The sequence below is a fragment of the Rhineura floridana genome, chromosome 5, assembly GCF_030035675.1.
Source record: "Rhineura floridana isolate rRhiFlo1 chromosome 5, rRhiFlo1.hap2, whole genome shotgun sequence".
Classification (NCBI taxonomy): domain Eukaryota; kingdom Metazoa; phylum Chordata; class Lepidosauria; order Squamata; family Rhineuridae; genus Rhineura; species Rhineura floridana.
Genome location: NC_084484.1, coordinates 75,170,445 through 75,457,344, shown reverse-complemented (window position 1 = coordinate 75,457,344; position 286,900 = coordinate 75,170,445). Strand labels below are relative to the sequence as shown.

General features: G+C 42.3%; 8 protein-coding genes across 20 annotated transcripts; 7 read left to right on the top strand and 1 right to left on the bottom strand.

Moving 5' to 3' along the window:
* Window positions 1-9,193: 9,193 nt before the first annotated feature.
* Window positions 9,194-41,459, top strand: CLTRN (collectrin, amino acid transport regulator). The gene is made up of 7 exons (XM_061629433.1): window positions 9,194-9,256; window positions 9,371-9,624; window positions 11,026-11,084; window positions 14,460-14,542; window positions 24,773-24,889; window positions 28,851-29,045; window positions 40,675-41,459. Exons 4-7 carry the CDS (start codon window positions 14,499-14,501, stop codon window positions 40,832-40,834), a joined length of 516 nt encoding a protein of 171 aa, XP_061485417.1. The 5' UTR covers window positions 9,194-9,256; window positions 9,371-9,624; window positions 11,026-11,084; window positions 14,460-14,498; the 3' UTR covers window positions 40,835-41,459.
* A 10,433-nt stretch (window positions 41,460-51,892) lies between these two features.
* ACE2 (angiotensin converting enzyme 2) lies at window positions 51,893-94,456 on the top strand. 3 transcript variants are annotated; one of them, XM_061629430.1, is made up of 18 exons: window positions 51,893-52,078; window positions 55,608-55,766; window positions 62,419-62,512; window positions 64,492-64,635; window positions 68,980-69,092; window positions 71,558-71,666; window positions 73,212-73,309; window positions 74,779-74,948; window positions 75,613-75,839; window positions 76,494-76,638; window positions 78,578-78,676; window positions 80,669-80,791; window positions 82,300-82,472; window positions 83,688-83,746; window positions 87,370-87,470; window positions 88,739-88,855; window positions 91,614-91,808; window positions 92,317-94,456. In XM_061629430.1, exons 1-18 carry the CDS (start codon window positions 51,896-51,898, stop codon window positions 92,432-92,434), a joined length of 2,427 nt encoding a protein of 808 aa, XP_061485414.1. In that variant the 5' UTR covers window positions 51,893-51,895; the 3' UTR covers window positions 92,435-94,456. The 3 variants fall into 3 exon arrangements, with proteins under 3 accessions (XP_061485414.1, XP_061485415.1, XP_061485416.1); XM_061629431.1 differs by lacking the exons at window positions 51,893-52,078; window positions 55,608-55,766; window positions 62,419-62,512; window positions 64,492-64,635; window positions 68,980-69,092 and adding an exon at window positions 70,552-70,626; XM_061629432.1 differs by lacking the exons at window positions 51,893-52,078; window positions 55,608-55,766; window positions 62,419-62,512; ... (1 more) ...; window positions 68,980-69,092; window positions 71,558-71,666 and adding an exon at window positions 70,596-70,626.
* A 184-nt stretch (window positions 94,457-94,640) lies between these two features.
* On the bottom strand, window positions 94,641-140,261 carry BMX (BMX non-receptor tyrosine kinase). Its single transcript, XM_061627173.1, has 19 exons — window positions 140,064-140,261; window positions 135,692-135,843; window positions 135,456-135,560; window positions 132,083-132,164; window positions 128,005-128,124; window positions 124,289-124,350; window positions 115,152-115,333; window positions 113,472-113,534; window positions 112,155-112,217; window positions 111,224-111,278; window positions 109,841-109,920; window positions 108,952-109,079; window positions 105,519-105,593; window positions 105,234-105,405; window positions 103,554-103,770; window positions 102,366-102,430; window positions 100,048-100,166; window positions 96,314-96,471; window positions 94,641-94,738 (listed from the first exon to the last, which is right to left on the bottom strand). Exons 1-19 carry the CDS (start codon window positions 140,128-140,130, stop codon window positions 94,664-94,666), a joined length of 2,040 nt encoding a protein of 679 aa, XP_061483157.1. The 5' UTR covers window positions 140,131-140,261; the 3' UTR covers window positions 94,641-94,663.
* On the top strand, window positions 139,281-182,328 carry PIR (pirin). 7 transcript variants are annotated; one of them, XM_061627179.1, is made up of 10 exons: window positions 139,281-139,396; window positions 140,148-140,246; window positions 145,820-145,912; window positions 154,339-154,422; window positions 155,538-155,744; window positions 167,474-167,558; window positions 174,885-174,929; window positions 176,367-176,449; window positions 180,255-180,321; window positions 181,936-182,328. In XM_061627179.1, the coding sequence occupies exons 2-10, from the start codon at window positions 140,151-140,153 to the stop codon at window positions 182,049-182,051; spliced, it is 876 nt and encodes a 291-aa protein (XP_061483163.1). In that variant the 5' UTR covers window positions 139,281-139,396; window positions 140,148-140,150; the 3' UTR covers window positions 182,052-182,328. The 7 variants fall into 7 exon arrangements, 6 of the variants coding, with proteins under 6 accessions (XP_061483163.1, XP_061483162.1, XP_061483159.1 ...); XM_061627178.1 differs by having other exon boundaries at window positions 140,145-140,246; XM_061627175.1 differs by having other exon boundaries at window positions 140,088-140,246.
* A 333-nt stretch (window positions 182,329-182,661) lies between these two features.
* VEGFD (vascular endothelial growth factor D) lies at window positions 182,662-217,105 on the top strand. The gene is made up of 7 exons (XM_061629429.1): window positions 182,662-183,256; window positions 206,385-206,595; window positions 208,590-208,780; window positions 211,809-211,957; window positions 212,798-212,892; window positions 214,692-214,887; window positions 216,457-217,105. The coding sequence occupies exons 1-7, from the start codon at window positions 183,173-183,175 to the stop codon at window positions 216,581-216,583; spliced, it is 1,053 nt and encodes a 350-aa protein (XP_061485413.1). The 5' UTR covers window positions 182,662-183,172; the 3' UTR covers window positions 216,584-217,105.
* A 7,645-nt stretch (window positions 217,106-224,750) lies between these two features.
* Window positions 224,751-245,668, top strand: ASB11 (ankyrin repeat and SOCS box containing 11). Of its 3 annotated transcripts, none has more exons than XM_061627169.1 (7): window positions 224,751-224,961; window positions 227,560-227,639; window positions 230,538-230,645; window positions 236,979-237,129; window positions 238,880-239,014; window positions 244,414-244,605; window positions 245,414-245,668. In XM_061627169.1, the coding sequence occupies exons 1-7, from the start codon at window positions 224,784-224,786 to the stop codon at window positions 245,536-245,538; spliced, it is 969 nt and encodes a 322-aa protein (XP_061483153.1). In that variant the 5' UTR covers window positions 224,751-224,783; the 3' UTR covers window positions 245,539-245,668. The 3 variants fall into 3 exon arrangements, with proteins under 3 accessions (XP_061483153.1, XP_061483156.1, XP_061483155.1); XM_061627171.1 differs by lacking the exon at window positions 224,751-224,961 and adding an exon at window positions 226,290-226,451; XM_061627172.1 differs by lacking the exon at window positions 230,538-230,645.
* Window positions 245,669-248,493: 2,825 nt separating this feature from the next.
* LOC133386070 (uncharacterized) lies at window positions 248,494-253,833 on the top strand. Its single transcript, XM_061629696.1, has 3 exons — window positions 248,494-249,029; window positions 252,561-252,794; window positions 253,829-253,833. Exons 1-3 carry the CDS (start codon window positions 248,543-248,545, stop codon window positions 253,831-253,833), a joined length of 726 nt encoding a protein of 241 aa, XP_061485680.1. The 5' UTR covers window positions 248,494-248,542.
* Window positions 253,834-254,113: 280 nt separating this feature from the next.
* ASB9 (ankyrin repeat and SOCS box containing 9) lies at window positions 254,114-284,960 on the top strand. 3 transcript variants are annotated; one of them, XM_061627168.1, is made up of 8 exons: window positions 254,114-254,195; window positions 260,309-260,476; window positions 272,036-272,115; window positions 274,931-275,038; window positions 276,498-276,648; window positions 277,316-277,450; window positions 279,681-279,872; window positions 284,788-284,960. In XM_061627168.1, the coding sequence occupies exons 2-8, from the start codon at window positions 260,383-260,385 to the stop codon at window positions 284,910-284,912; spliced, it is 885 nt and encodes a 294-aa protein (XP_061483152.1). In that variant the 5' UTR covers window positions 254,114-254,195; window positions 260,309-260,382; the 3' UTR covers window positions 284,913-284,960. The 3 variants fall into 3 exon arrangements, with proteins under 3 accessions (XP_061483152.1, XP_061483151.1, XP_061483150.1); XM_061627167.1 differs by lacking the exon at window positions 254,114-254,195 and adding an exon at window positions 260,083-260,186; XM_061627166.1 differs by lacking the exon at window positions 254,114-254,195 and adding an exon at window positions 260,119-260,219.
* The last annotated feature ends 1,940 nt before the right edge of the window (window positions 284,961-286,900 follow it).

The window sequence follows — 286,900 nt, the reverse complement described above, 5'->3', positions numbered from 1 at the left end:
CACAAGAGTTGTGACAATACACTGCCCTCAGCTCCTAGAAGGAAGGATAGGATAAAAATGGAGTATATAAAAGCTGCTTTCAGACGTGGGGCTTATTGTGTTAATTTAATGGATTTAAATGGTTGCTCTTCTGTCCTGATTTCTAAAATTCCTTTCACACTACAGTACCAGTTGCTTTAAGGAACTGTAGCTTTTCCCACCGATATACCAGCATTTCACACAAATGTCTTTCACACAGCAGCAACAAATAATGTGTTGTTTTTACCCCTCACTCATTATACACATGTGCACTGTAGTTCCCCAAGGGGTAGGAAGTCTAAGATTTCATCTTGTCATTATGCAACCTTTCTCCTTTTAGCATCTGATTTTTAATTTTTTTTTATTTATATAGACACAGGGGTATGTGTGAAATTCAGCTGCTATCCACGCTTATGCCGAAATACCAGTACAATTTTAGTCAGGCAAAAAAAACCCACACACCTAAAGGGTGGGGACATACTACATGCTGGGATCCTGTCATGTGAGCAGCTGCAACTAGCAGAAAACTCCTGAGATTTTCCTGGTTCCCAAGCTTGCAAATGGATTATTTCTGGTATTATTTATCAAGAGAATTAGCTCTGAACTTGCACTATATTCCACTAGAATTCCTGAAATAGCTTGCACATCATGTGAAAGATCAAATATAATGCGCAAATGACCAGGTAAGAAATGAACAGAATAACGGAATAAAGTGCAGTGTGAGAGCAGCCAAAGAATAATAAATAACCTCCCAAGATGCAGCAGAGATGTAATGTCGGAGTATGTTACAGGATCGTTATAAACCAATTCCTCAATTGCAGGCTCAGAATGGGCAGTATCTGGCTGTCATAAGCCTCTCCCTGTCACAACCTGCCATATTGTTTATTTATTTATTTGTGGCAACTATGAATTGTCCTTCCTCTTCATGAAGCAATAAAGCAACATACACTGAAAATCTATAAAACATATACAAGCTAAAAATGAAATAACAGGCTGCAGTCATAACCCCATCTACCTGGGAGGAAGCCTCATTCAATCAAATAAGACTTACTTTCAACTAGGCAGGGTTAGGATTGTACTGTTAATCTTTAAAACGTAGACTCATATACAGCTGCTAAAGATTAAACATTTCATTATCAAGATAAAAGCATGGGTAAATCAAATGTCTTCAGTTGATGTAAATCTAGGGGGAGATCATTCCAAAGTCAGGACCCCACCACAAAGAAGGCCCTTCTGTGTTCCCTCACCATGAATCCTGGCAGGAACTCCAAACAGAGCCTCCTCCTCTTCCATCCCCCACTGATCTTCAGTACTGAATTGGCTGATATTGAAGGAGACACTTCCTAGCTTTAAAAACAATTGCCAACACTTTGAATTGAGCCTAGTAACACAGAAGCAGCTAGTACAAAGCTTTTAGGATCAGGGTTGCATGATCATATTTCACTGTTCCAGTTAATAACCTGGCAGCCATATTCTACACTAGCTGGAGTTTCCAGATTGTTTTCAAAGGCAACCCCACATAGAGTACATTGCAATAATTGGAACAAGACGTCACCATAACATGGGTAACTGATAGTCGGCTGTCTTGGTTCAGGAACTGCCTAGCCAGGAATAGGCATGCCTTGTCACTGCAATTAACAACAGTGGATAAATGAGTGGCCCCACAAGCTATGTATCTGCTCCTTGAAGGGGAGTGCTACCCTATCCAATGTCCATCTTTCAATTTCCTGGACATGAGAGCTGCCTATCCATAGTACCTCGGTCTTAGTTTGTCCCTTGTTCAGCCTGTCACCACCCACAGACATCTACTGCCTCTACTGATTCAGATGGAATAGATACTGGTGCCATTTTGTTCCACATCTCTGGATGTCCGCTCCCAGCAGTTTCATGTGCCAATATTAAATAGCATGGGAGACAAGATAGAACCCTGTGGAACCCCACTATGCAACTGCCATGAGGCCAAACAGGTGTATCGCAATGCTACCGTCTGGTAATGGTCCCCTTCCCACAAAGTTGCTCAAAAAGGTTACTGTGGTCAATGGTGTCAACAACCGTCAAGAGCTCTAGGAGAATCAACAGGGTAGCAGAGCCCATGTGGGTAATAGACTGCATTTGCATTCAACCTGATTTAAGCGTGGAAACAATAATAACAAATATCTCAAATGAAATAAGTTCTGAATTAGACAGATCATGAATTTGTAGCTGGTAGTTTTTGTAGCTGCGCTTACATAATTGGATTAGCTTCATTAGGTACAAGATAGATTGTAGGATGCACCCAGGGCTACTGGAACAAGGAAGCATTAATGGCTCTCCCCCCATTTTTGGAAATATGAAAACTAGTAATTACCTAGTCCTGGTTGGGGCTGATGAGAATTACAGTCAGGCAACATCTGGAGAGCCATGGGTTCCTCACTTCTGATCTGGGGTGGTGGTGCATGTAACTTCTCACTCCCACCACCACCGCACACACACACACAAAAGCTAAGAACCATCTTCAAAATCAGAGGAATCATATGCTAGTCCTACTAAGAGTAGATCTACTGAAATTAATGAACATGACTAACAAGTAAAACGTAGTTGGATACAACCCCATAATCATCTTTCACATCTGAAATTGGCTGCAACTTTTTAGGATGCAATCCAATACATGTTTTCTCAGAAGTAAGCGTCATTGGGTTCAATAGGACTTACTTCCAAGTGTGTATTGGATTGCAGCCTTAGTCTCCTAAGTTAACTAAGGCGATTCGATAGGAAAGATCAAGCAAATTATTAGACATGTCTTCCAAACCTTTCCATGAGTTATTAGTGACAGTAATACATTTACATTTTTTGTCCAAGGGAAGTTAATTTTTAGTGAATAACGGTAGTGATTAACTCCCCCAGAATTTGAAACAGTTAATTTGTCAATAACAGCTAAGATTAAATCTGCGTGTAGCTATTAATTAACTTATATGAATGTCCTGTAAATTTTTGACTGTCCTGAGCATTCAAAGGGATATAGAGCACAAAGAGCTTTTGCTAAATTATCCTTTTTTGTCCTTTAGAGAAATCAGCTAATGAATAAAGATGAATACATAGCAGTATAAAGTGACTTAAGACATTTGTTATGGCGTAAACCTGGAATGAGGAACCTGTGGCTCCCCAGATGTTGGTGGACTCCAACTCCCATCATCCCAACTAGGATGAGTGAGAAATTCAATTCAGTTCACATTTAAAGCTGAATCTATCAAATTTACACTTTCCAAAACAACATGAGAATTGAAACACAGCCATCCTTCAAAATTCATACATACAAAGTTTGCAGTGCAGTTCTCCAGCCAACCAGTGTTTACATAAATGCATGCATTAGGGTAAAGTGTGCATATAAATGCATATATTAATGAAAATAACATACAAAAATACATTACTATCAGGGGAATTGCTTGCAGTAACACGTACTTTAGTCACAACTGCATACAAAAATGTGTTTATCAGGAGAAATTTGCACTAAAATGCTGAATAATTCTCACGAGGATTTTTAAAAAAAGCACACAAATTGCTACAGAAATGTGGAGAATTGACTTTAAGACTGGAAGAAATTGAGAGAGTCGAAATTGACAGATCCTTCCATCCCTATCCCCAACCATTGACCACGCTGGCTCGAGCAGATGGGAGTCGAAGTGTAACATCTAGAGGACCACAGGGTTCCCATCTGTGGCTCAAGCAGTGTGACGGCTATATCAGGGCAGTTTGGGCACACCAGTGGAAGCCAGACTGGCTCCTGCCAGTGCGCCTAAACTGCCCTAGCCTTACCCTGCCCTGTCCTGTCACGGTCTCAGTACTCCACAGTGATGCCACTGTCCAGAAACCAAGTGTGTGGCACACACACACACACACCAGCCACTCCTGCTCTTAACCAGAATCCTGTGTAAAATGAAAGATTTTTGCAATGTACAAAAAGCCATTAAAGAGGGAGCAAGGTGATGTTTCTATTAGGAGGATGTTCCAAACGTTGGGCACAGCTACTGAAAAATCCCACTACGTGTGCCCTGTTGGATGAACTGTTCATACATTTTATAAACAGGTGAGTGGCCCCACTCCTGATGTTCCAGCTAGCCCTGCCTCTTGGAGTCCACACATACAGCGCAAATGTCTGCAGGGAGAAGTCTTTGTGCATACAGGTATACCTGTGAAGTCTCCCTCCCTGTAGACTTTGCGCTGTATGTGCAGATGCCAGGGGGTGGAACTAGTGAGAATGTACAATGGCACGAGGGAACTAGTTGACACATCCCCTTTCATGCCTAGATGGAACATCTGAACAGTTCTCTTAAACAGGGCTTTGGTCCCAACGAGATGAATTTCAGGAATGGTTCGATCATGCAAGAGACCCTGTTGATATGGTTGCTACTACTTGCTATGCTGGGGAGCACATACCCTCAAACAGCCTCATAAGAGAACACAGGGATATCTGTTGTCCTTAGTGATGGAAGGATCTGTCTGTTTTTGTTGTCTTAGTTTCTCATTTTTCCAACCTTAAATTCAGTTCTCCAAGTTCTTCAGCAATTTGTAATTTTAAAAAGTCCTTATGAAAATTCTTCAGGATTTTAGTGTGAATTTCTCCTAATAAACACATTTGTGCCTGCAGTTTTGACTAAAGTATACATTTTTGCAGGCAATTTCTATCTAAACATATAATATCTTTGTAAGCATTGTATATGTCACACTGCAGTTTGCTTAGCCACAGAGAGGTGGTGCTGTGAATTACAGTGTGACAATTCTAAGGAGCCATATGGTGGTGAGGGCAAGCAAGCAGGCAGGTGAGACTGGGCTGACAGTAGGAGAGCGAGCGGGCAGCAGCATGGGGGGGGAGGAGACCAGGCACAGAGCTGAAGAGGGAGCGAGTAAGGAGTGGCTGGCAGCAGCCTGCATAAGCCGCACTTCATGAGAGGTTGTGTGGTGTGGAGGAGGGAGGGAGGAGGGCAATACTGGCTGGACAGTGGTGGCTGGCAGCAGCCTGTGTGAGCTGCAGAGTGATAAGGAGAGCACCAGGAGAGCAGATCCATTGCTGCAGAGCTGCCCAGGCCTGTGCGGCCTGTCTTTCCTGTGTGGCTTACCTCCTCCACCCACCTCCCTCCTCTACCTCCCTCCCTCCTCTACTTCCCTTCTCCGCAGGAGGTCTGGGGGGGGGCAGAGGTGTACTGGAGACCTGGGGGAAGGGGAGGGGAGAGAAGCTTCTTTGGCGACCAGAAGTATGGGGGAAGTGCCTTGGCAACTTGGGGGAACGGTGGGGGAGCTGCCTTGGCAACCTGGGAGAGTGGATTGGCATGCGAAGCATGCAGGTGTAAAGCCCTACTCTCTTTATAATGCATTGTAATATGTTATTTTCACTAATATATTTATTTGTACAAAAATACATATTTGTAACATTGTGCATTGCAAAATTCAGATAAGAGCAAAGTTTGAAATATGGCTTTGTTTCAGCTCAGATATTGCTTCAGAAAATGTGGATTTGATAGATCTGGGTTTAAATGCAACTGAATCAAATTCCTGCCTTTTCTCTAATTGTATTTATCACACCCAGTTTCTCAAAGCAATCATTACCTGACCACCCATCCCTCCTGAAGGGTCTATTTTGCTTGCTGTAAACTATGCATTTACTTTGCAGTAGTCTGTCCTGCACGTCTGAAGCAAACTGTATTAGCAATCAGAGCAGGTTCAAATAAATAAATGAAAAAGCATAAGAATGTTTAATAGAATGTTTAATATTCTAAACTTAAAAAGAGAGAAAAACCTCAATGGATTACTGAAGAACCTCTTAAAATAGTTACAGACAAGGAAAGCAAAAGCAAAAGGAGACAGAAACACAGTTAGAACCCTAAATGCAACTATACAGCAACTAGTATGTAGGAACAAAGAGAACTATTACAATAGTTATTGTATAAAAATAGAAGAGGACAACAAAAAAGGTAGAAGAGCCCTATTCCAAAAAATTAGAGAAATTAAAGCGAAATTTAAACCAAGAGTAGGGATGCTAAATAATCAACAGGGGAGCACACTGACTGACTGAGAAAAAATAAAAGGAAGATGGAAGCAATACACTGAAGAACTCTGTAAAAGAGATGCAAGGATGACAGATTCATTCATGGAGGAACTGTATGACAAAGAACCAGAAATTTTAGAATATGAGATGAAAACTGCTCTTAAAATACTTGGAAGAAACAAATCACCAGGAACAGATGGCATACCAATAGAGTTGCTACAAACTACTGAGAATAAATCTGTCCAAATTTTGACAAAGGTTTGTCAAGAAATATGGAAAACTAAACACTGGCCCACAGATTGGAAGCATTCAATATATATCCCAATTCCAAAGAAAGGGGAACCCAGGAAATGCAGTAATTATCAAACTATTGCCTAATATCCTATGCAAGTAAAGTTATGCTCGTTTCTACAACAAAGGCTCTTACTATATATGGAGTGAGAAATGCCAGATGTCAAAGCTGGATTTAGAAAGGGAGGAGGTGCCAGAGATCATATCGCAAACATACGTTGGATAATGGAATGGACCAAGGAATTTCAGAAGAAAATCACCCTGTGTTTTATAATTACAGCAAAGCCTTTGATTGTGTAGATCATGAAAAACTATGGAATGCTTTTTTAAAGAATAGGGGTGCCACAGCATCTGACTGTCCTGATGCACAACCTATACTCTGGACAAGAGGCTACTGTAACGACAGAATATGAAGAAACCGATTGGTTCCCAATCGGAAATGGTGTGAGACAGGGGTGCAATTTATCACCCTATTTGTTTAATCTATATGCAGAACATATCATACTCAAAGCGGGATTGGACCAAGATGTAGGTGGTGTGAAAATTGGAGGGAGAAATATCAATAATTTAAGATACACAGATGATACCATACTACTAGCAGAAACCAGTAATGATTTTAAATGAATGCTGTTGAAAGTTAAAGAGGAAAGCACAAAAGCAGGGCTATAGCTGAACATCAAGAAGACTAAAGTAATGACAACAGAAGATTTATGTAACTTTAAAGTTGACAATGAGGACATTGAACTTATCAAGGATTATCAATACCTTGGCACAGTCATTAACCAAAATGGAGACAATAGTCAAGAACTCAGAAGAAAGCTAGGACTGGAGAGGACAACTATGAGAGAACTTGAAAAGGTCCTCAAATGCAAAGATGTATCATTGAACACTAAAGTCAGGATCATTCCAACCATGGAATTCCCAATCTCTATGTATGAATGTGAAAGTTGGACAGTGAAAAAAGTGGATAAGAGAATAATCAACTCATTTGAAATGTGGTGTTGGAGGAGAGCTTTGCGCCTAAAGACTACGAAAAAGACCAATAATTGGGTGTTAGAACAAATTAAACCAGAACTATCACTAGAAGCTAAAATGATGAAACTGAGGTTATCATACTTTGGACACATAATGAGATTCAGTAGATTCACATGATTCACTAGAAAAGACAATAATGCTGGGAAAAAGAGAAGGGAGTAGAAAAAGAGGAAGGCCAAACAAGAGATGGATTGATTCCATAAAGGAAGCCACAGACCTGAATTTACAAGATCTGAACAGGGTGGTATATAACAGATGCTATTGGAGGTCACTGATTCATAGGGTCGCTATAAGTTGTAATTGAAGGCATATAACAACAACAGCAACTCAGATCCATTCAGCAACATTTACTACCTAGTTGAGAAGCTGCAAAGGATAGGCAGAAAGGGAATTATATAGTCTGCAAAATTTATTGTGGAAGCTAGTGGGTATATTGCTGTATAAAAACAACATAACTTTTTTTAGAGTAGAATTCCAGAATAAAACTTTTCTTCAGTTATAAACTATGATGCCCGGAAACACAGAGTTCAGCTAATCCTGAGATTAGCTGCTAGCCACAACATGTTTACTTTGGTGATTGGAGGTGTGGAAAAAGTTGACAATTATGAATGTAGGAAAAGCCTTGGAACTGCTTGTGTTTCCCAGCATTATGCCAGCATTTCATCCCTCTTAATTTTGTGAAAACGACCAATTTAGTAATCTTAGAGCAAATGGATAGTATTAGGAAGGAGTTATTTTACTACTCCTTCACTGAGTAAACTTCATATGCTGAATCAAGATCTGGGGCCAATTTGTACATGTACCTCACTCCCTATTTGATTGCTGGATGATGTTATAGCTGAATGTGTGAGCTGCCTCTATTCAAGAGTACTGTGTTGGAGGCGATGTAGATTGTCTGTAGTATTTGATCAGCAGAGGCTATTTTGTACATGAATTCCTCACTTGATGTTGGAATCACTGAGTGATGAACACACATGTGAGATTTCACCCCACAAAACTGCATAATTAAAGTACTGCTTCATTATACACCCCTTGGAGTGTACATTTACTTTCCACAAGGCCATCAGGTGCTAGGAGTCATTTTGCTTGTGTGAAGCAGCATCAAGTAAACAACATTCAAGTTTAGAATGTTTACAAACTGAAAAACATGTGGAATATGTGGAGCAATGTATTGGGGGGCAGGGGGAGAGAATGACAGTAATGGTAAACATGTCCAGCAATATCATTCCAGAGTAGGGTTGCCAGGTTGATGGCCTGAGACTGATCCTGTATATTTAGAAGAGAGTCAGCCAAGTGCAGGTGTTCTTACAACTCTGTAATGGGAAAAACCACAAGGTGGAATTCTCCCTTCCCCCTGCACAACTTTTAAAGATACAGTATTCCACCTTGTGGTTTTTCCCATTACAGAGTTGCAAGAACACCTGCACTTGGCTGACTCTCTCTTCTCCTAAAGATACAGGATCAGTCTCAGGCCATGAACCTGGCAACCCTATTCCAGAGATATAGGTTGAACCTCAGGTTACATACTACAAGTATTGGTAGAAACAATATATACTCAAAGCCTACATCTGAATAGAATTCTAGGTATTCTTTCATTATTCTGTGATTGCTAGCCAAGATAAGACAAGACAAGACATATACAAGCCCTTCACTATCTGCATTTTAAAGAAGTAAGGCCCAGTGATTTCCTTGGAGCTTAGTGCCTTGTCATACAACCACATATAAATCACATGATGTCCTGGAAAGTCCTGTGTGTGGTAATTCTTGGGCTCTGCCCAGCTGGTCATGTGTGTTCTGTTGGTGATTGTAGGCACCTGGTTGAGTAGCCATGGGTTGGGATAGAGCTGGCAGGCAGTCTTTCCTCCTAGCTATCCACATAAAATGTCTGTCAAGGTAGCCTTTACTTTAATACACAGTTTGGGAATGAGATCAGAAATATTCTGAAAGAGATTATATTTCCTCTTAACAGGTTTTCTCATCTTTCCTCTCCCCCCCCCTTATTTGTAGACTCTACAGCAGCGGTAAAGAAACTGGGGCCCTCCAGAAGTTGGTGGACTCTAACTCCCTTTAACACACACACACACCAGCCAGCATAACCAGTGATGAGGGATGATGGGAATTACAATCCAGCAACATCTAAAGGCCACAGGTGCTCCACCTCTGCTCTAAAGGCTGCTGAATTGTCAACTCCAGGGGCTCCTGTTAAGTCATTGCAGTGGAATGCTGAAGAGTGCCAACAGCAATCCAAAATCCTCCGAAAGGTATTTCCAAGTTACAAACATAAAATTAGGATGAAAGCTTTGTATGGCTACTTAATGGGGAACAATTTGAGGGGTAGAAACATCCTTTATTAGGTATTCTCTAGACAAGTAAGTTACTTTTTGACCATTTCATGTACTTTTTTCCAAGGCTATTTGTCTAGGTAACATATTCTTTTAGCAGGTAACTTCTTTCATAATGTATGGTTATGTGTGGCAGTGTAGTACAAATTCACTAGAAAGGAAAAACAAGTATTTAAATAACATGGCAGGTGTGTGCTGTTCATAACTGAAAGGACAAAGCATTTAGCTTTGGGGTATTATACGAAGAAAAAAGGAATTGTTTTCTACCCCCTTTGTTCAGGTGCCTAAAGAGATAAAAGGATGAACCCAGCAGAAAATAGTTACTTTCCGTAACTGTTTTTGCTAAAATAAAGAGGGTTAATTATTAAGCCTTCTACTTGATCGCTTCCTAATTCTACTGATGCTTTAATCCTGGGTCACTGGGAGTTTAAGACTGCATTTCAGTAGCGGCTGTTTTGCCTGAAGTTTTCCAGTTGGGAAGGATGTTAGGGGGATTGCTGCTTGCATCTGCCTGGGTTAGTGTTGCATATCCTGAGCTTTGCAAACCAGGTAAGATTCCATTTTGTGCCTCATCCTTCAACCACTGTTTCCTTAACAATCTGGTGCCTTGAAATACTAAGACTGAAATTCTATGTATACTTGCTTGGAAGTAAGTCTCCTTGAACTCAGTGAAACTTATTTATGAGTAAACATGCACAAGATCCTACTACAAAATGATATTGGAGGCTTTTGCAGTTTTGAGCATTCATTTATTAGGGTTAAAAGAACATTGAGAATCCTGATGGGGCAACTTACAGAACCTTTACAGCATCCACTTTGTCACCAATGGTTCAACACTGGCTAAAGAGATCTGTGAAAAATGATGGCAGATATCTGGTCCATGGTTGCTCCACAATTTAGTTGGAGATCGGGCAGGGAAAGGGATTCAGACTTGTGTTTCTTCTTTTACATCCAAATCCTATACAGACTTAATCTGGAAACTCAAACCCCATAGATTTCAGTAGAATTATCCTAGTAATTGCACTTGGAATTGCTAACTCTGTCCTACAATCTCCTGAAAGATATAGATTATTTATTTATTTATTTAAAATACTTCTAACCTGCCCGTCCTCACAATGAAATAGCAGGGCAGGGTAAAATAATAAATTAAAACAAACCAATATAACCATAACAGAAAAATAAAAGCAGATAAAATCACAGCAATAACACCAACAACAAATGCAAATGATGTATTGAAGGAAAGCAAATTTACAAAGCACCGTCAGCTGATTTATATATATGTGAATTATTCCTTTTACCTTATCCCTTTCTTTGGAACAGATACACAGAATGCTTTCAAAGTGCGGTTTAGTATCAAAAGAGCACTAGGAGACAATGCAGTAAGTGAAATATTTAAATCCACTTTTTCTGGTGAAAGTTTTACAACAGGCCAACTAGTGTTAAGTGTGTTATTAAAGAGATATAAGCTTGTCTAGAAATGTTATTAAATTATCCATCAAATAGCTTTTTGTCATAAAATGACTCATTCTTTCAGATCTGAGCAACATTACTTACATGGGTACATTGCTAGGGAATGGTGTTTTTTAAAGTAAGCAGACTTTCATGCTGTCATTATTTTGTACATCATTTCAAGTAACTGTTCTTAGTATGAACCACACACTATATGAAGCTGTCAAACTGTAGTGGAATCATTATTTTAGCTGTCAGTTACACAGATCGAGACAACTGGAAGATTAAATGAATGTTATCGAATTCTGTGATTGTGGAAATCTCCATTGGAGTAAGTGTATTTAGTGTCAGCTTCTGAATGTTTACAATCCGTCCACTTTTGTGTGCTATTGCTTCCCAAATGCTGGATTTTTTTCTTCTTGATCACACTTCGTCTGAAGAAAGGCTCAAACTAGACGTTTTGCCACCCAGAATGGCATTCCATTTCATATTCTCCCCACACTCCCTGTATAATTTTGACACAGTTATCCCCAACAAGCGACAGGCAACAATTTAGCCAAAGGCATGAAAGTAGAAAACACAAGGTATCTCAAGTGTTTTGCTTCACCATCAGGAGAATGGTTAGGGCCCTTTTAACTGGCTTTGTTGTCCCCATCCTGAAAGGTAGAACAAGGCAGCAGATGCTCAGTTAGAAGAAGCAAGAAATCAACTCATGTTAGAGCACACCCACACCTGGGCTGTCTACACCAAGAAGAAATTCTCTTAGGCCAAGACTGAAAAGTTCCCTTTGAATCTCCCGGCTCCCTCTTTAATAGGGAGTTGGGATGACCAACTTCTCCTTCCTTTTTTTTTTTTTACTTGAACCAATCTGCATTGGTTACAGCTAGCCAGGGTCCAGGCTCTTACAAGCCAATCAGAGATGACTATTCAAACCTTGGCTTTTGCAGGAAACTGAATTTAAGCAAACATGATAATTAGGCATACTTTATACCTGGGCTTACAGGATAGATGAATTTCCTATCCATCACTGTAAAATGAATTAAAGTTACTTAACCAGCAGCATAACAAGATTGGGTGTGGGATTTTGGAGTCTGCTGCTGCTGTGTGACAGACTTTGATTTATGACTCTTGCAGGCATGCACTTGTATCCAAACAAAGAGGAACTTTCCAGTGAGGTCTCAGAAATATGGAGATGGTCAAGTTAGTTGACAAAAACCTTAAAATCTGAGCTAGTCTTCTTCAAAGCAAATTCTTATAATTTTGAGACTGCATCTCTGCCATCACTCTTCCAACGCAATATACATTTGTAAGCAGTGTTAAATAGATCCTTAAACTTATTTGTCTCCTCTTATATAAAATGTATCAGATGCAGTTCTTGTGATCCATTAGAACAAAAGTAAAGCACATTAAGCCTATTGAAGCTGCACAAACAACCTAGAATGGGCAGATGATGCAATGATATTGCTGCCTGCCTTATTGAGCTGCACTTCTCATTGTTTACTTATGTCTCTGAGAGTGATGAATCTGTCTGATATCCTCTAGATTGTAAACTGCTTGGGGTAGAGATCATTAGCCATAAATCTATTATATCTTGCAAAGAGTTTCATATAATGGAACCATGTTTCAATAGCAGAGCATCAGGCACACCTTTGAACATCTGTTCTGCAAAAGAAACTAACTGATGAATGAAGTATGCTGTGATTTAAAAGAAACCTCAGATGACCTCTACCCTGAAAAGAAAAGAAAAACCTTCAAAACCTATATGTGAAGGACAACCAGTGTCCACCCCTCTACAGATCCCATTGTTACTCCAGGCCGTGTGCTCCTATCAGGCGCAACAGCAGAACTGATGACCACCACCACATCAGGACACTGGTGGTGGGCCCATGGCATGGAAGAGAAGAATGTGGAGCTCTGCAGTCCCACATGCCAGTCTGATGAGTTAAAGGGGTTGGAGCTGGTAGGGGACAGCAGAATTGTAGCTAGGAGGGAAAGAGAGGAGATAAAAAGGGCAGATGACCAAATGCCAGTGGAGAGCAGCTGGAAGAAAGAGCAGAGGCAGACAGAGAAGTGGGTATGAGGAAGAATGGACAGGGCTGCGGAGAGGAATGTTGGGCTCCACCAGGGCAAACATAGTATTGGAGCCCTCCTCTTGTGGTTTAGTAGGTAACATAGTGGATTTAAATACATAGAATAGTGACATAATACATGTTTTATATAGTTTAGTGTGCAGTGTTTAGTGATGACAATTAAGAATCATGACTACCAGTTCACTGGATAGACAAATTATTTGCCTGTGTAGTGAATCTGCAGTCATGGTTATTGATAGATTTATCTACTTTATTTAGCCTACTTTACAAGAATGCAAAAGGAATATATTGCAATTCTAGGAAATTACAAATCATCATAATATCTATAAACTTTTTTTGCAATTACTAAAATTAACAGCTGAAATTATTAGTCACCCAATTCTAATAAAATGTCCTTTATTCCAATAAATAATGAGTCATCATGTGAATACCATTGCAGGGATGAGTCCTTTGGCCTCATTCCCTCCCACAAATCCACACTGATGTTCCTGAAGCTCCTAACGTGTAGGCGCAATGGTGGAGCCGGATATTTCAATGTGCTGAATTGTGCAGGCAGACTACAGTGGTTAATGGGGAATACGGAGTATGTAGCTGATAATGGGAATTGGGAGAGAACAACATGATCCATGCCATGTCTTTAAACAAGCCTGCTGCCTGTTCTTTGCTAAGGGCTTTGTAGGCCAAACAGGCACTTGGAATTGTGCCTGGAATGTAACCAGCCACTCTGTAAGCAGTTCTACATGTCTCAGTTAACAGCCTGCTGTTGTATTCTGTACCAGTTGAGTTTTCCAGATGATCTTCGTAATCTGAGCATCATTTGATGTAAAGGCGGGATACAAATTTAACAAATAACTACATAGCACATTGCAGTCATCTACATTAGAACATTAGAAGAGCCTGTTAGATCAGGCCAATGGTCTATTTAGCACAGCATCCTGTTCTTATAGTGCCTAGCCAGACACCTGTGGGAAGCCTGCAGACAGGACTTGAGCACTCTTCTCTCCTGCAGTTTCCAGCAACTGGTATTCACAAGCATAGTGCTTCTGACTATGGAAGCAGAGCAGAGCCATCATGGCTAGTAGTCTTGGATAGCCTTATCTTCCATGAATTTGTCTAAGCCTTCATTTCCATGAACATCTCATGAACATTTTGCCTGAGAAGAAGAAAGTTCTTCCTCCAGCAACCTTTCCATAAAAATTGTTCATTTCTTTACAGTATACTTGGAATGCTAATGAAGAATATCTATTTAAAGCAATGGTAGCTTTTGCCATGAGATCTTCTAGTCAAGAAACCACACAGTAAGTAGGCCTCCTTTTCCTATAAGTCAGCCTTCCTCAACCTGATGCTCTCCAGATATTTTGGGCTACAACTCCCATCAGCCCCAAGCCAGAGCTTGGAAAAGTTACTTTTTTTAACTACAACTCCCATCAGCCCAATCCAGTGGCCATGCTGGCTGGGGCTGATGGGAGTTGTAGTTAAAAAAAAAAAGTAACTTTTCCAAGCTCTGGCGCCAACTAAAACATCCGGAAGGCACCAAGTTGGGGAAGGCTACTGTAAATATTCTTTGTTATTAAGTGAGGTGGATGATACTGCATGATAGAGGGTTGAAAATAATTTGCATATAAGAGTGTTTAGTTTCACAGCACATCTATTTTTGATGTCTGGTTAACATAGTGACATTTTTCTCCCAACCTTATGGAGCTAGAATTTGGTCTGTAAGAGAATCACTGTGCACGTTTTCATGGCACAGACAGCGGCAATGCAATTTAAGTTCACTGCATCATCAAGGCTAATTGGGATTCATTTGGCATGGCCCTGAGATCTCTGTCCATGCATTTTTAATAGCCCATTTTTTAAATGTAGAAAATCCCCATAACAATTGCAGTCATCTGCAGAAACTGTAGTCAAATTTAACACTTAAAAATAATATATGGGGACTTCCAGGAAGGGTGACTTCGCTTGTGCCTGCTTTTGAGACGGGCTCCCGCCTCAAAAGAAGCTTATTCAGATATAAATCAGTCAGAACATTTTTTTTTTTGACTGATGAAATTTCTCCCGGGCAGGGAGAAATGTAGAGATCAACCTCAAAAGCCTGTTTTTGTTGGGAGGACTGGATTTCATTAATTTATGAGAAAAGGTCCAGCCAGCAATGCCGGACGGACTTCCGAACAAGCTCTATCTGATTAATGCGATACGTTTATCTTTTCTTCAAAGAGAAAACGGACTAACAGGCAAGCACCCTTCTTTCTATTATTTTTTTTACTTGGTTTAAATTGTTGCAGCAAAAAGAAATTTGTCAAATGAATCAGCTTCAAAGAACTTCTGGGTGAGCTATAACTCTTCTCTGTTATTCACAAAATTAACAGCTTATCTCTGTTTCTATTGCAAAAAGCTGTCCTGGAAGTGCATTCTAAAGATATAAACAGAAGAGGGATTTCTATTCCGAGGAACATTATATTGTCTGGGACTATTCTCTTTTTGGTCTATTTTATTTTGACGAATCTGCTTCTTCACGACGCCACTAACTGTTTTGATGCTGGGAACTAAATTTGTTTTGTATTCTTGAACATAGAGAGATAAGGCAGGCTGCTCTGTTTATACTGTGATGTCATCAAGCCTGGAATATTAACCCAATTGTTGCTGAAATAAGAAGTGGTTCTTCTTTATGTTTGTTTTGTTTTGTTTTCGTGGTTTTAAAAATGGCAATCAAGAAAGTGGCTGAGAATCTGGAAGTAATTATGTTTCAGAAAATAATGGATGAGATTGAGACAACGAAACAAACCCTGCGACAGGGCAGTAAGGAGCTGAAAATTGAACTGAGCAAAATGACGCAGGAGCTTAAAGAAATAGGGGATCCTGTGAGAGAGGAGAATGAGATCAGAGATGAGAAAAGAAAAAATAAAGGGAAGATACAAGCCCTGGAGATTGGAACAAATGTGGAATTGGAAAAAGATCTGGAGTTTATGGATATTAGAAATAAAATCTACTGTTTGGAATTTAACGTTATCTCTGAAGAAATTAATGAAGATATTAGAGATAAAGTTATCAATGGCTTGGATAATCTTCTGGACTGGAATGACGTGATGGAGCTTGATATAGAGAAAATATATGGAATTAACTGCAGCCATGTGACAATGGAAAAACTCTCAAGAGATGAGCCAGTGCATTTTGTAAAAAAGAAGAACAGAGATATGACTTTACAACAATATTTCAGCAACTTATTCAGAATCGATGGCAAGAAAATATTTGGGATAGAGGAAATTCCCATCAGACTCTTATTATATGACTATGGTTATGACAGCAAGATTATTATGGAATACTGATAATGGAAGATTGGACACTGAAATTACTGGACTTAACAGGCCTATTGAAGATGGAAGATGGAGTTAATATGGATAATGGAATAATGGCTATTGAAATTATTGGACCTAACAGATTTTGATGAGATGGATTAATCGATATGTTTATTTGGACTATGGTTATGACAATAAGATTATTATTATTATTAACGAGATGGATTAATCGACATGTTTATTAGGAGAAAAATTGATAGATATATTTCTTAAAGAATTGAAACCTCTCTGACTTTTTGTGGAAAGAATAAAGTAATGTTTATGAGATTTGATGATTAATTAAGATAACTACTGGAGGAAAGTGATTTTATAATATAATTTAAGAGACAGGATTGTTATATATTGCAGACCTATAACTGATTTGATCTGCGACAAATGGGAAGTCAACATTTTATTTTTTTGTTTAATCATTTTTGTTTTGTTTTGTTTTTTGTCTTTGAATGTTTTATGATTTTGTTTTTTATGTTTTATGAAAATTTGAATAAAAATTATTGTAAAAAAAAATAATATATGGGAAGAAATGATTGCGAAATAATTAACATAAGAGCCATTCTAGATAGACCAAAGGCCTGTCTAGTCCAGCATCCTGCCCACAGGCAGGACCTGAGCACAATAGCCCTCTCCCCACTTGTGAATCCCAGCAACTGGTATTTAGAGGCATATTGCCTCCAACATGAACTTTTCAGAAGCTTCACTTGCTGGTCAGATGGTCCCTGGTGTGTGTGCATTCTTATAATCACTACTCTGTCACAATAACATTAGCTGCATCTCGCGGTATGCATAGTTTACCGGTCTGTAGATCAGTGGCTCAAAAACCCAAAGCCCCACGTGCTTCATTGCTAGTCATATTCCAGATTGCAAAATTATACAGAAGTTGCTGGGCAACAAAAAAGGCCGAAAACAAATGAGAACCAAAAATACCAACATTTGATCGATTTTCTGTCATCACCATGGTCATTTCTTTACCTTCTCCCTAACCAAAGCAAAATAAACACTAGTTGATTGCAAGGAAAAACTGTTATTCAAAAGATATTCCTCCTTTTATGTTTCTGGGATTATCTCTACTGCTATAAAATAGACTGCTAGGTTAAATGTGTCCTTGGTCAGTGCTTATCTCTGCTTAGGCTTAGGAACAGCATCAGTGGATAAACAATTCAGTATTCTGCAGCTCTGTTTGTTATAAAAAGAATTGACTGCAGCTTGTAAAATGTTGCTATAAGGGCCACTTCTCACTTGACATTATTGTAATATAATATAATTATATTTTCGTATAACAACATTAAGGTCATTTTCAGACAACCTGTTTATTGAGCAGTCCTCCTGATTCGGGGCTGGTTCACACTGGAGCTGAACACCGTTTTAAAGACAAAGCTTTTCTCATTGCAATGGAGTTTAAAGGTTCACACTTCTTACCTTATATGAGCCCCCAACCCACTGTTTTGCATTCATAATGAAGTGGAAGGGTTAATCTTGCAACTTCCTAATGACCACGCCCTCTGAAGGTCATATTATCTCTTCCTCTGCCTTGGCAACCAAGCATGCTCAGTTTGTTCCAGAGTAAAAAAAACAAAGGGAGGAGGAGGGAGTGGGCGTGGACTCACCAAAGCATCAGAGCTAAGCATCTACAAGAGGCTAGAGATGCAAAGTACAGACCGTTTTTTCTTCCCTTTTTGGATTAAAATTGGATTGATTTGCTTCGAATTTAAGGAAGAAAGCAGCAATTTACCTTCCCATGCACTGAAACATCATGTAAACTCAGCGAATTTGACAGGCATGTGAATAGCACTGATCTTGGAGTAAGTGCCCATGTGAACGAGCCCTTGATTGCACAAAATTTGCAGGGAGTTTCTACAACATCAGCTATTTATTGAGCATTCATTCTGATTTGTTTGTAGGAAGATTGTATGACGTTGCATCAAGCAATTGTTATCTAACACTTTCCAGTGACTTTTCGATCACTTTCCTTATTGCAAAAAGTCTGGAGAGTGGGATTTGAGGGGGCACTGAGTTTGTTTTTCAAGAGCACCAAATCAATTTTAACTGAGCAACCTGAATTTGTTGGTATGTGATTGAATCCCACCCCAAAATAGCAACACTCTGAAAGCACCCTAAGGCTTTAGTGAGTGGACCTGAGTACAAAATACTCAAATGGCAGCTGGGAATGACATATGTGCATTTAAATAGTGAAATACATGAAAACAGGCTCAAGCCTTTTGTGTCTTACATTTCCATGTATTTTGTTTTCCTCACTTGTCAACTATCAAATGTGAACGGAAAAGCATCCTACTGGAGATTTGAGCAAAACCAGCCTAAGCCAGCTTTGAGTCTAATAAAACATTTGACAAGCTTGGAAAGTTATTAGCAAATTGCAGGAACAGTGGATGGTTTTTGTTTTTTGTTTTTTAAAAAAGTAGAACAAACACCCCTAAACATGGTTGTTGAATGATTTGCATACTTTGTAGCTTTTGCACTTATTTGATCTTTCACTTGCATTGTTTTCCAAGTCTGGGCTACTGCATATCCTGCAGACAGGTGCAGAGGGCCTCCACTTGCCATGCCATGGCTAGCTGCTGTTATAAAAATGTTGCTAAGGAGGGCAGATTTGGATGCTAGTAGCACAGGATCTGCCTGAATATCCTGTTTTGTACATAGAGAGATAATCCTAATTTCTTTTTGCTCCCTCCACACATATGCACACACAAACTAAGGAGTGGATTATGCTCATTCTCTATTAAAGCTGAGCATATATTTTCAGATTTACTGCAATAGAATTATTGCTGGGTAAAATGTACTTCATTAATAAGAAGTTGAGGCAAGAAAAAAGAAAAATCACAGTAAATCTTCCACCCTACATGCAGCTACTCCATACGGTGAGCCATCAGAACTACAGATTAGATCACTTTCCTAGGCAATAAAGTATTCTCATGTCACTTCTAGACAACCTGTTTATAGAGCGTTCATCCTGATTTGCTTGCTCATAGTTTGTGGGGAGGTTATAGGATGTTAACTGTTTATTGAGCATTCATTCTGACTGGCTTGCAAAGAGGTTATACAACATTGCATCAAGCAATTGTTATCCCACCTTTTCTAGTGCATTTTCCACAAAAAAGTCTGGTTTGTTGCAGAAGAGCGCCAAATCCACTTTCGTAGTACACCCTGAATTTGCCACTCTGCAGTTAAACCCCACCTGCTTTTTAATATGTTCTTAAACCTTTTTAAAAATGTTTTTAATCTTAGATGATGTTTTGAACGCTTTTTTTAAGAAGTGTTTTTAAGGATGTTTTGTTTTAATATGTTCTAAGGTTTGTTTTTATGATGTTTTAAGGTTTTTAGTGCTTTTGCGTGCCACCTTGGGCAGTATCATCTGAATCCAACTTCATTTTATCCAGAAACCTTCAGATCTTCGGTTTATAAAAATGCACATGCTATATTGCATAGAGCAGCCTGTCCCAACCAGTGTGCCTCCAGATGTTGTTGGACCACAACTCCCATCAGCCTCAGCTAGCATTGCAAATGGTCAGGAAGATGGGAGTTGTAGTCCAACAACATCTGGAGGCATGCTGGTTGGGAAAGGCTGGCATAGAGGAAAGGAATCTTCTTTCCTGCATCAAGAAGTTGAAAGTTGTTCAGCAACTCCTGATACCAAGTAGCCTATTAACTGTTTTACCTGGTCACTAAATACCATGCTTCAGGGAAGCAAAACGTCTCACACAGCATAATTGGAGAGATTTTACACAAAAATACAGGAAGAAATTGATCACCTACCAAAACAAGATGTTCTGAGAATCATGGAGGACTGGAATGCAAAGAGAGTTCAAGTCTGAAATAAAATATGAACAGTGAAGGGACCAGGAAGTACCTTATTAGAGTTTTCAGAATTACTAGACGTAACTCACCCAAGAAGATAAGATTTATGAGGATGTTTATAAAATTAAATGTCTATGAGAATGGAAAGGTGATTGTTTGAAGGACTGTCCCATGAGAATGTTTATGATAAATCTGTTGTTCAAAATGGAATGCAAAAGTAGGGAACAGAGAAGAACTAGAAATTGTGGGAAAATGGGGCTTAGGAGATAGAAATGAAGCAGAAGAAAGACATTGAATACTGTGAAGCCAATACAGGCATACCCCGCTTAAAGTCGCTTCACTTAAAGTTGCCTCGCTATAACGTACATGCTCCATACTCCACCATATCCCACTTTAACGTACGCGCTTTGCAATAATGGACACTTAATGGCATGACGCTGCTGCCATCTAGTGGCGATTGCAGAGCAGTACATTGCATACGTTAAAGCGGGGTATGCCTGTAATTTGTTTCTTGCAAACACATTTTTTGAGCTACCAAAAAGATGGCACATGGACATCACCAAATGGTCAATACAGTAGGGCCCCGCTTTTCAGCAGCCCGCTTTACAGCGTTCTGCTAACACAGGGGCTTTCAGTTAGAGTAAGGGTCCACTCATATGGTGCTTGTTCCACTTTTACGGCATTTTTTGGGCGTCGGGCACCATTCTATTGAATGAGTTCCACTTTTCGGTGGGTTTCGCTTTTAGGCGGGGGTCTGGAACATAACCCACTATATGAGTGGGGCCCTACTGTATAGGAATCAAATTGATTATATAATTGGTAGCAGAAGATGGAGAAGACTGTGGACCAGACTGTGGTATAGATCATGAACTGGTAATAGAGAAAATCAGAGTAAAGCTAAAGAAGAAGAACAAAGCAATCATAATGCCAAAATACAAGTTAAATAACATCCAAGAAGAATATAAAGGTCAAATAAGGAACAGATTTGAGGCTTTAAACTTAATTGATAGAGAACCAGAAGAACAATGGATTGAAGTCAGAGACATCGGGGAAGAATGCGAAAAGACAATGCCTCTAGTTAAAAAGAGAGAAAGACCTTAATGGATGACTGAAGAATCTCTTAAAATGGTTAAAGAGAGAAGGAAAGCAAAAGGAGATAGAAACAGGGTCAGAACCCTAAATGCAACTATACAGCGACTAGTGCATAGGAACAAAGAGAATGATTACAATAGTTATTGTATAGAAATAGAAGATAATAAAAAGGTAAAACAAGAGCCCTGTTCCAAAGGATTAGAGAAATTAAAGGGAAATTTAAACCAAGAATAGGGATATTGAATAATCAACAGGGGAACACACTGACTGACTGAGATGAAATAAAAGGAAGATGGAAGCAATACACTGAAGAACTCTATGAAAGAGATGCAAGGATGACAGATTCATTCATGAAGGAACTGTATGATGAAGAACCAGAAATTTTAGAATGTGAGGTGAAAGCTGCTCTTAAAATACTTGGAAGAAACAAATCACCATGAATAGATGGCATACCAATAGAGTTGCTACAAGTTCCTGAGACTGAATCTGTCCGAATTTTGACAAAAAGTTGTTGGCAAATATGGAAAAGAAAACAATGGCCCACAGACTGGAAGCGTTCCATATACATCCCAATTCCAAAAAAAGGGATACCAAGGAGTGCAGTAATGATCAAACTATTGCCTTAATATCCCATGCAAGTAAAGTAATGCTCAAGATTCTACAAAAGAGGCTCTTACCATATATGGAGCAAGAAATGCTAGATATCCAAGCTGGATTTAGAAAGCAAAGAGGTACCACAGATCATATTTCAAACATATGTTGGATAACAGAACAAACCAAGGAATTTCAGAAGAAAATCACATAATCAGAAGACATGATTCACTAGAAAAGACAATAATGCTGGGAAAAACAGAACAGAGTAGAAAAAGAGTAAGAACAAACAAGAGATGGATCGATTCCATAAAGGAAGCCACAGACTTGAACTTACAAGATCTGAACAGGGTGGTTTATAACAAATGCTATTGGAGGTAGCTGATTCATAGGGTCTCCATAAGTCATAATCGACCTGAAGGCACATAACACACACACAGGCATTCAAAAAGGGCAACACGCTACTTATATTAAAATTTATTTGCTATAGCCTTTGTTTTTTGTTGCTTCAGTTTTCATAATCTGTGACTTGTTTAAAATGTTTATTTAGTATGTCAGAGCTGTTACTCTGTGGAGCAGACAATAAGTAAGAACCTTTACTTTCATTCAGATTAGTTATGTTAAATCCTGAAGTGCACCTGGTTGGGTCTAGACAAAATTGGTTACACTGAAGTCCAATTGAAATCAATGTAGAAAGTTAATATAATGATGATGAGTAACTTAAATTCCATTGGTTCCAGTAGAACCTAAGTGCCATTAACTTGGTCTGAATCCAACCCACTGTGTTTAGTAGGCATGATGCAAATATAACTGTTCCATTATTGTTAATGTACGAGTCAGTGCTTTTCATAGAAATGCCAAAGAATTGTGGAAATACCCAGAATTTCACAGTAGATCCGTGGTTGCCTCTGGGGAACTACAAACTAGGCCAGAGCCTTACAAAAATTGAATAAGATTTTGCTATGGGTCTGGTGGTAAAAATCAACATTGTAGTCTACACCACAAATGCACAGAAGTCTCCTGTTGTTGCAACATGATGTTATGTCGACACAGGGTTGATTTATGTTTTACTCCTTGTAGCCTATTTTAATTTGCTTTACTTTGTGAACTGCTTTGGGTAGCAATTGGTGGTGTGTGGTTTTTTGTTGTTGCAAAATCGGTATTCTATAGAATTGTTAATGTGTACTGGACCACCCTGCTGTGTGTATTTATTACTACCTTGGGATCCCTTTGGGAGGAAAGGTGGGATATAAATTTAATAAATAAATAAATAAATCTCCCTCCATGTCCCTGTAATATCTACAAACAATGCCTTAATTTTTGTGGGTATTATGATGGACTACTCCACATTCTAATTCTGATAAAATTATTAGAGTAGATGCTACCAAAATACCATAAACATGGAATCTGTAATATAATCCATAATATACAAAATAAAGCATAAAAAATAAATTGAGTCAATGTTGTGATGCTGTTAAGTGGCCAGAAGATGTCACCTGGAACAGAACAAAATGAATTACTCTAGTATCCCCAGTCTTTTTAGTTCAGGACAGGAGCCATATTGTGTATGGATCAAGGTCTGAAGGACCAACAACATTGGCTCCACCCACAGATTGTCTCCTACATGAGCCAAGATCAGGTAGGATTTTTTAAGCCCCTCCTTTCCAGTATGAGCAGCAGTGGCTCTGACAGAGCCTTAGCTACTTGCTTCCGTTTTTCTCGTCTTGACCACTTGCATGGGAGAAAGCAGCTAAAGCGCTTTTGTTGGGAAGGGGAAAAGAAGTATGGGATCAGTTGTCATGCGAGCCAGATGAGAAGCTAATGGAGAGTCATATTGAGCCCTCAGACCACCAGCTACCTATCCCTAGTCTAGTTAAAACAAAAACTGAAGTCAGAAATCCTCAGGATGCCTCTAGACTGTCACTATTTTGTGGGAGGCATTTACCACATACTGAACATTTAGGTTTGCACTCTGTCACCCTAGCACAGCCATTCCTAACCTTTGGGGCCCCAGATGTTGTTGAACATCAACTCCCATCAGCCCCATCCAGCATGGCCGATGGTCAGGAATGATGGGAATTGTAGTCCAGCATTGTCTAGAGACCCAAAGGTTGGGAAAGGGTGCCCTAGCACAAACTTTTTTTAAGGACTTTTTGCAGTTGATGAGGAATGCACTGAAAAGTGTGGGATAAACAAATGATTAATGGTTAAACAAAACACAAGCAAAACAGGATGAATGCTCATTCTTGAACAACCCTCCTGCATGCAAATGAGAACAAAGGCTTAACAAAGACTGGTCATAGTCTTGCCTTCATAAAGCTTTGTGCAAGTACGTTAGGAAGAATGCTCCATAAACAGGTCTCCAGGACAAGTCCTAAGTTGTAAGGAAGAAAGATGATAGATCAACCTAATGGTAGTTCATTGTCTTCCTGAGTCTAGTGTGAGACAGATCTTGTCATGATTGCTCCATAGCCTGTCTTCAGTGCTAGGCCCCAGCCATAGACTGTGAGAAGCAATAATAGAGTGTCGTCTTGAGCATTCAAGACCAAGACTTGCGAGAGGGCTTGATTTCCAGATAATCTTGAGCTCTGTCCCCTCTCTTTTGATTACTTAGGCGTTGATTGTCATTATCTGTTATTTGTTGATCATCTTTTTTTCTCTTTCTTCTTCTTAAACTATTAATAGAATTTCCAATGTGTTGCTCTGCAATGTAACAGATCGGGTGTCGTTTTGGTTCGTGGTCACGGATTCATCCACAAATGCAACCACTATTCCCAGGAGCGATGTGGAAGCAGCAATAAGGTACCACATTGGCCATCCAATTTTGTTCTAACCAAACATATTGTCTGTTAGTAGCGTTCGTATCTCATTTTTGGTTGACATTGCTCAGAGTTAGATCTACAGCCTCCTGTGTTGTAGGTTAGGTTCCAAGAAAGTGGTGTGCTCAAGTCTACTCAGGGAGCTTCATAACGGAACAGGATTTCAAGCCTGGGTTTTCCAATTCCACACCCAAGTCTCTGTTGTTCATGTAAATTTCCCATTATCAATGTTTTTAACAGTAAATATATCCCTTTGACTCTGATCATTGTAATTGCTGCTTATATAAAGCGCAGTGAAAATGTACTTTTTCCTCATTTTAAAAAAATCACATTTCTAAGCTGGAAAAAAATAACCCTCAGTGGCTTATTTTTGGAAGAAGAATAGTCCATTTTGTGACCTCCATGGTCTATTGTGTGTGAGGAATTTGTTATTGGTAGTGTCTGTAAGCCGGGAATCCATGAAGGTTTTGTAAGATGCCAGTGGAAAATAGATATTATATGTGTGTTATTAATTCGCTGTTGAACGTCGCTTTAAAAAAAACACTACACACAACATGTTATCTTTTAGAAGTGTAATGGCTCTAGTTGAATAAATGTGAATGTGGCAATGAATGAGAATGCATTCTTTGGGAAATATTAACTTTTAAACTTATGAGCAGATTAAATTGATTTCAACAGAGAAACTCAAAACCAGCTTCACTGCAGTGGGGCGGGGGAAGGAGATTACTGATTTGTTGGACTATGGTAAGAACAATGGAATGCACTTCGTTTGGCTGCTTTTTATTTATTTATTTTTATTTATTTATTTCATTTTTAAACCGCCCATAGCGAATAGCTCTCTGGGCGGTGAACAAAACAAGATTAAAATACAATATTACAATAAAATTACAATAAAATCAGCAACAAGTTAAACGAAAAAAAAAATTAAATGAAACACATTGAACATTAAAATGCCTGGGAGTATAGCCAGGTCTTAACATGGCGCCTAAAAGAAAGTACCGAAGGCGCCAGGCGTATCTCCACAGGTAGGCTGTTCCACAGTTCGGGGGCCACCACAGAAAAGGCCCTAGATCTAATAACAATCCTCCGGGCATCCTGATGAGTTGGTACCCGGAGGAGGGCCTTGGATATTGAACGAAGTGAAGCATGCACACTACATATAAGCAGATTTACCACAAGTCTCTTTCTTCATCAGTGGCATGATGTTCTAGCGCCTTGGACCTAAACTGTTGTCTACTACCTGTAGCCATGATACATGATTTTTAATATTCATTATGGTACTGTTAACCCCTGTTGCTAAAGGACAGATAAGAACTAATAGAAATACTGCCCAGTGCTTGAATTATAAGGGGAAAGAGAGGAGGGTATTAAAGAAATCCACAAGCCCCTTGCCCCAATTTTAACTAAGCCATGCCTCCTGAGCATTCTAAAACCAGTACCTAACTTGACTGTGGCCACAGAAAAGGGTAAGGAGGCCAAGGTCCTTGTAATGCAAGCACTGGTGCTTTCATATACCACCAAGCCAGCCCTATTAATTTTTTTATTACATTTCTATCCCGGTTTTTGCCCAAGGAGCTCATGGTGGTGTACATGGTTCTTTCCTCCCCATTTTATTGTCACAACAGCTCTGTGAGGTACGTTAGGCTGAGATACAGTGATTATCCCAAGGTCACTCAGTGAGCTTCATGGCTGAGTAGGGATTTGAACTCCAGTTTCCCAGGTTGTTGTCCAACACCCTAACCATTACACCACACTGGCTCTCAATTTAGAGGCTTCTTTCCTGCCACAACTCAGCTCACACTGCCCAGACCACAGGAAGAGGCGCAGTGTTATCACCTTAGCGATGGCAGAGAGTTCATGTCGGATGCATCTAAGGCAAGCGTAATCCTTATCTTTTCCCCATTTCCATAGCATATTAATGCACAAAGCACTGTCTGGCCCTTTTTGTTATGCATTATGCAGTTCAACATAGGACAAAAAACATGCTAGGGATTAAATGTTTATGGGGCCTCAAAAGTATAACGCCTACAACACATTGCATCTGAGAACAAAAACTGGTGTTGAAGGAATGGCTATACAATAAATCCAGCTAATATAGCGATAGGTAGATAAATTTTCTATGGAAATCTGTTGCTTCAGAAAGAGTGGGAAATGGAATTTCTCATCTAGGGTTTGTACATAATTAACCTATAACACAGTGTTTCTGTTCTGAGTCCCATGTGCATTTTCTCTGATAAATGTGACATTTTCCTTGAGAAGGCAGCACTATGCCTGCAAAAATATGCACTTTATTTCCAAAGTGATGGATGGGAGTGATAGCTTCCCCACAAGTTCCTAAAATGAATGCAACATACACAAAAATTCATACCACTCATTTGTACTTGATTATTCCCTTTGCTGTTACCTGTTCCATGTATACTGGTTCAGGAAAAAATATATATCATCACCCTGCCTTTTTATAGGATGATTAGGGTGGCTTACATAAAATCAAAATAATTCAGAATACAATAAAATACAGACTAATAGATCAAATTTACAAGAAGTTAAAATAAACAGTAGTTAAAGGCAGCAGCATATACATTATGGTTTGTATTCATTGATTCAATGTAGTGTTATGTTGAGCGGTCCATCAGCACAAGGATTTTTCCTTGTACAATGAAATGTGCAAGGAAATATGTCCTTCCCTCTTATGCCCTACATCTGTTCTGGGTTTTCCCCCAATCATCCCAAGAAGATTTGGGGATGGCTCAGTACAGGGCACATGCAGCGGACCTAAAAGAGGGTATTCGATGTGGAAGTGAAGTGGAGATCCAGGACAGGTCCACGTGTGAGGATATGGTTCCTGAGATATTCTCATCTCAAACCATTTAGAGTTTTAGTGATCAGAGCCAAGCACCTTGAATTGAGCCCAGAAGCAAAGTGATAGCCAATGAAGCTGATCAGTGTAATATGGTCTGAATGGGAAGCTCCTGTCAGAACCCTGCAGCTGTATTCTGGACCAGTAGACACCTCTAAATAATCTTCAAAGGTAGCTGTTTAGTATAATCTATCCTAGAAGTGACAAGTGCATGAATAACTGAGGCCAGATCAGGCCAGTTCATTATCCTGTTAATCCATCCGGCACATTCAACACATTAGAAATCACCTGATCTGAGATATTTACAATTGTTGTGAAAACATGCCATACTAACTGGGGAAATATACAAAATAAGATGACATTTAGACCCAGTGGTATGTCTATTAAATTATATCAAAGATAGTGTATCAGTTGGGAAAAAAACTTCAGTTCTTTATATTCTTACTAATCAGAAAAAATATATATGCAAAAACATGAAGTAATCTGAGTCTCTCTAAAATGGAATTATAGTGGAAACTTTGGGAACAGATAGGAATTATAAAACTGATAGCTAAGTTAAAGAATACCATAAACTATAAAAATAATGTACAGAAGTGGGTCTCCATGATCCAATACATTAGAAAGAAGTTAAGGCTCAAAGGAACAGAGATTCATATTATTATGAAGAGAGAGAAATATAATGTCTTTTATTAGATAAAAGCAAAGCTATGAATTCAGATTTTGTGTGTCATTTTTCTGTCGGTATACACGCACACACAATCCCTAAGGTAACATCCAACAGTATCAACCTGCTTACACAACAGACTTACACTTGCACAAATGTGACTTCATCCTGCAGCCCACCCTCAAAATATGTTCTGGAGGGAGGGAGACCGTTCAAAACAGACTGACAGGCAGGGACAACTGTGGTGAGGAGAGGAAGTCCTATTGCACCCAGCAGAATGGTGTTGAATCTGGTCAAATATCTTTACATATAATCATTTTGATAAAATCTTTAAGTATGTAATGGTTAATATTGAAAATAAAAAACAACTAAAGCCACTAATTAAAGAAAAATGAACATGTCATACTTTGTATCTCTTTTAAGGATGAAAAGAAACCGAATAAACAGTGCCTTTTTACTGAATGATGACACATTGCAGTTCTTGGAAATGTCATCAACTTTAGCTCCACCAACTGAGCGCTCTGTGCCAACATGGCTGATCGTATTTGGTATTGTTCTTTGCATCATTGTGGTTGGAATTGTTTTCCTTATAATATCAGGAATCTATCAACACAAGAGGTGAGCATCTTATGTTTTTCTGTTTTGCATTAATCCAGGATTACAAAGCTCAATGAACCATAGGGTGTTTTGGGGGGAGGGGTGCTTAAAATGGTAAGGATCCCTTTCCAGTTCATCATTGGGACTTCAAGGCACCTAACTGATAATTTAGAACCAACAGGTCAATTTTTAAAAGTTAAAAAATAAAATACAAAAATAGAAAAGAAAGCGACTTCCAAAAAGTCAAAGGATAATAAAAATTCAAGAATTAGACATGCCATAAGCAGAGGAGAAGAAAACATTTTTATTTGGCATCTGAATACTGTCAGAGAGAAGGCCAGCCAGAGTTCCTGGGGCAGTGAGTCCCATAGCCTATGTGCCACAATGGAGAAAACCCTCTCCCATATACTAACACCTTAGAAAGTGATGTGATACAGAATTAGGCTTCTCTCACCATCCTGAGCTGGAGGACGGGATGCAGGAGGAGATAGGCTAAAGTGCAGTAGCAGATGGTGGGGTAGGGTACTGGCACGTACTTGCCTAACCTTCCGGCAATAAGGTCACTGCTGCTTACTGGGAGAGTGGGAGGGGCAAGGTGATAGGGAGGTCAGTGCTGTACAAATGCACCAGGAGAGCCAATATGGTGATCCTGCAAGTGTGTTTGCACAGCGCCAGTCTTCCTGCTGCCTTGCCCCTCCCACTCTTCCTTCTGGTGAGCAGCAGCAAATCAGCTGCTGGGAGGTCAGGTAAGTGCCCCCCCACACAATCCACTACTGTTAAAGGGGATGCTCTTGTTGGTCACATTTATTATAGAAAGGCAATAGACATTTTTAACCATCAGTTTCTCTTGAGGATGATTCTCTTTTAACCTGCACACACAGATGTATAGCATCTCATTTGTGCAGCAGTGTATAACTAATTAGAGAGTTGACATCTGCCCTGTCACAAGGAAAGGAGTCAGCTTCAGATTCTCTAGCGCTACATCATTACTGATCAAAGAGGCACCATCTAACACTTCCTGACTCAATACTTTGGTACCTATCACTTTTAAAAGTGAACACATGTGAGTGCTGACTAGATGATACCCAAACCAGAGCCACTAAGGAACAAGAGGGAGATATCAGCAAGGTTGAATTGGCTGAGCTACTTGGAGGTTTTGACACTTTCATCACATGACACACTCCCTGTGATCATCCTTTTGCTGTGCACAGGCAGTAGACTTTAATGGGAGAAAATATCTCTCTTGATGAGGACAATAGCACGTGAATGAGTAGTGAATTGCATCAGTCCTCCACCAGGCAGGATCCTTGTGATGCTGGTTGTCCAGCATGTGTGTACTAGGCAGGGGTGGCTAACCTGTGACTTTCCACATATAGCTGGACTCCAGTTCCAATCAGCCCCATCCAGTATAGACAATGGTCAGGGATGACTGGCGTTGAAGTACTTCCTAACAGGAATGGAAGCTTTTATCACACTAGGAGCTCAATGTGAGCAATCAATATGCTAGGAAACTGCCATTATAACTATATCTGTCTGCCTGTCTATATGCTAGGGATGGGATCTGCATTTTGGTGCCAGTTTGATTCTCGCTCTGTTGAACTTCTTTCCGTTACCACTTTGTCAGGGATTACAGTTCACTATTTGCTATGATTACCAATTCACATTTTTTCTGTAAAAATCTTGATATTAATATTCTTAAAATATTGATATTTTCATAGATTTAAAAATATCAATATTTTAATGAAATATCAATATTAATATCAATATTTGAGGGACATATCGATATTAATCTCGATATTGTTTTTTAAAAAAAATCTGGTTCAGCTGCCGAAAACTGCTAGAAAAAGCCTGATCCCCGAGGACAAAAAAAAGCATGAATAAATAAGAAATCTAGTGTCAAATTCAAATTTTGTGAAATTCAAGCACATCCTTACTATATGCAAGGTCTGTTTGTTCTCAAGCCATTTTCATAAGATACATTCAGTGTGTGCTACTGGCATCTCAAGACAACTTTGCTGTGTTAAGAAAATACAGTATGAATGAGCCCTAATGCTGCTAATAATAGAACATATTCAGATTACTGAATTACGTAGCAAGCATGAGAATATTATTATTATTATTATTTTATTTTTATGGATCACTTCTTATGAAGCATCTCACAGCAATTTCAAATTACAATAAAAACATATATAAAACAATTGCATATTTAAAAACAGTTAAAGCAATTACATATGTAAAAACAATTTGAAGTCCAATACAAATACCAACTAGAACGGATGGAGGAGAAATTCAATCAGTTTGCATTTAAAGCTGAATTTACCAAAATCATATTTTCTGAAACAATATGATAGCTGAAACACAGCCATCCTTTGATATTTGCAGTTATTTTAATTTTGTGATGCAGTTCTGCAATCAGTATTTACAAACATGCATATATTAGGGGAAAGTGCATAAACATGAACATACTAGTGAAAATATCATACAAAAATGCATTATGCTAGTAAAACTACATACAAAAATTTGCATGTTAGGTGAAATTTGCATTAAAATGCTGAAGAATTTTCATGAGGATTTTTAAAATAAAATTGCAAATTGCAGCAAAACTGTGGAGAACCTAATTTAAGGTTGGAAAAATGAGAAGCAGAGAGAACCAAAATTTGACAGATTCTTTCATACTTGAATAGGATAAAAATCTCAATCTAGAAGGCTTATTGAAAGAGGAAGGTCTTCAACAGCTGCGGAAGACAGTCAAGACAGCACCTATTCTCATATGTAATGGGAGAGAGTTCGAAATGTTAGTTGCTGCCACGCTAAATGCTTGATTCTCACATCGTTTGGAATACGCCTCCTGATGAGATGGTATCTATAGGACACCCTCTCATGCACAGTGTAGTGATCGGTTGGGTATACAGTATTAAGGGATAAGAAAATCACTTAGGTCCCTGGTCCCAAGCTTTATAGGGCTTTGTACATCAGTACCAGTACCTTGAGCTCTTCAGAATTGTCCGGGGGCTATTACACGCTGGCCCCAAGGACATGGTAGAACCATCTGAGGCCCACTGTAATGAATTTGCTAGGCACTTCCAGGATCAAATCTTTAGCATCCGCCAGGACTTAGACTCCAGTGTTATAGCAGGTGAATCAATCACAGCCTTGTCCCGATTTCTTGGATGACTTTCAGTTGGTGCAGCTTGAGGACGTTGACAAGGTGCATGGACAGGTTCGTGCAACCACTTCTATGCTGGATTCTTGCCCTTCTTGGCTAATAGAAGCTGGCAGGGATGGAACAGACAGCTGGGCCAGGGAAGTGATTAATGCCTCTCTGTGAGAGGGGGTGGTCCCTGGCCACCTGAAAGAGGCGGTAGTGAGACCACTCCTGAAGAGACCCTCCCGGACCCAGAAAATCTTAATAACTATAGGCCGGTAGCAAATGTTCCATTCCTGGGCAAGGTCCTTGAACGAGTGGTGGCAGGCCAGCTCCAGACACTTGTGGATCAAACCAATTATCTGGATCCATTTCAGTCAGGTTTCAGGCCTGGTTTTGGCACAGAAACAGCCTTGGTCTGTATGATGACCTCTGTCGGGAGAGAGACAGGGGGAATGTGACTTGATTCTCCTGGATCTCTCAGCGGCTTTCGATACCACTGACCATGGTATCCTTCTGAGAAGACTGGCTGAGTTGGGAGAGGGAGGCACTGCATGATGGTGATTCTGCTCCTACTTGGTGGGTCAGCTCCAGAAGGTGGTGCTTGGAGAACATTGCTCGGCACCCTGTACTCTTTAGTATGGGGTTCCACAGGGGTCAGTTCTGTCCCCCATGCTGTTCAACATCTACATGAAACCGTTGGGTGCAGTCATCTGAAGCTTTGGAGTGCGTTGCCATCAGTATGCTGATGACACGCAGCTCTATTTCTCCTTTTCATCTTCTTCAGGTGAGGCTGTCAATGTGCTGAACCAGTGACTGGCTGCGACAATGGACTGGATGGGGGCTAATAAACTGAGGCTCAATCCAGACAAGACTGAGATGCTGCTAGTGGGTGGTTCTTCTGACCGGATGGTGGATGTCCAACCTGTCCTGGATGGGGTTGCACTTCTCCTGAAAGAGCAGGTTCATAGCTTGGGGGTTCTCCTAGAACCGTCTCTGTCACTTATTACTATTATTATTTATTACATTTATATACTGCCCCATAGCCGAAGCTCTCTGAGTGGTTTACAGCAGTTAGAACAATAAAAAGAAATATGCATATTTTAAAACACAAGAACAATTTAAAAAACACAATTAAAAAAAATTAAAAACAATTTAAAAACACATGCATGAGAATCATGCAACAGAGAAGGCCCAATAATGTCTCAAATGGAAAATGAAGAAATTCTATTTTCTTTCTAGTAGGACTGGTAGGACAGAAAAATTCTTAACGGGGGGTGAGTGATCAATTTGTCATATAATAACATTTCACATTATATACACTAAGAGCAATCTCAAGTTTCTGAATACTGACCCCTATGTAGCCAAAAGGACACCATCCATACACAAGATGATGATGATGGGGCTTAGGAAGCCCTGGTGGCACGGAGTGCCTTCTACCAACCCCGGTTGGTGGCCCAGCTACGCCCCTATCTGGCAGGGATAACCTGGCTTCAGTTGTCCATGCTCTGGTAATCTCCAAGCTAGATTACTGCAATGCGCTCTACGTGGGGCTGCCTTTGAAGATGGTTTGGAAACTGTAGCTTGTGCAAAATGCAGTGGCCAGATTGGTAACAGGGACCAGATGGTTCAAACATATAAAACCGATTCTGGCCCGCTTGCATTGGCTGCCTGTATGTTTCTGAGCTCGATTCAAGGTGCTGGTTTTAACCTATAAAGCCTTACACGGCTTAGGAACACAATACCGGATGGAATGCCTCCCCCGACATGAACCCACCCATACACTACACTCAACATCCAAGGTCCTCCTCCGGGTGCCTACTTGGATGGAAGCTGGGAGGCTGTCAAAAAGGGAGGGGGCCTTCTCAGTGGTGGCCCCCAAATTATGGAATGATCCCCTGACGAGGTGCACCTGGCGCCAACACTTATCTTTTTGGCACCAGGTCAAGACTTTCCTCTTCTCCCAGGCATTTTAGCATGTGTTTTTAAATTGCTTTTTAAAAATGTGTTTTAAATATGTATATTGTTTTTAATGTTTTTAATTGATGTAAACTGCCCAGAGAGCTTCAGCTATGGGGCGGTGTACAAATGCAATAAATAAATAAATAAATCAAGTTAATTGGCAGCTAATGCAACAGTGGTGTAATATCACGGTGATATTCTGTCCCAGTGGGCAGTCAAACCAATGCATTCTGCTGTGGCTGCAACTTCTGGGTCAATCTCAAGGGCAACCCCACATAGAACACGCATTTAGACAACAGTGGTCAGATTATACTGGTCTAGGAATTATAGTAACTGTCTTACTAACCAAAGCTGGTAAAAGGCATTCCTAGCCACTGAGGTTATCTGGGCCTCTTGTGATAAGAGAGGGATCCAGGAGCATTCCTAGACTATGAACCTGTTCAAAACTATCCAAAAGAGGGAACTGACCAGTTATCCAGACTCGGGAACATCTCACCCATATTATTTATTTATTTATTTACAGATTTATATCCCGCTCTAGTTCAGAAAATCCAAATTCAGAGCGGTGAACAAAGTAAAATAATTCATTAGTACAGAATCAAACAAAGTATAACAATAATTACTAAAAAGTCAGAGACATTTCCCTTTAACAATTAAAAGCTTGATAAAATAAAAAAGTTTTGGTCCGACGACGGAAGTCCATAAGGGAGGGAGAGAGCCGTATCTCAAGTGGTAGATTGTTCCAAAAGGTAGGTGCTGCGACAGAAAAAGCTTGTTTTCTAACGGCCATTTGGCGGATGGTAAAAGTTGATGGAACCCTAAGGGTGTATTCGGCACTTGATCTCATGGGTCGATGGGTTTTAAATTTAAAGAGACGGTTCGCTAAATACGCCGGTGCTAATCCATGTAGGGCTTTAAACGTTAGAACCAGTAACTTAAACTGGTGTCGAAGTTCTATGGGGAGCCAGTGTAGATGATATAGAAGAGGCGTGGTATAGGTCCGAGGGCCAGTTCTTGTGATCATCCTTGCCGCTGCTCTTTGTACCAATTTGAGCAGTCAAAGCGATCTAATCGGGAGTCCAACATACAAGGAATTACAATAATCCAGCCGCGAAGTTACCAAGGCTTGGGTTACTTTTCTTAGATCAGCCATTCCTAAAAATGGTTGCAGTTGGCGGACCAGCTTTAATTTGGCAAATGCAGCTCTTGAGACAGCCGCAACTTGAGGTTCTGAGGTCAAATTTGAGTCCAGAATTATGCCCAAGCTACGGACTTGAGTCTTCAGCGGGAGTAGTATTCCATTCAGTGATGATAAAAATTCAGTTTCTTGAGGAGAACTTTTTCCAATCAGGATGACCTCTGTCTTTTCTGGATTTAACTTCAATTTGTTTCTGGTCATCCAATTCTGAATTGCCGTGAGACATAAGTTAAGAGGAAGAATAGCCTCTTTGTCATTTGGTGAAAAAGAGCAATAAAGCTGTGTATCGTCCGCATACTGATGGTAATGAATTCCAAATTTTTGAATGATCTTGCCTAGAGGCCTCATATAAATGTTAAATAACATCGGGGATAGGACAGAGCCCTGTGGAACGCCATATCTTAAAGGCCAGGGTTCTGAACAGTAATCCCCGAGGGCAACTTTTTGAAGTCTGCCTTCTAAGAAGGAGCGGAGCCACTGTAGGGTCATGCCTTTAAGTCCAATTTCCGAGAGACGACCTAGCAAGATGTCATGATCGATAGTGTCGAAAGCGGCTGATAAATCTAATAGAACTAGTAGTGACAGATTACCCTTATCTAATTCTAGCCGAAGGTCGTCAATTAATGCGACTAAGGCTGTTTCTGTCCCATGATTTGGCCTGAAACCTGATTGTAAGGAGTCGTAGCAGTCGATGGTGTCAATGAACGTTTGTAGCTGTGTAGCTACGGATCTTTCGATGACTTTACTCAGGAAAGGCAAGTTGGACACCGGTCGGAAATTATTAAGCACTGTGGGATCAAGAGAGGGTTTTTTTAATAGTGGTATAACAATAGCTTCTTTCAGACATTCAGGTAAGCGGCCTTGTTGTAAAGAAGAATTAACAATTATACTAAGCCAATTTGCCAATTCAGCTTTTGATGTTTTTATAAGCCAGGAGGGGCATGGATCAAGTAAACAGGTAGTTGGATTCATTCTGCTGAGAAACTGAGGAATGTCATCCGGGAGAACAAGTTGGAAAGTGGAAAAGACGGAAGGGCAGACCGTTTCTGATATGACAGTATTTGCGTCTGTCACCTCCGTATGATCTAAGATAGATTGGATCTGTTCAACCTTTGCCTCAAAGAATGTGGCAAATTCCTGGCAACGGGCCTGGGAATAAACTGAGTGGGAAGCAGATTGAGGCGGATGCAGAAGACCATTTACTATGTGATAAAGTTCTTTTGGTTGGTTTCCCGGTGAGGCAATTGCTGTCGAATAAAAACATCTTTGGGCTGTTAGTCTGGCTGAGGCGTAGAATTTGGCAAATTTCTTTGCTTGTATTCGATCAGATGGACTTTTTGTCTTTTGCCAACGCCTTTCTAGACATCGATAGGAACGTTTTATTTTCAAAAGATCACTCGAAAACCAAGGGGCGGATTTAGATCTGGTTGTTTTCAGTGGACGGAGAGGAGCTATTGCATCCACTATCTCAGTCATCATATTGTTCCATGAGTTGGTCACGATATCAATGTGCACTCCCATAGACGGGCTTGTATAATTTTTAAGCTTGGTTATAAACGTATCAGGATCTAATAATCTTTTAGGGCGGTATAGTTTAGTAGGAGGCATAATCCTGGGAGACGAAAATGATGCTGATAATTTAAATCGAATCAGATGATGATCAGACCATAGTAGTGGAGAGATCGTAATGTTATCTATACGAAAATCGTTTAAGTCTAGCACCTCTGTTGTGCCAGGCATCAGATTTTGGCCCTCATCTAACCCACCATCGAGTCCAGGCACTAGTCTAGACCTTGTACGGTCTCTCCTCATTCAGGTGTTGCAGAGAAATAGAGCTGTTTCATCAGCATACTGATAACTCCTTGCCCCAAATGTCCCTGTGGCTTCATGTACCTGTTAAATAGCATTAGGGACAAGATAGTACCTGTGGAACTCCACTACAGCTACCAGGGGAGGTAATCATCCAATGTTATTCTGTGAAACTGACCCCAGAGATAAGACCGGAATGCAGTGATCCCTGTGCTCATTTCACAGAGCTGGTTCAGGAGGATGCAATAGTCCAGTGGTTCCCAACCTTTATGAGCACGGGACCCCCTTTATAAGCTGAAATTTTTTTGTGACCCCAGGGAGGCAGGCTGGCTGCCAGGAAGGAAGGGGGAAAGCAGCCTTTCTTTGCAGGGCTTGCTTCTTTTTGCTTCACAAAAAGCCCTCTCCTCTCATTCTAAGTAAGGGTGTTGCCAGTAGCAGCAGTGCAAGGAGACAGGAATCATTGATAGTAATCCCCTCTTCTTCCTGGTAGCTCCACCCTCAGCCTCCTTTGGCATCTGCCATGTATTTTATAGGCAGATGCCTGCCCTTAGTGCGCCTCAAAGAAGCTCTGGCGCTTTAGCAAAAGGCCTCCCCTCTTGTTTGGAGCAAGGGGGAGGCGTCATCTGCAGCAGCAGTGGAAAGCAGACAGTGTAGAAGGAGTGAAGACTTTTTAAAAAAATTAATAAATAATTCATTTCTTTACTGTTCACGGCCCCCCTGGGGGTCCCGGCCCCCAGGTTGGGAACCACTGCAGTAGTCAGTGGTATCAAAAGCTGCTGAAAGATCAAGTAAGATAAAGGTAATTCATTAGGGCAACCAAGGCTGAGTCAGTTCCATAACCACACCTGAACCTGAATTGGAATAGGTCAAGATAATCAATTTCATCCAAGAGAATTCGTAATTGTTGTGGAACAATCCTCTCAATCACCTTCTGCCAAAAGCAGGTATTTACAACCAGGCAGTAGCTGTCATAAACCAGTAGGTCCAGCCAGGGTGGGCTCTTTCAAGATGGCTGGGACCACTCCCTTCCACAAGGATGTGTTAAGCACATCCTGATCCACTTGGTCATACCCCCTCATCAATAAGCCCAGAGGGGCAAAGGTTGAGAAAACACGTTGGCCATATTGTCACCTTGTCCACATCATCAGGCTGCATCAACTGAAACTGATGCCATGATGGTGCAGCAGACATTGCACTGGACACCTCACTGGAGATTGCAGTGAATGTGGATGTGCCATCAATGGATGAATGGTCATGGGCCATTTGTGGGTGACATGAAAGTGAAGGCAGTCAAGTGGACAATGCTTCTGAAGATGAGGTTGTCCAAAGTCTGTTGCAAGTGAGGAGAAGCCCCCCCTGCCATTTATTTTTAGCAAATCTCACCATCCAAGAATTTGCAATAGAACAATATACTTTTATGACAGTTAATATTGCCGTTATACAAGTCCTGACTGAGTTTGTTACAGTATGTATTATGGAGCTGAAAAAGTGCTATAGCTGACCTTTGAGTTTGTTATCTCCCCTAAGCTGCTAATGCTGCATCATATATGACATGGGTTGGGTCTTTGTCTAAGAATCCATGGTCCCCAAGGTCAAAAATCAATCTGGAAATAACCTGAACAGAGATTGTTAACTTGTTCCTGGTAGTGAAGGTGGACCAATGGTAACATTTTGGGAAGGCTTTTACTATAATTGTATCAGAGGTGGGCTAATCTAGAAAACAAATTGTGTAAAGACATATGTAGAATTAACAAATGAAAGAATGTGTTGTGACAGAAACAAGAAAGAAAGTTTTAACTGTAAATAAAGCTCAGTTTTATATTGATGAGAGGTTGACAAATATGCTAGAATCTCAGTTGTTTAAACATGGGCAATGTTCTGCTGGATCAGGCCATATGTTCACCTAACCCACCTTCCTGCTTCCAATGGTGGCCAGGCAAATCCCTCTGGAAACTCAGATATGGGGTACGAAAGCAACAGTCCCTTATTCTTGTTTGTCCTCTGGTACTCAGCTAAGAGTTGTCCTATGTTACATTAGTAAAGATAATACATGAGGGATATGTTTGTCTCTCTTGTACAGTACTCACAGAGCAGGCCAAAGGTCCCCATTTACCAGGAGTTCCTTTGGGGGAGGGAAGAGACGGTGGGATGGTCCTCCTCTTCCTCCTTGCAGAGCCAGGCAACACTCTAGATTTGCCTGCCATCTGGCTGACCTACCAATCACCTGCACTACTTGGCTTCCTGTTATGGGGCACTGTGGGGAGGAGAGGGAGAGCACCTCCCGTCTGGTCCACTGCTGGGTTATACTTTTAAAGTATTTTCTGGGGCTGTCACCCAATTAACAAATCTTACAGTTAATCATGTGTGTTTTAATCAATAAATTAATTACTTAAATCTACATACAATACATTTGCTTTGAGTAAAAATAATAGTTCTAAACTGGAGAACCCTTTAGATCAGGGATGAGAAGTTATTATTTATTGGATTGTTGTTGCAGTTGTTATTTATGCATTTCTTACCTGCTCTTCACCATAAGCTCCCAGGATAGGTTATAGCAATAAAAACATACAAGATTAAAATCAGTTAAAATAATTTACAATCAGAAGAATGGGGTGAGGCCAGAGTAAAGAGGTGCATCTTCAACATGTGACAAAAGCTATACAAGGCAGGCACCAGACACACCTCTGTGAGAAGGGAATTCCACAGCTTAGTCTGCCAGTGCTATAGATAATGCCCTTTCCTGGGCCTCAATCCCCTGAATTTCAGAGGCTGGCAGAATGATCAAGAGAGCCCCCTCTGCCAATCTTCTCACCCACGAGGGTCTGTAGGAAAGGAGGTAGTCTTTGAGATATGTGGGGCCAAAGTCATTTAGGACTTTAATGTGAGCACATTGAATTGGGCCCAGAAATGAACTGACAAAGTTGTTGGACTCCCACCTCCCATCATCCCTGACCTTTGAGCTATCCTGTTAATTGACTAAACATTGCAGCCTTAGTGTTTTTCCTTTGTTTTTCTTTCACTCATTGATAGTTCAAGTCAGAAGCGGAGAAATTTGTCCTTCAAACAGTCCTTTAATTTCCTTCTTGCAGTTGGCTTTTAATATTTTTTTCTGCATTGTACAAGCCTTACATCTCTTCCACCACACTGTAGGTTCTGAACCACATATTCAGAACTATTGTGTACTATATTCCTTTCTGGACTTCACCATGCAAAGTGCCAATGGAAGACTGCATATTTACAGCATCTTTATATGTGGAAAATCAGCATGCTCAGGAAGAAGGGTCCTAGTCGTCCTCCCAGTCCACCAATTTTATATGTACAGAATTTGGATTGGACTGATTTTTTTTAATGGGTCACCAGCACTACCTCTAGTCTGTTTTCTGAAGTAGTATGGTCCAGAAAGAGCTATATCATGGATTTTTTGTTAGCCTGTCATTTCTAGTTTGGTTCTAAACTGAGTTTAGGTAGGTTGAAATTATATTTATTTCATGTTTCTCAGGTCATGCATCTTGATGACAATTAATTTCTCTTTTCAGACACAATAAGGAGCCTGAAGAAACAGAAGGTTTAGAAGATAAATGTGAAACAGCCATTGCAGTGGAAAATGGAATTCCTTGTGATACCTTGGATTTCAAAGCTGGCCAGATTAATGGAGTCTACATAGCAGCAGATGACGAACGGTTCACCCCCTTATGAACTGCCTCCATTTCTCTCAGGCCCCTCTTTGAGACTCTGTCCCTGTTTTATCTAGCAATTAATGCTGATTATCAAAGAACAAGGAGAGAAGAAACTTATGTACTTTGCTTGTTTTCCTTTGGCAATTCCCTTGATAAGCGTGCTCATAAGTACACACCCCAAATTCAATTCTCATCAAAAGGTTCATGGAAAGAGCAAACATAACTTCCAATGTTTAATGTCCTTTGGATGTATCCAGAGATTTGAGGACAAAGGTCATTTTGCAGCAGAAGTCTTATTAGTAGAGACAGATGGATCAGTCTGTTCCTGGTCCCTATCACTTTTGCATATATTCATCCATAAATGTGTTCCACCCAACATCAATCTCCATTTCTTAAAAATAATATATGCACAAAAAACTTGCATCGAAATTGCCCTGTATATGTGACGTTCCCAAACAATATGCTTCTCACACAATCTCTGTTCCTTCATAATCCTGTGTGTACTATGTCTTTTCAGACTTTAAACCCCTTGGGTAAAATTTGTCTCTTCCATACATCCTGTGATGTAGCTTTTTAAAACAATGAATGATAAAATGCACTATTAAATAAAAGTATCAAAGGATTTTACTTTCAAGAACGGTAAAGCAGGCATAGTTCTTTCACCGTGGGGGTTCTGTCATGAACCCAAATCAGTGCAGAGCTTGGAAAAGTTACTTTTTAAAACTACAACTCCCATTATCCCCAGCCAGCATGGCCACTGGATTGGGCTGATGGGAGTTGTAGTTCAAAAAAGTAATTTCCAAGCTCTGAATCAGTGACATCACGCTCTTGTTACACTTAGAACTTTTCTGGAATGACTTTCTAATGTAGACCAGTGAGAGTAGGCCTATGAGGCCTTGCTGTAGGGGTCTAACTGTAGTAGCTGCCACCACACTATCCCCTTCTTTGTAACCAAGCAGAGAAGAGGTCTTGGGTATCCAGAAGCAGTAGTGAGTTAGCTAACATGGGTGTCTCAATCTTCCTTTCTACGTATATGGAGAAGCAGCCAGCATACCAAAAGGTAACATGTTAAATTAGGCCTATGTGTTTTCAGGTGATATGGCAGTGGAAATGTTACTTTAAAGTTCACACTTCAGCTTTTATTGCAAATGCAACCTTAACAAAAGAAATGCACAGAAGTACCCACTGAGCATAAATACAGTGACATTTTTCTTAGGCTGAGTTATTCAGCATCTGGAAATAGACGTGCCTTGGGCTGCTACAGAGCTTGGAAAAGTTACTTTTTTGAACTACAACTCCCATCAGCCCAATCCAGTGGCCATGCTGGCCAGGGCTGATGGAAGCTGTAGTTTAAAAAAGTAACTTTTCCAAGCTCTGCTTGGGCATATGCTGGGGTCAAGGAAAAGTTGCTGCTTGTTCTGACTAGGCTTAGACTCTACTCAATTTCAAGATCATTCCTCATCTTCCACAGGGAGTGAATGATTTCCACCTGTCATTGCAGAACTCTCATGAATGTTGGTGGTAAGTCTTCTGGTCCAAGTCTTTCAGGTGAGGAATCTTGAAATCACTGAATGAGGAGTTCAAGATCTAACTCTGCGAGAGCACATAACCATCCTGGTTATGATGTACTATTTTTCAGGATGGATTGAAGCTTCCTGTACATGTAAGGCAGATGTCATTACAGTAGCAAAGACTCTGATACAGCATGTCTTACCTCGTTTTGGCTTTCCTATGGAAATAGATTCTGATCAGGGGCCGCACTTTTGTGGCCCAAATAATTCAAAAACTAAGCCGGATGTTGGGTATAGATTGGAATTTACTTACCCCTTATCATGATTCTGGCCTTCCCTGGCCAGAAGTACTGCCTATAGCTCTCATGAATCTTCGATCCTCTTCAAATCGAAAGCATGGTCTAACCCCCTATGAAATACTATTTGGCCGCCCCATGAAAATACACCAAAAATCTGACCCCTTCGCTTTGGAGTCAGTGGCCGAAGGACAGGAGGATTTGTTAAAATATTTTGTAATTTTCTCTGTTTCTCTTAAGGCTTAAAAGCGAGTGGAAGCTGCCCAGAAGGACCCTGGAGAGGAGCCTAAACACAATCTACAATCGGGGGAGTGGATCCTGATTCGTGAGTTTTGGAGGAAACATTGCCTAGCACCTCGTTGGAATGGGCCTTTCCAGATACTCCTAGTGACCACAACGGTGATCTGAGTTGCTGAGAGGAAGACGTGGATCCACGCCTCCCACTGCAAATGTGCAGGACCCCTGTGAGCTCCAGACTGTATGAGTTCCCCAGGTTTACCATTCCACAGCTTCATCTTCGTAAGGACCCCGTGACAGGTCATTGGGAGAAGATTGACAACAGAACCAAAGACTGCTCCCGGGATGAGCAAGCCAAATAGACTCCCAATGTAAGGACGCTGAGGTGTGGTGTCGCTCTTTCGGGCAACCTAAGGCACTGACCTTGGAGCTTGCTGAATGGGCTCAGGTATCTGAACACCCCCTGGAGACATTGGTCCTTCAGAAACTGCGCTATGGGAGCTAGGATTAAATATCATAGCCCCACAATCATTGAGACATGGATATAGTTGGTTACTTCCCTGTCACACACCCTCAGAAAATTTGGGAGGCAAATTGGGGATCCCATCCCCTGACTATATGCCAACATTTGCATCATAAGTAACAAGGGCTCCTGGATTTCTATGATATCCCAGCACGCTTTGAGATTTGGAAAACAGGGAATGTTACCAGAATGGTATCCAATGTAATCTCTGCTTATACAAAGGGAGGAAAACCGATGGATAGACCTTGGGGGAACTTTGGCCCCTCATGGGGCTGGCCAATCAAGATACTCCCTGAGGATGAGTTTCCCATATGTGTCACACTAAATAGCATTAATTGGCTAGGTCAGATTCAGAATCTGAGCTTCAACTTAACTGATGGCTTCCTGAATTATAAGGGTAAAAATAAGGCTATTGGAAATATCACCTCTTGCTTAACGGAACTAAAGCTGTTATATGGACTCATGTGGTTAGCCTTAATGCTAATCAAACTATATATTTCAAAGCTAATGCAGATACACTGAACGGTTCCTTTACTAACCTCACCTGTAATCTTATCCAAAGGCAGGTGGTTCCTGATACTATCCTTTCTGCCATGCATCTCAGCTGGCTGTGCCAAAACTCTGAAATTTGGGGGCCCAGTCAAGCCAACATGACCTGGTATTCTGAGGTGAAGGCCAATTGTAAACATTTTACTGTCAATTATACTCAACTTTATGAAAACCATTTCAAAACCTATGGATATGACATTACCTCACTTCTCTTAAGGATGCAGATACGAAGGTTTTGGAATCCTGCCTTAAGTACTGAAGGGTTATATTGGTTGTGTGGAGAGAAAGCCTACGAGGTCCTGCCCCTCAATGCTGGAGGAACTTGTTCAATAGGGTGGAGGATGCCTACCCTTCAGGTCATCACAAATATCTCACTGCATCATGCCCCCCAGAATCTAGGGCTCCACCATCGCTTTACGCGAGAGACCCATGACACAATAATCGGCACTGAAAACGACACATGGTGGAGAAAGGCCATCTGTGCAATTATTCCTGGAATTGGGATGGGGCAGCTTGAGAAGGTTAAAAACAACAACACATATCTGCTGTAGTAGAGCAAACTGAAAATGCCATCATATTGGCCTTATTGAATCTCCAGGTGGAAGTAAATTCCCTGGCTCAGGTGGTGGCCCAGAACCGTATGGTTTTGGACCAATTGACATTTTTCCAAAGAGGAGTATGTGCCCTTGTTAACACCAGCTGTTACACCTATATAAATAAATCAGGGCAAGTGGAATTAAACCTGAGCATAATTCATCAGCAAGTTCAACATCTGCCCAGCATCAGCAGTGATCCAGGTGGCATAGACATTTGGGGCTAGCTTTCAGATGTCAGCAGTTGTTGGTTAAAGGTGTAGTACTTAAAGGTGTAGTAATTTTAGGGTGTATTGTTTTAATTGCTGGTTTGTTTTTGTTGTATAATGAATTGTTTGCCAATTATTTTTGGGACAGTAGGACAAATATTGCAGAAAGGAACTGAACGAATGACAAAGGCAGAAGTGAGGCAAATGTATCTGGAGATGAAACAAGCTAAGGCGGATACTGAAAGCGCCATCATGTGACTGATGCAGGTGGACGTTTTTGACATGTCCAAAGGAGGGACTGAAGTGGAATTTTCCACTTTACTGTCATGATGGGAGTGTGTACTAGCACGTAGAGATAAGAGTGGTGTGTGGGAAGAGTTATGAACTGTTTCAAATGTCTCGCCTGTATCTAACTGTCTGCAGGGAATTACTACGCATCCTTCGCAGAGCACGTCGCAGCTAAGAATTCTGTTTGCTGTATGGGATCACATGTCATTAAAAGTCACTGGGGTATATAAGACTGTGCTAATGTCTGTTCTGGCAGACATGCTTGTGTGATCGCTGTCTCCTTACGTAAGTAATAAAAGCTAGCTTTCTGTCTGGAAGTCTCGTGTGCACTAATTTCCTGGGAAAGAATAATCTTAAAGGTGGTGTCACAAATTTCCACCACATCACACAAGTGCCCCTTAGTTGTGATCTTAGCAAATTCTTAATGAGTACTTACATGGAATGTTTGCACTGACCAACACCTTGTCTTTTAATTAACCCACTCAGAATATTTTATGTGATGTGGATTGATGTTAAATGTAAGTGGTCAATCACTAACTCATCTCTAAGCAACTTTCCAGCAGACAGACTCCTTAAGAGGGCTTGACATGTTTTTCTGCTTAGCGCTGTTATATTACACAAATAGAAAAGAATGGACAGAGGTTTTGTGTTAGTATATTATCATGGAATATACAAAGCAAAAAGTCTTCTATTGCCTGTCCCAATCACTGGTTTTAATTCAGCTGGCCCTCCCATTTGGCAGAGTTGATCTGGAGTAGTACAAAAGGGCAGTCAGCAAATTGGATGGGGGTTGGGGGGGAGTTACCATTTGCGGTTCCACCTTAGGAACAAAATGTCTTGGCAAGTCCTGCTTGATTTAAGTGTCCTAGTCAAGTTTTGGGGGACCACAAATAGCAAATGAGAATTATATCTGGCCTGCATTTCACTGCTCTACCCTTTTATTATTTATTTAAAATACTTATATCCTGCTTTTTAGCTGTCAGAAAAGCAGCTTACAAAAGCTTCTCAAAGAAAAAGTCACATTCTGTTCTCATACCAGGCTTGATATAACATGGTGTCCCTATGGTGCCAGGATTATTGAGGAGGCATTTTCTGCCCTTGTCCTTGGTCTCTCCTGATGTTGCCCTTTGGCCTCCACCTACGAGGCAACAGCGCCCAGAATAGGGCTGAGTAGTTGGATATCACTTAGCCCATGAGGGAGACATGCCTTCCCTTCCTGTCAGTTGGCAGTTGCCAGGCAACAGTTCCACTGATGTCCTCTGCGGCAAGGGAGTGGGGCTGATCAGCTAGAACTCACTCAGCCCATGATTGAGGCATGTTTTCCATTGCTGGTGATTGCCAGGTAACAGCTCTCACTGATGCCCTGCTGCTTGTTCTGCTGAAAATAAGTTCAGTCAGAAACTTCTGGTGGGCAAGAACTGCAATTATAAGTGCAATCCCTCAGTGCCTGCAGGAAGAAGGGGACTACCATTGCCCAGGGAAGAGGGAGAGCCATCTGCTGTGGCTGTCTGCCTGCCTGCTTGCTTGCTGCTGCTTGGCTACCACCACTGCGCTCTCCCTGTTGGACTTCTGTGCTGTAGGTTGCCACACCATGCAGGACCAGGTTCCCAGGTACTCAGCCAGCTGTTGCTGATTTTGTCCACCTGTCCCTTCCCTGGAGGGGATACATAAGCTGGCTGGCTGAGGTGGCTCGTGCTTTGTAGATTTCCTGGTTTTTTGTGGGACTGGCAGATCTTGAGTTGTGTGCCTGGGAGAAAGAACCAAGAGGGGAGACTTGAGAAGGTCCCAATTAGTGTAGTGACGAGTAGAGGGAGATATGGTGTTCTGAGGAGGACTTGCCAGGTAAGGGGAACGCTGCCCAGGCAGTTAATGGCTGTGCCTTGTTCCGGTCTTCCCCACACCCACAGATTTGTTGGTTGCCCTATCAGCCAGCTCTCAGACTTCCGGATGCTGCTCCTAAATGCCGGATAGGTGCATAATAAGATCTCCCTCATTCACGATTTAATTATGGATGAGGCAGCTGATCTGGCATGTATAACTGAGACCTGGGTGGGTGAGCAGGGTGGAGTCAGTCTCTCCCAGCTATGTCCGCCAGGGTACCTGGTCCAGCATCAGGGTAGACCTGAGGGTCGAGGAGGGGCGTTGCTGTGGTCTATAGGAGCTCCATCCCCCTCTGCAAGCACCCTGTCCATGTGACTACTGGTCTGGAGTGTTTGCACCTTGTGTTGGGTCAGCAGGACAGACTGGGGATTCTGTTAGTGTACCACCCACCCCGCTGCCCAACAGACTCCCTAGCTGAGGTGACAGAGGTGGTCTTGATTGTACTGTTGAGATCCCCCAGACTGTTGGTTCTGGAGAATGTCAACATCCATGCCGAGGCTGCCTTATCTGGGGCAGCTCAGGATTTCATGGTTTCCATGACAACCATGGGACTGTCCCAACATGCCATTGGCCCACCACATGTAGCAGGGCATACTGTAGACTTGGTTTTTGCAACTGGACATGGAGGTGGTAATCTGAATGTGGGGGGCCTTACATCAGTCCCTCTGTGATGGACAGATCACTGCTTGCTGAAGTTTAGACTTACAGCGGCTTTTCCCCTCTGCAATGGTGAGGGACCTATTAAGCTGGTCCGCCCCCAGAGACTAATGGATCCAGATGGTTTCCAAAGGGCTCTGGGGAGTTTTCCGGCTGATAGGGCTGGCGCTCTTGTCGAAACCCTGGTTGAACTGTGGAATACAGAAATAACCTGGGCGGTTGACACGATTGCTCCTGAGTGCCCTCTCCTGTGTAGAGCTCGTACGGCTCCATGGTATACTCCAGAGCTGAGAGCAATGAAACAATATAGGAGACGGCTTTAGTGCAGATGGAGATGAACTCCTGGTGGATGCAGTTACACACTGGTAAGTGCCTACGGTAAGCTGTATTTAGGGGCAGTGAGGGCAGCAAAAAAACCACAATATTTTGCTGCCACTATCAAATCATCAATCTGCCGCCCAGCAGAGCTCTTCCGAATTGTCTGGGGGCTATTACACGTTGGCCCCAAGGACATGGTAGAACCGTCTGAGGCCCTCTGTAATGAATTTGCTAGGCACTTCCAGGATAAAATCTTTAGCATCTGCCAGGACTTAGACTCCAGTGTTATAGCAGGTGAATCAAGCGGGGTATCCAGAGCACAACCTTGTCCCGATTTCTTGGATGACTTTCAGTTGGTGCAGCTTGAGGACGTTGACAAGATGCTTGGACAGGTTCGTGCAACCACTTCTGTGCTGGATCCTTGCCCTTCTTGGCTAATAAAAGCTAGCAGGGATGGAACAGCCGGCTGGGCCAGGGAAGTGATTAATGCTTCTCTGCAAGAGGGGGTGGTCCCTGGCTGCCTGAAAGAGGCGGTAGTGAGACCACTCCTGAAGAGACCCTCCCTGGACCCAGAAAATCTTAATAACTATAGGCCTGTAGCAAATGTTCCATTCCTGGGCAAGGTTCTTGAACGAGTGGTGGCAGGCCAGTTCCAGACACTCTTGGATGAGACCAATTATCTGAATTCATTTCAGTCAGGTTTCAGGCCTGGTTTTGGCACGGAAAGAAGGTGGTGCTTGGGGAACATTGCTCAGCAGCCTGGACTCTCCAGTATGAGGTTCTGTCCTCCATGCTGTTCAACATCTACATGAAACCGTTGGGTCCAGTCATCCGGAGCTTTGGAGTGTGTTGCCATCAGTATGCTGATGACACACAGCTCTATTTCTCCTTTTCATCTTCTTCGGGTGAGGCTGTCAATGTGCTGAACCAGTGCATGGCTCAATCCAGACAAGACTTAGATGCTGCTAGTGGGTGGTTCTTCTGACCAGATGGTGGATGTTCAACCTGTCCTGGATGGGGTTGCACTCCCCCTGAAGGAGCAAGTTCGTAGCTTGGGGGTTCTCCTAGAACCATCTCTGTCACTTGAGGCTCAGGTAGCCTCGGCACGAAGTGCCTTCTACCAACTTCGGTTGGTGGCCCAGCTACGCCCCTATCTGGACAGAAATAACATGTCTTCAGTTGTCCATGCTCCGGTAACCTCCAAATTAGATTACTGCAATGCGCTGTATGTGGGGCTGCCTTTGAAGACGGTTCAGAAGCTGTAGCTTGTGCAAAATGCAGCAGCCAGATTGGTAACAGGGACCAGACGGTTCAAACATACAAAACCGATTCTGGCCCGCTTGCATTGGCTGTCTGTATGTTTCCAAGCTCGATTCAAGGTGCTAGTTTTAACCTATAATGCCTTACACGGCTTAGGACCACAATACCTGATGGACCGCCTCTCCCGACATGAACCCCCCCGTACACTACGCTCAACATCTAAGGCCCTCCTCCGGGTGTCTACTCGGAGGGAAGCTGGGAGGCTGTCAACAAGGGAGAGGGCCTTCTCAGTGGTGGCCCCCAAATTATGGAATGACGTTTGTGACGAGGTGCGCCTGGCGCCAACACTGTTATCTTTTCGGCGCCAGGTCAAGACTTTCCTCTTCTCCCAGACATTTTAGTATGTGTTTTTAAATTTATTTATTTATTGGATTTGTATACCGCCCCATAGCCAACGCTCTCTGTGCGGTTTACAGTAACTAATTGTTTTTAATTTTTTAAGTTGTGTTTTTAAATTGTGTTTTGTGTTTTAAAATTTGTATATTTGTTTTATTGTTTTTAATTGCTGTAAACAGCCCAGAGAGCTTCGGTTATGGGGCGGTATGAAAATGGAAATGGGCTGCCTTCAACTCGATTCCCACTTATGGCGACCGTATGAATAGGGTTTTCATGGTAAGCAGTATTCAGAGGGAGTTTAACGTTGTCTTCCTCTGAGACTGAGAGGCAGAGACTGGCCCAAGTTCACCCAGTGAGCTTCATGGCTGTGTGGGGATTCAAACCCTGGTCTCCCAGGTCATAGTCCAACACCTTAACCACTACACCACACTGGCTGTCATGGGATGGTATATAAATGTAATAAATAAATAAATGTGTTTACTCAGACATATGCCTCATTGAGTTCAATGGGGCTCATTCTGAGGTAATTTGGTATAGCAGGGAAAGAGAACCTGTGGCCGTCCAGATGTTGCTGGACTGTGACTCTTTGGCCATTGACCATGCTGGCTGGGATTAGGGATGGAAAAATCTGTCATTTTCAGTCCTCTCATTTTCTAGTTTTTCCAATCTTTAATTCTGTTCTCCACATTTCTGCAGCAATTAGATTTTTTTTAAAAAGAAAAATCCTCATGAAAATTCTCCAGCATTTTAGTGTGTATTTCTGCTAATAAACACATTTTTGTAGGCAGTTTTCACTCATGCAAACATTTTTGCAAGCAATTTCTCATCATATAATGCATTTTTGTATGTTATTTTCACTCATACATTAATTATTATGCACATTTTTCTCCTAACATATGCATTTTTGTAAACATTGGTGGGCTGGCGAATTGCATTGCAAAATCTGAATCGAGTGAGAATTTCAACGGATGGCTGTGTTTTGTTCCTCGTATTGTTTCGGAATATTTGATATATTTGGCTTGAAATGCAAACTGACTCGAGATTCTCATCCATCCCTAGCTGGGACTGATGCAACTTGGGAGTCCAGCAATATTGAAAGGCCACAGGTTCCCCACCCCTGTTGTGGTAGTGATGACAAAGCACTGGCAGTGATAAGGTGAATAGCTCTAATGCCCCAAATGGGTAGGGCAGGCAGAAGGTTTTAAGATGCTTTTATTCTAGAGAAGAGCAAAAGAAAAGCAGTGGCCCAGGAAAGTTTGAGTCAGGGGTTTCAGCCAGAGCCTGGAAAAGTTACTTTTTTGAACTACAACTCCCATCAGCCCTAGCCAGCATGGCCACTGGATTGGGCTGATGGGAGTTGTAGTTCAAAAAAAGTAACTTTTCCAAACTCTAGTCTCAGCAGGCCAAAGGAAGCAGTGTTGGAAGAGGAAGTGATCTAGAGCAGGGGTGGGGAAACTTTTTCAGTCCTATGGCCACATTCCCTCATGGGCAACCTTCTGGGGGCTATGTACCAATGGTAGGTGGGGCAAGAGGCAAAACGGGGGCAGACCAATGTATGTGACTTTTACCATTGTGCAGTAGGCTGTATTCCATGGAATAGTCAAAGGTGTTTACACTCTCTCTTTCTCCCCCCCCCACGCCTCCATCCAGACAAGGACAAGACATTTTCACACTTCAAGGATACATTCCTGCAAGGCACAAACGCTTGAGGATGAAGAGTAGGGTCACAGAGGGGTGTAGCCAAGGAAGGAGTTGTGGCCTGGGGACAGTCCTGAGAGCCATGTAGAGAGGCTTGGAGGGCTGCATGTGGCCACCTGGGGCCTAAGGTTCCCCACTCCTGTTCTAGAGGAACAGAGGGAAGAGAAAAAGGAGGTGGAGGATGAGAGGACAAGTTGGAAGAAGTCTCATAGCTGACAGCACTGTGATGAGGAATGCTGAGGTCTATTTATTAGATGGAGCCTGTCAAATCTTTGGCTGTATGCTCATCCATCTCCTCCATTCTCAAGTTCTCAGCTCAGAAAATCTGACAGTACAGATGATAACTAGCTGTTATCATTGACAGGATGTTGGGGAAATATTAACTATAAAACCTTTAAAAAGAAAGCCATAAAACACTACAGGTAATTGTATGTTTCTCCAAAGTTAATTATTCACTTTTGCTTACTTAATTAAAAAAAAACCCCACACACCTATTCAAGATTCTGTCCTTTTGCTAGATTAAAACTATAAAATGCCCAGTAAATAAAATTCTGCCTCTTTTCCCTTAGCCAAACAACTACAAAGGCTAATGAGACAAGTACTAACAAGGAAGCCTTCTTGAAAGAACATCATTCTTCTGGTATTTCTTGGCCCAAGTGGAAATATGTTGGTTCATCTCTGTCTTATCTGGAGGTTGGCTCATTTTGCTGTGGCGCAGGATGTGACCCAACAGGCTATAGATTTTTTGACACAATTTAATGCCCGTGCAGAGGACCTATCTTATGAAAATTCACTTGCTTCATGGAATTATAACACCAACATCACGGATGAGAATGCCAAAAAGATGGTAGGTACCTTTGACTAGTGTTTGCTCTTAAGTTTAGGAAATAAATATAGGCACTGGGAAAATAAAACAAAATACTAGAAATGAGTTGGAATTGTGAATGAAATGAAGAACTAAGCATCATTTGGGAGTGGGTTTAAACATTATATACTGATCCAGTACTTTACCAGCATGATGGCCATTTTGTAACTTTAATGAAATCAGAATGAAGCCCAACTCAAAAATCGACAACAAGAATGAATATTTTCCTGAAGTAGCCTAAAGTAGCTCATTAGGGAGAACTGTATTATTTTCCAGAATAGTGTGACTTATTACTCATTATTGACTTATTACTCAAACTACGAGAAGCCACCTTGAGTGCCCCGTTGTAGGGTAGAAGGGCAGGATAGAAATATTTTAAATTAAATAAATAAATAAAACCTCAGCCGTAATTTCCTTTCATCTTCTAATGGCAAATCTCAAGTTGCAACCACAGCAGCAGTCAAGCACAGGTAAGTCCACTAAATCAAATAAGGTTGAAGTTAGTCATGAGTCATTAGTTGTAAAATTAGTCTCATTCCACAACTTTCAGTGGGAAAGTGTCATAAATAACTTTTGTTGGGGTGCATGCCTAACATCCCTTATTCTTGGAATTTTTTTAGAATCTTTTGAAGTTGGTCACCACAAGTTTTAAGCAAATTCCTTTAGGTATCTATTTTCAGTAAGCAGCAGTGTTGGCTATATCTTAACCTATTGCCACCGTATAGGTGGAACCAATTAATCTATAATCTGTCATAGAAGCCATATTGAGGCTGTTTGGTCAAATGGCAGGGTTTACATGCCATAAGTATATAAATATGTATAATGATGAGAACCCTCTCGTAAATCAAACACAATTCCTTCCCCAACCACTTTTCTTTTATCTTCTTTTGCTACATCAATTTTGCTTAATTTGTGCCACAGTTTATGAACCAGGGTTGCTAGGTTCAGGGCCTGAGAATGATTCTGTATCTTTAAGAGAAGAGAAAATTCACCCAAGTGCAGGTTTCCTTGCAACACCGTAATGGGAAAAACCACAAGGTGAAATTCTCCCTTCCCCCTGCACAACTTTTAACGATACAGAAGACCTCTTGGTTACCAGGCCATTGTGGCCAGTAGCCATTGGTAGCATTGATAGTAGCCACTGATTTTGTGCTGTTCTGCTCAGTGAATCATATATTTGTGCTTCAGCTGTTGGCCCAGCTGCTGGAACATCTCCCCATGTCCCCCTTTATTGGTTATGGAAATTATCTCTAATGTACACCTGGAAAATGTGATATGTACATTGGTTTATAATATACCAGTTAGACCTTGAACCTTTAAAATGATGTGAATGAATATCACACATAGAATTTGCCACTTTGAACAGTTACGTATTTTACTTATGCTTGATTTCATAATAACTTTAATTGTCTTTAGTGGATCTTTTACGTTTCTTAATATTATATGGAAGGTGGTATGAGTCATAGCACAATCAAAAGGACATGGTAATTGCAACATCATGAAGATAGATTCTTATAAGATAAAAACCGTTTCTTCAGGATAGTGATGAAACAGGGATGGGGTCACAGTGGAGACTGGTGGCTCCATGTCAGTGGGATAGTGGAATCCACTCCGGGTTTTAGTCCAAACTTGCAAGCAACTGTGCAGTTACTGACATCAGATCCATCAGTCTCCACTGGGTGTGGAACCTTTCTTCTGTCAATAGCCGCATTTCCTCAAGGGCAATCTGTTGTGTTCTGCATGCCAGCAGTGGACAGGGGCAGAACCAGTCATGGGCAGTGCCAGATCCAAAAGTGGATAGAGCACCAGTTCTCTCTCCATCCTCCTTGCCATCCACATGAAATTAGGCCAAGAATCCTGGGGTAAAATATAGCTCAGTTGAGGTGAGACACCACTATAGCATACTGGGGAGGGGGACACCAGAAATCTACATGTTTTTGTGTGTATTTTTTTTTTAAGACTTTGGAGTCCTGCAGATCTTAAGATGTTGAGCATGCCTCAGTACCTCCCTCTTTCTACTTGGCTCTTTCTGTCATCAGCACTCATCACGTTTGCCTCACCTTGCTTACCTTGCCTGTAAGTGTCACACTACCTGTGAATGCTTCTGTGAAGGCACACACGTATTATTTACAAAAATATAATATAGGTAGAAATATTAGCCTAACCAGCAGTTTTAGATGGGACTGAGAGGAAGGTGCAAAGTGAGTTCAAAGAGGAGGCCAAGGACAGGAATAAGAAAGGCGTATTTTATAATCCCATCAGGAACAAAGTACAGCACAGCCCAGAAAGCAATCCTGTTTAGTAATACCAGAGACAGCAGTAGATTAAGAAAAGAGCAGTAACACAACAGCCCTCACAAATGCAGACCTTACTTGTACTTCAGTCCTTTGGTTTAGTTCTAGTCTCACTTGCCATCACTGGAAGCTGATCCATTAGGATGCACTGCCCCACAAACCTCAGTCTACCCTCAGTTAGCTCCCACCTGCCTGCCTTTTCTTTGCTTACCACAAGTCCAGGGGGGTGGCCCTGGCTGTCAGCTTCCTCCTCCTTAGCCCCTCTTGCCCACCACAAATATGATTCCCCAACTGGCACCAATGGAAGCTTTTCTTGGGAAGGGGGCTTAACTTTCCCCTCCCTGCTGGGGTAATGTCATTCATTTGGTGTGTGTGAAGGAACAGCAGTTTGGGGAAAAGCACAGAGAAAGACCGTTTGAAGCTCTGCCTGGACTCCTCCCTAGAAATCTAACAGGGGAACAGTGAACTTTTGGGACAACTATTGGGCTGTTTAAGCAGTGAACCCCACCTATATTCAACCTGTATATTTGTAAATAGTATAGTATTATAGCAAATACTATAAAATGCCGTAAGCCTCCTGGGACCTCATTCGAAGGAACCCCGAGTAAGTGCTGGAATTCTCAAAGCTCAGAACATTGGGTGAGCATAACACTACCTACAACTTCAAAATCTCTTTCTTGGTTAGTCATCCCCTGTGTAGTTAGAACGTTTTGCCCAGTGTGCATCACTTCACACTTACTTAGGCTGAACCTCATTTGTTGTCCCACCAACCCACCCATTTGCCCAGTTTGGGGAGATACCTTTTGGAGTGCTTCACAGTTACCTTGCGTGTTCACCATCCTGAATGACTGGGCATCATACACAAACTTGGCCATCACACTGCTTATCCCTGTGGTTAGTGAAATCTATACGTTTCATATGAACAGCCCGGCTGGCTGAGACCAAAAGATGGGAACATAGGAAGCTGCTTTATACTTAGTCAGACCATTCCATTTATGTCAATATTGTCTACACTGACTGGAAGCTGCTCTCCAGAATTTCAGGCAAAGGGTCTTTCACAGCCCAACCTGGAGATATCGGGCATTGAACCTGGGACCTTTGAATGCAAATGAGATGCTCTACCACTGAGCTATGATCTTTCATTTGTTCCAACGTTCTAGGTGCGTTGCATTTTCTTGCAAAAAATATAATTCAGAATTCAAACGAATCTTTTTCAGAATGAAGTGGGCCTCAGATGGTCACAGTTCTATGAAGAAGCCTCCAGAAATGCCAGTAACTTCAATGTGGATAGCTTTTCTAATTACACTATCAAACTCCAGCTTCAGTCTCTGCAGTACAAAGGATCATCTGTATTGCCCCAAGAAAAATACAACCAGGTTTGTTGATAAATGTCTATAACCCATCTCTGCGTTCAATATTCTGTAGCAATTACAACATAAGTTCTGTTCTTAATTCATCCTGGAAATATATACTGATCTCTGTGTAAACTCCAAGCTGCTCAACATCAGCTGGGAACCCTTTAAATGTCAGCTTAGCCGTCTTGGGGCTGCTTTTCCATGAATGGCAAGTGGGTAGCACTGGGGGCTAATTGCATCGGTCCTTTTTATGAAATTGGCACCTAGACTGGAAAAATAGGTTCTAATTCTGTGGACAATACCCATGCAGTAATTTTTTTTTAAAAAGGAAAGAGGTGAAACCATGCCATTTGATAACAATATCACCTGCTGATTTCGTACTGTGAGCATGAAAATGGTTTTTTATGCTTAAAGAGCTAATTCAGGTCTGCATTGTGCTTCTTCATAATTCATTTCAATTAGATCCCAAATTGCTAGTTTAATGTAAAACTTAAAAAAATTAACACAGTTGTGAAGTTAAAAGAACATAGCTTCATATCCTATCTATTCTGTAATCATTGTAAATGAATAGAATGCAATTTAAATGTGAAAGTAGTCCTCAGTAAAGAATTATGGAGTACACAACTCCTTGAAATAACTGTTTAAGTTCATGATATTTAATAATAGGAGAGAGTCCCTGCTTACTCAGCTCATCAACCCCCTCCCACGACACCTTGCAAGGCTCCCTGCATGCAAAAGAGTCTTCAACGAACATGTGCAAAATGCCTTTCCCTCCTCCACTGTGTTTTTTCTGCGTCGTAACTGATCTTCTCCGTACAGTCCATTTTCCTTTTCTTTCTCTCCTCCCTTTGGCACCCCCACTGATTAAATCCATCCCACCATTTCCATGCTATTTGAGACACCTCCTTCCAATTTCCCCTTAGGCACACACCCATTAGTCCTCCTCACCAGGATTTTGTATCCTTGGTGCACCGTACTATTTCTTTACATCTTCCTTCCCCCTGCCCTTCTGGTACACCCAACTTCCTACTAGGGATGAAAAGATCTGTCAATTTCAGTTCTCTCCATTTCTCAGTTTTCCAGTCTTAAATTCACTTCTCCACATTTCTGCAGCAATTTGCAATTTTTAAAAAAAAAAACCTTCATGGAATTCCAACAGCATTTTAATGTGAATTTCTACTAATAAACATATTATTGTAGGCAGTTTTGACTAATGGACACATTTTTGCAAGCAATTTCTCATTATATAATACATTTTGGTATATTATTTTCACTCATGTATTCATTTTTATGCATGCTGTCACCAATGTATGCATTTTTTAAAATATTGCAGTATTTGGTTGGCAAACTTCCAAACAAAGTATGAATTTTGAATGATAGCTGTGTTTTGGCTCTTGTGTTGTTTCAGAAAGTGCAGATTTGATAGATTCAGTTTCGAATGCAAACTGAATCACATTTCTCCGCCATCCCTACTTCCCACTCATCCCTATCATAAATCTTACTACTACATTGTTCTGGTCTAACTTGGTACACTCCACTTTCCTCTACCCCCCATCAAGGAACCTACTTCTGGTACACTCCTTCTCTCTCTTTCACAAACACACACACACACAGAGCACACATCCCAGCCTCCCAGACACACATGTATACATATGCCCCCTCTCTTCCATACCCATGCACAGACCACACATTACCACCCTCTCTCACACACAAACACACCATACTAAGTGAACTCCTTCCCACTCCAACAATCACAAAGCCCCTCTACAGGGAGAATCAAGTGGCCACAGCCAGCTGCATATGCTGGGCAGTAAGCACCACAGTTCTTCTCTCCTTTTGGTCTCCCTCTCAACCAGCCATTTACCCATCCTCCTGTGCCTCAGCCTCCTTTTCTTCAGTCCCCACCTGGTCCCACTTCCTTGTAATTGTCATCACAGTTTTATTTGCAGGGCTAGCGCCATCTGTCAGCAGCCATGCAAACTACAGTGTGACAACAATCTAATATCTTTATTATATAGAAGGGAATCTCTAAGGGCATATCAGTACAGTCCTTGTTTGAGGCTTGAAAATGAAATGATTCTCTGCTTATAGCTCACAGTTATCCCACATTATCCAGTGGTTTTCTCCCATTACTTTTCTTACCACAAAAAGTCTGATTTTTAAAAGCAGATTCTTTTCTTGTGCAAGAGTACTGTACTGCTATTTATCACAATGTACCCTCTTGCTTAGAGACAGGTTATAAAGGTGCACAAATACCAGCTTCTACCAAAGAAGTGAGAAACCTGCACAAAGGTGGTGGCAGTCTGGAAGCAACCTAGGATGACACTTCAGTGCCACTGAGGCACCACTCTTCTAGGGATGGGGGGCGGGATTCAATTCAGTTTGCATTTAAAGGCAAAGATTCTCTATGCAAATAGAAACCGAGTAATCCTTTGATATTTTGCAATACAGTTCTCCAGACAAGTAATGTGTACAAAAATGCACATACTAGGATAAAGTGCATATAAATGTTTATTACTGAAAATAAATACAAAAATGCATTATATTAGGGGAAATAGCTTTGCAAAAATGTGTCAGGTAAAACTGCATACAAAAATGTGTATATTAGGACAAATTCGCACTAAAATGCTGATTAATTATCACAAGAACATAAGAACATAAGAACATAAGAAGAGCCTGCTGGATCAGGCCAGTGGCCCATCTAGTCCAGCATCCTGTTCTCACAGTGGCCAACCAGGTGCCTGGGGGAAGCCCGCAAGCAGGACCCGAGTGCAAGAACACTCTCCCCTCCTGAGGCTTCCGGCAACTGGTTTTCAGAAGCATGCTGCCTCTGACTAGGGTGGCAGAGCACAGCCATCATGGCTAGTAGCCATTGATAGCCCTGTCCTCCATGAATTTGTCTAATCTTCTTTTAAAGCCGTCCAAGCTGGTGGCCATTACTGCATCTTGTGGGAGCAAATTCCATAGTTTAACTATGCGCTGAGTAAAGAAGTACTTCCTTTTGTCTGTCCTGAATCTTCCAACATTCAGCTTCTTTGAATGTCCACGAGTTCTAGTATTATGAGAGAGGGAGAAGAACTTTTCTCTATCCACTTTCTCAATGCCATGCATAATTTTATACACTTCTATCATGTCTCCTCTGACCCGCCTTTTCTCTAAACTAAAAAGCCCCAAATGCTGCAACCTTTCCTCGTAAGGGAGTCGCTCCATCCCCTTGATCATTCTGGTTGCCCTCTTCTGAACCTTTTCCAACTCTATAATATCCTTTTTGAGATGAGGCGACCAGAACTGTACACAGTATTCCAAATGCGGCCGCACCATAGATTTATACAACAGCATTATGATATCGGCTGTTTTATTTTCAATACCTTTCCTAATTATCGCTAGCATGGAATTTGCCTTTTTCACAGCTGCCGCACACTGGGTCGACATTTTCATCATGCTGTCCACTACAACCCCGAGGTCTCTCTCCTGGTCGGTCACCGCCAGTTCAGACCCCATGAGCGTATATGTGAAATTCAGATTGTTTGCTCCAATATGCATAATTTTACACTTGTTTTATATTGAATTGCATTTGCCATTTTTCTGCCCATTCACTCAGTTTGGAGAGGTCTTTTTGGAGCTCTTCGCAATCCCTTTTTGTTTTAACAACCCTGAACAATTTAGTGTCATCAGCAAACTTGGCCACTTCACTGCTCACTCCTAATTCTAGGTCATTAATGAACAAGTTGAAAAGTACAGGTCCCAATACCGATCCTTGAGGGACTCCACTTTCTACAGCCCTCCATTGGGAGAACTGTCCGTTTATTCCTACTCTCTGCTTTCTGCTTCTTAACCAATTCCTTATCCACAAGAGGACCTCTCCTCTTATTCCATGACTGCTAAGCTTCCTCAGAAGCCTTTGGTGAGGTACCTTGTCAAACGCTTTTTGAAAGTCTAAGTACACTATGTCCACTGAATCACCTCTATCTATATGCTTGTTGACACTCTCAAAGAATTCTAGCACTTTTTTAAAAGGAAACTGAAGTGAGAATGTGGAAAACTGAATTTCAGAATGGAAAAATGAGAACTGAGAGAAGCCAAAGCTAACAAATTTGCCCATCCCAACACTCTTCTGCTATCAGCTATAAATCGTAGTTCCACATGGTGCTTGATATAATGCTATATTCCTTATTACAGTCCCTCAATGCCCATTCCCACAGACAAGAGCCTAAGGCTTCACTCTTATGCCCATTTATCCTCAGGAATCCCCATTCAATTCAATGTGGTCTAGACATGTATTGAAGCATATTTATTCAGACAGGAGTCTCATTTAGGTGAATGGGACTTACTTCCTAGAAAATGTGCTTCAGATTACAGCCTCCACTTAAGAAGGAGGAAAGAAGAAAAAGGGCAGGAAAATTAATATTGGACCACACATGGGCAAAGTTCAACCAGGAACTAAGAGTGAGGCTGTATGGTGGAATTCCATCTCCCAGTGCCTGGATGGGAGAGAAGAAGGAAAGAGGCAGAAGGGACTCTCAGTTTCATCATGAAACAGCTGCAGTTGGGAGAAAGAGGTGAAACTACTTAGAGCATAGCCAAGTGCAGGAAGAAAAAATGGTTTTCCAAGCAGGCACTCCTTCTCCGAAACTTCCTTGCTCTGTAACAAATCTTGCCTCCCTTATTTGCCATTCAGGCAAAGCTGTTGTGGGGAGGGTGTTCCTTTATTGGGCCCAGGTTTCTGCTGTTATCAGGACCCCACCTTAAAACACTCTGAAATCAGACCTGTCAATCCAATCCAATCCAATCCTAATCCTATTTACTCAGAAGTTCCATTGTGTTCAATAAGGCTTACTCCCAGACAAGTGAGCTTACCTGAGAGTAAGCCCCACCGAACTCAGTGAGCTGTACATCTGAGTAATACATAGGATTGTGCTGTTAATGAGACATTTATTGCACCTTGTCAGAAGGATCTATAGTTACCTATTCGTTTAAAACACACACATTAACATTACTATTTTGCAGTGTGTGTGTGTGTGTATCTGTCTATATACACACAAAATGCCCTGAAAAAAAAGTTACTCTGCCACTCTTCCCATTGGCCAGATCAAGCAGTTGTATTGGTTGTGGTCCATTAAAGAGCTGGAAGTGAGGCGCCAGAGAGATTAATTCTGCACCAGAAGAAATACAATTTTGCCAGCTCCCCTGTCATCCATGATCCCAAAGCTAACAGTGAGGCGGGCAGAATAGTGGCTGCTGAGTAATGCTAGAAAAAAGTTCTGTATGTGCCAAGCCAGTCCACTGTGAGGTGGACAAGTGCAAAGTGTAACACACCTTTGGACCCACCCCTTTATCTTCCCCATGTTATGTTCCCATTGGTATTAAAAAGGCCTGTAAAAAGCTACTTGCCTGTTTACTTGCGGCAAAGCCACCTCTACCCCATGGAGGAAAGCTGGAAGAGGTTTGGTTCTTTTCTTTCAATCTACCTATTATGCTTCTTAGTTGACTGGCTAGGGAAAAAATGTGGGCTTGCAACTTTGGTGGATTTATTTGCAAGACTAGTATTTCAACAGCTGATCATCTTTATTTCTTGACCCACCTACACCAATGCCACCTTTTGGATTATACAGCCTCAAGAGTGGCTGTATACTATAGCCAGCATGGATTTTTCACATTCCGCAATGTTAAATTGAAAATACCTCCCATGCCATTCTGATGCTTCCCATAAGCTCATTTCAAAACAAAACCTTACAAAACCTATAGTCCTTAACTCAGAAATGCTTGCTTAACAACCTTCTCAATTTTCATGGTGATAAACAGTCAGAAAGAATTGAGAGTTCAAAGTCTAAAGAGAGAGAAAAAAAAACGGACCCCTTTTGGACTTTTTTCTCTGAGTTCTCATAATCTGTTGAAATTCATTAAAAATCAGCCATGTTCACAGAGTACCTGTAATCCTGTTACTGACCTTGCCCCATACTCTGACCTTTATCTTCTGCAGTTTAAAAGTTAAAAAAAATGCCTGGCTGATTTTTAATTAATTTAATAAATTTTGCATTGAACTGAATGATAATGTTGGGCCCGCACAGTAAGAACCAACTGTCAGTGTTCTAAAAGCCAGAGTCGCAGCTGCTGGCCACACCCACACCAGACTTTGATTTCACGTGACACAGTCATGGCTTCCCTCAGAATCCTGGGAAGTGTGGTTTGTGAAGGGTGCTGAGAGGAGACTGCTATTCTCCTGACAGAGGTCCAGTGGCCAGAGTGGTTTAACAGTCAGCCGCTCTGATTGACGCTCTGTGAAGGGAACAGAGCATCTCCTAGCAACTCTTAGCACCTTTCACTAACTACACTTCCCAGGATTCTTTGGGAGAAGCCATGCTGTATAGGCACATGTTACCAAATTCTTCCAAGCTACACAGGAAGTGGATTGGACTGTGAAAGACCAACCCTAATTGTGTTTGCATTTTGACCAATTGGTAGGGCAGTCCAATATCTCAGAGAGGAGGTCAGGTCTCCTGCTCCCCTGGTGCATTCACTATAGCTGCCCAATTTCCCTGCTTTTTAAAGTTTAATAGAAATATCTGTGGGCTATAAGTACATTCTTAAACCGCAAGGATTTTTGCCTATTAGTGAATAAATAAGGGAGTGCTTTTATCTCTTGACAATAATGTTCTTCTCATTTAAATTTCAGCTGAATGTTATTTTAAGTACAATGAGTACCATCTACAGTACTGGGACTGTGTGCAAGCCAGCTGACCGTTTTACCTGTTTGCCCCTGGAACCAGGTACAGTATAAACAGCAAACGTCTCCTGCAGTCTGTAACTTATTGCAACAACAATAATAAAACTGATAAGAAAAGGATCATGTTTTTAATTATTAGAGATCATTTTTTCATAAGCCCATCTAGTGTATCACTACACTGTATAGTGTATGTGGAACTAGGTAGGAGATTTGGGACAAGAGTCAGGGTGAGAAATCCCGTGACACAGAGAGATGACACAGACTGAGGGAACAGCTATCAGGAAGACCTCAGCAATCGTCACAGGGACAGAGCAGGAGGGACACAGAGAACTGGTTTGCACAACACAGTAAACCAATCAATGTTTTAGCAAGACTATGCAAATGTGCAATCTCCCAGGGCCTCCCTGGTCCTTTTTACTGTTCCACTCACTGAGCTAAACCAAGGTTTGGCCTTCTGTGTTGTCCCAACTGGTTAAGCTCTTTCCCCACTAATCATAAGCTATAGCCCAGAACAAGCCTTGGCTCACCATGTAAGGTTAACCAAGCCAGAGAGTGGGGAATTTGAAGAAAACAAGGCATGTTTCATAAAGGACTTTGTTTTTAGGTAACTCCAGCCTGATTCTTTAGCCCTCCAGATGTTCCTGAATGACAGCTCCCATAATCCCTGCCCATTGGCTCTGTTTGCTAGTTCAGCAACATCTGGAAGGCCAAAGGTCTCACCACCTGTGTCAGCAATTGCAGTCACTACTTGAAACATAGTGGCATGTAGGGGCTTCTTTAAATGCTATATTTTTGGGGTGTACACTTAGGATTTGTGAGTCAAGTAGGGTGGCCATGTGTCTACAGAGGACATTCCTCTCTTTGGAGGCGTCTTCTTTTTGAAGAGCTACAGTATCCAGCTTTAAAATAAAGAGCTGTAAGAAGGAAGAGCAGGACGTTTATTATTTTTATTTATTCTTGGTACTTATATGGTGCCTTTCAGGGCAAAACTCTCTCAAGGCAACTTACACAAGTTAATTAGTTTCACTCATAGGAACATTTAACTTCATATACCTAGCAGAGGCTCTGAGCTGGAGCTATATCTAGGCACAATGGAGGGGTGCCTGAGTGCTGATTCTCCTCCCTCTGATGCCCCCTGCAGTAGCAGTTAACAGCTAGAGTGAAGGGTGCTGTTAGCTGGAGCTGTATTCTAGGCATGATGGCCTAAGTGAAGTTGCCCATCAACAGTTCATACCTGGCTGATACAGTGAGCAGCGACACAGGTCACCTGATCAGTCTCATCCTCTATTGTGGGATATATGGTATTTCTATTTACATTTTAGTAATCATCTCTAAATTTACATGTATACATATAAATTAGCACACAAATTTAATGCAAATCTTTATCCTCTTTTTTGGTGATGCATTTCCTGTTTTTGGCAATGCAAAAGCGATCATCCTCATTAGGTGGGCTCTTACAACTATAACCTCTTAAGGAGGCAAACATGTTTGGAAATACTCATAGAGGCATGGTCATCAAAGTGCACTGATTAACTGTAGCTCCTTATTAAGAGCATGCTTGGTAGCATGCCTAGGTTTGCTACTATGCAATGTGTCGCCCTTCAGTATAGGAAGTTGCCTCAGTATAGGAAGTTGTCTCTTACCAAGGCAGGCTATTTGCCCATCTGCCCATCACCTGCTACCTCATCCTTTTAAATAGAGATGCTGAGGATTGATGCTGGGACCTTCTGCACGCAAAGCATGTACTTTCCCAACACTGTTGCTTTTTCCTCATTACAGTTCTCTACATTTCTATGCTTTTATTATCATGTATCACTTTGGATACTTTTAGTGGATAACGTGGGTAATACATTTATAAAATAAGTAGATAAAATAATAGGTTTTTAACACTCTAACACATATATTTGCGTTGCACATATGCTTTGAGGGGGAAAAATAATTTGAGGTGGCATACTAAATCAGATATTTGTAGAGCTGAGATTCTACCATACTGTAGCTATGATCCTGATTTTATGGAGACAGGCTTGGATGCTACAATGGCTGGCAGCACTGATTACTCAGAAAGGCTATGGGCTTGGCAAGGCTGGAGAGCTGATGTTGGGAAGAAAATGAGGCCTTTATATGAAGGTTACGTTGAACTGAAGAATGAGGTTGCAAGAGAGAATGGTAAGTTGCAATAAATTATTATTATTATTTAATTTCATTGTTGCTCTTCAACACAACGGTGTCCTTGGCACTGCTTTGTTTTTGTTACCATGCACAATACCTTCTGTGGCATATATGGCTGACAATACAAAACACTGCAAAATTAGGATATCTTGTCAATATCAAGAAATATATTCTTACACAGAAGTCTGCATATTATACAGCCATGAAAGTGGCTGTACACTATAGCCAGCATGGATTTTTTGCATTCTGCAGTGTTAAATTGAAAATACCCCCATGCTATTCTGATGCTTCCCGTAAGCTCATTTCAAAACAAAACCTTACAAAACTTATAGTCCTGAAGTCAGAAACGCTTGCTTAACAACCCTGTAAATTTTAATGGTGGTACACAAAACAGTCAGAAGGAATTGAGAGTTCAAAGTATAAAAAGAGAGAGAGAGAGAGAGACAAACGACCCCTTTTGGACTTTTTTCTCTGAGTTCTCATAATTTGTTGAAATTAATTAAAAATCAGCTATGTTCACAGAAAACCTGTAATCCTATTACTGACCTTGGCCCATACTCTGACCTTCATCTTCTGCAATTTAACAGTTACAAAAATGCCTAGTTGATTTTTAATTAATTTAAGAAATTTAGCATTACTGTCAATGATAAGGTCGGGCATGCTCAGTAAGAACCAACAGTCAGTGTTCAAAAAGCCAGACTCACAGCTGCTGGGCTTGGCTAATCAGGGGGCAACACCCACACCAGACTTTTATTTCACTTGAGACAGTCATGGCTTCCCCCCAAAAATGCTGGGAAGTGTAGGTTCTGACGAGTGCTGAGAGGAGACTCCTATTTCCCTGACAGCTCCAGTGGCCAGAGTGGTTTAATAGTCAGCTGCTATGTTTGAAGCTCTGTGAGGGGAACAGGGCATCTCCTAGCAACTCTCAGCACCCTTCACTAACTACACTTCCCAGGATTCTTTGGGTGGAAGACATGACTGTCTCAAGTGAAATAAAGGCCTGGTGTGGATGTGGCCAGGGAAAGCTTTGGTTTAAATTTGGGTGGGAGGCTACATGTGCCTGCTGTAGAATAAAAAGGTGGGGGAAACGCTGAAAAACAATGGTACTGTTCACAATGTTTTCCTTTTGGAAAGGAAAGGAAAGGAAAGGGGCTTCCCCTCTGTCCAGTGCCCACCCACCCACTCACCCTACAATCTCCTCCCCTCCCCCTTCCTGCTCCTCCCCCAGGCCAGTTTCATGTATCCTTAGCATGATTGCACAAGAGTAAATCCCATTGAACTCAAAAAGCATGCAAATGATCAAACCTGTATTCTCCTCCTCCTCCCTCCTATCCCCTCCTTCTTGCCCCTTCCCTCCCCCTTTCTCTGCCTCTCCCACTCCACAACCCCTTCCAATGCCCTCCTTCGTCTCCCCTTCCCCATCTCCTCCCCAATTGCTGTTTTACCTACATTAAGCATGATTGCATGGGACTAAATCCTACTGAACTCAATAAACATGCAAATGATCAAACCTGCCCTCCCCCTTCCCTCCCCCTCCTGCCTGCTGCCACCCCCTCTCCTCTGCTCTTCCTCCTCACTCCTCCTTCCCTACCCCTGCCCTTCCTCCTCCTCCCCCCTCCCCATCTCCTGTGGTCAGTTTCACCTATCCTAAGCATAATTGCAGGGGAGTAAATCCCATTGAACTCAATAAGCATGCAAATGATCAAACCATTCTCAGCAAATTTGCACAGGATCCCATTTCTCTCCTTGCAGATTAGAAAAGCAGAGAAGTTCACTAAAAGGCAAAAAAAACCCTTGCAGTTTAAGAAAGTACCAATATTTCTATCAAACCTTAAAAGGCAGGGAAACTGGGCTGAGATATTGTACTGCCCTACAAATTTGTCAAAATGCAAACACAATTTGCATTGGTCTTTCACAGTCCAATTCTTCCTGTGTAGCTTGGAAGAATTTGGTAACGTGCCTCTGAGCATATGGTGAGTGGTGGCAACACCTGCCATCTCCAAAGATGTAGAATTACATTTTTGTATGTTTGTTGTTGTTCTTACTTTGCTTCTTTCTTGTGTTACTACTGTTTCTACAGAAAAGCTAACCTAGAAAATTTTATTTCTCTCATTATTCATCCTAGAAATCTGTTCAAATTTATTTTTATTAATTTCAAAGCCTTTTTATTGGTCAGTGTCATATGATGGTGAAGACAGCCTTTTGTGTTTCAAACTGGAGCTTATGTTCTATTTCTATTTGAGGTGCATTAACAGTTGAATCTGAAACTGCAGTTTGATGTGAAATTAGACTGATTACAATATGTTGCTACTTAAGCAACTAATCTAGCTGTTGGAAAAAACCAAACAGCCTGTCCAAGATGCTTGTTTTCAGCCCGCTATGTTTAAACCGCTTCACTTAAGGAAAGGTGGGCATGGTCATCCATAGAGCCCACCTATAATTTTGCTGGAATATATTTCACCTCCCACTGTTTTATCCTGTGCAAACTGAGACACTCCTCATGTCCATTGGAAGCTATTGTGCAGAATAGTCAGTGTCATTATCCCACAATTGTTTTTGGAGTATTTTTAGTGTTGCAAAGTGTTGCTGTACTTCACATATTCACAGAAATAGAAGGAAAAGAAAATGATTTCCTATAGGAAACTTCACTAAAATTGCAAAGTAAATCAAACATATTTTAAGTGACTATCTGAACTATATAACCTTTCTTAATATTGTTGCTTCCTCCCTGCTAAAACAAGATCAGCACAGCACATGTCTTGTTTCTGTTATTTGGGCTGATTGCAGGTGTTGCCACCACTCATCATATGCTCAGAGGCACATGTTACCAAATTCTTCCAAGCTTCACAGGAAGTGGATTGGACTACGAAAGACAAAGCCAAATTGTGTTTGCAGTTTTACAAATTTGTAGGGCAGTACAATATCTCAGAGAGGAGTTCAGGTCTCCTGCTCCCCTGGTGCATTCACTATAGCTGGCCAATTTCTCTGCTTTCTAAAGTTTGATAGAAATTTCTGTGGACTATAGGCACGTTCTTAAACTGCAGGGTTTTTTACCTATTAGTGAATCATCATCTAAGCCCCAGATAAAATATCAGGTGAATGCTACATACAAGTAAACTACTGGATACCAAAAGACAGCAGAGTGGCAGCATTTTGTGAAGTCCCCCACATGTTCATGATCATGAGGAGGAAATTAATGGTTTCTGTTACTTGAAGCCATGGCTAAAGTAGAGTATGGTAAATGATGATGCATATTTAAATATTTAATATTGTTAGATATCCCAGTTATTGTCTTTCATAGATTGCTAGACTTGTATATTGTTATGTGCTTCCCAATACTCTGAGAAGTATCTTTGTTTTTGTAGTAGTTTTATATTATGATGTGAAACTGCATTGTTGTATGTTAGGAGTAAGCCACCCTGAGTGGTATTTTTTTCACTAGAAGGGCAGGATATACATGTTTTAATAAAGTAAACTGGTAAATAACCTTCCAGGGTGTAACACCTTCTTGGGTTCAGCTTCCTAGAAGAAGGCTTATAGTGTTTTGTAATATTTACACTTATTTACAAATATATAGGTAGAGCATAGATGGGGGCGCACTGGTTAACACTTCAGCAAACACCCCCAAAGCCACTGCTCCCACATCAGATTTCCAGGGGAACACCCAAAAACACAGCTCTGTGACTCTATCTGAGTATACTTCCAAACTCAAAACTAGAGTCTGACCCTTTTACACAGGCACTTAGATAACCATATGCCTTATTGAGGGTGGTGGGGAGGAATCCCATTCAGATATTTGCTGAGAATTAAGGGCCATCAGCCTAGTATTTAGTTCCCATAGCAACATATTACTTCTAATTTGCCTGACAAGGGAATATGCCAGCCAAGATCTGTTTGGCAGGTTTCAGGCCCATTAACCCTCTGTCTTAGAAATAAGAACATCTGAATTGGAAGGTACCCTGGAAGATCATTTACTGTGGGAGATCTCCAACCTTCAGTGACATGATGGCATGCTTTCTAAGCCATTAGTTGCCTGCTTTTCTATTTTTCTATGTTGTCCTTAAAGTGTGGCAACTTAAACCTGATATTAACGTGATATATTTGCTGTGACATAACTAGCAAAACAAGAATTAATGTTTTATGCCCCCTGCCCATAATATTTCAATGGGGACTGCCAGGTCTTCTCTGATGACCATCTACATATATCATCCTAAAGCGCACAAAGAAGTCCTCACATATTTTAGCATGATGGTTAGTAATTTGCAATTGCATTGGCTCAGAGGCTGTGAAATGTGCTTTATAGTAAGCTGTTTGATGACTGATTGTTTGACTCCTTTTCAGGTTATTCTGACTATGGAGATTACTGGAGAGGAAATTATGAAATAAATTTTCCAGCAGATTATAAATACAGTAGTAACCAGCTGATTACTGATGTGGAGCGCACATTTCAGCAAGTAAGATTACATTTCAGAGAGTGGGGTAGGGTTTGTATTTGTTTTGCTTTGCTATACTATACAGAGGGCTGATTCATTCAAAATATTACTTTGATCAGTTACTTTTTTCCCATGTCAGTGCATAAGGGGAAATGCAGTAGTAACAAATGGGACAAACTCTGGAGAAAACTATATCATTCCTAGCTAGTTTCAGAGTATGAGTTTAAATATGTTGAAATTTCACCCATATTTACTAATTAATCCAAAACACCATCCAGTGTAGCAGGCACTAGAAAGACTGCTGAATGTGCAATAAACTAAGAGCCAAGGGTGGTATCCAACTAACTCGTTCCGTAACAGCAATGATTTCTTCTTGTGCAGCGGAACTTGCCCCCCCCCTCCCAACATGTGCCCCAAGTCCTTCTTCCCCATGTCTGGTCCAGAGGGTTGGGGGAAATCCCAGAACAGATTTAGAGGGTGTGCAGGGAGAAGGACAAAAAGTTCCATTGTGCAAACAGAAATCTTTGCACTGATGGGTTGGTCTGTGCTCGCCGAGCTGAAATTATAGCTGCAGTAAAGTAATCAGCAGATAACGGCCAGCGGCCAGGCTGTAAATCTGTCAGGCTGGGGTTGAGGAGGAGAGGCCAGCAAATATAGCAAGCGTGAAAACTGGGTGGAAAGAGCCAAGAGAGTGCATGACAGACAAGTCCTTGGGACAGCCAAGAGTCAAGGTATTGGCAATTCAATCAGGCAGGGCAGGGTCAAAGGCACGGGATCATGAGCAGGGCTGGCGACAATCTGACATGGAAGTCCGATGTTGTTTCCAGCAAGAACCGAAGTCATTCATGGCCTTTTAAGCTCAGTGTCTGATGCCAAGTCTTTGCAATCAGTCTTTCTTCTTTTGAGAGCTTAAATGGGCCGACTGCCTCCGTTGTTCCAACACCTGTTGGCATCTCCTCTCTGCTGGGGTCGGAGTAGCTTCCTGGTTGCTCCCTGAATCTGACAGAAAGGCATCACCAGGGTCCTGCTCCTGATGGTGAAGGATCTTGAGCTGCCTCTCTGCTCATTCCTTTTCCTGGGTCTGAGGTCTCCCATTCCCCTTCATCCTCTGTTCAGTCCTCTGAGGGAAACATGACAGATGGAACAAGGTAGTTGGATACTGCCCAGATTACATGTGACACTTAACATATAATTAGTAACTGCATCTGGTTTTTTCTATATTTAGTTATAGACATGGGAGGGGCTGATTTTCATCAGAACTACAGCATGGAAGAAGGGAAGGTGTAACCCTTCCCTCCAAGACGTGATCCTAACAATCTCCCCCCCCTCCCAGTGTGGCTATAAAGCTTAGTAAAAAGTTTCAATTGGTGTCAGTCTTTTTTCTAAGCCTCCTAGTGACATTGTCAGTGCAGACAATATTGAGCTGCATGGACCAATGGTCTGACTAGTATAAGGTAACTTCCTATATTCTCAAAAAGAGCCCTGGAACAGTCTGACTGGCCTCTGTTCAAAACAGAATGCTGGATTAGATGGACCTCTTGATCAGCTCCAGCAGGTAGGCTCTTCTGTTCTAAAGATGCCCCATCCCCAGTCAGGGCTCAGCTGCTCTTATTGACTAGGAATTGTTCACAGTAGGAATGTTGCAGCTTAACCTGGGCTGAGCAGATTTCATTCCAATGATTCATTCAGTAAGTCATGTTTCCGTAAATATATTCTTAAATAAATTCTATATTACACTTAGATCACGGAGGGGATTTACCAAGGGTTAATTGGAAAGGCTCAGTTACTTAGTGAATACAACTGAAGCTCCCACATGAGAGATGTTTAAATAAAATGGCAATAAGGCAACTGATGTGAAGAAAGAGGCTTTTTAGACCACCCCTCCCTATTCTGGTGCCCTCCAGATATTTTGGATTAAACTCCCTGCAGTATGTTGGCCCTCCAGACTTGCCATACCAGGAATGGCTCAGTCATCCTCCAGGCTGTGTGCAGTTACTTTCAGTTCTTCATTCAATTCCCTCTATAAGTGTTTTCTATTAAAGTTTATGGCTGTTTTATATCCTCCGTGTGACCTCCTCTTCGTGATACTTTTTACTTTCATCACTCCCAGACACCATGGATGTGCTGGCTGGAGTTGATGAGAATGTTGTCCAAAATATCTGAAGGGCACTAGGCTGGTGTAGACTTTATAGGCTTTTTAGGGCCAAGGCCAGTGGGATACATTTAAAGAATGATGCAATAATTGTACATCACACAAGTGTACAGTTACTATCAGAAAGCTGCTCTGAATCACACAAATCTTTAACCCTCTTAAGGAAAGACAGCAGTTATGAAGCTCAGGGGGTGAATGTGAGCCATGTTTCAGCCTAACCTACTTGTTGGGAGACAAATGGGATACAAATTTTTCAAGCTGACCAAGATGAAACTCTAATGAAATAAAGACCAAGGTGAAAAATTAAACAGAGTTCTCTGGGGTTCTTTTCCAGATAAAACCTTTGTATAAGCAACTGCATGCCTATGTGAGGCACAATCTACAGAGGACCTATGGCCCACAGCGCATTTACTCAAAGGGATGTCTTCCTGCTCATTTACTTGGTATGAGAATGCTGCTTTAGTAGCCATGCCTGTTGTGCCAACAGCAAGACGTTGGTCTCTAGGAGCACTGCACTTCTCTGAGAGTGAAAGGATCCAGAGGACCATGCTACTTGAGTTTGGCTTCCTTCGGAGGAATGGAGACATTGGGTTGAAGTCATTGCATGAGCTGAAAGATTTGTGCTCATGCAGTAGACCTTACGGTCCTTCTCTTTACCCTCTCTGCCCCCCAGACCACCCACAAATCTGCTCTGGGGAGTTGGAGGGAAATCCAGATCAGATTTGGGGAGGGGGGGCTCAGGGAATGCACAAGGAGAGGAAGTTCCATTGCAGAAGCGGAAGTTGTTCCACTCACGCAATGACTTTGTTAGATACAAAAAAATGTAAATGTACTGCCTTCAAGTAGATTCCGACTTATGGCGACCATGCCCTACTATTTTTTTGTAGTATGTGGTCATCATTAAAAATGTACAACTAGAGCAGCCTTTCCCAACCTTGAGGTCCCAGATGTTGCTGGACTACAGTTCCTATCATTCCTGACTGTTGGCTATGCTGGCTCGGGCTGATGGGAGTTGTAGTCCAACAACATCTGGGAACTCAATGGTTGGGAAAGGCTGAACTAGAGCATAATTGGAGGCAAGTGAAGTAGCATAAGCACTCTGGTCAAGCTGAAGATCTGCTGCTTCGCAGCCAGTCTCCAGAGAGAGGCATATTTCCAGCTTTAAGTTCACAGCTGTCTCTCTCTGTCCTTCCAAACAGCCAATGTTCCTTCTCTCTCTCACCACACAGCTTACATCTGCCCTCTCCTCTAAGATGGGGGATGGGGGAGTTTTGTTACCTTCTAAATAAAGATAGCCCCTCCCACTCAAACCATTAAAAAGAGAGCTCTCCAACTATTTCCCAACCATTTGCTGCCATTGAGAAAACATTAGTAACCCATCCTGGACTGTCAGTCAGGAATCTCCCTAGCAAAAGGAATGGTAGAAATGGCTAGCTAGCAGCCAGAACAACTTTTAACATGATGATGGTTATTCTCTATTGGCTTTCCTGTGCCATATCATGTGCCATTTTCTGTGCTGAATCTGAGCATGGAAATTTGCTGTGTGAATCAGGTGGGGTTTTTGAATTGGGGATTGTGTGAATAGTGTCATTCTACAGGTTAGTCAGGTGGTTTGGCACTGAACTGTATCTGGGTGGACTAAGGAGTTTCCTGTTGCTGTCTTGTTCTAATAAAGTTCTTGTTAAGTTTCTGGATGGGTGTGTCCTCTAAGCCTTCCATAACACAGGCTTTGCAAAGATAACAAGAAGCAGAGAGAGAAACAACAAGACTGCTCTTTTGAAATATCTTTCTTCCTTGCCTCAAGGACTAGAAATGGGGCATGTCAGTGATCAAATGTGCAGCTCCTGTGTGGAAATAATCTATAGGAGAAGAAAAGGAATCTGCAGGCTGGCTCACTGAGGTGACAAAAATCCAGTCACCATCTTCAGCATTTGAAATCAGTGAATATTAATTTTATATCTATTTGTACTTTTGCTTGTTTATGGAAGGTGACATGTGGGGCAGATTTTGGACAAATTTATACCCCTTAATGGTGCCCTATCCAGATAAACCAAACATCGATGTATCTTCTGCCATGGTAGAAAAGGTAGGATTTGCACATGAATACAAATTGTCAACTGTTTGTGCTCAAATCAATATATTGTCATTTACAAATATGAATTTCTACCCTGGACTTCAGCTCTGAAAGGCATTTATTAGTCCTCCGTATATCGTATGTATATACCAATAGCCAGTGCTGTTTTTGTTTTTGTTTTTTTGGTAGAAAATGAGGTGCTAATACTCAGGCCTTGATAAAAGTACTGTGGGTGCCAGACCGCAAAAAAAAAAGAGGTGCCAGTACTCTGTACTGGTGAGTACCATCACAAAAAAGCCCTGCTAATAGCAGTTCTCAGAGTCCTGATGCTTGTGTAATAAGTTATACACAAGAGGAAGGATCTGCTTGGAAGGATCAACTTTTGTCTCTCCAGATGATTTTGGACTCCAACTCCCATCAGCCCCAGCCAGATGATGATGATAATGATGATGATGATTTTAATTGCTTGGCCAATGGTCTGGGATGATGGAAGTTGTAGTCCAGCAACACGTGGACAACCATAAGTTTCCCATCCCTGCTCTAAGAGAAAGCCCCCAAGACTGAGCATGCTCAATGACCACAGAATGCTGACTGACTGCTGGGAAACAGAAAAATGCATGGGACAGGGAATGGATTAGAGCATCCTGACCAGGACTCTCTGTACTGCAAGATGTTGGGGGGGGGGTTGGATGTCAAACTTGCATAACTTACACACTTTCCACCAGAACTGTGCATGGCATCTAATACTTTTATTTTACAAATGGACATTTATGCCAGTCACACATATTCCAACTACTCTGGTTTCCTCCTCTCCCCCTTCTTAGACTGAGCAGTCCACAAGTCCTGTCCCTCAGTTCTGTGACGCTTTACTCAGTATCATGATTTCAAGGAAAGTCATTGGTATTCACTGACTACATTACCTAACGTAAATGCAGGTGCTCATAAAGGGTTGTAAACTCACCAGACTACTGAGCCAGAGAACTACGTATGGTAAGAGGTTGCAGAAGCCAACAGGACATTCAAACTGGAATAATAAAAAATAGCAAAAGATATAACACAGACCACATTCACACCATGCATTTATTCCACTATTATTCTACTTTAAACAGTCATGGCTTCTCCCAAAGAATCCTGAGAAGTGTAGTTTGTGAAGGGTGCTGAGAGTTGCTTGGAGACCCCTATTCATCTCATAGAGCTACATTTGTCAAAGTTTCTAGAGTTCTCTGGGAAGAGGGATTGACAGTTAAACAACTCTGGAATTGTAGCTCTGTGAGGAAAATACAAGACTCCTAACAGCTCTCAGAAACCTTCACAAACTACCCTTCCCAGGATTCTTTGGGTGAAGCCATGACTGTTTAAAGTAGAATAATAGTGGAATAAATGGACAGTGTGAATGTTGCCACAGACAATTCAGCACCATGGTATTAATATTTCATGCCTAAATCCTCTCTCTCTCCCTCTCTCCCTCTCCATCCCCCCAGAACTGGAATGTAATAACCACATTTAAATCTGCTGAAACATTTTTTGCTTCAATTGGACTCTATGAAATGACTGAAGGCTTCTGGAACAATTCTATGCTTGTGGAACCTAATGACGGCAGGAAAGTTGTCTGTCACCCCACAGCTTGGGATATGGGGGAAAAAGACTACAGGTACTGAAAGTACAAAGATTTTTTTCCTACTTATTCCCATGGAACGTTTGCATACATACCACAGGATAACGAAAATAGCCAGATGCTTAAGGGGCTGGAATCTCCATGTAGAAGTGTTCTGATGTGACCACTGTTCTTCAGTTTATAAACAAGATGAAGATGGTGAGGAGACAAGTGGTTTGCATTTGGATGTGGGAGACCCAGCTTCAAACTTGGCTATATTTAGTCATAAAGCTTACTGAATGGTAAAATCACATCATACCAGCACAGTCTGTCTCAATAGTTTTTTTCTAATATGCACTGATATTTATTTAGTTATTACATTTCTGTCCCACCTTTTCTCCAAGTAGCTCAAGGTGGTATGCATGGTTCTCCCCACTCTCCATTTTATCCTCACAACTACCCTGTGAGGTAGGTTAGGCTGAAAGGCAGTGACTGGTCCAAGGTCACCCAGCAAGTTTCATGGCTGAGATGCCACACTTTCCAACACCCATTGAAAAAGGCACTTATTAGGCATAAAATCAATTAGAGGCCAAATTACACCATGTCCATAAAAGAGTAGATGAGTAGGTTGAGAGGGCACTTGAGCCTTTTGGGCAATCATAACCACAGCAGTACCAAAGAAATGATGCCTAATCTTTGCCTGAACTATATTTGTCTTTAGGATCAAGATGTGCACAAAAGTGGCTATGGACGACTTCCTGACAGTGCACCATGAGATGGGCCACATTGAATATGATATGGCCTACTCCAACCTGTCGTATTTGCTTAGAAGTGGTGCCAACGAAGGTTTCCATGAAGCTGTAGGAGAGATCATGTCACTTTCTGCAGCCACCCCCAGACATTTGAAATCCCTCGGCCTTCTGGACTCTACCTTTCAGGAAGACTACGGTGAGTTGGTATGTCATGATGATGAAGTTGACGTTGTCAGCCATTTTAAAGATCCAAGATGCTCCTGACAAAGCATTATTATTGTAGTAAACTTACAGGGAGAAATTTGTGATACTTTGGAACAGTGGATATCCTAGAGAAAGTATAGTTTTAGAAATATTTTCAGTTTTATAATGACAATGCTTAAGAATTTTTTGGTAAATTATTAATGGCTCACCCTTTTTGTTGTCTTTTTTATCTTTTCCTGTTTTAAGTATTTATGAAGGAATTGTTCCCATGTAACCTTTTTGACTTGCATAACAAATAATAGTAACAACAAGGGTCAGTATTATTATTTGTTTTTATTTAATGTACTTTTACCCCAGTCACCAAATGCTCTGAGTGTCTTAGAGTGTCTTACAACAATTATTAATAAGACAGATATTGCCCTAAAACATACTACTCAACAGGAAAAGGGGTTCAGAGGGGCAAAAACAAACTCAGGCATACTTCTTAGCTACAAGGATGGAACCTTTGGTGCAGAAGAGATTTTTCATATTTTTTTCTTAACCAACCTTTACTTTGCCGAATTAGAACTGCAACAAAACTTAGAATTGCAGTTCTCAGAAGTGCAGTTTTCACTTTGCCCTGTCAGTCAACTTTACTCTTTTCCAGAAACGGATATCAATTTCCTGCTGAAACAAGCCCTCACTATTGTTGGAACAATGCCTTTCACTTACATGCTAGAGAAATGGCGGTGGATGGTGTTTTCTGGCGAAATCCCCAAAGAACAATGGATGAAGAAATGGTGGGAGATGAAGTAAGTTCAAGTTTATTAAAGAACCACAAATTATTCAAATTCCAAAACCAAATGTTTGATGCCATACAATGAAGGTGAAAAGGAGCTCAAAATACAAGGAAGTCCACTATGTACATTATTCATTGTTTAAAAAAAAATAGCAAGGCAATTCAAACTAGCACCCCTTATTCCGTAAAGGTTACTTACAGATTTTTACAGCTTAGCACACATACTTTGTAACTTAATAGAGTGGTAGCAAATTCAGAAGTACAGGGTCCCTTCATGATAGTCAGTCACTCCACACCCCCTCACAACCATGCCCCCCTTTCCACATTCCCTGGCACTCTTGCTCTTTGTGTCATCTCTGATTCCACACTCCACTACAACAGATGTCCCTAGGAGCCAATCAGCATGAAAAGGGAGGGTGTGTGTTAGCTACTGAGAAGAGTCTTCTCAGTGGCTGACTCACCCACCCCCTTTCACTCTGATTGGTTCCAATCAGCATGAAAGGACAAGGAGCCTTCTTAGTGGCTAACACACTCCCCTTTCATGCTGATTGGCTCATACATAGGGGTCTGGCTGGGACCCTGTTCCCAAAAAATCAAGTTCTATGATTCCCCCTTGATTCTGGAAGACTACACTCCTGTTGCAACTGCAAGGAAAGGAAATGATTGTCAGATAAGCCTGATGAATCTTTCTTTCTTTCTTTCTTTCTTTCTTTCTTTCTTTCTTTCTTTCTTTCTTTCTTTCTTTCTTTCTTTCTTTCTTTCTTTCTTTCTTTCCTGACCTTTACAATAAAGTTCCAAGGAGGGTTACTACAATATAACCATACAATTAAAAACAAGTAAAATGGTTTACAGATATATAAAAACACATAAAACAATTCCAAGCACAAGCAGCCCAGTATAGGTTAAACAAAACAAAAGACATGGGTCCCACAAAAAGACTCTAACTGTCAAAGTATCTAAAATCCTGGCAGAATCCACAATGTAAAGGAGGATTGTTGAAATATTCATCAGTACTGACTTCTCTTTTCTCATTAGTACTTTGTGGCCATTTCCTAGAAGGTGCCCTCCAGGTAGGGGTCTTGTTTATGCTCTATCACAGTGGGGAGGGCTGTCCTGTGTTTTTTATTAGGGTGTTGTGTAATTTGTGCATTTTCAAGCACCTCTACTTTAATTCTTCCAAGCACCGCTCTCACCCTGCCTTGCAAGTATCCACCAACCTTTTAAGCCCCACCACAATGCCAAACCGCCTTGGGCTCCTGCTGGGAGATAGGGCAGGATATAAATCTAATAAACAAACAAACAAACAAACCTTTATCTCGTGGTGGGTAAGGAGAAGGGGGAGGTAGTGCTGGAGAAGGGTGAAGATGTGTGGTTGCCTTTTTTTCCCCCTGCTGTGGATTGATACTACAATTCTCTGAATGTCCAGCAGGAGGACAGAAGCTCCATGCGTCGTTTCTCACCTGGCAGTAGGCCCAGTTGATAGGGACTCAGAAGAAAATGAGGATAGAGATGTTTGTTGGCTTTGGGAAAGGGGAGGAGTCAACTGCTGGTTAAACAGGGTGTTTACAGGGGCTGTTTGAAGTCTTCCAACGGAACACTTCAAAAGCTGTGGGGCCTTTGGAGTGTTTGGTTGGAACTTTCAAAAGTCCTTCTCACTTTCCAATCAAGTGGGAAGGTGATAACCCCTCCCTAGTTTCAGGCTACATGTGCTCTCTAGTTATACACACTGTGTGAGCCTTTTTATACATGTCTGAATACTAAGCAAGCAGGCATACCAAAGGCACAAACCCCTTTCCTTTATAAAGGTGACTCAGCTTCTGCGGATAACCACAACAAATGCTCTTAAGATACGTTGCTTCTTTTAATAATCTTGAATGCATTCAAGATTCGTATGTTTTTAAACCTTGCTTCCTTCTCAAATACTAATGGAAACTCCTGACACTTCTCTACAGGCGAGCGATAGTAGGTGTTGTAGAACCATTGCCTCACGATGAGGAATACTGTGATCCCGCAGCTCTCTTCCATGTAGCTAATGATTACTCTTTTATAAGGTATGTCAGATGATCCCACCAGTTACTCCTCTTATTTGATCTTTCTCCAACTCTTACATTTTACATGTATTATTAAAAAGCACATCCTCTGCTATTGTATAGACTAAATGTTATAGCGTATCCTTTGAGCAAGCATTGCACTAATATCTCCCTTTTTAATTTTTTTTCCAATGGACACTCAGCATTCTGTAGCTACTGCACATGCTCAATTCTCATTGGACTATTTTTGGAGGAGTTTCCCCCTCCAATGTTTTTATTTTATTTGTACTTATGTAACTTTGCAACATTGGGATTCCCCTAAGAATGCTGATATCTCTCTCTGGTGTTTGGATAGGCTTGTTTTGCCTCCAGTGCAGTTAGCACTCAACCGTCTGAGTGCACTTTTAAAAGTCTTTTCCCACTTCAATGCCTACTTTGCATGTAGAAGGTCCCAGGTTCATTCCCTGGTACTTCTAGATAGGAGTGGGAAAAGCTCCTTCCTGAACCCCTGGAGAGCTGCAGCCAGTCAGAGCAGGCATTACTGACCTAGATGTACCAATGATCTGACTCAGTATGGGGCAGTTTCCTGTGCCCCTAAATTAAGCTTTGTGATGAGTTTATCTTGTTTACCAGTGAAGGAGAAAACCTGCAGGCAGAATTATATTTTCAGTTCTGTATTCCTGTCTTCAAGCAGTGTGTTTTCACTAGCTGCCGTTTGAATTTTGCCCATTCCATTTGCATCCACACCCCTTCATTATTCTCAGTGTTGTTGTTGTTGTTATGTGCCTTCAAGTCAATTACGACATATGGTGACCGTATGAATTAGTGACCTCCAACAGCATCTGTCACAAACCACCCTGTGCAGATCTTGTAAGTTCAGGTCTGTGGCTTCCTTTATGGAATCAATCCATCTCTTGTTTGGCCTTCCTCTTTTTCTACTCCCTGCTGTTTTTCCAGGTGTTGATATATATGCGTAATTCATCAATGGCAATGATGCTTGGCTTTTAAGATGTTTAGTCTTGAGGCTGCCTTAACACTCATTCCTATGTGTTTCCATCCAGCTGCTGCAGAGGAAGATGTGAGAACCCTTCTGCCAGCCTGGCTGAGTCCAAGGGCTTTCCCCTCCCACTTTCAGAATTGTTTTCTGAAGCTATTACTATAAAACTAGCAGACTTGTACCTGGCATTGCTTGAGAATTCTAAGAAACCCCAAAATCGGTGGTTAAAATCAGTGCGGTTTTGAAAGCTTTAATCCACCTTCTTGATTCAAAGTGGCATCCAATAGTATCCAAACATAAACAAAAACCTGCTCATTGGTCTCAAGAAATTTGGTTACAATATCTTAAGAGGTGTCCAAATGCATAACAGTCTTGAGTGCTTTAGCAGAAAGACATTATATAAAATGTAGTACATAAATGACAGTGAATATTTTGCCTGAGAGAATGGACATCGTTTGTCATGGAGAGGTTAAAACATGGCACACATCCATATGGTTTTGCGGGAAAAGTTGTAATATTAAATGAATGCAGATGGCTTATTAAAAAGTTTTAAATTCTCACAGTGTCTGCATTGTTATAATGTTTCAGCATTTTCTCACCAAACCACCTGCACCTTTGAGATAATATATAATTAATGAAAGTGGGACATGTGAATGGGCTTAGCTGGAAACATGGAGGTCTTCAGAATGGTTGCCAAAATGACTAAACCAGGACCTAAAAGGATGAAACACCAGTATTGAAACTGAGCCACTTTTATTCAGAATGTTGGCAGCAAAACTATCAATTACAATGGATCGGGTCTATCACATTCAGCCATTTGACTGGCTTATATTTATAGAAACGTTCTGTGCTAGCAACAAAATGCAGCTGAGGCAAATGGATACTATCAGTATTCTAATGTTGCTTCCAGAAATTTGAGCATCAACATTTTATCAACCTTTCATAAGAATTCAAGGTCAAGGCTTTCTTATTATTGTAACAAGTAATTCGTGCCCTTCCCCTCCCTCTCTTTCTAGATATTACACAAGAACAATGTATCAGTTCCAGTTTCAAGAGGCACTTTGCAAAGCTGCTAACCACACAGATGAGCTTTACAAATGCGACATTACTAATTCCACAGCAGCTGGACACCAACTGCGGTAACAAAATACTGTCTGTCATTAAATGCATCAGTGCAATCTTGTGAATGGATGAAATGCCAGTCTGCCTCTACTTCAAGATCTGGACTCCTTTGCAGAGTAAGGCTAGGAAGGCTCAATTTCCAGCAGAGAACCAGCGGGTGATATAAGGATAATTAAATTTTCTCTTGTTTCCCTTTTCCTCCTGCTGCCCAGGTACCTTGTTGTAGGAACAGGCAGACTTCAGGCTTGTGGGATCTACTTTGTTTTGGTTTGTTTGTTTGTTTACTAGATCCCTCTGATCACCCACTGTTTTTGTTGCCCAAACTGAGCTCTGCTCCTTGTTTCCAGCCCTTGAAGGTTTCTTCATTCTCATTTTCAGCTGAAATGAAGACATTAAGTTGTTGTTACTGTTAAACAGGTAGAAGTCCAAAATGCTTGCCAGTCTACAAGTCACCCATTAGATCCTGATCTACTTTTTGCCCATATCTGTCTTATTACAAACAAAGCTCTGGAATCTGGACTGGAGGAAAAACAGGTTGGAAGAGGAATTTGAAAGGGAACTAACAGGCAAGGAAGGTTGGATTGCCCTGCTACTATCTGCTGCTTCTCCTCTGGCCTTGAGCCCTCCTAGCTCCACTTTGCAAAGTAGTGGCTCAGATTTAAAGGCCTGCAGTGGAGATGGGACTGGATATTTAAATGGATAATATTGCACTAACAATGGCTGACGATGGTAACAGGCGAACCAGATGTCTTGACTGTCTACGCCAACTACATTACAATATTTTTTAAAAAACTTTTCTCTCCCTCCCCTTTTAAAAAAAGCAGCAGGGGCTATGCTGGTTTTCAGAATTTAACTATAGAACTGAGCCCTGAATGTATGTGGAAAATTGCACCCCACTCTCCCATGTTCAGTGAAGTTATTGAATTATAAATTAATATACAAAAATAAAAAATAAATGCCAAATGATGAAAACAAACCAAAGGCCTCACTTTTTTTTGGCCAAACATCTATTCTTAAACCTTACCATGGACCGCGATGATAGATTATTTTCCACAGAGGAAAGACCTGTGGAATGAAGTGGTCCAGTCTTTTTGAACTCCTAGTAGCACAGAAATGTCTTTGACAAACAAACACTTATGGCACCTCCATTAAGGAGCATGTACACCTGATAGGCAGTAACTCCAACCCTGCTTTCTGTAGAGGAATTCAGTCACATAGCCCATCTGGTGGGCTTGGAATCACCACCTATCATCTGATACGCAGTTGGCTTGGCTTTTTTTTGCCACACTACCGAAAAAGAAATGGTTAACCTGATGCTATCAGTTGATTGACAGGTGGGTGAGGCCCATGAGGGCTGGAGGAACCCAGGATACACAGTAAACTGAAGCCTGGACTCCCTGTTTAGTTGATAATAATTTCATTTTCCTCTTCAGTCAAGCCTCTCTAGATGATGCCACCTAGTGGTCTTTGTGGTCACACAACAGCATGTATTTTTCATGCCTACTAACTTTCTTCTAAACCCCAGGGACATGCTTGCCTTAGGGAGATCACGGCCCTGGACTGAGGCATTAGAAAGTGTGACAGGAGAGAAGACAATGAATGCAATGCCATTGCTTCACTACTTTCAGCCTTTGCTTTTGTGGCTGCAAAACAACAACACCGGCAGACAGATTGGCTGGGATACAGCCTGGACTCCATGTAGGTGCTTCTTGCATTTGTTATGTGGATTGTATGTGCACAACTAGTTCTTGCCTTGACTACCTTTTTTCCATTGATGGCATGTTTTTATCATCCCAGGGAAAGCACTGAGAAAAGCAGCAATTCCACCAGCAATTTGAGTTAGGAATAATAACATTTTCAAGGATAGACTGAGGCTAATTCCATTGCCCCAAAGGCTAGGAAATTGTGGTATACAATTTTCTATAGTTTCACACTCTATGAAATTTTGCAGCTTAATACCAGAACTACAACAATCACACAGAAAAGTTAAGAACAGAGATCCTAAAGATGAGCAACTACAACAGAACAAGCCAAACATGAAATATACATATTATAGTTCACCATAAAGTAGGAAGAGCCAAGTACATCAGTAGTCATCATCGATTCCTTGATCTCTCCTTCTTCTGAAGCCTTTGGGATAGCCAGGAGCAGGCAATCATCATTTATACAGTATATTGTATTTCTTTATTTAAATATTTATAGACCACACTTTCATAAATAGATAGCAAGGCAGTATACAACATAAAAATACATTACAATAAGATTAATACAAACATCATTGAAAACATCAATAGATACTAGCTGGTAAAAAGAAATGTATATTTCAAAGGTCTGTCTGAATAATACAATTTTCAAAAGATGTCTAAAAATAATGCAGGGATGATTTCTGTCAAATCACCTTGGGCAAGGAGTTCCACAGGGCAGGGCCTGCTACACTAAATGCTCAGTCCCCTAGTAAAAGTCAACTGAACTTCATGGCTGTGTGGGACCACCAGAAGTGTCCCATTAGAGAATCTCAGTGATCGAGATGGAGCATTAACAGAACCACTCTAAAACCCAAGCCAAACATGTGCTCAGAAGTGGTGAGAACATATGGTCAGGTCACACAAAGATATCTGACATACCTATCTATTGATAGGATAGATATCATAGGATAGGCTACAATATCTTTATACCCCACCATATGGTCATTGGTGATGGATGAAGTATAAACCAGTGGCAAGACATACATCAGTCATCCACAACTAGAACCAAACACACAACCACCTCACTATAATAATGATACGTTGTCATTGGACATAGGCTATCAAAATACTGACAGTGCTTGTCTTTTAGTGTTAGCTATGCAGTATGTTATGGGAATGAGCTTGGAATTCTGGGTCAAGCCTTATTTCTTTTCTTTTTAAAATCCAGATTCTGACAATGCAATTAAAGTGAGGATCAGCCTGAAAACAGCACTCGGAAGCAATTCAGTGAGTAGATTCACTTAAGAATGATTTTTCAATGTTATATTCTAAAATAACATGAAAATATCTACCTTAGCAGTGTGATCCTATGCACGTTTAGTATGAAACAGAGCTTGGAAAAGTTACTTTTTTGAACTACAACTCCCATCAGCCCCAGCCAGCATGGCCACTGGATTGGGCTGATGGGAGTTTTAGTTCAAAAAAGTAACTTTTCCAAGCTCTGGTATGAAGAAACCCTGAACATAGTGGGGCTAACTCCTAGCAAAATGGGCATAGGATTGCAGCCTGGATCATAAGCATGGACATCTAAATCAATCTGCATGTTTCCAGTTTTTCTTATTTGTTGGCCTTTCTAATACTGCAAGTTCTGATCAGCTTTGATCGCTTTATGCTTCCTCACTAATCTATGTGCCATTGACCAGTCTTAGCGTGGCCAAATGCAGAACAGAATAGGGATCCTGTACCTTTCATAGTTATGTAGAAAAGAAAATTTCAGCAAGTGTAAGCTCAGTGAGCTGAGAGTCTTAGGGCTTGTTCACATGGGAGCTGAAAGACATAGTAAAGATGCAGCTTTTGCCATCGCAATAGATTTGCAAGGTTCACAGTTCCTACCTTCAAATCCACTGTTTTCCGTTCACACTAGTCAGCATTTCTCTGGGAAGGACTGGTGTCACTGTTTTGTGCCCCGCCCCAAATTTACATGTTTACTCCCTCTGGTATATCACTATTGCTAACAGAGAAACGGAAGGGTTTTTTTGTCAGTGTTTCTTGTCAATTGCATGCCTCTCCCTGCTGAAGCCGGCAGCTGGGATGCAATTGATATGATACTGATTAGAGGGGGGAGGGAGATGGTTCTCTTTGTCAGTTTCATTGTTTCCTCTTGTCAATTGCATGGGCTGAAACACAGAGGTCAGGTTGCAATTGATATGATACTGATTAGAGGGGGGAGGGAGATGGTTTTCTTTGTCAGTTTCATTGTTTCTTCATGTCAATTGCACACCTCTCCCAGATGAAGCCCAGAGCCTCCGGGTGCAATTGACACAAAACTGATTGGGGGAGGGGAAGGAAGGCTATAGCAAACTCCAGTGTAGGAGAGGGAGGCGGAAGTGACTGATTAAGCCACCGGAAATAAAATAAAATCCATGGAAAGTTTAGTGGGCAGAGAAAGGGGAGTATCTGAAAGCGAGGATCCACCTGCCCAGCAAAATACATTGAAGTAAAGCACCTACATGGACTAATACTGAGAAGCGGAGACGGTTTTTCCTTCACTTTTTGCATTATCCCTGGATTGGTTTAATGCGGATTTAAAGGGAAAACCTGCATCCTAGCTTCTCTTTGCCTTCAACATCAAGTGAAACATGTGAATTAAACGAGGATGCAAGTAGCATCAATCTTACAGTAAGTCACCATGTGAACGGGCCCCTATAAATAAGGGCATGCTTCAGAATTAAGCATTTTTAAGGCCCATTGTAGTGTCAATCAGAGGATTAAGCATATGTTCAAATCCCTTTCATTTAGAATGAATATATATTCTAGCTAGCTGGTGGTGGCCAAGGGTGGGGAACCCAAGGACTACTTGCAGCTCTTGGACCGATTTCATGTGGGTGGGTGAGCCTTGAAGGAGAGCAGAAGGACAGAAGATAAAAACTGGAGGAAAGCTGAAACATTTGGTGCAATGGAAGGGGGGAGGGGGGAGGAAGCCCTCTGCAAGCTATTGGTTCAGAACTCTAGCAAGGAGTGGGAAAGCTGAAATGGATAGAGATGGTGGGGAAGAACACAGAGAAAGAGGGAGATTGGAAAATAGAGAGAAAGCTATGCAATCCTGCAAAGCCTGCCCACCATCACCTCTGGCCCCACCCACCCAGTGGCATGCAGCCCCCAACAATTACTCCCAAAGGAATGTGGCCCTTGACAGGAAGACGTATCCCCACCTCTGTTGAAGGAGGTGAAGGAAGAAAGCAAACCCCAATTGGAGCCAGGCTGAGAACCACTGAGAACATCCCACTCTCCCAAGTGTAGGGAGGCTGTGGCCCTCCAGATGTTGGTGGATCCCACACCCCTTCCATGACCACTGCTCATGCTGTCTGGGGCTCATGGGAGCTGGGATCCAACAACATCTGGAGGGCTGCAGGCTCCGCATTCTTGCACCAATTCCATACCATTAGGAGGTTGCTCAATGAAGGCCCAAGTTGAGGAAAACAGATGTAAAATGATCATAACATCGATATCCCTAGTAACAATGGAAATTACACACAAGCCATACGAATGGCAAATATGATCTCAAGCTCTATTATCAAAACGTTAAAGCAATACAATTTAGAACAGAAACAGTGAAGAAGTGCCAAAAACAGTGTGCAGAGATGAATGAATAGTGCCAGCTAGTGGAGAAAACAATTCTTGCTTCATCTCCTTTTCCTCTTGATTTTCTACATGGCCAGCATGACCCTAATAATAACTCTGCTTCAAATGTATCTATGAGTATAAAAGGAGTGCCTCCAACTTCTACCTCTATAATTTTTGTTTCCAGTCTCAGAAACAGGTATGCACTATATAACCACAGGTCTGAATTCTGAAGGTCAGGACTGGGGATGAGCTCTGAAGCACCTAGCAGGATACCAGCCTATTTACAGTGTGATGGGGGCTAGATTAGAGATGGACATATCTGTCAGCTTCAGTTTCTCTCATTTCCTCATTTTTCCAGTCTTAAGTTCAGTTCACTCAATTTCCACATCAGTTTGCAATTCTTTTTTTTAAAAAAAACCCTCATGAAAAAATATATACATTTTTTTAAAAGTCCTCATGAAAATGTATATGCATTTTTGACTTTCTTCTAATATATGTTTCTCTGCGCTTATATTGCCCAATAATGCATTTTTGCAAACATTTCCCCCTATTCTGTACACTATTATCACTAATATATGCATTTTTGTGCACACTTTCCCCTAGTACACATTTCTTGGTTGGAGAGCTGAGTCACAAAATTAGAAGTGTGTATTTCAAAGGATAGTTTTGCTTTGGTTTCCATTTTGGTTCAGGAAGTGCAAATAGAGTAGGTTCGCATGAAAACGTGTGATTAAAAAAAACACACCTGGGATCAAAAACCAGACTCTTACCAACTAGTATAAACAAATCTAATATATGAATCAGTTTTATATGGAATCTAATGACAATTAAAAGCAAACAATATGTACCAACTTATTTGAAAAACATAAAAATTCAAACGAAAACATTCAAATAAAACAAGATAGCAACAATATGAACAATTATAACCCATCACAAAATACCAACAGAACCCAAATGTGTTTTGACCTTGGTCTTCCTCAGTGGTCTCAAAACTATATTTGGCATGAAAACACATATGAATTTACAAACATTCAAACAAATTTTATACATACAATCACATGAGAATACAAACAGAAATGTGATTGTTTCCAGCTGTTCATTTTAGCATTTATCTATTTCCCTACATGACATGTGAAATCAATCATGTGTTTGATTTCTTAACTGAAATCATACTACACATCAATCATGCTAATGTTATGCCCTATATAGGCCATCGATTTTAAAAGCACTGCTAGGTGATTAACCTAAGAACCTAACTCAATTGCACTGTCAATTTGACTTTGCAGTACAAATGGGATAACAATGAAATGTATTTATTCAAGTCAACCATCGCCTATGCCATGAGGAAGTACTTTTTGCAGGTCAAGAATGAAACAGTAGCTTTTCGGTAAGTGGCTTTCTTCATTTAGCTTTCGCTGTGAGAGATTGTTGTGCAGCACCTGAGAGAGTTCCAGAATCTTTTCTACAATAATGTTACAGTATCCATTTTTCAAAATAGGAAAATGCATACTTCAGTACTCTTGTAATATGAATAATTTACCTAAAAGGAAGCCCATCTAGGTGGGCACCTCTTCTCCACGCCACTGCTCAACAGTGTAGCTGCCCATGTGGCACTGTGTGATCCTCTTTAGAAGCTGAGATGGAGAAAATTCTGTGAATTTTTTAGTGCTCCTGTGCCAGCACAAAGGGAAAGGGCCATAGCTCATACTTTGTAAGCAAAATCTCAGGTTTGATCCTTGGCATCTCCGGTTAGGGCTGGGAAAGACTCCTGTCTGAAATCCTGGACAGCCATTGTCAGTCATTATAGACTAGGTGTGGCTAACTCCAAAGCAATTTTTTCTGCCCATCCCTCAAAACCCCACTGAGTTTGGTGGTGGCAGCCAAAAGAAAAATTAAGGTAGTCACGGTGTAAATCAGTCTCTCCCTAGTCATTGATAATTTGATTAGGAGATAACCCCTTCTTTTCAGTTCATTTGCATGGCTGTGAGTCTGTGTGAGAATTTGGAGTGGCTATAGGCACCACTAGCATGTGGCCCCAGAGGTCTGGGCAAGGATGAGTGTGGCCCTTGGGCCAAAAAAGGTTAGCCACCCCTGATGTAGACAAGACTAAACTAGATGAACCAATGGTCTGACTTGGTATAAGGCAGCTTCCTATGTGCCTAGGAGAGCACCATCACATTTGCTGCATGTTGATTTGCTGCATGCAGGCCAGTGCACTGTTTACATGTTTAAAGTACTGCACAGATTTTGTACTTCATTTTGCCATATGCAATAAAAGTATTAAGCCAGTGACTTTAGTCTCTCTAAGAACTAATGCCCAATGTATAATTGGAATCAAATTGAGTTCTTCTCAGATGGGATATGAAAGTTTGGGTTGATAGCTAATTGAACAACTTTGTCTGTGTATATGAAACTATCTGTTAATCAATTTGCTCAAAGTGTATATTTCAGTGACAAATATGGAAATCTCTGATAGTGCATTTGGAAATATTTTCATCTGTATGGTTTTAACCTCATGTACTCCTTGTATATGTTGTATTCATTCTATTTATGTATGTCGCCTAGAGTGGCCATTGACTCGGCCAGATAGGCGACTCAGAAATAAAATTTATTATTATTATTATCATTGTAGTAAAGACATTTTCCCCCTATCAGATCAACTGATATCCATGTAAGTGATGAGACAGCAAGGATCTCTTTCATTTTTACTGTCAGCATGCCTGATAATGTCACGGATTTGGTTCCCTTATCTGAAGTGGAAGATGCAATCAGGTGAAATTTTGCATTCCAAGGAGTTAGCATGCAAGTGAGGTGGAAGAATTATGTGTGTGAGTGAAGAAGCTAACATATTCGAGATCTGGGGAGGGAGGGAGGGGAAGGACTTGTAATTTCTGCCTGGCTTCTAAGTATACTTAGGCTTCAATCCTGTACACAAATACCTGAGGGTAACTAGGCTAGGGACATGAATGATTCAGCTGGCAAGCACTGTGAATACCAATTGATTGCAGTGGAAGACGTAAGTTTGTGTTTTAATTTCTCACACTGAAATCGGCAGTATGTAGTCATTGTTAACAAATTGCTAGCTGGTTGAATACCGTATATTCCGGCGTATAAGATGACTTTTTAACCCAGGAAAATCTTCTCAAAAGTCGGGGGTCGTCTTATATGCCGGGTGCTGAAAAAGAGCGGGAAAATTAAGTCAAAAAATGGCGGACAATAACGAAGCGGCAATGGCGGGCGGGGGTAGAGCCGCTTGTGCTGCAGCCGCGGGGCCGATAAGCAAGGTCGCGGCGCAGAAAATCAATAAAGGGGCTAGGTAAAAAAGGCAAAAAAGCCGCCGCCGCTAAGGAAGCAGGAGGAGGCAGCCGCAGCCGCCGTATGCAGGGACCGTTGTGGCGCGAAACTGTCAGGCAGCGAGGCTCAAGGCAGTCCGAGATAAAAGCCGCAAAGGGAGAGAGAGAGCTGCAGCCGCAGACTCTCAATGAAATATTTCCGGGACGGGGGAGACTCAAACGGCCAGGAACGGGACGGAAATAACGAAGGGAGCTGCAGCCGCAAGCTCCCGCTGGGAATAGAGAGAATCGCAGCCGCGGTCCCTCTGATGGCCGTTGGATGAAAGGCTGGGAAAATCAACGGCCCGGGCAACAGGGAACCCCCCCCAAGGGAACTCCCCAGGAATGGAAAACACGACGTTAGATACAAGACAGAGGGAAGGGAACACTTGGTAAACACACAGTCACAAAACCTCCACACTCTGTCAAACAAATACAGCAACAAAAAACACAGAAAACTTAGCTAAGCTACGCTATAGGATCTCAATCTTGTTCGTACGAAGGCAAGAATGAACTGGAGAGTGGGAGGGGCCTGAAGCCCCTAGTCTTGACTTCAAAGACATTCTTGCCTTCGCACGATAGGCTTTGTATACAACAACCAGCCAATCGCCGGTAAGGTACATCGCTTGCATGTCATAAGCAGGGGTAGTCTTATACGGCGAGTATATCCCAAACTCTATATTTTAACTGGAAAAGTTGGGGGTCGTCTTATACGCCCAGTCGTCTTATACGCCGGAATTCCTAAAATTCTATGCAAATTCTGCCCCCCTTCTACTAAGAGCTTGTACTTTTTACTTTTTCTTTTTAACAGCTTCAGACAGAATCATTGGTGACTTACGTAACTTTGGGGTGGCTAGTGTTCATGAAAATTATATATTTGTAGTGAATTTTCAAGATGCTACAAAGCCAGTATGTATTAGATTTTTCTCTCCCACCTTTCTTCCTAAAGTAGCCAGGGCATAAAACAACAAAGTAGTGAAAGCAATACAATTAAAATAAAAATGTATTAAAAGCAATTAAGAACATCTAAAAACAGCTACATACTCTAGAAACTAATAATTTGAAGGTTGCTGGGAACAGTATATTTCAGCTATCAAATGCCTAGGTTAACAGGAATGTTTTAAAATTCCTTCTGAATGTTAAAAGAGACACACCTCACCGGGGAAGGCATTCCACAAATGGGGAACTGCTGCGGAGAAGGCCCTGTCATGGGTCAGCACCAGCCAGCAGCACCACCACCACCTGGACAAGGGGGAAAAGAGGTGAAGAAGGATAAGGGCCCATCAGCTAACGGGCAGTGGGAGCATGCCTTGCTCAAGGAGAGGGAAGTGGTTTCTATTCAATGGAAACTACTTCTCCCTCCCAGCGCTGCTCTTTGAACCTCTAAAACTCAGAGATTAAAAAAGCAGCACAGGGCTGTTTCAAACCTCTTTGTAAATAGTCCTGTGCTGCTTTTTAAGCCTCCAATTTTCAAGGTTTAAGGACCAGTGCAGAGCTGCTTACAAGGGGCTTTCAAACACCTGACATCATTATGATGCCAGGTGATTGATAGGTGGGTGATCCCACCAACCTGTCAAATTGGACCCACCAGGAATGGGGAGACTAAGATCTGGCCCCCAAACGAGAAAAGGTTCCCTACACCTGCCAGATATACAACAAACAATCCATGGTTTAGATACATTTGTTTGCTTTGTTTCCCATCTGTTCAGCACTTTGCTTCATATTTTAAGTTCCCAAGTTTGCTCCTGTCTGCATGATATAGCAGGCTCTTGAGGTGAAGTGATGGCCCTAACTGGTTTGTCAGGTTTAGCAGTAATGGCAAACTTTGATTGGTAAATCAGCTTCCAAATGTGATTTCAAATCCTGGACTGGCAGCCCCAAACAAACCATGGTTTGTGGGTTCAGTTGGATTCAGACATAATGTGAGACCATGATTTAACTAAATAAAATAGTTGAAAGTAGAGAAATAGCAGACAACTTGAGAAACAAAAGAGAACAGATAAGAATTTTACAGAAAGCACGTAAATAATGCAGCCAAGATATTTTTCAGCTTTCCTTTTTTTACATGATGTGTGCTTTCTTACATCACACCAGCATCACTGAATAGAATACTATTAAACATTTTAGTAGAAATGCAGGAGATATTTATAAGTGGAATCCTTGTTTATGCTGAAATTTGATTTTCCCTTTGTTGGCAGGATGTCTCGAGGACGCATCAATGAAGCTTTCAAACTGAATGACCAAACTCTGGAATTTGTTGGTGTTCCTCCGACATTGGCACCACCTTATGAATCCCCAGTCACTGTGTGGCTTATAGTGTTTGGAGTAATAATTGGTCTTGTAGTGGTTGGAGCCATTGTGTTGATCATCACAGGGCAGAGAGACCGAATAAAGTAAGTGACATTTTATGGGCAGTGCATACCTTTTACACTCTCCAAAATGAGTCTGTTCTGCATCAGTTTAAGAAAAGGGTATCCCTTGTTGTGCCTTTTAGATGTAGCTGGACTACTATAATTCCTGAACATTGGCTATACTGGCTGCGACTAATGGGAGTTGTAGTCCACAATATCTGGAGGACACCTCAACCCCCCCCCAGTGTAAGAGATGACAAAATATAAGGCAACCAAGATTTGATTTGATTCTGCCACATTGCAAACTGAAAATTCGGTTGTTTTCAGTTCTTTGCACATACTGCTTCTCCACAATACCATTCAGTGCACTGAACAGTGCTGCTGGTGAAATCAGTCAGCCACACTGAATTTATGTATTTGCCAGTGTATATACAACTCATTAAGTATAACATTACTAGAGAAAAACAGTTTTTCCTTTGCTATGTGTTCATGTGTTCATGCTTTTACAGTTAAAAATCCAGACATCAATTTCTTTATTTTTAATGCACAGGAAAAGAAGAGCAGCAGCAGATGAATTAGTCCAAACTGCTACAGTCAATCCATATGTAGACAGTGGAGAAAACAACCCAACATTTCTGTATGATGAAGATATCTCAACAACATTCTAAAGACAAACAAAAAAACCCCATTGATGTCTCTTATTTATCATTGTGTGCCAGTGGCAATGATATGACACAGGAATCATATTAATTCAGAAGATGTTAAAACTAAAGTCTCTGTGCATACAGGAGTAGATGGCCAGAGAATGGCAGTATACAGGCATCTGGGCACCTACTGCAGAATTCATGGTGTTAATTTGTAGTCAGAACAATCACCAGTTTTTAGCAAAGAAGTCATGAACCAAAGACCCACCCTTCTATGCCCAACGGACAAGTGAAGGATTCAATCCCCTCCATCCTCCAAATAAGCAATAGGCATCATCAAAGTTTATAACAGCCATCAATTTAGCACTGCACATGTTGTTCCTGCTCCAAGAAAATCCAGCTGCAGAAACAATGCAGTACAGGATTTCTGATTCAGCAGAGCATGCACTAGGGGTGTGCATAGCCCTCCTGATCTTCCCCATGGCCTCAGTTTTTCTCAAGGAGGGCCAATCTGTCCAGTCCCGAAGATGGGACATCCATCCTGGCCCAGATCCATCCCTGAAGTTATTTGGGGGCAGGGCAAAGAGGTTTTTAAAATTAAAAATATGGTTGGAGAGGAAGGAGATGCTACGTCTCCTTCTACCACCCCCACCAACAGCAGGCAGGTACAACCAGCACCGTGCAAGAACTGCTTTGTGCCTGGTGCGAGGTGGTGTGTGGTCCCCAGAGTAATGGGAGGGAGATTCATCCTCCCGCCTGTGCTTGCTCTCATGGGATTGCTAGCAATCTTGGGTGATCCTGCGAGAGCCTGAGCGGGTGGAGTCAAGGCCAGGCCTGCCAATGCCAGCCTCTTCTTTCACACACCAGCTTTGAAGGGAGGGCATCATTGAAGCCAACTGTCAAAGAGCCACGTAAGAGGTTGGTATCAGTTAGGGGGCTCCCCAGTTGCCACTCTGCACCTTCCAATCTACAGAGGCTGGTGCCTGGCATTGGATGTTGCCGTTCGCATCCCCACACCCCACCCCAATAGACCCGGATCCCTTAGGAATGCCGTACCTAACCCGCAGCAATCTGGGACTATCTGAACCTGACTCAGCCGAGGCTCAAAAGCCTCCAAAGAGGTCTGATTCAGCTCAGGGCTCAAGCTTTGGCCAAATACAGAGCACAGCCCTAGCGTGCACACACTACAATCCTATATTCCCACAGCCATACTCCCAGATGGTTCTCTAATTAGACATCCTGTCTCTTCAAATATCTTTTGGAGAAAACACAGTTGTGGGTTGCCCACTTTAGATCAGAACAGTGGCACTGGCCTATGCTGTTTTCCCGATAATCTCCCCACTCCTCACCCCACGCTGCTATTTGCCTCATTAAGGAACACTCCTGGATATGGGTGCCACTTACAAAAATGCTAACAATGAAAATGTCTTGAAATATTTTGAACAACCTGCCATTCATTCATATACATTTAATTTATATCTCTATTCTAGTCTTGTTTTCAACAGTCTTCACCAATTTTTTGTATATGAACCAGAAACTGATGTTTACAAGAAAAAAAAATCCTTTTGTTGTTGCAAATGATCATTCTATGTAACACATTCAAGTGGACAGCAAGCCCGAAATGCCCTTTAATAATGAAAAGCAAACAGACCTAAGGTCAATGGATTTAGCTGTACATAAACTTTGAAACACTTCTGATGACTCTTTTTTTAAATTTACCAATTATAAGAATTGTACTTTTATTCTGATATCCACAGCTGCAGATATTTGGGTGTTTAAAAAACCCCCAAAGGTAAGGGTTTTTAAAAAATCCAAATAATTCCTTTTTTTTAAAACATAATGTTTATAAAAGAACACCTATCAGGATGTTTCAAGGACTATTGAGATAACAATTTCAAAATTGTATAGAGTAGGAGTAATACAGTCATCAGCAGTAGTTTGATATTAAAAGTTATTAAATGAATACTACTGCCTTATGCAGGCTACATTTTACCTCCTGATAAAATCCTCTGCAGCCTTTGGTACTGATAACCATGATAACCATGTTGTAATCTGAAGAAGATAAACAACCCACCAATATTTAAATAAACACAATGTGTGTTTTTTCTGTCATTTCTTTTATTAATATTTTAGCCACTTCACTTGTTTAATCACACATTTTTGCAAAAAATTCCAAACCAGATTTTTTCGATGGCACTAGCTTACGAGCTCACAGAGGGGGAAAAGGGGGTATTGCTTAGGCTGGACTGTTCTTCAAAGTTTGTCACCTTCTATGTGTGGTTCAATGAGAGAAAGCAGATGGCGAAACGTGGGACGTTTTTCAGGAAACTATGAAAAAGAGAAATCAACAAATTCTGTGCTTGCCATTGATAGGTTCTTAACAATAATATGCCCAAAGAAGTTCAACATAGCAAATGATTACAAAACACATAAAAGCAAGAATTAAAACCAATATACAATAAAATACAGTGCAGCAAACAGCAGAAATTGAACTAAGAGACTCCCCTCCAGCTATGTGCCAAAGCCCTAGACAAACAAACATGACTTAGGCTTTCACTTGAAAGAAAACAATTTGGAGGACAACCAGAGGTCCAACAGGAGGGAGTTCCACAGGTGGGGCACCACAACCCTTGCTTCATGTCACTGCCCTATAGGCCACACCCCCTTGGGGGACCACAAGGCCTCTACCCATGTCAAGGCCTGGACTAGTAGGTAATTTAATTGGTGTGGAATATTCTATTCTTTGCTATAACATAGAACTGTGGAATGCCATTCACAAATTATTTCTTGCTTTATCTTTGGATGCTATTGTCAAATAAGCTACTCCGTGAGCAGACTATGTTCCCCTGCTCATAATTGGAACATCGATCCATCCAGCCTGGTGTTGTCTGTGCTGACTGGGACAAGTTCCCCAAAGTCTGAGGCAGAGGTCTTTCTCAATCCCAAAACCTGGGGGTACCCAAGTTGAACCTGGGACATTTTGTATGTAAGCACGGATTCTAACACTGAAAAAATGGCCTATCTCCCATGCCCACCACAAATGTGACCATTTTGTATAGCAGTACCTAATATATTATAGGTGCCATAAAAAAGTATTGTTTGCTAATCGGCACCTACAAATAGTGCCTATGGTAGTACCACATACACACATACTATTGGAACAGTGTTAAATCCTTACAAAAAGAAACCGGGGTCAAATGTGAAAAGATAGCTAGTGATGCACTGATGGTCCATTCCTCCCTTTGTTTACTTTTTTGTAGCCAAACTTGGGGAATCAGGGAAATGGAGGGAAATGGAGCCTCCAGGATTTTCTGCTCTCATGTTTGTATCAAGCTATCAGTGCTAGATCAAGGCCTTAAGTACCACAGAAGCTGTAAGGAAAAAGTTGTTCCATACCAACATCTTCCTTTAAGCAGCTTTGGTAAAAATTGACGTGTCACCAAACCCAAACTATAGCTTTATTTTCCTCATTCACACAGCCTCCCCATTTAAAAAGTAAAAGAAGCTAGCTTTTTTAAAAAAAGGTTTCCAGGAACGTTCATGGTTCTGTTATTCATTTAAGCACTTCCTTTGACACAAAATTGTTTTATTAAAACTATAATCAGTATAGATTTCCTTTCAGATTCTATGCTGATGTACTTTCTTGCAGGTCAAATACCTCAGTCCAAAACACTGCACAGACATGGAACATCTACATACCCAGTCTTCTCACAAAACAACAATGGAAGGACAAACTCTGTGCATGTGTGGAGTTGCTCTCTCCGCTGAAATGAGTGAGTAAGCCTTTAGTGACAAGGGAAGTTCTATGGACATTTGAGGCCTACATCTGAAAAAGGCAGCAATAGCAGAGCAGAAGTGGAGGTGAGGAATCATTTTTAGCCTCAAGTCAACTAGTCCACATACCTCATGCCAGCAGCTGTATATTACTTGATAGACAGCCTGAGAAGCCAACTGTGGACGATAAAGCCGATAACCATGGCAAACTTTTTCAATCACTTGCATATTATCATACTGCTCATAGGGTTGCTTCCCCAAAGTGAATACCTCCCACATTAAAATTCCTGTAGATACATCCGACAGTGTGGAAAAACAATATGTTACAATGGCACATAAAAATACAAGGACATATTTTTTAATTTGGTTGCTTCCAGACAACCTGTTTATTGAGCATTCATCCCGATTTTGTTTGCACAAAGTTTGCAGGGATGCTAGACAACATCGGCTATTTACTGATGGTTCATTCTGATTTGTTTGTGGGGAGTTTAGATGAGGTTGCATCCAGCAATTGTTATCCCACACTTTCAAGTGCACTTTCCCTAGCACAATATGCCCTCTTTTGTGGAGAAACAAGAAGATTTGTTGCACCAAATCAACTTCAGTCGTGGAATCTGAAAATGCTGGTATGTGATTTGAATCCCACCCAAAAACAACACCCAGGAACTCCCCTTATTGGTATGATAGTTATCTCTGTATATACAAGCACCCATCTTTGAAGAAGGCATCTATTTCTGTCTTTCTTTAATTCCATTTAATTTATAAATCACTTCCCATCAAATATCTCAAAGCTATTTCATATGCAAAAACATGACAAAACACAGGTCTAAACTGAACTGCCTCTGTTGCTGCAGTTGTTTTAAACCCCCATCCCCTCAAAAATTTAACTCTGTCTAATCTGTTCTCGCTCTGTCGTGCATTTTAGTGCCACCAAGCCACTTCTCTTCCAGCCACATTTTCTACCTCCAAATGGAGGATGTTGTAAGTGTAAGGAATTCTTAAAAAGTGCATGTGAGAAAGCCGCAGTCCAAATAGACAAGATCAGTAGAGATGTGGCACAATATGCAAACCAGTGACTGAGACACAAGAACATCCTTGTGCTAGTTCCTACCAGGGCTGAGGAAAGGGGGGGCAGGAGGGGCAAAAGCCCTGGGGCCCAGTCCTCTGGACGGCCCAGACCTTGGAGGGCCCGGGCCGTGAAAAAACAAACAATACATTACAAAATAAATTTTAGTATGAGTGGCCATAAAGGGTGTTGATGGATCTCAGCATATCCAAGCCTTCTTGGATAACTTTTACACAGAGTGGGACAGGGGGAGTGCGACCTTGCTCCTGCTTCTCGATCTCTCAGTGGCTTTTGATATAATTAACCACGGTATCCTCCTGGACTGGCTCCGTGGAATGGGAACTGGGGGCACTGTGCTACAGTGGTTCCAGTCCTACCTACAGGACCAAGTCCAGAAAGCAGCCTTGGGTGATGGTCTTTCGGCACCCTGGCAGCTGTGCTGTGAGGTGCCGCAAGGCACCACCTTATCCCCAGTGCTATATAATATCTATATGAAGCCACTGGCAGCGGTCATTACAGTTTTGTGGCACCTCTATTTTCCATAACATCTGAATCAGGAGAGGCTGTGCAAGCCCTGGACCAGTACCTGGATGCGGTGGTGGGATGGATGAAGGAAAATAAGCTGAGTTTGAATCCTGGCAAGATGGAGGCACTGCGGGGAGTGGTTCCCATCTCCAAGAAACTGGTCAATTGCCAGCCCTGGATTGGGTTGTACTCTTCCTGAAGGAGCAGATACACAGTCTGGAGGGTTTCTGGATCTACCTCTGTCACTGGACGCCCAGGTAGTCTCAGTGGCTAGAAGTGCCTTTTATCACCGTGTCTGGTAAGACAACTACATCTGTTCCTGGACTGGGAGATCCTGACCACAGTAATTCAGGCACTGGTGACTTCAAGATTGGATTATGCACCCTATGTGGGGCTTCCCTTGCACTTGACCTGGAAACCTCAGTTAGCACAAAATGCTGCAGCCAGATTCCTGATAGGAGTGAGACCCTGTCAGCATATAATACTTCTGCTCAGGGATCTGAACTGGTCACCAATTTGTTACTGGGCCAACTTTAAGGTGTTACTATTGGTACGCAAAGCCCTTAATAGCTTGGGACCAATTTACCTGCGGGACTGCCTTCCCCATATGTGTCCACTCTAGTACTTCAATCTATAGAACTGGCACTGTTACACGTACCGGATGATACTCATTCCGCACTTGTAAGAAACCATTCTTTTACTGTGGCAGCACCAACTCTTTGGAAGTGCCTGCTTACTGACATTAGGTATGCGCCTTCAGTGTGTGTTTTTTGGTCCCTGCTTAATTTTTTGTTTGTTTGTTTAGGCAAGCCTATCCAGACACATAGATGCTGATGTGTTTTAGTTTTTAGTCTGTTGCTATTTTAATTGTTTTAAAATGTTTTAATTACTTGTTTTTAACTGTTTTATCAATAATTTTAATTTATTTGTAAACCAATTAGAGGTTTTTTACAATCCAGTGGTATATTAATTTTGTTAGAGATTTTTTAAAAAAATCACAACATTTATTAATATGGCAAAGCACAACATATACTTTGAGACCAGAACTATTAGTAGTATGCCTCTGTTCACAAAACTGTATTAACTCTACTAATTAAGTATTTATTTATTTATTTATTGCACTTGTATACCGCCCCATAGCCAAAGCTCTCTGGGCGGTTTACAGCAATCAAAAACATTAAAACAAATATACAATTTAAAACACATATTTTAAAAACAATTTCAAACACAATTTTAAAATTTAAAACAATATAAAAACAATTTAAAACACATGCTAAAATGCCTGGGAGAAGAGGAAAGTCTTGACCTGGCGCTGAAAGGATAACAGTGTTGGTGCCAGGTGCACCTCGTCAAAGAGATCATTCCATAATTTGGGGGCCACCACTGAGAAGGCCCTCTCCCTTGTTGCCACCCTCCGAGCTTCCCTTGGAGTAGGCACCCAGAGAAGGGCCTTTGATCTTGAACGTAGTGTATGGGTGGGTTCGTATCGGGAGAGGCGTTCCATCAGGTATTGCGGTCCCAAGCCATGTAAGGCTTTATAGGTCAAAACCAGCACCTTGAATTGAGCTCGGAAACATACAGGCAGCCAATGTAAGTGGGCCAGAATCGGTTTTATATGTTTGGACCATCTGGTCCCTATTACCAATCTGGCCACTGCATTTTGCACAAGCTGCAGTTTCCAAACCGTCTTCAAAGGCAGCCCCACGTAGAGTGCATTGCAGTAATCTAATTTGGAGGTTACCAGAGCATGGACAACAGAAGCCAGGTTATCCCTGTCCAGATAGGGACGTAGCTAGGCCACCAACCGAAGTTGGTAGAAGGCACTCTGTGCCACCGAGGCTACCTGAGCCTCAAGTGACAGAGATGGTTCTAGGAGAACCCCAAGCTTCGAACCTGCTCCTTCAGGGGGAGTGCAACGCCATCCAAGACAGTAGTTTAGTAGTACTAAAAATGTTGTTTATTTATTTTCACTTAGGTTTGTGAACAGTTTTATTTGTAATAAACATATTAACTATCCTGTGCTGGATCAGGCTAACAACCCATCCAATCCAACATCCTGCTCTCAGAGTGGCCAACCAGCAGTCTATGGGAAGTCTGCAAGCAGGACCTGAGCTCAAGAGCACTCTCCCCTCCTGTGGTTTCCAGCAACTGGTATTCAGAAGAATAATGCCTCTGACCATACTGCTTCCACCTGTTTGTTGTAGTTATTCAGATAAATGACATATAAGTTTTGCTTTACGTAGCATTTTCAAGAGGGATGTTACATACTCACCAAAGGCCCACACATCAGACTTGCTACTGAACTTGGTGTAATGAAAAACCTCTGGTGCCGACCACTTCACTGGAAATTTCGTTCCTATGGAACTGACATACTGGTCATCTAGCACATATCTACAAGACAACATTCACTGTTGAGGGTACAGTCTGTTCCACAGGACAAAATGAAGAATTTATCCAAATTACTTCTGAATTAAGCCTACAGTAAAAGTAAAGTCTACCAAATAACCAGACAGTAACACTGATCTCAGATTACTGGCTATCAAATCATCAATCTATCCAGGCAGACCTTTTACAATGCTTGTAATGCAAGAGCCACAAATGGCTCGAAAGACCAGACTTTTGTAAAAACTGGTTTTGACATATTGGAATGTTCTGGACATGTGCAACTGTCTTCTGGCAACTGTAAAATATGCTTATAAATAATCTCAGTATGCAGACTTCCTCAGATCTTAATTAGCCTCACACAACCACAGTTTGAGGCTAATCTAGGGTTCGACAAATCTATCAATTTCTGGTCCGCGTCCCTCATAATTTCATTCCAATTCTGCATTAATCTGAGATTTTTCTAAAAAGAATCTATCTCAAAATAGTACATTTAAATATGTATTAGTATTTTTGAAGTTAAATCCATATATTTGATACATGAAGCGAGATGAAGATTGTCCAAACATTGTTCAGGCAATCTGTCTGGAGGCAGGCGAGAAACAAATTCTGCCCTGAACTGGGAGTGAGGTGTGGGGTTATGCACTGAACATTGCAGAGGGCCCCTAACTTTAAGTAGCAGTAGAGAAAGCAGCTTCTTTTTAACAGATTATATTTTGCTGCTGTCGATAGCAGTGATGGTGGCAGAAATGCAGGTCCGCTCTCAGGTGCCTGGCCACCAGTTTCTTAACTCAAAATGATCTTGATGCAGTGTGGTTTCCTCCCATTTGGAAAGGAAAATATGGTGGCTGCCACTAATGACTTGTGTTTTTATGAAGCTATATTGAGGTTCCTTTTGAAGTAAAGAAAAAAACAGCCAGGCCTAGCAGAGCCTTGTTGCTGCCACAGGTAGCAGCATAAATAAATAAAAGCAGCCACACTCATCACTAGCACTTAAGCCTAAAGTCTTAAGGGAAGGAGTGAATTTCAGTGTGTGCACCAAGAGACGGCCCCCAGCTTTGGAGAACTGGATCATGATATTCAGGGAGAGAAAGCTATTTCACAGTAGAGACCATAAAATAAATGGCTGAGAACAACTGCATCACGACATTTGGAGAAATTAAGAGGCGTGGCTCAGAAGATTTCAAAGATCAAATTCCTCAAGCATCCCTAGGGCAAGACATTATTATTCCCATTTCGAAACTATGTAATGAAGGACTGGCCCACATGCCATCACAAGGCGCAAAGAGGAAGCCCAATGGTGGTCTGTAGACCCCTCACAAGACACAGAAATCCACATGTAAGCTTCTTCACATATGGCTGCCATCTGGACCTATCACTGTATGGAAGCATCTTCAAGTGACTTCCATGGACAGATTATGATTTATGACCTTAGCTTTGCAAGGTGCGGGGATTGGTTGCCCAGCGAGTTCATTACAGCGGGGACCTGAATTTAACAAAGGGCAAGCTCAAGTCTAACCTGTCATGTCCCCTCCCTCAGGATGCCCAAAGGAGGGCTTAGATGACCCCCCCAGTCACCCCACTTGAGGGACAGCTCTCATCACCCCCTTCAACACCACTCTGACCTGAAAATGAGGCTTTCCTATCATCCGCAGAGTCTGCATCAGAGTCCTGCTGCACAACCCAGAAGGAGCATGCAGCTGCAGAAGAAGCTATGGGGGCCCCTGTAAAGATTGCTTACAGCTTTCCCAAGGGGCGTGGACCCTGGGCAGGAAGTCCCTGTCAACCTTCTTAAACCCTCAGAAGGCTTTGGCGACGAGGTGAGCCAGCATCTTCCCTAACTTAGCCAGGAGGGCCCCATTGAACCTGCCCTGCCCGAGGCTCTGATGATCATTCTCACTTCCCCTATTGCCCCAAAGCCCCAGCAGGATATAGCCAAGGCCTTGTACTCTCTTTATAATAACCAATATTTTGTATTTGATCTCTACGTATTCAAGCCTTTAAAAGATGTCAAACCTTTTTATTTCTACAGGAAAACTTACACCGATGGCACAAGGTGAGGTACAGTATTTACCATTGCAACAAGCAAGGGAAGGGGGAGAGAAGGAAGTTCTATTTTTCGACGTCCCATTAATATGTGAGGATTTTTTTTAATGTATCAGGATTTTAAGATTTCCATTGTTGCTAACATTTCTGACTGAAGCTTACCTCGTCATTCCAAAGTCAGACACCTTCACTGTGAGGTCAGCATCAACCAGGCAATTCCTAGCAGCCTTTGTAGAGAACACAAAAAATACATGTCACAGCCTCAACAGATGTGTTGCTGATCAGTGGACTGAATCTCCTGAATCCTGCCCCCCATCCCCATTTGAAAGCAACCACAGATGCCTCATTTTTATTGGAGTGGGAGAACAAGGAAAAGAGGGATTTATTTTTTTCTTCTGTGCTATTGCTCTGATCTAAATGGCCCAAAGAGGCTGAGTTCTTTTGTGTATGGGGGGTACAAATATTTTTGTCTTCCCCACCAACAGTAAATAATTTAGGGAGATTTAGATTGGGGGCGGCACAGGAGAAAGGGCACCCTCAATCACTGCATCAGTTCCCTGATCAAATTAGTGGTATCCCCATGGTTGCATTTGGTACAAAACAGAAACAAATGGGAGTGTGTACTGCACACTCATTTGTTGATCTTACTGTACATCACTTAGATATTTCAGTCTGAAGCTGTACATAAATAATTCATGAAGGACTGTCTGGGATGGTTCAGACATAGTGTCAAATCATGGTTTGGCATTTTGTGAATGAGCAGTCAGGAGTATCAGGCTCATGCACTCTTCTTTCCCAACCTCCTTGTGATTCCTTGCCTCGAGTCCTGGTCTGAGGCCAGCCACAGTTTGCTGTTTTGTTTACACTTGCCCTGCAAACTAGGGACAAAATCCAAGGCTTGAGCCCTTGAATCTAAAGTTCCTGACTGCTTGTTTGTGTAATGCTAAGCCATGAAGGAAGGAAGGAAGGAAGGAAGGAAGGAAGGAAGGAAGGAAGGAAGGAAGGAAGGACAAAATAAACTGGTTTTTCTAGCACTCTTTCTACAAAAAAACAGGGCAAGGGATTTAAAGAAGAGAGAGAATGTTATGGAAGCCCCTTATTGATCCACATAGATATGAGAATTCTGAAGCTGCATTGGAACATCAGAGCTGTGGGGAAAAGTATTTACAATACACCCAAGCCTGGTGTGATGGAGCAATCCTTTGCTACGGATTGTCATGTCATTATGTATTTACTTGGAGATATCCTGCCTAACAGAACACACAGCAAGTGGGCCAGCTGTGGATTTCTGGCCACAGGTATGATTTAAAAAAAAGCAACCCATCACCTGTTCTGCTTACCAAAACTTACCAAATCTCGGTGTATGAACTGATGCTTTTCAAGGAAAGCCATTGCTTCACAAACATGGAAACACATCTCCAGAAGTTGAAACGGACGCAGGTCTTTCCCATGGCTTTTTAAGTAACTAAGCAAGCAGCCATTAGCCATGTATTCAGCCACTATATAGATGGGATAGGTCTTTGTGCATACCCCATACAGTTTAACAAGTTTGCGATGATTAAGTTTCCTAAAATGAAGTGGTGGATTCTAAAATTATATATATTAACAATACATGTGTGCACTCGTGCAGACACACACACACACACACACAATTATTTTATAATTCTCAGTTCTTCGGACATTACATAATTACTTAATAATTAATAGTTTTATAATTGAGCAATACCAGTTAACTGCATGGATCAAAAGTATAGTGGAAGAAGTTTTCAGACAAGTGGCTACTGCTGCAATAGGGATTGCAGTGTAAATGGAAGACCATATTGGCCAACATGATCCTTCTAGGATTGGAAGGATCTGTCAGTTTCAGTTCTCTCAGTTTCTCATTCTTCCAATTTTAAATTCAGTTCTCCAAATTTCTGTAGCAATTTGTGTTTTTTTTAAAAATCCTCATGAAAATTCTTCAGCATTTTAATGTGAATTTCTCCTACTAAACACATTTTTGTATGCAGTTTTGACTAATATACACATTTTGCAAACTTTATTCAAATTTAACACATTTTATATGTTATTTTCACTATTAAATTCATTTTATGCACACTTTCTTTAATATATGCATTTTTTTTAACATTGCTTGGTTGGAGAACTGCATTGCGAAATGTGGATAAGGGCAAATTTCCAAGGATGGCTATATTTCAGTTTTCATATTGTTTTAGAAAGTGCAAATTAGATAAATTCTGCTTTAAAAGTGACCTACTTGAATTTCTCCCCTATCCCTAGATCATTCACATTACAAATGTTTCTCCTCCACACAAACACCAATCAAACAATATTGTAAATAACTGAAGAAATGCATTTTCATATTAATGGAATACTAAAGGTCCTAATAGCGCAGACAAAACCTAACTATGATTACTTGCAACTGAAATTACTCCATGAAATTTATGGATGCTGTTCGCTATGTTTTACTTTGCAATATTCTATATGTAGAATTGTCAAAAAGTTTAAATCATCCCCTTGAAAATATTTAAGTCAAGTAATTAAAAATTATGGGAAAAGTTCTTGAAAAACACTCCCACCTTCAAACCCAGGTTTTTGTTCCCAGTGAGTCCCATATTGCCTGTGCCTTTCATTTCTTTATTTATTGCAAATATTTTATATTGCCCTTCAACAAAAATTCTCAGGGCAGTTTACATAAAAGGAAATAGGCAAATTATTATAATACAGATAATACAAAGTGGAACAACCATATAAGGCAAAAACTAAATAGCAGCAAGATCTTAAAAGTCAGATAAATACAATAAGTGTGGCTAACATGAAGGCTAAAAGGCTTGGAAAAACAGAAAGATCTTTGCCTGGTGCCAAAACAACAACAAATTAGGTACCAGGCAGAATTATTTGGAGAGAATAGGTGCCACTCCTGAGAAGGCCCTGACAATGGTGGAGACAGCTATTAAAAGGACCTCTACTGAAGATCCTAATGTATGGGAAGGCATATATGTGCATTGTCACTTAAGGAAAACTGTTGCTTACATCATGGTTTCAGCTTCTTCTATGAATTCATCTGTAGACATTGATCCTTCTTTGATCATTTTAACAGCAACATCGTATTTTCCTTTCCATTTTCCCACTTGCACCACTCCAAATTGACCACTCCCTATTTCCTTCTGCAAGACAATATCTCCACGCTTCAGCTCCCAGGGGCCTAGTTAGACAGAGAGATTTGTTATTAGCTCTTCTTTTTTTTGCTGGTGAGGAAGGGCTTCCTGGAAAATTTATTACTAATTTCTTGGCAGGCTGAAAAAGGCTTTTCCATACCATTTCCCAAAGATGCTGTAGATGGAACTTTGTTTGCCTTTGTAGACACTGCATGTCGAAACCGTGTAACCAAACCTAAAAGGTAAGTTTGCCAAGTGAGGTAAGTTTGTCTAGTCAATAAGCCATGTCTTAAGATCTGCTGGGGAGGTCCTATTGAAAGTTCCACTATAGCCACAGCACACTCCACTGCAACTCAAAACAGGGTCTTCTTGGTTATGGCACCCTAGTTTGGAACTCCTGTCAGAAATATGTCTGTCCTCTCTTGATGTCTTCTCAACATCTCTTAAAAGGTGTATCTATTTTTTAATTCAGTAGCAGAGCATCTGCTTTACAGGTCCCAGGTTCAACCCCTGGCATTTCTAGAGAGGGCTGGGAATATACTATGCCTGAAACCCTGGAAAACCACTGCCAGTCAGTGTACTGAGCTAGATGGACCAATTGTCTGAGTCAGTATAAGGCACCTTCCTATGTTCTTAGATGCTGGTGGGCCATAGCTCTGTGATAGTGTACATTGTATTCCTTAGATGCCACCCTGAGTACTTCAGTTGGTCTAAAATATAATAAATAAATATTATTCAAGGCTATAGTCCTATACCTAGGGACATGTTTAACCAAATGGGACATCAGCATGCTAACTGGCCTCATCAGCTCTTTCAAAATGGATTATGCCCAATGGTGTTTTCTGCTAGCGGAAAGTACTTGCCCTTGCACAAGGTATGGAACCCTCTCCAGGGATGGGTGAAAGTTTGATCTAGTTTGCATTTAAAGGTCAATCTACCAAATTTGCATTTTCTAAAATAATATGTGAACAGACAGCTATCCTTTGAAATCCACACTTATCCAGATTTTGTGATGCAGTTCTCCAACCAACCAGGGTTCACAAAAAATGCATATATTAGGGGAAAGTGTTCATAAAAATGAATATATTAGTGAAAATAACATAAAATGCATTGTTTGGGGAAATTGCTTGCAAAAATGTGTACATGAGTCAAAACTGCTAACAAAAATGTGTTTATTAGGAGAAATTCACACTAAAATGCTGAAGAATTTTTGTGATATTTTTACATTGCAAATTGCTGCAGAAATGTGGAGAACTGAATTTAAGATTGAAAAAATGAGAAATGGAGAGTAGTAAAACTGACAGATCCTTCCATCCTAATCCTAATCCTCCCTCTGCAGTCTTCCAAGATGTATATCCTATACTGGTCTGGCCTCCCAGTCCTCTGAAGCAGCTTTGTAGAGGGGGGAGGGGTGCAATAGGCAGCAATGGATTGTGGGGGGTAGGCAAAAACTGGGTATCCCACTTTGCACAAGTGGAACTGCTTTCTACTAGAGCAAAGCCACCATTGAATACAACCCAAGTGTCCAATTTGCCCCAGAAAAATGTCTAGGCACTCAATGGAACTTATTCTTGGTAAAGAAAATATTTAAATAATTAACGTAGGAAAATAACATGGATTTTCCAAATGTTACTGCACAAATTCCATTACATTGCCCTTAATATCATACTCCCCACACCCCAACAACAACCCTAGCACTAGGTCTGCAAATGCTCAAGGCCCTAACACAAAATGTCCATGTGTACGCAGAACATTCCTTCACATAGAAAAATAATGGGACGGATGTCTTTGTGGGATACAGAACTGTGCTTATGTGCAACAATTATTATCAGGGGTGGCTAACCAGTGGTACTCCTGTAGCTAACCTGTGGCAATGCTAGCTGGGGCTGATGGGAACTGGAGTCCAATAACTTCTGGAGGACCACCAATTCTCAGCCCATGATTTATATGAATGAGTGTGATCTACTTCCAGTGTTGTCATATAAAAAATATGAGTGCCTCAACTCTTGGTTTATGTTTTCAAATGTATTTCCCTTTAGAACAGACTTGTGTAAATTCTCACGGAAGGGCCGTTATCCAGTGTCTATTGAAACAGGCTTGCTGTTTCTAGGACAAAAGGCAAAGGAATGTGCTCCCCGCCGTGACGTATTTAACTCTAAAAAGAACAAACCGCACTTCTGTCCTTTTCCATGTCTTTAATCACGAAGGGTCTGTTAGAACAAGGGTGACACCTTAAGATAGGAACTATCAAAGGACTGAAAGTACAGGAAGACAGGAAGGATGGGAACGCACATTCTGTTCTGAATCGCTTCTGCTCATAGCTTGTTTTATGACTCTGTCTTTCATGATCCTGCCTTTCATCTATTTACTGTTTATTGTTTCCCATGCCCTGATGGTCTATAAATTGTAGATTCCTGCTTAATAAAGTTATCTATCTGACCAAGGTTGCATCTCGGTTGGACTGCGATTTTCTTTGTGCGGGCAGAACCTTTGATCAAAGTCACTTCTGTGTTTAAATGTGTTTTGCTTCCTAGCTTGATTCAGGGTCCAATTCCAGCTCCATGTCCTACCTGGGGAAGGTGACACAGCGAGACTGCCATTGAGATCTCGCCCAACACAGAAAAAAACTACTTATTGGGACTATATGAAGGTAATTGGAGAAATCAAAAGCTGTCAACATAGCAAGCATTCTTTGTCTGATCTTGTCTAGATTAGTAGTAGTTATTATTTATATAGTGCTTTAAGATGTCCAAAGTACATCATACACATTATATGAATAATCTGACCCAAGACATTTTGCTACCTGAGGCACAGCTGCAAATGCCACCCCCTCCACAACCCCCAAAACTGGCCAAGTTATTCTGGCACCTGAGGCAGAAAATCCCACAAGGACCTTTCCCTGGGAATGAAAAACATAGGAGCATAAGAAGATGCCTTATACAGAATCAGAGCCATGGTTCATCTAGCTCATTATTATTTGTACTGACTGGCAGGGGCTCTGCAGACTTGCAGATCTTTCCAAGCCCCATCTGGAGATGCTGTGGATGCTGGAGATGCTGTGGATTGAATCATTTGCATGCAGAACAGGAGCTATGGTCCCTAATATAACAACAATAATAAATTAAATAAGCAGCAATTTGCTGCCCTTTCCTGATACTGAAAATCAGCTGCCAGAGGCAACAACCTCACTGCCTAATGTTCGGCCGGCCCTGGTGATCCTTACAACAATCTTCTCAGGCAGTAATGCTTTGTCCATTTGCCTGGGAGTAAGCCCCACCACACACAATAGGACTTACTTCTGAGTAAACATATATAGCAGTATATTCTCAGTATTGCTGATGAGCAACTGAGGTTAAGAGATAGTGGCTTGCGTATAAGGCTACCTAATCAGAGAATGAGGTAAGATCTAAATTGGGAATTTTCCAGTGCCCACTTAGGCTGCAATCATAAACACACTTACTAGGGAGTAATCCCCACTGAACACAATGGAACTTCTGAGTAAAATGTAGGATTGTATTAAAATCATACACACACAACAGGGAAACTGACATTCATGAACACAATGCATATCATAAAATGTTAAATAAGATTACCTGCTGAATTGTGTTGATGATAGTGAATAAGCTTGGGAACCGACTCAAAACAGTAATTCTCAGCAAGGTAAAACTGGTTTGCGCTGTTTACATGAACATGATAATGTTTAACTATTCCTTTTTTATCTCTGGAAAAAATGATCACAAACAATTGTTACATGTGCAAGATTCCAATTAATATAAGGAAAAGGAGAAGAATCTCCTAGTGCAAGCATTCACAAACTTTCTCGCACACTTCAGAGGGATGAACATTATGGAGGCCTCTAGTCATGAAACAGCAGTGTAGGAGCAAAGCTGGTCACACAAAGGTGGTGGATGGAATTGGCATCTGACATAATCAGCTGGTAATTACTGACATCATTTACTATCAATTTCTAATCCCTTCGGAAACCGCAAATTTTTCTTGTGGCAGAGACTTCCATAGTTCACCTTTCCTCAAGCTAAGTAGAGACATTGGCCCTAGGGATATAATGACGCACTCACTTTTTTTAGGCAGAATTTGTTGGTCCAGAGGCTGTACGTGGAGATGGCAATCTGTTTTATATTTTCCCCTTCCCTCTTAATGTGTCTCAAAGTATTTTTACTCATCTTCTGCAATCTCTCCTCCTTTCACAAAACTTTTACTTTATCTTCCACAAACGGCCTGTTTCTGTGATACCTTCTCATAGCTCATTTTTTTGCCTGCTTTCCCATAAGCCAGATAAGCATGTAACCTTGGAATTGGTCATCAGAATAGGGGCACTTTCATTGAATATGTGAATACAGATGAAATTTGGAACCAGGAAAAAATGACTACACAGCTTGGTTCACATGTACGGCAAGATTAATATGATAAAGCAACTACAAATTATGTGAGGGCAGGCATATGATATATACCTTGCATACATACCTACTGGTCATGCTGAGTACTGATACAGTGTATTTCCCCACGTGACTGGAATTACGAACCATGAAAGCACCTTCTTTCCCCTTTTAATAAAAAACCAGAATAGAAGCTTCGTAGTAGTTCAGTGTTGTTGCTGCATCGGTTTAATAAAACGTGAAACCTCGTTTATTAAACTAATATATTAGGCTTTCATATAGCTCACTGGCAATCACCAGGGATCAGAGCAAGCAATCCACACACGAGGATGGACATCATCAAGACACTGAGAGATAGTAGACACGTGCATGTACATTATTGTACATGTGATAAATGGGCCAAAGACCAATGTATATTCTCGTGTCAATAAGAGCATCAGAAAAAATCTTGAAGGGGACACAGAATAGGAGAAGTGAATTTTGGGGTGCTGGATCCTAAGCATAATTCCTCTGAATTCTGTCCTGCCCTGTTGATTTTGATGGAATTCTCTTCCAAGTAAGCATGCTTAGAATTACACCTTCATTTTAATTTCCAGTTTGTGATCTCATTATAATTTATATGTGAAAAGTTCATTTCCTTAAGGCAGTCACAGAGGTCCAGTAACAGAGAGGCAGGAGGTGAGTGAGCTACTTGTCTCAGGGATGCTTGATCCTGTCTTGATACGTCCAGTTTTAAGATTAATGCTAACTGAATATTTTTAATTGATATAACTTCCACTACAATACTTTAATTTTAGGAAGCAAAGTAGTCTCAGGGCCAGACTAGACTTTACATTTGTTTCCTCTCATTGTGAATAGTGGGGGGGGCAGTGGGGGGATTCTGATTGGGAGCACAGCCTGAACCAGCTTGGCCTCTCTGCACCTGGTATTTATTTAAGAAAAAATAGCTATGCAATGCCATGCCAAACTGCATGACAAATGCAACATACAGTTTGGCCCTCAGTACGGATGGAAGAAGGAAGCAGGTTATGTTCTGACCTGTGTCTTCATCACAATCAGCGCTGATTCCATTTACTGCAGTTTGGTTTCCACCCAATACTGCATTATTCATCTCACTGTATGCTATTTAATGTAATTTATGTAATTATATAGGTAATCTACAAATTTAACATAATTAATGTCATAATTATTTTCACACAATTCATTTCAATGCAAAGGAGACATCAAAACAACGTTAAAAAGTCGTTAATTACATACTGATTGTGGTCTTTAAAAACACTTGAGTGAATACCAACTGTATTTGCTGAATTGATTTCCATTCCAGATCTGGGATGAAAATGCAAACAATTTCTGCTTCTGACAGAATTCACTGACATCCTGAGCTCTCTCTGCTCCAAAATAAGGAAGTGCATGCTTGCAGCTAACGGTGATGCAGAAAACTAATAAATGTGTAGGGATTTTTAAATGCTACCTTCTGCCACAGCAGTTGTTCCGCCTGGGCCCTTGAGAGACTCCCAGCATACCAACTACAACAAAAGAAATTGCTATTAAATTTGCAGCGTGCAGTGTTTCTGCAATAACATTATTCTGGAATGACGCTTCCGTTATTTGAAAGTGGACTGAAAAATTCATCCCATGCAATCAGTGTGCAATGATTTTGGAATAATATTATCTGATCATCCACTTAAAGAATCCATTCATGGAACTAAGCATCCCATGAAAAAGTTCTGAAACTTGCTTTTAAAATCCTCTCATATATACAAAGTAATTCTGATACTTAAAAGTGACGTGCAGTTTGTAAGGGAATTATTCTCTGAAACCTTTAAAGTTTTGAAATCTCCTGAAATAGAATTCTTAATCACCACAATAGCAATGGATGATTGCTGCCACATTTATTTAATGTTGGTAACACAACACACAAACACAGAGAATATATTTATAACTTTTTTTCTAAATGCAAAAAATGTGGCATGTACATTATTTCAGCAGTCCTTACAACAGGCAATAAGATACGTTGGCGTTGCTACCTACATGTTGCAATTGTTCAGATGAGGGTGAGAAATAGCAGCTTGCGTAGGACCACCCAAATATATCATAGCTGATCTGAACATGTGTGTATGGGGTAGGGGGTGGAGGTGGGGGACTTGGTACATCCTTCAGTTTAGATGGAGGAGGAAGGGTGGGATATAAATGCAATAAATAACAATAATGACAGTGTGTAGTAGTGACAGCATAAATAAGCAATGGGCAGCTGGCAGCAATGTACAGATCAATGCAGGCAGGACAGGGCATTTATATTTCTCCTGTGCTAAAGAAGCTCATCCTGCCTGAATACTGAAGCACAGCCCTAATGCTTTATGTGCCATTGTCCCAATGATCAACCACATCCAGTGTCCTCTCACTCATAATTAGCAATGTTTTCCTCCTCTTCAGATGATGACACTTTAGCTGTGTTGCTCCTTCCCCTGCAAAAGCAAGAAGTTGTGATGAGTTCTCCATTTATTCCTCAGTCATGAAAATTGCAACAGTGATAAAGAATCTACACCTAGACATAAATGGGTCAGGAAGACCAATAATCTGACTGAGAATAAGACAACTTCCTGTGTCCCTGACATGACCATTTTCTGCCCAGCATATCTTCCCACACTGTAAAACAATTAACAGTTGCCATTTTTAACTTATCTAATGTTCAAATTCTGCCATTTTTGCATTTAACCAGAAGTCACTTTCAGGTCCCACAAAACATCCTGGTTCATGTTAGCTGTAATCATCCAATGAAGCTGAATGGTAAATATGGAAGAAATACAGCACACAATGCATAAACTACCACAAAATGTGGTGATGGCCACTGACTTAAATGGCTTTAAAATGAAATTAGGCAAATTCATGGAGGGGAAGGCTGTCAGTGGCGACTAGAATTGCAATTGAATGGGCAATGGTGACAGTGGCGGGTGGGTGAGTGCTGAAAACTTCTTACCCACAGGTCCTACTAAATCCGGAGTAGGCACCAAACCCTCCTTTCATTCTTTGCTCAGATCTTAACTGAATGAAGGGGATAGGGTTAGCCATGATGGCAGCAGGGGAGTGGCATGCACAGACCTTCCATTCCCCACAGTAGCATGTGTGCTGAGCTGGAAGGCTGTGTGGATCCCTCTCGATAACTGTGTTGCACTCACACTGAACAGCTCAAGCCTTCCCCCTGCCCCATTTTACAAAAACACAATCTGACAACTGGTAAGGGTTTGATTTCAAAAGTGTGCCATTTACAATAAGGCTATGATTAAGAGTTTAAAGAGCAGTTCCTGATCTTGCCTTGGTGTGCTTTTAAATAATGCACAGATTTACTGCAGGCATGAATAACCTGTGACCTTCAAGATGTTAGTGGACTCAGCTCCCGCAACCCCATGGGAGATGGGAGTCCAACAACATCTGGAGGGCTACAGGTTGTTATTATTAATATTAATTTGATTCATTACCTGCTCTTCACTCTAAGGTCCCAGGAGTGGGTTAAAACTATTTAAAATATAAGATTTAAAATGGTTTAAAACAAATTAGAATCACAAGAACAAGATGCGACCTCAGAATACACATCTCAAATGTCAGGGTAAAGAGGTGCATCTTTAGCTACTGATTTAGTGAAAGAAATATATCCGTTCTCTCTTTGGCATATTAAGTGTCGGATATATTAAAAAAGCCCAAATGGCTGGATTATGACTTACTCTGATTCATCAGCGGTTTGGGATATCTCCTTCAAATAGGCACGGGGAGCCAAGCCTTCGTTTCTGCAAATAAAAATATCAAATAGTTGTTGCTTAAACTACATGAAGCATTAGGAAGGCAGAAGATGCAAGATAAAATTTAAAAAAAGGAATAGCTGACATTCTGGTACTGCATAATGATTGGTGCCCTCCATGCATGTTAGTGTACAATAAGGAGCAACACTGTGATTGGTGTATGGTGAACCACCCATAGAACCATAGTATAGCAATAGTTCTAATCTCATCTCTTTTTTTGATCGGGTCACTAGCCTAGTATATGGTGGAAATGCTGTAGATGTCATCTATCTAGATTTCAGCAAAGCGTTTGACAAAGTCCCCCACGACCTTTTGATTAGCAAACTCGTCAAATGTGGACTACATGGAAATACTGTCAGGTGGATTCACAACTGGTTGGAAAACCATACTCAAAGAGTGGTCGTCGGTGGCTCTGCTTCAGACTGGAAGGAGGTTTCGAGTGGAGTGCCACAGGGTTCTGTCCTGGGGCCGATACCCTTCAACATTTTTATCAATGACTTAGATGATGGAGTGGAGGGAAGCCTTATGAAGTTTGCGGATGATACGAAACTGGGAGGGATAGCTAACACAATGGAAGACAGGAATAAAATCCAAAGGGACCTGGATAGACTAGAAAATTGGGCTGAAATTAATAAAATGACATTCAATAAAGACAAATGCAGGATTCTGCATTTAGGCCACAAAAACAAAATGCATGGGTACAGGATGGGAAATACCCGGCTTAGCAGTAGTGCATGTGAGAAGGACCTTGGAATTGTAGTGGATCGCAAGTTGAACATGACCCAGCAGTGTGATGCTGCGGCAAAAAAGGCAAACGTGGTTTTGGGCTGCATAAACAGAGCTATAGTTTCCAGGTCGAGGGAAGTAATAGTCCCATTATATTCTGCATTAGTCAGGCCTCATCTGGAATACTGCGTTCAGTTCTGGGCGCCTCATTTTAAGAAAGATATAGACAAGTTAGAGCGGGTTCAGAAGAGGGCGACAAGGATGATAGCCGGTATGGAGAACAAGTCTTATGAGGAAAGGTTGAAGGAACTTGGCATGTTCAGTCTGGTGAAGAGAAGGCTGAGGGGCGACATGATTACACTCTTTAAGTACCTGAAGGGCTGTCACATAGAGGAGGGTACAGATTTGTTCACTGCTGCCCCAGAGGGTAGGACTAGGTCTAATGGTTTTAAGTTGCAGGAGCGTAGATTCCGATTGGACATTAGAAGGAACTTCTTGACAGTAAGGGCAGTTCGGCAATGGAACCAACTGCCTAGGGAGGTGGTGGGATCCCCTTCGCTGGATGTCTTCAAGCAGAGGCTGGACAGCTATCTGCAGGAGATGCTCTAGCTGTGGATTTCCTGCTGTGAGCAGGGGGTTGGACTCGATGGCCTACAAGGCCCCTTCCAACTCTATGATTCTATGATTCATCCAGTTCAGGACCATCTGAATTGATTCTTATACAACGTGTGTGTGTGTGTGTGTGTGTGTGTGGAGTTAGGGTAATTCTTCATTAGAATTATTCTGAGTGCATCACGAGTGAAGCAGTTGGCTAACAGAATATGAAAATTATACGTCAGTAATAAGAAAATCTTTCTAAACAATGCAGAGCAATCTTACCCTTCCAAGTCCCTCACTTGCCACCAATCAGGATCCTCATCTTTCATAACATAATATTTGTTGTTCCTGATGAGATGAACACCAGAGTTTCCTTTTGGCTCATAATTATAAACAGCCACTGCTTCTTTCAGAAACAACTTGTCAGATATTCGGCCTGGAGGTTGATGATCGTATTTCATGTTCTGAAAGCCATTGGTACATGAGAATATGGCACACAGACAATTTAGAGAAATAATTGCCACTTCTAAAATATTAATGATTAGCAATTGCATAGCACTTTTCAAGCGTTCAGAGCACTTAACCTGCATAATCTCATTAATCCTTACAACAAGCTTGTAAGAAAAGACCTATATCTAAATAAATAAATAAAACATCTGTAGTTTGTTCAATCATAATATAGCAAGCAACTATGAACTAATCAAACTGGGAGTTCTCCCTCCATGTATATCCACATATTGTGGCAATTCTAGATAAGCATAAAACAAACGTTTAGCAGAATAGTTACATATGTGTACTCCAACTCTGTGCATGTTTACTCTGAAGTATGTCCCACTGAATTCAATAGTACAACTGATATCTCCATCCTGCCATCTCACTGCCAGGTTGGAATATTTAATAAGTGTGCAGATGGTTGTAGCCTGGTTATGTTTTGCAAAAACAATTAGCATGCAGGGCAATAAATAATATATCAAGCAGATTTCATATTTGAAACCGAGACCTGGGTGGGCGAGCAGGGAGGAGTCAGTCTCTCCCAGCTCTGCCCACCGGGGTACCTGGTCCAGCATCATGGTAGATCTGAGGGTCGGGGAGGTGGGGTTGCTGTGGTCTATAAGAGTTCCATCTCACTCACCAAGCACCATGTCCATGCAGCTACCGGTCTGGAGTGTTTGCACCTTGTGCTGGGCCAGAGGGACAGGCTGGGAATCCTTTTGGTGTACTGCCCACCTTGCTGCCCAATGGCTTCCCTAACTGAGCTGTCGGAAGTGGTCTCGGAGGTACTGTTGAGATCCCCCAGACTATTGGTACTGGGAGATCTCAACATCCATGCCGAGGCTACTTTGTCTGGGGCAGCTCAGGACTTCATGGCCGCCATGACAACCATGGGGCTGTCTCAATATGTTAGTGGTCCAACACATATATCGGGGCATACTCTAGACCTTATCTTTGCTACTGGACATGGGGATAGTGATCTGGATGTGGGGGGTCTTACATCTCTCCCTTTGTCATGGACAGATCACTGCTTGTTGAAGTTTAGACTTTCAGCAGCCTCTTCCCTCTGCAAGGGTGGGGGACCTATTAAATTGGTCCGCCCCCGGAGACTAATGAATCCTGAAGGCTTTCAAAGGGCTCTGGGGGACTTTCCGGCTGATAGGACTGGCGCTCCTGTTGAAGCTCTGGCTAATCTGTGGAATGCAGAGATGACGCGGGCTGTTGACGCGATCGCTCCTGCGCGCCCCCTCCTCTGTAGAGCTCATACAGCTCCTTGGTATACTCCAGAGCTGAGAGCGATGAAACAAGATAGGAGGCGGCTTGAGCGGAGGTGGAGACGAACTCCCGACGAATGCAATTATGCGCTGGTTTGTGCTTCCACCAAGCTGTATGTAGGAGCGGTGAGGATGGCGAAAAAACAACATTTCGCTGCCACCATTAAGTCATCTCTTTCCCGCCCAGCGGAGCTTTTTAGAGTTGTCCGAGGGCTACTCCATCCAGGCCTGCAGGACATGGTAGATACATCGGTGGCCCGCTGTAATGAGTTTGCTGAGCACTTCCAGCATAAGATCTCATGGATTCACCGGGACTTAGACTCCCAGTTTATAGCAGCCGATCCTAGTGAGGCGTCCGGAGCACAGTCTTGTCATGTTTTATTGGATGAGTTTCAGTTGGTTCAGCTCGAGGACGTGGACAAGGTGCTTGGACAGGTACGTGCGACCACTTCGGTACTGGATCCTTGCCCCTCTTGGCTAATAAAAACTAGCAGGGATGGAACAGTTGGCTGGGCCTCTTTACGAGAGGAAGTGATCCCTGGCTGTCTGAAAGAGGCGGCGGTGAGACCACTTCTGAAAAAACCTTCCTTGGACCCAGAAAATTTCAGCAGCTACAGACCAGTGGCGAATGTTCCATTCCTGGGCAAGATCTTGGAACGAGTGGTCGCTGGCCAGCTCCAGGCGCTATTGGATGAAACCGATTATCTAGATCCATTTCAATCGGGTTTCAGGCCTGGTTTCGGCACTGAGATGGCCTTGGTCGCCCTGTTTGATGACCTATGTCGAGGAGAGACAGAGGAAGTGTAACCTCCTTGATCTCTCAGCGGCTTTTGATACCATCGACCATGGTATCCTTCTGGAGAGGCTCACGGAGTTGGAAGTTGGAGGCATTGCTTGGCAGTGGTTCTGCTCTTACTTAGTGGGGTGTCTCCAGAAGGTAGTGCTTGGGGAACATTGCTCGACACCGTGGGTTCTCCAATGTGGGGTTCCGCAGGGGTCGGTTTTGTCTCCCATGCTTTTCAACATCTACATGAAGCCGTTGGGTGCGGTCATCAGGAGTTTTGGAGTGCGTTGTCATCAGTACGCTGATGACACGCAGCTCTACTTCTCCTTTTCATCATCTACAGGTGAGGCTGTCGATGTGCTGAACCGTTGCCTGGCCGCGAGAATGGACTGGATGAGAACTAACAAACTGAGGCTCAATCCTGACAAGACTGAGATGCTGCTGGTGGATGGTTTCTCTGATTGGATGGTGGATACATATCCTGTCCTGGATGGGGTTACACTCCCCCTAAAGGAGCAGGTCCGTAGTTTGGGAGTCCTCTTAGACTCTTCCCTCTCACTCGAGGCTCATGTAGCCTCGGTGGCACAGAATGCGTTCTACCAACTTCGGTTGGTAGCCCAGCTACGTCCCTATTTGAGTAAGGAGGACCTCACATCAGTTGTACATGCTCTGGTAACCTCGCGTTTGGACTACTGCAACGCGCTCTACGTAGGGCTACCTTTGAAGACAGTTCGGAAGCTACAGCTAGTGCAAAATGCGGCGGCCAGATTGCTAACTAGGACCAAGCGGTTCGAGCATATAACACCTGTTCTGGCTCGCCTGCGCTGGCTCCCAATATGCTTCCGGGACAGATTCAAAGTGTTGGTATTGACCTATAAAGCCCTATACAGCACGGGACCACAATACCTGTCGGAACGCCTCTCCCGGTACGAACCGGCCCGTACACTACGGTCTTCTACGAAGGCCCTCCTCCGGGTCCCGACTCATAAGGAGGCCCGGAGGGTGGTGACAAGATCTAGGGCCTTCTCAGTGGTGGCCCCTGAATTGTGGAATAGTCTCCCTGAGGAGGTGCGCTTGGCGCCGACACTATTATCCTTTCGGCGCCAAGTTAAAACCTTCCTCTTCTCCGAGGCATTTTAATCTCAATTTAAGTTAATTTCAATTTAAGTTAATTTAATTTTAAATATGTTGTAATTGATTTTAGTTTGTGTTGTTTTTATATGCTCTGTTGTATTGTATTGTGTGATTTTATTGTACTTGTGATTTTATTGTACTTGTGTTCACCGCCCAGAGAGCTATTGCTAGTTGGGCGGTATAAAAGTTGAATAAATAAATAAATAAACAAATAAATAAATAATGCCCACTGGCATGCGCACCCTCCCTTGACTGCCCATCCATAATTGCATTTGGCCTTTGGGGGCAAAAAAAATGCCATCCTCTGAACTAATTGAAACCAGGCTATAATAAGTGTGCCATGTATATGTCAAGCAAGTGCTAACGTTTGAGAGTCACAAACAGCTATTAAAATAGTATCCAGGGTCATCTTGTTTGTTGACTTGCTACACTGTCAAGCACAGAAGAGAACCCTGTGCTTATTCAACCAACCACAAGCAAAGAAGCTACAACCTCAGTTTGCCAAAGAGTTAACCCATTATTATACAGCCACGAGAATGGCTGTATACTATAGCCAGTGTGGATTTTTCACATTCCGCAATGTTAAATTGAAAACACCCCCATGCCATTCTGATGCTTCCCATAAGCTCATTTCAAAACAAAACCTTACAAAACTTATAGTCCTGAACTCAGAAACGCTTGCTTAACAACCTTCTCAATTTTCATGGAGATAAACAAAACAGTCAGAAAGAATCAAGAGTTCAGAGTCTAAAAAGAGAGAGAAAAAACCCGGACTCCTTTTGGACTATTTTCTGTCAGAGTTCTCATAACCTATTACTGACCTTGTCCCATACTCTGACCTTCATCTTCTACAGTTTAAAAGTTAAAAAAAAATGTCTGGCTGATTTTTAATTAATTTAATAAATTTTGCATTGAACTGAATGATAGTGTTGGGCATGCTCAGTAAGAACCAACTGTCAGTATTCTAAAAGCCAGACTCCCAGCTGCTGGGCTTGCCTAATCAGGGGGCTACACCCACACCAGACTTTGATTTCACATGAGACAGTCATGGCTTCCCCCAAAGAATCCTGGGAAGTGTAGTTTGTGAACGGTGCTGAGAGGAGACTCTTATTTTGCTGACACAGCTCCAGTGGCCAGAGTGGCTTAACAGTCAGCCACTCTGATTAAAGCTCTGTGAGGGGAACAGGGCATCTCCTAGCAACTCTCAGCACCCTTCACTAACTACACTTCCCAGGATACTTTGAGAGAAGCCATAACTGTCCAAAGTGAAATAAAGGCCTGGTATGGATGTGGCCAGGGACAGCTTTGGGTGGCAGGCTACATGTGCATACTGTAGAATAAAAAGGTGGGGGAAACCCTGAAAAGCAATGATACCGTTCACAATGTTTTCCTTTTGGAAAGGAAAGGGGCTTCCTCTCTGCCCAGTGCCCACCCACCCAATCTCCTCCCCTTCCCCTTCTCCTACCCTGCCTGCCCCTCTCTCAGGTCAGTGTTGGACTACAACCTGGGAGACCAGGGTTCAAATCCCCACATGGCCATGAACCTCACTAGGTGACCTTGGGCCAGTCACTGCCTCTCAGCCTCAGAGGAAGGCAATAGTAAAACCACCTCTGAATACCGTTTACCATGAAAACCGTATTCATAGAGTCGCCATAAGTTGATATCAAAGGCAGTCCATTTTCATTTTCAAACATGATTGCACAGAAATAAATCTCATTGCACTCAAAAAGTATGCAACTGATCAAACCCACCCTCCCTTCTCCTCCCTCCAATCCCGCTCTCTTGTCCCTTCCTTCCCCTCTCCCTCCAATCCCCTCCTTCACCCTCCCCTCTCCCTCCTCCTCCCCTTGGTCAGTTTTACCTATCTTAAACATGATTGCATGGGAATAAATACCATTGAACTCAATAAGCATGCAAATGATCAAGCCTGCCCTTCCCTGCCCTGTCCTTTGCCCCTCCCCCTCCAATCCCCTCCTTTGCCCTTCCCCCTCCAATCCCCTCCTTCCCCTTCCCCCTCCTTCTGCTCCCTTCTCCCTTTCTTCTTCCCTCTCCTCTCCCCTCCCCATACTCCTCCCCATGGTCAGTTTTACCTATCCTAACCATGATTACATAGGAGTAAATTCCATTGAACTCAATAAGCATGCAAATGATCAGACTTGGCTTTCCCCTCCTTCCCCTCTCCTCTCCTCTCCCTTCCTCCTCCCCTCCTCTTCCTTCTTCCTCCTTCCCTGCCCACTCCAGCCGTCCCTGCCTCTCCCCCCCATCAGTTTTACCTATCCTAAGCATGACTGCAAGGGAGTAAATCCCACTGAACTCAATAAACATGCAAATGATCAAACCTGTCCTCCTCCCCTCCCCTCCATCCTGCTCCCATCCCCTTCCACCCCTCCATCTTCCCCCCTCCTCCTCTTCCCCTCCCCCTCCCCTCCCCACCCCCTGTGCTCAGTTTTACCTATCCTAAGCATGATTGCAGGGGAGTAAGTACTACTGAATTCAATAAGCATGCAAATGATCGATCTATTCTCAGCATGCTTGCACGGGATCCCAGTTCTTACCTCCCAGATTAAAAAGCAGAGAAATTCACTAATAGGCAAAAAAACTTGCAGTTTAAGTATGTATCTATAGCCCACAGATATTTCTATTAAACTTTAAACAGCAGGGAAATTGGGCAGCTATAGTGAATGCACCAGGGGAGCAGGAGACCTGACCTCCTCTCTGAGATATTGGACTGCCCTACAAATATGTCAGAATGCAAACATAATTTGGGTTGGTCTTTCACAGTCCAATCCACTTCCTGTGGAGCTTGGAAGAATTTGGTAACATATGCCTCTGAGCATATGGTGAAAGGGGGTAACACCTGCGGTCAGCCCAAATAAAAGAAAGAAGACATGTGCTGTGCTGATCTTGTTTTAGCAGGGAGGAAGCAACACTATTAAGACAGTTGATATAGTTCAGATAGTCACTTTAAATATATCTGATTTCCTTTGCAATTTTAGTGAAGTTTCCTATAGGAAATCATTTTCTTTTGCTTCTATTTCTGTGAATATGTGAAGTACAGCAACACTTTGCAAAATTTACACTAAAAAAACTGCAAAAAATAATTGTGGAATAATGGCACTGACTATTCTGCAGAATAGTCTCCAGTGGACATCAGGAGTGTCTCTGTTTGCACAAGATAAAACAGTGGGAGGTGAAATATTCTAGCAAAATTCTAGGTGTGCTCTATGTTTTTAATTGACCGTGCCTACCTTGCCTTAAATGAAGTGCTTTAAACATAGCAGGCTGAAAACATGCATCTTAGGCAGGCTAATTTTGTTTTTTCCAACAGCTAGAGTCATTGCTTAAGTATCAACATATTGTAATCCATCTGATTTTACATCAGACTGCAGCCTCAGGGTCAGATCCGATAGTGTGGGGCATTTGTCAGCACTTGTCCATACCTGTAATGGGGTTAAGCAGGGGTGCATTCTTGCACCAACCCTTTTTAACTTATACATCAATCCGATCATTCGTCATCTAGCAGCAGTAAACTCTCATCCCCCCAAATTGGGAAATACACCTGCGTCCATACTGCTTTATGCAGATGACGCAGTGCTATTGTCCCAAACCTGTGTCGGTTTGCGTCGGCTCCTAAGGGCCTTTACTTCTTTCTGCATCGAGGAAAGATTGGAAATAAACTACAATAAAACTCAGGTGGTGATATTTACAAAGAAAAAGGTTAGACATCAATGGCGAATGAATGATCGCCCGATCCAGCAGGCACTAGTGTATAGATACTTGGGAGTAGTCTTCCATGCCTCCTGCTCCTGGAAGCCTCAGTGTATCAATGCCACTGAGAAAGTACAGAGGAGCGTAAAGGCATTGCTCTCCTTTTATTACAGCAAAGGGGGTCAGTACATCCCCGCCGCGCTACAGGTATTCAGCGCCAAGATAATAGCACAATTGCTATATGGAGGGCAATTCTGTGCCTACAGCAACTTCGGGTGTTTGGAAGCTGTACAAGCTAAATTTCTTAGAGCCATTCTGTATCCCCAATGTGGGATTCTGTATCCCCAATGTGGCTTGCCGTTTAGAGGTGGGACTTCCTCTGATAGAGTCTCGGGTGTGGACCCTCAGGATCAACTACTGGCTAAAGCTGATCTTTACCCCTGGGGGACTAGCCCCTCTTACATTAGAAGACCCCTTCCAGTCAAAATGGAAGCGGATGGTGTATAAGAAAATATACGCCTTAGGTTTCTCTCCTGAGATGCTTATTAAACTCGGGCTAACTAAGGCCAAAATGCTTATCTCCCAACGGATAAAGGACATTGAACTTCAAACCAATCTGAGTTTGCTGGCGGCATATCCTAATCCAGGCCTGACTCGAAGGGTATTTCTACCGGCAAATTACCTTGTAGATCTAACTATTGTAAAATATAGAAAGGCATATAGAAAGACACAATGTCTTGCCTTCTGCTTTGTTGGAGGGAAGATACAACGGAGTCCCCCATGGTGATCGAGTCTGCCCATGTGATAACGGGGAGGTGGAGTCAATAGGACATGTCCTTTTACATTGCTCCTTCTACAGGGACATCCGCCTTGCTTTCATCACCCCAATCTTACAAGCATTCCCTGTGGTTTGGGAATCTGATTATCCCTCCTTTAAGTTAGCGGATAAAATCCCCTGGGTCACTAGTAACGTGGCCAGATTCTGTGCAGCAGCTATCAAGTGTAGGAAAATGGTTATGGATCTTGGTTAACTTTTTTATTTTAGCCAATTTTGTATGTTTTTAAATTTTAATAGTAAATTGTAAATTCTTTTATATTAACCCGTTTGTATTTCACGTTTTTGTGTATGATCCAATTCTTTGTACTGGAATTAGTGATACAATGGCTGGTCTGTGACCGAAATAAAAGCATTCATTCATCAAACTGCAGTTTCAGATTCAACTGTTAATGCACCCAAAATAGAAATAGAACATAAGCTCCAATTTGAAACACGAAAGGCTGTCTTCACCATCATATGACACTGACCAATAAAAAGGCTTTGAAATTAATAAAAATAAATTTGACAAAGGTTTCTAGGATGAAAAATGAGAGAAATAAAATTTTCTAGGTTAGATTCTCTGTAGAAACACTAGTAACGCAGGAATGAAGCAAAGTAAGGAGAACACCAACAAACATACAAATATGAAATTCTCCATCTTTGGAGATGGCAGGTATTGCCACCACTCACCATGTGCTCAGAGGCACATGTTACCAAATTATTCCAAGCTATACAGGAAGTGGATTGGACTGAAAGACCAACCCAAATGGTGTTTGCATTTTGACAAATGTGTAGGGCAGTCCAATAACTCAGAGAGGAGGTCAGGTCTTCTGCTCTCCTGGTGCATTCACTATAGCTGCCCAATTTCCTTGCTTTTTAAAGTTGGATAGAAATATCTGTGGGCAATAGTTGAGTTCTTAAACCACAAGGCCTTTTTCCTATAAGTGAATAACTACCATTGTCAATACAAAGAAGGGATTCTAGTATTACAGTTAAACCCTTTGTCATTGCACCTCTTTATGGAAATTGACTCCACCCATTAGAAACAACAAACGTATGCCTGTTTACATGATAAAAAAATATTATTTTGTTAGAAAGATGAGAAGTGCCCCTCTTTTCCACAGGCTCCCATTTTTCTCCTATTTTTAGTAGTGTATCTCTTCTTATAAATAGATAATCTATATTAATTGCAGCAAAGTTTCTCACTCACCAGTCCTCCTGGTACAGGTGGGAGTGGTTTCACTGCAGAGCTTGCACTGTGAAGGCTGAAATCTATATAAAAAATGTTAGAAAAAAATGTTGGATGAAGTTAATGTGCTGAATCTGCACTGACAAGCAGATTTTGGGTAACCTTCATCAGGCAGCTTTGTTTATTATGATACACATGCTATTCAGTAGTACTGGACTATCCCAAGTGAACTTCAGGCTGCATTGTTAAGGAGTATTCAAGATCCACATAAAGGGATCCAGTCCTCCATGTCAAAGAAATTGCTGAATGAGGCAACTTGCTAGCTGTGAATATGTGGACACTGGAGTATGTGGCATCTTATGACACATGTCTGTCTTTAAAGTTACATTTCAGACAGGGCTGGAGGGTGTGTTTGAGAGAGCCCTTTCACACATTCAGTATCCATGGAAACCAATTGATAGAAGCAGGCTCTCCAATCTGAGGCACTTTTTGTGGCGCTATGTTTGGGCCTGGTCTGGAAGCTCCTACAAGTGCAGAATGCAACAGAGTGCAGAATGCAGTGACTAGACTGTTGATGGGTGCAGACAACTGACAGTATGTGACACCTTTGCTAAAACATCTGCACTGGCTGTCCATATGCTGTTGAGCCAGGTTCATGGCTTTGGGTTGATATACAAAACTCTGAACAGCATGGGTTCAGGATACCTTAACAACCACGACCTAATATCTCTGCTTGATCACTGATATCACCCACAGGAGCGCTGCTGGTTTCTCCCATGTCACAGAGGCCTGATTGACATCCACTAGAAGTTGGAAATTGAGAGCCGCCACCCCCATATTGTAGAACACTCTTCTAGCAGAGATTCAGCAGGCATCCTCGCTATTAACTTTCAGGCACCTCTTGAAGACCATTTTATACCAACAGCCTATAGAGTTGTTTAAAGCATTCTTGATTGGCCAGTCATGTTAATGATTATTTTGTACTGTTTTAATGGTGCTTTATGTTTTATTGTATACATATTGTTGTGCATCACCCTGATATTTTATGATATGGCAGTATATAAATACTTTTATAGATAACTCTTCATGAATGGAAGCAGTAGAGGCATCTGGTTGGAAACAGACTGCTGGAATACAACATGGGCCTTGGTCTAATGCAGTCATATTCTTCCATTTTAAGCAAACATGGCCTAAACTCTTCTTTAAAAAACTAAACTCTTTGGAAAAGCACTTAAGATACATTATACTGTAAAGTTTACAGTCTAAAGGATGGTTGGGAAGAGATTCCTCTTCCTTATCTAGCTGTACTAATTAACTGGCAAACAAAACAGCATTGCTTTGTGCCAAGAACTAGGTTGCAGAGCAATATTTGCATGTAGATAGTTTGCTTTGGAAATACACCTGCTCACTCACATTTGCAGCATTTTAAAAACAACAATACATTGTTTTCTGTCCCTAATCTATACACAATACAAAACTGGAAATAAATCAAGATTTTGTTTCTTCTTTTTCTTCAAATGGACCCTAACTTAAAAAGAATCTCCATGATTCTGGTCTCCAAAGGAAACAGCAAATATAAAGATTTAACTCCTGGTCTATTTTACAATGTAAAGCTAATAATCAACAGCTTCAGGGCATAAACCATGCGCAGATATGCACACTGTCAGTGAGTATAAGGATTGCCATAGGACCCAACAAAGTAAATACACTTAACAAGCAGAGCAAGTATGGGGACTGAGAAGTCTACACACACACCCGGCACATATGCACTCCTCCCCCCTTCCGGTTCAGTGGAAATTTGCTAATACGGTCACTGCAGAGAAAACCTTGGTCTGAGCTGTACCATATCACATTGCAGGTGGATTGCTCTCCTTCAAATTAGCAAGTATGTGGGAAAAGGCGAGTTAGAACTGGTATTGAGACCTGTCCTTTTTAACTTGTTCATAAATGATCTAGAGTCAGAGGTGAGCAGTGAGGTAGCCAAGTTTGCTGATGATATTAAATTGTTCAGGGTGGTTAAAACAAAAAGGAATTGCAAAGAACTCAGAAAGACCTCTCCAAACTGAGTAAATGAGTGGTAAAATGGCAAATGCAATTCATTGTAAACAATGTAAAGTTATGCATATTAGAGGGGGGGAAATCTTAATTTCATATATATGCTCATGGGATCAGAACTGGCGGTGAGTGACCAGGAATGAGACCTTGGGGTCATAAATGGATAGCTGGATGAAGATGTTAGCCCAGTGTGTCCTGCTGCTTTGAAAAAGGCAAATTCCATGCTAGAGATCATTAGGAATAGTATTGAAAATAAAACTGCCAGTATAATGCTGTTATACAAATCTATGGTGTGACTGCACTTGGAGTCACAAAAGGATATTGTAGAGTTGGGAAAGGCTCAGAAAGGGGCAATAAAATGATCAAGGATATGGAGCAACTCCCCTATGAGGACAGGTTAAACATTTGGGGCTTTTCAGTTTGGAGAAAAGGAGAGTAAGAGGAGACATGATAGAGGTGTATAAAATTATGCATGGTGTGGAGAAAGCGGATAGATAAAGGTTTTTCTCCCTCTCTCACAGAACACTAGAATTCTGGGACGTCCAATTAAGCTGAATGTTGGAAGATTCAGGACAGACAAAAGAAAGTACTTCTTCACCAAGTACATAGTTAATCTATGGAATTCACTCCCACAAGAGGCATTGATGGCTGCCAACTTGAATGGCTTTAAGAGAGGTTTAGACAAATTCCTGGAGGATAAAGTTATCAATGGCTACTAGCCATGAAGGTTATGTTCTATCTCCACTGTTGGAGGCAGCATCCTTCTGAATATCAGATGCTGGAAACTGCAAGAAGGGACAGGGAGAGTGCTGTTGCACTCGGACCCTGATTGCAGGCCTTCCGCGTGAATCTGGTTGACCACTGTGAGAACAGGATTCTGGACTAGATGGGTCATTGGCCTGATCCAACAAGCTCTTATGTTCTTTCTGATATGCCAGTTTTCTATAGGGAAGGGTTTTTATTTTTATATGGAGCAGGAGCACTCAATCATGTGAATGGTTCTTTGTTATATCTGCTTGATTTCATTTGGCATTGGTACATCCCAGATAACATATTTACTACTAGTAAAAACTAGGACTTGGTTGACTAAGTAATTTGCACCAAGTGAAAGGGAGGTCTAACTAAGACATAGGAGGCATTCATGGACCTACAGTTACCAGGGGATTATATTTTTAGCCCAACCCCACAATTTCCCTAGATGCGTCTATTCAGAACTTAAACACAATAGTAAAATATTCCAGGCAGCATTTGAATATATGTGATACTTGGTTTTTTAGTAACTGATACTGTATTTAAAAGAGGGGTGGGAAATCTCAGGCCCAGAAAAACCGTGCTGGGTGTGTGTGTAGGAGACAGTGGGTATGAGAAGGAAAAGCACTCACTTCCAACCTACAGATTCTCCCTGGAAAGTGCCTCTCCACTTCTGTTAACATGTAGTTCTGCTGTGACTTCCCAGTAAACATGGAACACTTTGCTACTTAATAATATTGTTAGGTGTGCCTCCACACTTAACAATATGATGTGACAATGTCAAATGAAATCAAGCAGATATAATAAAGAACAGAAGTGAGAAACATTTTTTTCATTAGCAACTATGATTACCTCTGTATCTTGGAAATGGTATGAAAAGGCTCAAATTTCCAAAGAAGGAACTATGAAAAAAACATAAAATAGCACATTACACTTTTCCCATATGGTGCATCCAGGAGCTGCTTTGCAGGTCTGATTGCAGCACAGGAACTTCCCGTTGGAAAAGAATCCTTTGTGGAACTTGTTTAGTAAATCTGTGTTGTCCTTAATCTCTGGAAAGCAGGGCAGGGCAGGGGCAGAGAGACAGAGATACATATTGAAAATGTTTTCTGCTACAAAACAATGATTTCATATAGAGTAACACAGCTCAGATTCAGGGCCAGTTCACATGAACAAGGTGTAATCAGTGTTGAGAATATGATCTCATGGCTGGCCCTGTCATTAGGCAGAGTGAGGCAATAGCCTCAGGAAGCAGATGCTGAGGGTTGAGGACCAGTGGTGAGGTGATGACGGACAGGGCTATGTGTGGCACATGGCCTGTCCTGCAACTCCTAAGATAAGTTGCTGTCTTCAGGTACAGTGTAGGATGCTGTCCTGCTGCCAGTCTTGAAGTAAGATTCAGGTGATAGCCCAGTCAACCTTTGTTCATGGAGTAGGAGAGGAACCATTTTGTTTTTGAGCTCAGGCCACAAAATACCTTGGGCTGGCCCTGACTGACCACATCAGTGCAGTGTTTCTGGTGATAATCAGTTCTAAAGTGGTAGTAAACTGAACAGTGCACTCCTCTTATACCTGCTTACTCCAAAGTTACCATGCTTACATCCAGATACGTAGATATAGGATTGAAACTTTAGCCTCTAGTTCAGAGCCCTCCATTTATTTTAAACATTTATATACCACCCTACATTATCTTAGAGATACAATATTAACATACAGTAAGATACTAAGGTCCCATGTGCGCTATATATTTGAAGCAGTATCATACTGCTTTAAGCAGTCACTGCTTCCTCAAAGAATTCTGGGAACTGTAGTATGTTAAGGATGCTAAGAGCTGTTAGGAGACTCCTATTCCCCTCACAGAGCTACAATTCCTGGAGTTCCCTAGGAAGAGGGATTAACTGATAAGTCACCCTGGAACTGTAGTTATGTGGAGAGAATAGGGGTCTCCTAACAGCTCTCAGCCCCCTTTAGGGTGCACACCTTAACGTGGTGAGGCGGTTTGAGAGTGTTGAAGAAGCTAAGAACAATGCTGTCAAGAGTCTAGACCAAGAGGCTAGACTCCTAGCAGGGGCACTCAAGGCAGAATGGTCAAAGCTGAGACACCAGACTAAGATGCGTCCAAACTCAGAGAAAGGCAATGGTAAAACACCTCTGAATACCTCTTACCATGAAAACCCTATGAACAGAGCATCCAAAATGCAACACAAGATAGTGCTGGAAGATGAGACCCCCAGGTTAGAAGGCACTCACTGAGCTACTGGGGAAGAACAAAGGACAAGTACAAGTAGCGCTGTGACTAATGATGCAGCTGGGTCAAAGCCGAAAGGAAGCCCAGAGGCTGATGCGCACAGATGCGGAAGGAGAGTCCGGAGTTGTACGACATACACAATAGGAACATGGCATGTGAGAAGCATGAACCAGGGAAAGTTAGAAATTGTCAAGCAAGAAATGGAACGTATCAACGTTACAATACTTGGTGTGAGTGAATTAAAATGGACGGGAATGGGACATCCTCAATCAGGCAACTACAAAATATTTTATGCAGGAAATGAGAAATCAAGAAGAAATGGGGTTGCTTGAATAGTGAGAAGTGATGTAGCAAGAGCAGTTAGGAGCTACAATGCAAGGTCTGAGCGAGTGATATCAATGAGATTAAATGGGAAACCTATTAACATAACCATCATCCAAGTCTATGCTCCGACAGCAAAGAAGAATTGGAGAGATTTTACACACAAAGTACAGGAGGAAGTTGATCACACACCAAAACAAGATGTGCTGATAATCCTGGGGGACTGGAATGCAAAAGTAGGGAACAGAGAAGAACTAGGAATTGTGGGGAAATGGGGCTTAGGAGACAGAAATGAAGCAGGAGAAAGACTTACTGAATTATGTGAAGCCAATAATTTGTTTCTTGCAATATGGAGAATATGGAGAAACCGATCGGCTCCCAACGGGAAAGGGTGTGGGACAGGGGTGTATTTTATCACCCTATTTGTTTAATCTGTACGCAGAACATATATGGAAAGCAGGATTGGACCAAGATGAAGGAGGTGTGAAAATTGGAGGGGGAAGTATCAATAATTTAAGATATGCAGATGATACCATACTACTAGCAGAAACCAGTAATGATTTGAAACAAATGCTGATGAAAGTTAAAGAGGAAAGCACAAAAGCAGGACTACAGCTGAATGTCAAAAAGACTAAAGTAATGACAACAGAAGATTTATGTAACTTTAAAGTTGACATTGAGGACATTGAACTTGTCAAAGATTATCAATACCTCAGCACAGTCATTAACCAAAATGGAGATAATAGTCAAGAAATCAGAAGAAGGCTAGGACTGGGGAGGGCAGCTATGAGAGAACTAGAAAAGGTCCTCAGATGCAAAGATGTATCACTGAACACCAAAGTCAGGATCATTCAGACTATGGTATTCCCAATCTCTATGTATGGATGTGAAAGTTGGATAGTGAAAAAAGCGGATAAGAGAAAAATCAACGCATTTGAAATGTGGTGTTCGAGGAGAGCTTTGCGCATACCATGGACTGCGAAAAAAACACAAATAATTGGGTGTTAGAACATATTAAACCAGAACTGTCCCTAGAAGCTAAGATGATGAAACTGAGGTTATCATACTTTGGACACATAATGAGAAGACATGATTCACTAGAAAAGACAATAATGCTGGGAAAAACAGAAGGGAGTAGAAAAAGAGGAAGGCCAAACAAGAGATGGGTTGATTCCATAAAGGAAGCCACAGACCTGAACTTACAAGATCTGAACAGGGCAGTTCACGACAGATGCTTTTGGAGGTCACTGATTCATAGGATTGTCATAAGTCGTAATCGGCTTGAAAGCACATAACAACAAGAACAGCTCTCAGCAGCCTTAAAAATCTTAAGTTCCCAGGATTTTGAGGTGGAAGCCATGACTTTTAAAGTTGTATGACACTGCTTTAAATGCAGTGCGCAGATGGCATAGTTCAAAGATTTAAGCAACAGATAAACACCTTAAAATCAGACTAATTGCCTCCCTCCACAGTCGGAGGCAGTATGGTTCTAAATACCAGTTGCTGGAAACTCCAGAAGGGGAGAGCGCTCTTCAGTTCAAGGCCCTGCTTGTGAGCTTTCCATAGGCATCTGGTTAGCCACTGTGAGAACAGGCTGCTGGACAAAATGGGCCACTGGCCTCATCCAGCAGGCTCTTCTTATGTTCTTACATTAAAAGTTAAGAAACATACAGCTATTTTTCATTAGCGACTATAATTATCTATGTATCTTGAACACCTATTGAACTACAACATGAGCGGGCTTTCCCTGTTCTCTTTAATGAAGAGGCAGTTCTGCATCCATTTTTGCACACAGAGGAACACAGGAAGCTGCCTTATACCAAGTTAGACCGTTGATCTGGTCTACATTGGCTGGCAGTGGCTCTCCAAGGTTTCAGGCAGGGGACATTCTTCACTCCTTGGCATTCCTAGGAAATGCCAGGGATTGAACCTGGGACCTTCTGTTCTACCACTGAGCTACAGCCCTTCCCTGTGCAGTTTCTATTCCACTGAAAAGAATAGGGGAGCTCTGTGTGTGTACCACAGCCCTTGAAATATCAAGGAATCGCTGGTATTGAACTTGCCGCCCTGGGCTCCTACTGGGAGGAAGGGCAGGATATAAATCTGATAAATAAATAAAAAAATACTGCAAAAATACTATTTGAATGTGTTAAAGATTAGCTAGTCACAATGAAAAATCTATAATTTAGATAATTATAAAATGTAGTTTTAGTTTTCAAATTGGCTGAACTACAAACATTGGTTGACTGAAAAGTGAAAGCCATTGGTTGACTGAAATCTGAAAGCATCCCATAATGCTTTCCTCCTCAAGCTGTACTGCAGTTTGCTCATAAATGTGTTATCAAGTTTGCTAGGTCAGCCAAGCTTTGTTAAGGTATTTGTAATGGAAATATAGGTTTAGTTGTTAGAAACTTTTCAGAGTCTAATACAACTCTTGGTACCTTTATGCAAAGCTTCTAGCCATCGTCTTCGACTCTCTTCATTTGCAGAGAAAACATACAGCAGGCCACTTTTGTACACAATCTGAACATAGGAGGAAATAGTTCTGTAGTTACTGCACACTAAAAAATAACAGAAGCATATAATGTATTGTTGGCCTGCCAGATACTGGTGTATGAATTTTGGTTTATTTCATCTGAACTGTGGATGAAACGAGCATACCTTTAGTCATTGCCATTTGCAAAGAGTTATAAATTAAAGCACACTGTTGAACAACAAAGGGAAAAGGTAAAATATTCAAGCTGTATATATAATAGATATGAGCATGTATATATTTGAAATCTTGGGATTAGATCTGAACCTAGAATCTGTTTGTAAAACAAATTTGAGGATTCAATTCCCTCCTGCCTGTCATTATTTCCCTCTCCTAGTGCCTCTAGTTGTCATTATTGTTTTATCCATTGTTTAATTTAAATACCACCATCATGATACCATGTGAAAAGATTGTGAAGAAGATTAAGAATAGGATTGCTAGATTTTAGAGCTGACTTCTGTCCTTTGCCTTTATCAGCAGCTTGAAATACAGAAAACCATGACGGATTCCACAACCACTACCACCCGACTAATTGGCAACCCTAGTTCAGAGGCAGGTAACAAAGTAGTGGGAAACACAGGGCAGCAGAGAATAAGTTGTGTATAGAAGATGGATGTTGGAACCAAAGCTGAGGGCAGTGCATACAGATGATTTCCCACTGTGAATCCTTAAAGCCAAAATCCATAACCTCTAAGCTCTGAACCTGCTAACCTTCTGCTGAGTATCTTACTGCCACCTCCAGACCATCCTATACTCCAGGAATGGGGAGCCTGTGACCCTACAGATGCTTTTAGACACCAACTCCCATCATCCCTGAACATTGGCTATGATACTGGGACTGATGAGGGTTGAAGTCCAACAACATCTGGAAGGCCACAGGTTCCTCATCCCTAATGTACTCAAATGGAAGAATGCTCTTTCTGAAGCACTCTTTAACTGGCCCCATTATTTATAATTATTTAAAACATTTATGTCCCGCAGTGTCTCACTCAATTTTTATCATGAGAACAGCAGAATGTCTCAAAAGCCTTTTTAAAACACAAAGGTAATAGCCTTGCAGCAGAAGGCTATCCTAGCAGGGAAAAGATGGGGCACAGCCCTAGAAAAGATGTTCCAAAGCCTAGCTGCAAGCCATGAAGAAGTCCTGTTAAAAGCAAATAATTTATTTCCAATGATGGCTGGTGGCTCCACATAAGTGGGGCAGTGGAATCTGCTCCGGGTTTTAGTCCAAACTTTCAAGGAGCTGTCCAAGTGATGAAACTTATTCCCAAAATAGGTTCAGCACGTTGGACAGCTTCAAAATTCAGACTAAAACCCGGAGAGGATTCCACTGCCCCACCAACATGGAACCACCAGCTGCCACTGTATTTCCTAGCTGTATTTCCTTGTGTCCACCACAAGCCATTTGGTGGCATTCAAACTATAAAAAAACACATTAAAAACATCTGAAAGTATCCACCAAACAAACCTCCAAAAAAAGAGACCACATCTCAGGATGCTGGAAAATATTTACTGATAGCCTAACACATCTCAGCCAAAAGGCCTTCCGCATGGGCTTTATATACATGCACAATCTATACCCCCTTTTTAGTGATCAAGGTGATCAAGAGGGTTGCGCAGCAATTGCAAGTACTCTTGGATGAAACAGATTATCCTGACCCATTCCAATCTGTATTCAGGCCTGGCTGTGGGCTGAATTGGTCTTGGTCACCTGATGGATGACCTTTATCGGGAGAAGGACATGGGGAGTGCGACTTAGTTTTACTTGATCTCCCAGTGGCTTTTGATACCATTTACCATGGTAACCTTCTGAGCCGACTTGGTGTTTTACATGGTTCTGATCCTGTCTCTAGGTTTGTTTTCAGAGAATAGCACTGGGTGATTGTCTTTTGGACCCCTAGCAGTTGTGCTGTGGGGTGCTGCCGAGTATCATCTTGTCCCCAGTGTTGTTTAACATCGATATGAAACCTTTGGGAGGGGTCACCAGGAACCTTGGGGTGAATTGTCAGCAGTATGCTGATGATATCCAGCTCTATTTCTCTGTAATATCTGAATTGGGAGAGGCCGTTCAAGCCCTGGACCAGTGCCTGGACTTGGTGGTAGGCTGGATGAGTGTCAATAAACTGAATCCTAGCAAGACAGAGGTGCTGTGGGTTGGTGGTTCCCGAGTTCAGATAATTGGTCAGTTGCCTGCTTTGGATGGGGTTGTACTCCATCTGAAAGAGCAGGTCCGTAGTCTGGGGGTGCTCCTGGATCCATCTTTGTTGCTAGAGGCCCAGGTGACCTCTGTGGCTAGGAGTGCCTTTTACCAGCTTTGGCTGGTAAGACAGCTGCGGCCATTTCTGGACCGGGATAGCCTGACCACTGTTGTCCAGGCACTGGTAACCTCCAGGCTGGATTACTGTAATGCGCTCTATGTGGGGCTGCCCTTGAGGTTGGTCTGGAAGCTGCAGCTGGTGCAAAATGTGGTGGCGAGACTGTTCACTGGGGCAGGCTATCACCAACATGTCACCCCACTGCTGAAAAAATTGCACTGGCTGCCAGTTAGCTACTGGGCCAACTTCAGCATTCCAGTTTTGATGTACAAAGCCCTATACAGCTTGGGATCAGGATACCCAAAAGATTGTCTTACCCCTTATATACCCAGTTGATTACTGCACTCTGCAGGTGAGGGCCTCCTGCAGATGCCATCTTATCAGGTGGTCCGTTCTGCACAACATAGGAAGCGGACCTTTAGTGTAGGGGCACCTACCCTTTGGAATTCCTTCCCCTTAAATATTAGATAGGTGTCATCTCTGTTATCTTTTTGGCACCTACTGAAGATCTTCCTCTTTCAACAAACCTTTTAAGTTGAGACCTTATCCCCGTCTGTGTCTGTGTTTTAAAGCTGTGTTTAAGATATTTTTAAAGTTTTTTTTAAAAAAAGATGTTTTGTTTTAGTATGTTTTTAAAGATGTTCTGTTTTAATATGTTTTAAAGTCTTTTGTTTTTAAGATATTTTAGAGTGATTTTAGTGTTTTTGTTTGCTATCCTTGGCTGCTTCTGGGACGAATGACAGGATATAAATTTAATAAATAAATAAGTAAACTATTTCATTGTTGCTGTAATAGAGTTACTGGAGGAGAAGTTTTCCAAATATCTGTACAGGTATATAAAGCCCCAGAAGGCTTTGTGACCAAAATGTATTGGGCTACTCTTTTTGGTGAGATATTCAAACGATAGGCACCATCCAGCAAAGATTAATTCACCACTCAAAAATATGTTATTGTGTGCAGTTTTACCTGGAAGGGATATTTCCTGTCTGAAGGTATTGATTCCTCTAGATTTACTACCTCAACACATCGGATTTTCTTAATGTCAATTGATCCTTTTCTGGTTCCTTTTTTCTGAGAACATAAAATGCAGTAGGGAGTAAGTTTCCAGTGCTCCTAAATATATACAACATGAAGAGGAGTTAACAAGAGATCAAAGGATACCTTAAATTTCTCCAGTGCATTATAAGAAATCAATTTCTCACCTCTTTGTCATATTCATAGTAGGAAACGCTTGTTTTTGTAAGAACAAAGAGTCGTTCTTTGTAATTATTTGGAGATATCTTTTTCTTCTGCTGAGACTTCTTTACCAGCAACTCTTCTAGAATGGGTTTGTCCATGCTTTGTTTTACAGTCCCTAAAAGAGCAGGAAATGTTGCCAGTTAGAGCACCAATTAATAGAATGCAACACTGATACAATTTGCAATTAAAATAATACAAATAGCACAATGCCAATTTTGAGTGCAGAATAGTAACCCCTAGTTATATCTTCTTCTCCTGCTCTCAAAATAAATAGCAATACAAAAATATAGCTCATTCAACTGAAATATAATGTTTGTAAACAGTCCCATTGATTCCATTGGAACTTGGCTTTCAAATATGCATGCTTATCAATGCAACCCAAACAAAATTAGGTGCAAGATGCGAGTTCCAAGCCAAAACCAACAAATTAAAATGAGCAACAACAACAAAAATCTATATGTTTCCTAGGTTTTATATATCACAAGAATCGTCCTAGGTTTAATCCACACATTTTATAACTGGAAATGCCCAAAGTTGCACTTTCTTTAAAAAAGATCACAAGGTATGATGTGTATACGAATACTGGAAGGCTGTAGAATTCATTTTTGATACTGTAATGCTTACAAAAAATAATTATCAGATAAACAATGCAATATCTTGTTTTAATTTTTTTTTAAAGAAATGCAGCTTACCAGGCTCAATATGGCACTTTCTACAGAGAAAATATTCCCGTCTTCCTCAGAACAGCTTCAAGAGGAAGTACTCTTCTCACAGCGTCTTTCTTTTACATATTTTGCAACTATCAGGATGGGATGTCCATCAGAAGTTATTTGCATGTTACTCATACCATTCACCATCTCTTCCCCAGTTATAAAATACCTGTCTCTGTTAGTCTGTGCAATTAAAACACATTTTCTACTAAGCTGGTTTGGTTAAATTTTTACACCATTCTATCTCTGGAGATGTTACTGCCTATCCTCCCCCGTGGGAATGTATATATCACAGACAATCTGGAAAACTGAGGTTAGGGCTATTGCACCAGACACATTCTCCTGTTTTGATTTTCATGTACATAGTGCTTTAGGGGGAAGGCTGAAATATTTCCTGCAAGAAAACTTTAATTAGGAGAATGGGTTTTTAAAATCACATTCTATGCCATTTCTTTTGTTACCTCTTTCGACTTCTCTGCAATTTTTATTTTAGGGAACTTCCACACAGCGACTTGCATGCTCATGCATGAAAGTTTTGTGCAGCATCTACATGATGTCCCCATCAAAATGCCACCCCATATTATTTTCCTATTTAATCCAGATTTTCCAGAAAACCTGATAAATTAAAAAACTCTGCAGAAATTGTAAAACTGAATTAAATTGGATGGAGGGTGGAATATGGGATGGCATTTTGATTAAGACAACGTCATGTGGATGCTGCCAAAAACATCCATGCATAAGCAGCACTGAATCCACAATCAACAGCCTACTTCTTGCCTGCTTCTGTCTCATTTTGTAAGCCTTGAAATCTCCATAGTTCTAAAGACATCATTTCCCCTCGTCTCCCATTACCCTTCTTTTCTTTCTAGCAACCAAGATGCATCTTTCCTGTTGTGGGTTTTTCTGAGATTTAGGTAGTGTCTAGAAGTTATTTAGTGCAAATACTACTACATAATAAGTGTGTGTTAAAATTTCCCCCAACCCATGGCAAATGCAAAATGTTAAAACTTTGCAAAGAGGCTTAGGTATGTTTAATGCTGTACAGGAGCTGAACACCAGGAACTCATTAAGAAATCACTGTATAGTTAACTCACAGTGCACATCTACTCAGAAGTGAATAGGCTTACTCCCAAATAAGTTAAGTGGGTACACAATTGCAGTAATCAGGCCACATTACAATTGGCTGAAGCATTGGAGCTGTACTTATTTGCGGGCAGGGGGGGACATAGCCCTTTATAGTACTAAAATGCAGTGGAGGTTGGTGGCTCTGATGTCAATGGGGCAGTAAACCTGCTCTGGGTTTTAATCAAAATTTTCAAGGCACCTTGGACAGCTCCTTGAAAAGTTCAGATTAAAACCCTGAGTGGATTCACTGCCCCACGGATGTTGGAGCCACCAGCCTCTGCTGCAAAAATGTATCATTCTGGTTAAAGGAAGCAAAATGTGATGCCTACCATACAAGTGTGAAATCCCCTTTTGCAGCCATTTTATATCTCCTTCTATATCTTCACAACAGCCATATGAGGTAGGTTAGGCTGTGACTGGCCCAAGGCAGTAAAGCAAGCAAAACAATGATGAGCAAAGTGAGTTTAAAATATGAAACTGCACGTGCTCAGATTATTTGTTGTTGTTTACCGACTTGTTTGTGTTTGTCTTTTAGTGCAACATATCAGGAGTGGAACCTAAGAATGAAAGAACGGTGGGTGGGGAGATGCTTGCTTTCCTGCTTTTTACTTCTAGTGTCTCATCACCTCTTTTGGCCTGTGAATGTTTCATTACATTTATACAGTTACAGATGTTCATTTTCAAAAATATATATACTATCAAGTTGCCCAAATATTTTGTTGTTTTTACTCTTAATTTAGTATCTTTGCATGGTTTAGGCCGGGTCATGGTTTGTGCCTTTAACTGATATGTGGCAGGCAGAAATTAAACAGGGTACACCTCTTTTGGCATGGAAATGCATTTTTATTTTTATTATTTATTATTACATCAATATCCCACCTTTCATCCAAGGCTTTCAAGGTGCTGTACATCGTTTCCCCTCTCCCTATTTCATTCTGACAACAACCCTGAGGCAGGTTAGGCTCACAGACAATGATTGGCCCAAGATCACCCAGTGCACTTTATGGCTGAGTGGAGATTTTAACTTTAGCATCCCAGGTCTAGTCCAACATTCTAACCACCACACCACAGGTGAGGAAAGCATCACCTGTTCACATTGCCTGCTAGGCACCTTATTGTTTGTTCTTCCCCCCTGATCTACTTTTGGGACCTCCACCTCCTCCAACTGCAAAAGAGGGCACACATTTGCCTGTGTTAAAGTGTATACAAATGTGTTTCTTCTTTTGGAATGCAACAAGGGTCCAGCCCATATATTGGGTGTTGGGTCCAGAAAATCTTGGTGGCATCTCTGGGTAGCGGCTCTCCAGGATTTAACTAGGGAATTTCCCAGCCCTGGAGATGCCAGGGATCAAACCTGGGACTATCTGCATCCAAATCAGATGCTCTGTGAGCGGGCTACGGCCCTTCCCCATCAAATATGCAAGTCTTAGGGCTATTGTATAAGCATGTGACTGGTAATCAATTCCGTCTTATACATATTGCCCTGAAACAACCCTACTACGGAAAATTTCCAGATAGAAAAATCTCCCGGGCAACCGGCAACAAACGAGCCAAACACATGCCTCGCCTTTCCTTGTTTACTCTGAAGTCCAGCCTCCTAAAATCAGCCTGAGCCGCTTTTTTCCCTAGTGGTAACCAATAGGAGGGCTGCGCATACTAGCTCCGCCCACACCGCCTCAGTCGATAGGAGGAATGAAATGCTAATTTGACGTCATTCTCCCCTAAACAGTGAGACATGTAACTAGAATTGTCGGGGGGCTGATTGTCAGGCGTTCCTCCTACGAGCTTTCCATTGAACCCCATAAGAGAGCTGTGGTGATAGGTTAGCTTGAGGTATTGTTTTTGGAGCTTCCGTTTGACTTTCACAGCGAAATCCACCACGTCACTTATAACTTGGGGGTAAATTTCACTCAGCCCAATAGGATCTGTGTCCTACGGCTGCAGTTCTGTGCACATTTACCTGGGAGTAAGGCCCGTTGAATGCAATGGGGCGTACGTCCGAGTAAACACTTAGAATTACAGCTTTTTATTCGCAGTGCCCCGAGGCTGCCCTCCCTAGCACAACTCATCCAGGCCCTTCTCGGTGTACCCAGCCCTTCAGTTTCTTTTCTTTACAATGTGTAAAAAAGGCAGTGCAGGGATTTGCTGAGTCATTCTGAGCTTGTTCTTTCCTCCACTTCGGCAAGCAGCGTTTTCTGCCGGGTGTGTGTGTCGGTTTCAAGTTTTAGAGAAGGTAGGATGCCAGCGCTGGAGAAAAAGGGGGAAAGCTGGGGGTACTGTGGATGTCACTTGGAAACCCCCCCCCCTTTTTCAGGGGTTGGAGGGGAATTTAGAAAACAGCAAGCTTCTAATTGGCATATTTGCAAATAGAAGCAAAGGAACAATGCAACCTTATGGAAGCCTACTCAGCAGTAAGTCCCAATGAGTTCAGTAGGGCTTATGTTCAGGTAAGTGTATAGGGTTGTCATTAACTCATTTAGGTTTTTTATTAAAAACTTACATTCCCTTAATTGTTGTTTTGTAGCATTGCTGTTGCTGAAGGTTGTTGAGATCTTTAGGATTTGCATTTCCTTTTTCCAAGAAGAAAATGGCTGCAGGAAGGAAAATTGTCAAAACTGTACTCAGTAAGGAACAGGCGGAAGGAGTTGGGGCTCGTGTTCGCAGGAGCATTGGCAGGCCTGAGGTAAGGCAGCGGTGGCTTCTGTTTCCTCCCAGAGAGGTTTAATGAGACACTAATACTGTACAGCAGCCTTTCCCAACCAGTGTGCCTCCAGATGTTGTTGGACCACAACTCCCATCAGCCTCAGCCAGCGGCTGAGGCTGATGGGAGTTGTGGTCCAACAACATCTGGAGGCACACTGGTTGGGAAAGGCTGTTGTACAGCCTTTGCCAACCTGGTGCCATCCAGATGTCTTGGACTCCTGCTGATGGGTATTGTAATGCAGAGCATCTGGAACACACAAGGTTGGCAATGGCTGCACTAATGCATGACTGGTGTTGGGGGATGGACAAGGGGCCCTGAGCCCCAGGTCTTTTGTACCCCCTTATCTCCTGCCACTTTCCATCTCTCTTTTATTCTTTCTTTCTTTAAAAACCTCATTTAGTGGGTGGCTGAGCACATTGCAAAGTGTAGTGCTGGTGAGACCCCAGTGCGCACTTTCTTAAATTGCCTGGAGGCATCTAAATTAGCATATGCAAGTATGTGCCTTCCTTGTATCATTTAAGTACCTACCCATCAACGAGTGCATTCTTATTAGAATGCTTGATGGTGAGTGTAAAGCAGGAGTGCCTAACCCCCTATTCAGGGGCCTGATGAGACCCTCCAACCAAATGTTTATGCCTCCCCATAACCTCCCTTAAAAGTGGCAGCAAAAAAGTAAGAAGCAGCAGCCACAGCGCTTGGATAGGGGGTTAAGCGTTAAACCTCTCTGCCCTACATAGCACCCTGATTCAGATGCAAATCACCCATAATCTTCTCTCAGGTGATCTGTGTAAATGTGTGCAAGAGTATGAAGTGGCGGCACATTCCACTGGCATGTTGGTGAAGGGCAAAGCAAAAAATTAGTTATCCCCAGTGTAAAGCAATTTTTGTTCTAGATATCACCCTTTCCCAATCTTTGGGGCTGGACTACAGTTCCCATAATTCCTTGGGCCATGCTGGCTGGGGCTGATGGGAGTTGTTGTCCTGCAACATATGGGGACCCAAAGATTGGGTAAGGCTGCAATATGCTGTAGTCTCCACTGATAGTTTAAAGACACAAGGGGAGGTTACCACTTGCCTCTTACTCTTGGATGTTCTCCACTTCAGACAATAAACAAGTAGTTCTCAAATTCTTTTCTGGTTAACTAGAACAGAAAGTGTTGGCCCATGTAGCCTAGTACTGTTTATTTCAGTAGGTTGTGGCTCCCTTTGATCTCAGGTACAATCCGTATGTTTTGTTAAATATGTGGCTTGCTCTTGGGTGTCTCAGGAGTACTGATTAGGACCACAATGTGTGGGAAAGGGGGGAAGCATTTCTCCCTTGCCAGAGTCCTGATTAAAATCCCACCTACCCTAAAGGTGCTACTTGGCACAGGAAGTGCTTCCCTTTTGTGCCAAAAAGCAGCTTGGGGGAGGTAATGTATTTCATACTGCAGCATAGGAGGAAAGGGTTAACCCCCCATCCTGATCATCCCCCCACCCTTGACTGCTATTTTAAAAGGAAAAAAAACAGGCATGCAAGAGCAGATTACAAGTTTAATGTGTAGCTTGATTTTGAGGCAGAGGTGTTGGCCCTACTCTGCATCTTAAAATCCTTTACCGGGGAGTTGCTGTGGATTGTTTGAGAAAGGCAGCTTTTGTGTGAGTTCCCACTTGCATGCTGTAGACGTAGTGTCAGGGAAAGGGAATCTCCATACTGTGTGCCTTGATGTGGACGAGTTCCCTGGCTGAGTCTAAATATAACAGTGGTATGCCTTGAGTGCCCACAGAGTGAGCTGGAAAATCCTGTTCTCTGCTATGGATGCAATAATCTGGCACTCTCCATTGACTTCAGTGAGAGTGCTTTACTTAATGTTGCTTCCTTTGGAAACATACTATTGTATTTGGCATTGAGGGCAGGACTGACTTAAGCAAGCTTAGCATACTAACATAAGGCTACAGTCCTAACCATGTCTACTCAGAAATAATTCCTTTTGATTTCAGTGGGGCTGACTCCCAGCAAAGTGGGCCTAAAGCCCTTTTCATCTCCTCCGGTTCCGGTTCTCCTCATATCCACAGGATTGTTGGTTGTCCTATCAGCCAGCTCTCGGATCTCCAAGTGCTGCTTTTGAATGCCAGGTCGGTACATAATAAAACCTCACTTGTCCATGATTTAATTCTGGAGGAGAGTGCCGACCTGGCATGTATAACCGAGACCTGGGTGGCTGATCAGGGAGGAGTTGCTCTTTCCCAGCTTTGCCCACCCGGGTATTTGGTTCAGCACTGTGGTAGATCTGAGGGCCGGGGAGGGGGGGTCACTGTGGTCTATAGGAGTTCTTTTCCTCTCACCAAGCACCCTATCCAGACGGCGACTGGTTTGGAATGTCTCCACCTTGTGTTGGGCCAGGGAGACAGACTAGGAATACTGTTGGTGTACCGTCCACCTTGCTGCCCAACAGCTTCCTTAGCTGAGCTGACAGAGATAGTCTCGGAGGTCCTTTTGAGGTCCCCTAGACTTTTGGTACTGGGGGATTTCAACGTCCATGCCGAGGCTGTCTTATCTTGCGCAGCTCATGACTTCATTGCCTCCATGACAACAATGGGGCTGTCTCAATTTTCTACTGGCCCAACACATGTGTCGGGACATACTCTCAATTTGATCTTCGCCACTGGACATGGAGATGGTGATCTGATGGTGGGGTGTTTTTCATCTACCCCATTGTCATGGACAGATCACCGCTTGCTGAGATTTAGACTTACAGCGGCTCTTTCCCTCTGCAAAGGTGGAGGATCTATTAAGTTGATCCGCTCCCGGAGCCGGATGGATCCTGTAGGTTTTCAGAGGGCTCTGGGAGATTTTCCGGCTGATAGGACTGGTGCTCCTGTCGAGGCCCTGGTCGCACTGTGGAATACGGAAATGACCCGGGCTATTGACACGATCGCTCCCGCGCGTCCCCTTCGCTGTAGAGCTCATACAGCTCCGTGGTATACCCCGGAGCTGAGAGCGATGAAACAAGAGAGGAGGAGGCTGGAGTGCAGATGGAGGAAAACTCCCAGTGGATACAATCATGCCTTGGTAAGTGCCTCCAATAAGTTGTATACAAAAGCGGTAAGGACAGCAAAGAAGCTCTATTTTGCTGCCTCTATTAGATCATCTTTAAGCCGCCCAGCGGAGCTTTTTAAAGTCGTGCGAGGGCTCTTACACTCTGGCCCCCACGATACTATGGAAACATCTGAGACCCGCTGTAATGAAATTGCTGGACACTTTCAAGATAAGATTGCATGTATCCGCAGGGACCTAGACTCTGATGTTATGACAGATGAATCCATTGAAGTGTACGGAGCACGGCCTTGTCTTTCTTTATTGGATGAGTTTCAGTTGGTGCAGCTCGAGGAAGTGGACAAGGTGCTTGGAATGGTTCGGGCGACCACGTCTGTTCTGGATCCTTGCCCATCTTGGCTAGTGAAAGCTGGCAGGGCTGGAACCACCGGTTGGGCCAAGGAGGTGGTTAATGCCTCCTTGAGGGAGGGAGTGGTCCCTGGTAGCCTCAAGGAGGCAGTAGTGAGACCTCTTTTAAAGAAACCCTCCTTGGACCCAGATAATTTAAACAACTATAGACCGGTGGCGAATGTCCCTTTTCTGGGCAAGGTTTTGGAGCGGGTGGTTGCCAGCCAACTCCAGGCGCTCTTGGATGAAACCGATTATCTAGATCCATTTCAATCCGGTTTCAGGCCCGGTTTTGGCACCGAAACAGCCTTGGTCGCCCTGTATGATGACCTGTGTCAGGAGAGGGACAGGGGGAGTGTGACTCTGTTGATTCTCCTTGATCTCTCAGCGGCGTTTGATACCATCGACCATGGTATCCTTCTGAGGAGACTCGCGGAGTTGGGTGTCGGGGGCACTGCTTGGCAGTGGCTCCGCTCCTACTTCGTGGATCGTCACCAGAAGGTAGTGGTTGGGGAACATCACTCGCCACCATGGACTCTCCATTGCGGAGTCCCTCAGGGGTCGGTTTTGTCCCCCATGCTTTTCAACATCAACATGCAGCCGCTGGGTGCAGTCATCAGGAGTTTTGGAGTGCGTTGCCATCAGTATGCTGATGACACGCAGCTCTATTTCTCCTTTTCATCTTCTTCAGGTGAGTCTGTTGATGTGCTGAACCGTTGCCTGACCGCGATAATGGACTGGATGATAGCTAATAAACTGAGACTCAATCCAGACAAGACCGAGACATTGTTGGTGAATGCCTTCCCTGCTCAGATGGTGGATGTTAACCCTGTTCTGGATGGGGTTACACTCCCCCTGAAGGAACAGGTACGTAGTTTGGGGGTTCTTCTCGACTCTTCCCTGTCTCTTGAGGCCCAAGTGGCCTCGGTGGCACGGAATGCGTTTTACCATCTTCGTCTGGTAGCCCAACTACGCCCCTATCTGGACAGGGACAACCTCACCTCCGTTGTTCACGCTCTGGTAACTTCAAGATTGGATTACTGTAATGCGCTCTACGTAGGGCTGCCCCTGAAGACAATTCGGAAGCTTCAGCTGGTGCAGAACGCAGCTGCCAGACTACTGACGAGGACCAGTCGGTCTTCGCATATAACACCTGTCTTGGCGCGTCTGCACTGGCTTCCTATTTGCTTCCGGGCGAGATTCAAGGTGCTGGTTCTTACCTATAAAGCCTTACACGGCGTGGGACCTCAATACCTTGTGGAACGCCTCTCTCGATACGAACCTACCCGTTCACTTCGTTCAGAATCTAAGGCCCTCCTCCGGGTACCAACCCATCGGGAAGCCCGGAGGGTGGTTACTAGATCTAGGGCCTTTTCTGTGGTGGCCTCTGAGTTGTGGAACAGCCTCCCCGAAGAGGTACGCCTGGCGCCTACACTTTTATCTTTCTGGCGCCAGGTAAAGACCTTTTTATGCTCCCAGGCATTTTAATTTTCTTAACCATTTTAATCTTTTAATCCATATTTTTAATTTTTGTCGTATTGTGTTTTTGTAGTGTTTTTTGTTGTTTGTTTGTATATGTTTTTATGATTTTTATTATGATATATTGTATTTTATCTTGTTTGTTCACCGCCCTGAGAGCTATTCTGCTAAGGGTGGTATATAAATTGAAATAATAAATAAATAAATAAATCTCTTGCTGTGCCCCAAACTTTGCCCATTTATTTTATTTCATTTTGCATTTTATGCCAGTGTAAATCCACTATGCCCAGCATATCTTTGTGTTCTGCAGCTGAGTTTAGTAGTAAACTCATTTGTCAGAATTATTGCTCAATTTTCAACAAAGTGGGTTGCAATTGAAGTGAAATAAATCATCACTGAAATGACACCAATAACAATAAAATATTAACAGAAATTAAAACTACTGGCATATTAGAACAGGAGTTGGCAGTAAGACAGCTGTGAAAGGCTTGCCCAAAAAGCTCATTTATCCACATCAAGTGGGTGTAATTGAGAGGATAGAACTGCACTGCTAACTGATATTTGATGTGAACAACTGTACATTGCCTCCCTCAAAAAAATTACATCATTTTCTCCGATTTATAGAATTCTTACTCATTTTAATTTTCAGTTGAAAAACCTGGATCCATTTCTGCTGCTTGATGAGTTCAAAGGAGGAAAACCAGCAGGCTTTCCTGACCACCCTCACCGAGGTTTTGAAACTGTAAGATATTAATATGTAAGGCAAGCTTGCTTGTGTGTACCCAGATTTTTTTAACCAAACTACAAGTTATTCAGAAGTATGTAGGATATCTGTTGAAAAGTAGTTCTTGCAGAAGGTATGATGTTTGATTTGCCCTTCCCTCACTTCCTAGGTATGGGTGGAGTCTGATGTGTGCATATGTTCTTTAAATAGAGTTTTAACTCCTTCCATACTTATAGAAAATGACATTTTTTAATGAATTCCTTGATCAAATGGTTGAAAGCCATTACAAAATGTACATTTATAATGGTAATTATTTTTCTGTACTGCTGGCTGAGGCAGATGGGAGCTATGGTCCAGAACATCTAGAGGGCACCAGATTGGGGAAGGCTGCCTTGCAAAATGCAAGTGGCTTGTGGACCAGGCAGTGAGAATTCGATAGAGGAGATGGGACAGGATCCACAGCCCTGCTGTTCCTTCTCAATTGATTGTAATTGCATGGGGGGAGCCCAAATTCATGGAGGGTAAGGCTGTTGGTGCCTACTCTCAGTGATGGCTGTGTTCTGCCTCCACTATGCATCTGAACACCAGTAGCTATGGATCACAAGTGGGACAAGTTTTGTTGCATTCATGCCCTGCCTGAGAGCTTCTCATAAGCCTGCAGCTGGCCACCATGAGAACAGAATACTAGACTAGATGTGACTTTGGTCTGTTCTTTTTATGTTCTTACAAATAGTGCTTTCGTTTGATTATTGCTGCCTGTTGTCGCCTTAAGTCCCCAAACTCTCTGGCAGGTTTCAAAGTCTTTCTTTTTAATATTTTTTGTCGCACCCAGCTATTTTGCTACCCCGTTACAGGGTCCTTGCTGAAAATACTGTTCTGAGGCGCTTTTATTTCTCCTTATAAATGGGCTGAATGCAGCAGCAAGTCAGGAAGAGAAAATGGAAGACCGTTACTTTAGGGGTTTTTTTAAATCACAGACTCAAAATCTTTTTGTTTATGCTAAAAGAAGAAAGAATACCAAAGAAAAATGAACAATTAGGAATGGCAATAGTAGCACATATAAGACAGAGTAGCCGCAAATTTAGATTCCCATTTAGAGGCTTGATGAAAGACGGTGGTGTTACTGTTGTTTTTTACAACAGTAATGTTGGATACATCCCAAGCTCTTCAAGGTAAAGATTCCAAAGCTCTAAGGCTGACTCCTGGTGCCCACTGTGAAAATCTGTTACATGGAACGAATAATGGGGAGCAAGGCCAACTGACTCTGGACCTCAGCTGATGGCGGGACTCACATGGGACTCATTATAGAGTTGTTTGTATGGCTCTTTTACTGGTATCTCTTCCTCTAAAGGGAAGCGAGGGAGAAAACAGAACAGCTTGAAAAACTACCCACCATCTTGTTCCTGAAGGTCCACTGAGGTAGTCTGTATTCCACCCCCCACATGCCACCCCATGCTATTGAAGAAGCATCTTGCGTAGACGGGAGGAAAGATCTAGTTTTCAAAAAGCCTTTTCCCCCTTGTACTTTGTCTTTGCCGTTTTATTATACAGTTTTAATTTATGCTTATTGTTTTAAGCATTATTATATAAAGCCCTCTGTGAGGTTTGCCTGAAAATTGATATATAAATATCTTAAATAAATCTCTGTCACAAATTCTAGAATCACACACACCCCTTATGGCACCTTAAAGACTGTTTTAATAAAACTAAAACTAACTGTTTAATTATGACAAAATGTCTGTGGACTAGAGCCTAGAAAAGGATATGCCACAAAAAATCTATTTGTCTTTAAGATGCTGTAAGACCTCATGTTTGTGCTGCGATAGCCTGCAACGCGTACCTAATCCCACTGAAATTCTGGAATATTTCCTACATCTGCCAGCAGGTGGCAGTGCTCAGCAGCAGTTGGGGTAAGAATGAGTAGGCACAGGGCAAAATAATTTCTTTGGTGTGAAAAGCACTCTAATTATGATCTTTAAGGGGAATGGTGTAGCTTAGTGGTAAGACTGTCTGCTTTGCATGCAGAAGGTCCCAGGTTCAAGCTGATAGGAGTTGTAACCCAAAACATCTGGAGGGCGCCATGTTGGCAAAGACTGGTTAAGTGTTTTGATGGTGGCCAAACAGCTACAGACACACTTGGAGGAAACAGATTACTTAGATCCATTCCAATCGGGCTTCAGGACTGGATATGGAACTGAAACAGCCTTGGTCGCTCTGGTGGATGATTTAAGGAGGGTGTTGGATAGGGGAGAACACTCCTTCCTCGTCCTCCTGGATCTCTCAGCGGCTTTTGATACCGTTGACCACGGTATCCTCCTAGATCACCTGGAGGGAATGGGAATTGGGGGCACTGTTTTACGGTGGTTCCGTTCCTATCTCTCTAACAGGCACCAGAGGGTGGCATTGGGAGAGAAGGTTTCAGACCCTTGGCCTCTCAATTGTGATGTGCCACAGGGTTCTATCCTCTCTCCCATGCTGTTTAACATCTATGTAAAGCCGCTAGGGGCTATCATCAGGAGATTTGGGTTGCAGTGTCACCAATATGCGGATGACACTCAGCTCTATCTCTCATTTAAGTTCTCGCCGGAGTTGGCTGTGGAGACTATTTCCAAGTGCCTGGAGTCTGTAAGTGAATGGATGGGAGGAAACAGGCTGAAACTGAACCCTGACAAGACCGAGGTTCTGCTTGTGGGAGATAAGAGAAGGATAGGAGATATTGACCTGACGCTGAACGGGGTTAGATTGCCCCTGAAGGACCAGGTTCGCAGCCTCGGGGTCATTCTTGACTCCCAGCTGTCCATGGAGGGTCAGGTGTCAGTGGTGAGCCGGGCAGCTTGGTATCAATTATGTCTGATACAGAGGCTGTGACCCTACCTTCCGGTCCATCTGCTCCCACGGGTGGTGCATGCCCTGGTCTCCTCTCGCTTAGACTACTGTAATGCGCTCTACGTGGGGCTACCCTTGAAGACGGTCCGGAAATTACAACTGGTACAGAATGCGGCGGCACGGTTGATTAAAAACAGCCGCCGCTGGGATCATATCACCCCAGTGCTGGGAGATCTGCACTGGCTACCAGTTGTGTACCGAGCCCAATTCAAGGTGTTGGTGTTAACCTTTAAAGCCCTATATGGTGTCGGTCCAGTTTATCTAAAGGAGCGCCTCCAGCATCACCAAATATGCCGCCTGATGAGATCTGCCTCACAAGACCTTCTCTCGGTCCCACCAGTTAAGACATCTAGGCTGGTGCGGACCAGAGAGAGGGCATTCTCAGTTGTGGCCCCCACCCTCTGGAACTCTCTGCCATACGACCTTCGCCATGCCCCCTCCCTGGTAGGTTTCCGCCAAGGATTGAAAACTTGGTTGTTTCAGCGGGCATACAAGTCTCCTAGATAATTTTAGTTTACAGTGTATAGATGTAGGTTGGTGGATTATAATTGTTTTATATGTTAAAACTATTATATGTTGTATTTTTAATTATGTACGCCGCCTAGAGTGGCCATTCATTCGGCCAGATAGGCGGCCTAAAAATAATTTTTTTTATTTTATTTTATTATTATTATATTATGGCAGTGAAATTAACTAGATAAGGAGCAAGCATTTCCACCTGCCTTGCCCCACCCCTCTGCCTGGGCCTTATCAGGAGGAGCTGCAGGCTGAGTCGTGCTGCTGCAGGGATGAGACTGTGCAGGGACCATTAAGGGGCAAGCATTTCCACCTGCCTTGCCCCACCCCTCTGCCTGGGCCTTATCAGGAGGAGCTGCAGGCTGAGTCGTGCTGCTGCAGGGATGAGACTGTGCAGGGACCATTAAGGGGCAAGCATTTCCACCTGCCTTGCCCCACCCCTCTGCCTGGGCCTTATCAGGAGGAGCTGCAGGCTGAGTCGTGCTGCTGCAGGGATGAGACTGTGCAGGGACCATTAAGGGGCAAGCATTTCCACCTGCCTTGCCCCACCCCTCTGCCTGGGCCTTATCAGGAGGAGCTGCAGGCTGAGTCGTGCTGCTGCAGGGATGAGACTGTGCAGGGACCATTAAGGGGCAAGCATTTCCACCTGCCTTGCCCCCCACCCCTGCTCTTAGTGACATTTGTTTGGGGACTGTCCTTTACCAGGAAGATGAATGTTTTTGGTTTGCTGTTCCTGTTTTTTTAGCTTTTCCGTTATTGTTAGTTTTTATTGTTAGTCTCTTAATGTTTTGATGTTTGCATGTTCTGCTTTGTACGTCGCTTAGAGTGGCTGACAATTCAGCCAGATAAGCGACTAATAAGTCAAATAAATAAATAAATAAATAAAAATAGATACAGCTTAACTAAACCCATTTAACCAGGACTAAAAACAGTCTGGATTCCTAGTCAGTTATATAGTTTACAGTAGTCTTATATTTAATAATTCACCCGGTCGCCATAGGTGACATGGAATTCCATGTAGGTGAATGAGCAACCTGTCAAAGGGGAAGCTCCCTTTTCCACAGCCAGCACAGAAACACAGCAGGCTTGTGAAGTGAGGACAGACCACTCTGTTGCTTCTCTGCCAGTCTGCTTAGTAAAAGGCTGCTCTTCTGCTACTACTTCTTTTTCGACCAGCCCGCCAAGAGGTTAGTATGCTGCATTTCCGTGCTGGCTGAGGAGAAGGGAGCAGGATACTAGCCTCTTAGCAGGTGGGTGTATCTATATTGGGCTAGTAACCTTTGTTCACTTTTTTATCTGGCTGATCTACAGTCATACCTTGAACAAGAGTTGGGCCAAGGTTCTGCTGCAACAGAGAAGGGATGCCTGTGCTTTCTGGGAAGCAATCTTGGCTTTTAAAATGTGTGAGATTTGGGTTCTTATCAAAATTTGAAAGAATACCAAGACTTCAGCTTTTCTCCCTGCTGGTACTTTGGTGTTTATTGATGTGTGTGTTTTCAAGTGGCAGCTCCATTCTTAACTTAGAAATTTGGAGAGATAGGCCTGGTTTACATATCATGATAAGCTAAACAATGTGTGGCTCCCGGAGAGGAGATCAGAACTGCTTTGCACCTCCCCTTTCATTATGCCCCTATGCCACACTGAGGTACGCCGTAATTTGGCTTGGCATGTCATCCAGACCAAGGCTTGTGGTTTAGCTCTCTCTAGACTAGTCAAGGTTTATCCTAATGTTTATGGGTTATGGTTTGTCTGGGAGAGCTAAACTATGAGTCTGGATTTGGATGATATGCTCAGCTAACCGTAGCTTATTTTAGCACAGTAGCAGAATGACTGTGGATGACTAAAGTAGCTGCATTTTCTTCTCCTGCAGCCCACACACTAGCTTGTTTACTCTAAGCTATGGTTTGGCTTAGACTGATGTGTAAACTAGGCCATAGAGTGGGATCTAAAAAGTCATATGCACTAAGGTTTTTCTGATACCCTTCCCACTGTAGATCCTGAAATGTTGCACCTGAAGATTGGTGGTGGTGGGGAGAGTCCCTCCTGTGTGAGATTTGATGTGGTGTGAAGGATGATAAATTGGAAAGGGAAATTGGCAAATCCTCACCCCACCTTGCTAGTGAATGGGAGAACTTCCTACTCATATTCTGGGCTTCTCCAGTCCTCGCCAGAGCTAAGTTATAATCCCTGTCTTCAGAGTAATTTTTCTGCAAATGCGACATAGTCAAGTTGGGTGGGGTAGGTGGGTGGGAAAATCCTATTGCTAATTTAGTTGGATTACTGTGTAAACTTTTAATTCAGATTTTCACAAGGGAACACTTTATGAACAGCCAAGGCATTGTTCATCAAATATGTACATTTTGTTTCTGTGGGCTCACAGATAAATTAAGCTTCTGGAATAGCTAAATGTTCAGTCTGTAAAGTACGTCTATATCTGTATTATAAGTAAATTGGAGTTACTTTTCTTCCTTGTTAATGGTTTCAAGGATGGTATACGTTACTGTCTACGCAGCCTCAAATACTTCAATAGCATGGACTGACAGCTTGGATAAGATGCGCTCATTTTGGACAATGTTGCATTCTAGTATTTGCTGGGTGTCCTTCCGTCTTTTTATTTACCTGGTTTGTGGCCATTTTTCTGATTTGCAACTAGGGATAGGATCCGTTAGCTGGTGCTCGTTCAAAAGCATTCTGTTGACCTGTGTGATATCTATTGGAATTCTCTAGCTGCTGCTTTTACTGATTTGTTTTTTCCTTTGGAAAAAATATCGATATTAATATTGATATTTTTAAAGGAAATGTCGGTATTTTAAAAGAAAATATTGATGTTAAAGGAGATATAGATTAAATTATTGTTCTTAATATTGATATTTTACAGGTGGATTTTTTAAAAATAGAAAACAGTTTTCTAAAATGGTCTCAGAGAATCACTACATAAAAATCCAATCCATGATGATAGAAAATAAGTGAAGTAGTTAATGGAAAATTTGGTACCAAATCCAAATTGGCTGGAATTCTAGCACATCCCTACTTGCAACCCAGTTGCAGCATCAGCTTTTCATGTGTGCACTGGCAAAATGGTATTGATTCACTTGGCACAGAAGAGTGGCCTCTGTTTTACCTCCACTGTTGGAGGCAGGATGCCTTTGAATACCAGCTGCTCGGGTGGGCAAGTGGGGAGAGCGCTATTGTACGCTGGTCCTGCTTGTGGACTTCCCATAAGCATCTGGTTGGCCACTGTGAGAATAGGATGCTGGATGAGGCAGGCCTTTGGTCTGATCCAGCAGGCTGTTTTGTTCTTACTCAAGGCAGTTATTAAATTTGTATCCTGCCCTTCCTCTCAAAGGAGCTCAGGGTGGCAAACATCAAAATGTTGGTGATGTGATAGTTGTTGCCCTGTCCTTCTGCATTGTTTGTCCTGTGTTTTCTTATTATGCTGCTATCCTTACCTATCCTACAGCCATAGATCCCTTTCAAAAATGTCACAGTTTCACAGATCAACTATTTAAGAACAAAGGGTTAAATTCAACCCATGCCCCACTGAGACAGCTGGCTGCATTGGTTGCTTGAACATCTGCCAATTAAATGTGGAAACAGGCAACAATGCAAATTACGATACAACAAGATCACCAAAGGAGCTGACTTAGATAAGGTACCTACTAACTTTTGAATTGGGTATATACTGGACCAGGTTTATCACAGGTTCTATCCTCCTCGAAGCCCTAGAAAAGTAGGCATTTTTTTAAAAAAAAAATAGTGCCTGCTGCTATCCTCTTTAAGTGTCAGTACATTTGTTTTCTCTCTGCTCTTCTCAATATTAGACAAGACACCTGCCAGATAACCAGAGTAATGTGTGTGTAGAGTATGTTGCAAGGATGGAGATTCAAAAATATTTAGAGTAACTTTTCTGTTCTTAAAACACTGGAATTTCCTTATTCTAGTTCTCTAGTTGATAACAATGTAAGCATAGTGCAATGTCCTTTTCCTTACATCGTTCATGATCCCCAGCATTTCCATTTTGCTGCTGTTGGTCTCCTGTGGAGGAGAGAAGAGGGAGTAAGTCATCTGGCCTGGTGAGCTGACTCCCTTCCCTCTGAAGTAGATTTAAGTCAGCTGCTGAGGCTCCTTGGATTGCACATCTGGAGCTCTGTTGGCTTTCTTCTTTGTACTTACGTATTTAAGTCTAGATTATTTATTTTGTAATATTGAATTTATTTTATGTTTGCTAAATTGTTTGTTTTTGTTTTATTTGAATTTATTGCTATGTTTTGTAAATTGACTTCTCTCCCCTACCCCAGTGCTTTTATTTTGAGTGTTTGTGGTAAGCCTCTTTGGGCACAGATAACTGTGGAAAGGTGGCATATAAATAAACCCAATCAATCAGTCATATTCCATATATATGCCCATACAAATATATCATACTTAGAAAAAATAAGCATCTGTACTTGATTGGAATTTGATCAGAAGCTTCAAGGGGCTCCACACAGGAAACAAGCAGAACCATGGTGCCATATTTTGTTTTATTTTTAAAAAGGATTTCTTCTTGCTACACTTGCTGAGTAAGTTTGTACATAATTATAAAACGGCTCAGACGCTGCGTAGAGACTTTTAAATAATAAGTGGTTTATAAATCATTTAAGTATAAATAAAAGATGTGCACGCTACAATACATATTTAGCTTTCCATTCTTGGAGTGGTTTTTCCTCCTAGTCTTCCAAGCCAGGGAGCAGGTGTAGTGCTATGATGGAGAAAGGGCAGCACCATAGACTTGTCTGTATGAATGGCCATAGGCCCTCCTGCTCCTGTTTGGGAATGTCACAAACCCTCCTCTCCCTCTGCCTCTTGCAGCATCTGCTTCACATGTCAACTGCCCATGCTGTAGGTTGAAGAGAGTGGAAGTGAGATTGCTACCTTCATGCATGTGAGCTGAGGTCAAAGTCTAAAATCTGCCGCAGTGTAAACACGTGCTTTGCACTTAGGATGGCCCAGTTTCACTCCCTTGTTGCCTACCATCCTAGATATTCTAAACGTCTCTTTTTCAGGTAACATATCTACTGGCAGGTGGATCCATGGCCCATGAAGACTTCTGTGGCCATGCAGGTAGACTGAATCCAGGAGATCTGCAGGTATGCAAAAGTGCTGAGAATTGAGGGTGCTTTTCTGAATGAAGTGTTTTCCTATCCTGTCCTTTCGCTTCAAATTTGATTTGGAAGATGAGCAGTTTTGTAACCCATTTCTTTTTGTCATCTGTCTGGCAAACTGATTTTGTAGACCAGGGTTGGGGAACCTGTGGCCTTCAGATGTTGTAGGACTCAGTTCCCATCAGTCCCAGCCAGCATTGCCAATGGCAGGGGTGATGGGAGTTGTAGTTCAGCAACATCTGGAGGGTCTCAGATTCTATACCCTTAGTGTAATCCACTTGGACTTCAGTAGGTAGATCAGGACTCACAAGTGGGCTGCACTCCAGTCTAATATAGGTTTTAATGGCGGTACCACCACTATTGTATGCTTGTTTGAGAGAGATGAGGTGAGGGAGTTATCCAGATACAGAGGAGGATAGTAGGGTTCCTGTGCCTTTAAATGTTTGCAGAAGAGGGGATTTTGTCAGTGCACTTCCTATCCCTTCCTGGCAAACTGTGTCTGCCAAACACCCTCTTCCATACAGGAGATTTGCCCTCCTCTGCATTTTGTCATCCTAAAGAGAGAAGGATTAAAGTGGATTCAGTTCAGCAGTTTGGAATTAAAGATGGATCCTGGATCTGAAAAGAGTAAAGACCATTGTTGTAAATTAGGGATAGTTACACTTTGGCCATCCAGATGTTGCTGGGCTCCAACTCTCATCATCCCTAATCATTGGCTGTGCCTGCTGGGTCGAATGGGAGATGGAGTCCACCAACATCTTGGATGGCCACAGGTTAGCCACACCTGTTGCAGATGTTAATACTTCCAAATCTGCTCCATTCTACTCAAAAAACTAATTAAAACTCATGGAATATTTTTAGCTATTAGCATAACAAATAATTAGACCTCTATTTTTGCATCTTGTAGCACATTGGCTAAACAATTTAAGATGAGGTTGCTATCTTTGAGCAAAACACTAGATCATGTGTGTATATGTGTGCATTTTGGAATGTGTTTGTGTGTGCGGGGGGTAGGAATTGTGGTTTACGCTTCATTGCAGCTTCTACAAAGCAAAATGTTATGATTCTCTCACCTGTTCCTTTCTTTTTTTTGCATATAGTGGATGACGGCTGGCCGTGGTATACTCCATGCAGAGATGCCTTGCTCTGAGGAGCCAGCCCATGGCCTACAGCTTTGGGTCAATCTGAGGAGCTCTGAGAAAATGGTTGAACCTCAATACCAAGAACTGAAAAATGAAGAAATACCCAAACCTTCACACAATGGTGTGACTGTATCTGTCATTTCAGGAGAGGCACTGGGCGTAAAGGTAAAAAAAAAAAATCCTGACAAGCTAGCAAAGAGCAGGCTCTTCTTAAAATATGAATAGTGCTGATAATTATCTTATGGTTTAATAGGAACACCCTCAGAATTTTTAAAGTTAACTTCTCCTCCTGAAAAGTGTTAAACCTTTGGGAAGTTTTAAGCTGGGGTGGGGGTAAGGGAGTTTGTGAATGACTATTCTTTCCCTGACATAGAGCAGTAAGATTTTTGAGTAAGTTCCTGTGCCACTCTGCATGTGTGTAGTCCACATGCTGCTGGGGAAGGGGATCCACTCTGATGCCCTTCCTTGGAAAGCCAGTCTTGTGGCAGGAGAGGGGAGGAAGTGGAGTTATGTGGACACTCCTTTACATACAAGAGGATCTGCTTGTAAGGAAGGTCTGTGGCCTATTCTCTTTTCCCCCTTCACACCTTAGATTTGCTTGCAAGAAAGGGCTGCAGTGGTGCAGCAAGGTCTTCCACCTTTTCCTGAACAGATTTGCTGTATGGAAAGGAAGCACTGTTGCTCATGATGGCCAAGTAATTGAGATAAATTTTACAGAGAGGTAGGAACTTCCCACACAACATTCCTGCAATGGAGCCCAGTGATGAATACTACCTCAATGAGGTGTGTACTGAACAGCTTTTCCCAAACCTCCACATGTTTGGGCCACTAGTGCCTCTCAGCCATAGCCAGTATGGCCTCTGGTTAGGGATGATGGGAGTTGTTATCTGATTAGGGTTGCCAGGTCCATGGCCTGAGACTGATCCTGTATCTTTAGGAGAAGAGAAAGGTAGCCAAGTGCAGGTGTTCTTGCAACTCTGTAATGAGAAAAACCACAAGGTGAAATCTCCCTTCTCCCTGCACTACTTTTAAAGATACAGAAGACCTTTTTGTTGCCAGGCCCAGCCTCCAAGAGGTCTTCTGTATCTTTAAAAGTTGTGCAGGGGGAAGGGAGAATTCCACCTTGTGGTTTTTCCCATTACAGAGTTGCAAGAACACCTGCACTTGGCTGACTCTCTTCTAAAGATACAGGATCAGTCTCAGGCCATGGACCTGGCAACCCTATATCTGATGCCATCGGGAAAGTACTGGGTTGGGAAAGGCTACCCAAGACATCTGCTGGAAACAACAGCTGATGAGGAGACACCATCAATGTCTTTAGCGAATGTGTTTTGGCTGTGTGTTTTCCTCAGCCACACCTTCAACCTGTCGTATGCTTAAAATTCCAATTCATTGAAGTTACATGTTTCAGCTAGTTAATTATGTAAGGTCAAACAAAGCAAGTGCAAAACAAGCATCCCTGTCAGCCTACAGCTGTAATTTGTAAGGATCTAAACTATTAGTTTAAGAGAATATAATTGCATGGGATTTTATCTATTTTATTTATCTTGCTTGAAATAGTTTTTACTGTGAATGGGATGCTATGAGATGGATAAATTATTATTAATAATACTTTGCTTTCAAGAAAGAGTCATTTAAATCTTCCTGTAGTCAAGCCGTGGTGGCAAGTACTTACGGAAAAGGGAGCTAGGGTCTTGTCAGAGGTGGCTGAGTCTCAAGGACTATAATCTTGGTATCTGAAGCAAGGTTTTTATTAGGTATTTTATAAGCTGCCTTGCTTCGTCCCATTCTAGAACCACATACAATAAGTGAGCAAATCTCATCCTATATAATGTTAAGGCATGCCGTGGTGATATACTGGAATGTGGCTTGCAAAGGAAGCTGGACGTTTTTGTTCTTGCAGTGAACCAACATCCACTTCCAATCAGAAAAGGTTACAAAGGAAAAACAAGCTGCACAGTTTGCTAAGCCAGTTCCAGCTGGCCCCACACAGAACACTTAAGCCCACCCCTCATTTTTGGAGCTGAACCCTGACCTCTCTGCTCTGCCTTCACATTCCACTTCTTTGTTTTATTAACTGAGCCTTTGACTACATAGAGGCAGATGGGTTGTCTTACCCAAGCATTCCTCCGTAGTCCACTCCTCACTTAGAGGCTGTTCAGTCTTATTTCTTATTCCCGTTGTAGCATTTGGTGAGAATTCTAATGAGAATATTACCAAACATGAATAGAGTGGGAGATTCTGAGAAAACCTGATCTGTATCCTTGAAGTGTTATGTCATGGAAGTCAACTGGTTTCTTTTCTCTTGATTCATCCACTTTAAAACACCCGTCTGCTCCACAGTCTGTACATATATATATTTGTTTCCAATTGTTCAGCCGCATATTCGGAGAGGGTGACTGAGGCTGTTCTAACTTCTCACAGGATGACTTTTAGATGTTCTACTTCTGCTGCCTAAGCTCTGTAACTCAGGCCAGATTCCTTGTTGACCACTGCAGTCCAAACCACAGTCTGGTATGTCTAGGAGGAACATAACCCATTTTATCATTCAGATATTACCTGGTAAGGCTAAGAAAAAACACACATTCGGTGATGCTTTAAAAATATTACATGTAGAAGGTGTGGTACTAGAGAAGCAATTTTTACTGGTTTTGACATATATTATCTGCACTGCTTTCTTCATTATTTACAAAGTTGCTGAACATCTTCCAAGTGGAAGAACTCAGAAAAGTTTCATAGTGAAATTAAAGCTTCATTATTTGCACACCTAAAGCACTGGAACAATCTGCATCCTATCCGCAATCTGCCACTGACTGTTTGATAAACATCATTGTTTGGGTGATGAATGCTACTTCTGGGTAAAGGCAGTTGCTCAGGCGCTTGATATGAAGCTCCAGATGCAGAGAGGTAGCCTACTTGGGAGAAAAATTCTGCAGACTCAGCATGCCAACCTATGATGTCAGCACTTGGGTTTAGATGCCTAGCAGCAATGAACTCTGGGAATGGCTGCAGTTGCTGTGTAAACCAAAGAACCTTGGGAGAGGAAGGGCCCATTAAAGTAGAGCCCTCGAGTGATCTGTGGATTGTGGCACTTAATATTTACTTACCTGGGAACTGTAATATTCTACAACAAAGAAAAAGTGTTTTTAAAGCTGGAGTATAGAAAACAATATTGCTCTAGTAAACTTCATTTTATTATACTAGATATTTGTCAGCTCCTAGAAAAAAAATCGACCATATAGAGAACACTTTACCACTTTGTGCATGCTGTGAGGTATAAAATACTATTTATAGTATTTTCCAAGTGTTTAATGGGCCCATACTTAAAACCCTGTTGCCACAACAACTAATTCAGTGTACACGATTTTGTGACCCATCACAGCATATACAACTTGTAAGCCGGATATGGTAAGCCCATCAGCCTTGGACAAATAGCAAAAAGAGGTTTACCCAGCCATTGGTGGCCAAAACAGGAGCTGATGAGCTGTGTTTGCTTTGCTGGGCCACCCAGTTATGCAGGACTGATGTAAGTGCTTCTGGTGGGATATACCAAGAGCTATGGCAACACAGGGTTTACAAACATGATTTGGCAGTGCAGAAATATATAATGTCTGCATATACACCATACATTGAAAGCAAAGAATCCTGGGAACTGTAGCTTGTTAAGGGTGCTGGGAAGTGTACCTCTGTGAGGGCAAACTAGTTCCCATGATTCTTTGGGAGAAGCAATATGCTTTAAATGTATGGTGTGTTCGCAGCTCATGATTACAGTCAAACTTGGGGCATAAGGCAGCCAGTAAGGTTCATCTTTGCACATTAGGTTTGAAGTAGGAATGTGAGGCTTTTGTTTTGCCTTCCATCTTTAGCAGTGATTTAAAAGCTGCTGCCGCCACCATAGTAAAAGGGAGGTGGCTACTGTCCATTATTCCAGTTTCTTGGCTTCATCAATAGGGGCATACCATATCATCACATCAGTTCAGCCAATGAAAGTCAAAAGCTGCATCGCTGCTGTTGCCACCAGCACGAAATCCCCTTGCACATATGTCAGTATAAATATGGCAGCAAATATGTCTAGGATTGGGGCAAATCACAGGCTGAAATTCTGAGTTACTCACTTTTATTATAATATCTACTTAGAAGTGTGTGGAATACAGACCAAGCAATATGGGTAACATGACTTGTTACCCAGCTATTGGTACAGAACAAGTTCTGACCATATGCACATATTCACAATTTAAAAATGAAGGTATGCCTGCAATTCCAATAAATGCTCTTCACGAACTCAAGGGATGACTTAACATTGCATACTTTTCTGAAACTTTTCCAATTACAAGACTTTAATTTTATCACCTTCTCACATTCCTCCCTCGATTTTTATTAGCCAATGTGTTATTCATTATGAAGACAAATCACTGCCACATGTAAGCTGCCTGGCCTAATGAAATTGTGTTCATATCAATGGGAAGTCACTGCCCTTTCTAGTACAAATTTGGCATAAATTATCTTTCTGCGTGCTGAAGCTGACTTACTGAACCATTTTCATGTTGGTGGTTTATTACCATGTGTAACGGAACAAAATGTATGCAAGATGAGTCAAAGTGGGGTTTGCATACCAAAGTAGACATATATTCTTTCACCATGTGGCTTCAAATCTTTCCATAAGTACTTCACAGTATTGTTTTAAAAGGCATTTTTGATTTAAAGCTTTTTTATTTCCAGAAAACACTTTTAAAAATTCAACATAATGCATTTCCACTTGTTCATTTCCTAACCCAAGATTACAATTTGTATGTTGATTGAAGTACAAGAAACCACAAGTTGATATTTCTTGTTTGGGAGGAACTGGTTTTCCCTTTTTGCTTTCTCATTCCAAGAATTGCAATTCTCTTGTAATAAGAAGGCAAAATGGATTTGAGCTGTAGTTTGATGTAAGTTTATGGTATGCTATCAGGAGATGACCTAAAATAATTGGAGGTAATCATCATTGAAGAAATGTAATTTGTGTTTCATTAATGCACTTTTCATCTGATGCCTTTAGGGCATCTCTGCACTGGGAGTTTTAAGAGCTTTACCAATGCCCATAATAAAAATAATTGAGATTTTCTGGTTTGCAAGTGACAGCAATATAGGGAATTTGTTGGGTAAATGTAGCAAAGTGGATAGAGAGATTTTCTTTCTCTCTCATAATACTATAATTCAGGGTCATCCAATTGTTGATAGTTGGGAGATTCGGAGCAGATATGAAGAAGGACTTCATGCAGTGCATAGTTAAACTGTGGAATTTGCTACCACAACATGGTATATTATAGTTTATTTCTATGCCGCTTTTTGGCCAAAAAGGCCCCCAAGGCAGCTCACAAAAAATACGCATAAATACAAAATACAAGCAAGAAAAAAAATTGCAAAAATTTAGGACAGTGAAAACTTCACATTTTTTAAAAAAAACCCTAAATGCCAAATACATTAATGTTCCTGGCAAATGGCAGTCCCCAGAAAAATGTCAGAAAGAGCAGGGTGAAGGGGCAAGGCAGGTGGAAAAAGCTTGCTCCTGGATCAGCCTTTCCTAACTAGTGGGCCACCAGATGTTGTTGGACCACAATTCCCATCTTTCCTGACCGTTGGCAATGCTGGCTGAGGCTGATGGGAGTTGTGGTCCAACAACATCTGGTGGCCCACTAATTGGGAAAAGCTGCCCTGGATGGTCCCAGCACAGTCTGACCCCTGCAAGCCTACAAGATGTAATGATGGCAGTCAGCCTGGACAGTATTAAAAGGGAATTGGACAGATTCATGGAGGATAAGGCTGTCAGTGACTACTAGCCACAATGACTATATTGCCTCCAGTATCGGAGGCAGTATGCCCCTGAATACCAGTTGTTGCAGATAACGAGCAGGAGAGGGCTGTTGCACTCATGTCCTTCTTTTGGACTTCCCATAGGCCTCTGGTTGAATGCTGGGAGTACAGAATGCTGGATTAGAGAGGTCTTTGGTCTCCCCCAGCAGGGCTGCCCTTATGTTTTTATATCGTGTATGAAATAGCATGGAAATTATTAATTGTAAAGATTATTGTAGAGCATGGAGGTTTTTTTATTTTGTTTTATTCATGTTGCATTCAAATATGTCACTGTGACAGTTCTCATGTCTCACAAAAATGCTGACCACACTGTCTGAAGACCTCTTGCGTTACTCAGTGATTAAAATGCAGCTCTTGCCCAAAAGGAACACCTCTAGGGGTGAGAGGTTATTCTCTTCGCTAAATTAATCCCTGTTATCCCTGCTGAGTCCAATAAAGTCTGTGTGGGTTTGGGGGATTAGGTTACTGAAACACTGGTAAAGACAGAGAGAGAAATATTTTTGTGCTCTTTTTGCCTATAAATCTATTTAGAGTAAACCTATTTTCTCCAGACATTCCTAGTAGGACTGACTTGCACATATAATAATATAGTATTTCCCCATAATGTTTTAAGCCTGTTAAAATTAGTTTTATATGAAGCCCCACTTACCTGCGTAGCATGGATAAGCGGGGCATAGTTGCGAGGAGGGAGCGATGCTGCCGCGGCCATCTTCGTTAAGGGCAACGTTCGTGACGTGCGGCAGGGAGGGGAGGGGCCATGGGCCTATTTAAGGCCAGGCCGCCCCTCCTACCTCCTCTTTCAACGAGCGACGCCCACCCTGCCCTCCCTCTCTTATAGTGTGTTCAGTGGTCGCTTCGGGACCAAGTAGGAATTTTTACCCTGCCCACCCTTGTTTGGCGGGCAGGTTTTTTGCCTACTCCACACTGTGAGAGTGGGATGGAATCGGGTTAGGGGGCGTTGTGATTAATAGGTGAATTTGGCTAATTTGGCTATTTTGTTATGGTTGAAGTTTAATTGCCCTAGGAGGGCAGTTTATAATTGGGGCAGTGGTGTGGGAAGGTGCGGAAAGGGAAATAGGTAAGGACAGCTCGGTGGCCCCCTTAGGCACCTTTGGAGGTGATTGGCGGTTCCAGAGGCCTGTCTGTCAGAGCTTTGCGGCTTGAGGGCAGGATATGGGCTGCTTTTGGGGCCAACTTAACTCATCCACCCGAGGGTTGTGCGGCCCCGGGGGGGGTGACCTGAGAAGGCCCCCCTACTCACCTACTGGGTGTGGCTGGCGGAAGGGGTAAGCAGATGGGGCTTGCCCTTGTCCCAAGCAGGGGCTGGTCGCCCGTGAGCTGTATGGCAAGATGCTTGCTTATAGATAGTTCCACACCTAAGTTTCCCTCTGCAGGTCACTTTAAAAGGTCTTTTTGTATAGTTTAATAAAGTGGCCCTTGTTCAACCCAATCTGATGTGTCCTCGTCTTATTTCGCCCCTTCACTCACAATTATTATTCTGCAGCTAAAAGATGAAATACAATGCCATTATGGTTAGTAACCATTAGTAGACATCCTTTTTTTGTTGTCAACCTTGCTAACTCTGCTTCTCTTTTGACTTACTCTTCATGAGTCTGTCTAATCCCATTCTAAAGATCAAACTATTGGCCCCCTCATCACATCTTAAGGCAGTGAATTCCATAAAATATGCACTGTGTGTAGAAGTACTTCATTCTATCTCCTGATCATTTTGGTTGCTCTCGTGAAGTCTCTTCTGAGTCTCATTTTCCACCTCTTCACCATCCTTTTTGAGACAACTCCAGACCACATTTAAAATGCAGCTGCACCATAAGGAGAGTACAATCCTGCTAGTTCTATTTTCAGTCCCTTTCTTAATAATCCACAGGATGGAATTTGCCTTTTGTCACAATTGCCATACCAGTTATTCCTTTCTTTACCCCTTTCTCCCACCCCTGTTTTAAGTTTGAAGAAGTCTTTTTCCATAAAGTCAAAAACTTGATAGTAAAGCAAGTCTTTTAAATGATTTGTAAGAGAGCCAATCTGAAGGCCTACTCAGTGGCAGGGCGGGCTAAGAAGAAACTTTTATTTTCTGCCACCATTGCGTCTGCTGGGAGCCGTCCAGCGGAGCTGTTTTGAGTGGTCAGGGGTCTTTTAAACTCTGGTCCCCGGGAGGGTAATATAGACCACTCAACAGCCCGCTGTCAAGAATTTGCATGGCACTTTGCAGATAAAGTCGCTTAGATTCGCTCTGACTCCGACTCTAAAATTGACACAGTTTCAGGGGATGTAACTTTGGCTCCTGCTTGTCCAATAATAATGGATTCTCTTCAATTTGTACAGCCTGAGGATGTGGACAAGATCCTTGGAGAGGCGAGAGCCACCACATGTCTGCTAGATCCTTGCCCTTCCTGGCTCATTAAGAGTGCCAGAGGGGGACTGGCCGAGTGGGTGAGGGGAGTGGTAAATGCCTCCTTACAACAAGGCAGAATCCCAATGTGCCTAAAAGAGGCAGTTGTAAGGCCTTTGTTGAAAAAGCCCTCCCTGGATCCCTCTATAATGGGAAATTATCAGCAAGTCTCCAACATTCCATTTTTGGGCAAGGTAATAGAGCGTGTGGTGGCTGCCCAGCTCCAGAGATTCTTGGATGAAATGGATTATCTGGATCCATTTCAGTCTGGTTTCAGGCCTGGCTACGGGACAGAGACAGCTTTGGTCGCCTTGGTGGATGACCTACGCAGAGAGCTGGACATGGGAAGTGTGTCCCTGTTAGTTCTACTGGACCTCTCAGCAGCTTTCGATACCATCGACCATGGTATCCGTTTGGACCGCCTTGCTGGGATGGGACTTGGGTGCACTGTCTTAAGATGGCTCCATTCCTTTCTGGAGGGATGAACTCAGAAGGTGGTGCTGGGGGATTCCTGTTTGACTCCTTGGCCGTTGACCTATGGGGTCCCTCAGGGTTCAGTTTTGTCCACCATGTTATTTACCATCTACATGATACCACTGGGAGAGGTTGTCTGGGGGTTTGGGGTTCGGTGTCATCAGTATGTGGACGACACCCAACTCTATTTCTCCTTTCCACCTAAAGCCAAGGAAGCTGTCCTGGTCCTGAACCAGTGCCTGGGTGATGGATTGGATGAGGGCGAACAAATTGAAACTAAATCCAGACAAGACAGAGGTGCTCCTAGTCAGTCAAAGGGCAGATCAGGGAATAGGGATTCAGCCTGTGCTGGATGGGGTTACACTCCCCCTGAAGACACAGGTTCGCAGTTTGGATGTGCTACTGGACTCAGCTCTGAACTTGGAGGCCCAGGTCTCGGCCGTGGCCAGGAGTGCCTTTGCCCAGTTAAGACTGGTGTGCTAGCTGCACCTGTTCTTGGAAATGCCTGATTTGACTATGGTGATGCATGCCTTAGTTACATCCCGTTTAGATTACTGTAACGTGCTCTACATGGGGCTGCCTCTGAAGACTGTTTGAAAACTTAAACTGGTACAAAGAGCTGCAGCCAGAGTGTTAACTGGGGCTGGTTACAGGGACCATACAACTCCCTTGTCACAACAGCTCCCCTGGCTGTCGGTCTGTTTCTGGTCACAATTCAAAGTGCTGGTTTTGACCTATAAAGCCCTATACGGCCTAGGTCCAGGCTATTTGTCAGACCGTATCTCCCTATATGAGCCTGCCCAGGCCCTGAGATCTTCAGGAGAGGCCCTTCTCTCAGTCCCAACTCCTTCGCAAGCGCGATTGGTGGAGACGCAAGATAGGGCCTTCTCGGTGGCTGCTCCTAGGTTCTGGAACTCCCTCAGGAGGCACGAATGGCCCTCTCCTTGCCATCCTTCCGTCGGCAAGTAAAGACTTTTTTATTTTGACAGGCTTTTGGGATAGAAAGTGTTTAGGATTGGACTCTACAAGTTTTGTTTTATTGTTTTATGCCATTATTTGTATTATTTTAAATTGTTTTTTAGTATTTTAAGTGCCTGTTTCATGGTTTTAAGGTTGCGTATAGTTTAATTATATTTTAATTGTATGTTTTTGTATGCTTTTAACTACATGTAGTTTTATTTGTAAGCTGCCCTGAGTTCCAGTTTGGAAAAAGGGTGGGGTAAAAATAAAGTTTCATTCATTCTTTTGAACTCAACTGTTGCACTGAGGTGGATTGTAAGTGTTTAGAGAGTGTACTTATTTATATATACAGTGCCTTGCAAAATTTATCAGCCCCCTGACCAATGCTCCCATATTATTGAATTACAAATGGTACGTTGTAATTACGGACTGTATGATATTTTATCTTGAAACACTGAAACTCAAAATCAATTATTGTAAGGTGACATTGGTTTTATGTTGGGAAATGTTTGTAAGAAACATAAAAAACTGAAACTTGTTGCTTGCATTATTATTCAACCCCCGCACATTAATATTTGGTAGAGCGACCTTTCGTTGCAATAACAGCTTTAAGTCTTTTGGGATAGATATGTACGAGCTCTGCACACAGTGTCAGAGGGATTTTGGCCCATTCTTTGGCAGATTCACTCCAGGTCATTCAGATTGGTTGGATGTTGCTTGTGGACTGCAATTTTCAAAGAGCTCCACAGATTCTCAATGGGATTGAGATCAGGACTTTGACTGGGCCACTGTAGGACATTCACCTTTTTGTTCTTGAGCCGCTACAATGTTGCTTTTGCCTTGTGCTTGAGATCATTGTCCTGCTGAAAAGTGAATGTCCTCCCAAGCTTCAGTTTTTGAGTGGACTGAAGCAGGTTCTCTTGCAGTATTTCCTTGTATTTTAGTCCATCCATTCTTCCCTTAATTTTAACAAGATGCCCAGTTCCTGCTGATGAGAAGCATCCCCACAGTATGGTGCTGCCACCACCATACTTCACTGTAGGGATGGCGTGTCTTGAGATGGGCAGTGTTAGGTTTGTGCCACACATAGCGCTTTGAGTTTTGGCCAAAAAGCTCTGTTTTGGTCTCATCTGACCACAGAATCTTTTCCCACATTGCAGCTGGGGCACTCTCATGCTTTCTGGCAAACTCGAGATGTGTTTTCAGATGGTACTTTTTGAGTAACGGCTTCTTTCTTGCCACCCTCCCATACAGGCCGCTGTTATGCAGAGCTCTTGGTGTGGTTGACTGCTCCACTCCCAGCTACTGAACTCTAGCTCCTTCAAAGTGATTGTTGGCTTCTCAGTGACTTCTCTCACAAGTCTCCTTCATGTTCGAGCACTGGGTTTTGAGGGATGGCCTTTTCTTGGCAGTGCCTGGGTGGTGTGATGCAGCTTCCATTTCCTGATTATTGATCCAACTGTGCTCACTGGGATATCCAAACACTTGGATATTATTTTGTACCCTTTTCCTAATCTATGCATTTGTATAACATTATGTCTCACTTCTGTAGAATGCTCTTTGGTCTTCATTTTCCTTCAGATCCACAGCCTGACCAATGATCCTTCAACCGTGGGGGTTTTATCCTGACAATGTGATAGTAACTTTAATGGTTCACAGATGGAGGCCAATGGTAGGGTAATTGTGTCCTCAATAGGACAATTTCTTTCATCTGTGTAAACTGGGAGCTTCCACAACACGGGTTGAATGCTTATGCAAGCAACATGTTTCAGTTTTTATGTTTCTTACAAACATTTCCCAGCATAAAACAAATGTCACCTTACAATAATTGATTTTGAGTTTCAGTGTTTCAAAATAAAATATACAGAACAAAATTGCAATGTACCGTCTGTATTCAATAATATGAGATCATTGGTCAGGGGTCTGATTACTTTTGGAAGGCACTGTATTTAGGCTGCAAGCCTATATGTTGTTGCATAAAAATAATTCAGTAGGGCCTACTTCTGAGCAGATATGTGTAGGATTCCCGCCGATTCTGGAGGTAGTGTACATCCATCATGATCAGTTGCCATTGACAGGTTTTTCCTCCATCAAAATGCACTGCTGGTGAAATCCTTGATTGCTTTGATGAGGTCTATGCTGCCAGCCCATTTTCCTCCTCTTGAAATCTAAATGTTTCTTTTTGCTGTTCTGTGTCCAGTCTAAGGTGTATACTCGCACGCCAACACTGTATCTGGATTTCAAGTTAGACAAAGGAACGAAACAGGCACAGTCTGTTCCCAAAGGTAGGAAACATTTCCTTCATCTAGTCAAAAATGGAATTTGGAGCAGCTTAAATGATAATTCTTGGATCTGAATCTCATTAATGGTATCTTATTATGGGATGAATTCTTAACATGGAATGTGTTTTGATTTTGTGGGCTGCTTGCAACTAGGGTGAGTTTTGCAGAGTGGGCACAGGCATGTAAAACAAAATGCAATACTGCATCTTCAAGGTCTTTTTCTATTAAGGCAGAATCTCTGTTTTCCCAGTCAGCCAATCACAATCACAACTAACTGAACTAAGAACATCTAAAAGCTTAGTATTTTTCTGTTTAACTTCCATTTTTGATTGTGTGCTTAAGCCTTTTTACCCTGTGAAATACCTTAAGTGCTATTTTGCATGTGGCATTTCCCCCCACATGGATTACTAATTCCTGTAGAGCAGAAGGTAAGGTCAGTGTGTTTACAGTCATGAATGAAAGACTTAATCACTATGTCAGGGCAGCACCCATTGGCGTCATGGTGCCCGTGAAGTCCTTCCTTGATGCATACACCCCAGACACCAGACTGGCAAATCTCATGATTTTTTGGGTGGGTGGTGACGGATTTCTGTTTTAAGTGGCAAGACATTTCCTTTGCCTGTGGAAGGGCTTTTCTGGAGTGGGTTGCTCAAGCACGTTCTGTGTGTGTGTGATTGAGAGAGATGCATTTGGGCAGGGGGAAAAGGAGAGATACATGTGTAGTATGTGTGAGAGAGTGGAGAGGTATATACGAATGTGTGATCTGTGTATATGTGGTCTGTGTATGAGGTACTAGTGGGGAGGGAGCTTGGGGGAAGCTGGGGAGCGTGATGTTGATTAGGACGATTGGGAGGGGTGAAAAATGCACTCTGCAACTGCTCTAATCAAATTGGCAACCCTTGGCAGCTACATTTCATTTAAAGAGAAAATGGCAAAAGACCCAATCCCATTAATGCTTACTTCAACCCTAATTCTGCTAGCAAACAGATGTTTTCTACTGGCTAGGTACTGAGGTCAGTCAATAACATTTTATACATTGTAGATTCTCTGCATCAGTTGCAAAGAATCTATGTTTTGGATCCAATATTCACACACTTATCTTGCTATGTATGCTATCCTGGCTTCAGTAAGGCTCATTTGAATAAAGATTGCCAACGCTTTTTTTTTTAACATGCTCAGAATCCGGAGTTGCAAAATTCCTTGGCATTTGCCACACATGTTTGTCTCTTAGGTAATGGGCAAAGAATTCATCGCAAGTTCATTCTGTAAAATTTTTCACCCATTTCTGTGAGAGACTGATGTTTGCTTCTGCACATTATTGTTTTGTATGTCAACTAACTTATGGAAGATCTGACCTTGTAAAGTATATGTTAATAACCACTGAGCATTTAAGGGACTGGCACATAAATATATCCAGCATTAAAAGTTGTGTATGCACATACTCATTTGCTGTCTTTTGGACCGTATCCTGAGTTCTAGTAAGTCACTTTTAACTCTGCTCAACAGATGCTGAAGATTTAAGAAGGGCAGAAGAATTATAGGCATCTGCCTTAGGCATTTATAGAGCAGGTTTCTTTTGAAGAGGTGTAGAGTAAAAGGGCTGCACTTCCTTGCTACATAATGTCAGGTTACATCATCATAACCATCAGTTCCTGAAGGGATCATCAATGACCTCAGAGAACAATGGGAGGTAGCCCCTTCCCTACATCCTGTTTAAGACCTGAGTGCCCAGAGGGAAGACAAGAGGAGAATCCTGGGACAAGGAGCACATAACCTCTAGTTCCTTAAGGGACCATCAGTGGCCAGAGAGAACTAATACTAATGCCAAGCCAAGATGGGTGAGCTGGAGTCTTGGTCTTAAAGAAGAGCATAGATATAGTGGCATAACAGGAACTTGGTGGAATGGAGAGAACCAGGGGACATGGTTCTCTCTGGATATAAACTATGGTAAGATCAGGGAAGGGCGTACTGAAGGTGATGTTACTTTGTACTTCAAAGAGGACATAGAATCCCTCTTAACATGCTAGAAATCCCCAAAAGAACAGACTCCTCCCCAAAATCGCAGTAGGTAGTGATACCAGGCTCTAAGGGTAATTTATTACTGGGGACATACTATCATCCCCATGACCAAAATGCCCAGGGACAATGAAATCAAGGAGGCATGTAATAGAGGAAGTGATACGGTAATGAGTGACTTCAGTTGTTGAACTGATTGGGAACAATGACTACAGTGCTGTCAAATGCAACATATATGTAAGTGGACAATTGCTGAGAAAGTCCAGCCACATTTAGCTTCAGAAGCGAAAACTTCCCCAAAATGAGGGAACTGGTAGAAATGAAGTTGAAAGGGAAAGTGGAGCAAGTCAATCTCTCCAGAGTGCTTGGACTTGTTGAAAACTACTATGATAGAAACTCAGTTGCAATGTATGTTGTAGATCAGGGAAGATACCACCAGGGCCAAGAGGACGCCAGCATTGTTAATGAGTAGAGTGAAGGAAACTATTGGAGGCAAGAAGGCTTCCTTAAGAAAATGGGAGTCTGAGGAACCAAGGCAAATGATGGTGACAAGAGTCAAAAGTTCTAGGCCTTGTTAAACAATGAAATGTATTATTTACAGCTTATGAATTGTCTCATCCTCGAGTGGTTGAAAGCGGTTCCATAGTTCCACTGGTGAAGGGTGTCTTCTAGCTCTTCTGCTCCTAACTGTCACCCTTTCCCATGGAGTTTCCTCCACTTAGTTGTTCCCTCCAAAGCAGTCTCCTCTTCTGCTACCACATGCTGTTGTTCTTCCACCTCCACTTCTCTTTGCTGCTGTTGTTCCAGAGTTCTGTCTAAGAACTCCCCATCTTCTCTTATAGTCCTCAGTGGCCACCCGCTGTTCCAGGCCTCTCACTTTTTCTTCCAACAATGCCACGAGCTTGCACTTGTTGCACGTGTATACCATGTTGTTCTCAGGCAAGAAAACAAACATGGCACACACCTTGCAGGTCACAACCACTGGAGTATCCTTCCCATTCATACTCTCTTTTACCTTTTGTTTCTTTCTAACTACTTGTTTTGGAGTGGCCTGTACTTTGTCCTACTTCAGGGTAAACTTGAGAGTCCCACTGGTATGTGCTGCACTGTACAAGAAGAATTAGTAATTTTTCTTTCTTTTTTCTAGGGACCTCCCCTGTGGAACTCCTTTGTCAAACTCCTGTTTGCTCTGCCTGTTCGCTCGCTCTGTTTGCTCGCTGTCTGAAAGCTGGCTTGCTTATATCTCCTCATCTGTAGACCAACTGAGACAGCTCCTTCTGCTCTGCTCTGCTTGGAGTCAGGAAACAGAATGAAAGTCCCAGCACACACAGCTGCTGCTTGTTGCCCTCAGCAGTTCTCAGGTCATGCCCTTAAGCCAATAGCTATCAGGCCACACCCCTTCCAATCAAGCTGCCATGGAGCCCTTCAGAGCACACGTCTGAGAGCACACGGCTTCAGAGCCCTCTTGGCCTTTTTCCTTTCCTCGCTACAGCTCCGTTGTCTAACTCTGGTTTGCTCTCCCTGTTCGCTCGCTCTCAAAGCTGGCTTGCTTATATCTCCTCACCTGTAGACCAACTGAGACCAACTGGAAGAAAACACATGAAGAATGTTTGGAAACTTAAAATAACTATAATCCAAAATAGATCTTTAACTCCGAATTCTTATTTAAAGGCCTTACAATCATGGCTACAATCCATCATGGAGTTAGCTATGCTGGATTATAGGCATAGTACATATTGATATCATTAGAATATACCTAGGCACAATTTTGTGTAACAACTTAAATCACTAGTTTTTTAAAATAATTTAAAAATTAGACCCTGTCCATAGGTTTAAAAATCTGACTTTACAATATAGATTATAAACTGCTGGGAGGGAGGGAGATGTATGTATCAATCAAGCAGATGTAATAAATTATAACTAGAGTTAAAAGGCAGACCTTTGGATGTAAAGCTAAATAATTGCCTTACTGTTTCTGAAAATACAATAAGTCTAACCTCCCCCTAGGCTCACACACTCTCCCTCACCTCTTCTACATTGCAGTCAAAAGAAGAGATAAGAAGGTTTCTGCTTCCATTTTAGTTTAGCCACAATTTAGTATATTAGGTGAACTGTCAGCTGTTGTTAATCTTAACTATGTTTAGTGAAAACAAGCCAGCTTGGTATATTACGGCTTCTGTGAGTAATGTGATATCATATCACTTATGTTTTCAGACTTAAGCTAGATGTCAGCCAGTTCATCATCAAAGTCAGCAATCTTCTTTTTAGTATCTTTGATGGACAGTGGGACTGTGGAGCAAAACGTGGATTAATTAATGGATTTGGAGTCCCAGACAACTGCATTCCTTCATATGTCATTCCTCTTCCCCTGCTGTGTCTCCATTTTGCATCTCTCCCTTTTCCCTTGTGCTCTTTTCTGTCAGTTGCCATGCCATTCCCCCTCTCTCCAACTCTGTTCCCATTCTGTCTTCATTGATTTGCTTGTTCACCTTTTCCCCTTCCCCCAATTATCTTGGCTACTAGCCACAATGGCCATGTTCTCCCCCCATTGTCAGAGACAATAATGGCTCTGAATGTCAGTTCCTGGGAATTACAATTGTAGAGAATGCGGTTGCACTTGGGTCTTGCTTTTGTGCTTCTCACAAGCATCTAGTAGGCTACTGTGAGAACAGGATGCTGGACTAGATGGGCCACTGGCCTGATCCAGCAGGCTCTTCTTTTGTTTTGCTTTAGCATCCTTCCCCCTTTTTTATCTCCTGCTTCCTGCTCCCAGCTGCATCTTCTCCTTGCTTATTGTTAGTTTACTACTTTTTCTGTTCCAGTTTTTGTTTTCATATTTTCTCTTCCTACTCTAAGCTGCCAGCCCCTGCTCCCCCTCATCTCATGTCTCTTTGTTCATCTCGTTCCTCCCTACTCCCCCCATGTGTCCTCCTAGGAGCTGCAGCCAGGAGCTGTGCAATGGAAACTTTCCATGCAGGCTCTGCTTCCAACATATTTTTGCAGCAAGAGACCTGGGTGACTCTCAGACGTGCGCTGCACACATGTGCAGTTGTGTTTCAGCATTTGGAGGGGAGAGTGCTTCCTTTGCATGTTAACAGAATTTTTGGTACTTCTGCAAACCTTGGAGTTCCCCTGAGGTTACAGATGTGTAAGTGGTATGGTTTTAGGGATCATATCAGTATCGGCATTCACCCCATGAAACTGGAAAATAAAGGGAGTGATATATAATGGCTGCTGTACCATCTCTCCGTGTTACAAAATCAGTTCTGGTCCTGTTATATGACCTATGAGGGAGCCTTAAGCATAACTGTATAGCAGCTATATTTGTTTTTTAGGGTCTCTTCCTATATGTGTCTATTTATGGAGAAAAATCTTGGTCTTTTATCTAGAGCTTAATATGTCAGGGTTTTCATGACAAAATGATGGGATTCTCTGCTTGTTCTGGGATACGTGCCCAGAGAATGGGGAGGATGTAGCCTTGAAAGTAGAATTGCTGTGGCTGAGATCCATAGGATTATTTCAGAGATGCCCTTACTGTTAAAAGAATATATTTTCTAACTGCTGTAGACTTAGCAGTGAAGCTTTAACAAAAAGATGAGGAGCTGTTGTGGTTATGGAAGCTGCCTTATACTGTGACAGACCACTGGTCCATCTAGCTAAGTATTGTCTACACTGACGGGCATCAGCTCTCCAGGATTTCAGGCAGGATTCTCTCCCAACCCTACCTGGAGTTGCTGAGGATTGAACCTGAAACCTGCATGCAAAGCAGATGCTCTACCATGGAGCTGTGGACCTTCCCCTAACCAACTGAGGTAAAGACTAGGCATTGTGCTCGGAAGAAAGAGCTGGTGGTTTGGTCCAGCAAAGCGGAATTTTATCTGGCCTCCATTCTGGAGGCTGCATCATTCTGTACTTATTAAGCAAATAATTATCATTTTAGTGGGATTGAGGTCTGAGTAAAATAGGCTTGTTTCTTAGAAGAAAGAAACCACCAAACAATGGGCCATAGGTTGCTCCAGCTTACCAATTATTTGCCTTTCCCCAGAAAAGCTTCACTTTGCATTTCCCAAAACAATCAGCTGATGGATGAATTGTCACATGATGGTAGTAAAAGGTTGAACAACCCTAGGAAAGGCTTTGGTAGCCTGGAGGTGACCTACGGGTCTTGTATTGCCTCCCAATAAGTCTCTTGAGATGTAATAGCTTAATTATTTGTTCTGTCATTCAATAGATATGTAAATGAAGAGAAGCTCAAATTTATTTATTTTCCTCCAGAGCATACATAGTGAGAACGTTAAGAAAATAGCAATTTAAAACAAAAAACCTTGCTGCACCTTACCCGCATACCTGGAAAAGTTCACCACCACCTTATTATTTTTATCCTTGAATGTCTGTTGAATTTACAACAAAATCAACTGGTTGAAAGAAGAGAGAAATTTGGGTAATGCTTGATCATTGTTAGATTACATTTTTCAGATGGTATTTGGAAAGTTGAAAACAACACTCTCTTAATCATGGTTAAGATCATAGGAACAGGCCACGTGCTCCCTCCGTCTTTCATGCACATCTCTCTCCCCCACTTTTCCATTCCTTGTCCATGTTAATGTAGGTGTAGCTTTTTATGCTAATTGTGTTCATCAGTGCTGAGCCAGGGGTGGTCAAACGGCTTCAGACTCTCATAGGTTTTGAAATACTTGCTCAAGCTAAGCCTAGATAACATTAACTTTGGTTAGCACTGGTATAAAAAGGGGTAACACTGATGTGGAGGGGAAGAAGGAGTAGCAGCAGCACGGTTTGAACATAATGCTAAGCCAAACCATACCCTTAGTGTAAACGAGCTATAGTGCAGGCTCCTGGAGAGAAGGTGCTTTGAGCTAAGCCATGGTTTGACTTAGTGTGTCATCCAGACTCTGGCTTGTGGCTCATATCTGTCCAGCCAGCAGCAGAATGACCAGAGGAGGAGCAAAACATCCACAGTCTCCTCTCCTGGGACCTGCATGTTTGCTCGTTCATGCTAAGCCATGGTTTGGCTTAGTACTGCATGCCAATGAGGTCAGTGTGTGCCAGTATCAACCCAATAAGTAAATGGCAATGGTAGGATTTGAATCTGGATCCACACAATTGTCCATGGTATCTGCTAGCATTCTAGGTCACATTCTATGATTGATAGCCATTATAAAAATGCAACCTTTAAACACTGATGGAGTGGCAAGTATACCTTGCACTGTTACAGCTTTACATGGTCTAATATAGGTGTCTATCTGCTTAAATCCTTCTATTTATTTTAAGGCATTCTGTTTTTTTGTATCTAAGGTTGGACAGCATTTATTTACACACTCTCTGGCAATATATATGTTGGTAAGTTGCTTGTTGAATCCTCACTATTTATATGACTGGAAAGTTGCTTTTGTTTCTGAAAAGTATTTTTCAAAAGCTGCTATGATCTGTTTTTTTGGGGGGATGGTATTAAGACTGTTTTAAATGTGAGACAGGCAATGACTTTTAGTGCATTTGTTTACTTTGTAAAAATGCTGCATGAAAGATTAGCTGATGGCTTCCTATTGGTTTCTGATGCTAGGGTTGCTCTATAAAGCCAATTGTGGTCTCTGCAAAGCATTTCAGAGGGATTGGCATTCTGCCTATGAGACCACCCATTTGTAACAAATCTGCAGATGACCTCTTGATGGGTTCTTGTGGTGCAACTGAGCCTTCTCAGTTGTGACATGCGGGGCTTATCCACACGGCGATTTACTGTGTCTAGCGCTACTTGCCTCCCCTTCTAATTTGCATGGTTCACATGACTTTACTGGCAAACAGAAGCTATCACACAGTTTCCCCCCTGTAGATCCATAATAACCCAATCCTCTGATAAACCGAAAAGTGAAGGAAAAAACATCTCCACTCTGTATCTCTAGGGCTTGCAGACGCTGTATTCTGATGCTTTTAGGTGGGTGTGTCAATCGTTCCACGCCCAGTCCCCACTCGTCCCTTCTTTCATTGCATTTCCTGTGGGATGAAGAGAAACTCTGTTTCTCTCTCCCATTCTGTAAGCTTCTTTTATGTTTCTGCAAATGGTGCCTTTATTTTCTTTTTCTCCATAACTTGTGCACAAAAGCATAAAACTGCTCAAACAAAGATTTGTATTTCATCTGTATTGTACCAGTGAAAATACAAATAATCGCACTTCCAGGTGGTTGTTTTTTTAAATGAAACTTACTGGTAGAACAAACTGAGCATGCTCAGTTGCCAGGTAAACGTGGAGTGGAAATGTTAAATTAGAGGGTGTGGTCTTTAGGAAACTGCGTGATGCTTCCCCTGAAGTGTGACTAGAAACACCATGTTTGCAGCTGGCATTGATCCCTACTGTAGATGGTGCAAACAGAAAACGGAGTTAAAAACAGCATAAAGTTATGCTCCCATGTAGATAAGCCCGTGCTGAAATCCTCGTTAATAAAACAGTTTTCTACAGAAGACCATAATGATACTAGATGTCCTGTATTTCAAAGCACACATCCTTCTAGAGAAATCCATAAAACACCCCTTACTGAACAATCCTATGCATCCCTACTTAGAAGTAAGACCCATTAAGTTCAGTGGGGCTTACTCCCACGTAAGAGGGTATAGAATAGCCATTTTAAAACTGATGAGGTTATTCTATGACCAGCCAGCTGCCTAGAAATTTTCCTGAAGGATTTAAATATTTATTTTTGTTACATAAACAATGTGAAATAGCCAGTAACTATTTGGAAATATTAACAAAATTCACCTATTAAAGAAAATGTTTTCTACTGAAAGGTCCTGCTGATGCTCAACAAAAAGTAGAACCACATCACACTGCTGTGTTGGATGATGGGGACTGTGTTCAGTTCGAAAACAAGGTATTTTTCAGCTAATCTGTTTGGTTCCAAAACATTTTGCTTTTTTGACTGAATGCTTCTGATAGGATTTAATGGTTATAAACTGGGGCAAATGGGTGAATCCCAAATAAACAGCCACAGCAGGAACACACAAACACACACACACACACACACACACACGTATGTCTTTGTTGGAATTGCTTTTTAATATGTTCTAAAACCTTTTTTTAAAGATGTTTTTAAATATGTTTAAAAAAATGTTTTTAGAGATGTTTTGTTTTAATATATTTTAAAGTCTGTTTTTATGATGTTTTAAAGTGTTTTTAGTGCTTTTGTTTGTTCTCCTGGGAGGAAGGGCGGGATATAAATCGAATAAATATATAGTTAGAAGAACTGCTGTTGAATCTGTCTTCATTCTTCTTCTGCTGAGATCTTTAAGTCCTGTGTATGTATATGTGAGGTGCAGTTGCTTGGCTGCAATTCTTAAAAATCTGTTCTTTTGTACTAGTCCATTGACTCTTGTGGAACTAGAGTAAGTAGATTGGATTTCATAGGCTTCATGTATTCTTACTCTCGGTATTTCATTTTTTCATCACACTGCTTAAATTGCAATCTGTGGTGCACTTTTAGGTGGTCTCTGTAATGGAAATGAGGTGTTCTCCAGGATACATACCGATTCAAGGTGGCCCTGAATAGTGCTGTCTTCTGTCTCAGTGATGGCTAAGCATAGTAATGATTTCTACGGCACAAACCAATTCTTTGTCAGCCTCCCTCTTCAAATAGTCAGTTCAGCTATGCTGGAGTGTAGAAGGTGTTGAGTTTTATTTTGTAACCCCTCCCGACAGCCTCTTGTGTGCTTGCTATGATATAGTAGTGTGCAGAGAACAGGAAAAACAGTATTGCAGATCACTACAAAACAGGATGAATATTGCTGACTTGGAAACTGAGCACACACAAATGTTTTGTTTCCCTGACCCCATTCATGTGTCATGGTAAGCTATAGTTTTAAACAAGCTATGACTTACTGCGAACAAGCAGCCTGGCGCTGCATGCTGCTCAGATTGCTGCCATCCCGCTTGGTGCATGCTCCTCAAACTGTGCCCACCCTGCTACTCCCCCTACCAAACTGAGAGGAAACAAACCACAGCTCTGGCTTAGCATTATATGCAAACCAGTGTTTGTGTCTTGTCTCTTTCCAAACAAGCCATGCACAGTAAGCCAATAACAATCCTTGACTTCTGCTTGTGGTTTGTTAGGAGACAAACAAACCATGAGTGCTAACACTACCAGCACTGTATTGTGTTTCTTCCCACCTTGTCACTGGGAGGAGCTATTGTGATTTGAGCAGTGTGCACCACCATGCTGCTTAGCCATCATTGGTTTCAGACTGGCTTACCATGATGTATGAACCAGGCAATTGTGTAATTCATGCTGGGGAATAAGGAGGTTGCTTTATTTTGCATTTCCATTTTTTTATCCATTTTTTGTTTGTATGCTAAAGATTTGGAAGCTGGAAAATAGGTTACAGTAGGGCCCCGCTTCCCGGCGCTCCGCTAATGCGGCGGCTTTCCTCACCTCTTTTAAAGCCGCTTTTGCGGCATTTTTGCACGACGCGCCCCATTAAAGCCAATGGGGATCCGCTTTACGGCGGGGGTCTGGAACGGAACCCGCCGTATAAGCAGGGCCCTACTGTATATTCTAGCGTGTAGGAAAGAGTGGTTTACCTTCTGAGAAGAATCATGAAAAGATACAACTGAAATTTTAAAATAATATTGATGCTTTTCTCCTGTGCTTTTCCTAGAAAAATTGAATCCGACATGATCCAAAAGTTTTGTTTATTTTTTGGTGCAGGCTACACCCTTATGTCCCAAGACAGTTTTGCAATACAGTTTTGCAAAACACGTGTCCTTAAGACAACAATAGGTTCTGTTGCAATTCTTTTCTTACAAAATATCCAGCAATTTCTCTTCATTATAGTCAGACCATATGAGCCTTTACGGAAGAGACAATGCCACTTTGACAGGGTGATGTACCTTAAATGCTACAATGTGTCATAACACAGGAGTCAGATTCTTCTGTGGATATTAAGGCATCTCTCATATCTTTAGGGGACCTACCAAAGCACGGTAAAAAAAATATTCCAGTCACTTCCTGTGGTGGGCCCTGCACAGCAGAAGCCTGTGAATCGCTTCCTGATCAGTGAAGTAGACTCTAGTACAGAAAAGCTTATGCCATAATAAACCATCATTATCAGTCGACAAGCCTATTGTGGAAAATCTTGGGCATGGAAGCATTGTCTACTTGTAGTTGGCCATTCATGAACACCAAGCAAAACATACATGTAGTAATTGCCCTCTCTGTTTACATTTTTAAATTCGCTGCATAAGATCTATAATGTTGTATTTAGATTGGATCCAAATCCCAACTTGGGCACAGGGCCTATTCTAGGCAACCTGTTTGCTTGGCATTTATATTGATTTGCTTGCACAAAGCTTACATGGAGGTTAGATCAGGGCTGTGGAGTTGGTACGCCAAACCTTCGACTCCGACTCCTCTATTTTTCTACTGTCCGACTCCGACTCCACCCAAAATTGCTTTCAGATCCACAACACTGGAAAGGGGTGTAAATGTCTTTTTAAATTGGAAGCTCTCATAGGAGCATTTTTATCACTGCCTGAATATGCGCTGATCTTGGCATCACAGCATTTGTCTTCATCTGGGTCCTGTGTCATACACTGACACACAAAATGTTTTCCATCTTGAGTTATGGTGAAATGCTCAACTACAGCTGACTTCATGGGAAGCTTCTTTGACATTTTGAATTTATATTTTAAAGAATTTGTCAATCAAAATTTATTTTGAAGCCAGAGTCGGAACATTTCTACCGACTCCTACTCCGACTCGACCCAAAATTGCTTCCGACTCCACGACTCCGACTCCACAGCCCTGGGTTAGATCACATTCAGTCATTGTTGAGCATTCATTCTGATTTTTTTGTGGGGTGGTTCCCCTCTTCAGATCACTCTCTCACTCACTCTCTCTCTCTCTCTCTCTTGCTCTCTCACTCTCTCTCTCTCGCTCTGTCTCTCTCACTCGCTCGCTCTCCCTCTCACTCGCGCTCTCTCTCTCTCGTCACTCATTCACACACACACACCCCTTGCATAGCTGGCAAGGAGGGCAGTAGACACAACCCTGCTCTTTGCTTTATCAGATGTTAATATATAAGGGCTTTGTGTACTTCTGTATTTAAAAGATTTGTGAGCAGGGGAACATTTTCTGGGGCTAAATTCTTTGTCTTTCCCTGCTGCCTTAGAGCAAGCAATGTTAATCATGTGCTTTTGGGTGCCCAAATAGAGCTATAATGTCTACTATAGGGATGGAGAACCTTTTTCAGCCTGAGGGCCTCATTTCCTCATGGGGGACCTTCTGGGGTCCACATGTTGGTGATGGGTGGGGCCAGAGGCAAAAGTGGGTAGAACTTCCAGAGCACTGGACGGGATTCTTACCCTTGTACATTAGACAACATTCCAGCAACACAAAAGTCAAAGGTTACAACCTGCATCTCTTCATTCTCCATTCAGGTAAACAGGAAGCGGTATTGCCATTCAAGGACACATTCAGCCAGGCAGAAGCACTTGAGGAAGGAATGGAGCAGGGTTGATAAGGAGGAGTGTGGCCTGGTCAGGGGATGTCCATCGATGCTGGATAGCTTCATTTGGCCCCCAGGACTGAGGTTCACACTTGCTCCTGGTTTATGTATCTAAACTCAAAATCTCAAAATGTAATTTCTGTGCTACTAGTTGATGCATCCTCTTTATTCATTTAGGATCCTGAAATAAGCCATTTTGTCTTGGTGGCTGGAGAGCCGATTAAGGAAATGGTGGTACAGCATGGTAAATATTTGTTAATCAAACCACTTCCTTTTTAAACAAATGGGGCATATAGGATATATTTTCATCTTCAATCTGAGGAGTACCTTTTTTTCTCTTCTGTTGCAAATTCCACAGCTACACATCAGTGACTTGCTCCTTTTGTCTTCCACTAGTTTTTACAGAGGATATGTGCTATTTGTAAAGCATGGTATTGGAGATGCCTTGCTATGGATCTTACATTACAATTACATTGTGATCTTGAAAAAAAACAGGCCTGGGGTTTGAGCATTCAGATTATTTCACTGCTTATATTTATCATATATATCATATTACAGCATGCATTATAGATAAGTAAATATCATTATGAAGATAGGTATATAAATATTGGAAAGTAAATAAACATTACTGGCCTCCTTGAAAAAGGACTTAAAACCACAAGGCCTTGCCATTGTTGCCAGATGTGGGTTGCCAGCATTGTACAAAGCTTCTGGAAAGCAAAATGTAAGAGGGGAGGAAGGGTTTAGGAGAGGAAAATTGAGGTTGTTACTCTCATGGCATTCTGGTATTTTGCTTACCATTGAGCCAACTGAATTAGTGCAGCACTCTCTGTCTCTATGTGCATGTGTGCATATGTGTACATACATGCACGAATATAAATGAGTGTTCATATGTTGTGTATACATCTCTCAGTTTGAGTGTATGCATACCTGTGTGCAAATACATGGTGTGTATGCTGCCCTGGGCTCCTGCTGGGAGGAAGGGCGGGATATAAATCAAATAATAAATAAATAAATGATCTCAGGGTGCACATGTGTAAAGTGTCTGAGAATGTGTGTGTGCTGTTGTTTGAGGGGAGTCCCTTGGCCTCACCTTGACCTGCAGGTCTTTGCCTGTGAATGTCTATACAGATACAGATCCCAGAGAAGACTTGTAGGCTGGATGGAAAGTGTCCCTCCCTCCCTCCTCCTGCCCTGCCCTTTCCACTATGCCAAGCTCCTACTATTTACAGCAGGGTGGCTAGCCTATCTTGATTGAAGGGCCATGTTTACTCTTGGCCAGTCCTTCAGGGGCAGTATGCCAGCTGTAGGTATGCCCACTCCAGACACATTCACACAGCTCCCTTCCTCATCAAATGGCCAATCTGATGACCATGGAGGGGGCAGTTTGCATCCCCATTAAGGTGCTGTGCTCCATGCACCCTGGCATTGCAGCATCTATTTCCTTTTTTCTGCAGTGGGATTGGAGGGGCAGAAAAAATGCTGGGGGGGGCAAATGAGAACCCCAAAGTAGTGGTTAACCACCTTTGATTTAAAGGGTTGGACATTATTCTTCTACAACCAACATGTGTGGAATCCCTAAGATTTCCCTTTAATGCGAGGGTGAATAGAATAATCTGGCACATACTAGAGAGTGAGCAACTCTGCAGTCCTTTTATGGGAAGGTAACATCTGTGCCAGTCTCTAATACAGCTAAGCCTTAGGAATGAATTTGGGAACCAAAAGGAGGGCAGGTGAAAAGAAGAAAAGGAATATAGGAAGCAGTTTGAATCCATCTACAAGAAGTCTAAAGCCCAAAGTACTAAGTATTGTTTTAAAAAATACTCTTTCAATTCAGTTTATACAATTTATATCTTAGGTCCTTTTGTGATGAATACACAGGAAGAAATTCAGCAAGCCATCAATGACTTCAGAAATGCAAGAAATGGATTTGAGAGAGCTACCACTTGGAAATCAAAGATTGGAAACAAATGACTTAGAACCAAAGCTAGCTGACTTTTTTCATAAATATTTGTTGCTGTGCACCTTGATCCTTATTGCCTTTATTAATCCGTTATTGCATTCGCTTCGCTAGTGCTGATCATGTGGGTTTGCCAGATTGAGGCCAAAGAATATATCTGATATGTCTAGAGCCAAAGTTAACTATCAGAGGAGTGTCGTAGACAGGTACATCTGCATTTTTATTTCTCTGTGGCACACAATACATGGAAATGTTTGATTTATCTGTAATAAAAAGCATTTTTATCTCAAACATAGTCTTGCATCCTTTCTCTGTAAAAGCATTGTTTTTAATAAATGAAAAGGCTGTGTCAAAGTCTTACAACACACAAATCTTCTTTTATGTTTTCTCTGTGTGTGGCTCGAGGGGGTGGTGCAAGGAGAGCACCTTTTGTAGTGTGTATACTATGTAAAACCATGTGCTGAAGTTTCATGTTTCAGGTATTACTCATTAAAATAATGGTGGCACATGTTGCATCAGTTAGTTTAGTAAATGCTGCACCATTGGTAGGGACAAAATGGGATAAGAGCCAAAATGTGAGTGTGTTTTCTGCCAGTGTCTGTATCGGATTTAAGACGCATGCTTCTGCAGGCTTCCATGAAGGCTGTGAAAAAAAGTCTCAATACAGAGTTGGATTACAGCTCTCTCTAGCTCAAAACATTGACTGTTCTACTGCCGTCTTAAAGGGAGGCTCTAACATGGAGCACCAACCCCCCCCAGCAGATTTTAACCTTTCCTGGACCACAAATGAATATTGAGTTTCTCTTTGTGTCCAGGTGGGAGGTGGATTGAGTCTTTTACAAATTGGAACCTGTATTTGCCTGATTCTGGAAACATTTTAAAACTATTTTATATTTTTATATCTAAAAAGTATTGGCAAGAAAAACATGATTGTTTAAGTGAATCCTACTTTTTTTTCTCAACTCTGCTGTTTATTTCTCATGTATACTTTTTAAGTTTACATGGGGGTGAAATTCTGGTTATGCATTTTTAAAAAAATAAACAGTTCATAGGGAAATGTATTTTGAAACTATTTCTTCTCCAGCTGTATGATATCAACGTACAACGTAGCAAAGTGTGGATATTAAGCACGAGGATGTACAAGCCGTGGACAATTGTAAACATATTCATGGTGTCTTTTCTACATCTGCTGCAAGGTTCTGAACATGGATCTGTAAAGGTAGGTGGACTTTATTATTGTCTTCATTGATAAGTGTTTTGATACTGCATGGATCTAAAAGGTATTTGGACTACAGTGACACGTTTTTGAATTCTGTCTGGGGCGGCTCTGAAGTATTGCATAAACAAACAACTTGACAGATGTAATCAAGTGGGAGAAGCTTAATGGGGCACAATCTAGCCAATTTAAACATTTTTCCGACCTGCCAATTTCCATGGAAAGATTGAGGTACATGCTGAACTAATCCACTGAAATAAAAAAGGATGCGAGTTGTTGATTTTTGGCTGAATTTTTCCTTAATTAGTACATACAAAACAGTATTTTAATGACTTGGCTGATTATGCTTTCTCTTTCTTGTAAAGGACTCCAGGTTGTATATTGGATCTTTTGTCCTGTCACTCATCTGTTTTTGCACTGTGATCCACTTTGAGAAGGATTAAGTTTGTAAATGCTGTTCCTAAACCACCTATTTGCTACTGCCCTTCCTTCTACTATTTAACCTCTAGTTCTCAGAAGTTTTTGTAGTTTCAAGACATTGTCAGATTTCCCGCTCCAATCTAGACTGAATAATTAAGGATGAATTCCTATCTGGTTTGAGAAAAGTAATTCTTTGCTGCCAGATCTGATACAGGAATTGCCTGCTAAGGTTAGTTCCTGACATTCACTTTAAAAAGATAATCTACTAGCTTCTCTTACATCTATAAATAGCTTTTTTATGAGACTTTATTATTTGAAAAAGTATCAGTCTTCATTTCCTTCATGTGTTCCATGATATTGCTAGCTTCTTTTGATATCAGTGACTTTAAGTGTCAGTAAGTCAGAAAAATGAATTTAAGATTCAACCATGGAATAAATAAATATTGGGTCAGCTAGGAAGTTGCTCGATCACCATACAGTTAAATAGGAAAACAGCCCTGGGTAGTAACTGCCAAGAGCTTATATAGCTTGAACAGTCTTTTCAATTAAAAACGAATTGGATATTTTCCGGTGAGAATCCTATTCTGTTCATATTAGAAAAAACAACTGCTGTTAGATTAGCATTTGGCTAAACCTTGAATCAGTCAGGCCCCAGGGTATTTCTGCAGCACAATGATATAATGCAAATTATATTCCAGAAGCAACATGGAGATACAGTGTAGGTCAAACTAAAAAAAGATAGTGTGATCATTATTTCATGCTACAGTAGAAGTCAATATTTTATTCTCCATTAAATTATTTCCTTTTAAATCTGTAAAATTTAAATCAGCTGTAATCCACTTGATAGTTTCTTGGGAGTAAGCTCCATTGAACTAAGTGGGACTTAATTTTGAGTATCCTAGTATAGGGATTGGGTTGTAAATTATTTCCTCATAGCAATGAGAAAAGGCTATGTTGTGCTTTCTGTCATTATTTTACACCTAGGTTCTGACATCATTATTGTATACCTAGTACCTAGTACTACTTGCTGATTTCATATAGTTTGGGCTGGATTCCAGTCAATGCAGTTCTATATATACCTGCTCAAAAGCAAGTCCCGGTGAAATTCATAGGGCTTATTCCCAGGTCAGTTTTAGCCTATGACTATTGTGCTATGAAATATTTTGATTGGCAGGTTATCCTAAAATTCAGTGAAGCCAAACAGCTCCTCTCTAATAGAGTGCTATGAGCAGTGTATTTATTCTGTATAAAGTAGATTGCTGGACTGTGCTGGTTTTAAAATATTTTTGCTGGATATCTTTATCCTATGGAGAAGAGTCCCAACTTAAATTATGTTCTTTCTGTAGTGCAAGTACCTTGGAGCACCTGTGTGCAGGGTTCCCTTGAAGAATATAAGAGTCCTGTCTGGGTCAGATCAAAGGCTCATCTCATCCAGCATTCTGGTCTCCCTTTAGTGGGCTTATATTAAAATTTCACTACAGGTTATGGCAAATAATGTTGGGTGGGTTTTTTTCTACATCATATTATAAGAGAAGAGTGGCTGTGTGTGTATGTTTCCTCCCCCCAGAAGAATGACTGCAACTTGCCTAGCATGGGCTTGCTCACAATATTGTGTCAAGCTGAAGCATGCATTGATCAAGACAAAGGCAAAGGATTTGCCTCTGTGTGCCTACAGGCAGTAGCGTGTGAGGCATTTGGACCAGCGGGTCTGGGGTTTAAATATAGTTCAGCATAGCATACCCTATTCAGTTCAACTGAACCAGAGTGCCTATGTAGTTGATCTCTATATTCCTCTAGCCACCAATTTTGGCCCAAATACTGCACTTGGCATCATCCCGCAACACACACCACTGACAAATGGCCGGGCACTGTGCTTACCAGGGGAGAATAGGAACAATTGTTGTGGCAATGCCCATAACCTGTAAAGAGAACTACTCTGGTTTGGCCCAGCTCAGCCAGAGCTCCTCCCACGTGCTTAGACCAATAGACTGAGACCACAGAGGAAGTTTTGGGAAACATGCAGAGAAGAGAGCTTGGACAGAAGGCCCAATGTATCTCTTGTTAGGTAGGCACAGCAGCCAGCAGATACTGCAGGTGGGGCAGGAAGTGGGAATGTAATCACCTCCAGGAAACTGTAAGACAAGGCAAAAGGGGAAAGGAGACAGAAACATCTAGCTGTGCGAGTAAGTGGAACCAACCCTCAAAACCTCACTGGACCTGCATTGTGAGAAGTCAGGAAAGGCCCACAGTCAGCACTACAGGGGTGTGCTTTGAGACACTACAAATCCTATTTAGTCCATAGTATCCTAACATAAGAAGCCCATGACATCAGTGATGTGTGCAGTATGATAGCCAGTGCCATTGAAAACTGCTTATACTATGCATGGTGAGTGTTCTACGCATAACTGTAATATTGGCAAGGGGCTTGCTATATGAGTTGATCAATTGCAGGGAAAGCATCCATGGTTGCCTCTCATCGGATGGCACAGTCAGAGGGTTGCATGTAACAGCATTGTACAGATTGTGCCTTCCATTCAATTGAGCCTGTCTGGTTGAGACAAGTTACAAAATACTTCTGATACTTAAGTATGTTGTGCCATAGGTGTGTAATGGCTTTACTCCAATAACAGTTGTCTCTCTGCCTGGAACATCTGTGACGGAATATTTTAGGCCCATCAGTCCTTGCAGTGTATTTGTCATGGGTTTACCAAGGAACAAATGTGAAAAGTTCAAACTTTTTAAAATGTTCTGTCTTCTTCTTACTTGGCTCATTAAGGGGTTTTCTAAACAGCAAAGAACAGGAGAAGTGAGGCACATGCACAGTAATTAACATACACAGCACAACTTCCACTTCCGCTTGGTTTTTGGAAAGAATGGGTGTGATATTCAACTAACTTGTCTCATCAGGACAAGGATTACCACTAGTGCAACAGACCTCCCCTCTCTCCTCCCCCTTTGTGTGCCCACGTCTGCCCCATATCTGCTCCGTAGGATTGAGGGAATCACTACATCAGATTTAGGGGTGAACAGGTGGAGGGGAAGAGGGGGAGTCTCATTGCACTAGCAGTAATCCTTGCACTGAATGGACCTGGACTTGGTGCTATGTCACATGCAACCCTTGTTTTATAGTAGAGATCTAAGGAATAGTATAGAGTGGATCTTTGTAGAGGTGCTTCAATTGAAACCCAGTTCAAACCTTTAAGGGTGACATGTTACTGGAATCTACAAGCTCAGCATATCTTGTGTGAATCACTTGTCCGTGCACACATTACATCTCTCTTAGTGTGTTTAGATGTGTGAGAGAAGGCCATGCTAGTTGCTTTCTCCCTGACATGTTCACACAGGTATGTGCAGGGAGATTTTGATGCTGCAGATGATCTCCTTATGCAATCTGTTGGTACCCATGTGTTGCATCTATTTGAGGCATTACTGTTCAGCACGTTAATTTTTTCTAGCCCTGTGTTGAGCCTAGGGTTTTCAGGTAAGAGGACAGACCCTAGGAGCTTAAAGGTATAACCTACTGAAGCAAGGGATGGAGCCTGGCATTGCTAGTTGATGGCTGGTATTATTTATAAAGGCACCTCCACTCTGTCAGTGTACTGAAAAATTTAGGCATGTGCAGTTAGTGGATTAAAAGACTCTGTCCAACAAACTCACTTTTTAGAAGAAACAGACTGTTTTAGCTAGGAAAGTGATGGGGAAATGGATTCAAAAGTGTGGATGAATGAATGATTAACGGGAGGACTTATAAATACTCCGCAAGCAAATCAGGATTAAATCATTGCTTTATAACCTCCCTGCAAACAAATCAAAAGGAATGCTCAATAAAGACCAGATATAACATAACTTCCACATAAACTTTGTGCAAGCAAATCAGGATGAATGCTCAATAAACAGATCATCTGGATGAATCCTAACCAATGATGGGCAAGCTAAGCGCACTTTCATATGGGCTGAGCAGTTACAAATTTCTTGGTAAATGTTGGCAAAACTCACCTGTTTTCCTATATTATCCTGGTTCATAATGTTAGAATGGGTCCACATCCGATACACTATTACCGTATTGCCTCCTGGGAATTATAGTTCATACGGCAGCAACCTGCTTAGAAATTCAACCCCCCACATTCCTAAACATAGACACATTTGGGGGGAAAGAGTGGTTTTGATGTGAATGGAAACAGCAAACACATAAAACTAAAACACAGAGGCCTCCAGCTTGTCTGTTATCCAGCCACTGCCCCAACCTGCTTAGCTTCCCTAAGAACGCTACATGATGTGCCTTCAGACTATAGCCCTGGCCTGAATTAGCCTAAATAGAAAAGATAATCGCCAAGTAATGAAAAAGGCTGCTTTTTCTGGACATAAAATTTCAAAGCAGCCAATAAGTAAAGGGTTTAAGTGCTCATGTGCAAGCACTGACAGAGCAGCTGGCTTTAGGAGCCTGGCTTGCTGGGTGCTGCCCATGCATGCACAGAATCTAGTGTTAATGCCTTAACCAGTTTTGGAAGAAACTCCATTCAATTTGTAATTCAGATGAGCATTTTGAACTGGATTAAACTAGATTAATTACAAATTTCAACATCATCGCTATAATGTATCGCTAAAGCAGGGTTATTCTTTCCTAGAGTTCCTTAATACATAGGTAATGCATAGGTATAATAAATATCTTGTCATTCCCACAGGAAGAGACAGGAAGCCACCAAGACTGGAAGAACTTGCTCTCTTTAGAAAAAGGGTGGGGAACTGCCAGCCTGCAGGCCAGTCTTGGCCCACCAGGAGTCCAATTGGGCCCTAAAGGCCTTTTCCCCCAAACCACACTCGCATAAGCTGACATCACAGCCTTAGAGAGTTTGGCAGTGATGTTTGAAGCAGTCTCTCCCCGATGGTGCAGTCCCTGTCAGAGCCTATGTTTACAATCACTATGATGTCATGAGATTACAATTTTATTATGTACGTGTTTGATTTTATTTTTGTAAGCCTCCCTGAGTGTCCTATTACAGGATAGAAGGGCGGGATAGAAATATTTTAAATAAATAAATAAAATAGAGGTATGGAGTGGAGACTTTTTTCCTTCCTTTTTTGGATTATCAGAGGATTGGATTAGTATGGATTTACGGGAGGGAAACTGTGTGATAGCTTCTGTTTGCCAGTAATGTCATGTGAACCATTCAAATTAAAAGGGGGTACAAGTAGCACCAGACACACAATAAAACCCTGTGTAGATGAGCCCAGTATTTCCTCTTCAGCTCTTACATTTGTATGAAGATGAGAAGGATAGAGAGTTTGGACAGCCCCTCTCATGCATTAAAAGCATGTGTGAGGGCTGTGAGGCCATGTGGGCCCTCCCCACACTGCTCCACTACTAGCTGCACCTTCAGCAATTGTGAGAAGGGGGGTCCTAACCATAAGCAGGTAGAATGTCCTGGGGATTGGTCCAGGATCTCTTGCACATGGCAATTCTACCCGTGTATGTCTCTATTTACATAGTGTTGAGCCCCAGTTACCCAGGCGCATCAGGAAGAGTGGGCAGAGGAGGATGAGAGTTTTGAGGGAGGGGGGAGCGCTGGCAGCCCTCCAGTTTCCCTGGACAATCCCCTGGGTGACCTAGATCCTGCTCCACCTGAAGGCGCCTTGACACCTGCAGGCGCTCCACCAGAGTCGTTGGGGAGCAATCTCTCGTGTGCACCAACTCCACCTTCCCAGGACTCCCTGCCTGCACCTTCAAATGTTTCCCTGCCAACTTGCTCCCCGCCTCCTGAAGTCGAACTGGCACCTAGCAAGCCTTTACTGTCAGATGAGCAGTCGGAGGCATGCCCCCCCCTTTGCCCCTTGCGAGATGACGTGAGAAGCAGGACAGTCGGAGGGTGGAACCACGCAGGAGTCAGAGATTATGGGCGAAGACCTTCCCTACTTAAGGCAGCGCCTCCCTGGTTGTGGTGCTGAGTCAACTTACTCCACACGCCGCAGAGAATGCTTAGTTAGCATAGTTAGCATCAGTAGTGAGCCAGCCTAGTCAGGTCTATGAAACGCACTGCTCTTGATGTAACCGTGACTAATAAAGCAAGAATCATTGTCAGTCTCGTCTCTGTCTCCTGTGTTGGGCTCTGGGCAGGACACATAGGGCCCCTTCTCACGAACACCAAAAGCAGTGGGGGTGGACAAGCCCATGTAGCCCCACATCCCACCCACACATGCTTTTAAGACATGAAGGACTCATCTGAACCCCTTTCAGTTTTTAAAACTTAGTTTTCAATCTAACAAACATTAATGGGCATTAAAAGATGAAACAAAACAATGTCATACGTGGCATAGACATTTTCTCCCACTATGAGGCAGTAGTCCTCCATTAAGCTGAGTAAGAGAACACTGGTAAGTTGCCATTGCCATAGAAATGCAAGTATCAGAACCTCTTCATAGTTGAGCTCACATGGACTCCTGGAACCCCTCTGGCTCATTAATCTGAGATTTCCATGTGATGTAATAATCTGCTTGAAGTCTCAGCCTCCCTTCTACTATGCTTTAGGCGCCATTGCTTCAAACACATAAGAGTGCGAGAGGGGGCAAGGCTAAGGAGCTGTTTTTGTTTCTAACTGCATGGGGTGGCTCTATAAACAAAGCCTGTTTGGGTAGAATTCAGGAAATTTATAGAATAGTAGAGTTGGAAGGGGCTCATAACGCCATTGAGTTCAACCGCCAGCATGATGCAGGAATCCAACTTAAAGCATACCTGACAGGTGGCTGTCCAGCTTTTGCTAGAATGTCTCCAGTGTTGGAGAGCCCACCACTTCCCTAAGTAACTATATTGGTCCTAGACAGGAGTTCAGAGCCTAAGCCAGTGCTCGAGTTTTATTTACCAAAGCCGGGACTTTTGTGGCAAATCTCCAGGAATTGGTCCCAGACTACTTGAGGAAGTTACATAAGAAAGGACCCTGTGAACATGTGCACCAAGCAAGGAGAAGCAGGGTTGTTTGTTGAGAGCTTCTTATCTTCTAGGCAGCTTTTCCAGAGGGAGGCACAAGGAGAGGTTTGGCAAAGCCTGGTCTGAGGAGGATGTGGTACAGAAGAAGATTTCTCAAAGATGTTTTGTCTGCCCTAGGGAAGAAGGAAGCTATGCACTTTCAGAGATCTGCATCTGACTTCCAGCTTTGCATAGTGAGGTGGTCACCTATGAAGCCCTGTTCCAGCCGAGTAAATAACCAGACCACCCCAGCACAATCCAACTGATTAACTGTGGGGATATTCTCATCTTTCATGCCTGCTTAGTTAGTAACACCTGAGAGAGGAAAGCCCTTTTTTCATTTAATACAGCAATTAGAAACAAAGCCTGCCCAATGCTCCAAGGCTGCTGCAAATAATCTTTTGTGACATCTGCTGTGAATATTTATTTCTTTAGGAGTTAAACTTTTTGTAAAGTACACATGTTGTCAATAGGGATATTTATTGGCTTTATAACCCCATTGCTTCTCTTGATTCACTGTGACTAAAAGTCATGATGAGCAACAATTTCTATATAAGATCGATGCGATCACAATATTCTGCAAAATTAATCCTTGCCATTGTCCAGTGAGTCCTGAAAGAGAGCTGCCTTTTCAGGTTTTTATCTTGCATCAGGTTTTTAAAATAGCAAAAGCAGATTAGAAAAGCAAACACAATTAATATTAACGACAACACTACAGCTATCCTTGACACGCTTCCTTATTACTTTTTTTTTGAGCGGGTAGGAGTAAAGGGAACTAGGAGAGCTTTATCCATCCTGTGCCATTTTCCTTCATGAAAATGAGTAGAAAGAGATGTCCTCCCTTTCTGCACTTCAAAGTTCAAAGGAAAGATACTTGCATATTTGACTTGGTTTTCAGTGATGTGGCAAGCTGTTACGATAAACCAAATAAACATCAGAGAGTAATCCCAAGACACAGTAGCTAAGGAAACATGAGTAGCTGTCAGCTATTACATATCATATCTTGAAAAGAGAGTGATATTTACCATTAGGACTGGAGCTACCAGCAAGGGTTTTGTTTTCTTCTTGGATTGACATTTTGATACTGCTTCTTCATAAATATTTTCCACATCCAATAGTATGGCATTGCATATACTCTGTGTGTATGCTAGCCAGGTCAAGGAGCTTCCAGTTCCTGGGTTTCTTGAATGCTTGCAGTTAAAAAGTATGCAGAAAAATAAATAAATAAGTAGGAGGCGATTTGTGAGGATCCTTGTAAGGATTTTACCTGTGGTAGCAAGAAGAGAGATACCTCGATAGTTCCCACAATCTGTTCTATCACCTCATCCAGATTTTTTCAATGAGTTTATGAAGTTGTTGTGTAATTTCAGGCCCACCTTCTTTAAAGACTTCATCAGGAATCCAATCAGGTCCACTTGCTTTGTTATTCTTCATTTGATTAATGGCTTTACTGACTTCATCCAAATTAGAGGATACTGTAAGCTTGTCTCTAGTTTGTTGTGGATTTTGCAAGACCTCACCAGCCACAATAGAGTTACCATTAAGCAGGTTGTGGTAATGCTCTTTCCAGCACAGTGCAATAGACTCTTTATCCTTAAGAAGTTTGGTATCATCCACTGAACGTAAGGGATTTCTACCATAATTTGTTGGTCCATAGATGGCCTTTGTGGCATTAAAAAAGCTCCCTGCATCAGGAGCAAAGTGCTGGATTTCTTGAGCTTCCTTTATCCACCAGGCATTCTTAAGTTCTCTAGCTCTTCTTTGGACCTCAGCCTTTGCACTGGCATAGATTTTTTTCTTAGCAGCACAGTTAATGTTTTTCTGCCATATCTGGAAGGCTTTCCTTTTCTTGTCAATATGTTCAATCTCACTATCATTCTCATCAAACCAATCCTGATGTTTCGTAGTTTGGTATCCAATAGTTTGCTCACATGCTGCAAAAATGGATGTCTTCAGTTTAATCCAGTGTTCCTCTCCTTTTGCTTTTGCTTTCCTTCTCTCTTTAACCATTTTAAGAGTTTCTTCAGTCATCCATTGAGGTCTTTCTCTCTTTTTAACTAGAGGTATTGTCTTTTTGCATTCTTCCCTGATCATGTCTCTGACTTCACTCCATAGTTCTTCTGGTTCTCTGTCAACTAAGTTTAAAGCCTCAAATCTGTTCCTTATTTGATCTTTATATTCTTCGGGGATGTTATTTAAATTGTATTTTGGCATTATGATTGCTTTGTTCTTCTTCTTTAGCTGTACTCTCATTTTCAGTATTACCTGTTTGTGATCTGTACCGCAGTCTGCTCCTGGTCTTGTTTTCACAGAAAGTATGGAACTTCTCCATCTTCTGTTACCAATTATATAACCAGGTGAAGTTGCCCCCACCATGTTATTCCTAGCCCTGGTACCAAAGTTTCTTTTAAAGAAGTAACATCTAGGAGCCCATCTACTTTGTTAACTGAGATATTACTGTATATTATTTCACAAGAACTTTGGATTGGTTTGCCTTTGAATGTCATTTTACCTGATTGGCACTTCCTAAAAGAGTACATGAACCCAAATGCAGCTATGCTTTGAAATTCTCACTTAAAAGAAAATCTGACCACCATTCCCGAGCATGTTCACAGCAAAGTGGTTTATGTCAGAGTTAAGATGTTACCTTGGATCATTCTGTACCAAAAATGGAATGTAAGAAACACAAAACTATTAGACTGTCTAGTTCTTATTTCTGTAAGATCAAAATAATATTACTTAAAATAAAAATGATTGTTTAGGGTTTATTTTTAGGTTAGTATCCAGAATTCATATTCAGCAATGTGGCAATGTCAAATGCCTGGGCTGCAAACTTATTTGCTGGGATCTTCAGAAACAGCTTGTAATTGTAGAATGTAATGTTTTTACAGGAAGGAAATTCAATGCTCAGGTTTCTCCTAGAAGTACTTTGAGACTATATATGTCAGAAAGAAACAAACAGAAAGAGAGCGAGAGAAGGGATAACTGAGGCATCCGTAAGGAAATATCACTTCACCAGCCATTACCAGAGATGTGTGTTGATTTGCAGCCATCCTCACAATTTGAGGATTTTATTTGCTGTGTGGCTTGGATTTTTGGTTTATACCACGTGAAGAAATTAATTGAAAATACTCCTTCTCCTGGCATGAGTGCTCACAGTCTGAGCTTTGTTTACTGAAGTGCACGGTGTCCATGTCAGTGTAACATGTTTGGGGCCATCCTTGATATTACTTACACATCAAGTTAGCTAGAAACGCTAGTTTTAGATAAAAAGGGGATTGGTCAGACATTGTTTAATGTTTTATGTGGCCACTGTAAGTCACTTCATGATTCTGTTGACCAACTTTTTTTATCTTAAGGCACTTCTTGGCAAGCTATGGGAGTTCTTATTTATTTTTTATAATGAGTAATGCTTAGTCAAATTTGAAGAAGGATGGAGTTCTGACATTTTGCATCATTTATTCATAATCGGCACAGTGGAGAGCCTGGCTGGGAGTCCAGAGTCTGTGAGTTCAAATCCCCGCTGGTGTCTCCTGGGTGTCAAGGGGCCTTGAACCCATTGTTTAGGAGGCAGACCATTTTTTCTGGGAAATGTCCAGAGCATAGCATTGGGAGAGTTCTCTTTGGCCCCCTGGTGTTTGCACTAAGCAGTGCCACAGGGCACCATTTTGTCCCCCATACTAGTCAGTATCTATATGAAGCCACTGGGAGCAGCCATTAGGAGTTTTGGAGCCTGCCAATATTTCAGCATTACATCTGAGTCAGGAGACACTGTGCAAGGCCTGGACCGTGCCTGAATGCAGTGGTGGACTGGATGTGGGCCAACAAGCTGAGTTTAAACCCTAGAAAGACTGAGGCCTCATGAGTGGGTGGTTCTTGTGTCAAGGAGATAGGTCAATTTCCTATTCTGGACAGGGTTGTACTCTATCTGAAGGAGCAGGTTTGCAGCTTGGACCTATTGCTTGATCCATCTTTATCACTAGAGGCCCGTGTGGCCTCTGTGGCTAGGAGAGCCTTCTACCAGCTTTGTCTGGTATGCCAACTGTGACCATTACTAAACTAGGTTAGCCTGACCACAGTGGTTCACGGTGGTAACTTCAAGACACAACTACTGTAACATGCTTTATGTGGGGCTGCCCTTGCATCTGGTCCGGAAGCTGCAGCTGGCAGAATGCAGTGGCCAGACTGCTCACAGGGGTGTGCTATTGGGAACATGTTACTCTGCTACTGAGAGAACGGTACTGGTTGCCAATCTGCTACCAAGCCACCATCAAGGTTCTGGTATTAATTCACAAAGCCCTAAATAACTGAGGCCCAAAGTATTGTAAGCGCTGCCTGATTCCATATGCTCCACCTCAATCATTAAGGTCCCACATGCCCCTGGGGTTCAGTTGGCCTTTATCAGGGCCAAACATTTAGTGTGGCTGCACCTCCCCTGTGGAACTCCTTGCCACTAGAGGTCTGACATGAGTGATCCTTGCTTGTTTTTAGATGTCTTCTAAAAACTGTGTTATTCAGACAGGCTGTTCACATCTGAGATTCTTTGCCAACTAGCTCTTACTGATGTGTTAGATGTTTTTACAGGACACAAGCCACACCGTCCAAAATGGTGAATTGGTACCTGAATAAGGTTGAATGTTATTTCATTTTATTTTTTTTGCAATATCTATACATCAATAGTTGGAAAATAGGTGGTGACCTTGCAATTATTACTATCTTATGTGTTATTTAAGATGTTGAATTTGGTGCCCAGTTCCTAGTTCCTTTTTTAATAAATTGCTGCATAAATAGCCTAGATAGTTTATTTGGCACTACACCACAGAATATGATGTCCAATGTCACACAGATTCATCACCAGGAAACTCTCCCTTTCAAGATGCATCATCATTCCATGGGGCAAAAGCTGTTTTTGCGCAAAGCACATCAATGTGCAATGACTGCAGTTGTGAATAAGGGAACTGTAGCGGTGCACCCAAAATAAGAAATTTGTTGTTGTTATGTGCCTTCAAGTGGATTTCAACTTATGGCAACCCTATGAATCAGTGACCTCCAATAGCATCTGTTATAAACCACCCTATTGAGATCTTGTAAGTTCAGGTCTATGGCTTCCTTAATGGAATCAATCCATCTCTTGTTTGGCCTTCCTCTTTTCCTACTCCCTTCTGTTTTCCCCAGCATTATTTTATTTTCTAGTGAATCATGTCATCTTATTATGTGTCCAAAGTATGATAACCTCAGTTTCATCATTTTAGCTTCTAGTGACAGTTCTGGTTTAATTTGTTCTAACACCCAATTATTTGTCTTTTTCATGGTCCATGGTATCCGCAAAGCTCTCCTCCAACACCTCCTCTTAACCACTTTTTCACTGTCCAACTTTCACATCCATACATAGAGATCGAGAATACCATGGTGTGAATGACCCTAACATGGTTCTAAAGTGTTTAGTGATACATCTTTGTATTTCAGGACTTTTCTAGTTCTCTCATAGCTGCCCTCGCCAATCCTAGCTGCCTTCTAATTTCTTGACTATTGTCTCCATTTTAGTTAATGACTGTGCCGAGGTATTGATAATCCTTGACAAGTTCAATGTCCTCATTGTCAACTTTAAAGTTACATAACTCTTCTGTTGTCATTACTTCAGTCTTCTTGATGTTCAGCTGTAGTCCTGCTTTTGTGCTTTCCTCTTTAACTTTCAACAGCATTCGTTTCAAATCATTCTTGGTTCCTGCCATCCCAAATGACACTTCCACACCACTGCAGCATGCCATAGAGTTGAGTTCAGCCCACTGCTTTCCTTTTGCACAAGGCACTGTCGACTATAGCAAAACAAGAACAAAAAACAAAACATCTGTACAATTTCACCTGTTAACTGAAATGCTTATTCAGTTTTTCCTGGGCATATGTGGTCCAACGTGCTCATTTTCAAATTAGTTATTATAATGATCATCCATCTCCTTCTCAAATAGATGTTTCCTGTCCTCTGTACTCAAGTCCTGGTGACCACAGTTGGGGAGTTGCACATAGCAGTGCATGTGAGCCCATGTTTCACGCATATACCGGTTGGTAGCTCACACTTCTTTGTGCAATTGCAGGCTAGTAGATGGAGCATGGCTGAGGTGCTGGCAGACCCTCCAGCCAATGTACAGGCAGCTGCTCAGTCCCATCTCTGACTTCCAACTTACAAGCCTCTGCCAACAGGACTTGGTGTTTTGGGGTCCTGCTCTAAACACCTTCTCCATATGCTTAGTCATAGTTTGCACATTAAGCATGTTTCATCAAGCAATCCCTGCATGGTGGTAGCTCTCTGTCTCTCCTTTCTTAGCACAGAACAAGTAGTATCTGAGATCACTGACGTTCCCTACAGAAAGTCTGAGAAAGACAATATGGGAATGTTTCTAGTTTTTCCATTAGCTCTGCAGACAGATCCCACTTTTGCACCAGCTCAAAACAGTTTTCTTTGTGTCTTGACTGTTTTCCAAGATCTGTATGATATCTGCCTTCACTTTGCCGCCTCTGTGTCAGCAGAGCAAGGTTTTTAATCTTCACAGAATGGAGAAATCACCTGTTGCAATCACCTTCCCTTCCAAATCTTTGTATGCCTTTAACACTTTTGAATACAGGGCATATAAAATATTCTAGAACATGCAAAAGTATGTTTCTTGACAAAGAGGTGTTTTTCTGAAGCAATAACCTGTGGTTCTGGCACCTCTTTCCCTAGTTCTTGGTATCACATGTAGGAGCTATCTATAGCAACCCGCTGGTGGTGAAGAAAATGCTTGATATATTCCCAGTATGTTCTTGATATTTCAAGGTTGAGAGCCAGCATTCAAGATACATGTCAGAACTGACCTCTGGCCCATATTCAGCCCTGAGTGTTAATTCAATTTTAGATTGTTTGGGAAGCAACCAAATTATCCCAAATCACATAGTTGATGCAATCTTAAGCATGTTCACGCAAAAGTAAGGCCTATAGAATTCAAGGGGACTTATTGGTTAATTCTGTACAGCTTCACTTATGCCAACTGTACCAGTTATGTCATTATACAGCCATGTGAGTGGCTGTATACTATAGCCAGCATGGATTTTTTGCATTCTGCAATGTTAAACTGAAAATACTCCACATGGCATTCTGCTGCTTCCTATGAACTAATTTCAAAACAAAACCTTGCAAAGCTTATAGACCTGAACGCAGGAACGCTTGCTTAACAACCTTCTGAGTTTTCATGCCGATACACAAAACACTCAGAGAGAAATGAGAGTTCAAAGTGTAAAACCAGAGAAAAAAAATCCAGACCCCATTGGACTTTTTTCTGTCAGTGGTCTCATATTCTGTTGAAATTAATTAAAAATCAGACATGTTCACAGAGTACCTGTAATCCTATTACTGACCTTGCCCCATACTCTGACCTTCATTTTCTGCAGTTTAAAGGTTTAAAAAATGCATGGCTGATTTTTAATTAATTTAAGAAATTTAACATTGGAGTCAATGATAGGTCTAGGCGTGCTCAGTAAGAACCAACTGTCAGTGTTCTAAAAGACAGACCCACAGTTGCTTGGTTTGGTTAATCGGGGCCACACTCTCGCTCCACTGGCCAGAGCGGTTTAACAGTTAGCCCTTCTTCTGGGGATTGTAGCTCTGTTAGGGGAATAGGGTGTCTCCTGGCAACTTTCAGCACCCTTCACAAGCTACACTTCCCAGGATTCTTTGGGGGAAGCCATGACTGTTTACCAGAGCTTGGAAAAGTTACTTTTTTGAACTACAACTTCCACCAGCCCAATCCAGTGGCTATGCTGGCTGGGGCTGATGGGAGTTGTAGTTCAAAAAAGTAACTTTTCCAAGCTCTGCTGTTTACAGTGGAATAAATGTCTGGTGTGGATGTGGCCAGTGACAGCTTTTGTTTAAATTTTGGTGCCTGCTGTAGAATAAAAAGGTAGGGAAAAACCTGAAAAACAATGATACTGTTCACAATGTTTTCCTTTTAGAAAAGAATGAGCCTTTCCCTCTGCCTAGTGCCCATCCACCCAATCTTCTCCCCCCTCTCTCCCTCTTCCCTCCACCTTCCTCCCTTCCCCCATCCTTCATTCCCTTCCTTCATCCTTCATTCCTTTCCCCCTTCTCCCCCTCCCTGCCCCTCTCCAAGTCAGTTTCAACTATCTTAAGCATGATTGTACAGGAGTGAATCCTACTGGACTCAAAAAGCATACAAATGATTAAACCTGCTCTCCTCTCCCTCTTGCCCATTTTCTCCCCCTCCTTCACCCCTCTTGCCCCTTCCAGTCCTTTTCCACCTCCTTCCCCCAATCCCCTCCCTTCCTCCTTCCCTCTCCCCTCCTCCTTCCCTCTCCCCTCCCCCATTCTCCTACCCCATGGCAGTTTTACCTATCCTAGCCATGATTGCATGGGAGTAAATCCCATTGAACTCAGTAAGCATCCAAATAATCAGACCTGCCTTCACCTCCCCCCCTCTCTCTTCCTTCTCCCTCCTCCCCTGCCCTCCCTCCCTCGTGGTCAGTTTCACCTATCCTAAGCATGAATGCATGGGAGTAAATCCCACTGAACTCAATAAGCATGCTAAGGGCAATGAAACAGGCTGGATGACAGCTAGAGCGCAAGTGGCAAAAGACGTGCTGTGAGGCTGATCAGGCATGAGTAAAACATCATAACTGTGCCTACTGTGTGGCAGTGAGGGCGGCGAAGAAGGCCCATTTGTCTGCCTCCATCGCATCCTCAAGTAGCCGTCCAGTGGAGCTTTTCCGTATTGTCAGGGGTCTGTTGACATCAACAACAGGAAATGGAGTTTTAGACCCATCGGAGGCCCCCTGTGAATTGTTCACAAGGCACTTTGAGGGTAAAGTTGCTCACCTCTGCAGCAATCTTGATGCCCCATCCACATCTACTGTAGTCCCCAATGAGGTGTCAAGTGCAACTTCTTCGGAACGGTTTCCATTGATGCGGCCTGATGACATGGACAAGGTGCTTGCGATGATGCGGCCAGCAACATGTCCTCTTGAACCTTGCCCTTCTTGGCTTATTAAAGCTTGCCAAGGGGGTCTGACCGGGTGAATCCAGGGTGTGGTCAGTGCATAATTGCAGGAGGGAGTGGTTCCAACCGTCTTGAAAGAGACGGTGATCCAACCACTCCTCAAAAAGCCCACTCTGGACCCACTGGTTTGTGACAACTACTAACTTTTTAGGGAAGGTGATTGAGAGGGTTGTGGTGCAGCAATTGCAAGTGCTCTTGGATGAAACAGATAATCTTGACTCATCCCAATCTGGGTTCAGGCCAGGTTATGGGACTGAATCAGCCTTGGTCGCCCTGATGGATGACCTTTATTGGGAGAAGGACAGGGGGAGTACAACCCTGTTATTCTTACTTGATCTCTCAGTGGCTTTTGATACCATTGACCATGGTATCCTTCTGGGCCAACTTGGTGAGATGGGTATTGGAGACACTGTTTTACAGTGGTTCCGATCCTATCTCCAGGGTTGCTCCCAGAGAATAGCATTGGGTGACTGTCTTTCAGCCCCCTGGCAGTTGTGCTGTGGGGTGCTGCAGGGTACCATATTGTCCCCCATGCTGTTTAACATCTATATGAGGCCCTTGGGAGCAGTCATCAGGAGCTTTGGGGTGAGGTGTCAGCAGTATGCTGATGATACCCAGCGCTATTTCTCCGTAACATCTGAATCAGGAAAGGCTGTGCAAGCCCTGGACCACTGCCTGGACTCGGTGGTTGGCTGGATGAGGGCCAATAAACTGAGTCTGAATCCTAGCAAGACAGAGGCACTGTGGATTGGTGGTTCCCAAGTTCAGATAATTGGTTAGTTGCCTGCTTTGGATGGGGGTGCTCCTGGATCCATTTTTGTTGCTAGAGGCCCAGGTGACCTCTGTGGCTAGGAGTGCCTTTTACCGGCTTTGGTTGGTAAGACAGCTGTGGCTGTTTCTGGACCGGGATAGCCTGACCACTGTTGTCCATGCACTGGTAACCTCCAGGCTGGATTACTCTAATGCACTCTATGTGGGGCTGCCCTTGAGGTTGGTCCAGAAACTGCAGCTGGTGCCAAATGCAGCAGCGAGACTGCTCACTGGGGCAGGGTATCACCAACATGTCACCCCGCTGCTGAAAGAATTGCACTGGCTGCCCATTTGCTACTGGGCCAAGTTCAAGGTTCTAGTTTTGGTATACAAAGCCCTATACAGCTTGGGACCAGGATACTTGAAAGACCCCCTTATTATTATTTTATTAAATTTATTATTATTATTTATTATTTATTAAATTTATTAGTCGCCCATCTGGCTGGTTTTCAGCCACTCTGGGCGACGTACAAGATAAAACAATACATTAAAACATTAAAATTTAGAACCATAACAGTAAAAAACCTAACCCACCCCAAAAGCCTGCCTGAAGAGCCAGGTCTTCAAGGCCCGGCGGAAGCTTATCATAGAAGGGGCATGGCGGAGATCATTTGGGAGAGAGTTCCACAGGGTGGGGGCCACTATTGAAAAAGCCCTCTCTCTAGTCCTCACCAGTCTAGCTGTTTTAACCGGTGGGATCGAGAGAAGGTCTTCTGAGGCTGATCTTGTTGAGCGGCATCCCTGACAATGCTGGAGGCGCTCCTTCAGATAGACTGGGCTAAAACCGTATAGGGTTTTAAAGGTCAAAACCAACACCTTGAATTGGGCCCGGTAAACAACCGGTAGCCAGTGCAACTCCTTCAGCACTGGAGTGATGTGATCTTGCCGGCGGCTGCCTTTAATCAGACGAGCCGCCACATTCTGTACCAGTTGCAGCTTCCGGACCGTTTTCAAGGGTAACCCCACGTAGAGCGCATTACAGTAGTCTAGGCGAGAGGTGACCAGGGCATGTACTACCGGTGGGAGCAGATGGTTGGGAAGGTAGGGGCACAGCCCCCGTATCAGATGGAGTTGATACAGCGCCACCCGGCTCACAGACGAGACTTGAGCCTCCATGGTCAGCTGGGAGTCAAGAATGACCCCCAGGCTGCAGACCTGGTCTTTCAGGGGCAATCATACCCCATTGAGCACCAGGTCCACATCCCCCAGCCTTCCCTTGTCTCCCACAAACAGTACCTCGGTTTTGTCAGGGTTCAGCTTCAGCTTATTCCTTCCCATCCAGCCACTTACCGACTCCAGGCACTTGGACAGGGTTTCTACAGCCAACCTCGGTGAAGATTTAAATGAGAGATAGAGCTGCGTGTCATCCGCATACTGATGACATTGCAGCCCAAATCTCCTGATGATTGCCCCCAGCGGCTTTATATAGATGTTAAACAGCATCGGGGAGAGGATGGAACCCTGTGGCACCCCACAAGTGAGAGGCCAAGGATCCGAAACCTCATCCTCCAATGCCACTCTTTGGTACCTACCAGAGAGGAAGGAATGGAACCACTGCAATACAGTGCCCCCCATGCCTAACCTCTTCAGGCGGTCCAGGAGGATAACGTGGTCAACGGTATCGAAAGCCGCTGAGAGATCATGGAAACTATTTAAGCCTAACTGCCATGCAACAAGGGCAATTTTTGGTAGATGGTCACAGCTGGGGAGTGATCCCCCTGCACTGCCCTAAGACCCCCTCAAGCAGCTAGTTTTTTAAAAAACAAAACACTTTGCATTTTGTGCCAATCTAAGCCCAAATGCTGTGCAAGAGGAAAAGGGAGGGAGAAGAGAACTAAAGAAATGAGGGTATGTGCTGGTGGCTCTAGGCCCCCCACACTGCTGGGTTGTGGTCCTGACAGATTTTTCCTAAGGAAAAGTGGCCCATGGAGGAAAAGATTCATCATCTTTTTTTACAGTGCTCTGGATTGTAAAAGGATAGTGGATTGTAACTGGATTTGCACACAAGGCTTAAAAAGTTAGAACTGGAAGCACTGTCAAGGCCGCTAAATTATAGGCACTCTTTCAGAAGCAAAGGCTGCAATTCAATACATGTCTACTCAGAAGTAAGCTCCATTGGGTTCAATGGGACTTACTCCCAAGTAAGTGTGTACTGGACTGCAGTCTAAATCAGTTTTCTCCCTAGCCATGCTATTTTATCTGAGGAAGGCAATATTTTAAATAAATCCAATAGCTATAATATTTTGTACTACAGCCTGTGTTCAAGGAACTGATGCAGTATCTTTTGTGCTTTATTAGCTAACAACAGGCATGTTATTTTAGAACAGCTTCTTTCTTTAGCCTCTTCCAGAACAATTAGGATACAATACAAAATGACACAAGGGTCACGTAATCTATAATGCTGCAGAAGGTTAGAGATACTTTTAATTAAAGGGTTTACAGTGAGATTATAGATACTGCCCTTTAAAGAGTTTACAGCTGTTCTGTCACAGAGCAGACAAACACCACTGTGAACAGTATTAGTTCAAATGCCCTATGTTTAAGATGTGGTTGCATCCCATTAAAAATATTTCTATTTTAATCTCCAGAGAATTTTTTTTGAATGGTATGCTCCAAGCAACTGTGGTTGATACAATGTATCATGTTTAATGACGTCACTAGGGCCCGCCCTGTGATGTCACTAGGGCCCACCCCATGACATCACTAGGGCCCGCCCCATGACATCACTAGGGCCCGCCCCGTGACATCACTAGGGCCCACTCCCATTTTCTCGGGTTTTTAAATGGTTCCGACTTGGCAACCCTAATCCAGATAATCCGCTTCCTCCAAGTGCACTTATATCCCTTATATACCCAGTTGATCACTGTGCTGTGCAGGTGAGGGCCTCCTGCAGATACCATCTTATCAGGAGATTCATTCTACACAATATAGGAAATGGACCTTTAGTGTGGCGGCACCTACCCTGTGGAATCCCCTCCCTTTGAATATTAAGCAGGAGCCATCTTTTCAGAGCCTTTTGAAGACTTTCCTCTTTCAACAAGCCTTTTAAGTTGAGACCTATCCCCGTCTGCCTCTGTGTTAGAATTGCTTGTTAATATGTTTTTTTAATAATGTTTTTAACCCTTTTTAAAAAGATGTTTTTAAAGGTTTTTTAAAATGTTTTTAACGTTGTTTTGTTTTAATGTATTTTAAGGTCTGTTTTATGATGTTTTAAAGTGTTTTTAGCGCTTCTGTTTGCCCCCTTGGGCTCCTGCTGGGAGGAAGGGCGGGATATAAATAAAATAATAAATAAATAAATAATCAATCTCATTCTCATGCACAGGAACCCATTTCTTACCTCCTGGATTAAAAAGCAGAGACATTCACTAATAGGCAAAAAAAACCCCTTGCGGTTTAAGAACTTACCTATAACCAACAGATATTTATATCAAACTTTAAAAAGTAGGGAAATTGGGCAGCTATAATGAATGCACCAGGGGAGCAGGAGACCTGACCTCCTCTCTGAGATATTGTACTACCCCACAAATTTGTAAAAATGCAAACACAATTTGGGTTAGGCTTTCACAGTCCAATTCACTTCCTGTTACAATATCAACAGCCAATATCTGTTGGCTATAGGTAAGTTCTTAAACTGCCAGGTTTTTTTGCCTGTTAGTAAATACCAGTCTAATTGGGTAATGAGAACCATAAGATTCTACTGAGTTCATTCCCAATCTCTGCGAGAACTACACAAACTCCAGTGCAGGAGAGAGAAAAAACCCTTTACCTCCTGGTTCAAAATAATTTTGGGAAATGTGGGCAGTCAGTGCTATGAAAATATATAAAGCTTTCCTTATGCCAAGATTCAGTATTGTCTTCTACAACAAAATCAATTTTTAAGGTTAAAATACGAAGCAAGTAAAGTGGTAAACCAAACCCTCATAAAACATGCTGTACAATGTGATTACTCAGAAGTAAGTTCATTTAAGTTCAATGGAACTAGTAAATGTGTGTTGGGGAGTGTCTTTGAGACAACATTGAAAACTCAGCCTGCTTTGTTTGCCAAAATTTGCATGGACGTCAGGCAATGGCCTTATTTATGTTACATTCAATGAGTGTACAGTCTGTGTAGCTGGTGTAGAGATGTACACTTGTAACGTTTAGCAAGTGTACAGTCTATGTATTTGTGTACACAAGTAGTTGAGCTGTACGCTCATATTGTCACCATTTATTAAGAATTCATTCTGATTTGTTTGTGCAGAAATTAGATGATGGAATGCAAACTTTCCAGTGCATTTTCCTATCACTTTTCTGACCACAAAAATTCAGTTTTGTTCTTTTTTAAATGGGTTTGTTGCACAACAGAACCAAATCCACTTTAAATGTACAACCTAAATTTGCCAGTATATGATTGAATAATATCTGTGAAATAGTTGCAGTCTGGAAGCAGCCCCTCCTTTATATAGAGAGAGATGTAATGGTTAGGATGTTGGGCTATGACCTGGGAGAACAGGGTTTGAATCCCCACTCAGTCATGAAGCTCACTGGGTGACCTTGGGCCAGTCACTGCCTCTCAGTCTAGCCTACCTCACAGGGTGGTTGTGAGGATAAAATGGGGAAAGGAGAACCATGTACGCTACCCTGAGCTCCTTGAAGGAAAGGTGGGGTATAAATGTAATAATAAATTGTTATGCACATCTCAATTATCTGAGCAGCAAAAGGTTCCAGGGTGCAGCGCTAACATGGCTTTGGTTTCTTCGGGAAGAAGGTCACAAACAACTTCTTAGTCTTCTGTAATATTTCATTTATTTACAATATATAGCATAGGTGGAGTTACATAGCTTAAGCATTCCACCCGACTGCTGATGTCTATTGCTTCCAAATGAGATTTCCAGGAAGACCGTCACCAACGTAAGACACTTCCAGAGCCCAAAACTCATCTCTTTGTCTCAGTCTCTGACTGAGTCCACACTGCAAACACAGATACCTGGCCCCTTTCCCCTAGCTAAAGAGTCATCTCCCTCCCATTCACTCTGCAGGGGAGGGCCTCCTGCAGATACCGTCTTATCGGGAGATCTGTTCCGCACAACATAGGAAGCAGACCTTTAGTGTTGTGGCACCGACCTTTTGGAGTTCCCTCCCCTTAAATACTAGATAGGTGCCATCTCTGTTGCCTTTTTGGCACCTACTGAATACCTTCCTCTTCAGCAAGCCTTTTAAGTAGAGACCTTATCCCAGTCTGCATCTGTGCTGGATTTTTTTTAAAGATTTTTTTGAATTTGTTCAAAAGATGTGTTTAAGATGTTTTGTTTGAATATTCTTTAAAGTATTTTGCTTTTCAGATGTTTAAAGTGCGTTTAGTGTTTTTGTTTGCTGCCTTGGGCTCCTCCTGGGAGGAATGGCAGGATATAAATTTAATAGATAAATTAATAAATAATAAACTTTCCCAAAAGGATCCTATATCAAGAAGCAATTGGCTGACTGTGGGGTTCCGATGGTAACAAAGTGTCAGGCTACTAACAAGTCCAAGGCTCTGGCCATGTGGCAACCTATACTGATAGCCCTACTGACAGAAATCTAATGGAAAACTCCATAACAATATAATTTAGTCATTAGGTAGCAGTGAGCTTAATTGTATCTGGGTGGAGTGAGGAGTTTCTTCTTGTTACATTCTCTTCAGATGGGGCCTTTATCAGACAGGTGGTTCAGATCTTATTTTTCTGTGTATACAACCAGCACATTAGCTTCCACATTCTTTTTTTCCTGTCATGGATATTTATTGCTATTCCAGCAGTTGCTGTCCACAGTAGTGGGCAGAGCTTGATGGAATACATCTCAATGCTTTCTGGGGGGGATTTCTTTTGTGTGCCCCCTCCCCGGTAATCACTGCCCTCCTGTCTTTTTGTTCCCTTCCTTGCAGAGAATGTCACTTTCTGCTCTAGAGTGGTCAGAGCAGCAGATCAGGAAAGCTGCCAGCCTGGAAGAGCTACTTAGAATTACCCACTCTGAGGACTGGAAGCTGTGGAAGTGCCGACTAAAACTCAAGGGTGTGGCTGCCTTGGATTCCAGATCTGCCTCGCATCGCTCCACAAGATTTGCCGCTGCTTTCTATGATATTGAGATGCTCAAAAGTAGGTGCATTGTTTACGAGCTGAATCTTTCTGGATCCTCAGCCACATATTAATGTGAAAGGCAGTGTTTCTGTGCCTGAAATACATGCACACTTGATGGGTTTGTGTCTTGCCTTTTGGTTTATTTATAACTTTAAGTCAGTGCTCTGCTCTTGAGTGATATAAGCAGGGAGTGCTCTGTCTCTCTCTTTTTTAAAGACATTTTAAAATAAAATGTCATCATTGGTTCAGATAGGGTGGGAGTCACCATGTCTTTTCTCAAAGAGATGTCACAGGAGCTGTCCAATACATATTTATGCAACATAGCTACTATACCCAATCATGTTTGTTGTACTTGCTTGCTAAGAGGAAATTACATTTTTTCATCAACGAAGTAGTGCAATGAATTTTTTTCCACTCGACAAAGAAGGAAAAGATGTAAACATACAGTAATATCTAAAAGGAATGCAACATGGGGGGGAAATTGCCAGCCCAGAAACCAACAGACTGAAGTGCAAAAACATTTAAATGCTTATTTTTATTAGGTGCATCCTGATATAAAACACCTCATCAGCTGGGTGGAAGCTGCCTAGGGGGTCTGTTCTTGCAAAAAGAGGAAGAAGCAGAGACCCAAACAATGCAAAGAATGGCTTTGGCTCAGTTCATAAGCTATGGGTGGGACATGGTGTCTGCATTCCTGTAGTTAGACCAAGGGTTTCCATCTTTTGAATTGGCCCCTGTAGCTGTCCCTTTTAACAGCGGGTTGTTCAGGTGAAGGCAATGAGTGGGTCATAATGTTGACCCCCATGTTATGAAAAGTTTCACCTGCTGCTTTCAGCTCATCAGATGTGTGTTAAAGGGACAGGAGAAGGCGAGGCATTACCCCCACCCCTTTTCTGGCCAGTTATGTAAGAGCATAGGAAGAACCCTACTGGATCAGGCCAAAGCTCCATCTAGTCCAGCATCTTGTTCTCACAGCAGCCGATCAGAGGCCTATGGGAAGCCCACAAGCAGAACCTGAGTGTAATAGCACTCCCCACACATGGGATTCCCAGAACTGCATTCAAAGGGATACTGTTGTCAGCTGTAGCTGGATCCCATGACACTGGATCCATGTTTGAAGGGTAGTATCACGTGGACCTGGATCCATGTTTGAAGGGTAGTATCATGTGGTTTGAAGCACAGCTTGGAAAAGTTACGTTTTTAAAACTACAACTCCCATCAGCCACAGCCAGCATGGCCACTGGATTGGGCTGATGGAAGTTGTAGTTCAAATGAGTAACCTTTCCAAGCTCTGGTTTGAAGGGCAGTATCATGTGGCAGATCACGAGGTTAATTAACACATCAGTCCTGCATCTCCAATGGGGCTGACAGTGTTGACAAGATGTATCCACACCCTATCATGTATCCACCCCTAATTTGGATTTCATAGAATACATCGTAAGGCACACAAAAAAATAAGGGGGGAAATGACAACTATATTGGCTATAGTGATGAACTGGCAAAGCTGTCATCTTGATAGGCACAATCAATATTGGCCATAATCCCGTCTATTTCCAAATTGCTGTTTCAGAGACAAGTGCGTGTCCTGAAGTAGCCAACAAAGAACTATCCAAACACAAAATGGAAGTATTAGTAGGCTTAGGGGAACACTATGAGTTTGCAAAAGAAACTTTGTGGGGAGGGGAACCATGGAAGGACCTCTCCCACCCAACAGTTCAATGAGGACTGATCATGCCTTGTGGCCATGAAATGCTGATTGACTGTCGTGGGGTGGGGGTGGGAAAGGAATATTTTGGAGGAGGGTATGGCTGGCTGGTTGGGAACACTGAACAGGAGCACTTCACTCTGCAAATTTCTTTTCAGGATGCACCTTTTAAAAATTAATAAATAGCAAAGGTCATGTTGTGGTTACATCTCTCACAGCTGTGGAGGGGTCAGATAGCAGGCTGATGAACTGGTGAATCCAGTTGTGTGGTGACTGCTGCTTTTTGAATGGCTCTGTTATTCTCCAGTTATAGATGAGGAGTGGCAAAGAACTCAGTGTGTGCCAAGGGAGACCTGCGTAGAAGTTGCCAAAGAGCTGGGCACAACCACCAACACATTCTTTAAGCCTCCTTGTGTGAACGTGTACAGATGTGGAGGCTGCTGCAATGAAGAGAGCCTGGGATGCATGAACACAAGCACATCTTACATTTCTAAAATGGTATTCAGACTTTTTCTACTCCTCTGCTTTTAGTTTCTCTTTGTAAAAATGGTAAAAATGGGCTCAATCTGCATAGGATTGGATTGTTGAGTCAGAAGTCTGTCTTAATTGAAATGGGTGTACAGCCTTCTACTAAGTAAGTGTGCATAGGAAGACCAGCCTTCACCAATGTGGTGTCCTCCAGATATTTTGGACCACAACTGCCATCAGCTGCAGCCTGGTGGCAATGGAAGTTGTACTCCGAAACATCTGGAGGATACTACGTTGGGGAAGGCTGCACTAGGCCATGAATATTGCCCATAACTATAAGTCTACCCATTGTTTACACAGCAAGTGTGCTTGTCCCACATTCAATCACGTTTGCAGAAGTATAGACTCTGAAATCTGAAGGGGAGGACATGGGGTAGATAAATGCCAGGGAGTTACAGCCTGTCAAAGCTCTTGAGCATATACGTCCATCACATGTCCTCAAGAAGGAATTGTCAGAGAACTCTCAGAACTGAACATTCCTAACATTTATTTATTTATTTATTAAACTTATATACCGCCCGACTAGCAATAGCTCTCTGGGCAGTGAACATCAAAAGATACAATAAAATTACACAATCTCATAAAACGAAGTATATAAAAACTGTACAAACTGAAATCAGATTACAACAATTTAAAATTAAATTAACTTATTTATTTATTTATTTATTTATTAAATTTATATACCGCCCGACTAGCAATAGCTCTCTGGGCGGTGAACATAAAACAGCATAAAAATACAATAAATAAATTTAACTTAAATTTAAATTTAAATAACTTAAATTAAAATGCCTCAGAGAAGAGGAAAGTTTTAACTTGGCACCGAAAAGATGATAGTGTCGGCGCCAAGCGCACCTCCTCGGGGAGACTATTCCATAGTTCGGGGGCCACCACTGAGAAGGCCCTATATCTTGTCACCACCCTCCGGGCCTCCCTATGGGTCAGGACCTGGAGGAGGGCCTTCATAGTAGACCGTAGTGAACGGGCGGGTTCATATCGGGAGAGGCGTTCCGACAGATATCATGGTCCCGTGCCGTATAAGGCTTTATAGGTTAGTACCAACACTTTGAATCTTGCCCGGAAGCATATGGGAAGCCAGTGCAGGCGAGCCAGAACAGGTGTTATATGCTCAGACCGCTTGGTTCTTGTTAGCAGTCTGGCCGCCGCATTTTGCACTAGCTGTAGCTTCCGAACCGTCTTCAAAGGTAGCCCTACGTAAAGCGTGTTGCAGTAGTCCAGACGCGAGGTTACCAGAGCATGTACCACTGATGCGAGGTCTTCCTTACTCAGATAGGGATGTAGTTGGGCTACCAACTGAAGTTGGTAGAACGCATTCCGGGCCACCGAGGCTACATGAGCCTCGAGTGAGAGGGAAGAGTCTAAAACGACTCCCAGACTACGAACCTGCTCCTTTAGGGGGAGTGTAACCCCATCCAGGACAGGGTATGTATCCACCATCCGATCAGAGAAACCATCCACCAACAGCATCTCAGTCTTATCAGGATTGAGTCTCACTTTGTTAGTTCTCATCCAGTCCATTGTCGCGGCCAGGCAACGGTTCAGCACATCAACCGCCTCACCTAAAGAAGATGAGAAGGAAAAGTGGAGCTGCGTGTCATCAGCGTACTGATGACAACGCACTCCAAAACTCCTGATGACCGCACCCAGCGGCTTCATATAGATGTTAAAAAGCATGGGAGACAAAACTGAACCCTGAGGGACCCCACATTGGAGAACCCACGGTGTCGAGCAATGTTCCCCAAGCACTATCTTCTGGAGACGACCCGCTAAGTAGGAGCAGAACCACTGCCAAGCAGTGCCTCCGACTCCCAACTCCGCAAGCCTCTCCAGAAGGATACCATGGTCGATGGTATCAAAAGCCGCTGAGAGATCAAGGAGAATCAGCAGAGTTACACTTCCTCTGTCTCTCTCCCGACATAGGTCATCAAACAGGGCGACCAAGGCCATCTCAGTGCCGAAACCAGGCCTGAAACCCGATTGAAATGGATCTAGATAATCGGTTTCATCCAATAGCGCCTGGAGCTGGTCAGCAACCACTCGTTCCAAGATCTTGCCCAGGAATGGAACATTCGCCACTGGTCTGTAGCTGCTGAAATCATCTGGGTCCAAGGAAGGTTTTTTCAGAAGTGGTCTCACCGCCGCCTCTTTCAGACAGCCAGGGACCACTCCCTCTCGTAAAGAGGCATTAATCACTTCCTTGGCCCAGCCAACTGTTCCATCCCTGCTAGTTTTTATTAGCCAAGAGGGGCAAGGATCCAGTACCGAAGTGGTTGCAAGAACCTGTCCAAGCACCTTGTCCACGTCCTCAAACTGAACCAACTGAAACTCATCCAACAAAACATGACGAGACTGTGCTCCGGACACCTCATTAGGATTAACTGCTATTAAGTGGGAGTCTAGGTCCTGGCGAACGCAGAAGATCTTATGCTGGAAGTGCTCAGCAAACTCATTACAGCGGGCCACCGATGTATCTACCATGTCCTGTAGGCCTGGATGGAGTAGGCCTCGAACCACTCTAAAAAGCTCTGCTGGGCGGGAAAGAGATGACTGAATAGTGGCAGCGAAATGTTGTTTTTTCGCCACCCTTACCACTCCTACATACAGCTTGGTAGAAGCACGAACCAGCTCATAATTGCATTCGTCGGGAGTTCGTCTCCATCTCCGCTCAAGCCGCCTCCTATCTTGTTTCATTGCTCTCAGCTCTGGAGTATACCAAGGAGCTGTATGAGCTCTACAGAGGAGAGGGCGCGCAGGAGCGATCGTGTCAACAGCCCGGGTCATCTCTGCATTCCACAGATTAGCCAGAGCTTCGACAGGAGCACCAGTCCTATGAGCCGGAAAATCCCCCAGAGCCCTAACATGAAAATCAATCCTCAGTTTTGCTTCACAGAGCAGGAAAACTTGGGGAGGCGGTTATTTAATAATGGAATTTAGTGGTAGTAGTAATAAAAATAATAAGTGCTATATTTTATCTTCACAGCTCTTTGAGATTTCCATTCCTTTAACAAATGTGCCAGATCCAATTCAAGTCAAAATTGCAAACCACACAGGTTGTAAGTGTTTAACAAATGTTCAGCGCCAATCGTATCCCATCATACGAAGATCTGTTCAGTATCCAGAGGAGAATCGGTAAGATGAGTAGTTTCTCTTTTCCTCTCTTAACATCCCTATCCCATTTTTTAAAACACACATGATTAGCCACAAAGCTTTTCTGAGTGTCCATAAATTGAATGCTTTATTCTAGGATTAATGGTTCCCCCAATGTTTGAAAAAAAATGCATTTTTCAATGTTATAAAGAACAGTCAGTAGTTGTTTGGAAAACATGTTGCATAACATACAGAAATCTCTTCTAACAGAAGTTTTTAATTACCATGGCATCTTTGACATTTACAAAGGTTTTTTTTTTAAGTCACAATTGACATAGGCAGCTGTGGCAAATTAAGACACAGCAGGCAGTTGGAATGTAATGAGGCCCCAGTTTGATGACTTAGCAAATGTATTTCCCTGAATTGTTCCTTTGATGGTAATAAGGCTTCTTGTCAATGTTCCTAAGACACGTCTCTGAATGCAGACGTTTCTCAACAAACTCTGGACTACTGTCGTGTGCCGGCTGTCTGCTTAACTCAGTTTCCCCCCATCTGGTGCCCTCCAGATGTTTTGGACTATAACTCCTATTAGCCTCAGCCATGGTCATGGTGGCTGATGAGAACTGTAGTCCAATATATCTGGAGGGCACCAGGTTGGGAAAGGCTGGCTTAATTGAAGTAGCCAAAAATAAGCTGGCTCTTGAAGACCATTTTTACATACATTTATTTATTTAAATATTTATATACCACATTTTCATAAGAATTAAGCAAGGCAGTATATATATATATACCACTACACCTCTCTCTCTCTCTCTCTCTCTCTCTCTCACTCACTCACTTTTTAAAGTTAAAATATTTATTTTGTGTTTTGTTTCCTTTTAGTTGTCCCCATATAAACAAACTGTGTCACAATGGCTGGATATGGGACAGCAATAAATGTGAATGTGTTGTAGACAAAGATCATCCAGGCAGAAAAGGTACCTACAACATTATTATTAATAGTTGAACAGCCTCCATTTTTTAAAGTGCTGAAAAACTATCTGTCAGAATATGTTATGATCCTTGTTCTTGCTTATTGCAAATGCTACCCGTGCAATCCTGTGCATGTTTTTTTTAGAAGTAAGCGCCATTGACTAGGTACCAGGTAAGTGCTAGAACTGCAGTAGTAGGCTATGTTTCACAAATGACAAACAAGGCTTCAAAGTTTGGTTTTGTGTTATCTTGCTAGCTAGTTTCTTCCTACTACTTTCTGAGGTAGAGAAAAGATAAAGGCTGTCAGATTTTGTTCTGGAGAAAACAAAACAATTCCTTCACTCCATGACAACCATCCTAAGACTAAATCCTTCCAAGCCTCATAAATGTAATAGGGTGTTTACGCTTGCTTACTTACTTAATATGCTCACTTTGATATTTATATCAAGAATGGAAATTATGCCATTTTCATTTGAACTGGTTTAAGGTGGGGGTAAAAGATTTTTCCTGCCTTTGCACCTGAATCCAGGAGCTAAAGAATAAATCTGGTAGTAAAAGCATTTTGCAAGCATAATGTACCTAGAATTAACTAAAATAACAAGCTCAAAGTCACACTGGTTCATCTGGAGCATAGGATTTGTCCTCCCAACTCCATATGCCCAGCAGAGTGTTGAATTATTATTGTTGTTGTTGTTCCTATGCCCTACTTGGAAAAGTGTATTAAAATTCAGGTCAATTTCAAGAGCAGTTTCCTTACGATATGGCATGAGAACCTGATGGTCAAATGGGGCTGGGAATAAAATACTTACCTAGTGATTTCTAGCAACTGCTTTGATAAAGGATTTTGTTTCTTTAAGCTAAGTAACACCAGATAATTGTGACTGCAGTTAATGACCTGGATTGAAAGAACTGCACAACTAGCACCGGATGTCTGAGGGAGCTTTGGGCCTTGTTTTCCTGTACAACAAGACCACCTATGCTACAAAGCAAACCCACGTGAGGGGACTAAGAAGGCATTTGTGATATTGTAGTAGGGGTCGTCTACTCAAAGGGGAAAAAAAATAAAAAATCCCATTGAGCGTGCCCCAGCCAGAGGTGTAGTTGCCCAAAGTCTCAGGGGGTCTTAGACCCTTTATTTTTTGGGGAGCAGGGTCCCAGCAGGTCCCTATGTCTTCAGCACCCTGTGAGCAGGAGGCAGGTCAGCCACTGAGAAGAGTCTCAGCAGCTAACACTCTCCCCTTTCATGCTTATTGGCTCCTAGGGGTTTCTATTGTGAGAGAAGGCATTAACAAGGAACTCATTCTCAACCCCACAGCAAAAAGGGGGGAGGGGCGTGGCTATAACATGAAGAGACTCTGCACTTCTGAATTTGTCACTACAATGCTGCCCCAGCTTAAAGTAGATTCCAACCAAAATAACGTAGAATATGTGATGTTTACAGGGTATGATCGTCACTATCTATTCAGACTCAGGGTTTATTTCTGTTGCAATGTTAACTTCATAATATTATGTTCTTTTCAAGCCATGGATTCCCCAGTTCTAGCTGTAGATTGTGTTCACATTTCCGGAATCAAAGGCTCATGAACAGATTGTGGATTTTATAAGTTAAATCCAAGACTTGCTATACGTCTGGAGGATATTACCTTTGAGTGATACCCTATTTCTGTGACCTTTAGCACAGTGATGAGCTGCCAACTTTTTGAGAACAGCAGAGTGAATGTGTGTGTGTGTGTGTGTGTATAACTTTATCAGTTTCTCTCTCTCTCTCTGTCTCTCTTCCCTACAAAACATGTCTCTGTGCCAGGACTCCCTCCGCTTGCTGAACTTGCAATGTGTGCACCAAATATGGACTTTGATGAAGAAAACTGTGAGTGCATCTGTAAATGGAAGTGCACCGGCAATTTATTTCAGAACAAAGAGAATTGTAGCTGTTACTTGTGTACAGAGAACCAGGACAGCTGCCTTCAGAAACATAAGTCCTTTAATGCAGAAACATGCAGGTAAGCCTTTCTTTGCATTTGAGTTCAAAACAGCATGCTTGGTCCACACCCAAGTACTTGATTGAGTCCCACCCCCCATGCCTGGGTTGAAATTTGTACTAAATGACTGGGGTTTGTGTCAAACAGCAAGTCATGTAGACTGTACAGAGAGTACGTTACTACCCGGGGTGGGGAACCTGTGGCCCTCCAGGTCTTGCTGGACTACAGCTCCCATCATCCATGACCATTGGTCATGCTGGTTGGGTTTGATGAGAGTTGAGTCCCAACAACGTCTGGCGGGCTAGAGGTTCCCCACCCCAGGTAGTAACGTACTCGGTACAGTCTACATGACTAGTTGACATGTTCCCCATCTCTGTGCTCATAAATACTCTTCCTCCCTCACCCAAATTGTTTTGCCTCCTGTAATTGGTCTGATACCGAAATGTATGCAAGATATAATGCCTACGAACAGATCTACAACCACAATTTCTTCTTACAAAGAGAAAATAGTTTGTGATCATTTCAGGTTGGACAGGCTTGAGAAAGATTAAAGACACCATCACATTCCAGGCCAGCAAGGGTTAGTCAGAATTAGGTGATGCCAGCACCCTTCTTTAATTGGTAATGTTTCATAGAATCATAGAATAGTAGAGTTGGAAGGGGCCTATAAGGACATCCAGTCCAACCCCCGGCTCAGTGCAGGAATCCAAATCAAAGCATATATCAAAGCATTTCTGTTTATTCCTCCATGTCAAGTGCAGTTCTTTGTATTTCCTGCACCTATGTGCTTATTAACTTATGCACTGTAACCTGATTGGATCAGTTAAAAAAAACACCCACCCTTGAACATTCATGAACTTACAATGATGAGCACATGCAAAATCACAGTTAGGAAAGAAAAAGGAAGACAGAGAGTAGCAAGGCAGTGGTTGGGGTGAGGGATATTCCATTGAGTTTGCCCGGAAAAATCCTCAGAGGATAGCATCTCTTTAATAAAACTTCTGACGGAGAGATTAATTAAAGGAAGTGTAGAATACAAGTGGCATATTTCATTTAACATTTGCTCTGCATTTAATAAAATAGATAAAATGCCCTTTTAAAAAGAGGAAAGATTAGTTCAATACAAATCTTCAACCCAGCAGGAAAAATTCCTGCCAAAACAGAAATGTCTTAGCCAGGCAGCAGAAGGTCGAAAGAGAGACCAAATTAACCTCTGAAGATGGGAAGGGAATTCAGTAGTCTGCGTGTGGCCAGAGAGAAGGTGTCCCAGGCACATTCACATTTTATGCAAGTGAAAGCACACTGAATTGGGCCTCCCCCATGGTTCTTAATGAGTGAATGGGCATGATCCTATGGGAGGAGGCAGTCTTTTTGGTATCGTGGACTCAATTGTCTACAAGACCAGCATCTCCCATGTGACCAAATGGTAATGAAAATTCCCCTTACAACCTGGAACCATGAGTAATGGTTGTGATCATTTGGAGAGGGAACATAACAGGAATGGCCTGTTCATTCCTTCCGAAGTATAACCCACAGTACAGACTTGCACGCTTACCATGTCATCTTCTGTGACTTCTTGTATTTAAACAGTTGTGAAGACAAATGCCCATTCCAGGCCAGGATGTGCCCAACCGTTCGGCCAGTGTGTTCAAGGCACTGTCGCTGTCTGAGAGGAGGAAGAAGTCCTCATGGGTCCCAAAGCAAAGAAACCCCTTGATCAAGCTTTTGTCGTCTCCTGTACCACCACCACCACCACACTGCTTTGCCAAGTAGCTGCCTGTCACTGGCTGTTGAATTATAATAATCATGGAAATGGGTGACTTTACTGGTAATAAATAAATAAAATCTAGTCTGCATTCATTAATAAGACAACGAGTGGATCTGCAAGGACATTGCCATTGTCTGCTACAACAAACGTTATCCTTGTTCAGTAAACCCATTGCTGTTTTTTTGGGAAAGGAGGTGGTATGGCTGAAGCAGTGGGGCCATCCATCATCCAGGAACATGGAAATGCAGAAAATAGAGCTACGCCCTCAACCTGCTAATATTATTCAGCATGTTTCTTTTTAGAACAACACTGCCAGACCTTCCAGAATTTGGTTCCCTAATATGTTCAGCACTGAATGATTTGATCTACTGTCCATCTTTTGTTTTCTTCTTTGGGTTTATTCTGAACTACTGTCTGATGTGTCATATTTAAAATGTATATAGAAAAATAAAGGCATCAGTTATTAATTAATATGTATTGCCATGTGTAATTTCTCATGCAAGTTTGGTCAGAAAGAATGAACTATGGTCAGTGCAACTATGGCCAATTTCATGTGCATCTGCTATCCCATACCCATGAAGATGTACAAGGCAGCTTGTCATGTGGCAGAGCTGGACCCCCCCACACTTATTTTTTAAAGAAAGAAGCTTAGGGTCAAACCAATTCTTACTCTGCACCAGGGGATTTTTAAATTTAATGCTAGGTTTGAGGAGGCAAGGTTTAACCCTTCCCTCCAGATACAATCCCTCAAAAAAAAAAAAAATCACCAATGTGTATTGCAATTACTCTTAGAGAAAAAGTTCTCTTTGGCAGCTGGGGAGAAAAGGATGAAATCTCCCTTCCCCATGCACTGCAGTCTCCATGGACATTGCCCCCTGCACATAGCACTAAATCTTCTAAATCCCCTGATACAGTGCTAATTATGGATTGTATCCAACGTTAGTTATATTCAGAGCAAACCCATTGAGATTAACGCAACTATGTTTAGTCATGTCCATTCATTTCAGTAGGTCTCCTCTTAAATATATGACCGCCCTATAGTATATGATATACAGCCCTATGTATTTACCATAGCAGATGTGATGTTTGTCACATAGTTCACCCTTGCATAGTTTTAAATAAATAAATACCTCAAACGGGGAGGGGCACACAAGATCAGGACTAGTGTGTGTGGAAAATGGAGTTTCAACCCTTTGTCCCCACCACTGTCACAATCAGCACTGGATTCCCCGCCTTGATGTCTGCTATTTGCAATAGCAGGAACTCTGGCTGGGTTGGCTGGGTTTGATGGGAGTTGAAGTCCAATGTGAAGGGCCGCACGTTCTCCATCTCTGTTTTAAAGATGTGGTTGAAAAGACCAGCAACACATTTTCCAAACACTAGCTTCTTTAAGGGGAAGGAATGTAGTGGTAAAGCACAGGTTTTATATGGAAAAAGTCCCAGTTTTAATTCCTGACATCTCTGAAGAGGTCCACCAGGCGGGGGGAGAGATCTCTCTCTGAAACCTGCCGGCCACTCATGTGTTGTAGATAATGGACCAGCGGTTTGACTCTGTGTATGATAACAGAGACAAGCTTTGAATATCTCAGCTTAAGCAATTCATTTGCTTCAGTTTTCACAGATGGCCCCAAGCAGAGCACATTGCAAAAATCCATAGCTGGAAAAAATCCTGTTGGGCCTACAGTGACAAGTGTGGATCATGGAGTGGCCCAAATAGGGATGGAGAAGGATTTTGGTTTGCTCCACAATTTGGAGCAAAACTCCCCAGTCCACATTCAGATGGACCCTGTTTGGAACATAGACATGCATATTAGCTCACATGCCTATGAATCTTCCAAAGCATGGTTTGCTCCAAATTACTTTTTTTTAACTTACTTTTTTTTTTTAATGAGATGATCTGAGGGCTTCCCTGGTTCTTCTTTTTAAACATTTTCTTTTGTACAAAACCATTTACAGCTGCTTGCAAGGACAGGGATGTTGTCTATACAAATAGCCAGGAAGGGATGGCAAGTTGTAATGGACTGTTGCTTCCTGGGGGGGGGGTAATGAAAAATGTTGAATAGGCATGGCAAGCCTGATACTTTCTAGCAGCTGCTTCGTTTTAAGAGCAAGAAAATTGTTTGAAAGCAAGGATGCCCTTGGCCCACTTCATGAGTACTTCTATGATTCAGTTGAAATGTTTGGGGAAAGTGTCATGGATTTGGGATAGAATGGACTTGCCAGTTTACTTGTGTGCTAAGGGCATGGACCTGACCAAGACTGTTTTGTCCAGCCTTACCCCTAGCCTGCATAACTGTTCCTTCAGGGGAAGCTATACCCTATCCAAATCACGTCAGCCAGAATCACTCAATCAAATATCCAAGTCTAGAGACAGTAACCTCTGAATTCCAGATGCTGGGGCCAAACAGTAAGGGGAAGGCTTCAGATATAGTCATCTAGGGTCTCGGGGGGATCTTGGTCCCCTTACCTTTTTGGGAGTGGGGCCGCAACAGGGTCCCTATGCCTCCATCATCTTGAGAGCCAATCACCATGAAAGGGGAGTGTGATGGCCACTAATAAGAGTCTTCTAACATGTTTCCTTGTCCTTTCCTGCAGATTGCAGCCAATCAGAGTGAAAGGAGGTGAGTTAGCTCCTGAAATGACTCTTCTCAGCAGCTAACACTCTCCTCTCTTTTGCTTATTGGCTCCTAGGGATGTCTGTTGTTGTGAGAGAAGGCATTAGCAAGGATCTCATTCTCAACCATGCAGCAAAAAAAAGGGGGGGTGAGGGAGGGGTGTAGCTGTAACTAACATGAAGGGACCCTGCACTTCTGAATTAGGCACTACACTACTGCCTGGCTGACCACAGTTGGGAACAAAATAGCTCCACATCAGAATCTGACTCTTTTTAAAGCAGAGCTTGCTATCTCCGCTTATAAAACTTCAATTTAATAAAATGAAGAAGAATTCCAAAAACACCCTTTCATTTCAGTCATAAGGGACAAAAGACAAAATGGTAGTTGGCTGATTTTTTTGCCCTTAAGATGATGGTTCAGTGCAGCATGCACTCCACATAAGGAGTCACACAAGAGATCATCTCTCTATGTGTCCATCCCTCCTGTCCCCAGCTGCCAAACAGAGAGACAACAGTACAGACAAATACTCTACCAGCGGTGAATCCAAGAGGACTAAGTGGAAACACTGTCTTAACCCATCTCCTCCCTTCCCAAATGATTCCCAGATTCTGAGGGTCTGGATCCAGACAAATGGTACAGGGTGTCAGATTCAGAACTGTCCAGATGAAAACTGTTCAGATAGGTATCAATCTTGAGTCCACACTGTTTGTCTGAGAACAAAAGGAGACCTGTCAGTTGATGCTCATACCATGGCACAAACTAGCAATACAGTTTTAGACCTGTATGTATGTAAAAAGTTCATTGTCTCTTCTGCATGCCTAGCTCTGCTCTCACTAGTCCATACAAATGTCAGAGAGGGTAAGGTCTTTTCTAGATTAATAGAATATTATGCTTTCTATATTGTGAAACCATTCATTTTTTATGCTCAGTATAATAAAAAGTTTGTATTTTTGGAATGTAGCAGCAAGGGGATTCCCCGTTCCCTTCACTGAGTACATTTTAATACACCTCCAATTGGAAGTGTGTGCGGGGTGTGTGTGAAAGCTTGCATGCTTGTGCATGTTTACTTAAGTCCTCTTCAGAACATCTGAATAGGATCAAGATGATGTAGAATATAGGGTGTTCTCACATAGGCTGTGTACTTAATATCACTTAATGTGGAATATAATTCTTGCGTTCTGCGTGAGTGGCAGCTGCCCCCCAACTCATACCTCTTACCACCAGTCCATGCCCTTGCAGCACCACACTTCATCATTTGCTCTACCCAAGAGAGGACACACACAGCCATCTTTGAAAGAAGTTAACTTTTATGTTTGTTTCACTTTAAATCATCCGATGCGGCTACAAACAATATAAAATGACCTCTATATACACATGTACTAAGTCTTCCTTCCTCATAAAGTGGCTTGACATTTAGCCAAATGGTGTTCTCTCTCTCCACAATGATGAGGTAGATTGTGGGGCAAACTCAATTTGGAAAATGGCTTTCATGCCTCAGCAGTTTCTGTACCTGAAATTAATGCAAGAATTATAATGGGTTTTATTATTTTACAGTAACTTGCAACAAATTATCATAAATAGGCTAGTCTCCTTTTAGTATTAGGGGCAATTAACTGACCATTTCCCCTAATGTCTCTTTGAAGTAAATTGGTCTAGACTATTGATATTAGGCAATACGCTTTCCCTTTCAAAAGCCACATTGTAACAGATTACACAGGAGAATACTATATTCCAATAGCTCCACCTAGTGTTGTTATGGCCTCATTCACAAAAGGTTCCTAAAATACCACCTTCAAAAGAGAAGAATTAAAAGAAGCTATCCTAGAGATCCCTTGATCCGAGTGTTTGGGGTCCACATACTTTGGGTCCCTGGGTCATCTAATCTGGTAGTAGGAAGCTTTGTAGTATCATGCTACTTCTTGTCTCACCTTCCCAAAGGCTGCATTCAGAGATGGGGTTTATTGCATTTGTTCTGATTATAATGGTAGTGCTTCTGTCCTGAGTTCTGTCATTCTTTTCACACTGCAGCACCTGTTGCATCATGGAACTGTGGCTTTTTGACCGATATGGCACCATGTCCCACTAAATTTCATTCACACCAGTGGGCATGGTGTGACACAACAATGGACTTGTTGCTACTCCTCCACCCTTTCCACACATGCGCACTTGTGGTTCCCTAATGATTCACCTGTGAAAATGGAGGAAAGAACTGTGCATTTTGACAAATTTGTAGGCCAGTCCAGTATCTTAGAGAAGAGGTCATGTCTCCTGCTCCCATGGTGCATTCACCATAGCTGCCCAATTTCCCTACTTTTTGAAGTTTGATAGAAATATCTGTTGCCTATAGGTACATTCTTAAACTGCAAGGTTTTTTTTGCCTATTAGAGAATTTCTCTGCTTTTTAATCTGGAGATAAGAAATGGGATCCTGTGCAAGATTGCTGAGAATGGATTTGCATGCTTATTGAGTTCAGTGGGATTTACTCCCCTGCAATCATGCTTAGGATAGATGAAACTGACCACAGGAGATGGGGAGGAGAGCAGGGGGATGGGAGCAGGCAGGAAGGGGAGGAGGGCAGGTTTAATCATATGCACATTTATTGAGTTCAGTGGGATTTACTCCCATGCAATCATGCTTAGGATAGGTAAAACTGACCATGGGGAGGGAAGACTGGAGTGGGCAGGGGAGGAAGGGAGAGGAGGGGGGAAGGAGGGGAAAGGCAGGTCGAATCATTTGCATGCTTAGTGAGTTCAATGGGATTCACTCCCGTGGAATCATGGCTAGGATAAGTAAAACTGACCATGAGGGAGGAGAAGGAGGAGGAAGGGGAGGGGAGAGTAGAGGGAAGGAGGAAGGGGGAAGGGGGAAGAGGGGAGTAGAAGGAGGGGGAGGGGGAAGAAGGAAATTGGAAGGGGAGCTGGAAGGGCTGAAGGAAGGGGAGGGACGGGGCAAAAGAGGATGATGGGAGGGAGGAGGGCAGGTTTGATCATTTGCATGCTTATTGAGTTCAATGGTATTTATTCCCGTGCAATCATGATTAGGATATCTAAAACTGACCATGGGGGAGGGGGGCAGGAAGGGTTTGGAAGGAGATAGGGAGGGGAAGGGAGGGGTGAAGGAAAGGGGAGGAAAGGGGCAAGAGGGAGGGGATCGGAGGGAGGAGGAGGGGAGGGCAGTTTTGATCATTTGCATACTTTTTGAATTCAGTGGGATTTACTCCTGTGCAACCATGCTTAGGATTGGTGAAACTGATTGGGGGGGCAGGGAGGGGTGGAAGAGGGCAGGAATGGGAGGGGGAGGGGATTTGGTGGGTGGGCACTGGACAGAAGGGAAGCCACTTTCCTTTCCAAAAGGAAAACATTTTGAACAGTATAATTCTTTTCCAGGGTTTTCCCCACCTTTTTATTCTACAGCAGGCACATGTACCCTCCCACCCAAATTTAAATGTCCCTGGGCGCATCCACACCAGACTGAGAGTTGCTAGGAGACGCCCTGTTCCCCTCACAGAGCTTCAGTCAGAGTGGCTGACTGTTGAACCACTCTGGCCACTGGAGCTCTGTCAGGGGAATAGGAGCATCCTCTCAGCACCTTTCACAAATTACATTTCCTAGGAATTTTTAGAGATTTTTTATAAAGCCTAGAGAGCACCTTTTACCAGATATTTTAATCACAGATTTGCTGGCAGACAACCACAAAGAGATTACAATAGCGGTTACAAATTTTGCTCTTGCCGCAAAACATTAGAGCTCAGTATGTTAAAACTACAAAACAAACTCCGGATTCTTGAAATTAAATCCTTTGACACCTGATATGTTATTGTAATGGTTGTGATATTTTGTATGCTATGCAATGGCCTATGGCTACAATGCAATAAACGTTTGTTTGTATCTACATTTCCTAGGATTCTTTGGGGAAGCCATGACTGTCTCAAGTGAAATGAAGGTCTGGTATGGGTGTGGACCCCTGATTAGGCAAGCCAAGCAGCTGATGGTTGTTACTGAGCACGTCCGAAGGTTATCATTCAGTTCAATGCTAAATTTCTTAAATTAATTAGAAATCAGACAGGCAGTTTTTAAACTTTTAAACTGCAGAAGATGAAGGTCAGAGTATGGGGCAAAGTCAGTAATAGGATTACAGGTACTTTGTGAACATGGCCGATTTTTAATGAATTTCAACAATTTATGAGAACTCTGATAGAAAAAGTCCAAAAGTGGTCTGTTTTTTTCCTCTTTCTTTTTACACTTTGAACTCTCAATTCTCTCTGACTGTTTTGTGTATCACCATAAAAATTTAGATGGTTGTTAAATAAGCATTTCTGAGTTCAGGACTATAAGTTTTGTAAGGTTTTGTTTTGAAATGAGCTTATGAGAAGCATCAGAATGGCACAGGAGGTATTTTCAAGTTAACATTGCGGAATGTGAAAAATCCATGCTGACTATAGTATACAGCCACTCTCGTGTAACTATGTATCTATATATCATTGTCCAATGTTTTAATTCAAGGAGAGTCTCTAAAATGTAAAAAAGAAAAGAAAAAGGAAAATCATTTTTTATTCTAAAAGGCTGTTAAAATCACACCCAAAAATAAACACAGTAAATTAGAAACATGACACACTGTCTTTAGTTCCCTTTGCAAATTAGGAATGTTTTGCACTTAATATTTGTATTGTTGCATGCCTCCCCAATCTCCAAGCGGTGAGATTTCCTGGGGTCCCTGTGCTCACCCTGGGTTTGGTTTCCTTGGGAAGAAGGTCAGCGGAGACTGTGGTGCCTTTTTGAAATATGGCTTGTTTATTTACACACATTCCAACCTGAGCTTAGGATGGAGGGGTTCAAGGCATCAGCAGTCCAATATCCAGCTTTTCCATCAGGGTTACAAGAGACATCCTAAAGCCATAGTGCAGAGAGACAGCCTCTCTGCCTTTCTCTAGACACACTCTACACACACTAAAAACACAAACCTCTCCTAGCCACCAGGAGGAGGGGGGAGGCTCTCCTGAAGCGTTTCAATGACAAAAGAATCTTCCTAGCTCATTCACCAGTTGCTGGGCCCCTGATAGACCCATTAACAACCTGGCCACTCTATTAGCTTAACAAAAGAAACTCATCTGGCTAGCAGAACCAGCCCCTAACCCCAAGGCACAGGGTTCCAAATCAGAGGCTGGAAGGGAGCCACAGGAATCATCCATTCCAACCCCCAAACTCACAACAGTATTCAATTTGGTTTGATTTTTTACACTTTTCTAATAGATCCCTTTACACTTCAAAGCCATATTCTTTTATATTGATTTTGTACATGTTAGAGAGTGCTGTGTTGTTTGATTGGCCAAGTAAGCGAGGGGAGGGAACCCCATTCAGCACTTTTAATCCTAATTGTTATTTGATATCAATAGCTTGCTCGTGATAAAAACAGGGTTTATTTTTGGTAACTGAGGAACATCAACGGCTGGAGAGTTTAAAATAGATGTCATATGATACGAATAATAGTGAATGGAACTTAGGAGACCTGTAAAGTTATACAAAAGGCAAAACAAAATGGAAGGCAGTAAAATACTCCATGCTTTCAATAACATTTATTTTGCAATCTTTGCTTTGTTTTGTTTCAAGCTCTTAATCAAAACCTCTTTGGCTTTATTGACCTATTTCTATATTGTGAAAGGGAACAGGAAGGAAGCTGCAAGAATAGCAGAAGAGATCTATGGAATAGCCCCAGGTAAAGAGTGAGAGAGAGTGAGTGAGTGAGAGAGACATAGAGAGAATTAAGAAAATTAACCAATAGTTCATATTTTTATTCATGCTTTTTTACTGAAACAGGCCAGAAATTGATATATGTAACTGCATTGTCATAGACTAGGTTGAAAATATTTATGTGTATGATTTTGCAATTAAAAGTGTGACCTAGAATGAATGGTATCTAAAATGCAGAATTAAAAATTAGAGGGGAAAACCCCACATACTTTAACATGAGTACATTTTTATTTTTGTTAGGAAATACTTTTTTCTGTTTTAATAACCAGAATTCTGCACTACTACTATTTAAAATATTTCATTTTTATGGTTCTGTTGTGGTTCTATTGCATAATGATGTGTGCAATGATGTAAAAGATTTAGAATATGCATTTTCTGATTGAAAACACTTGGATAAAGTTAAACAACAGCTGTGTGTGGCATGGCTCACTTTTCTTGGAGGTATGAAACCAGATTGTTCCTACTCTCTGTGCCAGTCCAGATAGTAAGTTTACAACTTTACTATAAGTGAATGAGTCATAAAAAGCTAAGCTCGGGCCTTGGGCCACAGGGTGCGCTTGATGACGTTCTGGGTTCCTCCCAATCCGGGCTATTATGGTTCATCTGTTTACAGTGAAGGTGTCCATGACAATAAACTTATTGAGAATGCAGGAATAGGGAGTTTAATATTATTTAAACTGATTTTGTAAAAAAATCTTCCTTTATGGCTGACTTCTTTCCTAGAACATTCTTTTAGCCTTTTAAAATATAAACACTTATGCATACTAGTAATTTTAATTTGCAGTGTCAAAAGTAAATATGGGAATAAAAATGGCTTTTTAAAAAACTGGTTGTAACAGTGTGGCTTTTCAAATATCAGTAATGAAGACAGAAGGCTGAATAAGTGCTTTAATTATAACATTTATGAGGATGCAATTCATTTGTGTGTAGGCTACGTAAGTATCAATGAGCTGTCCTATTGGAGTCAGTGAATCTGACAGAAACAATAATGGTTATGAATGATACTATTAATCTCTCCACACTTATGGACTGTAGTTCCTGCATATCTTCCCATTGTTATAAAACAATATATGGCTATTTTCAAACGCATCCATTTCTCTCATTGAAACCTTTTTTTTTTAATTTTAAACAAAAACCATTCAAATGTTTACCTCTGAACACACACAAAGGTGTCAGTTATCCACCCATATTTTTCTCTGCCAAGTTGCCTTTTGCCAATCTGTCAAACTGAGCATCATCTTTCAAAACACCATCTGACCACTTCACCTCCCTCGATTAGATTACTGACGCACTGTTACTGTTAGGCTTTGAAGTAATGCCGTCTAAAGAAGAAGTTAGAGCTGCTGTATTTATCTTTAGAACTTCATAAACAAATCTTTTCTGGGATGCCTTCAATATCTGGAGCCTTAAAAGATGCACCTTACGGAAATTACATTTGCCATATGTTTCAGGGAGGTATGTTTTAGCTAGCTTGGAAATTTACTGCTTTCTTTATGCAAATAAATTAGGCAGCTGTGTGTAGCATGAACCATATACTTAAAATATGGGTATGTACTGTTATTTATAGGCTGGGCATGTTCTTCTTTTCATAGCTATATTTAACTCTATGTTGCACTCATTTTAAGTTAATATAGTGCAAATTTAAGTTAATGCAATCTCTTGTTTGCAGTGTCACAGCTAAGGCAATATTTGCTTTTGAGCTTAATGACTTAAGAGCATAAAGAGATGGAACCTCCAGTTACATAAAGTAGAAGGTGTTGTCAATTAATCACAACACTGGCATAGTCTTTGCCTTGATGTACCTGGTATTCTGGCTACAACTGCTATATATTATGGTAAAAATGACATGGATTTACTTCATGTTCCTATGCATATTTATTCACAAGGAAATCACACTGTGATGAGTGAGGTAGACTCCTAAGTAAGAGTGCAGAGGTTCACAGCAGAAGCAATGGATTTGTGTCTTCTTAGTGATGCCAGACAGGGAATGAAGGAATGGAAATCTGGTCCCCCTGGCCCCTTCCTCTCAATTGAGTTTACTCAACCAGAGATCTGATCTTACAGTCTGGACTGGAGTCAGTTCTTGACTGAGTTTGTCAAGCCACCTGCAAATGAAATTTCAGAGATACCTCTGAGTATCAGATGCTAGGGAAACACAACAGGAGAGAATTGCTTCTTCTCTGCTGGCCCTGCTTGTGATCTGCCTAAAGCAGCCTTTCCCAACTAGTGGGCCACCAGGTGTTGTTGGACCACAACTCCCATCAGCCTCAGCCAGCATTGCCAATGGTCAGGAAAGATGGGAATTGTGGTCCAACAACATCTGGTGGCCCACTAGTTGGGAAAGGCTGGCCTAAAGGCATATGGTAGGCCTCAGCTGGATGCAAGACTAGATATGTCCTCTATCTGATCCAGCTCTTATATACTTAAACATCTGATCTGTATGCCAGAACTTCCCATAAACTGAAAAGTATGGAATATGTTACATTTTTTAAAGTTGATATATCTGTTTGCATTTCTCTAAATCTCAATTCAATAGACTTATTTTTCAGTGATCCTATTTTAGGCTCATGGGCAGATAGGTCTCCTCTTCATGAAGCTGCATTTCAAGGGCGCCTCTTGTCATTGAAAATCTTGATAACACAGGTAAGAAACCCAAGCATACTTCCTTGATTGAACAGTGCAATCCTATACATGTCTACTCAGAAGTAAGCAGCGATAGGACTTACTCTCAGGGAAGTGTGTACCAGATTGTATCCTAAGCATTCTGTGAATAATACATACAGACTACAGAGATAAATTCAATGTTAAGTATATAAATACAAAATAAAATACAAATACCGAGCCGTGCTTGCACAAATTACATGAAAGTGAATAAATTTAGGGCCAAATCACACAACTACTGCATGCTGCCTGGGCCCCACTTATTTTTTTCCAAACAGGATAGTGCTGTTTGTAATGCAGTCCTGCCCTATGCCAGCCTGTGTCTGTAAGGTTACTCAGCACTTGAATCCTCCATCCTGGCCAGGTGGAGAGGTCACAGCTCTCCTTCAATACACAAACTGTAGAATGGCTTATATCTGGCAGGGAGATGGGGAAATAGGTGGTAGTTAACACCACAACAGCCCATGCAATCCCTTGTCTCCCACCCTCCCCTCTGACCATTCAAGATGGCGTGAGGATGACCCTGGCTTTGTTTAGCTAGTTTTCCAAAATGTTTATTTTCTTAAAGCACCCCTCTGCCTTTTTTCTCTGTCGTTTTGCCTTTTATCTTTAATAAACTTCTGAAACTTGGCTGTTGGGTTCTTGCATGCATTTGTGCCAGATTCAAAGAGGTATTTCCCCCTCACATGTCTCAACCATTTGGCTTCACGCTAAGTGTGTGTATCACTGGGATTTGACAAAGAAAAGCAAGCTATCATGGGCTCCAGCGAGAGACTAGTAAGCTGATGTTCTCTCTGCATTCTGTCATAAGCATTTGCCTTGCACCCTCAGGTTTTACTTCCTCCCAGGGTTAGAGGGAACAAAAAGGAAGTGTGGCAGCAATATGAGAACCCTTCACACTGCTGGCCTACCCAGACTGGCAGTCATTATTTTTGTTTTAGTATATTTTAAAGTCTGTTTTTATGATGTTTTAAAGTGTTTTTAGTGCTTTTGTTTGCTGCCCTGGGCATCTATCTATCTATCTATCTATCTATCTATCTATCTATCTATCTAATTAATTAATTAATTAATTAATTAGTATCCTGCCCTTCCTCTCAGCAGGAGCCCAGGGCGGCAAACAAAGCACCAAAAAACTTTAAAACTTCATAAAAACAGACCTTAAAATACATTAATACAAAACAGCATTAAAAACAATTTAAAAAAACAACCTTAAAAAGGGTTAAAAACATTATTAAAAACATATTAAACAATTCTGACACAGATGCAGACTGGGAGAGGTCTCAACCTAAAAGGCTTGTTGAAAGAGGAAAGTCTTCAAAAGGCACCGAAAAGATAGCAGAGATGGCGCCTGCCTAATATTCAAAGGGAGGGAAGTCCCCCTACTGGAGTAAATGAGAAGGCTAAAAAGATGATGGATTTTCCAGACCTGTCATATTAGCCCTATGCAGATATTCATAAGAACTGGTCCACACCATACATTTAAGGCACATTTGGTTTTCCCCCAGGAATCCTGGGAACTGTAGTTTGTTAAGGGTGCTGGGAATTGTAGTTCTGTGAGGGGTAAACAATGGTTCCCTTCCCAGGATTCTTTGGGGAAACCAGTGTGCTTTAAATGTCTTTTAAATGTATGGTGCTGAGGAGGTGACCTAATACAGCTATTGTGGGAATTTCTTGTTGTTTAGTACTTGAATTTAAAGAAAGTAACATTTAAAAAAAGAGTAGCATTTACTAGTAAACTCTGAATCAAGTGACTTATAGTCAGATCCCCTTATGAGAGTTGTCAGTGGCTAGTGGTCAATGCTCACACTGTAAAAAGCATTAAAGTTGACTTTAGTATGAGAACTGTTTAAAAAGTGAACAAATTTGTGAAATGTCATTTGATTTTATTGCAAGTTTTGCTTCTGTATTGTATCCTTTTCTTCCTTGTTAAATTTTTGTGTGTTATTGAGAAGAAGCTTCTGTGTTATTCGGTATCCCTCCCCCAATCCTTAACAAGTTAATTTTCTCCTTCCTAAGTTAACCATAACATGACTAAAAATAAATCATGGCTAAATGCTTTAGTGCTTCAGTGTAACATATTTTCAACTAGAGTTTGAAACCCAAAGCTCCTCCTTTTCTATATCTGTTTTATGAATATGCTGTGGCAAATTGTCAACTTTCACAGAACAACAGAAGAGGGAATGAGTAATAAAGTAGTGCCAGAGAAAAAGCACAAAACAACAGATCCTTTGGAAATATCCAGGTGAATTGTTTGTTTCTGTAATGCACACAATTTTTTCAGTTCCCCACAAACTTTGTTCATGCTCATGGCTTATGCATAGGGTCATGTTTACCAAACTCTCTACTTGCCTCTGTTCATACTGGCTCCCCACAAAAACTTGTCTCCAGTGAAACTGTGAGCTCACTAACTAGCTAAACATTTCCTTACATTTCCTTACATCCGCCTGATGGCAGCTAGTGTGGCCATCAGGTATCATTCTGGGTTCATAGTGTGGAAAAGGATCCATTATAGAGTAGCTTTTGCTATATTAAGAGGGTGATTTTTTTTTTACAATTATACTTTTTATTTCACCTTTCCCCAGTGTAGCTCAGGGTTTATTCTCTTTTATTCTCACAACAGCCCTGTGAGGTTGGTAAGGCTGAAAGGTAGTGTGGCTGGCCCTTATATTAAACCTCTTGCATCCAATCTCCAAATGGAGAAATTGGATTGTTAGAACTATGTTTGCTCCAAGAGAGCTCTTGCTGATCAATTTCACTCAAAATTTTGCCTAACTACAAATCTGATCACCACATAGCATATTTTATTTAAAGCCAAGATTAAACTTTAGTTGAGAGATGCAAATTTTACTTGGTTTTCATATATATATATATTAATTCTAGGGATTCAATGTGAACATTGTTACAATAGACCGCGTTTCTGCTCTTCATGAGGCATGCCTGAGTGGCCAAGTCGCTTGTGCAAAAGTGTTACTGGAACATGGTGCTCATGTGAGTACTACAACAGGGATCACCTTTCTGTATGAGAGCTGCTGCTTCAAACAGCACCTAATAGGGCAACTGGATGCAGGGGCAGGTAGCAAAGCATAGCTACCACTGAGATATGGTCCCTCAGCTGCTTTACTGAGACTATCTAGACATGTGAGGCCACCACCTTGCTGAAGCTAGTCGGGTCTGGTCAGTGCTTAGATTGGAGACCACCTGGGCACCACATGTATGCTTCCTTGGGTTCTATGATGAAAGAAAGGCGGGATAAAAATGCAAATGTAAATAATAATAATAATGGTGTTGTGGCAACAGATCAACGAAACAACTCAGTGTGCAGTTTGCAGAGAACAAGACAACTTCCATTCTAGGGCTTATTAGAGAAGGGAGTGAAAATAAAATAGCCAGCATGATAATGCGTGTATACAAATCTATGGTGCTATATGCAATTTGGAATTTAGTATACAGTCCTGGATAACTTATTTCAAAATGGAGTTTGAAAAAGATACAGAAAAGGAAATCACAGTAATCAATGGGTTGGAGCACCTTTTCTACAAATAAAGATTAAAATGTTTGTGATTTTGTAGTTTAGAAATAAAGTGCAAATTTTTTCACCGTCACAAATGCGGCAAGAGTCACTAGCTTGGAGGGCTTTAAAATGACTACTAGCTATGACAGCTAAATGTAACCTCTATGTTTAGACGTTCTGAATATCAAATGGTAGAATCATACAACAGCAGAGGACAATTGCCTTTGCATCTTTTATGTGTCCATCCCAGTAGCTGACTTCTGTGAGAAATAGGATTCTGAATTCAGTAGAACCTTGTTCCGATCCACCAACACTCTTCTTTGAGGTTTGCTCTTGCTTCAGAATGAAAGCATAGTGTTTTGTAGTTCTATGTTGTTGTTGTTATATGCCTTCAAGTCAATTACGATTTATGGCAACCCTATGAATCAGAAACCTCCAACACCATCTGTCATGAACCACCCTGTTCAGATCTTGTAAGTTCAGGTCTGTGGCTTCCTTTATGGAATCAATTCAACTCGTTTCAACTCCCTTATGTTCCACTCCCTTATGTTTTTCCCAGCATTATTATTTTTTCTAGTGAATCACATCTTCTCATTATGTGTCCAAACTATGATAACCTTAGTTTCATCATTTTAGCTTCTAGCGATAGTTCTGGTTTAATTTGTTCTAGCACTCAATTACAGTAGGGCCCCGCTCACCGGCACTTTGCTTACCGGCGTTCCGCTAATGTGGCAGCTTTCATTTTCCATTTTAAAGCCGATTTTTGCTCTTTTGCGACGTTTTTGCATCATTTTCGCACGACATGGCCCATTATATTCAATGGGGTTCCGCTTTACGGCAATTTCCGCTTTATGGCGGGGGCCTGGTCCCTAACCTGCTGTATAAGCAGGGTCCTACTGTATTTGTCTTTTTCGCAGTCCATGGTATGCGCAAAGCTCTCCTCCAACACCACATTTCAAAGGAGTTGATTTTTCTCTTATCCACTTTATTCACTGTCCATCTTTCACATCCGTACATAGAAATTGGGAATACATGGTCTGAATGATCCTGACTTTAGTGTTCAGTGATACATCTTTGCATTTGAGGACCTTTTCTAGTTCTCTCATAGCTGCCCTCCCCAGTCCTAGCCTTCTTCTGATTTCTTGACTATTGTCTCCATTTTGGTTAATGACTGTGCCAAGGTATTGATAATCCTTGACAAGTTCAGTGTCCTCATTGTCAACTTTACAAGTACATAAACCTTCTGTTGGCATTACTTTAGTCTTCTTGATGTTCAGCTATAGTCCTGCTTTTGTGCTTTCCGCATTTGTTTCAAATCTTTACTGCTTTCTGCTAGTAGTATGGTATCATCTGCATATCTTAAATTATTGATATTTTCCCCTCTAATTTTCACATCTCTTTCATCTTGGTCCAATCCTGCTTTCCGTATGATATGTTCTGCAAATAGATTAAACAAATAGGGTGATAAAATACACCCCTGCCTTACACCCTTTCCATTTGGGAACAAATCGGTTTCTCTATATTCTGTCCTTACAGTAGCCTCTTGTCCAGAGTATAGGTTGTGCATCAGGACAATCAGATGCTGTGGCACCCCCATGTCTTTTAAAGCATTCCATAGTTTTTCATGATCTACACAATCAAAGGCTTTGCTGTAAACTATAGAGCACAGGGTGATTTCCTTCTGAAATTCCTTGGTCTGTTCCATTATCCAACCTACGTTTGTGATACGATCTCTGGTGCCTCTTCCCTTTCTAAATCCAGGTTGGATGTCTGGCATTTCTCGCTCCATATATGGTAAGAACCTTTGTTGTAGAATCTTGAACATGACTTTACTTGCATGGAGTATTAAGGCAATCATTTTATAATTACTGCATTCCCTGGGATCCCCTTTCTTTGGAATTGGGATGTATACTGAACGCTTCCAGTCTGTGAGCCATTGTTTATTTTTCCATATTTGTTGACAAATTTTTGTCAAAATCTGGACAGATTCTATCTCAGTAGCTTGTAGCAACTCTATTGGTATGCCATCTGTTCCTGTTGATTTGTTTCTTCCAAGTATTTTAAGAGCATTCTAAAATTTCTGGTTCTTCATCATATGGTTCCTCTGTGAATGAGTCTGTCGTCCTTGCATCTCTTTTACAGAGTTCTTCAGTGTATTGCTTCAATCTTCCTTTTATTTCATCTCGGTCAGTCAGTGTGTTCCCCTGTTAAAAACATAAGAACATAAGAAGAGCCTGCTGGATCAGGCCAGTGGCCCATCTAGTCCAGCATCCTGTTCTCACCATGGCCAACCAGGTGCCTGGGGGAAGCCCGCAAGCAGGACCCGAGTGCAAGAACACTCTCCCCTCCTGAGGCTTCCGGCAACTGGTTTTCAGAAGCATGCTGCCTCTGACTAGGGTGGCAGAGCACAGCCATCATGGCTAGTAGCCATTGATAGCACCGTCCTCCGTGAATTTGTCTAATCTTCTTTTAAAACCATCCAAGCTGGTTGCCATTACTGCGTCTTGTGGGAGCAAATTCCATAGTTTAACTATGCGCTGAGTAAAGAAGTACTTCCTTTTGTCTGTCCTGAATCTTCCAACATTCAGCTTCTTTGAATGTCCCCGAGTTCTTGTATTATGAGAGGGAGAAGAACTTTTCTCTATCCACTTTCTCAATGCCATGCATAATTTTATACACTTCTATCATGTCTCCTCTGACCCGCCTTTTCTCTAAACTAAAAAGCCCCAAATGCTGCAACCTTTCCTCGTAAGGGAGTCGCTCCATCCCCTTGATCATTCTGGTTGCCCTCTTCTGAACCTTTTCCAACTCTATAATATCCTTTTTGAGATGAGGCGACCAGAACTGTACACAGTATTCCAAATGCGGCCGCACCATAGATTTATACAATGGCATTATGATATCAGCTGTTTTATTTTCAATACCTTTCCTAATTATCGCTAGCATGGAATTTGCCTTTTTCACAGCTGCCACACACTGGGTTGACATTTTCATCGTGCTGTCCACTACAACCCCGAGGTCTCTCTCCTGGTCGGTCACCGCCAGTTCAGACCCCATGAGCGTATATGTGAAATTCAGATTTTTTGCTCCAATATGCATAATTTTACACTTGTTTACATTGAATTGCATTTGCCATTTTCCCGCCCATTCACTCAGTTTGGAGAGGTCTTTTTGGAGCTCCTCGCAATCCCTTTTTGTTTTAACAACCCTGAACAATTTAGTGTCGTCAGCAAACTTGGCCACTTCACTGCTCACTCCTAATTCTAGGTCATTAATGAACAAGTTGAAAAGTACAGGTCCCAATACCGATCCTTGAGGGACTCCACTTTCTACAGCCCTCCATTGGGAGAACTGTCCATTTATTCCTACTCTCTGCTTTCTGCTTCTTAACCAATTCCTTATCCACAAGAGGACCTCTCCTCTTATTCCATGACTGCTAAGCTTCCTCAGAAGCCTTTGGTGAGGTACCTTGTCAAACGCTTTTTGAAAGTCTAAGTACACTATGTCCACTGGATCACCTCTATCTATATGCTTGTTGACACTCTCAAAGAATTCTAATAGGTTACTGAGACAGGACTTTCCCTTGCAGAAGCCATGCTGGCTCTGCTTCAGCAAGACTTGTTCTTCTATGTGCTTAGTTAATCTAGCTTTAATAATACTTTCTACCAGTTTTCCAGGGACAGAAGTTAAGCTAACTGGCCTGTAATTTCCGGGATCCCCTCTGGATCCCTTTTTGAAGATTGGCGTTACATTTGCCACTTTCCAGTCCTCAGGCACGGAGGAGGACCCAAGGGACAAGTTACATATTTTAGTTAGCAGATCAGCAATTTCACATTTGAGTTCTTTGAGAACTCTCGGGTGGATGCCATCCGGGCCCGGTGATTTGTCAGTTTTTATATTGTCCATTAAGCTTAGAACTTCCTCTCTCGTTACCACTATTTGTCTCAGTTCCTCAGAATCCCTTCCTGCAAATGTTAGTTCAGGTTCAGGGATCTGCCCTATATCATTCCGAGGTGGTTTACCATTGCCTTCCTCTGAGTTTGGATGCATCTTAGTCTGGTGTCTCAGCTTTGACCATTGTGCCTTGGGTGCCCTTCTTAGGAGTCTAGCCTCTTGGTCTAGACTCCTGAAGGCATTGCTCTCAGCTTCTTTAACACTCTCAAACCCCCTCACCACTTTAAGGTGTGCATTCTAGAGGGGTGCAGTTCTATAGGATCCACAAATAAATAAAACTAGGGAAAAAATTGGCCACTAGCAGTTTGTAGGCTGTTATTACAATTAATTCCCTTTCCAGCTCTACTCCCTAAAACATTTGTCTTTTATATTCAGTAGGGTTATAAATTTTAATGCCCAGTCATATCTTTCAAAAGACATGGTTAACCCCAAGAGGTCATGATAGAAGAAAAGTTCACCCAAATAAGTCCCTGAGCATGGTCTGAGGGCACATGATGCAGCCACTGTTCTGAACCTAAGCAGGTCTGGGTCTGCAGAGCTTGGATAGGAGTACATGTGGAAACCACATGTATGCCACCTTGAGTTCCGTGATGGAAGAAAGATGAGATATAAATGTAGTAAATAAATAAAGCTCAGTCAGCTTCATGATAAAAACGTCTTTTATGCGATTGCCACCATCTACTTATTATTCAATCAGCAAAAAGTCCATTCTGTTTCAAACGTGTTAATGGCTTTCCATATGCACTGAATCTCCAACGCGCCAGGAAACTGCAGCTGTTAAAGTCTATGCCCTTAAGAGTTGCCTTACTTAGGTGGCTATGGCATCCTGTGTTGTGGTTAGTTCAAGCCTCATCACAACCTTGGACCCAAATGGCTATGAGTGGCCGAGGAGTGGACCTAAGTTCCAGATTTTTCTGTTTATCGATAAGATACATGGAGTCTATAAGATACCATACATACATATCCTTGGCTATCAAGCATCACCTTTCTTCATATTCTGTGCAGCTGTAAAGGCATGAGCTATTTATAATTGTCGTGTCCAGGGCTGGACTCAGGAATCACACCAGTCGATGAAAGCAATTCAGTTTTTATTAATGTAATATCCAGACAGAGACTACGTCTCCTCATGAAGCAACACAATACACGTGTCCTGCGACATGCAAGAGAGTTGACAGAACAAGGAATTCCTGCCCCCCTTATCCTTTTTAAGGGGGCTTTCTGGCGCGAATTCTCTCACTCCGCCTTAGGACAATTTCTTCCCCGCCCCTTCTCTCTCTCCCCCTGACTCATTTTTCCCTTCTCCGGGTTCGTGGTGAGGGTGGAAGTTCTGCCTCCCCCTCCTCTTCTGAAGATTCTGTTTCTGGGACTGGAGAAAGGGGGGGGTGAGCGTCATACCCATCAGGCTGACTTTTCCCTGGCTGAGGAGGGAGTGGAATCCCCCCTCCTTCTTGGTCTAATGGCTCTGGCTCAATGGGGGGGTAAGCGTGGGAAATTCCTGAGTAGTGTTTGTAACTTTGTCTGCTGGAGTTTCAAGGCCTCTGCGGTCGCTGGGCAACACTATCTCTGAGAGTTCTCCCTCCTCCTCTTCACCCAGCTCTGAGAAAGTGATCTCCTGCTCATCCTCTGAAGTGCTAGGGTCCCAATCCTGCATCCTGACAATAATGCATTTCTCCAGTCACTTTCCTGTAATTGAGATAATTATATCCACTTATCATATGTAGCTCTGAAGTGTATTAGTAATGTGGCCTTGAAGGTGTAGCAAGTTTTTGAGAGTCCACTGATAGGAAGTGCTTGAATATCTAAAGGCATCAGTTCCCCATCTCCCTCTTCAGTTTTGTCTATGTTCTATTTTGCAGGTCAATGCAGTAACTGTAGATGGGATCACACCTCTCTTTAATGCTTGCTGTAGTGGCAGTGCAGCTTGCGTCAGTCTGCTGCTTGAATATGGTGCCAGACCACAGCTGGAGAATCACTTTGTTTCCCCAATTCATGAAGCTGTGAAGAGAGGTAATATTAGTGGTTTAAACAGTTCTAGCTAGAAACAAGAATCTGGGCTTCTCTAAAGATCTTGTGAGACCCAACTGACCAGAGTCTCTCAGACCAAAGTCAGTTTTCAAATGACTGCATAAAAAAGAAAAAGGGTCCAGTTCAAACTTTCAAGGAGCTGTCCAGGGTGCTTCAGCATCTTGGACAGCTTCTTAAAGGTTCAGACTAAAACCCGGAGCAGATTCCACTGCCCCACTGACATGGAGCCACCAGCCACCACTACTGCCACTGAGTAAGGAAGGTGGAAAGCCAGCAACCGTGACCAGAGGTGCTGAGCTTAACTGATGATGCATGGAGACTTGGGGCCAAACTACACATTAAAAACAGTATGCATTTTTAAAAAGGTCTATTTCGTCCAGCATCCTGTTTTCCAAATTGGCCAACCATTAGGAAATCCAGAAGCAGGACATGAGCTTAATGGTCCTCTCATGCTATACCATTGATGCTATCTCAGATTCTGGAGGTAGTAAAGGCCATCATTGCTAGTAGAAGCCATCGGTGTGGTAGCCTTATCCTCCATGAATTGCATGTGTGTGAAGGAGGGTAGAGCAGGGAACGTAAGAGGGTCTACATTAAGTCTGTGGCCATTTATATTGTAATACTTCTGTGTGATTTGTTCTGTAGTCTGTGGCTTGCCTCACTTTCTTCATATAGAGTACTTCCTGCTTTCTGATTGGGACATAGTTGTAACTGAGGTTCAGTTGTGGTCTGTAGGGGATGAGTAGATGGCATTACTTAGTGTTTAGGGACTTGTAAGCAGATGGAATAATTGTACATCTTAGATGAAGAAACTGTTATTTGTGGCTCCACCTCCAGGCCCCACCAAGGCATAAGAAATCCAGGAGCTGACTACCATATATGTGACATGGAGTCACGTGTATCCTTCCCACAATATATTTTTGTTTCTGTTTATTATTCTGTGGAACGCCTCTCTCGCTATGAACCTACCCGCTCACTTCGTTCAGAATCTAAGGCCCTCCTCCGGGTACCAACCCATCGGGAAGCCCGGAGGGTGGTTACAAGATCTAGGGCCTTTTCTGTGGTGGCCCCTGAGTTGTGGAACAGCCTCCCCGAAGAGGTACGCCTGGCGCCTAAACTTCCATCTTTTTGGCGCCAGGTAAAGACCTTTTTATGCTCCCAGGCATTTTAATCTTCTTAATCTTTTTTAATCTTTTAATCTGTATTTTTAATTTTTGTAGTATTTATTTTGTTTTTGCTATGCTTTTTGTTGTTTGTTTGTATATGTTTTTGTATTTTATTATGATATATTGTATTTTATCTTGTTTGTTCACCGCCCTGAGAGCTATTTTGCTAAGGGCGGTATATAAATTGAAATAATAAAATAAATAAAAATAAATTAGAAGTAGCCACAGGACTGCAAGTTTGAGTGGAGGAATGGGAGGGGCTGCTTAATTGTTTTCTCTCTAGCCATTTCCCCCACTGCCTCCTCAACAGCTTTTCAACCTGGGGAAAAAGATGTAATGACTTGTCCCTTTTCACCAATGGGAAGAAAAGCAGCTGGAGGGGATTTTGATGGGAAAATGCCTGTGGGGAAAGGGGCTAAGTAGTCTGTCCTACATCATTCCTCAAGGGCAAGATTTGTGTTGCTATACTTAAGAATGTCTGCTTATGGAGCATTTAGAGGGTCTCTGTGTCGCTCTCAGCTGCTCTATAGTTCAACAGTGTTCTTTTCTCTGTTTACTTTACACAGGCCACAGGGAGTGTATGGAAATTCTTTTAGCCAATGATGTTGATATGGACCAAGAAGATGCACAGCTTGGAACACCACTTTATGTGGCCTGCATGAATCAAAGAACACACTGCGTCAAGAAACTTTTACAGCTAGGTACTCTCATATGTGTTGGGTTTTATTTGATGGGTTGGGTGGGCTCCTGTATTCCTAACCATTCCAACACTGTATCAGAAGCCCACTTCACAGTAAGTCAGAGCAGGGCTTTCAGTGTGGCTGCCCCTGTTCTGTGGAACAACACCCCTGTTTTGATACGATAGATCTTAATACTATCTGCTACTCCCGCTGGCTGTACTTCCCAGAAACAATTGAAGATATTTTTTGTTTCCATAGGCTTTTCCAGCTGGGTGACAAGATCTCTGCCTTAAGTGTGTATTCTGTATTGTTTGTTCTTAAACCTAGCTTCATTTGTTTTTTGTTTTGTACTGTTTTCAAACCTATTTTTAGTTGTTTGGTATATTTGTAAATCGCCTTGAATTTAATAAATGAATAAAATGCAGTCCACAGAGAAATTAAATAAATAAATAAATACAAATACTCCAAGCAGCTGACAGGGATATATGCAAGTCCAAAACCCTGGCTCTCTTGACACATGCAGGGATAATGACAGACAGACAAACTGAGGTATCAGGGAAAGACCGGAAGGTGTAAGTTGAGCCATCACAAGGTGAAGCACTGCAGATAGCCCTGGGTTCCTATTGGGAGGAAGGGTGGGATATAAGTTAGTTAGTTTGTTAGTTAATTAATTAAAGAAATAAATATCACCTCAGACACAATCTTTCAGTAGAGCTGGGTCTGGCACAGTTGTTTTTTTTGCCTACTCCCAGCTTGTCTCTAACCACCTCCAGTTCACTCAAGATTCCGTTTCCTAGAGGTGATCAGACCATGTAGCCCTCCCAGGTCTGTGGTACACAAGCTGAGGGAAGTTTGTCGTCATGCTATATCTTTGGGTCTAGGGAAATTGTAAGAAAACAAGTGCCCTGGTGCTGGGGAGGGGCAGGTGTGCTCTGTATGTATCCTCATCTCTCTAACTAAGATTAATCACGTGTAACCTTTTGAATTGTTGTCACCTCAGGGTTTGAGAGAAAAGGGGAACTTGTGGCAGCATACCTCAGGGATGGAGACCAGAGCTACTCCTGGTCCCAGGGGAAAGGGACAGCATCTGTTAGGCCAGGTGCAAGCCATCAGTTGCTGAGTTAACACATGTGAACCGCTCTTCTGCAGACCTGGTTTGTACCCTGCAGGGAAAGAGCATGCCTTCTCTAGGGCAGCTTCCATCACGTTTCAAGGACATCTGGGAACTAAGAAAAAAAGAATAACATTAATATTATTTATTTATTTATTTAATTAAGCTTATATACCGCCCGACTAGCAACAGCTCTCTGGGCGGTGAACATTAAAAAATACAATAAAAATAACACAAAACTGTACACAAAACTGTACAGTCTAAAATCAAAATATAATAATTTACAATTAACAGGAATTAAAATGCCTCAGAGAAGAGAAAGGTTTTAACCTGGTGCCGAAAAGATGATAGTGTCGGCGCCAGGCGCACCTCCTCGGGGAGACCATTCCATAGTTCGGGGGCCACCACTGAGAAGGCCCTAGATCTTGTCACCACTCTCCGGGCTTCCCTATGAGTCGGAACCCGGAGGAGGGCCTTCGTAGTAGACCGTAGTGTACGGGCCGGTTCATATCGGGAGAGGCGTTCCGACAGATATCGTGGTCCCACGCCGTATAAGGCTTTATAGGTAAGTACCAACACTTTGAATCTGGCCCGGAAGCATATTGGAAGCCAGTGCAAACGGGCTAGCACAGGTGTTATATGCTCAGACCGCTTAGTTCTTGTTAGCAGTCTGGCTGCCGCATTTTGCACTAGCTGTAGCTTCCAAATCGTCTTCAAAGGTAGCCCTACGTAAAGCGCATTGCAGTAGTCCAGACGCGAGGTTACCATAGCATGTACCACTGATGAGAGGTCCTCCTTACTCAGATAGGGACGTAGCTGGGCTACCAACCGAAGTTGGTAGAACGCATTCCGGGCCACCGAGGCTACATGAGCCTCAAGTGTGAGGGAAGAGTCTAAGATGACTCCCAGACTACGCACCTGTTCCTTTAGGGGGAGTGTAACCCCATCCAGGACAGGGTATATATCCACCATCCGATCAGAGAAACCATCCACCAACAGCATCTCAGTCTTGTCAGGATTGAGTCTCAGTTTGTTAGTTCTCATCCAGTCCATTGTCGCAGCCAGGCAACGGTTCAGCATGTCGACTGCCTCACCTGAAGAAGATGTAAAGGAGAAGTAGAGCTGCGTGTCATCAGCATACTGATGACAACGCACTCCAAAACTCCTGATGACCGCCCCCAGTGGCTTCATATAAATGTTAAAAAGCATGGGAGACAGAACCGAACCCTGCGGGACCCCACATTGGAGAACCCACGGTGTCGAGCAATGTTCCCCAAGCACTATCTTCTGGAGACGACCCGCTAAGTAGGAGCGGAACCACTGCCAAGCAGTGCCTCCGACTCCCAATTCCGCAAGCCTCACCAGAAGGATACCATGGTCAATGGTATCAAAAGCCGCTGAGAGGTCAAGGAGAATCAACAGAGTTACACTCCCTCTGTCTCTCTCCCGACATAGGTCATCAAACAGGGCGACCAAGGCAGTCTCAGTGCCAAAACCAGGCCTGAACCCCGATTTATGTAGTGCTTTCAAGTGTTCAAAGTGCTGCATGTATATTATCCTGTGAGTCTCACAACAGCCAGAATAACGCGGGTTGTTATTTCGATAATTTCAGATTGGAGGCTGAGAGAGTGGCTTATCTAAGGTCACCTAGTGAATACAGAGACAAACCTTGAATGGGGGACTTTTGATTTGTAGCTCACTCTCTTAGGGCTCATCCAGACGACTGTAAAATGTGTGACATGATCGCTTTGTGTTTTCATTATTTTTTGGTCATCCATATGACACCGCGCACTTTTGCGCATTTTCACGCGGTTAAATCTGCTCCTGCAATACCGCAAATCATGCAATTTGCTTTTTTAAACCGGGAATCATCCGCTGTACCTTCAGGCGCTCGGATGCAATACTGCGGACTTTACAGCTGTGGGTGTTTGATGGGCGGTTCTTGGGCAGTTCCCCATATCCCTTTCCTCATTCTCAGCCAATCACGTATTTCCACTGTTGCGCATGTGCGCAAATGTCCAGGGAAAGCCCGGGAAAAAGGAACCTATCAGAGCAATGGTGTGGTGTTGGGGAGGAGCTGCAACTTCTACTGCGCAGATGCAAAAAAGCACATTTGCGCAGAAGCAGCAACAGCGGTTAATTTTTAGCCAGCCTGCAAACTGGGCAGCCGCTCAGGGTGAGATCTGCAATTGTGATTGTTTGTAAACTTTTTCAAGGGAGAAAATATTTATCTTTGCCTAACCTCCACCTCCCACCCCTCACCCCCGCATCAAATGCCCTTCTTGAACGTATTGGTCTTTGCTTCCAGGCATCCAGAGTCGAGGGAGAGGGGGGGAAGAAAAGAAATAGAGGCTTTCCTCTTTGATTACAGACACTCATGCACCCTTAGTCAATTTCGCTTTCCTGCCTGCAAGGCTACTCTCTTTGAGTCTTGTCAATTTCAACCACAGCCTGGAGGTTCTCTGCAGCCCAGCTGAGCTGAAAAGCATACAGTCGCTTTTGCGAAATATCGCAAATACAAGCAAAAAACCCACAAGAATTATTGGCATATAAGTGGTTTGCTAGAGTGTCTCAGCCACCCACAACCATAGACACTAGTGGTCTACCTTCCTAGACATGACACATCGTTACTTGCTATTCTGGAGAAATAAGTGGAATTGCAATCATGTGTATCTCCAGAAACGTTAATATGTGTAAAGGTAGAAAGAAAAGCATACAGTCGGTTTTGCGAAATATCACAAATACAAACAAACAAAAATACAGGAATTATAGGCATATAAGTGGTTTGCATGTTTCTTTTATCGGAGGGAACACCGCAAAGCCTGTGCTGGTCGCTTCAGCGCAGATTGACATAGCAGCACGCGGGGCTGTTTGCCCGCATTCCCTGCCCGAGCCAAGAGCAGCCACCCGTGGGGGGGGCTGTTTGCTTCCCTCAGGGGCAGCATTCCTGCCGCCGAGCCACATAATGGTCCGGGGCTGAACCCTGCAGTGAATGAGCCCAAGGGTTATGGGAGGATTTGCCCAGCGATTACAAGCGCTGATCCCTTGCACTGCCCACAATCCCCCTGGATGGTCAGGGGCACCTGGAGACACACACCCCGGCCGGCGCTGCTCCAGAGTGGTGAGCGACAAGGAACTCCATTACAGCCTCTACTACCAAACCATCAGGAAATTCAAACTTTCGCACTTGTACATTCAAGTGCATGCGCCTTGTTGTGCTTTGTTGCAAAGGGGGAGAGAAGCATACGTCATATTTTTGCGGACCAATTGGCTGATAGGGGGGAATGTTATGGGCGGAGCTGGGAAAAAGCAAGAAGAAGTACGGGTCCTCTCACTGCGTTTGTGGGCGCAAAAAAAGCATTTTTTTTATTGGGAAAGAGCGAACAAACAGGCAAAGTGAGGACTGTCAGATGATGAACCGGATATGGAAAACGTGGATTATCTTGCTCCGTTTGGATGAGCCCTTAGTCACTACACTATACCAACTCTCATTCATTGTTTATATTTTGTTTTTCTCCTTTTTAGAAATATTACATCTACAGTTCCCTTCTCTCCCTTTCCACTCCCTGTATTAGAAATTCACGTGTGTGAATGAATGAGAGAATGAATAACCTCACAATATCCTCACAATAACCTCACAATAAATGTCTACATCCTCTATCCTGCCACAGTAGTTTAGACCCATTACTTCCAGTCAGTTGGCAACGAAACACTAGTGGCATTACCAAATTATTCCTATCTGCTGACTTAATATTTTTGAGATTATGAATTATATTTCTCTTGCAGCATTCTAGCTTTAGTTGCAATCAGTTTAAGGTTGATAATATCTGGAAGCATGCTCTTTATTAGCTCCCTGGAAGGAGAAGATTCAAAAGTGTGGCTTCTCCAGCGCCTGCACTTGCTATGAGGGGAGCAGCTGTGCCCTTCCTTCAGTTATAGGAGCTCTCTATGAATGAGAAGATCACATTAGGTATTCATAGTTACTAGATGTTTAAAACATGTTACTTTTAAGAACATTCATCATTATGGATGAAGCATCTGAAACTGCAAATATTCAGTTTGGGTAGACGACAATTCTCTGCTGGCTCTTTTCATGTTACCTCTGTTATCTGTTCCTCAGAAAAAAATATTTACATATAATCATGTGATTATATATAATCCTGCTGTCATATAAATATTTAAAAAAGTGAATCTACTCCAATTTTAACAAACAGTATGAAAGAACGAAACCAATGTTTGCCTAGTTGCCTTGCTTCCATGCCATGTAATGCTAACCACTTTGCTTTGATCTCCATGGGTTCTTTTTAAGGAGCTAGTGTCGACCTGGGCAAGCAGCTGGACACCCCACTTCATGCAGCCGCTAGAAAATCCAGTGCAGAAATTGTCAACTTGTTAACAGACTATGGGGCCAGCTTGAAGTGGAGAAATTCTGAGTTAAAATGTGCTCTTGATCTTGCTGCACCTAACAGCTCTGTCGAACGGGCTTTGTTGCTTCAGGAAGGTAACAGTTCAGAAATTTTCCACCATCCTGTTTATTGTAAATTGTGAGGCTTTATTGTTGTCCACACATATTTTTATGTGTTCATTCTCCATGACTATGAGAGGATTTGAGATCATGGTTATACAAATGAAATATAAGGGGATGGGGGAAGAAAGTGTTCTGCTTTGCCTTTATATGTCTGAATATCTGGGAAACCCTGTGCCTGCACCATTTCAGAACTTTAGAGGCTCTTATTAAAGTGCAAAGCAAAAATAGAAATCGTAAGCTACCAGATAGATTGTAGAGCAGATGTGGGGAACCTTTGGCCCTCCATATGCTGCTCAACTACAACTCCCGTCAGCCTGAGTAAACATTGCCAATGGCCAGGGCTGATAGGAATTGTAGTTCAGCAGCATATGGAGGGCCACACCAGGCTGTTCCAGAGTATCTATATGCAGAACAGCTCAATTTTTAAGAAATTAATTTGGTTTAACTAAAGTCCAGGATATGTACTATTGTGGTTCAAAAATTATTTATTGAGTTAAACATTGAGCCATCTATGTTCTCAAATCATGAGAACAAATCATATATGTTCCAATGGAAGCTCAAATCTAAGTTTTGATGGCATTTTTATCTACCTATCTGTCTGTCTATCTGGATTTTGCTACCCTTGATTCACAATCTCATTGTATGAACTAGATTTCTGCCCATTGATATATGCTGTACATTTATTGGTCTATGACCGTAATAAATATATCCATCCATCCATATGCTGTACATATGTTTGAGTTGGCATTCGTGAATTCACACCACTTTTTCTTTTCTCCAGGACCGCCTAGACTGGCCCAACTGTGCCGACTGTGTATCCGAAAATGCTTGGGTCGTTCATGCCTTTATTTAGTCCACAAACTACACCTACCTGAACAAATTGAAGATTTTCTTTTATTCCGATAACTTTACACTTGTCTGTAGGGTGATAAAAACAATGAAAAAGATTGTTAATATATTACAACCAAGGTCAATATTAACTGGCATCTACTACATCTATATGATGTATACCATAATATAGCAAGATTGAAAATGACATCTGTGCATTCTTTTCTGTGGAAAGCCTGTTCTGGAGGCTGTTGAAAGTTTACTTCTCATATAATATTTTGCCTAAAAGAAGAAGTTTTTATGTAATCACAGCAAAATAGATGTGAACTTTCATACATACTGGCATCCACAGCAAAATATTTTGATTGTGTACATGTATCTGGTAGTAAACAAATTCTCCTTTCAAGTGAAAGTTCATTTCAAACTGAACATAATCAGACTGGAAAATGCAATTATAATCTGTGCTATGTCAGCAAGTTACATCAACGCTGCGATGCAACACTGAACATTTTAAGGAAAGCATTCTGTTCAGCAAATATATCAGTATTCCAGTATAAGTGTCATGCTTGGCTTTGGGGCATATATTTTATTTCAATTGAATGGCGTTACCTTTTTGAAGCCTTGCTCAACCAGCAAAGTCAATACCTATTAGAAAATGCATGATCACTGTGTACTAGGAAAGAGGGCCATAACCAGTTTTATTTTTTAGTAAAGACAAGATATACTGCAACTATACTGAGCCACTAGTCATATCAGTGTCGCCTCAATGCCCCTTCCTATTCCTGTAAGAGAAACCAGAAGCTAATATTGAACCAACAAACCAAAAGTGCTTTGTACATTGCCCCCTTTAAAACACTGAGCTGGAAACATTTCTGGACAAATATACACGATGTTCATTTGCTAACCATGTATTTGTTTTACCCATTTTATAATGTAGTGCAGCCGTGTGCATTTTCCAGTATACAGTAGTTAGGCATGTTGTTACTATTAGTACTTTCAGAACCCATTTCTTTATATAGATACATGGTTCCAGCTGCAACATTCTGTCAAGAGTATTTTTCCAAACCCTTAAAAGGGGCTCTAGGATTCCTCTCATACCTTCCCTGTGGTTAACCATACCCCAATGTGTGATTCAGATCCTTGAACAGGAGTACCACACCCCCAGCACATCAGTTTTCTTAAATTTTAACTGATGTAAATGTTGATTAAATCCTTTAAAGATTTTTGTTTTAATTAACAAAATTAATATCTGGTCCATTATTGAATGCAGTTATTTTCATGCTTGTGAAAAATTATCTGTGTGTAATTTCCATTGCCATTAAAAGCTAGATGTATTTGTTTGTATATAGGATAGTGTTCTGAGACTAGATGCACATTTTGAATCCTCCTGCATTTATTTCAGAAAGAATTTGCTTCCCCACTCCACAAAATCAGGTCAGCAGGAGAAGCATCTGAGCATGGAGGATTTGGCTATCAGAGGCAATATGATTCTGAATACCAGCTGCTGGGAATCACAAGCGTACAGCGTGCTATTGCACACAGGCCTTGCTTTCAAGCTTCCCATAGGGATCTGGCTGGCCAGTGTGAGAACAGGAAGCTGGAGTGACGGCCCTTGGGCTCATCCATTAGCGGCCAAGGCTTCATTTCTGAATGTTTCTAGTGGCAAGCCTTGAACCTGGAATGCGTGAAACAGTAATATAAGAAAATATCACTAACTCCTCTATCATCTCCAAACATTGATTGTAGGTTGCTTTGGGTTCCCATTTGTGAAGCAAAGTGACCAATAAATTTAATAAATAAATAAATAAATTTGTTAGTAAGCTGGACACAGATAGCCATTTACCAAGTGGTAGCACAATGACCATGTAACTGTTTAGTAAGCTTGGTGTCTGTATTATCCTGCCAAGTTGTAAAGTGAATTTTAATCCCACATCAAGTCCAGATAGTAGTAAAATGGTCATCTGAGGCATACCACGGAGCAGCACCTTCCCTGCAGTGTTTAATAACTTGTCAGCTGCAGGATTATTTTTATAAACATGTATTTTACATATTTTATTTTTTACATACATTTTTTTAGTATTGTTATTGTTCTAAAACTTAAGTTATTCAGATTAACACAGATAAACAATTGCCACTGTAGTACAACAGAATTGTCAAAAAATCCCCTAGCTATAATTAAACAACATTCAATACCTCTTGTCTAATGTTTTCAAAAAGATTAGGTCTGTTCCAGTTATTTGACATTTTGAAACAACTTCTAAATATTTCAACTGCTTTATTTATATAGCTATAAGAAGGAATTTGGTATGCATACAGATCAGAAGAGTCTGAAAACAGGACACATTTATTCCAGTACAAGCAAATCCTGCTCCGCACCCGGTACTTACCGGGCCAAAGGGGCGAGCTTTGCAGCTGCAGCCGATGCCGTGCCGCCATGTTGGGGGGTGCATGCGCGTCAGGTGCTGACGCAGCATGCACCTAGGAGGGCAGGGCAGCCCAGGGTACTTAAGGCTGGGCTGCCGGCTTCCCGCCCTCCTTTGAATTTCGGCGGCAACGGCAGCAGCAGCAGCGGCGGTGGCGGCTTCTCCAGCTTCAGCTTCTGCATCAGCTTCAGCTGCACAACAGCGGGAAGGAAGAGCCCGCACAGAGCAATGGCAGCAGAGGCGGCGGCACATAAGAGGCCTTGCGGCCAAAGGTTCCGGGGGGCGCTCTTCTTCCCGGCGGCTGTTCCGTCGCGTGGAAGGCAGAGGGAAGGCCAACCCAGCTGTGGCGGGCCTCTACAGCTCCTTGGTGGCCCAGCGGCCTTGCGGTTGGCACACGGAGCCACCCTTTGGGCGGTAGATCGGCACCCTTCCTAAGTGGCTAGCACTAGCTGAGGCAGGCGGGCCCCCCTTCCTTGCCGCGGCATATCGCCTGCCCAAAGTAAGCACGTGGGTGGAATTAGCGGACAGCACCGGCCGCTGGCAGCGGCTGTTTTGCCCCCCCCGATCACTGGCCGTTCCTTAGTTGGGTTGTGCTCAGGCCATAGTATCACTGGTGTTGCCAGGTTTATTGGGCCCACTCCCACTTCTGCAAACTAAGGATGCCACCCAAGAAGGGGCAAGGTGGGCCGAAGGGAAAAGGCAAGGCCCTGAGAGGAAAGGGGGGGCGCCCGCCCCCGGCGGCTTTGGAGGACAATGGGCCACCATGGGCAGCCATTCTGGCTAGGCTGGAAGCACTGGAGCGCAGCCCACAGCAACCTGAGATGCCACAGCGTGGCTCAGGCCAGCCCAATGCACCGCACGGTGGCTTACGCCAGCCTAACGTGCCCCAGAGTGGCTTGCAGCCCGAGGCCCCCCGGGCACAATCTAGGCCTGCAAGGGCAAATGAGCCACCAGCTAAGTCAGCCCATGCGAAAACACAGTGCACCGGGAATGGGGCTAACAACACTGCTATTGACGCCATCCTAGCTCGGCTGGACACGCTGGAGGCTGGGCCCAGCAGGGCTGACGTGAGGACAACTGGTGCAGCGTCGGGGACAGCTCCCACCTCTCAGACCTCCAGAGGGTCCACATCAGATGGCACACTGGGTGAGTCCCCTCTCTGTGTACAACCACAGGGTCAACCGCAGTGGAACTGGCCCCCATGGGGTTTCCATACTGGCCCTTTTCTCCGCCAGCTATGACGGAGGGCTATGGGCAATCAGGGCGTCCCGCAGGGATGGGAGATAGGACACCTCGGCAGCAGTTGGGGGAGGCCTGTGGGCAGGTGTGGCAGTCACCGGTGGGGGCGCTGGCAGGTAAGGGGGTCCTCTCACCCGTGGCCCCTCTAGCACAGAATGATGACCCACTAGGCTCAGTGGGGGATGATGCTTTTGGGGAGACATCTGCCCCTCTAGGCTTCCACCTCCTGCCTGCCACCAAGGAAAAAATATGGAAAGGGGAGTATGTGGATCTGTTCTCCCTGTTATATAGGGAGCCAGCCAAGAGGGACAAGGACAAAGGGGAGGAGACGGAGACGGATAAAGCCAGGCGGCGACGTATAGAGCACACTTGGCCTAACTGGCTCCCAGCATTCCTAACTTACATGGGAGTGGTGATGCAGAAGCATCCGCAGAAGGGCTCAGTACTTGTTAAATACCTCGACATTATATATCGGGGTTACTCTGAGTTCCAAGGGACGGCATGGCTCGCCTATGATCAGGCGTTCCGCATGAGGGCTGCCTTTGATACTTCACTCCCCTGGGACAGAAAGGAGCCAGACCTGTGGCTTCAGTTTATGTCCCACTCCAAGCCTGTAGCTGGGGACAGGATGGACAGTGGACACCTCTTAGCTAGGCAGTCAGCCGCAGCTCCTTCCCGCGGGCCTGCGGGGCAGGGGGTTCAACCCCGCCTGCTTTGTTGGGAGTTTAGCTCCCGAGGCCACTGTGGTCGGAGCTCTTGCAGATTCCGGCATGAGTGTGCGATATGTGGAGGGCCCCACACCTGCACAGGCTGCCCCAGGGGCTGCCCCTTTAGGGGCAGGGACCCCGCTGGCTCTAGGAAGCCGGGGGCTCCTGGGACAGCTCAAGGAAAAGGGCCCCAGCCCAGTTAAGCTTACGAAGCTCCAGGATTTACTTAGTCATTACCCACTCGTCCCAGATGCACAGTTTCTGCTGGAAGGCTTCACTACGGGGTTTAGGATTCCCTACTTGGGCCCCAGGCGGGCCTTTATGTCCCGCAATCTCAAATCAGTGTTGGGCATGGAATCAGTCGTGCAAAACAAAATAGACAAGGAGGTTAAGGCTGGCAGAGTATTGGGCCCCTTCGCAGTGCCACCCGTGCCCTCCCTTAGAGCTTCTCCACTGGGCCTCATTCCCAAAAAGGTGCCAGGCGAATTTCGCCTCATACACCACCTATCTTTCCCTCGGGGCGAGTCTGTCAACGACTTCATCCCGCCGGAACTATGTTCTGTCCACTACACATCATTCGACTCAGCGGTGCAGATGGTTAAGAATTGCGGGACTGGGGCCCTCATGGGGAAATGTGACATCAAGTCAGCTTTCCGTCTCCTCCCGGTTCACCCACGGGACTTTGAACTGCTGGGCTTTATGTTCGCTGGCAGATATTACATGGATAGGGCATTACCCATGGGGTGCTCGATTTCATGTTCGGTGTTTGAGCGCTTCAGTTCGTTCCTGGAGTGGGCAGTCAGGGGTAGGGCAGGCCTGCAATCTGTGGTGCACTATCTGGATGACTACCTGTTTGCCGGCCCTGCCAACGCCGGCACCTGTAAGGCCTTTATGGCCCATTTCGCAGGGCTGGCGGAGGAACTCGGGGTCCCCCTCGCAGCTGAGAAAACCGAGGGACCATCCACAAGTCTCACCTTTCTGGGCATCGAGATCGACACCATAGCCCAGTGCTGTGGGCTCCCTCAGGACAAGCTGGTGGCCCTTAGGGGGAAAATCACGGAGGTCATCCAATCCAGGAAGGTGATGCTGGCCACCCTGCAGGAGCTGGCTGGTCACATGAACTTTGCGTGTAGGGTGGTGGCACCCGGGCGTGCATTTATGCAACGCATGTACGACACCATGGCTGGTCTATCGCACCCACACCACCACACACGGGTCACAGCCACTCTTAGGGCCGACCTGGCAGTGTGGTCCACCTTCCTACGGGAATTCAATGGGATATCCCTATGGAGGAGGGAGCGCCTGCTGGAAGCCGAGCTGCAGGTGCACTCAGACGCCTCAGGTTCCTGTGGTTTTGGGGTTATTTTTAACGACGCATGGTGCCAGGGTAGCTGGCCACAAGAATGGGCGCAGGCCGGGTTAACCCGGAACCTTACGTTCCTGGAGTTCTTTCCCATTGTGGTGGCCGTGCCCCTTTGGCACGAGAACTTGTGTAACTCCACAGTCCACTTTTGGTGCGACAACCTCCCCACAGTACAGGTTATCAACACCTTGTCTTCAAAGAACTCCAATGTCATGAGCCTGGTGCAAGCATTTGTGCTTCAATGTTTGCGCTATAATATCCTGTTCCTGGCACGCCACGTACCAGGTATTGATAACAATATTGCCGATGCTCTATCACGGAACCAGATGGAGAGGTTCCGCCAGCTGGCACCGTGGGCAAGGGCTCAACCGGAGGTGGTTCCCCCAGCGCTATGGCAGATTGGAGGAAGAAAGCGGAGAGGGCCATAAACCTGTCCGTGGCACCCAGCACCATGTCCAGCTACCGGGGAGCAGGTAGGGAGCTGTCACATTTCAGGGAGTCCAGAGGCTATGCACAGGAGTGGCCCATACCTGTGGAGCATCTTATGGCGTTCTGCGTGAAGGAAAAGGGGAGGGGCCTCTCAGTTAGGACTATCAGAGGTAAGCTCTCAGGGCTTTCTTTCCTGGCAAAGGCCCAGGGCTTCCAGAACCACACGGGCGACTTCAGGGTCTGCCGCATGATGGAGGGCTGGTCCCGTGGGTGCCCAAGCACCCCTGATGCCCGCCTTCCCATCTCCCCAGAACTGCTGTTTGGCTTGCAGGGGCAGTGGAGGGATTTATGTTCTTCCCCTTTCGAAGAACGGCTATTTCACACAGCCGCCCTCACCCTGTTTTTTGGGGCCTTTAGAATTGGGGAGGTGGTGGCGGGATCAAAGGCAGATGGCTCCTATCGGGCCCTTATGGTCTCGGACCTCAGCTGGGAGGCAGAGCGTGCCCTCCTGTGACTTAGACGTTCCAAGACGGACCAACATGGAAAGGGACGGCTGATAGCGTTAGCCCCTTGCCAGCAAAAGGAGATCTGCCCCATCACAGCCCTGCGGCGCTTTACAGCGGTTCGGGGGCCGCACCCGGGGTATCTATTCACACACAAGGACACTCACCCCCTCACCAAGTACCAGTTCTGGACGGTGGCCAAGGCCGTGCTGCACAACTTGGGCGTTGACCCTCGAAAGTTTGGGACACACTCCTTCAGGATAGGTGCGGCCTCCACTGCTGCCCACCTAGGCTTCCCAAAGGATAGGCTACAGGAAATGGGCAGGTGGCGTTCGAATGCGTATGAAACTTATATTAGACCACTGGTGGAGTCGCAGAAGGCCGGCTCCTAATTATTACTCTGCCTCCTGACATTCATTGTTATTATTTTTGACAGGCCGCTGGAAAGGAATGGAGCAGGCACGCATCCTACTCTGCGGCCACAGCATGGTTTTCTGGGCAGGCCGCAGAGCAGCGAAGTCACGTTTTGGCATGCAGCTGGGGCTCAGTCAATGGGCCTTGGTGCACTGGCTCGGCCGCCGTGGGATGCGTTGGGATGGGCTCCTTCCTGCATTGTTCCAGCCGGCAGTGGAGCGGGCGGTCCCCCAGTTTCTGGTTATCCACCTGGGAGGTAATGACTTGGGCCTGTTGAAGGGCAAGGCACTGATTGAGCAAGCCTGTAGTGACCTCCGGGCCATTGCACGTCGCTGGCTGGGGGTGCACTTGGTGTGGTCGGACATCCTGCCGCACAGGAGCTGGAGGTGCACGGGTGATCCGCGGGGGATGGACAGAGCCTGCAAGAAGGTGAACAGGTAAATTCAGAGGGCACTTATGGACGCTGGGGGTTCAGTCATTCACCATCCAGAAATTAGACATGACAGGGTCGAGTTGTTTCGGCCAGACGGTGTGCATCTGACAGACACGGGGAATGATGTCTTCTTAATGGACCTGCAGGGGGGCCTACGTGAAATTTTTATGCGGTGTGGGGTGAAGGGGGACTAAGCAGAGGCTTGTCCCCCTTCTGTGGCAAAGAAGTGCGGGAAAAGGGTTAAAAGGGAAAGGCAGCTAGGTGCCACCTTTAGGCACCTTTGGGGGTGATAGGCGGTCCGGAGGCCTGCAGCTCAGGGCTATATGGCCCGGGGGCAGAATACGTGCCGCCTTTGGGGCCAACGTGCCTCATCCGCTCAGGATTTCAGGGCCCCAGGGGGCGGTGACGTGGGTTGGACCCCCTACACATCCTCGGGGTGTTGCCTGAGCTGGGGGTCTGGCACAGGGCAGCCCCTGGCTCAGACAAGGTCTGGTCGCCCTATAGCTGCAAGCAGGCTTTGCCTGGCTCAGCAGGATTCTCCCGCACTTTATTTACCCCCTGCCGGTCCATTATGCTGATTGTATTCTGTTTAATAAAGTGGCCCATGATTCAACCCAATAAACGGTGTCTATGCTTTATTTCGGCAGTAGGCCGCAAGGCTTTTAATGTGTATCATCAGCTTGCTACTGCTATCTATCTAAAAAGCTGATGCCACAACAGCGTAAAAAATCCATGAGAATGTTTTGGACATCAATTCCAGGGTCATTAGGCAGAAGGCAGGGAAGGTATGAGAAAAAACTCGGCTTCTTCAAGCACCTCATGTTTCCCCTCTCTGCCAGCTCTATTCCTTGTCTCAGAATAAGGACAGAAGACTAGCAGTGTCACCTGGTTGCTAAGCAATGGCCTTGCTTCCTTTCCTTCCAGTAAAAACCGCTAGCCATCTCCAGCAGATAGGCCTCTTGGGAGAAATGTTAGGCCTCAAGAAAGCTTGTGGGATCTTACCTATTCATACTGGATCCCTAAAGACTTCCTTTCAGCTTGCTGGAAGAAATGAAACTGGTACAGCAGTGAAGTGGCAGAGAGAGGGAGGGAACAGGAAGGAGATTGCTCCAAGTGCTAAGAGTCATATCCTTCCTGTTTACTTCCTCTTCCTCTTCCCTGCTTCTCTAAGGTCATTTCTGATAGCAAGCTGAAAGGAAGTGTCTGGGGATCTAGTATGACTAGGTAAGATCCCATGAGTTTTCTTAAGGTCTAGAGACTCTAGAGTTTCTCTGAAGGGAGCTATCTGCTGGCCACAATTTTGCCCCATTCAAAAAGTGAGCCCGCAGCAGGCATCAGGCCTAACTAGTCCAGCAGTCTGTATTTAGCCTTGGCCTTGCTGTTTCAAAATGGGATTGTTTCCAAACAACCCATCCACCTCTGTTGGTTTGTTATGTAACATCAACATGGAAGGAAGTTTCTTTCTAATTATGAGCAATTCAGTCATTTGTTTAAGATCCATAGCAAAGGTACTTTTGACAAGAACCAAGTAATAGGCTGAATCTGTTTCCTAAGAGCCTATCTACTAATGAGTAACCACCCCAAACTTATGCCTTGGGACGGAAAGAGCTGTTAATTTTGGTTCTCTCAGTTTCTCATTTTTCCAGCCTTAAATTTGGTTCTGTAGCAATTTGCAATTTTAAAAAAAAAATCCTCATGAAATTCTTCAGCATTTAGTGCAAATTTCTCCTACTAAACACACTTTTGTATGCAGTTTTGACTAATGTACACATTTTTGCAAGCAATTTCTCATAATTCATGTTTGTATGTTATTTTCACAAATATATTTGTTTTTATGCACACTTTCCCATAATGTTTGCATTTTTAAAAACATTATTTGGAGAACTGCATTGCAAAATTTTGATAAATGCAAATTTTTAAAGATGACTGTGTTTCAGAGCTCATATTATTGTGGAAATTGCAGATTTCATGCATTCAGCTTTAAATGTGAACCAAATCAAATTTCCCCTCCATCCCTACCTGTCCCAGGAGTTGTCTAAATGACAGTGTTCCACTTAAGCTCATGACAACAATTATCTGTAGAGGGGGAGACGCCAGCATGCATACCACCCTTGGATACACATTTAAAGCCAGAAGAGGTGAAGAAGCAGAATGGGGGTAGGAGCAGGTTTACGTATTAGTGGCTAGATCACACCCCAGGACAATATGTCCCTTGGGATCCTTGCAATATAGAGCGCTCTCTCCACATACATTCCACTCATCCTATAATAGTCCTCTTCACATGTTCTATGCAAGTACACTGAACACAAGCGGAAGGAGCTGTAGGATCACAGTAGCAAGGCCTCCCCTGACACACATGCGATCAGTTGAAGGTCATGATTGACACTGCAAAAATCAAGGTTCCCAATTATGTGGACAGCGCTTGTACTCATGTTTTGTGTGCATGTACAGTTTGTACACAGGATCATTTCTGACCTTCAACTGAACATCTGTAGGTTGGGGATAGGATTTGGCTGCCACAGTGTGTGTATTCATTTGTGTACATACTGAACATGGTATGAGCGCTAAAGATTGGAATTTACTAGTACAAGTGGGACCTGCAACAAAATGTTGTAATTTGGTATGTTCCTTCTCAATGTTCCAGTTAGTCAGCCATGCCATGCCCAGGATACCCCATTCCTTCTCCCACCCATTGTTCTATCTTCCCCAACAGTTGGGTCAGCATTCTGTGACTACTGAGCATGTTCATTAGGGGGTCTTTGGAGACCTGCCTTTTCAGGCCCTCCCCCAACATGGTTTCTTTCTCCTACAAACTTGAGGGTTCCACAAAGCTACTAATAGTTTCCTCTTGTGCATGCAGAACGGTAGTCCATTTTGGATACATAAGTGATGGCAGTTATATCTCAACATCAGAAATAGAGGGAATGATGATTAAAAAAACAAAACCAGTAGTGTGGGAAATTTCAATTGACTCTGATTTGCCATTATTTTTATAGTATAGTGAAAAACATGCATTGTTGAAAAGACTGGATAATGGGCATAGTGAAAGCAGACATAATGCTACTGTTCATACATTGCCCTGCCAGTTCTCATCATTCATTTCTGATATATAACTCCTGCTGCTGCTTTAGTTCTCTGTCAGTTATGTGAAATTAAGTCAGTAACCAGACTGTCAGACGCATCCATGTATTATACAGCCACAAGAGTGGCTGTAGACTATAGTCAGCATGGATTTTTCGCATTCCACAATGTTAAATTGAAAATACCCCATGCCATTCTGATGCTTCCCATAAACTCATTTCAAAACAAAGCCTTACAAAACTTATAGTCCTGAACTCAGAAATGCTTGCTTAACAACCCTCTAAATGTTCATGGTGATACACAAAACAAAGAGAATTGAGAGTTCAAAGTGTAAAAAGAGAGAGAGAAAAACCAGACCCTTTTTGGACTTTTTTCTGTCAGAGTTCTCATAATCTGTTGAAATTAATTAAATATCAGCCATGCTCACAGAGTATCTATAATCCTATTGCTGACCTTGCCCCATACTCTGACCTTCATCTTCTGCAGTTACAAGTTAAAAAAAATGCCTGACTGATTTTTAATTAATTTAAGAATTTTTGGCTGGAACTCAATGATAACTTGGATAACTTTTGACAAATTGGCTTCCCCCAAAGAATCCTGGGAAGTGTAGTTTGTGAAGGGTACTAAGAGGAGACTCCTATTCCCCTGACAAAGCTCTAGTGGCCAGAGTGGCGTCTCCTAGCAACTCTCAGCTCTCCCTTCCTCTTGGTCAGTTTCATCTATCCTAAGCATGGTTGCATGGGAGTAAATCCCACTGAACTCAATAAGCATGCAAATGATCAAACCTCCCCTTTTCCTCCTCCCCTTCTCCTCCCACCTGCTCCCCTCCCCCTTGTCCCCTCTGCCTTTCCTCCTCCCCTCCCTCCTCCTTCCCTACCCCTGCCCTTCTTCTTCCTTCCCTCCTCCTACCACCAGTGGTCAGTTACACCCAACCTAAACATGATTGCAGGGAAGTAAATCCCACTGAATTCAATAAACATGCAAATGATCAATCTGTTCTCAGCAAACTTGCGCAGGATCCCATTTCTTACCTCCCAGATTAAAAAGCAGAGAAATTCCCTAATAGGCAAAAAAAATCTTGTGGTTTAAAAATGTACCTATAGCCCACAGATATTTCTATCAAACTTTAAAAAGCATGGAAATTGGGCAGTTATGTGCTCAGAGGCACATGTTACCAAATTCTTCCAAGCTACACAGGAAGTAGATTGGACTGTGAAAGACCAACCCAAACTATGTTTGTACTGTGACAAATTTGTAGGGCAGTACAATATCTCAGAGAGGAGGTCAGGTCTCCTGCTCCCCTAGTGCATTCACTATAGCTGCCCAATTTCCCTGCTTTTAAAAGTTTGATAGAAATATCGGTTGGCTATAGGTACGTTCTTAAACTGCAAAGTTTTTTGCCTATTAGTGAATTAATCCTAGTCCGGCCAATTTTTCTTCTGCAAAAAGGAATCTTCCTTGTTTATCTGTAAAGCTTCTTGTAGGTTCAAAATCTAAATCATCCGTAATCAATAGTGCTACTCCTCTTGCCTTATTTGACCCCTTTGCTCAGAATTAATGCTTCCATATTTTGTTGTTTAAAAGACCATCAGTTAATTTTGCACCATGGGTTTCCTGCAACATTAAGATCTTGGATTGCAGGTTTTTAACCAGTTTGTACAGCCCATTTCTCTTTATTGCGGAACCCATCTCCTTTACGTTTAATGTAATGATCTTCAGTTCAGCTTTTATATTCATTTGAGCACATTACCAACTCAGACTGTTTATAGGCTCCTTTTTTAGTTAAAATGGGTGGTCGTCTTTTCCCCTTCCCATCCCCTTTTCCCCTTGTTCCAGAACTTCCCTCCCCCCTTTCTCAGTTAACCCCGCCAATATACCCCACCTTTTGAGCCTTGACTACACCACAGATGCGAGTGGTGGTGGTGAGCATTAAAGCTAATAATAAACCAATTAACATCAATGTTACTCTTCCCCCAAAACATGCTTCACGTTCCGCTTGTTCCATTAGCTTAAGAAAAAGAATATATATATATATAAATTAAATTAAATCAAATCCCCCCTTCCCCCCTTACACTGTAAAAATTATATAAACAGAAATAAACTGCTCAAATACTGTTCTATTCCTTCATAGAATAGCCACGTAGCTCAGTACCTCTCATTGCCTTTTCTATTTTTTCCCATATGTGCTGCAATGCCTAAACAAAATTAGTTACCCTGGCTTAATATGTACAGTATATAATTTTTATCTCCTGCAATTTGGCAAATTGCGCAGAGAGTGTTGCAGGGGATAGCTGCCATCATAATTGTTCCTTTCTTCTTTATCCTGTCATGTTTTTTGAGGTCTTTTCCTTCTCACTGTCTTCCATTCATCTTTATCATCATCAGATTCCAGGATATATTCCTCATTGGTTTCACCACCATCCACCCCAGGGCCTTTCTTCTCTGGGGGATCCAAATGTAGAATTTTCAAAATATTTCTTCTTTTATTGTTGTCGCTGAATGTGTTGCTCCCTTGTATGGGATTTACAATATAATGCAAACACATATAAAACATATATGGAAATGGACTGCCTTCAAGTCGATTCCAACTTATGGCGAGCCTATGAATAGAGTTTTCATGGTAAGCTGTATTCAGAGGTGATTTATCATTGCCTTCCTCTGCGGCTGAGAGGCAGTGACTGGCCCAAGGTCAGCCAGTGAGCTTCATGGCTATGCGGGGATTCAAACCCTGGTCTCCCAGGTCATAGTCCAACACACTAACCACTACACACCAGCTCTATAAAAACAGTTAAAACACTTACATATATACAAACACATTTTTACAACACACACAATGTATGCACACACATACACACACACACACTCCAACAACAACATATACATTAAATAATTTCAAATCCAGCACAGATACCAGCTGGGGCAAGGGCCTCATTTAGATGTCTTGTTGAAAGGCATTAGAAGAGGTGTCTGTGAGATATGCAGTGGAAGAGAGTTCCAAAGGGTAGGTGCTGCTATACTAAAGGCCAGATTACAACATCATGCAGAACAAACCTGATAGGATGGTATCTGCAGGATGCCTTCTCCTGCAGAACACAGTGATTGGTTGGTTATATAGGAATGAGTGACATAATCTTTTAGGTATCCTGGTCCCAAACTGCAAGGGATTGTGAAAGACAAATATATGTAGTTCAGTTAAAAAAAAAATAGAAGAGAGCATCTTGATGCATTCCAGTCTCTGCACTCTTCCAGAGACCAGTGCTGAGTCCGTGATGAGATGCCACTCTTCTCCTTTTTTGCGTTCTCAGCCAGCCCTAGGCCAAGGTCATGAGTGGGTGTTGCTTCTCTGTTTTTGTTTAATTCTACTTGGGGAGTTGCCAGCCATTTCTCCTTGAAGGGCCACTAAGTTAATAAAGTTGCTAAATGCTAATCGTTTCTATTCAGTTAAAAATATGCACAAAACTGAATGTAATGTTAATTATCTAAATAGAAATGGATGGGCATGGCAGATGGATGAATGAAACTGTTATTTTAATTGGTGTGTTGGTTTTAATGGTGTTTTGCTTTGTTTTCCCTTATCCTGCATTGTGTTGAGTTCATTTAGGGTCAAAATATTAAAATGCAGTTTCATAAAGAAGCCTGCCTAACACTGTGCTTTTCATGCCATAGGAAGTATAAAGGACTAGTTGAAAACACAGCTCTCTGAACATGTGGTTTCAATATTCTCATGGTATGTGGCAATCACTTCTGTGCGAAAAGGATTCAGTTTGCCATTTCTGCATGTAATCACACTCTTTTTAAATGTCTGATGTTGTGTTTGAAAACAAATTAATTTGTGTCTTCTGATAAAAGCAAACGGCACTAAACTCCCCCCTTTTCTCTCTGTTTCTCTCTGTTATAAATCCCCTGAAGGCAGAGTTTGCTGAGGTAGTTAAACTGGCTCTTTCTGACTTGTTTTTTTGGCAACTGAGAAGTTCCTTTCTTTATAAAAACAGAAGGCAGACTTGCTGATTGGACATGGTTCTGGAAAGGATATGACATCAGCCACATCCCTCACTTTGTTCTCTGTGCCCGAAATCTTTGTGTACTTTTTAGCCCAGTCAATGAAGAGGTGTTCTGTTAAACTGGATTGCCCAGGTATTTGGGTTCCTATAAATCTGAGGCTGGCACGTAAGTCCCAGTCTTCTGCAGAATGTTCTTCCCTTGCACACATTCTGCTTAATAAATGACTCATAGAACTTGGGATATTTTTTTAACAGGCAAGATGGAATTTGAACTCTCATGATCTCAGCTGTGAAGTGAAATAACAGTAGTCAGACTGTCCAGTGTTGCAATGGATGTAAAAGGAGCAAAAGCAAATGCCAGCATATCCCAGGGATCAGAAAGCCAGTCTCATCCAACATACCTACCAAATCCATTGATGGGAGGTAAGTAATAATGCTGTATTTACAAAAGGAAGGGAAGAGGCTGTTTCAAGGTGGTGGTGGAAGGACCATAGCTACACAATGTCAGTTAACAGGATATATTTATGTACCTAGAACACTTATATGCCATCCTTTATACATCCCAGGTTCATTTACAGTGCAAATTAAAAATAGTAAAATGCAGCAACAAAGAACAAAATAAAAAGCAAATACAAAAAGCACCAAACACTTAAAACTTATAACAGAGTGACCTACATAATAAAACTGACAGTGGTTAATAAGCATATAAAATGTAGTTTAAAATCCTGGGTGAATAGAAGAGTTACGGTGTTATCAGTCATGATATGTTTTGAATCATTCCCATCAGATGTGAGCAAGTATATAGATAGTTGGCATAGCTGTTGAAACTGCTTTCTTCAAGGCTTTTTCCCCCCAAGAATTGTTTTTGATAGAACGGTTAGCATATATAATAAACATTTTTTGAAACTAGATGAATGAGTATTTTGTTTTAATTGTTGATTTTAAAAATGGGATGAAAAATATAGTTTGTGCGTTTTATGAGCTGAATGAGTATTCATGCTTAAAAGTATGCAAATGGAAGATGCATATGGACATTTACATTATAAGCATTCCTGTTTCACTGTATCAATTTTCTTTTAAAAAGAGACATTACAGTATTGTAACGGTCAGGAGCGGCTGGCATGGTGGGACAGTGCTGTGCCTCTGCCCTCCTGACAGCAGTGTTGCTGTCGTTTACTGGGATGATGTGGGGTTAGGGTGGTGGTGAGGTTGGGATTGCACAGGCACACTGGAGGGAGTGCTGGGTTGGCTTCACAGGTGTGCCTGGGGTCCTGACCTCCTCCCACTAATGCACACATAAAGCCTTGACCTTGCCCCCCCCCCCAATCTTGGTAAGTAGAAGCGACACTATGTTCACATGGCTCTCAGTGGCAGTCAAATTAATTTCAATGGAGGAAGCAGTTGTGCATTCACATTCCTCTACTCCTACAAAATGGCTTCCTATGAACACAAGAACTTAGCGTATGCACTGGAGAACATGTGAGGCTCTAGCCTCTGGCTAGAAAGATTGGTTTGTATAATTGTGACACAGCACTTGATGAAGCAGGCTATTGGTTAATCTCCAAAGTGCATTTTTTTCTTTTAATTCAACTGCTGTTATATTGTCTGCTCCCTGAGATGTCACTTCAGTGTAATTTTTATTTACTTTGTACCATGCATGTTCTCCAAGAAGCTCAGTTGCATTTTTTAAACTTCAGAATAACCATATGAGGTAGATTAGGAGGAGAGACACAGGATGCCTTGCCAAAGGCTAGCCAAGGAATATCATGGCTAAGGGCGGCTCTGTACATTACAGCTGGTGCAGGAAACACTGGTGTTACATTAGCGTTTCCCACAGCAAATATGTAAGTTGTGGCTCTGCTTTAAACAACCACATACATGTATATGGGAAACAAGGGTTCCAGGATCCACATAGACAATGGGTTATAGCTGTCTTTGTGATATCTACAGTGCATGTAGTTCTTGCAAAAAATTCTAGCACAGTGTTTTCCAAACCTTTTCCCCCATGAACCACTTGAAAATTGCTGATGGTCTTGGTGGACCATTTAAGGATTTTTTTCCTGTTGTAGCAATTGTAGTGACTGTGCTAGATGCTGTATAATTTTTAATTGTATTTTATTGTTTTTTATTTCTAATGTTGTATTTCAGTCTGCATTCCATAGAATTCAAATAATAATACAATAATAATGCAGATGATGCAAAATTGGGGGGCATAGCTAATACCGTGGAAGACAGAAAGAAAATTCAAAGGTACCTTGGTAGGCTGGAGCATTGGGCTGAAAACAACAGAATGAAATTCAACAGGGATAAATGCAAAGTTCTACACTTAGGAAAAAGAAACCAAATGCACAGTTATAAGATGGGGGATACTTGGCTCAGAGGTAGGTAGAGAGTGGATGTCATTCAATGAAACAGTTGAATGGAGGGAGGTGCCCAGAATGACGAAAAAGCTTGAGTAAAAAGTCACAGTTTTATTCCATTTATGTAAATTAAAATTGTATAAAAAAAGCCCAACGCGTAAAATGGAATTAAACTGACTTTTTACTCAAGCTTTTTTGTCATTCTGGGCACCTCCCTCCATTCAACGGATACTTGGCTCAGCCATACAACATGTGAGAAGGATCTTGGAATTATCATTGATCACAAGCTGAATATGAGTCAACAGTGTGATGTAGCTGCAAAAAAGGCAAATGCTGTATTAGGCTGCATTAACAGAAGTATAGTTTCCAAATCGCATGAAGTATTAGTTCCCCTCTATTCAGCACTGTAGGCCTCATCTTCAATACTGCATCCAGTTCTGGTCCCTGCACTTCAAGAAGGATGCAGACAAACTGGAACAGGTTCAGAGGAGGGCAACAAAGATTGGCTGCCTATATGTTTCCGGGCCCGGTTCAAGGTGCTGGTTTTAACCTATAAAGCCTTATACGGCGCGGGACCACAATACCTGATGGAACGCCTCTCCCGATATGAACCTACCCGTACGCTACACTCAGCATCGAAGACCCTCCTCTGGGTGCCTACTCAGAGGAAGGCTCGGAGGGTGGTGACAAGAAAGAGGGCCTTCTCAGAGGCGGCCCCCAAATTATGGAATAGTCTTCCTGATGAGGTACGCCTGGCGCCAACATTACTATCTTTTCGGCGCCAGGTTAAAACTTTTCTCTTTTCCCAGGCATTTTAGTATGTGTAAAAATGTTTATGTTTTTAAATTTTAGATTTTAAGCTTTTAAAGACTGTTTTAAATATGTGTTTCATTGTATTTTATTGTATTTTATGTTGATTGTTGTGAACCACCCAGGGAGCTTCGGCTATGGACGGCATATAAATTTAATAAAATGAAATGAAATGAAATGATCAGGGGACTAGAAACCAAACCCTATGAGGAGAGACTGAAAGAACTGGGCATGTTTTCCCTGGAGAAGAGAAGACTGAGGGGAGATATGATAGCACTCTTCAAGTACATGAAAGGTTGTCAGATAGAGGAGGGCCGGGATCTCTTCTCAATCATCCCAGAGTGCAGAACATGGAATGATGGGCTCAAGTTGGAGGAAGCCAGATTTCGACTGGACATCAGGACTTCCTAACTGTTAGAGCCATACGACAATGGAACCAATTACCTAGAGAGGTAGTGGGCTCTCCGACACTGGAGGCATTCAAGAGGCAGCTGGACAGCCATCTGTTGGGAATGCTTTGATTTGGATTCCTGCATTGAGCAGGGGGTTGGACTTGATGGCCTTATAGGCCCCTTCCAACTCTATGATTCTATAAAATACAATATAAGAAATAAAAGAAGCAATAGAAGATAATTGAAAATCAAAATGAATATTTCATGCAGACATGCCACAGAATACCAGAATGAAGCTCATGGACCACTGGTGGTCCACGGACCACCATTCAGGAACTCCTCCTCTAGTATAATTTGTGTGTTTTCCTGGAGCAAATGTAATAGGGAGCTGGATCTGAACCTGGCTCTCTTACATCTGAACCCAAATGCTTTAGCCACTGCATCACGTTGCCTGTTATGTGGACTGAGGACTGATTTACAAATTAAGGTAGCGGACATGGTTTCCACAATTGCACCGGAGATCCTTGAGGGGAAGCATAAAACTGCAAAGGAAACTTGTGCCTCCACACAACTAAGGGTCACGTGCTGGGAATCCATGAATGGCCTCGGCTGCCTGGTGTATGTCCATTGAGCTTTGGAAACATGTATCTTCCCTTCATTTTGTTTATTTATTATTTGATTTATATCCCACCCTTCCTCCCATGCTTTATGTGTTCCTCACAGCAGTGGAACTGCAGCAAAGTTGGCTGCCATCAGAAAGTATGATTTGGCCCTGAAATGTGATATACAGTAGGGCCACTCCATACTGGTGGTTTTGGTTTTGGTTTTTGCATTTGCACTATGTCATTGACACAATAATAGTGCATTAGTGGTTGATTTATACTGGGCCATCCACGCATCATTCCGCTTTATTCGTTGTCCTGCAATGCTTCCCCAATGTTATTATATTATTGTCATCTAGAAGCATTCTTGCACTATAGCACAACAAAAGTGGGACAAACAAACCGTGGAACATTTGTGGTATAAAAAGTTACAGGATTTCAGCAGGAAGTTATGGGACATGCACCGATTGGAAATGAAGCAGTATGACTGGCTCAAAAGTTTTGCAGGCACAAACAGTATTGAAAGCAGGGTCATGTATAACCGCCCGGTACCACCATGAGCACAAATCATTATGAATGCACAATAAAAATGATGTATGGAGGGGCCGTAATTTTAGTTCTTGATCTCAGAGGGAGTGAAACATGCACACACATATTGTATACTCCTCCTTGTTTCTAAAATTTCTAACAGGGCCAGTTCTAGGTTTGAGAGGGCCATGGACAAAGTGAACTCTGACAGCCCCTTCCCTCGGTTGGTGGGCTTCAGAAATCTTTTCTTTTCAGACATCAGAAGAGAGCTCTAAAACATACATTTCTAGCAGAAATGTGTTCAACTAATCAAGCACTAATGGAAATTAATAAAAAGCAAGCATGGATCTGTATAAAGTCATTTAGCGTTTCAGAAAATGAAGGATCAAGGAAAGGCTGCACTAAAGATAATATTTCTTTGAATAGGAGTATATCCCAAAGCACATTTCTCTTTGACAGGTATATTTTTGCAAAAGAATTGCCCCAAAGCATTCATCAGTGTCATACTATCAGCAATGCCTCAAACTTCTAACATAGAGTTATACCGAGTCAATAAATTAGAGCCAATATATTCATTTCACATATTTGATAAACAAATTTGGGGGAAAATATACACTACAGCCCTCCTAAACTGTGCCATATCAAAATGCAGGTGGAGAATTCAAAGTGTAAATGGTTCCCTCTCTATGTAAAAAAAAAAGGCCGTTTTTGTTCATGAAAAACGCATGTCAGAGAGAAGCTTTCTCTCTGTCATATTAGCTTTCTCCATTCAGATGGTTTCTGACATAGGGAAATGTTAAACATACAGAATCTCCACCTGCATTCTGAAATAGCTCATGTGATGCTGCCTTACGCTGAGTCAGATCATTCATCCATCTAGCCTAGTATTGTCTACTCCAGAGATGGGGAACTTGTAGCCCTCCAGATGTTGTTGGACTACAGCTCTGTGGCCATTGGCTATGCTGGCTGGGGATGATGGGACTTGATTCCAACAGTATCTGGAGGGCCATAGGTTCCCAATCCCTGGCCTACTCTGACTAGCAGCAGCATTTCAGGGTGTCTGGGACAGGCCTTTCCCATCACTTACTACCTGACCATTAGCTGAAATTGACTCTGGATCCTTCTGTATGCAAAAGATGAGCACTAACACCAAACTATGCTATTTCTTGGGCAGCCTTATGAAGGTTCTATCACATACTGTTCTGAAGATACAGACTGCATCACAGCTATAATTTTGGAAAACCCTTCATGGCAGACAAGTCATTCTTCTTGCATTTTCCTCTTGGTGTTGCTGTTAATCTAATGGGGGAAATGATGATTCTATTTGGATAAGACCCAGAGACATTGATGCTGAGTCCAGGATAACATATTATTATGTTTTAGGGTTTTAAAAAATAAGCATTGGCCTTGCATACTTGAGAAGAGATGCCCAGATACTAAAATTTGATCCCTCCTGCAGCTCTGATATATGTGATAACAGCAGAGTATGTAGTTCCCCAAATTATGTAATTTTCTTAAAAACTATTTTTTTTAAAAAATAGTTAAAATAGTTAAAAGAATTCTGATTCCTTTTAGAAAAGAGAGGTTTTAATGTTTTTGCTGGAGCTAATGTTGGCATCATGGTCTGATAGTTGCTATTATTGCATAGTCAAATGTCACTGAAACTTTTGAACAGCTAGACCCTCTGCACTCTTCCATTTTGTTTTTATACTCTCCTCATTCAGATAAGTTGTATAACACCGTTGATCTTATCATTCCCCTTGTGTAGCTAACATAATAGGTGATCTGTATGCCCCTCCCTAGAGGCAATACAGTAAGTTCATGGTCAGGGACCTAATTTTCTACACCCACTACAATGCATCAAAATGGACTGCTAGCAAGTCCCACACCCATAGCAGCAGCTCCCTCAATACTAGTTCTCTGGCAGCTGGGAATGGGATATCACCCAGGTGGTTAGATACAGCCTAAGGACTGTATCAGCGGATGATCTCTATAGGTATTAGGCTCTAATGTTAAGCCAGCCATAATTTTTTAAATGACATATTCATTTGATGTTTTCCATGGCAGTAGCTAAAAGCTGGAAATGAAGATTTAGATATAGGTCATAAATATGAAAGAACACTTGCCTGGGAACAAGAGATCATTTAGTCTAAGCCCCCTTCACTAAGGTGCCACATCTTAAGGTACATCATAAAGAGGTAGCGCAGTGCAAATGGTTGGAGTGCTACAGTGCAATCCTATGCATGTCTATTCAGAAGTGTGTTCAGTAGGGCTTACTCCCAGGTAAGTATGTATAGAATTTCAGCCTTACTTTTGGAACAGTGGGACTTGGGTCATGAAGACCACTGATTACCTTGAACCAATCACTGGCTGCATTCACACATAATAAAAATTCATGGTTTGTTTGAAATACGGTTTGTTCAACAAACCATGTCATCTCATATATGAGGAAACAAGCCATGATTTGTTTCTCTAAAACTTGGCTTGTTTTCCAGCTGCTCTTACCTTGTGTTTTTGAAGCTTGATGAGTATGAGCATCTGGGGTGGGGAAGACAGACAAGTCATGGTTAAGCAGCAAGGCTGTTGGGTTCAGCCATAACACCAAAGCATAGTTAAAAGAAAACAAGCCATCGTTCATAAGCCAACAACAAATTATCACTTCACATCATAGTTTGTAGGCAGAAAACAAACCATGATTATTTTGCTGGAATGGATTTGGACTTCAGACAAACCATAGTTAGGTTAAACAAGTGATGGCTTAGCATTCTGTGTGAACCAGGCCACTATGCTTCAGTCTAACCTCAGAGATAGTTTATTGTTGTTATAAGTAGCAGTAGTTTTATATCAGACAAACTTCTGATATAATGGGGGCCAGCTGTTTTAATTGTTTTGTTTTTTTATTATACTGTGATTAAGAAATCTGATTTAATTTATTATGTTTTAAAATAAGCTTGTTTTAACATGTTTGTTTTTCCTTGAAACGTAGGGAATATTCTGTTTAGTCTATTATGTATATTATGTTTTTTTCTTGTATTTCTTGTACTTAGTTTTATATGCAATGTTTATATTATGTTGATACTAAAGAGGATGTTTTGTTCAGTTAACTGTATTTTATTGTTTTTTGTAGTTGTTGTTTTAAGATGTTTGGACTTGTACACCGCTTAGAGTTTTATTTAAATATAAGCGGTATATAAATGGACTAAATAAATAAATAAATAATTTTTGTTGTTGCTGTTGTAGCCATCCTGAGCTCCTTGACTGATCACAAAGTAATTAGCATGGAAGAGTTCTTCTCAGTGAGAGTGACCAGAACTAAAAGGAACGTTTGAGGGTGTGGCTGAGATTCAACATAAGTTGAGATGTTCATCAGTAGTAACCTAATTGGCATGAAGTGGAGCTAAACATGCTTAAAGAGACAAGTGACTGAGAGGATATTTTAATTCTTTCTCAGGGAAATACACTGTTTTGCTGAGTACAGCAGTATTTCCAGTGAGTCCTTATTGCTGATGTGTATTTGTTTAGCAGTTTGGTTAATAGATATGTACCTTAACATTTTTATTATCAAATTGAGCACAAAACCATACCTTACCAGCAGCTGGCCCTTCTCTTGAGGACATTCCAGTATGATATCATCATCATCAGGGTGCATGTTACTCTACAGAGTACAAGAGGCCAGGCCCCTACCCCAAGGAGCTTACAATCGAAAATCTGTCTCAGGGAAAATAACAGAGGAAGGTGGAGACGGTGTAAGCAGGGAATGATTATGTAGTTGTTTCAGTTGCGCTGGTATAGGCTGAGTTACAGTAGGGCAGGAGAACCAGAGGGTTGTAACAAAGGCTTCACAGGACTTGACCACATTTGAGCATCATTTAACTGTTCATCCACTTCCTCCCATTTGAATTAGATCAGAGTAATCCAAACTTGCACATATTTAAATTTGTACATTTATTTATTATTTAATTTGTGTCCTACCCTTCCTCCCAGCAGGAGCCCAGGGCTGCAAACAAAGCGCTAAAAACACTTTAAAACATAAAAACAGATATTAAAATACATTAAAACAAAACAGTGTTAAAAACATTTTTTAAAAAACAACTTTTAAAAAAGGGTTAAAAGCATTATTTAAAAACTTATTAAGCAATTCTAACACAGACACAGACTGGGATAGGTCTCCACCTAAAAGGCTTGTTGAAAGTGGAAAGTCTTCAAAAGGCCCCGAAAAGATAGCAGAGATGGCACCAGCCTAATATTCAGAGCTTGGAAAAGTTACTTTTTTGAACTACAACTCTCAGCAGTCCAACCCAGTGGCCATGCTGGCTGAGGCTGATGGGAGTTATAGTTCAAAAAAGTAACTTTTCCAAGCTCTGCTAATATTTATGATATACATGAGGAGCAATTCCAATCTTTCCCACTCATATCAGTAGGTGTTTCCTTTTGTGTTTGTCCATGGGCTCATCCAGAGGACTGTATAATGTGCGATATGATCGCTTTGTGTGTTCATTATTTTTCAGTCATCCAGATGACCTCACGTGCTTTTGCACATTTTTGCGCGGTTAAATCCGCTTCAGCATTACCGCAAAAAATGTGATTTCCTTTTTTAAATCGGGAATCATCCGCTGTACCTTCAGGTGCTTGGATGCACTACCGCGGACTTTATAGCTGTGGGTGTTTGATGGGCGGTTCTTGGGCGGTTCCCCATACCCCTTCCCTCATTCTCAGCCAATCACAGATTTCCACTGTTGCGCATGTGCGCGAATGTCTGGGGAAAGCCCGGGAAAAAGGAACCAATGAGAGCAAAGGCTGCTGGACCTGAAGGGAGAGGCGAGCGCGTCCTCCATGCTAAGGACGGCAGAGTGACAGAGTGAGGCTGCAGGGGGACTCCGGCTGCCCAGGGGGGAACGGGCTCTCTCTCCCCCACCCCACCATTGCTCTTTGCCGAGGTGCTCCTAACTTGCCTCTCCTCTGGGCAACCTGCTCGCCGGCACACAGTGGGGGAAACTCCCTGATTCGGCTCGCCGACGCCCCCTCCATGCAACATAGCGCCCCTCCTGGCGCTCACCCACCCCCTTGAGCTCTGCGCACCCCTCTCCGATGCCCCCCGGCTCAGATCCTAGCCCTGCAGCAGAACTGCCTGGAAACCGGCATGGATGGGGCGGCTCGGAGGGGGTCCTAGCTGCTTTGCTGCTGCTGGCGGTGGTGGCGGCTTGCTGGCTGGTGCTGGGCACCAGAGCTGCACCTCCCCCCTCCCCGCTTTCCCCCCCACTCCTGCAAAGACCTGCTTGCTCTCCCTGTGTGTGTTTAAAAACAATGAACTTCGGCATGTGTTTCAGGAAAAGGGAGAGGAGCGGTCGCTTTTGCATAAAGGTAGAAAAGCATACAGTTGGTTTTGCGAGATATTGCAAAACAAACCAACCAAAATGCAGTAATTATTGACGTATAGGCACCTGGAGACCCCCCCCCCCGGCTGGCCCTGCTCCATAGTGCTGAGCGGCAAGGAACTCCATTACAGCCACTGGAAATTCAAACTTTCGCGCTCATACGTTCAAGTGCATGCACCTTGTGCTTTGTTGCAAAGGTGGAGAGGAGGATACGTCATATTTTTGCGGACCAATTGGCTGATGGGGAGAGTGTTATGGGCGGAGCTGGGAAAAAGCGAGAAGAAGTACAGGTCCTCTTGCTTTGTGTGTGGGTGCAAAAAAAGCATGGTTTTTTTTATTGGGAAAGAGCAAACAAACAGGCAAAGTGAGGACTCTCAGATGACGAACCGGATATGGAAAACATGGATTATCCTGCTCCGTTTGGATGAGCCCCATGTCTGCTAATTTGTTGGTTCTGACTTGCCAATTAAGTTTGACAGGACGTGCACGCAGATTGCTGTGCATACACCTTGTTTTTTAAAAAACTATTTTCCGACCAAGAAAGTGCACAAAAACATGCAGTCAAGTCCGGCAAATGTAAATTCTCAGTCAGTGCACACTTAACAGTGCTGTGCAATATCTGGTGTAGAAGTTTTTAATGTGGTTTGCTTGAGCAACTTTCTGATTTTGTGCAAATCTGAGGGATCCAATGAAATATATACTCCTCCATTCAGAAGTGTGCTGGAAAAGAAATGAAAGCACAGAGGAAATCATGGGTGTGGAAAGGGGAGTAGCAGAAAATGACGAATGATCAATCAACCAACCCAAAATCACCACAACAAACCTCTGAATTGAGTGGTTTGGATTTTCCCTAATATCAGATTATCCCCATGTTGGGAAAACCTGGATTTATAGGGGGACAGGATCAAGGCTGTTGTTATTTGAGGGTAAAATCATGTGGACTACACAAATTAAATGGGGACACAAACAGCCGTAAACAGGCAGTCAACTCCAGTATGGACAAGCCTGCAGAAAATAAGTGTTTTCAGAAGAGGTTTGAATGAAGTAAGAGAGTGGCATCGTGCAGGTGTACCAGGAGGCAGTTTCAAGCACATAGGGTATCAAGGGAGAAAGGAAGCAGGAGATGTTCAGATGGTGAGTGAGGCTTATGCAACCCACCCATCTATTTTTATTGGAAATTGCCTAGGATGCAGTTCTTATTTATGGTTCTACATGTGGTGTGAAGGAGCACAAGAGCTTGAGACTTGTTCCCACAACCTTCCATGTACATAAACCTGCACATTAAGGCTATAGCTAAAATCGTGCCACAGTTCATCACTTTCAGGTTGAGTCAAGTACTTACCTGTGGTAGGATTTCACCTATGGCCTTGGTGTGGAGGTTTGTGTACAATGGCACAAAGTGAGAGCAAGGCTCAGGTTCTTGGGCTCTCTCCTGTTACATGTAGAACCTTGAATGTGACCTTGATCTGGGGAGAGGGCCTCACCACAGAAGGGGAAAAGAAATCAAAATTCACAACAATGGATGTAGACAGTGATACCAACTTTAAAAGTTTCATGTGTTTTCTAGTGTGAAATATTTTGAGCTTTTCTTGAATTTCATTGCCTTGAGATCAAATTGACAGGTCAGGTAATAAAACTCATTTGCTTTTACGGACTGAAGCAGGAATGCAGTAATTACATTTACACACACAGATATCTTTTAACTTTTAAGAACCCAATTAGATAGCGGGAGATTTAGGCTGCAGTCCAATACATGTCTACTCAGAAGTAAGCTTCATTGGGTTCAATGGGACTTACTCCCAGGTAAGTGTGTTTTGGATTGCAGCCTTACTGAGCTACTTTCCAAAACCCAAGTGTAGATAACCTCATTTAATTGCATTCTTATTCCCAAACCTTGTTTCTCCTCTTAATGTAGATTTTGTTTCTGACTGGTCTCCTTTACATGATGCTTCCATTCATGGGCGGTTGCTTGCTCTGAAGAAACTCATCAATCAGGTACTGCACCATTAAGGAGATAAATATTCTGAATGTATGCTGTAGGCCAAATGAAGGATATTGCTTAGCAAAATAGACCAGTAGCACCTGGTGGGGTGGAGTTGCACATCTGGCTTCCTAACACAGAGGTCACTGCCAGTAGGAAAGAGGGCAAAGCAGTAGGGGATTTGGCATGGTGCAGCAGCAGAGCTGTCGCTGCAGTCATGCCAACCTCGCCACCACCTCACCCCTTTACCTTCCCTCTTGGTTACTGGCAGTGACCTCCACATTGGGAAGCCAGGGGAGCAACCCTGCCCCACCCCACTCCATCATCTGCTACTGGCACAGACTGCCGTGGAAGGTAATGACCCTTCCTTTGTTAGGGGCCATCTATCAGGGATGCTGTGGCAGTCATATCCTGCATTTGTAGGGTTGGACTAGATGGCATGCAAGGTCCCTTCCAACTCTGTGATCAGGGATGCTTCCATATTAGTACTTTTCTCTGTGTTCACTCACTTTTTATGAACATCCATGTTGTTGTTAGCCATTGCATTCTAGTGTTTTCTAGGTAAAATGCAATTTCAACACCAGCCTGTCCAGTGTCAGCAGGTGAAATACTGTTCAGGCTTTTCTGGGCTCCTGTGCCTTTAAACTGAACTCTTTCTCTTTGAAAGTTCAGCCCATTTTATTACTGAACTTTTTTGTGCTTTTGATCCTGGTCTGGAGATTACTAATGAATATGTTTCTAATGTACCTGCCAGCCCTGGGGAAAAGAAACTGACATTGGAAAATTTAGAAAGGCCATTCAATGAAGCATAGCAGAGATCTATTCACCACTTATCTTCAAGCCCAGATCAAAGATGGAGAAAATGTGGACCATTGATTAATCCAGTGCTAAATCCGAATTCAGCGGACTTCTTCCCATGCCTACCCACAAGTGTTTCTCAGCTTTTCAAAATCCAATACAAACAAGCCTTGGCTGAAATTAAAATTAGCTGTGAAGTAAACTAACATGTAAAACATAGCTGGTGGAAGATATATTATCCCCAAGTAGGAACCAATCTCTTGACAGATCTTATTCTATATTCCCATATTTCCTATAGAAAAAGATCAGTAGTGTCTAAAAAAGGTGTTGGCCTCTTTAGCTATAAATAACAGTGTAAATGTGTACATTTTCCACATCACAAGTGTGTTTCTGCTGTGATACTGAGAGCTGGTTAGACTTGCTCCATATTCATCCTATGCCCTATGCTAAACTTCAATAAAAAAAGGTTGTTAAATATTTTATTTCTTTATTTATTATTTTATTTAAATGGATTGCCCATCCTTCACTTAGGGCAAGTTACAACAATACCTCAGCTAGATCCTGAAGATGCAAGACGCTAACCTGGAAGTATACAGACTTACCTGCAAGAACCTCATTGAACCGCTGAATAACATGTATAAAATTGCAACTTTATAGTGGCATGTCTTTGGAGAAGACTTAAGAATACATTCTTTATCCTAACCATATTTTTCTTAATATTACTAAGGCTGTCACTGTGGAGCAATGCAGCATTAGTGCATGTGGCAAACTTTAATTAATGTGTTGGTTTTGGAGAAAAGAGTATATACTATGCACATTTGCTTTAATGATAATGCCTGATTAGCCATCATGTAGTTTCTATATTTACACTTCCAACCATGAATACCTCGTCCCATGTTTTATTTCAGGGTTTTTTTTGCATACTGCTTTTCCAATGGCATCTAAATTTTCCAAGCCTTTGAAAATGCACAGAATATTTGAAGTAGGGTTTTTCTAGCCACAAACCCTTTCTTTTATTCAAATGATATTTTGGGGGGAAACGGTGTCAAAATACAATGCAGTGCAATCAGAAGCATGTTTACTCAAAACTCATTGAGCTCAATGGGGCTACTTGCCCAGGAAGGGAAAGGGCTGTGGTTTAGTGGCAGAGCACATGGTTTGGATGCAGAAGGTCCCAGGTTCAATCCCTGGCAAAGACTTCTGGACAACCTGGAGAGCTGCTGCCAGTCAGTGTTGAAAATACAGAGCTTGACGGGCCAATGATCTGATTTACCATGAGACAGCTTCCTATGTTTCTATATGTCTCTTTTCTCATTTCCCAGCTCATAAAAATAGGGAATTAGCAAATAGAAAAAGAAAAAGGAAGTGCACCTGGAGACAAACAACCCATTTTGTATCCCCTGATTACTGTATAGTGAAGTGCATGCAGTCCCTACAATTCGTAAGGCAATTGGGCATAGACAGACAGGGGGATACATCTGTATCCTGCAGATATAACATTGCAGAAATAGGTTTGCATAACAGTAGTTCCATTTCTGAAATAAGAATCATTGTTTATTTATTTTTATTTATTTAATTTAATTTATATACCGCCCTAAGCCCAAGGGCTCTCTGGGCGGTGTACATAACAATAAAACAATCAGAAAATATATAAATACAATAATACAATTCAGTGTTCACTTCAGTGGGGCTAGTGCTACTAAAACAATGGTAACTAACTTCTCTGAGACTAATGGTAGGTCCAGTGCTTTGGGCTCCAACTCTGTACACAACACAGATATTTTAAAGTCTGTTTTTAAGATGTTTTTGGGTGTTTTTAGTGTTTTTGTTTGCCGCCCTGGCCTCCTACTGGGCGGAAGGGTGGGATATAAATGAAATAAATAAATAAACACTGACCTAGAAGTAAGCCTCATGGGACATCTCTGAGTAGACATGAATAGAGTTGTGGTGTTAACAACATGAAAGGTTTCAGAGTCATAGGGTGTGGTGGGGATCAGCCTCTAATTGTCATTTCTTTCTATTTTATATCAGGGGAGCAGTGTGAATCTTGTGACAGCAGATTGTGTGTCTCCTCTCCATGAAGCTTGCTTAGGGGGACATTCTGCTTGTGCCAGTGTCTTGTTAAAACATGGAGCTAATGTAAGTATTTGAAGATGTCTAGGATTTTGGCGCATGCAGGAATAAGAAGCACCTTGCCAGAAGATGGCCTGATAACTCGAGAAAGCGAGCTATACTGGTGATGACCCCACCCTACTTTCTCAGCATCACTTACCAATCTGACGTTGGGGGAAAAAATCCTTTCCTATCCCCCCCCTCCTGGGGCAATCAATTAATACTATAATTAATATTGTGGAATTGTACGTGCTATCTGTAAGGTTGCTGCTGATTGATTGCAGTAATTCCTTTCTAGAAAAAGGTGCCAGGGGCTCAAATCTCTCTGAAAGTCATGGCCCCTGATCTCAGATGGATGAGAATGGGGTGTGATTACATAGTACTGACTGAGCAAACTGCATACTGGTAATGCTCAGAAGTACTCTCTTATCTGTATTCTTGGGACTGAGTCTTAGTATTGAAAACAGGGCGAAGGGTCTGTTGTGAGGCAGGTGCATGATGTGTCCCCCACCAGCAACAGCAACAACACAGCCAACAATGATGTTATGGGTGAAACAGGCCAGCTTTTTTGAATTATAGCAGGTAAATGGGGTTGGCCTGGCAGTAGGGCAAGGATCTGCTTTTATTCTGCCAGCCTCATCTGGGGAAATATTTGTTACCCAGCTAGTAGTTAGGGGAGCCACCCTTGGGTGTTGGCCAGTGTTAGACCCCAAGTGTTATGTAAACCAATCCATCAGGGTTCTCCCTGGGGGTAGGGGCGTGCTGCATGAGGCCAGGCCCCTCCTGACCTGGGGGCGTGCCCCACACATACCCCCACTAAACCCCTTATGGGAGTCCCCTTTTATTTAATCCTGCCTAATGGCATTTCCTTTAAAGTTGTGACAGAAGCATATGTACGCCTAACAATTGGAAAGCAATCACTGAGGGATAGGCACAAAAGCTACTCAACTGAGAGCTAATTTGATTGATAGGAATTTTCCTATCTGGCCTGTTAACCAGCGACCTTTTTAAGAAAAGCTCAGTGAAACACTAAAAATGGGGGTAGGAGGGAAGGGAGACGGCTCATGAATAAAGAGACCAGTTACACCAAGGCCTTTTAAAGGCCTGGGCCTGACCAGCCCTTCCTAGTGCTCTCATGAGATAGCTTGGGATTGCGGGTGGTCCCATGAGAGCTGGCACAAAGGTGGGAGTTTAAATCCCCCTCCACCTGTTGCTGCCTTTGGCCATGCACTGCTCCTCAACAGTGCCCCATGTTTACAAGCACGGGGCTAGGATTTTTATCTTAAATGTAAAACTGGGTTAGTGGCGTATACTCATTGTGCGATTTATTGACCAAAATTTAACATGTAATGCCAACAAAATGAGTGAGGCGTGGTGGTGAGTAAGTAGTTAATTGCATGTTTGTTTGCCTCATGTATGTTAAAAAGTTCCACTACTTTTTAAAAAAAACAAAGAGCAGCTACATTGCTCGTTCTTTTCCTTGCAGGTAAATGTGGCTACTATTGACTGGAACACACCTTTATTCAATGCTTGTGTCAGTGGCAGCATAGACTGCTTGAACCTATTACTGCAGCATGGAGCCAGCCCACATGCAGTATGTGATTTGGCATCACCTATCCATGAAGCTGCTAAGCGAGGTAATTGTCAACAAGGTCATAGCTGCTGAACAAAAAAGAGGCAACAGTTAATTAATAAATGTATTCATTGTTGTCTCTACATGGGTTGTATACAAATCAAAAACCAACAGTGACACGTGTATGTGTGTGTGTGTGGGCACACACATCTAGTTAATGAAATCATCGTTTATGAAGGTAGCTAGTTTTCATTAATCCAGTTTAAACACAGTTTAGGGTTTGAATGACAACCAAATTTAAATTAGTCTAAGACAGAAGCTGAATGTTCCAGTTGCTGCCTTACAGCTACACCAATGGAGAGAGGGTAGTGTGTAAGCCCAAAGAAACAGTAGGCTCATTCTCACAAGAGTAAATTATGAGGTAGTGTTATGACTGAACACAGCCTCTATCGCACTGGCTTTTAAAAACAACTAACCTTGTCTTGGAAAGAAGATAATGGTGGGAAGCAGTGGTGGATTTCCTTTTGCAGGAGCAGCACCCCTCAATTCCACAAAATAGATTCATTAAAGTTGGGCAGATAAAGAAATCGGAATGCTAGAAAGAAAGGGAGAATGAACCTGGGGAGATGTGAAAATTCAGTGAATTTTTGCTGATTTGTGTTGGGACTACAATGTTTTAGTCATCAAGTTGGTTTTAATATTTGATTTATACTGCCTGTAATCCTTTAAAGGTCATACCAAATGTGTGGAATCCCTTGTATCCAATGGAGTCCATATTGATCACAACATAAAGCATCTCGGTACTCCGCTGTATGTTGCTTGTGAGAACCAGCAAGTGGACTGTGCCAAAAAATTACTTGAGTCAGGTAATTTAAAAAATATATCATATCCTATATTAAGGTTAGCCAACTTGGTGTCCTTTAGATGTGGACCCATCATCCCGGACCTTTGACCACACTAGCTGGGGCTGGTGGGAATTGTAGTTTAACAAATCTGGAGGGCAGCAGGTTGACTACCCCAATAGCAAACTCTTTCTCCAAATATGGATCCTTATGTAGCCAAAACAGCACCATCCATGCACAAAAGGGAGCTTATCAGCCAGCTTGGGGCGACTCCAAGATTTGCAGAAGTACAACAAATAATTTGTTTAAAAAAACCTAAGTGGAGGGATGGAACCCTAAAAACCCTAAAAATGAGGGCTGAATATGCTCAGTAGCCACAGGATACTGACTGATTGTTGTGGGGAAATAAACAGAAAATGGGGGGGGGGAGGGGGACTGGAATAGAGTATCTTGGAAAGAAGGCATAGGTAGAACACTGAAAAGAACACTCAGCACTGCAACATTTTATTGCAGGTCCCACTGGTTCTTCATCCATTATGACTATTGTCTGCCAACATGGCATTTTGGTGCTCATGCACCTCAGTTTGACTGTTTTTACAGCACTGAATGTGACTTAGGAACCTTGTTAGTGATTTTCAAAATCAGACATGTTTAACTGGTAGCATGAGGCTGGGCAATTTTGTCAGCCCTACTGCATTTCTTTCATGGAAGGCACTCCAGTATCAGTATCTCCTCATGGACTTCTCTAGGCCATGCTGAAACCAGTCATTCTCATACTGCAAGCAAGGGAAATAACAGTGATGTAAGAAGTCCACCTGCAGAATTTGTAATTGCTGCTATTGAAACAAAGGTTATATTTAAGAAGTTGGGTCCACCATAACACGTTTCTCTTTACTCAGAGGTGGTTATGGCCTATACAACACCATGACCACTCATATGCCCCTCCTTGTAGAATCATAGAATATAGAGTTGGAAGGGGCCTATAAGGCCATTGAGTCCAACCCCCTGCTCAATGCAGGTGGCTGCCTGCAGTGTTGGAGAGCCCCCCCCCAGGTAATTGGTTCCATTGTCGTACTCCTCAAACAGTTAGGAAGTTTTTCCTGATGTTTAGCTGAAATCTGACTTTTTGCAACTTGAGCTCATTATTCCATGTCCTGCATTCTGGGACAATCGAGAAGAGATCCTGGCCCTCCTCTGTGTGGCAACCTTTCAAGTACTTGAAGAGTGCTTCTCAATCTTACCCATCCAATTTATCTGTCACCTTGATGTAATCATAGATAGGAATACAGGCAGCTGCCTTATACTGAGTCAGACCTTTAGTCCAATTAACTCAGTATTGGCCGGCAATGACTCTCCAAGGTTTCAGTAAGGTGTCTACAAGCCCTGGGGCAGATGGTGTGGATTGAACCTGGGACCTTTGCATGCAAAGCAACTGAGACACAGTCCTTCCTCAAATCAGTAGTACAGAGTGTATTTTGCTCCTTGTGCAATTACACTAGGATTACAATTTTTCTTAATACTACTAGGAACATTCTCTTGTCTTATAGTAGGGGTAAGAAGCCAGGGGTGGGGAAACCTGTTGGACTCCAACTCCCATCAGCTCCAGCCAGCATGGGCAATGATCAGGGATGATGGGAGTTGTAGTTCAGCAACATCTGGGTTATGTGTGTGTGCACAGGTCCCTGTCTTATAGTAAAATATCCTATCTTATGAGTGATAAAGATTTCCGAGGAATCCATGTCAAGGGGTTGGACTGAGTGCATTTGCCAAACTGAGAGACTTGCACTTAAAACCTCAGTGAGTACCTCAACTCGGCTGAGCTGTAGCATGTTTTGCACACAAGTGAATCTTGCCATACACATTACCACAGCTGTCTGTGCTCTCTTGCAATATCAGACACCTGCCTAAGACAACCTACGTTGAATGACATATTTAATTGTTGGCTAATTATCATGGCTTCTGGCAAAAAACCCTGGAACCTCTACAGTGCAAAGGTGTTGATCGTTCTTTGTTTACAGCCCTTAGTCCTTTAATGCATGTTCAGTTTCCAAGATATCTTGGCCGTGAGCCTCAGTACATAAACAGGCTTGAAGCCAGTTGAAATTTAAACTAAAAAAAAAAAAATCTGTATGTATTGGAGGAATGTGTAGTCCTTAAACTGACACAGATTGTTCAAGTGGGCAAGAGCTAACAAAAGGAAAGATAGGAAAATCCAGCTATTGTTTTAACTATTTTGACTTTTTTCTTCTTCCAGGAGCGAGTGCAAACAGTGGGAAAGGGCTGGATTCTCCTCTCCACATAGCTGCTCAGACTTCCAACACTGACTTGGTTCATTTGCTCATTGACTTTGGAGCAAACACCAGGGCTGTGAATGCTGAGGGCAAAAAGCCAACAGAGCTGGTTCCAGCAAACAGCACACTGGTGCAGACGTTGCTGCAGAGAGAAGGTGCCCATTAACCTTTGTTTCATTCAAAATCAAAGTATTTAAGGAAGCTGAGGCAAGCTTTGAAAGGATGGTTTCCCCCTCAACTCCCAATATATTGTTAATTCTGCTTGCATCAGTGTTTGTTACTATATGCCAAAATAAAATTTAAAAAACTCTTACCAATATTTCCAGTCATTTACGACTACTGGTGCCATAATGTGGTGCTGAAGTTACAATAGGGAGTACACATGCCAACTGATACAGGACATACACGTGGGATCTAGATCTCAGAAGAAAATAGAACTTGTAACTCTGAAATCTTGATTATTAATATAGTCACACTTTGTAATTTTTGGTCAGAGACTAGTATCCATGCCAATGTTTCTAGATTTTTAACATAACACAAAAATAAGTTAAATGGGAAAGTGCTACAAGGAAAAAATTGTTGTAGGATATACCTCCAGTGTGCATCTTCATGTGTGTAAATAGCATTTGAATATTTTGCTCAGTGTATGCTTGTTGTGAAACTGGTTGATAGTGGTTCCCTGCCACTGTATCTGTATTCCAAACAAATGTATACCCACCAAAATAGAGACTCTTCTTCTTCTTCTTCTTCTTCTTCTTCTTCTTCTTCAGCATGTTGCAAGAATATAGCATATAGTATAAAAGATGAACAGAGCTACAGAAGTGTTATTTCAGATCTATAAGCAACCTTTGGGACATTCCTTATCATAGCTTTCATAACCAAAATTAATATTTCGTTTTGCATATTTTCACCATGAACATAAAACTAATATTGAATCTATTTTCCAGGATTGGTGACTATATGTATATATTTATATTTATATCTACAAACATATATAGACACATTATTTTCACATACTGTAGAATATACATTGTTTGATGCATATGACAGTTTTTTTTAATAACACTAGTGCATATGCCATATATAGGCCTGGTATGCTACAGTACATTCTTTCAGCCAGCATTGTTATATCCATGTGGGATCATTTAAAGGCATAAATAAAAGATAACACATAAATAGCTTACCACTTACTATCTGTGCATCATTATACTATTATGAAATGCTTTGAAGGTTGCAAGTATAAATCTCACAGAGAAAAAGATTTTTAAAGCTCTGTTAGCCATATTTTATTATCATGATTTGTAAGATATATAATGTTTACCTCACAGATGTTCACAATGTTCAGAAATAATATAACTGCTAATCAGAGCTAAATGGTGGTTATGAATGTCTGTGCTCAGTTCAGTTCAATTATGAGTGTTTTGACTTCAGTATGACAGTTATGATATTTCTGTTAGTACACATCATACATTCAAGTAATTCATTAATTGGCAAAAAAAAACCCTTGCAGTTTAAGAATGTACCTATAGCCAACAGATATTTTTTCTCAAACTTTTAAAAGCAGAGAAATTGGGTAGCTATAGTGAATGCACCAGGGGAGAAGGAGACCTGACCTCCTCTCTGAGATATTGTACTGCTCAACAAATTTATAAAAATGCAATCACAATTTGGGTTGGTCTTTCACAGTCCAATCCACTTCCTGTGTAGCTTTGAAGAATTTGGTAACATGTGCCTCTGAGCATATGGTAAGTGGTGGCAATACCTGCCATCTCCAAAGATGTTGAAACTGACCAAGAGGGAGGGAGAGCTGGAGTGGGCAGGGACAGGGGAGGAGGAAGAAGGAAGAGGAGAGGGGAGGAAGAAGGGATGGGGAGTGGGAGGGGGGATGGGAAAGGCAGGTCTGATCATTTGCATGCTTATTGAGTTCAATGGAATTTTCTCCTGTGCAATCATGCTTACGATAAGACTGGTAAGACTGACCATGGGGGAGAAGGAGAGGGGAGAGAAAGAAGGGGGAGGGGGAAAGAGGAAAGTGGGGATTGGAAACGGAGGGGGGAGTGGCAGGAGGGGTGAAGGAAGGGGGAGGGAATGGGCAAGAGGGAAGAGATAGGAGGAGGGAAGGACAGGTTTGATCATTTGCATGCTTTTTGAGTTCAGTGAGATATACTCCTGTACAATCATGCTTCCTTAGGTGAAACTGATCTGGGAGAGGGGAAGGAGGTGGAAGGGAGAGAAAAGGGGAGGAAGGTGAGTGATGGGTAGGGAGGGGAGGATATTGGGTGGGTGGGCACTAAGAAGAGAGAAAGCCCCTTTCCTTTCCAAAAGGAAAACATGGTGAACAATATCATTGTTTTTCAGGGCTTCCCCCACCTTTTTATTTTACAGCAGGCACATGTAGCCTCCCACCCAAATTTAAAGCAAAGCTACCAATGGCCACATCCACACCAGACCTTTATTTCTCTCTAGACAGTAATGGCTTCCCCCAAAGAATCCTGGTACGTGTGGTTTGTGAAGGGTGCTAAGAGTTGCTAGGAGACACCCTATTCCCGTCACAGAACCACAGTCCCCAGAAGGGGGGCTGACTGGCCACTGGAGCTCTGTTAGGGGAATAGGAGTCTCCTCTCAGCACCCTTCACAAACTACACTTCCCAGAATTCTTTGGGGGAAGCTATGAGTATCTAAAGTGAAATCAAGGTCTGGTGTGGGTGTGGCCACCTGATTAGCTAAGCTAAACAGCTGTAAGTCTGGCTTTTAGAACACTGACAGTTAGTTCTCACTGAGCATGCCCGACATTATCATTGAGTTCAGTGTTAAATTTCTTAAATTAATTAAACATCAGCCATGCATTTTTTTAACTTTTAAACTGCAGAAGATGAAGGTCAGAGTATGGGACAAGGTCAGGAATAGGATTATAGGTACTCTGTGAATATGGCTGATTTTTAATTAATTTCAACAAATTATGAGACCACTGACAGAAAAAAGTCCAAAAGGGGTCTGGATTTTTCTTCTCGTTTTACACTTTGAACTCTCAATTCTCTCTTAATGTTTTGTGTATTTTGAAAACTTAGAATTGTTAAGCAAGCATTTCTGGGATCAGGACATGAAAATGTAGAGGGTTGTTAAGCAAGCGTTTCTGGGATCAGGACTATTAAGTTTTGTAAGGTTTTGTTTTGAAATGAGCTTATGGGAAGCAGCAGAATGGCATGGGGGTATTTTCAATTTAACATTGCGGAATGCGAAAAATCCATGTTGGCTATAGTATACAGCCACTCGTGTCTGTATAAACAAGTACTGTTGTTTTCCACTTATGATATTGGGAATGAGCTGTCTTTCCTCCGAGATATCAGAAACTGCCACAATAAGAGACAGGATATTGGATGGTATGGTGTTCTATCTAGAATTATTGAAATAATGTATGCTAAGCAGTTCGAACAGTTGAAATGCACTATACATAAGTAATTGTTATGACTTTTTTAAAAGTCCATGGGAAAATTCAGAGTATATACTGGGCTCACATTTGGGTATTACATTATGTACTACCTGACGTTGGAAGGGAGATTTCCCCTGTTAACACTGGATTGTGGCCCTACAGGACAGTTTGCCCTTTCCTGCATGTTACTCATTTGCTTGAATCACCTAGAGTCTGAGATCTCTGTTCTGTTTCTTCTCATAGTATTGTTGCCTTCTGCTTGAAGTCCATTATGACATGGGTTGTGCATGTTGCTCTGTGAGGAGGGTTGAACAAGTTCTGATGGTTAAGGTTGGGAGAGAGAGATTTTTTTTGTTCCCATCAAATTCATTTTCTGCTTCATATTTGAGTGGAGAAACTGCAACCACTAATGAGAAGATAACTCTTTTTTGCTGACTGCTTCCACACTCAGCATTTACTGTGAAATAGCAAGGCTTTCTTTGCTTATTTGTACAGGGCACCTGCATGAAATTGTGATTAAAACCCGTTCTCCCATGTTTTTTCTTGTTTAGCTTCAAAATGTTTTCAGAGCTGAGAAAATCTGGCTTTTTTGTAACCCAATGAAACAGCTGTGCATTATCCCCCGATGATCTATTGTGCAGCTATTTAATACTTTTCCTGGCACATTATGACCTTCATAGAATATTCCATTTCCTTCCCTATGGTCCATTTCTCCTGCCTAGAAATCAACTCTTGCTACTTAACCCTTCCCTTTCCAAATAGAGTTGCCTTTGTATCAATTCCCCACTCCCCAACTGCATCAAGGGAGAGCCTGATCACAAATTCAGTGAGGAGTACCTATTTCTCTCTTTCCTCACATAATGAGAGCCGGTGTGGTGTAGTGGTTAAGGTGCTGGACTACGACCTGGGAGGCCAGGGTTCGAATCCCCACGCAGACATGAAGCTCACTGGGTGACCTTGGACCAGTCACTGCCTCTCAGCCTCAGAGGGAGGCAATGGTAAACCACCTCTGAATGCTGCTTACCATGAAAACCCTATTCATAGGGTCTCAGTCGGGATCGACTTGAAGGCAGTCTATCACCACCTCGCATAATGGTCCTGATGAAAATACCACCACTACCTGGGACTAAGGAAAAGAAAACTGCCTACTAAGGTTAAAAAAAATTATTTAGATTCCAGAGGTTTGACCTACTATTCCACTTCCAGCTTAAAGCAGTAGTACAGCAAAAATTGGGTGCTGCAAAATTGTCAACATATGGCAGTACCCAAAACGACAAGCAATATTTTTTTTCTTATTTCAGAGTAGATGACCATTTAACATCTGCTTTCATAACATAGTTAATAGCTTTGTTTGCTGTTCTTTCAGCCCATATTTCTCTCATGCAATAATTTGCTGTTGACCTTCAACAATATCTCTAGACTGGGAAAGTCAAACCCAAGAATTTCCTCACATATGTCTTGAAGCTTTCAGGTGCCCTGGGAAAGCAGAGAACTCAAAGCTTTTCTTGTTTAAATGCAGCTGCTCTGGCTCACAAAAAATAAAAGCTGACCTTGTTATGCAGCAACAGACTGAGTCCTGTGGAAAGGTGATAATAAGTCAATAATACCTTGCTTGTCTCTTCGGCCTTTTCCCCCTGCAGGGCCCTTCTCCTTGATGCAGTTATGCCGCTTGTGCGTACGGAGGTGCTTGGGATCTGAACAGCAGCAAAGAATAAGTGAACTTTTGCTACCAGATGAGGTGAAACTGTTTCTCCTGTATCTTTAAATGTTTTGTATTCCCTGATGGGTTATTAAAGTGTTGTTTCTTATGCAAGTACATTTGTACAGTTTACAATGCAAACACCAAAACAGGGCTTTCAGTGACATGATTCAACTCTCCTACAATTGTGTATTCTTTTTCACTATATATAAAGACCTTTTGGGGCCTGTGGGCACATCTGCAAACCCACAAATGTACACAGACTGCAGTGATGCACAACCATGCATTCATGACAACCACACATGCTGGCACTGCAGCCTCACACAAACATATTCACTCAACCCCCTGCCTGCAATTAGGCTTTGGGAAAAAGTGGGTTTGCTTGTTTTCAGTGGGAGGATGGGATTCCTGGAGAGTGCAGCTGTGGAGGCAAGAATTAACCTTTCCTCTAGAGCTGCAATTTCAAGAAACATTGGAACAATTAGGTGCGGGGAAGAGGGATGGGGTGACATAACATAGTGGGCATCAGGGAAGACTCTATGGATACGTATGTTCCCATGGCTGCCATGTTGACAATTCATGCTTTAGACATAAAAAAAAGTGGTATAGTGGATGTATATCTCAGGGGTGCATATCTCTGGCATTATTTTTTTCAGAGCAGGAGTGCTGATGTCATCTGCCAGAGCACGAGAATAACTGACAGACCCTCCTTGCTCTGGCAAATGAATGAGGTGATAATGAGCCTTTCAAGTCTGTGGTAGATTCAGCATGAAGCATAGAGAGAAGTCAGAGAATGAAGAAAATAATCAAGCAGAGGTTGGATACTTATGTCTTTTTCTTTGATGGGGTTCCTACATCATGCTAGCAGTTGAAATAACACTTTTTTGCAAGATTGTTTGCATTTCTTAGTGAAAGCTAAAGATGGTGTTTCATCTGGCTGAAGATCCTTTGTTAAAGCTTAATGTGCTTTACAAGTTGAATCTATGCCATCTGAGTTCAACAGAGCTTACTCCTAGAAAACTATGCAGAGACTATGTATAGGTGTGTGCGTGTGTATAGATAGATATAAATGGATCAACACCACTGCCTGCAGTTTTGGTCGTTAGGGATATGGCTATGCGGGCTATCACTGTGAACTCCTGCACTTACCAATACACTACTGAGAATTAATAGATATAATACAGGACAACTTTCAATACACACAACTACTTTTCTGTGGCATATTACTTTGGCCTCTCCCTCCCACCAAAAGTCACCCAAATGTTCTTGTTTTCTTATGGCCAGCTCTCAGATTTTGATTTTAACTCTATCAAAACACAGTGAAATTCCCTAATTTGTGATTCCTATGCAGAAGGATGGAGAAAGACAGAAAAAAGTTTTTCTTCTTAGAATAGAACTCTATCCGATAATAAAGGATGTTCTTTCAGAAATTATTTCATAATGTAATTCTAAAGCCAGCTCCATTTTCTATCTCTTGATCTCATGTGTATTCTTTTATAAGCGCCAGGGGTTGCCTCCCCCTGCTTACTTTGCTTGCCAACCCCACCTACTGTCACCAATGCCTGCCTGCCCCCCCAGGTCACCAAAGCTTTCCCCTTCCCCCCCAAGGGACACCAAAGCTTTCCTCTTCCCCCCCAGGGGTCACCAAAGCTCTCCTCCGCCCCCAGGGGGTTGCCAAAGCCCTCCCCTGCCCGACCTCAGGGATCACCAGAGGTCATCCTGTCCCCCACAGGTCACCAAAGCTTCCCCCTTTTGTGTGTGTGATGCTTACAAGAACATATGTATAGGAAGATAAGTCAGCACAGTACCCTTATTCTATATTATTCTGGCTGCAGGCGCTCTAGTTGCTTCAGAAGCCACCAGCCCATTTTCTCTGGCTGCTTTTTGAAATGACTCTGCCGACAGCTGGCCACATCTCCCTTTCCCGCTGCTAATTAGGACCACCCACAGCAAAGCATTGGCCCCATCGTTGTGTCTGCGTGAGCTTACAGCAAAGCATTTTCATTGGACGCAGCTGGAGTCGCAATGGGGTTGATAGCCAATCAGTTTTGAAG

Coding starts and splice junctions, on each gene's coding strand:
- CLTRN (XM_061629433.1), top strand. CDS start 14,499: ATGGTAGCTTTTGCCATGAGATCTTCTAGTCAAGAAACCACACA. Junction 24,890..28,850: donor GATGTGGAAGCAGCAATAAG/GTACCACATTGG, acceptor ATCTCTTTTAAG/GATGAAAAGAAACCGAATAA. Junction 29,046..40,674: donor GGAATCTATCAACACAAGAG/GTGAGCATCTTA, acceptor TTCTCTTTTCAG/ACACAATAAGGAGCCTGAAG.
- ACE2 (XM_061629430.1), top strand. CDS start 51,896: ATGTTGGTTCATCTCTGTCTTATCTGGAGGTTGGCTCATTTTGCTGTG. Junction 88,856..91,613: donor GAAGTGGAAGATGCAATCAG/GTGAAATTTTGC, acceptor CTTTGTTGGCAG/GATGTCTCGAGGACGCATCA. Junction 91,809..92,316: donor GGGCAGAGAGACCGAATAAA/GTAAGTGACATT, acceptor TTTAATGCACAG/GAAAAGAAGAGCAGCAGCAG.
- BMX (XM_061627173.1), bottom strand. CDS start 140,130: ATGCAAATCCTAAAGATCTCAACAACCTTCAGCAACAGCAATGCTACA. Junction 109,080..109,840: donor GTACTCAGCATGACCAGTAG/GTATGTATGCAA, acceptor CATTTTTTCCAG/AGATAAAAAAGGAATAGTTA. Junction 105,594..108,951: donor TCATCAACACAATTCAGCAG/GTAATCTTATTT, acceptor CTTACCTTTTAG/GTTTGGTTACACGGTTTCGA.
- PIR (XM_061627179.1), top strand. CDS start 140,151: ATGGCTGCAGGAAGGAAAATTGTCAAAACTGTACTCAGTAAGGAACAG. Junction 140,247..145,819: donor GGAGCATTGGCAGGCCTGAG/GTAAGGCAGCGG, acceptor TTTAATTTTCAG/TTGAAAAACCTGGATCCATT. Junction 180,322..181,935: donor GGAAATGGTGGTACAGCATG/GTAAATATTTGT, acceptor TTTATATCTTAG/GTCCTTTTGTGATGAATACA.
- VEGFD (XM_061629429.1), top strand. CDS start 183,173: ATGTACAAGCCGTGGACAATTGTAAACATATTCATGGTGTCTTTTCTA. Junction 183,257..206,384: donor CTGAACATGGATCTGTAAAG/GTAGGTGGACTT, acceptor CCTTCCTTGCAG/AGAATGTCACTTTCTGCTCT. Junction 208,781..211,808: donor CATCTTACATTTCTAAAATG/GTATTCAGACTT, acceptor TTATCTTCACAG/CTCTTTGAGATTTCCATTCC.
- ASB11 (XM_061627169.1), top strand. CDS start 224,784: ATGGAAGGCAGTAAAATACTCCATGCTTTCAATAACATTTATTTTGCA. Junction 224,962..227,559: donor GATCTATGGAATAGCCCCAG/GTAAAGAGTGAG, acceptor ATCCTATTTTAG/GCTCATGGGCAGATAGGTCT. Junction 244,606..245,413: donor GGCTTTGTTGCTTCAGGAAG/GTAACAGTTCAG, acceptor TCTTTTCTCCAG/GACCGCCTAGACTGGCCCAA.
- LOC133386070 (XM_061629696.1), top strand. CDS start 248,543: ATGCCACCCAAGAAGGGGCAAGGTGGGCCGAAGGGAAAAGGCAAGGCC. Junction 249,030..252,560: donor CACATCAGATGGCACACTGG/GTGAGTCCCCTC, acceptor TATTTTTGACAG/GCCGCTGGAAAGGAATGGAG.
- ASB9 (XM_061627168.1), top strand. CDS start 260,383: ATGGATGTAAAAGGAGCAAAAGCAAATGCCAGCATATCCCAGGGATCA. Junction 275,039..276,497: donor TGTTAAAACATGGAGCTAAT/GTAAGTATTTGA, acceptor TTTTCCTTGCAG/GTAAATGTGGCTACTATTGA. Junction 279,873..284,787: donor GACGTTGCTGCAGAGAGAAG/GTGCCCATTAAC, acceptor TTCCCCCTGCAG/GGCCCTTCTCCTTGATGCAG.